Raw genomic sequence first — 288,358 nt, forward strand, 5'->3', positions numbered from 1 at the left:
TCAACGCACTGGAGTGATTGGCTGAAATACAATCTTTGTATGTGTGGGGAGGGGGTGCCAATTCTGAGGCTTGAACTCTCTGTTGTAAGTGCTGTCCCTTAACTTTTGTATTCAAGGCTAGCACTCTGTCACTTGAGCCACAACTCCATCTCCGACTTTTTTGGTGATTAATAGGAAAGAAGAGTCTCATGGACTCTCCTGGCCATGCTAGCTTTGAACCATGATACTTATATCTCAGCCTCCTGAGTAGTTTAGGATCTCAGGCATGAGTCACTACTACCTGGCAGAGATGTAGTCTTCAGCTTGCCTTTCTCCAAACCCCTGAGGGTCTCAAAGACATGACCTCATTGCATAGCATAGCTAGGAAAATGAGGCAGGGCATGACATGCTTCTTGCCTGAACTCTGCTACCCTCCCCCCATGGCTTCTCCAGATAGAAAACATTTGTCTTTTCTGTCAAGCCAGTACCATGTCATAAAACAGCCCTACTCTTAATGACTGCTATCTCTCCATCTGCCTCTTAAGCTGTTGCTTCTGTTCATCCCTGCTGACACAGTCTGTGGTCATGGTGATGGCAGCTTCTCAGGCTCCCATCTCCTCTGTCCCTTCCCCCCTCCCCCCTGCCATCTTGTGAGGTCCAACACCTGACTTTATATGTTAGTGCAGCCAGCAATTTTTGCCCTCCCACTCTGCTGTTACATATCTAGGAGTAGAGAGCTTGTTTTAATGTTGGGTGATCACTCTTGGATATTATGCCTGTTGTTTGTTCTAATTTAATGTTAGGTGATCAGCCCTTTGTGAGTTAGGTGGGTGCAGCTATTAGTAATGTGGAGTTTCAGGCCCTGCCAGATTTCTCCTAGTCCTCCGGAAGCAGGCAGACAGATACACAGACAGCTAAAGGGCATAGAAACCACAGATAGCATGTGGCCTATCCAGGGGTGGTAGGGACAGAGTGGTTCCCTGCCCCCACAGCCAGATTCCCTTCCTCTGAACACCCCTGCGCAGCTCTGGCCACCCCAGTGTCCTGGGTATTTCCTGTGTCCCCCCCCCCCCCCATGACTTCCTCTCCTTCCGATCTCTACCTGCTCTCCCATCATTCTTCCCCATGCTCAAGGTTCTCCTCTTTAGAAGCCCCTTTTTCTGCCTCTACTTGTTTCTGCTTTGTCCTTATCCTGGAACCACCTTCCATGAGGTTCATTCTTCCTAGCCCTTCTGTCCCAAAAGGCCAGGTGCCAAGTCACAGCCTTCCTGGCCCTGGCACATTTCTGAGTCCTCTGCTATTTCTTTGAATCCCCTCCTCCACCTGAGTACCTCCAGCTCTGTGCCCTGCAGCTACTGTCAGGTTCATCTTTATATGATAGTGGCCTGTGAGAGCTCTTGAGACCTTACATATGGGGACTAGACCTGGGATAGTCTGACCTTGGGCTGCAGCTCCCCATCTTGGTTCCTGAGTACTGATACCATTTTGGCCACCTGCCCCCAAGGACTGCTCTGACTGGTCACCAGGAATACTTATTGTATACCTAGACTCTTTTCTGCCCAGTCCATAGGTGCCATCCCTTCCTCTCAGGGGAAGGCAGACATGATATTGTCTCCTGACTCTTGTCCATTCTGCCTGTCTGCTCCTGCCCTGTGTTTATCCCACAATCACTTCAAAGTGACCAACAGGGCTCTGAATGCTCCCATCACGCCTGCCTTTTACACAACCAGTCAGATCTCTAACAGCAAGTCTCTGCTGCTGTTGCCAGCATGGGACAGGGTAAACAACAGGCATTCAGGTATTCATGAATGAGTCTTAGTACTAAATCCCAGTGCTCTGACTCCTTCGGTTCTTCCTCCTGTAACTTCTCTGTTTTTATGTTCACCTTGGATTTACCAGTCTGACTACAATACAAGTTCTCTGGAGAGAGAGAATTTTTCTTATCTACTGTGTATTCAGATTCTCTTGAGCTCTTGACATAGGCTCAACAGTGCAGGTGTGGTATGACCTCAGCCTTTGTCATCAGATGCCACCTAGATACATTCTGAATGTCCTTAGGGTCCTGGCTGGCACTGAATGGGGACAGATATCACCAGTGGTAATGACATGCTTTTATTTCTCCATGCTTCTTTCCCAGGAAATGGCAGGCAGAGCACTGAAGCAGACAGGCAGCAGGAGTATTGAAGCTGCCCTGGAGTATATCAGTAAGATGGGCTACCTGGACCCAAGGAATGAGCAGATTGTTCGTGTCATTAAACAGACTTCCCCAGGTGAGCACAGACTGGCAGTGAGGTGGTGAGAGTTTGAGAACGCGGAACTGTTGGCAGGAACGTGTCTGGTGGCTTGGCTTTGGTCAGCCAATAGTTACTTGGCACATAGCCTTGCTTGACCAAAGGGTATGTTGAGCCTATCCTGGCCTGAGAGTAAGGCCTGGAGAGAGGAGAGACTTGCCTATGTACTCACCATACCCTTGTCTGAAATAACCTGTAGTATGTCTTCTGTAGAGGGCTTTTGTGCTTGTTTTGTTTTCTGAAGGAAGAAAAAGTCCAGCAGAGTGAGTAAACATCTTCTTTCTACTTGCTCTGGAGAAAAGTCTATGTAATACTTACCAGTTTTGAAGACTTACTAGTTGGACGCCAATGGTTCATGCCTGTAATCCTGGCTACTCAGGAGGCTTGATCTGCAGTTAGAAGGCAACTGGAACAGGAAAGCCTTTGAGACTCTTAGCTCCAATTAACCACTTAAAAATAAAAGCCAAAAGAGGAGCTGTGGATTGAGCCTGAAGCATAAAATCTCAAGTATAGTGTCCAGGCCTTGAGTTCAAGCTCCCAAGTTAAAGGTGGACACTAGTGGCTCACGCCTTGCAATCCTCACTATTCAGGAGGCTGAGACCCGAGGATCAAGTTTCCAAGCCAGGGAAGAAAAGTCCCTATGAGACTCCTATCTCCAGTTATCCACCAGAAAACTAGAAGTGGAGCTGTGGCTCAAAGTGGTAGAGTGCTAGCCTTGAGCAGAAAAGTTTAGGGATAGTACCCACGTTCTGAGTTCAAGCTCTACAACCAACCAAAAACATACCTTTTTTTTAACACTCAATGACCAGTACTTCTGGGGACCTCTGTAGGATTTCTCCAGTGTTCCCTGGAAATGGATGAAGGTACCATACCACTGTACTTTATGTTCTTCTCTGAGGATGCAGGATAGGCCAGATTTTAGGTACTCAAGACCCTGGTGTGTGATAAAAGATCTATAGCTTGCAAAAGTAGTTTACCTCATTTTATGGAAATTCTGGGATAAAACCTGCTTCACATGAATGAGAAAAATCTCACAGATTTCATAAGTTAAATCTGTTGTTAGGATAACACACATTTCTGTTTTCTTCTTGAGAGAAGGTTTTTTTTTCTAAATGAGTTCCTGTTCACATTGTGATTCTTGGAGTTCTGGTACCAGGGGAACAAGCTCCACTATGTAATGATTTCTTCCTAGTGGCCTTTGTTGTGTTGTATTCACAGGAAAGCATTATTAGTCTAGCAATGTGGGCAAGTCACAGCTGTTGAATTGCAGCATCTTCTGCCAAAGCAGACTCTGGAGCAGAGCATTTGATGTGAGGAAATGAAAGGGCCCTTTTTCATTCCTTCGAGGCATCAAATTTAAAGGAGGAGAACTTCTTAAAGTAGAAAAATCAGGAATTGGAGACAGCAGCAGAAATCTAGCTGGATGTTTATGGAGAGTGCCTGTGGGGTTTTTTCATGTTTTTGTTTTTGTGCTGGCCTTAGGGCTTGAACTCAGGATGTGGGTTACTGAGTTTCTTTGCTCAAGGCTACTGCTCTACCACATGAGCCACAGCTCCACTTTCAGCTTTTTGGTGGTTACTTAGAGATTAGAGTAGCTAGGATGACAACTGTGAGCCCCCCAGTGCCTGGCTGCCTTATTTGATTTTAATGAAGACAATAACCCAGAAGGCCTTTAATTTAGAGAATTAGGCGAAAGGAAAGTAGACATTTTGAGTGGGTATGATTCTGACCTTTGTTAAGAAAGAAAAGCAGACTTTGGGAATCCTGTGACAGTAGACTGAACTGTTCCATGCGTCTTTGAGCATGTCATATAGACAACAACACTGGCTGTCCACATGGTCTGTGACAAGACTGAAACACGGTCTTCTCTGGCCTGTGACCCATGTGCTCCTTGGCCTGTGGTATCCTCTCCCCCTCCCATGCCAGATTAGGGTGCTTGGTCCCTGTTGAACAGGATATACTCTCTCCAGCTCAGATTGTTGACCCTGTGCATCTCTTCAGCCCCAACAAACATGGCTAGTATGAAGATCACATGAAAGTACAAGAACTCAAAGATCCTTTCACCTGCAAGAGTTGGATCACTAGGACCTGGTGGGATCTTGGCCTCCCTGAAGAAATAATGCAAGGACAGGCAGTTTCACACAGCTAGGTTTATTACAAGCAAAAGCAAAAGGACAACAACAAAGAAAGCAAGGAGCCAAGTGCTCTGATCTCTTAGTGCCTACCCGCCCTTACTAGCCTTAGGAGCTGGGCATTGTTAATTTTTTGTACTTCATTGTGGAGTAGTCTAGATAATAGGAAGACTTTTCCTAGAAGGAGTGTCTAAGGAGATTACCTAACAAGGGCAGGTGAGAGCCAAAATGGTGGTTTGCAAGGGTGTGTGTGCATAGCCCCACAAGTTTAGTGTTAGTAAAGTCTTCCTGCAGAAATGAAACACAGAGCTACAGAGTGGGAGATTCACAGAGCTACCAATGACAAAGTGTCAGTGGGGTATTGAATCAAGATGTGAGTAGAATGTAGGACTAGTGTGGGGGCACTAAAAGCCCCCATCATTCCTTTTGGGGGGCTGCTACTGGGCTCCTTCCTATTCCCCTGCCCAAGACCCCCTTAGTCTCACTCTGATGCCATCTTTCTGTTCTTTCTGCTGTAGGAAAAGGCCTTGCACCTGCCCCGGTAACACGGAGGCCCAGCTTCGAAGGTACAGGCGAAGCCTATCCATCATACCACCCATTGGGCAGCTCTGCCTATGAGGGTCCAGGCTTTGGCACTGAGGGCTCTGCTGCACTGGAGGATGTGCCACGGCCCTACATGGATTTCCTCTACTCTGGGGTCAGCCCCCATGGGGTGCATAGCCACCAGCACCCTTCCAAAAACTATGGCTCAGGCGTGGAGGCTGGGGGAACACACTTTTCTGCCTCAGGTGCAGCCCTGCCCCTGCCGGGCGCTCACTACAGCCGCCCGCACATCCTGGTGCCAGCTGAGCCCCTGGGCTACGGTGTGCAGCGCAGCCCCTCCTTCCAGAGCAAGACACCGCCAGAGCCCGGGGGCTACTCCAGCCTGGCTGCCAAAGGCCAGGGGGGCCCGCCAGGCCCTGGCCTGGCCTTCTCAGCCCCTACCACGGGGCTGTATGCTCCACACGTGCACCATAAGCAGGCTGGGCCTGGGACCCACCAACTGCACGTGATGGGGCCCCGAGGCCAGGGGTTTGCTGGTGACAGCCCCACACAGAGCCTGCTTGCCTCCTCCAGAAACAGCCTCAACATGGACCTGTATGAGCTGAGTGGAGCCCCTGTGCAGCAGTGGCCAGGTGCCACACTGGCCCGCCGTGACTCCCTGCAGAAGCCTGGTCTGGAAGCACCACGCCAGCACGTGCCCTTCCGGTCCAGTGGCCCAGGACCCAGTAGGACCAACTCTTTCAATAGCCAGCAACCGCGGGCCGGTGTGACAGGCCAGCCTGAGCCCTCCCTGCCTGCCCCCAACACTGTCACAGCTGTCACAGCTGCACACATTCTGCACCCAGTGAAGAGTGTGCGGGTGCTGAGACCTGAGCCACAGACCGCTGTGGGGCCCTCGCACCCGGCCTGGGTGCCTGCACCTGCTTCTGCCACTGACAGCCTAGACAGCAAGGAAGAACACAGCCTGGGCCTGGGGAGTACCAGCGCTCACCCCCTGGACGTAGAGTACGGGGGTCCGGACCGCAGGTGCCCACCACCACCCTACCCCAAGCACCTCTTGCTGCACAGCAAGTCTGAGCAGTACGACCTAGACCTGGACAGCCTGTGTGCTGGAATGGAGCAGAGCCTTCGCTCAGAGCCTACTGACAGGGCTGACAAGAACCACAAGAGTGCCAAAGGGGACAAAGGCAGCAAGGATAAAAAGCAGATCCAGACCTCTCCAGTTCCTGTGCGCAAAAACAGCAGGGATGAAGAAAAGAGAGAGTCTCGCATCAAGAGCTATTCCCCATATGCCTTTAAGTTCTTCATGGAACAACATGTGGAAAATGTCATAAAGACCTACCAGCAAAAGGTGAACCGCAGGCTGCAACTGGAACAAGAAATGAGCAAAGTAATTTTTGTCTTCATTCTTAGCTCTCTCTTATGGCTCTTCTCTTATTGGTAGCAGGCTTCACTGGAAGTCCTGTTTGATTCTATTGTTACATTCCTTTATCATAAACTCATCTCAAGGTCATAGTCGTGTGTGTGTGTGTGTGTGTGTGTGTGTGTGTGTGTGTGTGTGTGTGTGTGTCCGTCCGTCCGTCCGTCCGTCCGTCCATCCATGTGTCCATTCTGAAGCTTAACCCAGGCCTCCTGTTCTCACTTGGGCTCTTGTACTACCACTTGTGTCATACCTCCATTCCCTGCTGGTTTTGTTTTGTTTTGTTTAATTTATTTATTTATTAAGCAAAAATTTTTTGACAAGGTGTTGTGCAAAAGGGGTACAGTTACATAGTAGGGCAGTATGTACATTTCTTGTGTTATCTTACGCCGTGTTTTTCTTTCCCTTCCCTAGGTCAGGTAGACATATGTACAATACACAGTGTACCAAGAACATATACAGTAGCCATGTGGCCTACGCCAAAGAAAATTCGCCTAGTTGTTTTGTTTTTTACTTGAGGCTGGCTTCTGTCATCCTCAGATTTCAGCTCGCTGAGTAACTAGGATTATAGCTGTGAGCCACCAGCACCTGGCTTCATGGTCTTATTGTGTGGATCAGTTACTCAGAAAATTCATAAGTGTGGTGGCTTTCTTTTCTCCTTCCCCACCTGCTAACCTGGGGGAATTTGTGATAGCTGTGTACAATTGGCTAATAGGTAAACTGTCAAGTTGATTTTTATAGCATGTTCCTTATTCTTGAAGAAGCTGCGTGAAGGATGACTTATTGGTGATTAAATAAAACTAAAGTTTTAGGTTTATAAATTGAAAATGGGATTTTTAAAGAAGAATGTGTCTAGTAGTGATCAGTTGATCCACCTTATAAGTAATTTGTAAGTAATGTTTTAAATATACCAAGTAATTGACACTATGAAATGCTAGAAAAGGTATTTATTGAAATTACTTAAATAATGTAACAGAAAATATGAATCACACAGAGCCAACCATTCCAAACTCTGAAAGTCAAATTTGTGTTCTTTCTGTTGTCCCATTCATTGCTTTGTTTTCTTTCCCCATCTTCTTTGAGCTGTTGATTAATAATTCCAGGAAAGGTATCTCTATATGATACAAATTTGTATCTCTATATGGCTATGGGAGTAATACCAGTTATTATTTTCTTCCCTAGTATGCTCTTGGTTCTAGGGCTTTCCTTGCCCCAGTCACTTGTTGCCATGGGGCTCTCTAAGGTGACTCTTCTGTCTAATTTCCCTTGTGTGTAGGCTGGACTCTGTGAGGCTGAACAGGAGCAGATGAGGAAGATCCTCTACCAAAAGGAGTCTAATTACAACAGGCTGAAGAGGGCCAAGATGGACAAGTCCATGTTCGTGAAAATCAAAACCCTGGGGATCGGTGCCTTTGGAGAAGTGTGCCTTGCCTGCAAGGTGGACACTCATGCCTTGTACGCCATGAAGACTCTGAGGAAGAAAGATGTCCTGAACCGGAATCAGGTGGCCCATGTCAAGGCTGAGAGGGACATCCTGGCCGAGGCAGACAATGAGTGGGTAGTGAAACTCTACTACTCCTTCCAAGACAAAGACAGCCTGTACTTTGTGATGGACTACATCCCTGGTGGGGACATGATGAGCCTGCTGATCCGGATGGAGGTCTTCCCGGAGCACCTGGCTCGCTTCTACATCGCAGAGTTGACTTTGGCCATTGAGAGTGTCCACAAGATGGGCTTCATCCACCGAGACATCAAGCCTGACAACATTTTGATTGACTTGGATGGTCACATCAAACTGACGGATTTTGGCCTCTGCACTGGATTTAGGTGGACTCATAACTCAAAATACTACCAGAAAGGTACTGTCCTAGGTGTGCTGTGGGCACCTCCACATCCATCTGGAGCTCAGCATTCTGGGGCAACTGGTCTTTCCCATCCTGGGTGGCTCCCAATCATTGCGAAGTTACATCTCACTCCATTTTATAGTTGGATGTGACATACTTTTCTCCCTGAAGGAATAGTGTAATTAATGTGCACTGGTGGGGGAAGGAAGGCTGGGGGGATATTTTGTGGTAGTGGGGCTTTCTTTTTTTTTTAAGTTAGTGGACTTTAGGGTTGCTACATTTGAAGGTCAGTAGGTTGTCATGGAAACTTTGAAGGAACATCACTTTTCCACTATTTAAAAGAAGCCTTGAAAAACAAGCGTACAGCTCAGTGTTAGAGCACTTGCCTAGCATGGACAAACTCCTGGACAGAAAAAAGAAAAGGAAAAGTCTCACAGCTCCTGAAGGAGTCCTCTCTTCTAGCTGACCTGAGTCTAATGTATAGTTAGCTTCATTTCCTATGGTTCTATTTCCAAAGACTAAGAACAGCTGCTGCTTCTATTTATGATTGCAGTTCTTGAATTAATTTTAATACTTTAGCATAAATATTTAACTCAAAACTCACCCTCATTCCCACTCTGGCACCGAACCCGTTTTTTAAGTCTTCTTTAGTTTTTCCATGTCTTGCTGGGCAGGTGCTATTGGCATGAGAAATGGGCACAGTGGCATAACCTCCTTCTTCTAGCCTTGCTTGTTCTTTAACCCATCTTGGAGCTTGAACTCAGGGTGCTGTTCCTGAGCTTTTTTGGCTCAAGATAGTGGTCTACCACTTGAGCCATAGCTCTACTTCTGGCTTTTTTGGTGATTAATTGGAGAGAGGAGTTTCACAGGCTTACTTTCCTAGGCTGGCTTTGAACCATGATTACAAGCATGAGCCACCGGCACTCGGTTCCTTTCCAGCCTTTCTTAACATGCTTGATTGTCTGCTTGATACAATGAACTTGGCTATTCCTGCTTCTGTTGTTTCTGCCCTGGCACTGGCATTGCCCTCAACTTGCACAAGTCTCAACCAGGAACCCCAGCTGTCCTTGTGGAGCAGTTGGGGGAGGATTCTTTGTCCTAATGTGTCAGCAGCTGATTGACATCACTTGTTAAAGGTTAATTGTATTAAACTATGAATTTGTCTCATTGAGTTATGCAGATTCCCATTATTTTCTGTTCTCTCACTATCCCTATTTCTGGTAAAGGGAGCCACATCAGACAGGACAGCATGGAGCCTGGAGACCTCTGGGACAACGTGTCTAACTGTCGATGTGGGGACAGGCTGAAGACTCTAGAACAGAGAGCACAGAAGCAGCACCAGAGGTGCCTGGCACATTCCCTGGTTGGGACTCCAAATTACATCGCGCCGGAGGTGCTTCTGCGGAAAGGTACACTAAGGGGCTGCTTGTCACAAGCTCCACAGCTAGCCGCTGACTTGAGGCAATTTTCCTTTCTAGCCCTGAGGAGCCAGATAACTTTTATGAGTCTCTCTTATATTTAGGCTTCCAAGACTCTAAATATTTTCAATGTATGTGTGCCCAAGGAAGCCTAAAAGCAAAGTGATTTCTTGAAGCTTCCAGCATCTCAGCTCTGTTCTGGAAGTTTTGCTTCCTGCACCATTAGGCCAGTGTCTGCTTGTCCCCTCCTCTGGCTGGGATGGGGGGGTCGGGGGCTTGGGCTTTCTACCTAAGATCCAGAGGAAGTGGCTCTGAAACTGAATTTTCTAGAACACGTGATGGTAGCAACTCTGGGACCACTCCTTGGTCTGCCTAGCCCATCATTGGGCTTGAGCCTAACACTCTATCCTATGTTCCTGTCCAGGTTATTCTGTCTCTAGCACAAAAATACTGTTTTCCTCCTATTTTTCTGCTAGCCCCAAACTACAGACAAATTTTACCACTACCTTTGTAGTAAGCACAAAATCACTAGGACTCAGCAGAAATTGTCTCCCAGATGGATTTGTCTCTCTGAACGTGAGGAATTCCTTACACATATGGGCCTGGTAGGCTGCTGGCTTCATTCTGTGTTGGGCTAACTCCATCCACATGCATTGTTGGATGTTGTTAGGGCCAGCCAGACCTGTTCAGACTGAGGGTATTTCTTTTGGCTGTGGAGATGCCAGGCAGGAGGTAACAAGGAGCCACTTAGCCAGTTAGTGAGTACTAGCCTGATGCCCAGGAAAGGAGCCCTGGACTGGTTATGCTTGAGTCTCCAATGGCAAAACAAGGAGAGAATCCAGAGATCTAGTAGTAGGCCATCTGAGGAGCTGACCTCTCATCTAGTTCCCAATAACAAGGATCACATGGCAACAAGACTCACCCCTCTTGACTAGGAGGAACAATGGAGCTCTGAAGGAAAAGTATATGATAATCAAAAGATAAATGAACCTTCCCACAGGATGGCCCTGAGTACCCCAGACAGGGACTTCGTTGTGGGGGAACATCTGGCTCTGCTGGAGCCTCATATGTAGAAGGGCGTTTAGAGTTACAATGAAGTGTCATCTTTGCCAGAGTGGCCCTTCTCTTTACATCTTTAGTGCCATCCAAAAATGCCTTAGAGGTTCCCAGGAAACCCTCTCACTGATGGCTTTATCCAACCATTCTTGGATCATGGTACTTTATGATTTGGGGTTTCTACTATCTTCATTTGTGCCTTTGTTTATGTGATCAGTTGGTAACAAGTATTGTTGCTAAGGATAACAGTAATCTCTTAAAATTTAAAAAGTGGTTTCTTAATATGACCATCCCATGTTTATCACAGACTGATGACTGAAAGTAGGCAAGTACAGTGTGGCTGGGGTTCCTGTGAACTATAGCACACTGGCCTCCAACTGCTGTTCTGAGTCCCTGCAAGGACTCTGTCTGCTTTTGCGAGTATCAGTGCTACCTGAATGTGCCTTCTTGCTTCCCTGAAGTCCATATGCTCAGAATCTGACAGAAGTCATCTTGAAGGGGAGTCTGCGTTGCACTGGGACTGAGTGAACGCTGTCTTTCAGGGTACACGCAGCTCTGTGACTGGTGGAGTGTCGGTGTGATTCTCTTTGAGATGCTGGTGGGGCAGCCACCCTTTTTGGCACCTACCCCAACAGAAACCCAGCTGAAGGTAAGCAGGAAGGACTATGCACCTGCGTGCTTATGAGCACTACACTTTCTGATGTTTCTGAAGTCCTCAATCGCTATCTGACCTCTTATTGGATATAGTGGAATTTTTTATTGTTGTTTGTTTTAAAACAGCCTCTGATGTAGCCCAGGCTGGTCTTGAACTCTCTAATTACATGGGTTAGTCTGAAACTTGTGATCTTCCTGCTTCTCACTCCTTATTGTATATTAATATTTATTATTATTATTAGGTACTAGACTCAGAGCCTGGGTGTTGTCTCTTAGCCTTTTTGCTTTGTAACTTTAGCCACAGCTCTACTTGAAGCTTTTTGGGTAGTTTATTGGAGATAAAAGTCTCAGGGACTTTCCTGCTTGGCTGGCTTTTAACCTCGATCCTCAGATCTCAGCCTCTTGGACATGAAATGTCTGTTTTATGTTTTTTGCCAATCGTGGGGCTCAAACTCTGGGCCTGAGTGCTGTCCCTGAGCTCATCAGTTCAAGGCTAGTGCTCTACCACTAGAGCCATAGCACCACTTAGAGATCTCAGCCTCTTGGGTAGCTAGGATTACAGGCATGAGCCACCAGTGCCTAGCTTCCATTTATTTTTTTGAAACTAATCCATCCTGTTAAGGATTAAATTGCAAATCTTAAATCTTCAGCGACTTTGGCACAAAGCATACAGTCAAGGAAGTTTTTCTATGTCCTATATTAAAAGACTGTTAATTAGTAAAGCCTTCTATCAAGACCTGATTTCAATCTGTGAACAATATAATTGGAATCTAGTGTTTTCTGCATCCTAATTGAATTACTGAACCACTCATTAACTTGCTAACCCAGATTTTTTTCTTTGTGATGTTAAAATATACATGACAAAATTTACTATTTGAACCATTTGAAGCACAAAACTTAGTGGCATTAAGTACTTTCACAATGTTGATCGACCATTTCCACACTCTTAATTCCAGTTTTTTAAGTCTCAGAAACTTTGTACCCATGAAATAACAGTCCCCCTTTCTTCCTTCCTCCCCCTGCCTTCCTTGCCTTTATTTTATCTTGTGTCTGTGAATGTGACTGCTTGAGTTAACATATATATGTGGAAATGAACATTATTTGTTCTTTTGTGACTGCCTTATTACATTTGGCATGTCACTTCCAAGGCTCATTGTGTTGTAGAATGCTGGTGTTTCCTTCCTCTCTGAGGCTGAATTAGAACCCTTTGTTTGTACCATATATTGTTTATACACTCATGCAGAGATGGTCCTCTGGGTATGTCTACCTCCCAGCTGTTGTGAAAAGTGCTGCCATGAACATGGCTCTGCAAGCATTTGCTTCAGTCCTTTCTTGCAGTTCCTTTGGATATATAGGCAGAGGTGGGATTGCTGGCTCTGTGCTCATCCCATGTTTAACTTTTAGAGGAACGGCCAACTGTTTAACAACTGTGCCAGTTTACAATTTCTCCAGCAATGCACACAGCTTCTGATGGATTCTCATTCTTTCTGCCAACACTTAAACCCCTCCTTCTATGTTTTGAATTTTGGCCATTTTAGTGGGTAAACACTTCCATTCCTCTCTTTAAGGTTACCTTTTATCATCTGAAAGTCTCCAGTGAACATTTTGACCCAGTAAATATTGAGTGAATACAGTAGGAACGCATTGCCATTGCTAAAAGAAACTACTCATAGGCCAGAAATGTGGCTTAGCAGAAAAGTGCATGAATGAAGCCCTAGGTTTAATTCCTCAGTACCACATAAACAGAAAAATCTGGACGTGGCACTGTGGTTCAAGTGATATAGTACTAACCTTGAGCAAAAGAAGCTCAGGGACAGTGCCTATGTCCTGAGTTCAAGCCCCAGGACTGGCAAAAAAAAGAACAAACAAACAAAAGAAAGAAAGAAAAGACTTATAGATAAGCCTCTTGGGGGGGGGGGCAGTCCTGAGGCTTGGACTTAGGGCGTGAGCACTGTCCCTGGCTTCTTTTTGCTCAAGGCTAGCACTCTACCATTTGAGCCACAGCGCCACTTCTGGCCATGTGGTACTGAGGAATGGAACCTAGGGCTTCATATGAGGCAAGCACTCTACCACTAGGCCATATTCCTAGGCTAGCCTCTTCATTTTTAATGGGAAATACAAACTCCTTTGACATAGTTTTTGTCTTGTTTTGTTTTTTGGTTTACATTTGTATGAATGGCATATCCTAAAGACCACTGTCCCTGAGCTTTTTTGCTCAAAGCTAGCACCTCTCTACTACTTGAGCCATAGCTCAACCTCTGGCTTTTTGGTTTATTGGAGATAAGAATCTCATAGACTTTCCTGCCTGGGCTGGCTTCAAACCTCAGTCCTCAAATCTCAGCTTCCTGAGTAGCTAGAATTACAGGTATGAGCCACTGGTGTCCAGCAACACAGTATTTTTTACAGAAGAAAATCAGTATCTTCTTAACTGAAAATGACAAGCCATCTTCTAAAACTGTTAGAGCTGCTCAGACCAACAATTGCTTCCTGTGTCTGCTCTTTTTTTTCCCCTGACACTAGAATCCTTTACAAGGCACATTATCATATAGTATCAAAGAAACATCTTAGCTCACCATTGAACTTATTTTTTTGCCTGTGCTAGAGCTTAAACTCAGGGCCCGGGTACTCTAACATTTGAGTTACATCCCCACTTTTAGCCCTTTGCTAAAAGTTATCTCTGGAGTCTTAGAGTCTCAAGACTTTTCCTGCCCTGGTTGGCTTCAAACCGCAATCCTCAGATCTCAGACTCCTGAGTAGCTGCAATTACAGGCTTAGCCACCAGTGCTCAGCTCACTCTTGAAATGTAAGGAGAAAGCCTTTGTTTCTGTTGTCTCTTCAGGTGATAAACTGGGAGAACACGCTCCACATTCCAGCCCAGGTGAAGCTGAGCCCTGAGGCCAGGGACCTCATCACCAAGCTGTGCTGCTCCGCTGACTGCCGCCTGGGCAGGGACGGTGCCGATGACCTGAAGGCCCACCCATTCTTCAGCACCATCGACTTCTCCAGCGACATCCGCAAGCAGCCAGCCCCCTATGTCCCCACCATCAGCCACCCCATGGACACATCCAATTTTGACCCAGTGGATGACGAGAGCCTTGGGAATGAGGCCAGCGAAGGTAGTGCCAAGGCCTGGGACACGCTCACCTCCCCCAACAACAAGCACCCAGAACATGCGTTCTATGAGTTCACCTTCCGGAGATTCTTCGATGACAACGGCTACCCCTTTAGACGTCCCAAGCCTTCAGGGGCAGAGGCTTTGCAGGCTGAGAACTTGGATTTAGAGAATTCTGATCTAATGGATCAGAGTGAAAGCTGCCAGCCCGTGTATGTGTAGGTGACCCAGGGCCACCTGGCTTTGTCAGAGGTTAGGCCCACAGCTTGGTGGCTTTTATTTTAAATTAGTCCATTGATTGCATCACTTGAAATTCTAGTCTTCACTAAGGAAACCCAAAAACCAAGAGAAACTTTTTTTTTTTTAAGGATTCAAGTCTACTTGGTCTTTTTCTAGATTCTGGTTGATGGATAGCAGGGAACACCACCATGCCTTTGAATTGGTTTTAGAAGACTTTTGTTCACTGCATTCAAACATTTTTTAAAATTTAGTACAAGTTAGAAAGAGCACTTATTTTGTTGATATCCAGTTTTTCTTAACTAAATTATAAGGATTAATGTTGACAAATCATGCTGCTGTTATGTTCTACATTTGTATTTTGTCCAATAGCACTTATTCACATTTAGGAAAACACATGAAAAGTGAAGAACATGTGATAAGAAATCTCTGTGCAATAATGTTTAAAAAAATAACACTCTGCTCAGATTTCACGGAGACTGTTTCTGTTTTGTATTTTTCCCACATTTCAAAATTGTGACATAATGTTAAAAAAGCTGCTTTTTTTTGCTTTTTTGCATATTATAGTATATTAGGAAGTGTGAGCAAAGAGATATGGGTGTGAGTTCAGATGTCTGGTGTGTGGAAAGTACTGCATGAGCAGAGGTTTTTCTATTATAAAATTACCGTATCTTGCCGTTCACAGCAGGTCCTGTGAATACGTTTGTACCAAGTGTTTTTAAATGAGGTATTCTAGACCACAGCTAATGTATTGTGTGGGTGACTTCCTTGCCATGATTGTATCCCTTTTGGTTTTGTTAAAGAAATGCAGATGTGTAAATGAGAAGTGATTTTTTTTTTTTAATGTATGTGTCTTTGGGTATGATTTGTTTCTTCCGGAGGCTTTGAAACATCAACATATGTCAAGTATTAAGCCTGTGTCAAAAGGGATGAATTCAGCTATGCCAGGACATTGCGGTTAATCATGGATCTTCTGTCCTTTTCTCTAGTTAGCATGCTCTCATTCTTGCTGTTTTGCTATGTGGAATTCTATAGCTAAGATCCTATGACTATTTAACTTGTCCCTGATAGACCGCCTCCACAGCAACGTTAGACAGATGTTACTCCTCTTAAACAGCTGAGACTAACATGAAATTCAGTAACCTCACAGTTCTTTCTTTTTTTTTTTTTTTGTTAATAGTGTGTTTTGAAGTGTCAAATCTTAATCTGGTTTAAACAATACACTTTTCTAATCTTCTCCAAAGTAACATTGGAATTAAAAAACAACAACAAGCCATACGTATTTTCTTAAACATGTAGTTGTATATATAACTCTATAAACACACAAAATATTCCTTACTTCGATTCGTATGGTTCTTATTTAAAGTGATTTATGTGAATAAAAAGTTTGGGGTATTTTTTTGCTTTTTATAAGATCTGATGCATCATATTTTTCATTATATTATCCCACACTATTTTTCCTTAAAGTTCTTAGCATAATATATCTATTACTTAGTATGTATCTAGGCAACAACACTTAGAAGTTTATCAGTGTCTAAGAACGATTCCCGTGTACTGGTTTACATTTGTATGAATGGCATATCCTGAAGACTGCTGTGCTTGTGTTGTGACTTACAGTATTTCGCTATTTTATAGGAATTCCATGTTGTCATTTACAGCGCTCTGACATACTTTCATGTGGTAGGTTCTTTCTCAGGAACTCAATTTAACTATTATTTATTGATATATCATTGCCTTTTAAAAGCTTCTACTGGCACAATTTATTATTAAAATTTTGAATCCAAACCCCTTTAGTTGGTGTTATTTCATTGGTCTACATGTAAGAGCTTTGTCTACCAGGACACAGTAACTCCCATACCTTCTTTGATCTCATATAGCCAGGGGTCTGTGTGTATGTACATGTGTGCCAGTCCCAGGTTTTGAACTCAGGGCCTGGGCACTGTCCCTTAGCTTTTTGCTCAAGGCCAAAACTTCCACTTCTAACTTTTTGGTGGTTAATTGGAGATAAGAGTCTCACAAAGGGGCTGGGAATATGGCCTAGTGGCAAGAGTGCCTGCCTCGTATACATGAGGCCCTGGGTTCAATTCCTCAGCACCACATATACAGAAAACGGCCAGAAGTGGCGCTGTGGCTCAAGTGGCAGAGTGCTAGCCTTGAGCAAAAGGAAGCCAGGGACAGTGCTCAGGCCCTGAGTCCAAGCCACAGGACTGGCCAAAAAAAAAAGAGTCTCACAGATTTTTCCTGCCCAGGCTAGCTTCAAACCTGGACTTTATAGGTATGGGCCACTGACATTAGCTCTTCTTTCTTCTTTTGGTTCCTCCTATTTTATTTTATTATTTTCTTGTCAGTTGTGGGGCTTGGTACTGTCCCTGCGCTCATTTTGCTCAAAGCTAGCACTTTACCACTTTGAGCTATAGCTTTACTTCTGGATTTCTAGTGGTTAGTTGGAGATTAGGGTCTCATGGACTTTCCCTCATTGGCTGGCTTGGAGCCGTGGTCCTTAGACCTTGGCCTCCTGGCTAATTAGGATTACGGGCTTGAGCCACCAGGCACCTGGCCTCCTCTCCTCTTCCTTCTCCCTCCCTCTTCCTCCTTCTTTTCTTCTTCTTTGACAAGGTCTTACTATGTATTCCAAGGCTGGTCTTGAACTTTTTTTTTTTTTTTTTTGGTACTCTACCACTTGAGCCACAGCTCCACTTTTGTGTTTTTGGTGGTTAATTGGAGCGAAGCATCTCACAGACTTTCCTGCCCAACCTGGCTTTGAACCATAATCCTCAGATTTGAGACTCCTGATTAGGGTTACGATTGTAGGCCACCTTTGCCTGGCATTCTTCATGATAATTTTTTCTATATACCTGCTATGTAACAGATTACACTATGTCTTGGAGGATGCATTGATGATATTTATCATGAAGTAATCTCAAAAGTATGATGGAGAAACAGGATCTGCCAGGGGAAGAAGATTTGCTCTGGGCTGCAAAGGTCCAAAAAGACTTTTCCAGGGGAAGTGATGCCTATGGAGACTCAACAAGTAGGGAAGTAGGAGAGGGGATGAAAGGGGTAGCAGGCATGGGGTAGGGTAGGCAGGGTTGTCAGTATTACTGGAGCTTCACAGCTGAGTCTGAGGAGGACTTGATGTTGGAGTACAAGCAGGGACCTGCTTATGGAGGACCTTGTATTTATTTTTTTTAATAGTAAGTTGTCCTTGTTTTTATTTTGTCATACATTTTTGGTACAAATACTCTGTGTATTGCATACTACTTGAAAATAATTGTACTCTAAAAACATTTCTTTTCTTTCTTTGGTTTTTTTTTTTTTTTTTTGGCCAGTCCTGGGCCTTGGACTCAGGGCCTGAGAACCATCCCTGGCTTCTTCCGGCTCAAGGCTAGCACTCTGCCACCTGAGCCACAGCGGCCCTTCTGGTCGTTTTTCCATATATGTGGTGCTGGGGAATCGAACTGAGAGCTTCATGTGTAGGAGGCAAATATTCCCAGCCCAAAACATTTATTTTCAACAGTTCTTGAAAACCAAATGTTTCACCTAAACCACAGACTGTCCAACATAACAGTACTTTGAAAATCTGTTGACCAAAACATGGAATTTGGAGCAATAATTTTTTCCTTCACATATTTTCAATTGTTACTATAAAGGTGATGTACAGAGGGGTTACCATTATATAAGTCAGATGAAGAGTGCATTTCTGTTTTGCTCTGTTTTTAGCCAGTCCTGGGGCTTGGAATCAGGGCCTGAGCACTGTCCCTGGCTTCATTTTGCTCAAGCTAGCATTCTGTCTCTTGAGCCACAGTGCCACTTCTGGCTTTTTCTGTTAATGCGGTACTGAGGAATTTGACCCAGGGCTTCATGCATGGTAGGCAAGCTCTTTACCACTAACCCACATTCCCAGCACCCAGTACATTTCTTTTTTTTTTTTAATTAAATTTTATTGACAAGGTGATGTACAGAGGGGGGTACAGTTACATAATAAGGTAGTAAGTGCATTTCTTGTCTTATTTGTTATACCCTCCCTCATTTTTCTTTCCCTTCCCTAGTTCAGATAAGCATATATACAATATCCAGTGTACCAAAATCATATACAGTGAGTACATTTCTTTGTGATCAAGTTACTCCTTTCCTCACTCCAAGCTTTTCCCTCCCATCCCTACCCACAAGTTGTATAGTTCATTTTCAACCTAGTGCCTAGTGAGTATCACTGCTACATTTGCTCACCCTTTGTTCCACCATTTCTGTGCTGCCTACCCTCCCAAAGAGATAAATGAACAGGTAAGACAAAAGGAAAAGAAAACAAAAACAGCAACGAAGAAAAAAAAAGTTCATTTTAATAAAAAATCCTCAAAAGACTAAACACAGAGTTTCCCTATGGCCCAGTAATTCTACTCTTGGGCATGTATCCTTGTAAGTCTTACTGGAGAAGCTAAGCAATGTTTACAAAGTTGGTTTCTCTTGTTTGAGCGAAGAACCTCACCAACATTCTAATAGATTTATACATTCCAAAGCTAGTGAGGAACTACAAGGACAATCTGGTCTACAGCCTAGCATCTGGGCAGATGAAGTATTATTTCTGCCTTTCTTCCTTCTTTCCTTGTTTTTTTCTTTCCTGCTTTTTTTCCTTCCTTCCTTCCTTCCTTCCTTCCTTCCTTCCTTCCTTCCTTCCTTCCTTCCTTCCTTCCTTCCCTCCCTCCCTCCCTCCCTCCCTCCCTCCCTCCCTCCCTCCCTCCCTTCCTTCCTTCCTCCCTCCCTCCCTCCCTCCCTCCCTCCCTCCTTCCCTCTTTCCTGCCTTTCCTTCTTTTGGCTAGAATTCAGGGCCTGGAGACTGTCCTTGATAGTGGATAATTGGAGATAAGACTCTGATATATTTTTCCTGCCCAGGATTGGCTTCAAACTGATTCTCAGATCTCAACATCTTGAGTAGCTAGGATCACAGGTGTGAGCCACCAGTGCTCAGCTATTAGCCTTACCCCCACCACTTTTTTTTTTTTCCTGTGCCACTCCTCGGGCTTGACCTTGGGGTCTGGGCATTGTCCCCGAGCTTCTTTTGCTCAGTACTTTTCCACTTGAGCCACAGTGTCACTTCCAAATTTCTCTGTTCATGTGGTACTGAGGAATCTAACCTACAGCTTCATGCATGCTAGGCAAGCACTCTACCACTAAGCCACGTTCCTAGCCCTTAGCCACATTTTTTTTTTTAAGGTGGGGTGGATTACTCAGGCTCTTGAGCTTCAAGTCAGGCTCCAGTGTAACAGACTGGGGCTTGAGGGGCTGGGAATATGGCCTAGTGGCAAGAGTGCTTGCCTCCTATACATGAAGCTCTCGGTTTGGTTCCCCAGCACCACATATATGGAAAACGGCCAGAAGGGGCGCTGTGGCTCAGGTGGCAGAGTGCTAGCCTTGAGCGGGAAGAAGCCAGGGACAGTGCTCAGGCCCTGAGTCCAAGGCCCAGGACTGGCCAGAAAAAAAAAAACAGACTGGGGCTTGAACTTGGGGCCTGGGCACTCTCCTTGACCTTCTTTTGCTCAAGTCTCTCTACTACTTGAGCCACAGTACCACTTCCGGCTCTTTCTGTTTATGTGGTACTGAGGAAATGAACCCAGGGCTTCATGCTTTCTAGGCAAGCATTCTACCACTAAGCAACATTCCCAGGCCCCACTTCAAGTTTTTGAGTGGTTAATTGGAGATAAGAGTCTCACAGTCACTTTTCTGACTGGACTGGCTTTTTTCTGTGATCCTCAGATCTCAGCCTCATAAGTAGCTAGGACCATAGGTGTGAGCCACCAGTGCTGGTGGGAGTGAATTATTTTGATGCAGATACGGTACCTAATTTAAGTATGACACTCAAAGACACAATGAGCCCTATTCTGGATTTTTTTTTTTTTTGGTACAACCACAGTGGTAGGTGAGAATGTTGAAAAGAATGACATTGATCAAGATGCATTGTATTAATAAACTGCTTTGTTAAATGACATCTCCTTTGTACAACTACTTAAAGATAGTAAAAGTAAAAATTAACAAACGAACAGTGGTTCAGCTTGGCCATCGTGGCTCATGCCTGTAACCCAGCTTCTGAGGATCACTGTTTAAAACCAGCTATGACATGAAAATCTTATCTTCAATTAATCAGCTAAATGTCAGAAGTGGAGTTATGATTCAAGTAGTTGAGCTAAAAAGCTAAGGGACAGCAGTAGCCCCAGTACTGATACAAAAAACAAATATACCATAACAGTGTTTTTGTTGTTGTTTTTTGTTGGTGGTGGTTGTTTGGGGTTTTTTGTTTTGTTTTATTTTGTTTTGTTTTGCCAGTCCTGGGCCTTGGACTCAGGGCCTGAGCACTGTCCCTGGCTTCTTTTTGCTCAAGGCTAGCATTCTGCCACTTGAGCCACAGCGCCACTTCCTGCTTTTTCTATATATGTGGTGCTGAGGAATCGAACCCAGGGCTTCATGTATATGAGGCAAGTACTCTTACCACTAGGCCATATTCCCAGCCCCCCCCCTTTTTTTTAACCTCATAAACTCATCTTCCTCTTACCTAGTCATATTCTCTCTCTGTCTCACTCTGTCTCTCTCTGTCTCTGTCTCTCTGTCTGTCTGTCTGTGTCTGTCTGTCTGTCTGTCTGTCTGTCTCTCTCTCTCTCTCTCTCTTGTCCTGTTGCCTGGAGCAGCAAATACTACCTGGAAAGGAATGAAGTGACCTCTGGGGTGGATTCCTTCTAGAACTGCTGGCCATCCCTGGGTAATGAAAGCAAATGACCATAGTATTTGGATTTTAAATATATATATATATATTTTTTATATCAGGTAATAACTACATTTCTTTTTGGACAACATCACCCTTTTCCTCACCTCCCAGTTTTTTCCTTCTGTCACCACCCACAAGCTGTATCGTTCATTTTCAACATGTCTCTTGAGTATTCACTGCTGCATGTCTTCGCCCTTTGTCCCTCCATTTTTGTGTGCTTCCTTCCCCTCCCCCAAACAGGTAAAAGATCAAACAAGACAGAAAAGAGAACAAGCCAGGCATTGTTGGTTCATGCCTGTAATCCTAGCTACTCAGGAGGCTGAGATCTGAGGACTAAAATTTTAAGAAGTCCTGTCATCCATTCTCTCTCCTAGGACACCTTTTCCCAAACAATTTATATCTATTGTTTGGGAGTGTACAAAACTAGTTTCTGGCAGGGGATTGTTGATGTGATGGCAAAACTTGTAACTTAGTCTAAGAAACAGTCGTCTAAATGTGCTAGGCAGACTCCATGGGTCCAAGAGTTCCATTTTCTATGTAAATACCAGGAGAAGGCTAATTTCACAAAATGTCAACCAAAGCCACTAAACCAGATAGCCAAGAGACTTGAAAGGATAAACACAAAAAATCACAGAATCACTAATTCTACTCATTTTTGTTTTGAAACATTTATGTTAATATGGGGTTTACCATTTGTGTTTGTGTGCCCATGCCTGGGTGCGTGCGCATGCGCACGTGCATCAGTCCTTTGGCTTTAACTCAGAGCCTGGGCACTATCCCTGAGCTCTGTTGCCAAGGCAAGCATGCTACCACTTGAACCAGAATCCACTTCAGGCTTTTGGGTGGTTAATTCTAGATATTCATGGACTTTCCTGCCAAGGCTGGATTCAAATGCAGAGTTCAGCCTCCTGAGTAGCTAGGATTGCAGGGGTAAGCCACCAGCACCTGGCTTATTTTTTGTGCTGTAGACCAGCTCCAGGGCTTTATGCCCATTAAGTGGTTATGGAGTCTCAAGGACTTTTCTGCTCAGGATGTCTTTGAACTGAACTCTTTCAGCCTTCTAAGTAGCTAAGATTACAAACATGAGCACCAGAGCCTGGTGTGTGCGCATGTGGGAGGGGGCGGGGGGGGGCAGGTGCTAGTTCTGGAGCTTCAGCTCAAGGCTTGAGTGCTGTCCATGAGCTCTTGTGCCTAGTCTAGTGTTCTACCACTTGAGCCACAGCTCCACTTCTAGCTTTTTGCCTTTTTTATTTTTTTGTACCTTAGTGGTAATAAGAGTCTCACAGAGTTTCCTGCCAGGGTAGCTTCAAACCATGATCCCTAGATGTCAGCCTTCTTAGTAGCGAGAGTTACAGGCATGAACCACTAGTGCCCAGTGGAACAGCTTAACTCTAAATCAATTTATTAGCATATGCTAATTGTACAAAATAACAGGTTTTATTGTGACATTTTCATATGCATATGACACACTTTTGACTGTATTCATCTCCTTATTACATTTTTTACCTCCTTCCATGTTCATGTCTTTTTTTTATTTTGGTGCTGGTCTGGGACTTGAACTCAGAGCCTGGTTAATGTCCCTGAGCTGTTTTGCTCAAGGCTAGTGCTCTATCACTTGAGCCTCAGTTCCATTTTTGGATTTTAATTGGAGATGACTCTCATGAACTTTCTTGTTTGAGCTGGCTTTGAACTATGATCCTCAGATGTTAGCCTCCTGAGTAGCTAGGGTTACAAGTATGAGCTACTGGTGGTCGGCTTCATGTCTCTATGTATATATAGACATTTATGTCATAGTGTATAGTATATATAATGTAAATATCATACATATACATACAGTATATAGACATATATACTATTGAAATATAATACATACACACACAGACATAGGGCCTGGAACATGCTAAGCTAGTTCTCTACAACTTAGTTGTATCCCCAGTACCCACTCCTTTTTTCTAGATGTCACATAAGAGAAAACATGTACTATTTATCTTTTTTTTTTTTTGCCAGTTCTGGGCTTGGACTCAGGGCCTGAGTACTGTCCCTGGCTTCTTTTTGCTCAAGGCTAACACTCTGCCACTTGGGCCACAGTGCCTCTTTTGGCCCTTTTCTATATATGTGGGGCTGGGGAATCAAACCCAGGGCTTCATGTATATGAGGCAAGCACTCTTACCACAAGGCCATATTCCCAGCTCCACTATTTATCTTTCTGAGTTGAATTTATTTCACTTAACATGATGATCCCTATTTCCATCCCTTATCCTGCAAATGACATAATTTCATTCTTATTTATGGCTGCTGCTCTGTTTGTATATGTACCACATTTTATTTATTCATAATCATAAATTAATGGACACCTAGACCAATAAGTTGGCTGTTGTGAATAGTGTCATGATTAATATGAGGGTGTAGGTATCTCTATTGTATACTAATATTAATTTCTCTGGGTATAGTTCTAGGAGTGATATAGCAAGATCAAATGTTCTATTTTTAGATTTTTTAGGAACATTTATTTCTATAGCACACTAAGTTATATTTCCATCAATGTCCTCTTTATCATTTTTTTTTTGCCAGTCCTGGGGCTTGAACTCAGGACCTGAACACTGTCCCTGGCTTCTTTTTGCTCAAGGCTAGCACTCTACCACTTGAGCCACAGTGCCACTTCCTGCTTTTCCTATATATGTGGTGCTGAGGAATTGAACCAAGGGCTTCATGTATACAAAGGCGAGCACTTTACCACTAGGCTATATTCCCACCCCAGGCATTGTTTTTTATGATAGCTATTCTGGTTCATGAGGTAAAATCTCATTGCAGTTTCAGTTTACTTTTGCATGATAGTTAAAGATATTTTTTCATATGTTCATTTGCCATTTGTACTTTTTTTGTTTTGTTTTGTTTTTTGCCAGTCCTGGGGCTTGAACTCAGGGCTTGAGCACTGTCCCTGGCTTCTTTTTGCTCAAGGCTAGCACTCTGCCACTTGAGCCACAGCGCCCCTTCTGGCTTTTTCTATATATGTGGTGCTGAGGAATTGAACCCAGGGCCTCATGTATACAAGGTGAGCACTTTACGACTAAACCATATTCCCAGCCCTGGCCATTTGTACTTTATGTGTATGTGTGTCTGTGCTGATCTGAGGCTTGAACTCAGGGCCTGAGCACTGTCCCGGAGCTTCTTTTGCTCAAGACTAGTGTTCTACCAATTGAGCCACAGCTCTACTTTTAGCTTTTAGGTAGTTTATTGGAGTTAGGAGTCTCTCATGCTTCTCTGCTTGGGCTGGCTTTGAACCACGATCTTCAAATCTCAGCCTCCTGAGTAGCTAGGATTATAGGTATGAGCCACCAGCACACTGTTGTACTTCCTTTTTCAAAAGTGCTGTTTCTGGGGCTGGGGATATGGCCTAGTGGCAAGAGTGCCTGCCTCATATACATGAGGCCCTGGGTTCGATTCCCCAGCACCACATATACAGAAAATGGCCAGAAGTGGCGCTGTGGCTCAAGTGGCAGAGTGCTAGCCTTGAGCAAAAAGAAGCCAGGGACAGTGCTCAGGCCCTGAGTCCAAGCCCCAGGACTGGCCAAAAAAAAAAAAGTGCTGTTTCTGCTAGGTGTTAATGGCTCACGCTTGTAATTCTAGGTACTCAGGAGACTGAAATCTGAGGATCACATTTTGAAGCCAGGCCACACAGGAAAATCTATGAGACTCTTGTCTCCAATTAAGCACCAGAAAGTGGAAAGTGGAGCTGTGGCTCCAGTGGTAGAGTCTAACCTTGAGCAAAAAAGCTCAGGGACAGCATCCAGGCCCAGAGTTCAAGCCTCAAGAGCAGCACATACACACAAAAAGGCATCTTTTCAGTTCATTTGTCCATTTATCAATTGGACTCTTTTTTATGATGTATTTATTTTTCAGACAGGCTATAGTCCAGGCTTTCTTCAAAGTTGCCATACTCCTGCCTCAGAGTCCCGAGTATTAGCATTATAGCTGTCTACCACCATACCTAGCTAGAATTAAATATTAAATTTTTTGTCAGTCTTAGGGCTCAAACTCAGGGCCTGGGCACTGTTCATGCGTTTTTGTGCTCGGCCTGGGTACTATCCCACTTGAGCCACAGCACCACTTTCAGCTTTATCTGTTAATGTGGTATTGAGGATTTGAACCCAGGGCTTCATATATGCTAGTCAAGCACTCTACTACTAAGCCACATTCCCAGCCCCAAATATTCTTTTTATTTTTGGCCAGTCCTGAGCCATGAACTCAGGGCCTGAGCACTGTCCCTGGCTTCTTTTTGCTCAAGGCTAGCACTCTGCCACTTGAGCCACAGCGCCACTTCTGGCCATTTTCTGTATATGTGGTGCTGAGGAATCGAACCCAGGGCCTCATGTATACGAGGCAAGCACTCTTGCCACTAGGCCATATTCCCAGCCCCCCAAATATTCTTTATATATTTTGGATATCAGTCCTCTGTTGAATAAGCCATGAATTTTCTCCCATTTTGTAGGCTGCTGTTATTATTAAGGTGTTGTACAGAGGGGTTACAATTTCATAAGTCAGCTAATGAATATAATTCTGTTTGGACATCATCCCTTTCTTTATTTTCCCCTCATTTCCCTGTCCCTTCTCTGCCTACAAGTTGCATAGTTCATTTTTCACATAGAATATACTGAATACCATGAATTCATTTGTTTACTCTTCCTCCCTAATTTTTGTACTCCCCATTTCTCCCTCTAAAAATTAAAAAAAATAAGCAAAAACCACAACCACCACCAACAACAAAAACACCTCATGTTTCCATTTCCTGGAATTCATTTCAAGAAATAGTATTTTAAATGACCAGAAGAATTATGCTTTTGGGTTCTTCCCTTAAGTGTATCTTCCTTTAGTGTCTCTGTGTGTGTGAATGTGAGAGTCCTGTATAATTTGTCATATCCAGTTGTATTTTAGATCTAGCTTCCACATAGGAGAGAAACATGCTGTTGGTCTCTCTGAGCTTGGCTTACCTTACTTAGAGTGATTTACTCTATATCCATATATTTCCCTGCAAATGACATAATATTACTCTTTTTTTTTTTTTTTTTTGGCCAGTCCTGGGCCTTGGACTCAGGGCCTGAGCACTGTCCCTGGCTTCCTTTTGCTCAAGGCTAGCATTCTATCACTTGAGCCACAGCGCCACTTCTGGCTGTTTTCTATATATGTGGTGCTGGGGAATTGAACCCAGGGCTTCATGTATACGAGGCAAGCATTCTTGCTACTAGGCCATAGCCCCAGCCCCCATAATATTATTCTAATAGATGAGCAAAATTCTATTGTATATATGCACCATATTATATTTTTGATCCATTCATGTATTGTAGGGCATCTGGGCTGGTTCTTGGCTATCATGAATAGTGCAGCAATGAACACAAATGTGCAAGTGTCCTGACTTGTAATGATCTGGGTAGACTGTCACTGGTTCTGAGGTTTGAACTTAGGGCCTGGGTGCTGTCCCTGAGCTTTTTTTGCTCAAGACTAGCTCTCTACCACTTAATCCACAGTTCCACTTCCAGCTATTTGGTAGTTAATTGGTATCTGGACAGGCTTTCTTCCCTGGAATTACTTCAAATCATAATATTCAGATCTCAGCTAGATTTACAGGCAGGAATCAATGGCGCCCTGCTCATAGGGACATTCTATGTTTAGTTTTTTGTGGAACCACCAGACTGCCATCCAGAGTGGTTGCACTAGTTCACATTCCCACTAACAGTGTAATAGGGATCCTTTTTCCTTACATCTCCACTAGCATTTGTTTGAATTTTAGATGTTGGCAATCCAACTGGGATAAGATGGAATTTCAAAGTGGTTTTGATTTGCATTTTCTTTATGACCAGGGGTGTGAAGCATCTGCTTGTGTTTGCCATTCTTCTCTCAGAAGAGAGATGTGTAGGGGGTAGGGAGATTTCTCAATTTCACTTTAGACTTTAGCTGATTAGTTGATTAGTTTTTTGCTTTTTTTTTTTTTGCCAGTCATGGGGCTTGAACTCAGGGCTTGAGCACTCTCCCTTAGCTTCTTTTGCTCAAGGCTAGTACTCTATCACTTTAGCCACAACGCCACTTCTGGCTTTTCTGTTTATGTGGTGCTGAGGAATCAAACCCAGGGCTTCATGCAAGCTAGGCAAACACTACCACTAAGCCACATTCCCAGCCCAATTAGGTTTTCTTTTGGGGGTGAGGGAGGTTAATTTCTAGAGCTCCTTGTATATTTTGGACAGTAGACATTTGTTGAATATATTGCTTATAAAGATCTTCTCTAGTCTGCTGTCTTTGTAGTTTAGTAACTATGTCCTTTGCTGTGCAGAAACTTTTTATTTTGGTGTAATCCCATTTGTCAAGTCTCACACCTACTTGCTGTGCCCCAGCACAGTTTTGCTTTTTTTTTTCTCTCAAGATTGCTTTGTCTACTTAGGACCCATATAAATTTTAGGAAATTTTTCTAGATCTATCATTGGGATTTTGATGGGGATGGAATTGAATCTGCAGTTTATTTTCAGTAATGTCATTTAAAACTATTAATTCTACCAATCCCTGAACTCAGGACGCTTTGTATTTTCTAAAGTCTTCTTCCTCCATCCCTCCCTCCCTCTTTCTTCTTTCTCTCTCCTTTCTTTCTTCTTTTTGGTTCCTTTTTTATTACCTCCTTGCTAAGGTTTATTTCTAGTTTTTGCTTCTTTAGACTATTGTAAATAGGATTGTTTTCCTGATTTTTCCCCCCTCTGGTTGCTCATTATTGGTGACACATTTTTGTATGTTGGTTTTTGTTTTGTTTTTGCCAGTCATGGGGACTGAACTCAGGGCCTGAGCACTGTCCCTGGCTTCTTTCTGCTCAAAGCTAGCACTCTGCCATTTGAGCCACAGTGCCACTTCTGCTCTTTTCTATTTATGTGGTGCTGAGGAATCGAACCCAGGGCTTCATGTATATGAGGCAAGTACTCTTGCCACTAGGCCATATTCCCAGCCCCACTGTATGTTAGTTTTTTTTTTTAAATTTAAATTAAATTTTATTGACAAGGTGTTGTGCAAAGGGGGTACAGTTACATAATAAGGCAGTGAATACATTTCCTGTGATATCTTACACCCTCATTTTTCTTTCCCTTCCCTAGATCAGGTAGGCATATATACAATATCCAGTGTACCAAAATCATATACAGTAACCACGTAGGGTGTATGTTGGTTTTGTATTTCGCTTCATTTGTTTATCAAGTCTTGGTGAAAGTGGCTTTAGGGCATCCTAAGTATAGGATAATATTGTATGAAAATACAAACAAACCACACTTTCATTTTCAGTTTTTTAGTGGTTAACTGGAGATGAGAATCTTATAGCATTTTCTGTCCAGGCTGACTTCAAAAAGCAGTTCTCAGATCTCAGCTACCTGAGTAGCTAGGACTACAGGGGTGAGTAACCAGCACTTGGCACCAAATTTAGTTTTTTTTTGTTTTGTTTTTGCTGGTCCTGGGGCTTCAACTCAGGGCCTGGGCACTGTCCTTGAACCTCTGTGTTTTCAAGGCTAGCACACTACCACTTGAGCCACAGCACCACTTCTGGCTTTTCTCTGTTTATGTGGTACTGAGGAATCAAACCCAGGGCGTTATGCATGCTAAGCAAGCACTCCTCCACTAAGCCACATTCCCGGCCCCAAATGTAGTTTTTAGTGGCCTAACTGGAAAGAAATGAAAGAGGTAATTGAAAGTAAATTACCTCCTCTTAGTTTAAACATGCTAGTTTTATCTGTCCAATTAGGCCTCAAACTTGTGAAACAAACACAATGATTCCAACTTGAATGACTTATAACATCATACCCTGTAACAAATACTGAGTTGACTGCCATGCTGCAGTAACAGTAAATCCTCATATTCACAATAGACCACCACAGCTTTAATGAGATATACAAATGTTGAAATTCACACTTGGGATGGTCTCACTTTACAGATAGGAGACTTTTTTTTTCCTTTTTTTTTGGCCAGTCCTGGGCCTTGGACTCAGGGCCTGAGCACTGTCCCTGGCTTCTTTTTGCTCAAGGCTAGCACTCTGCCACTTGAGCCACAGCGCCGCTTCTGGCCGTTTTCTGTATATGTGGTGCTGGGGAATCGAACCTAGGGCCTCGTGTATCCGAGGCAGGCACTCTTGCCACTAGGCTATATCCCCAGCCCTTTTTTTTCCTTTTAAAAAAATAATTTATTGTTAAAGTGATGTACAGAGGGGTTACAGTTTCATATGTAATGCAGTGGGTACATTTCTTGTACAATTTGTTACCTCCTCCCTCATTTCCCCCCTCCCCCCTCCTTTTCTTTTTTTGCCAGTCTTGGGGCTTGAGCTCAGGGTGTGAGCCTCCCACTTAAGCCACAGCGCCACTTCCTGTTCTGTTCCTTTTCTGTTTATGTGGTGCTGAGGAATCAAACCCAGAGCTCGGTACATGCTAGGCAAGCACTCTACCAATAAGCCATATTCCCAGCACGACCAAGGGGCTCTTATTTTCAACGAATCAGCAAAAAGCAAAAGTGTAACTGTGGCTCAAGTGGCTTAACATTAGATTAGCATTGAGTGGGGAAAAGTTCAGGGACAGCGCCTAGGCGCTGAGTTCAAGCCCCAGTCTCCTCCTCCCCACCTCCCCTACACACAGCCAGGCCCTGGTGGCTCACAGGTCTGTAATCCTAGCTTCTAAGTGTAGTACAGCAATAGCCTTGAGCAAAAACAAAACAAAATAAAAACAACAACAACAACAACAACAAAACCAGCTCTGGGACAGAGCCCAGGCCCAGAAGTTCAACCCCACCAACGACAAAAACAGAAAAAAAAACCTAAAAACAAAACAAAACAACAACAAAAACCAGGATGAAGCACACAGGGGCTTTGCATTCCTGATAGAACTCTGGCTCCACATTAGCGTGAGTATTGGAAGTTCAGAAACTCCAGGCTGGTGGCAATGGAGGCCTTCCAGGAAAAGGGAGACAGGCGGTCCACGCGGGTAAATATCCTTGGTCTCCTGCTTCTCCTCCAGGAGACACTGCAGGAAAAATGGGAAGGGCCCTCGTTCCAGGTGCGTCTTTTCACAAGGCGGGGGCCGGCGGTCGTGGAGACCCGGTCCCCTGCACTAAGCTGGCGGTAGTGGGGTGCGCTCTGCAGCAGCCTGGCTAGGTGGTGGGTCACGCCGGGCATTCGAGCTGTTCAGGAGGCTGAGGTTGGAGGATCGCGGTGGGAAGCCAGCTAGGGCAGGCAAGTCCGTCAGACTCTTATCTTCATGTTATCGTGCCCAGGGCACAGAGCTCAAGTCCAGGGCTCGCACAAAAAAGAAAAAGATGAAAGTCCCATCCTGGAATGCAGGAAAAAAAGAAGGAGCCGAAGGCGGATGCTCTGAAGGGAGGTGCACTCTCGGGACAGCGGTGCGGGATGAATGGTTCCAAGGCTCAGGAATGCTGCGAGGGGCGCGGGAGCGCGGACCGGCCGAGAGCCGGCAAAGACTCCGCGCGGACGCCTCGCATGGAGCGCGCATGCGCGGAGCCAGGCGCGCGGGGCCGCCGCCGCCGCCGCCGCCGCCGCCAGTGCTTTGCGCGCGGCCGTCGTCCTCACCACGGCACGGCGGCGCGGCTCACGCCCGTCACCCTGCGCATTCCCCAGGACCCGGCCATCCCGCCAGATCTACCGAGAGGACCTGACGCTGGCGTCGACTGCGGCTGTTACGCCCCCGGGAGCGCGTGAGGGCCCCGGGGTCGCGGCGGGCTATTGGCCGGCCGCGGCGCTCGCTCCCAGAATGCAGCGCATGGCGCGTCATTGAAGAGAGACCATGATGGCGGCGGCGGCGGCGCTGGGGCCCCCCGAAGTGATCGCCCAGCTGGAGAACGCAGCCAAAGTTCTGATGGTGAGGATGCCACGCAGCCCCTCACCCCAGCGCCCCGGGGTCCGCGGGAGGGGAGGTGTCTTTGGAAGCCCCTGCCGCGCTTGGCCTGGGCCGCTCGCTGGTGCTCGGCGGCCACGGATGGGCCCTCTCTCCGGGGAGCCTTGGGAGGAGAGGCGGCGGCGGTGGCGTGGCGCAGGATCCTCCGTCCTACTTTCCTCCCTCTCTGGTCCCTTCCTTTTCTGGGGCTGCTCCCCTTCCTCCGCCTGGCCGCCCTGCTCTCCAGCCTGGCGTTGGGCTGTAGGAGAGAGGGTTTACGGGGCCCGGCTGGCTGTGCGGGACGCGGGACGCGGGAGCAGGGTCGAGGTGTATCTCCTCAGGGCTGTGGTCGCGGGAATTTGTGGGGCCGCGTGGGCGCCGCTGGGAGTTGGTGCCGAGGTGGGGCGAGGAGGAAGGAGGAGGACGATTGGGTGCTGTTAGCGACCGGTTCTCTTCGTGCACTCGGCTCCCCTAAGTGCGGGCACCAGCGGGGTAACCGCAGCCGGCGGCACGTGGAGGGACCGGCCCGAGAGCTCCAGGCCAATATTTGGGACCAAGGTCAATGGAGGGTGGGAGGTAAAACTTGGTCCAGAACCCAAGTCTCTCCAGGTTTGCAAAGTTCGGAGAACTGAGACTTTTGCTGTTCTTTAAACTTTATTCTTATAACACATTGGGATAAAGTTTGATGAGGTCATTTCCTCAAGACGAGTTTGAGATAGCCAAGGCAGGATTAAAAGATTCCACGCAGGGAGCATTCAGTAAGGACCTTCAGTTACTTTTCAAACTGGGTTTTATATTTGGTGGCTCTGTTTTGTTTTTGTAAATTATGACACTTCTGTGTTTGCAGATTTTTTTTTTTGGAGTTTTAGAGGCTCATTTGATTACTTAAATTGGTTCCGGCTTTCTAAGAATTCAAAGCAGCCTGATTTGTTTCTTTTGGGGGGCTTTTTTTTTCCTTTTTGGTTTGATATTTAAGGCTGTGTTCAAGCATAATATTTAAGAATATTGAACTAATTTTAGCATACTTCTTAGTTATATACATTTTAGTTTTGTTTCCACATAAAACAGATATTTTAGACATTTTAGAAATCAGGAAAGCTGCCGGGAGCTGATGGCTCACTTCTGTAATCCTAATTACTAAAGAGGCTGAGGTCTGAGGATCTGAGTTCAAAGCCAGCCCTGACAGGAAAGTCCCTTTAGACTTCATCAGTTAACCACCAGGAAACCGGAAGTGGAACTGTGGCTCAAGCTGGTAGAGTACCAGCCTTGAGCAAAATAGTTCAGGAACAGCGCCTAAGCCCTAAGTTCAAGACCCACCGGGGACCAGAATTAAAAAAAACAACAACACAAAAAACATCGAGAAGGCTGAAAAAGTAGGCTTTATTTGCTTCAGGAGTCAGGTTAATGGATATTTTTGCCACAAAACTGATGAGAATATATATTTCCATAATCTTACAAAGCAGCTCTGGAAAATAGTATCCTCCTTCATACAAACTTTTAAAAATCCCTAACCTACAGTGTTTCCTGAAACCCCTGAATTTATTATTATTATTATTATTATTATTATTATTATTATTATTTTTGCAAGTCCTGGGGTTTGTACTCAGGGCCTGAGCACTGTTCCTATCTTCTTTTTTTCCCTCAAGGCTAGCACTCTACCTCTTGAGCCACAGTGCCACTTAGGGCTTTTTCTGTGTATGTGGTGATGAGGAATTGAACCCAGGGCTTCATGCATGGTAGGCAAGCACTCTACCACTAAGCCACATTCCCAGCCCACCCCTGGAATTTTCTGAGGAGCTAGGGGCCCTGTTATCGTTACATTGTGGAAAGAGGTATAAAACTGGACTTTTGTATTTAAATTGGTAAGATAAAACCAGTGGTCTTACATAATTTAGCATGTGTATGTGTGTTGGACAGTAACTTTCCTCTTCTTTGGTAAGTCTGGTTTTTGGCAAGTATAAAGGGTAGGTAAGAAAAATGGTCAGTACTTTTGAATGCTAGATTTGGGTCTTGATACTTCTTAAATCCTTATTTTATGAATCCTTGTAACAGCTTCACAAGGTTTAGAAGCCAGAGTGAGTGAGCAAGAGCTTGAATGTGTTAAAGTGGCCAGGGTTACATGATATCCATGCTGCTGAATTAGGACTAAATTAGGACTCATTTAAAGCTGGGTCTTTTTCTACTTTACCCCACTACCTCTCATACATGAGGTATATTCAAAAGAGCAGAAGAGTAGCAATTAACTCTATTTCCTTAATCTGAAGGTTGTATTCCAAAGTATTTTATTTATTTTTGTCCATAGTGGGGCTTGAACTCTGGGCCTGGACTCTGTCCCTGAGCTCTTCAGCTCAAGGCTAGTGCTCTACCACTTGAGCCACAGCACCACTTCTGGCTTTTTGTGAGTAGTTTATTGGAGATAAGAATCTCTCAGGGCTGGGAATATGGCCTAGTGGCAAGAGTCTTGTCTCGTACACATGAAGCGGTGGGTTTGATTCCTCAGCACCACATATATAGAAAAGTCCTGAAGTGGCGCTGTGGCACCGTAACCTTGAGCAAAAAGAAGCCAGGGACAGTGCTCAGGCCCTGAGTTCAAGCCCCAGGACTGGCAAAAAAACCCAAAACCAAACAAAAAAAAAATGAGAGATGAACTCTGGGGCTCTCTACCACTTCAGTCACACACCTCCAATGCAGCCTTTTAGCTGTGTGTGTGTGTATGTGTGTTGCTGAGGCCTAAACTGAGGGCCTTGCACTTATTAGGCAAGTACTCTTCCATTGTGCTAAATCCCCCAATCTCATGTGTAGGTTTTTGCTGGCTAATTATTGATGGAGTCTCTTAGACTTTTCTGTCAGGGCTGGCTCTGAGCCAAGATCTTCTGAAACTCAGCCTCCTGAGTAGCTAGGATTACAGGTGTGAGCCACCAGTGTATGTAGAACTTCACTTTTTAAAAATTCTTTTTCTTGGGCTGGGGATATAGCCTAGTGGCAAGAGTGCCTGCCTCGGATACACGAGGCCCTAGGTTCGATTCCCCAGCACCACATATACAGAAAACGGCCAGAAGTGGCGCTGTGGCTCAAGTGGCGGAGTGCTAGCCTTGAGCGGGAAGAAGCCAGGGACAGTGCTCAGGCCCGGAGTCCAAGGCCCAGGACTGGCCAAAAAAAAAAAAATCTTTTTTGTGCTGGTCCTAGAGCTTGGATTCAGGACATGGATGATGTCTCTGAACTTTTTTGCTCAAGGCTAGTCCTCCACTACTTGAGCCACAGCTCCACTTGAGTCTTTTTGGTGGTTAATTGGAGATAAGAGTCTCACAGACTTTTTTGTGCAGGCTGGCTTTGAACCACGATCCTCAGAGCTCAGCCTCCCGAGTAGCTAGGATTACAGTTGGGAGTCACAAGTGCTCTGTTTAAATACAAGTTTTGCTATTAAGATATATACTAGATTTATTAGCTTCTCTCAGGTAGTAGATACTCTGAAAAAGAGACCTATTAAGCCTTCTCACTTCTGTTCTGCAGACTGGTGTACCTGGCCTGCATTTCTTCTTCTTTTTTTTGATCATGGGACTTGAACTCAGAGCCTAGTTCTGTCTCTAAACTCTATTGCTCAAGGCTAATGCTCTACCAATTTTGCTCTTCCAGTTTTCTGGAGGTTAATTGGAGATAAGAGTCACATGGACTTTCCTGACAGGGCTGACTTTGAACCACGATCCTCAGATCTCAGCCTCCTGAGTAGCTAGGATTATAGGTGTGAGCCCCTAATGCCAGGCTCTGTTGTTCTTTTTTTGAGACAGGTTGCTCAGATTGGCCTGAAACTTGCACTGTAACCCATCCTGGCTTCAAACTCATTCCTTCTGCCTCAGTCATAATTTTCTGCCCAGCTGGAAAGTTGTTTAAATAGGTCCCCCAAATTCTTTTTTTTTGGCCAGTCCTGGGCCTTGGACTCAGGGCCTGAGCACTGTCCCTGGCTTCTTCCTGCTCAAGGCTAGCACTCTGCCACCTGAGCCACAGCGCCCCTTCTGGCTGTTTGTGGTGCTGGGGAATCGAACTGAGAGCTTCATGTGTAGGAGGCAAGCACTCTTGCCACTAGGCCATATTCCCAGTCCCCCCAAATTCTTTTTCCATAAAGATTTTTACTTAAGGAACTTAATTCTGTACTTAGGCATAGTTCAAATGGTAGCTGTGAGGTAAAACAGCCAAGTGAGAGAACTGTGAGAGTTCTAGCCCCCAGTATGGGCACATAAATACACAAAAGAAACCTAATCCTACACTTTTATGAATATATTAGAAAATTATTGTAGTAACTAAAGCTGAGGCAAGTTGTTATTTGGTATGGGTTGATGAGGTGTTTTATGGTTTGAGTCTAGATATAGACTAGGCTGACCTAAAACTAACCATCCTGCCTCAGCCTCTCATACTACCACATACTACCACACCTGGCTTATTTGGGGGCTTGGGGGGAGGGGTGTGCTGGTTCTGGCGCCTCAAGCTGTTGCTTGCCTTTCGGGCTGAGCTTGTGCTCAACCACTTGAGCCACACTTCCAGCTTGTTTTTTGCTTTTTGTTTTTAATGGTTATTTGGAGATTACTCAGTCTTTTCTGTTCGGGCTGGCTTTGAACAGAGATCTGCCAGGTCTTAGCCTCCTGAGTAGCTAGTATTACAGACATTAATCATCCATGCCCATCTCTCCCAGCTAGTTCTTGCACGTTCTATTTATAATGCAACAGGATTGGTTTGGTTGTTTTTTGTTTTTTTTTTTAACCACTGTTAGATGGTTGTTAGAATTTTTATAAGATATTCATTCATTCATTCATTCATTCATTTATTTATTTATTTATTTATTTATTTAGGCCAGTCCTAGGCCGTGAACTCAGGGCCTGAGCACTGTCCCTGGCTTCTTTTTTGCTCAAGGCTAGCACTCTGCCACTTGAGCCACAGTGCCACTTCTGGCCATTTTCTGTATATGTGGTGCTGAGGAATCGAACCCAGGGCCTTATGTATACGAGGCAAGCACTCTTGCCATTAGGCCATATTCCCAGCCCCAAGATATTCATTTATTTTAATTTGGCCATCTTATCAAACAACAATTGGTTACAACAGGGCTGGAGTCTTTTGTTATTTACCTCTGTTTTCTTTAAAAAAAAAATCATTCTATCACTTGTAAATAGTCATCTTTCGGGCTCTTCGTTCCAATATTACTTTTCTTCCTTCCTCTCTCCCTCCCTCCACCATTTCTCTGTCTTTTTATGATACTGGGTCTTGAACTCAGGACCTCATGCTCTAGCTTGGCCTTTTTGCTCAAGACTGATGTTCTGCCACTTGAGCCACAAAGATACTTCTGGTTTTCTGCTGGTTAGCTGGAGATAAGTCTCAAACATTCTTGCCTAGGCTGACTTCAAACTTCAATCCTCATTATTTCAGCCTCCTGAATAACAAGGATTACAGTTGTGAACCACTACCATTTGGCTTACACTTTCTTAATGTTACCAGCTAGTGTTACCAGAAGGTGTTGAACAACAGTTATATTAAGTCTAGCCATGCCAGGCACCAGTGACTCACGCCTGTAATCCTAGCTAGTCAGGAGGCTGAGATATGATTGTACACCAGCCTGGGCAGGAAAGTCTGTGATACTCATCTCCAATAACAATTCAGAAAATGCTGGAAGTGGTTCTGTGGCTCAAGTGGTAAAGCGCTAGCCTTGAGCAAAGAGCTCAGGGACAGCGCTCAGACCCTGAGTTCAAGACCCACGATCCACAAAAAAAAACCTTCCAGTCCACATTTAGGTAACGTGGTAAATACACACAGTCAGGAAGACTCTCACCCAAGAGATAAGATTCTTTACTGCCTGAGCTGGCTTTGAACTGTGATCATCAGATCTCAGCCTCCTGAGTAGCTAGGATTATAGGCCTGAGCCTCCAGTGCCCAGCTAGCAATGTCTTTTTAAAAGATAGATGTATTTTCTCTCACATAAAGCATGGAGTTGTACTGTTTAGGGATAGTTTTAGTGGCTGGAGATATCACCAGGGGCCTATCCCATGATTGTTTTTAGTCTTCTTAATCTTCTATGTATTGTCTCTGAAGTATTTAGAACAGCTGTTGAACCCATTCCTTGGGAGCAGGAAAGATTTATTTCCAGATGAATTATTTTCTTTTAGGAAGTTCTACCCAAAAGTTGGCTCATGTCTTATTGGCCAGAATATAGTCCCATGGCTGCTTCTAGCAGGAAAGGGGACAAGGAACTGTCATTTATTTGGGTTTGTCTCTGTATAAATAAAATTAGGATTCTGTTACTAAGGAAGAACCAGAGAGACTACTAAGTACATGGTTGTCAGTTTTTTTTGTTTGTTTTGTTTTGGGGTGTTTTTTTTTTTTTTGCCAGTCCTGGGGCTGTTCCTGGCTTCTTTTTGCTCAGGGTTAGCACTCTAACACTTGAGCCACAGTGCCACTTCTGACTTTTTTCATATATGTGGTGCTGAGGGATCGAACCCAGGGCTTCATGTACACGAGGTGAGCACTTGACCACTAGGCCATATTCCCAGCCCTGGTTGTCAATTTTTGCTGTACATTGTTATTTTTCAAGGAAGTTTTTTTTTTCTATAGGAATCCTTTATTATCTTCCAATCTTTGAACTATTTTTCACTTTAGTTATGGTATCGTTAATATTTAGAGGCTACACTTGTTTATTTTTTTGGAGTCCCTGGGTTTGCACTCAGGGCCTTGTGCTTGCTTGACAGGTGTACTACCACTTGAGCCCACACTGCCAGTCCTTTTTTGCTGGTACCAGGATTTGAACTCGGCCTCAAGCTTGTTCAGCTTGCTTGCTTGACTGGCGTTCTGTCGTCTGAGCCATGTTTGTAGACCTGTGTTTTGCTGTATATTTTGGAGATGGAATCTCACAGAATTTTCTGCCTAGGCTAGCTTCAAACTGCAATCTGTCTTAAGCCTCCTGAATATCTTGAATTATAAGTATGAGCCACCGGCATCTGCTAAGCCTTTTTTTATTTAGTTAATTTTCAGATAGGGTCTCAGTTTCCTCAGGCCAGTCGGGACCCTGATCTTCATATGTATGCCTGCTGTATAGTTGGGAAGATAGGCTCAAGACCACCACTCAACCACCTTTACTCGTTGAGATGAGGTCTCCCGTTTTCTCTTGATTGGCCTTGAACTACAATTCTCCCAATGTTTCCTGAGTAGCTGAAATTATAGGTATGAGCTACTAGAAGGCTCTACTCGTAGTATAGCTGAACTTACTAATAACAAAAAGAGATTTAACCTTTTTATTGTTTAAGAAATGCTTCCCTGCCCTAACATCATATTATTCTTTTCTTTTATTTCTAATTCTTTTTTTTTTGGCCAGTGGTGGGGCTTGAACTCAGGGCCTGAGCTCTGTCCCTGGCTTCTTCTTGCTCCAAGCTAGCACTCTACCTCTTGAGCCACAGCTCCACTTCCAGCCTTTTCTGTATATGTGGTGCTGAGGAATCAAACCCAGGGCTTCATGCATGCTAGGCAAACACTTTACCACTAGGCCACATTCTCAGCCCCTTCCTAATCCTTTGTTAAGGTTTTACTTTCATTTCTCAGTCATAAATTCAGAATGAACATATTACTGGGTAGAAAATGCACAAAAGTCATATTGTATGCTTTTGTGTTGAAACAGCATTATTATTATTATTTTTTTGCCAGTCCTGGGCCTTGGACTCAGGGCCTGAGCCTGAGCACTGTCCCTGGCTCAAGGCTAGCACTCTGCCACTTGAGCCACAGCACCACTTCTGGCCATTTTCTATATATGTGGTGCTGGGGAACCAAACCCAGGGCTTCATGTATACGAGTCAAGCACTCTTGCCACTAGGCCATATTCCCAGCCCAGAAACAGCATTTCTGATAGTCTTTTATTCACTTGCTTATCAACTGCTATAGATCTGCTTCTGGGAATTCTTTGTTTCATTTTGTGTTTTTTTTCTGTTCTAGTAATGTTTTAAAAATTTTTTTACACTGTCATAACTGTCCATATCTGCATGGATAAGACCTCCCTCCTTTTTTACTCTTTTTCAAAATTCAACTCTTTTTTGCCTTATTCATGTGTCTATTAATATATTTTCTGTCAAATAGTACTGATTTTTAATCTGACTTTAGTATTCTCACTTTTAGTTTTTTTAGTTTTTTTTTTTTTTTTTTTTTTTTTTTTTTTGCCAGTCCTAGGGCTTGAACTTGGGGCCTGAGCACTGTCTCTGGCTTCTTCTTCTTTTTTTTTTTTTTTTTCCTCTAGGCTAGCACTCTACCACTTGAACCACAGCTCCACTTCTGGCTTTTTCTATGTATGTGGTGCTGAGGAATTGAACCCAGGGCTACATGTATGCGAGGCAAGCACTTTACCACTAGGCCATATTATATCCCAGCCCGTCACTTTTAGTTTTCATGATTTTGTAAAAGAAAAATATCTCTAACAGTAATGCTTAAGGAACTTCAGAGGATAGGCTTTAATGGCATGGACTATGATTTTTTTTATCTTGAGTAAGCAACAATTTGTGAATGTTAGTTTCTCAATTGTAAAAGGGGGAAAGAGTTTCTTTAGGGATGTGCTAGGATCAAGTCAAATAATATATGTAAAATATGTACCATTCTGCCTGGCAACTATATGATCACAACTGTTGTTAAGTTATAAAACTTACTATTATTGCTTCCTGGGAAATAGGTCTAAAGGGAACAAATCTCCAAGATGTGAAGATTGGAATTCCTGACTATTTTGATGAAAAGCTTAGCAATAAGAGTGAGTGGAGCCATGGCTTGTAGACTTCTGTGTGCATATCTATTTTTAGTAGAATTTCCTAAGGGCAGGAAGAATTTTCATTACTTTTTTAATCCTTAGTTTCTTGAAACATGTTAAGCATATAGTCCTGCTTAAATACATTTTGAATAGAAACAATTCAGAAACATTGGTATACCTCTCTTTCTCTGTCTTGCCCCCCTCCCCCAAACTATGTGATAAACCCCTTCATCAGTAAGCAGTCTTCACAGTTGTTCATGCCTATAATCCTAGCTACTCAGGAGGCGGAGATTTAAGGATTGTGGTTCAAAGCCAGCCCAGGCGGGAAAATGGGGGTGGGGGGGGGACATACTCATATCCATTTAACCACCAGAATACTGGAAGTGGTGCTTTGGCTCAGTGTGATAGAGTGCTAGCCTTGAGCAAAAAGAGGTCAGGGACAGTACCCAGTACCCAACCACCACCACCACCACCACCACCACCACCAACATTGTGGTGCAGCATTGTAATTTTGAATCACTAATAGTATTGCCTCTAGGAGGTTTTGTAAAGGGAAGGTGGCTTGGTTGTGTTGGTAGGATGGTGAAGTTGGGCAAGCACATGTCTATTTTTTTGTGTTGGGATGACTTGCAAAACATTCCTAGTTTTCCCCATCCTTGCCCCTGTTTGTCTGATGATCCTTTTGTTGGGGAGGGGGGGCGGTTGGAGGGGTGCATTGGGCTTTGAACTCAGGGCCTGGGCACTATCCATGAGCGGTTTTGCTCAAGGCTGGTGCTCTACCCCTTTGAGCCACAGTGATACTTCTGGTTTTTGAGTGGTTAATTGGAGATAAGGGTCTCATGGGGATTTTTCTGCCTGGGCTGGCTTTGAACGGAGATCCTCATAGCTCAGCCCCTGAGTAGCTAGGATTACAGGCGTGAGCTATGGGTGCAGGTTGATCATCTTTTTTCTTTTTTTTGTCAGTTGTGAGCTTGAACTTAGGGCCTGGGAACTGTCTTTGAGTTTTCTTGCTCAAGGATAGCACTCTACCACTTTGAGCCATAGCACTGCTTCCAGTTTTCTGGTGATCAGTTGGAAATAAGAGTCTCAGGGATTTTCCTGCCAGGGCTGGCTTCAAACTGAGATCCTCAGATCTCAGCCTCCTGAGTATCTAGGATTATAGGCATGAGTCACCTAGGCTAGGAGTCTGATCTTAGAATTGGTCTTCTGCTGATTCCTCTCTTGCCATCATTCACCCCCACTGCCCCGTTCTATTGTTTCCTCTTCTGATTCTTGTCTTTCTGTCTCAAGTATGAGCCCCTTAAGAGTTTTTGCTGCTTGTGGCAATGAGAGAACAGTGAAAGGGCCCTTTGTTATCATTTCTAATGTCTCTGTTTAAAGTGGGCACTGTAAAACACCCTGGTGTCTGTTTTGGGCCTTAAAAGAGGACTTGTTGGAGAGACCTACCTCTTCTAATTTGTGCCATGTAAGTGTAGTTTCTGTTCAGAGTTAGAATGCTCTGTAGTACTGCTTACTTGGGTTTATGTTCTAGTTCAACATCTAGCTACTAGTGTGACTATGGGTACATTACTTGCATGATATCTCAGTTTGTTTATCTGTGAAGTGGGGATAACAGTACACTAGTCCCCCTTACCTGCTGTGGGTATATTCTAAGAACCCCAGTGGATACCTCAAAGCAATTAGTACTGAACCTTTGATAGAATTTTTTCCCTATGTAGTCATACCTGTAATAAAGCATACCATTTACATTAGGGCCAGCAAGATAGAAACGGCAACAATAATGACATAGAGCAGTTTTTTCTCGCCAGTGTTGATGCTTGGGTTGGGTGCTGTCCCTGAGCTTTTGTGCTCAAGGCTAGTGCTCTTCCACTTTGAGCTATAGTGCCACTTCCACCTTTTTCTGTAATCCATTAGAGATTGGAGTCTCATGAACTGTCCTGCCTGGGCTGGCTTTGAACCATGATCCTCAGATCTCAGCCTGTTGAATAGCTAGGATTGCAGGCTTGAGCCATTGGCACCTGGCTGGCTAAAATCTTTTCAAAGAAAGTGTTAAAAACTTTAATACAATTCTCCTCCCCCTCTTCTTTCTTTCAACATTTTTATATTCAGTTTTATTTACACTTGTACAAATGAATGGAACTTGCTGTGATATTTCTATACATGGATTAATCATGCATTGATAATGTCTACTTACCTTTTCCCTGCCTCCTTGGTCCCCTTCCAGTTCCTTATGGTCCCTCATTTACTTTCAGTGCATTTTTTTTCTTTTTCTTAATTTCTTCATATAAAAGAAAACATATCTGTTATCATAATTTAGTAACACAATGTAAATATTTCAGTTTTATCTAGAGACCTGTAGAGGGTGCTATATCATTAGAAATAGTCTGAACTGGCCTTTAGCTAATTATAGGAATTCACTTGAGCCAAAGTGTCACAGATGTCAATTTTTCTTTGTTGTACATTAAAAATCAAACAAATGTTTGGAGCCATGTGCCAGTGGCTCATGCCTGTAATCCAGATTACTCAGGAAGCTGAGATCTGAGGATCATGGTTCTAGGCCAAGGCAGGAAAGACCGTGAGACTCTTACCTCCAATAACTATTCAGAAAAAGCTGGAAGTGGTGCTGTGGCTCAACAGATAGAGTGCTAGCCTTGAGCAAAAGAATCTCAGGGTCAGCGTCCTGGCCCTGAGTTCAAGCCCCAGGACCAGCCAAAAACAGTTTGGCTTCAATTAGAGTGAAAATGTTGCATAATTGATAAATGGAGGGTCTATTGATCCAGTGCTTGGTTAAATATATTTTTCATCTTTCATAATCTTTGTAGTTGAAATTACCATTTCATCTCTATATATTGGTTAGGATTTATTTTTTCTACTAGCCGTACAAAATTGTTTTCAAAGCTAATTATCCAATTAGATGGTAGAAGAGTATACACTTACTATTTGCAAATTGAGAATTAGAGTACTCTCTTCCCCTTCTCTTCAGTTCTTAACCATAGAATGGGAGTATATAGTTTAGATAACTCTGACTCAGAAAAGGAGCAATATCTTAAGAAGAAAGGTAGTTGCACCAAAGTAGAATTTTCAGACCTGTCTTTTGGGCTGATCAGTTATATTTCAGAGAAGAGTACCATAAATTCTAAACTTTGACTTTCTTGAATTTTTTCTAGTTTAATGATAATTTTAGAAAACTTCAGGTAGAATTATTTGTCGTTTATCCCTTTTTTTTTTTTTTGTGGTAATGGACATTGAACTTGGATCCTCCCAGCTTGCTAGAAGGCACTCTTCTGCTACAGCCACACTTCTAATAAGTTTTCACATTTGTTACTTTTGAGGTAGGGTCTCACTTTATGCCTAAGTCAGCCTAGTTTGGAAACTTGCTCCTGGTGCTTCGTCATGTTCCTGGGATGACAAACAGCTAGCTACCAGCCACTAGTTGGGATGGAGTCTTATAAACTTCTTTTTGTTGGGGTTGGCCTGTAATGGAGAAATCTAGATCTCAGCTCTCTAAGTAGCTAGGATTACAGACTTAAGCTACCATGCCCAGCTTGATTTAATTAGAAATTGCTGTTTAGTAACTTGGCTTCAGCTTCACCAGTACTGACATGTAAGTCAAGTTACAGTGAGTGGGATGTTTTGGAGTAAAAGGCCATACAAATTTACCTTTTTAAAAAACACCAAAGAGGGCTGGGAATGTGGCTTAGTGGTATAGTGCTTGCCTAGCATGCATGAAGCCCTCGGTTTGGTTCCTTGGCACCACATAAGCAGAAAAAACCAGAGGTGGGGCTGTGGCTCAAGAGGTAGAGTGCTAGCCTTGAGCAAAAAGAAGCCAGGGACAGTGTTCAGGCCCTGAGTTCAAGCCCCAGAACTGGCAAAAACATAAAACCAAAAAAGTTTAGATGTGTACTTTTTAAAAATGGGCGTGCTTTAATGAATTCCTTTTTTTTTTTTTTGGGCCAGTCCTGGGGCTTGGACTCAGGGCCTGAGCACTGTCCCTGGCTTCTCTTTGCTCAAGGCTAGCACTCTGCCACTTGAGCCACAGCGCCACTTCTGGCCATTTTCTGTATATGTGGTGCTGGGGAATCGAACCCAGGGCCTCATGTATACGAGGCAAGCACTCTTGCCACTAGGCCACATCCCCAGCCCTACTTTAATGAATTCTAATGCAGCTCTTGCGAGGAATTTCTTGTCTTCTTGAAACCATATTTTAAGTATTTATTATGAAGTTTTATACTATTTCTTAAAATTAAGCAAAAATTTGTTCCCCAAACTACCTCTAACAGAAAGGTAAAAACATTTTTTTCCTCTTGTGAGTAAAAAGATTGTGATTTAAGCTTTCTTATTAAAAATAGTTTTTGTTTTTAACTCTTAAGGCACCACCTTCCATGGTCAATAATGAGCAACGCCAGCACGCAGAGCACATATTCTTATCATTTAGGAAATCAAAATCACCATTTGCAGTTTGCAAGCATATTTTGGGTAAGTATGCATTTAAAAATATTTTGGCATAATCAGATCTGGGTTTTGTATTTGCACACTAAGTACATTCTTTACATTCTTTAATATAAATAGATTTTTGCAGTTAATAATTTTCTACTGATTACTGATTCTAATAATTATTCTACTTCACTGACTTTAAGGTATTCTACAAAAACAGAAAGGAAACTTTTTTTTAAAACATTGGATATTTTACCCCTAGTATATTTTTTCCATGTATTGTTCAGTAACTTGTTTTACTGTTGACCATAGCATGAAGGCTGTTAATGATGCAAGAAAACAATTTTTACTGTTTTCAAATGTCATAACATTTGTTGGAGGACATAATATCTCTTACCATAAGTTAGTTTGAAAATTAAGGCTGTTTTGGAAGGTTCTATAATTTCTCTTAATTGTTTTGCATAGGTGTTTTAAATTTTTTGAAAAGCTACTTTGTACTCAGTATGGTTAGGAAATATTAGTCACTTCTGGGTATGTCATTAGTATATATTGTGAAATAAAATATTGGTTTCTGCTTTTGTCAAATACATGTTATGAGGCCTTGTATCTGACATATGTACAGAAATGATCTTTTCTAAGTCACAAATACCTCTGTCTAAAGATGGCATTTTCTGAGCTGGGATGAAGCTCAGTGGCAAAACATTGCCTAGTGCCTAGGTTCAGTCCCCAGTGCCAAAAAAGAAAAAAATACAGCTAAAAAAAAAGATGACATTTTTCTAAGAGTTATATTATGGTATTGCCATCTATTTGCCTCTTACATTTTTTATACTTGTAAAGGAAGGTTTCATTTATTGCTATTATTTTATAACCTGTTTTTCTCAGTTGGAACTTTTATTTTTTGGGTGCCAATCTTGGAGCATGAACTTAGGGCCTAGGTGCTGTCCTTGAGCTTTTTTTTTTTTCTTTGTTGGTTGGGAGGCTTGAACTTAGGGCGTGAATGCTGTCCCTAAGCTTTCTTGCTCAAGACTAGCGCTGTACCACGTTGAGCCTCAGCACTACTTCTGGTTTTCTAGTGGTTAGTTGGAGATAAGAGTCTCATGAATTTTCTTGCCTGAGCTGGCTTTGAACCATGATCCTCAGATCCCAGCCTCCTGAGTAGCTAGGATTACAGGCATGAGCCACCAGTGCCTGAGGGAACCATCTTTTTATTTTATTTTAATTAATTAGTTATTATTATTTTTTTCCTGTCCTGGGGCTTGAACCTTGAACTCAGTGCCCGGGTTCTGTCCCTGAGCCTGTGCTCAAGACTAGCACTCTAGCACTTGAGCCACAGTGCCACTTCTGGCCTTTTCTGAGTAGTTTATATTGTAGTCTTTCCTGCTTGGGCTGGCATCAAACTATGATCCCCAAATCTCAGTCTCCTGAGTAGCTAGGGTTACAGGCTGAGGCACCAGTGATAAGCAGAACCATCTTTTTATATAAGGCTTATTCAAGGTTCTGAAAGGCCTTTGATCACATAAATGGAGAGTTAAATATTAGGAGTTAAGCATCTGACCTTTTATTCTTACATTTCCAAGCTGGTTTTCAGATTGAAATAAACTACAAGGATGATTATGTGATAAATATGATTACCTATCAGGTCTCATAAATCAGAGCTATTAGACTGTAGTGGAAAGAGCGCCAGTGTTGGAAATAGATCTGGCTTGCTGGTGGTGCTTGTTGCACACACATTGTCAGGTTGAGGAAGACAATCTCTGGGGGCCTTTTTATCATCTGGGATATAGGAGCAATGCCTTCATGGATATGGCCATCTTGAGTTGTTGTAAGGTACAGTGTAATACCACCTATCAATTACTTTGTAAACAACTCAGGGCCATATTACTTCATTTAAGAAAGCTTTTGAAAAATAGGACCAGCTTAAAACATGCTGTGTTTTCTCTATGTAAGAGTTAGCAGCAGTGGTGAAGGTGGCTGTCTCAGGAGTTAGGACATGACTGTTAGATCAGTAGTTTTAATAACTACTCTTTTAATTCTAAAAGGGCCCATTATTTGTAAATGGTCAGTTGTCCTTTTTTTTTTTTTAATACTTGGGTGGATTTGTTTCTGTTTGTAAGAAAATTTGGTCTTATGCTTGTGTAGAATATTTAACTTAGTGTTACATTAAAAAGCAAAATTAAAACATCAGCATAAAGAGTTTATAGGAGTACTGCTTCATCCTTACTGCTTTGAAATTGTTCAGCATTAATAGTTTATTGTGGACCCAAATATATTGAGTTGGGTTTTCATGACATGCCTTATTTACATTGACTAGGATTCCATCAGTGTTTCATCTGACTTTATGTTGTAATGCAGTTGTCATTTTAGACTAGTTGGAAATAGCTGATATAAGTTATAAGCATTTTATTAGAGCATATTTGTTTATACCACCCTTTCCTGCTAGAGTATGTATATTTTATGAAGTACTACTGTTTTCCCCTTAAGATTGGAGCTTGTTTTGGATTGCTTTTGTTTTCCTGGTAAAATTGTCTAAAGCGTAGTATTGCTAGTTGCAGCTGTGCTTTTAAAATCAGTTTGTTTTTGAGATATTAACTGTTTAAAAGATGGAGTGCATGTATGACAAGCATAATCATTAATGTACTGCAAAGCCCTGTGTTACATTAATGTTTACATCTGAACTTCACCAAAAATCTTTTTTTAACTCCTTACTCAGTTGCCACCGCACAGAAGGGCAAATTCCTCTAAGAAGACTTCTCATACAAGTGGCAGTCAATCACAGTTCAGAATTTTCACATTCTTATTTAGGGATTATATGTCATTTTTATAGAAGGTCTGGGAAATATATTCTGACACAAGGGGATACTTTCTCTTTGATGCTTCCCTTTCTGGCTGCATAAAACTCTTCCTTCTCACTTTTGGCTTCAGTTTCATGTTTTTCATTTTTCATGTTTTTCTTTTGTTTTCATTCTAGTTTTGACTTTCTTTGCTCCTTTTTACTTTGTGTGTATGTGTGTGTCTGCTTGTGAGTGCATGGTGCATGCTTATATTTTTGTCAGAAGAGAGTACTCCTTTACACTAATTCACCTCAGAAATCTTTGACAGTTGAGAATTTCATAGCTTTTAGGGTTAAAGGTTTCTTCACAGAAACCTGAATTATGTTCTTGTTAAATAGCTGAGAACTGTAAGTGATCAGCTTACATCTTGTGGAGCTAGCTCAGTAACATTCTTTGCTCTCTCAGGAGAAATGGGTTTTATTATTCCTGTCTCTGAAGTAGCCAGCACAAAATGAAATAGACAAGCTAAAAGTCAGACTAGTGAACTTTTACATCTCTATATTTGGACAGTTGTTTCTTTCATACTGCTATCAATTTTATCTTTTCTCATAGGAGCTGTTAATTTTGGATCTTATAATTCCTGTGCATTGGACATAGGTGATCATAGTAGCTAAACATCTGTGGCTTCATCAGAATGTGCTTTTCATCTCATTTATTTACCTCACTCCAAAGTTAGTTCACATGGTTCTCTCTGGTTTCAGATGATTGACAAGATAAAAATAAATTATATTTATATTAAATTATAATAACGTAAAGGCTTTATGCAAAAGTGGCCTCAAATATATTATCTTGGCAGAGTCCCAGTTATTGGCTAAGAAATTCTAGGTGAAAACCTTGGAGGCTTGAGCATCTTTATAACAACAAAGATAAAGTTCATACATGAGTAGGAGGTTCTAATCTTATATGGTTGGCTTTTAGAATTGCTTCTCTTATACATCTATAGCATGTATAAATACAGCTTATGAAGGCTAATAGTAGTTTTATAAGAAAATGTAATATTAGTATAGGAAAATTCCTTCTTGTAAACTTGGAATTTGTCTCTCTGTTTCTTAGATCCCCTTCTTCTGCCAGTCTTGGGGCTTGAACTCAGGGCTTGAGCACTGTCCCTGGCTTCTTTTTTGCTCAAGGCTAGCACTCTCCCACTTGAGCCACAGCACCACTTCTGGCGTTTTCTATATATGTGGTGCTGGGGAATCGAACCCAGGGCTTCGTGTAGGCGAGGCAAGCACTCTACCACTAGGCTATATTCTCAGCCTATCCCCTTATTCTTAAAAACAACTTGTATAATAATTTGGAGATCTTCCTTTAAGGCCATATCAGGTGAAATTTCATTTTGTCTTGAAAACTTTGAGTCTCTATAATTCCTACCAAAGACCTGATAAAGGCTAGGATGCATGTACAGGTTTAAAATAAGCACATAACTGCTTCTGACATCAGCAGGTGCTTATTGTAGGTCTTGTCTTCAGTGCCATATGTATCTAGAAGTGGATTAGTGACCTCAGTTTTCCTCGCTTAATCTTTTGGGGCATCAGTTTCTTTAACTGTAAAGTGGAAGGATTGAATTAGATGACCTGTGGAATTCTGTTCCTAAAATTCTAAGTCCTTCTGATTCTTCCTTTTTGTCAAAATCCATAAAGAATTTCAGATTTTTTTGCTCTTAAACTTGGAACAGAAAAAGAAGACAGAAGAATCATCATTTTCTTCTATAAGAGATTTTTTAGTAAGAGATTATTTGAATTACCTTTATGAAATTGTATATTTCTTCTTAAGTGATCTAACTAGATGTAGCTTCTCTCTGGCTTAAATCATCTTTGAGGAAAAAAAAATTTCTTTAACCTGGAGCTTTAACATATCTTTTGTACTAGGAACATGTTTTTAGAAGCTGTTGGTTTTTCAAATTAATTACTATATCAAGGTTTGTAGGTTTTTGTGAATTCTAATTACCTCAATTAGAATTCATTTGAAGGTAACATGAAGAAAAACCAAAGTATTATTTTAAAAGTTACTCTTGCTAATTTTGCTGTGTTCTGACCTTTTATAATAATCTAAAGTGATAGGAATTTGTGTAGGGTATACCCTTAGACCCATGCTTTTGTAGCTAATCATGTTAAGACCACTTGCAGGATTTGTGATGATCTAAGTTGAACAGGAGAGAAAGCAGTATGCTCAACTGTATCTTTAGGCTCTTCTGATAAGTTCTTGAAAGGGCCATTCTGTGCTTAGAGTTAATTTCTCCTGACTTTCAGGCACTTGTGTCCAGTCCTCTTGGCAAATAATGTGCAGTCTAATTACAGACTTTTTAAGGATTTCACAGGATGGTTGTTTTTTAGGTCTCAGAAAATATCTACTTTTTCTTGACTTCATTTTAATTCTCTCCCTTTTTGTAATAAATGCTGTTTGGAAACTGTAGTGATACTCGTTAATAGGAGAAAAAAATGGAAAATTAACAAAATATTTCTTACGTGTGTTAATTTTCTATCCTCTCCATTCGTTTTTTAGTTCAGATACTATAACTTGCTAGTTAAGGCTGGGACCTTTTAAGTAGCTTTGGGATTTTACTCAGTTTGATCAGTATTGCAATCAGAAAATTCACACAAACTTCTCACCTTGTGTAAACGTGGCTTCTTTTGTTTAGCATTTTGAGAAAAAAAAAAACCCACCTCAACATCTTATTTTTCATTTCTGAACTTGCTATTGGAGATGGGTCATCCTGTTGAAGGCATAATTTACAAAAGAATAACAGCATGGCTCATCACAAATAGTAGTGTTCAAAGGCTAGCTTAATAAGATATTTTTTCATGCATAAAGTTCTATTTTTGCACAGGTGAGAATCATTTAGGACATTTTCTGATTGCCTTATATTTTTATTTTTTTTAAAGCTGTGTTATTTTTTAGTTCTTCATGCTTTGGAAGTAACAGTTGAAGAGAGGTGAGGAAAGTTTGTGAAAATTGTGATCGGTGATTAGCTGCCACCTGCCTGAGGTGTCTTCTGAGAGGAACTAACCTCTTTGTGGTGCTAGAGCAAGGTCACTGGATTTTAAAAGGAACAGGTAACCATCTTATTCCTTGTCTGAAAAGTTCTGTTTTAAAATTTATAAATGCAAAGTGTTCAAGATAATATGAACAACTGCTTAAAAAAGCTTTTAATTTTCTTCTCAGAAACTAGTAAAGTGGACTATGTCCTTTTTCAAGCTGCCACAGCCATTATGGAAGCAGTTGTCCGAGAGTGGATTCTCTTGGAAAAAGGTAGCATCGAGTCACTGCGAACATTCCTTTTAACCTATGTCTTACAGAGGCCTAAGTAAGTACATGAAGGTAGTACCGCTATAATATCTCTCTAAACTTATATATCTGTCCTTTAAGACTAAGAACGATCTTCCTTTTTAAATGGTTTATATTTGTGGTATAGTTGTATATGGGGCTTATATTTTAAAGACTCCTGTGATTGAAACTTGTTTTTATACTTAATAAAAACAATACTTTGTACTTCAGCTTATCATTCTAGGTTTTGTTTCTCTGAAAAGGTGCTGAACATTAGATTTTTCTTTTGGTTATAAATAAAAGTTGGTCTTAGTCTCAAAACTGTTTGATACACAGGAGGCTAAAATCTGAGGATTGCAGTTCAAAGCCAGTGTGGGCAGAAAAGTCCCTGTGAGACTTGTCAACAATTAACCACTCAAAAACCAGAAGTAGAGGTGTGGGTCAGACTGGTAGAGCACTAGCCTTGAGCAAAAAGACTCCAGGAACAGCATTCAGGTTCTGAGTTCAAGCCCCACAACTGAGAAAAATTCCCCCCAAATCTGTTCAATATATACTTCATCTTTTTAGGAACTTGGTAGGGAAGCTTATTTCTTTGATAGGTTTTAAGCTTAGAATGGGCTAAGTATTGTAAGACAGATAGGTATGTATCCCTGTTGAGGAGAAGGGAGAGATTAAGAACCATTTACAGGACTGGGAATGTGGCTTAGTGGTAGAGTGCTTGCCTAGCATGCATGAAGACCCAGGGTTCGATTCCTCAGTACCACATAAACAGAAAAGCCAGAAGTGGTGCAATGGCTCAAGTGGTAGAGTGGTAGCCTTGAGCCAAAGAAGCTCAGGGACAATGCGGAGGCCCTGAGTGAAGTCCAAGGACTGCCAAAAAAAAGGGGGGGGGGGGAAAACATTAACAAAGCAGGATGCTAGTGGATAATGCCTGTAATCCTAGCTAATCAGGAGGTGAGTGAGATCTGAGGATTGTGGTTCAATGCAGCCTGGATAGGAAAGTCCATCATAGTCTTACCTACAATTAACCACTAAAAACCCAGAAGTAGAGCTGTGGCTTAAGGGGCAAAGGGCTATCCTTGAGCAAAAAGGCTCAGGGAAGGGCTGGGGATATAGCCTAGTGGCAAGAGTGCCTGCCTCGGATACACGAGGCCCTAGGTTCAATTCCCCAGCACCACATATACAGAAAACGGCCAGAAGCGGCGCTGTGGCTCAAGTGGCAGAGTGCTAGCCTTGAGCGGGAAGAAGCCAGGGACAGTGCTCAGGCCCTGAGTCCAAGGCCCAGGACTGGCCAAAAAAAAAAAAAAAAAGGCTCAGGGACAGTACACAGGCCCTGAATTCAAGCCCCAGGACTGGCGCACACGTGTGCGCGTGTGCACGTGCACACACACACTGTTAACAAACCAAATGTTATACATAGGGCTGGGAATATGGCCTAGTGGCAAGAGTGCTTGCCTTGTATACATGAAGCCCTGGGTTCGAGTCCCCAGCACCACATATATAGAAAATGGCCAGAAGTGGCGCTGTGGCTCAAGTGGTAGAGTGCTAGCCCTGAGCAAAAATAAGCCAGGGACAGTGCTCAGGCCCTGAGTTTAAGCCCAGGAATGGCAAAAAAACAACAACAAAAAACCAAATGTTATACATAATGTACATAGAAATGTGGTAGAATCATCTTGTAAGAAAAGCAAGTTCTTTAAGCATCCTTTGAAAAGGGGAGTAGGTTCTGTGGCCAGGAATATGGCCTAGTGGTAGAGTGCTTGCCTTGTATACATGAAACCCTGGGTCCGATTCCTTGGTACCACATATACAGAAAAAATAAGAAGTGGTGCTGTGGCTCAAGTGGTAGAGTGCTAGCCTTGAGCAAAAGGAAGCCAGGGACAGTGCTCAGGCCCTGAGTTCAAGCCCCAGGACTGGCAAACAAAAAACAAAAAACAGACATATTTACAAGGCTCTATATATTTATTGCTTATATAATTTTTCTATGAAAATAGCTAGCTTATACAAATTTTGGGGAGAAACTGATTTAGTTTTTCTTAAAGTCCCAGAGAATAGACAATGTACATTGTGTGTTTGCTCTTTGTACAGTTAGTACTACTGATGCCTACCTGCATATTCAATAAAAAAGTTTATTATGTATTCATTCAGAAATGTTGTACTCTGAGGGGCTGGGAATATGGCCTAGTGGCAAGAGTGCTTGCCTCATATACATAAAGCCCTGGGTTCGATTCCCCAGCACCACATGTATAGAAAATGGCCAGAAGTGGCGCTGTGGTTCAAGTGTTAGAGTGCTAGCCTTGAGCAAAAAGAAGCCAGGGACAGTGCTCAGGCCCTGAGTCCAAAAAAAAAAAGAGAAAGAAAGAAAGAAATGCTGTACTCTGAAATTGTGATTAATGGGTGAAAAACACATAAGACTAAATCTAGGTAGGAGCTGTAGCTCAGTGATACAGGGCTTCCCTGTCATAGGCAAGGCCTTTCCTGGGTTTGAATTCAAGCACCTCCAGAAGCAAAAACAGCACACAGTACTGGGAATATGGCCTGGTGATAGAGTGCTTGCCTGGCATACATGAAGCCCTGGGTTTGATTCCTCAGAAAAAGCCAGAAGTGGTGCTGTATTCAGTTCAAGTGGTAGAGTGCTAGCCTTGAGCAAAAAGAAGCCAGGGACAGTGCTTAGTCTCTGAGTTCAAGCCCCAGGACTGGCCAAAAGGAAAACCATGCAAAGTATAAGAGAGTTACTGTCCTTTTTATTTTTTTGTTGTTGGTTGTGAGGCTTGAACTTAGGGCCTGGGCAATGTCCCTGAGCTTTTACCTTCAAGGCTAGCACTCTACCACTTTGAGCCACAGTGCTATTTCCAGCTTTTTGGTGATTAATTGGAGATAAGAGTCTCATGGACTTTCCTGCCTGGGCTGGCTTTGAACTGCTATCCTCAGATTTCAGCCTTTTGGAGTAGCTAGGATCCGGGTGTGGGCCACTGGTGCCAGTCTTGTTATTTGTTCTTATCAGCAGCCACCAAATTCACTATTCTTTTTTTTTTTTTTTTTGCCAGTCCTGGGCCTTGGACTCAGGGCCTGAGCACTGTCCCTGGCTTCTTTTTGCTTAAGGCTAGCACTCCTTGAGCCACGGTGCCACTTCTGGCCATTTTCTATGTATGTGGTGCTGGGGAATTGAACCCAGGGCTTCATGTATATGAGGCAGGCACTCTTGATACTAGGCCATATTCCCAGCCCCCGAATTCACTATTTTAAAAGTAATAATTACTGACATGATTCCAGAACCTAGTTAAATGCTATCTGATATATATATATATATATATATATATATATATACATATACATATATATATATACGCACACACACATATACATATATACAGGAGAGAAAAAAGCCATTTAACTTAGGTTTCAGCATTACTGATTTTGTGTATAAAGAGATAGGTGAGAGTGTATGAAAAAATTATAGCTTTACTTTTTGAGTTTTGTACAATAAGAATGACTTCTTCTGATTTTTTTTTTTTTTTTTTTTTTTTTTTTTTGCCAGTCCTGGGCCTTGGACTCAGGGCCTGAGCACCATCCCTGGCTTCTTCCTGCTCAAGGCTAGCACTCTGCCACCTGAGCCACAGCGCCCCTTCTGGCTGTTTTCCATATATGTGGTGCTGGGGAATCGAACCAAGAGCTTCTTGTATAGGAGGCAAGCACTCTTGCCACTAGGCCATATTCCCAGCCCCAGACTTCTTCTGATTTTAAGCTTTCTTTCATGCTGGATTGGTTGATTTTTTGTTTACTAAGGCTTTTTAAAAATATCACTAAGGGGTAGGTATTACCTGGCTTTTTGTTGTCTCTGTCTGACCATATTTGTTAGACTTGACAAGACTATTTTCTTTCAACCACTCTGTATAAAAAGTAAGTGGAATTTTGACAGTGATGTTAATTTTTTGTTGCATTATTTGTTTTTTTTTTGCGTGTATTATAACTTGCACATAGAAAATTTACCTATTATGCCGAATTTTACTAAAAATTAAAAACTATTCATTTGATTTGTTTCTTTACCCTAGTAAGATATTTTGAAATTACTGGTTATACATACTTGCTGTTGAACAGATCTTGAGAAGAACCCTTTATGTTTGTGTTTTGATTTTTTTTTTTTTTTTTTTGCCAGTCCTGGGCCTTAGACTCAGGGCCTGAGCACTGTCCCTGGCTTCTTTTTGCTCAAGGCTAGCACTCTGCCACTTGAGCCACAGCGCCACTTCTGGCCGTTTTCTGTATATGTGGTGCTGGGGAATCGAACCCAGGGCTTCATGTGTAGGAGGCAAGCACTCTAGCCACTAGGCCATATCCCCAACCCCCTTTATGTTTGTGTTTACATAACAAAATAAATCTTCATATATCTATGTTTGTAGGAGTTTCTGTATAGAAAGATGTAAAAAAAAAAATTCAGCCCCTAGTGTTTTTTTAGTATTTAGACTTCAAGGCCTAAACTACTTTTTGAAGAGCAGTTTATGTTAAGTTCCTGTCAAGGAGCCGATGTAAAAGTTCTCCAATGTTCTGGGTTTTGACTTGCTAACAGGTCAAGGATACATGAGGCAGCAAGTTCTGGAAGCTCTCAGGACTCAGCGTTACAGAAGAAGTTCTGGTCCACTGGATAGCTTCCTTCCTATTGCTGCTTGTTTATCATAGCTTTTCCTTCTCCCATAGCCTGGGATTCATGTGATACTGCAGAGCTGGACAGACTTAAGTGTGTGACAGATTTCCGTAGTGTTTACATGTTAGACTATCTTGTATTGTCTGAAGCCATTCCATTCTTAAATTAGTTTTATCAGAAACTATTTTAGAGTTTGCTCAGGTTTTTGTATTGAAATAAGTTATAAATCTTTCTCAATGTTTTATTCCCTCTTTTTGTTTTGTGGTGTAAAGATGGAACCAGGGCCTCCCTCATGCTAGGCCAAGCCCTCTACCACTGGAGCCATACCAGCCCTCTCTCCTGTACTTTATTTTGAAAAAAAATTAGAATATTCATCAAATAGTACATTAAAGAATAGTATAATAGGGCTGGAAGTGTGATTCACGTGGTAAAGTACCTGTCTAGCAAGTGTGAGTCCCTGAGTTCAAACCCCAACCCTTCCCACCCCCCAAATAGTACAAAGCTGGGTGTCAGTGGCTCACATCTATAGTTTTAGCTATTTAGGAGGCTGAGATCTGAGGAACATAGTTTAAAGTCCACCCAGGCAGGAAAGCTGGTTGAGACTTTATCTCCAAATAAACATGTAAGGAAAAAAAAAAGGAAACTGAGCTATATGGCTCAAGTGGTATATAACACTAGCCATGAGTCAATTCAGGTCAGCACTCAAGCCCTGAGTTTAGGCCCTAGGACCAGCAATAAAAAGTACAATAAAGATATATACATCCTTAGTAGAGGTTTAAGTTGCATGTTTGAATCATTTGGTTATGTACCACACTCATTGCGATACTTCATTCTTGCATAACTGGTGTAGTTGTATTGTCTAATATATTTCTAACTCTATATTCTGATTTTGCCAATTGTTTGCATAATTATGTTACATCATATTATTTTTTAAAAAACCTTCCTCCCTCCGTCCCTCCCTCCCTTCCTTCCTTCCTTTATTCTTTCAAGGCCAGTCATGGCCTTGAACTCAGGGCCTAGCTGCTGTCCTTGAGCTTTTGAGCCATAGCACCACTATGGTTTTCTGGTGGATAAGACTCTCAAGGACATTTCTGCCCAGTCTGGCTTCAAACCACGATTCTCCTGAGCAGCTGGTAACCAGCAGCATTGTTTCCCTACATTTAGATCTATTAATGTACAAATTTAGGTAAATAGATTATTATTATTATTTTTTTTTGGCCAATCCTGGGGCTTGAACTCAGGACCTGAGCACTGTCCCTGGCTTCTTTTTGCTGCAGGCTAGCTAGCACTCTGCCAACTTGAGCCACAACACCACTTCTGGCCTTTTCTATATATGTGGTGCTAAGGAATCGAACCTAGGACTTTATGTATATGAGGCAAGCACTCTTGCCACTAGGCCATATTCCTAGCTAGCCTCCCTAGATTACTTTTTAACCCAGGATTTAACTACAGACTATTCATTCTATTGAGTTTTCATCTCATCTCTTTTTGGTCTTTTTTTTTTTTTTTTTTTTTTTTGCCAGTCCTGGGCCTTGGACTCAGGGCCTGAGCACTGTCCCTGGCTTCTCTTTGCTCAAGGCTAGCACTCTGCCACTTGAGCCACAGCGCCACTTCTGGCCATTTTCTATATATGTGGTGCTGGGGAATAGAACCCAGGGCTTCATGTATACAAAGCAAGCACTCTTGCCACTAGGCCATATTCCCAGCTCTTCATTTATTTATTTATTTATTGATTGATTGATTGATTGATTGATTGAGTTCAAGGCCTGGATGCTGTCCCTGAGGTCTTTTGTTCAAGATTAGCATCCTTCCTCTTTGAGCTACAGAGCCCCTCCAGTTTTCTTGTGGTTAATTGGACGTAAGAGTCTCTTGGACTTTCCTGCCTTGGCTGGCTTTGAACTTTGATCCTCATGAGTGGCTAGGATTATAGGCACGAGCCACCAGTGCCCTGCTCTTTGTAGTCTTTTAAAATCTAGGATTATTTTGCTCTTTTTTGTCTTCATGGATGGATGGATGGATGGATGGATGGATGGATGGATGGGTGAGTAGATGGATAAATTTATTTGTAGTCCTGAGTATTGAACTCCCCCCCACAAAAATCAAATAATTTTCAGTGCTTGAGAAAGCACTATCCATTGTTTTATATACTAAGGGGACAATTTTACCTTTTAATGTTCTACAATGTGTATTACATTCAAATAAAATTTTAGTGTACATCCTAATAGGATAGTATATATAGTATTATATATGTAGTATATATATAGTACTATATAGTATAGACTAGTATAGTTATGTACTTTGCATTACATGCACAGAATTTTTTCTGTTCTAATTGAGGTATGGAGTGAGACACAATACTCTTTTAAAATGGCATGTAGCATTGTGGTCAGGGAACTTGCATTCCTTGTCTGATATTTAACTCTGACCTTTGCAAGTTACTTGACTAATCTTTGTTCATTATTAAGTGGAGTGAAGAATAAATAGCATGTAATTTTAACTTAAGTTGTGAGATTTAATGTGTTAATATTAGTGAAGTTTGTTTATAGAAAGCTTTGCATGTCACAAGAACTCAAATGTTATTTCTAATTCTTACCAACAAAGAGTTGAAACTAGCATTATGTACATTTTTACTAGTAATTATCAGGTTTATATACATTTTTCTAGAAGTTTATATGAAAACACTTTGTTACTCTGGAAGTATTTTTGTTAAACATTCTTGTACCTCTTACTCATTTGTTTGCTTAATGAGTGGAAGTGGATACATTAAGTCTGTCTTTTTTGGGGGGGAGGGGTTCAGGAGGTCTGCAGTAAAGTCTGTCTTGAAGGAATACTTTTCACTTCAGTCTTGATATAGGGAGACATTTGTTCATTTGGGTAAATACCTAATGCTTGCTATGAGATAAGCAATGAGTTTTACACACACTAATGTGTTTACAGTGGGCACTAAATCTGTAGGATAAAGTTAAGCAGTACTAACAAATGATGTGTCATATTATGTGTGAGTGTTTGAGAGCCCTTAGTAACTAGGTTTTAAAGCCCTTGGTATAGTTATTAACCTTTCTGAGGAAGTGCCATCACAGTCCTAGCAGAGTAAATAGAAGTTCAGTGGACTACAAGTGATAGAGTATAAAGCTGGGAACTAAAAATTTCCATGTGTTTGTGATTTTGATTGTATATGGAAGGAGTGAGGTCAGAAACAGAGCTATATTATAATCATATTTTCTGAGTCGTGTGTGTGTGTGTGTGTGTGTGTGTGTGTGTGTGTGTTGGTGTGTTGGTCCTGGGGTTTTAAACTCAGCCTGGGTGCTGTCCCTCCCTGAGCTTTTGTGTTCAAGACTGGTGCTTTACCAACTGAGCAACAGCTCTACTTTGGCTTTGGTGGTTAATTTTAGATAAGGGACTTATACTTTTTTGCTCTGACTGGCTTCAAACCATGATCTTCAGATCTCAGTCTCCTGAGTAGGTAGAATTACAGATATGAGACACTATTCTCAGTTTAAATGCTTAATTTGATACCTGGCATGGAGAAACTGGAAGGAATATTGTGGCTTTTGTTGCTGGTTAATTGGAGATAAGCATCTTAGAGATTTTTTTTTCCTGGGCTGGCCTTGAACTATGATCCTCTGATCTTAGCCTCTTGATTAGCTAAGATTACAGGCATGGGTCATTGATACCCAGCTCTGAGCTGAGTTCTAATAAGGCATTTTCTGCTCTTGTGAATGATAGACTTTGTAAAATGCCTTCCTCTTGGGATGGATTCTTACATGAGGACATGGATAGGACAAGTTTTGTTTTTGTTTTTTTTTGTTGTTGTTTTGTTTGTTTGATTTTGGGTGGATTTGCATTTGAACTCAGGATATTATGCTTCTAGGCAGTTACTCTGCCACATGAGCCTCCAGCCTGTGGATTTTTCTGGTCATTTTGGATATGTAGTCTAATTAACCATTTTGGATATGTAGTCTAATTAACTTTCCTACTGGTCATCCTCAAATTACCATCCTCCAGTCTCAGCCACATAGGATTACAGATGTGAGCCATAGCACCTGCCTTAGATAGGACTTTGGGGGAAGGGAGGGGACAACTGGAGTTTGAACTTAGGGCCTTCCACTTGCTAGACAGCTGCATCTTAGTGATTTTCCTCCACAAAAATTTAGCAAAGAACTGACTTAGAGTTTATTGAACCCTGCCTGAAGTGTTTAGTATATACTGGACACAATCTTAAGAATATTTCATCTGTATAATGCCATTGTTAGTGTCATCCCCATTTTAAAGATGAGAAGACCTCTTTCCAGTACTGTCTTGCTTAGGGATACATAGCCATGACACAATGGAATCGGGATTCAAACCGTTTCTTCTGCTTTGGTGTCTGTACATAGATAGTGCTGCTTTCAGATGTAAGAGATGTTATTAATTAGCAGTGTAAGGCATAGGAGAAATGTGAATATTTTTACATTAGATATAGGTAAATGTTTTCACAATTATTTTTATGTCTTACAGCCTCCAAAAGTATGTTCGGGAACAGATTCTATTAGCAGTAGCAGTAATTGTAAAACGAGGATCATTAGATAAATCAATTGACTGCAAAAGCATTTTTCATGAAGTCAGCCAGTTGATAAGTAGTGGTAATCCCACTGTGGTAAGTATTCTAACTTTTCATGTTTATAAGTATTAAAAAGTTTTAGTTTGTCTTACACAAATGGCATTATATCAACAGTACACATTTACATAAAAGGAAAAGTGTACAAGCTAATCTAGCAAGTTTTGTTTAGATTTTCTTTTAATATTTTAAAATGTGTATAATAATGTAGAAAGTGGATTTTTGGTTTCTTTTATCATTGTGTTTTATTTTGCTGTAGCATTCATAATAATTTTTGCATAATTATTTGTTTGTTAAATGTAAGTTAATATACCATAATATTCTTAACCATTTTATTGGACTTTCCCTCCCTCCTTCCCTTTTTCCTTCCCCTTCTTTCTTTCCTTCTTTTCCTTTCCTTCCCTCCCCAACTTCCATTCCTTTTTCCCATTTTAAATAATTTTGAAGTAATTACTAGTGATCACAGAAATGTTTGAGTTAAGTATTTGTTCGTTATGGTGCTGGGGATCAGGCTTGAAGTCTTGCATGTACTAAGCAAGTACTGTATTACTGAGCTGTATTCCCAGTTTTGTATGTGGTTTTAATCCTTTAATTTTGCCAATCCTGGGCTAAACCTCTGGGCCGGGGTGCTGTCTTTGAGTTTTTTTTTTTTTTTTGCTTACAGTGCTCTACCACTTGAGCCAAAGCTCTACTTTTTGCTTTTTAATAGTTAATTGGAAATAAGAGTCTTACAACTTTCCTCTACTAGTTGCCTTCTAACTATGATCCTCAGATTTCAGCCTTCTGAATTGCTAAAATTACATGTGTGAGCCACTGGTGCCTCTCAGTAATATGTGGTTTTAATTGTATATTTGATGCTTTCACATGCAGATGTAGTGGTAGGTTTGTCTGTGTACATTGTCCCTTACTTTCCATGCTTGCTCCAGTCTGTTCTCCCTTTCTAGCTTTTACTATGTGCCCCATGCATATCCACTTTGCTGCTCTAGCCATTTGCCTTCTACTCTGGCTAGAACCCTAGACTGACATGTCAGGGGTTTAAAGGAATCCAAAAGCAAGCTTGACAAAACTTTGGAACTTAATATCCATACTTTAAATTTTCTCCCTTCCTTAGGAATTTGCTAGAGGCTATGTACTTATTATTTTTTCCATTATCAACTTTTTGGAGAATAGTTTATATTCATTACTGTATTCATTTAAATATACACTTTTTATTCATTCCAAGGAAATATATTACTGTTCATACCAAGGAAGTACTACCACTCAGGATACTGAATATTTATTTCTTGATTTTGGATTATATGGATGTTGTGTTTTCTGCCATTTTTGTGACAGATTTCTTTTAGTAATAAAGTAGAACCTCCTGAGTTGGTATCAGTGTTCTGTGTATGTACTGTTTGTTTTGTAGTCACCATTGCAGTCACTTATGGCTTTTGAACACCTGAAATATGGTTAATGTGACTGAGGAATGGAATTATTAACCATTTAATTTTAATTATATTCAAGTAATCACACATAGCTGGTGGCAGCTATACAGGACAGTGGAAGTTCTAGATGCTTTGATTTTGCGTGTATGTGCACATGTGCGTGCGTGCATGTATGCTTGTTCTAGGGCTTGAACTGAGAGCCTAGGCACTATCCCTGAGTTTTTCACTTAAGACTTGCACTGTACCACTTGAGCCAAAACTCTACTTCTGACTTTTAGGTGGTTGATTGGAGATAAGAATCTCATGGATGAAATTTCTTGCCTGCACTGGTTTTGAACCATGATCTTCAGATCTCCTATTATCGAGTAGCTAGGAATGCAGCCCACCAGTGCCTGTCTTTTTATTTAATCTTAGTATTATGAAATCTCAAAACTTTAAAAAGGTTCATGTTTGAATCATTTTATAAGTCTCTGTGTATATGTGTATATGTATATGTGCTAGTACTGGGGCTTGAACTCAGGGCCTCTGCTGTTCCTTAGATTTTTCATTCAAAGATGCTGTTCTATATCACTTGAGACACAAGTCCACTTCATCTTTTTTGGTGGTTAATTGGAGATAAGATTCTCATGGACTTGCTTGCCCAGGGCTGATTTTGAATGGAGATCCTCAGGTCTCAGCCTCCTGAGTAAGTAGGATTATAGATGTGAGCCATCAGCGACTGGCTTGTGGTTTTGATATTTTGTAGTGAGAAGATTTTGTTGAAAAGCATCCTTTAATAAGAGTTCATTTAGAATTTTTGAAGGGAAGCTATTTTTTTTTTTTTTTTTTGCCACTTCTGGGGCTTGAACATTAGGGCCTGGGCACTGTCCCTGAGCTTCTTTTGCTCAAGGTTAGCACTTTACCACTTGGGCTACAGTGCCACTTCTGGCTTTTTCTCTCTGTGTGTTACTGGGGAATTGAACCCAGGGCTTCATGCATGCTCAGCAAGCACTCTACCATTAAGCCACATTCCCAGCCCTACAGTTCGCTTTTCTGATGTAGAGCGTTGCTCTTGAGTTCTGGTGGCTTTAGGTATGCCTACATTAGTTGTGTAATGACAATCTTGTCATTTGTGTGCAGTAGTATTTACTTCCAAACCACTTATGTATGCCATCCAATGGTGGCTGTCCTGAAGAGCTGAAGGAAAGGTGGTGGATATACCAACCTTTGAAAAGGTTTGGAACTAAGAGTCCTACTTGGAAAAACTATGCTAGTCCTAGATACTCTGACTTGTTTGTTCTCATTGAAGATTCTTCAATTTTGACAGTCTGGGTCTCATGTAAGATTTTTCTCTTTTGACAGTCTTGTGGTAAAGTGTCTAGCCTATTGAGATGAACAAGACGTTTCCTAGTGTCCCTGAGGCTCTCTCATTGACTAATGTCACACCAATGTTAGCTAGGTGATCCTTTCAGCCAGGATTTTGGTGTTGAGATTTGAGGCTCCATGAGTATCCTCTTGGCATTGGGAACATACAAGCCAAGGATAAACAGTCCTTTATTTCTCAGGAATGAGCACATACTTGGGAATTGAGTTCTCTCTGCTTCCTTTCCCTTTATATAATTTGATCCAGTACAAAAAGTAGTCCACGCAACCTAGCAATTATATTTTTCGAACCATTGAAGTAATTGATGTTCTGAGAATGATTGAAACAGGTGTAGCTGTATAGAGAGCATTCTTCCCTCCTTTTCTTTTGTTTGCTCTTCTCCCCCTCCTTTCTCCCTGCCCCCTATTCTTTCTTTTTCTCCTTTCTCTTTTTCTCTTTCTCTTCCCTTCTTCCCTCCCCCTCCCCTTTCCTCCTCTCTCCTCCTCCGTTTCCCTTCCCTTTCTCCCTTCCTCCCCTCCTTTCTTTTTCTTTTCATCGGTGGGCTTGAACTCAGGGCTTGGGCCCTGTCCTTGAGCTTTTTTTTTTTTTTTTTTGGCCAATCCTGGGCCTTGGACTCAGGGCCTGAGCACTGTCCCTGGCTTGTTTTTTGCTCAAGGCTAGCACTCTGCCACTTGAGGCACAGTGCCACTTCTGGCTGTTTTCTGTATATGTGGTTCTGGGGAATCAACCCAGGGCTTCATGTATAAGAGCCAAGCACTCTTGCCACTAGGCCATATCCCCAGCCGTCCTTGAGCTTTTTTGCTCAAGGCTAGCTCTCTACCACTTTGAGCCCCAACTCCACTTCTGGTTTTTCTGGTGGTTAATTGAAGAGTTTCATGGGACTTTGCTGCTTGGAGCCAAGATCCTCAGATCTCAGCCTCCTGAGTAGCTAGGGTAACAGGTATGAGCTACCAGTGCCCAGCTCTTTCCTTTTTAAGTCAAGGTTATGTTGTGTAGCTCAATCATCAGCCTTGAACTTTTTGTAGTCAATCCCCTTGCCTCAGCTTCAAGTGTTAGGATTACAAATGTATGCCAGCATACCCAGCAAGATTTTTTAAAAAATTATTTTGTTGTTGTTTTAGAGGTGCTGTGCATTGGGGTTACCATTCATATGTCAGGTAATAGATACATTTTATTTCTCACAGTGTCATCTGTTCCCTCATTTTCTTCCATTCCCTCCCTTCCATCTCTACCCACAGATTGCATAGTTCACTTTCATCAATGTCCACTGCTGTACTTTTTTGCTCATTTTCTTCAGAGATTCTGTGTCCTCTGTGTCCTCCTCCCACCCTCTCATGGATGTACATGTGAATATACCTTAAGATAAAGAACACAGTCATCAGAGAAAGAAAAAACAAATTAAGAAAAAAGTCCTTTGTTTCCATATCTTTGGAGTTCATTTCAGTAAATATTATTTTATATATGTGTGTGTGTAGATATAAATAAATATATGTGTGTATATGTGTGTGTGTATGTATATATATATATGTATATATATATATATATATATGAAGAGGTACTTGGGTATTGCACCTTTATACTTCTCTCCTAAGACTCCTTTTGGTTTCAGTGTATGTGAGTATATAGAATCTTGTGTAATTTGTAATATCCCAGTGCATTTTAGATCTAACATACCAGCAAGATGCTCTTTTTTTTTCTTTTTTCTTTTCTTTTTTTTTTTTTTTTTTTGCTAATCCTGGGCCTTGGACTCAGGGCCTGAGCACTGTCCCTGGCTTCTTTTTGCTCAAAGCTTGCTCTGCCACTTGAGCCACAGTGCCACTTCTGGCTGTTTTCTATATATGTGATGCTGAGGAATCGAACCAGGGCTTCAAGTATACGAGGCAAGTACTCTTGCCACTAGGCCATATTCCCAGCTCCAAGATGCTCTTTTTAAAGTTAAAATTTTAGTAACAGGACCAGAGCTTCTACAATAGTAGGAAGCTAATTGTGGGAAGTAGAACTTAATTTTTGAAACTGTAGGATGATGCCATGTGCCAGTGGATTATACCTGTAATTCTAGCTCCTCAGGAGGCTGAGATCTGAGGGTCATGGCTCAAAGCCAGCCTGGGTAGAAAAGTCTGTGAGTCTCTTATTTCCAGTTAATTATCAGAAAACTAGAACTGTTGCTGTGGCTCAAAGTGGTAGAGCGTGAGCCTTGAGCACAAAAGCACAGGGACAATATCCAGGCCCTGAGTTCAAGCCCCATGTCTGACAGAAAAAAACCCTGTAGGATGGACTGATGTTTGTGACTACATTTAAAACAGTTTAACAGAAAGTCCATACATGGCAAACACAGTGCCCAAGTGGTGGCATTCCTGTTTGTTTTTGTCCAACAGCTTGAAACTACTAGATCCTTCAGTAGCTTTTTAAAAAATGAGATTACAGACCAATTAAATATTTTACTATACTATATCTTCCTCTCAGACTCTTAGGAATTCAGGACTAGGGGGTGTAGCTTAAGTTGTAAATTGTTAGTACTGCCCTCCACCAAGAGACAGGGTTTGGGATTAAAGGGAGATAGGTAGTGATAACTGACAACTTTTGTTTGTTTTTTTGCCAGTCCCAGGGCTTGAACTCAGGGTCTGAGTACTGTTTCTCAGCTTCTTTTGCTCAAGGCTTGCATTCTACCACTTGAGCAACAGTGCCACTTCCCGCCTTTTCTGTTTATGGTGTACCGAGGAATCGTATCCAGGGCTTCATGCATGCTAAGTAAGCACTGTACCACTAAGCTACATTCCCAGTGTCTGATAACTTTTTTGACTGATTTTAAGAGAGATTTGAATGGAAAAATTGTCACCTGCAGACATCATATGATTATTTTCTATAGATAAAGTGGTTGACCTAACCTATTAAAATAGCTAAGGACTTTTAACTCCTCATTTAGAATTGTGCTCACATTGACCTTCACTGTCTAGCAGTTGTGTGTCCTGCTTCTCTTGCCTAGTAGGATTACTGGGTTTTGGTTGTCCATAGCTTTACTCCAGTCTGTGTTCATACATGTTGCAGGGAAAATGAATGTAATAGAGCACTGATGTGAGGTTCATTTGTAGGCTTAAGTTACAGCTGTGCCTATGCATAGGACTTACCAAACTCAATTTATTTAAATTCTGTATGTTTCAGTTCTCTAATATGTAAACTAAATGTCCTCATTTCAAGGTCAATTCAGCCAGTGTTTGTACCATCTCCCCTAATAATATCTTACTACTTTTCCTTCCAAAAAATCTAGAGAAAGTGAGCTCTAGTTAACCATCTCTTTTATCAAACTTTTAAGTATTGAAAAGCCGAAGAAAGTATTTATGAGTAAAAACTCATTATTTCAGCCAATGCATTAGCTTTCTTTCTTTCCCTTTTCTATATTCTTTTCTTTCTTTCGTTCTTTCCTTTTTTTTTTTTTTTTTTACTGTACCAGTACTGGGGCTTAAACTTAGGGTCTGGGTGTTGTTCCTTAGCTTTTTCATTCAAGGCTAACTAACACTACTACTTGAGCCTCAGGCTCTACCTCCTTTTTGGTGGTTAGTTGGAGATAAGAGTCTTGAGTCTTAATGACTTTCCTGTCTTTCCTGTCTTTGATCTGTGATTCTCAGATCTCAGCCTCCTGAGCAGTTAGGATTTCAGGAGTGAGCCTCTGGCTCCCACCTGAAATGTTTTAAATAATATCCGGTCATCTTGTTTTTGTTTTTTGCATAGTTGTAGGGCAAATTTCATAAATTCATATAGCCTTCCCTAAGGAGATAATGATTAGACAGGTTTTTTTTTTTTTTTTTTTGGCCAGTCCTGGGCCTTGGACACAGGGCCTGAGCACCATCCCTGGCTTCTTCCCGCTCAAGGCTAGCACTCTGCCACTTGAGCCACAGCGCCCCCTCTGGCCGTTTTCCATATATGTGGTGCTGGGGAATCGAACTGAGAGCTTCATGTGTAGGAGGCAAGCACTCTTGCCACTAAGGCCACACTCCCAGCCCAAAGTTTTTTTTTTTTTTTTTGGCCAGTCCTGGGGCTTGGACTCAGGGCCTGAGCACTGTCCCTGGCTTCCTTTTGCTCAAGGCTAGCATTCTGCCACTTGAGCCACAGCGCCACTTCTTGCTGTTTTCTACATATGTGGTGCTGGGGAATTGAACCCAGGGCTTCATGTATACGAGGCAAGCACTCTTGCCACTAGGCCATATCCCCAGCGACAGTTTTGTTTTTCATGTGTTTTGGAGTATTTTGTTTGTGTAATAATGTTTTTTTATTATTAAATATGTTGTTTCATGCTTTGTGGGCAGGGTGTTTTGCTTCTATAGTTATAATAATGGTCACTGTGGCTACTTTATCTTAGTTGGCAAGTGTCTTACTTCTTCTGAATACTAGTTTAAGATAGGCATAAAAACTTAATTCTTTTTTTTAAATTAAATTTTATTGACAAGGTGATGTACAGAGGGGGTACAGTTACATAAAAAGGTAGTGAGTACATTTCTTGTCTTATTTGTTACACCCTCCCTCATTTTTCTTTCCCTTCCCTAGTTCAGATAAGCATATATACAATCTCCAGTGTACCAAAATAATACACAGTGACCACAGGGGGTATGCCAAAGGAAATTCACCTAGTACATTAAACATAACGACAACAATAAAATTCTCCTGTTTCCATCTCTTGGAGGAAACTTTACTTCTGAAGTGTGGGTTATTTTAAAGCTAACATTTAAACTAAGATTTTACTCTATTTCATGTTTTCCTATTGCCTTTGAAAGTCCCAGGTGTATGTTAAATCACTTTTAAAGGTGCCTAACTCAGCATTTAAGCTTCCTTTCCTCCTCTCTCGGGTTAGAGAGAAGTGGGTGAGAAATTCACTTGTCTGCAAAAGGGCTGCCCCGGATTTGATAGCCAACTTAATCTCTTATCACAAAGTCTCATTGATGTTTGCTTAGAACAACAGCTGGAAGTCTGCTTATAATATGGCAACCTTTCATGAAGTTTATTCTTGGCAATGAGGATCTTGGGGCAAGAGCCAGGCTATTATAAGAGACAATCCTTTCTGAACAAGAGCATTTTATTTTGTCAGCTGGAGTTAGTGTTTGAGTTAGTAGCTGGTAAGACTAGCTGTCTATGAAAGGCTTTTCCAACAGTGTGAAATTAATGAAATGGGAAACTTGCTATGACTTTTAGTGTGAAGGAGAAAGTGTTGCTTACGTTGTTAGCCAGTGAATTAACTTAGCATTTTCCAGTACTTTTATGAAAGAAGACATATTCTAAAGATTTTTCCCTCCTAAGCTTGCATTGTCTTCTGTTGGTTCTACATATTAAAATTTTTTTTGAAATTTATAAACAGCTGAAAAATAAGGGAACACATCATTTAACACATCATTTACTTTGCTACCTCCTTGTGTTCACATGCTGGTGGCATGGAAATAAATGACTTGCTAATTCAAGCAATGTTTACTGAGCATATGCTATTTTTTATGTGATAACTTATTTTATCATTTTAATTTGGCATGATGTAGATAACCAAGAAGACCCCCCCCCAAACAAAACAGGTTGTTTTTAATTTTCATGAAAATGATAAAAATACTATTCTACTTTATCTGCTACATTTAGATTGTACTCTTACATGCATTATTTAACTTGAACCATAGGTAAATTATGTGGCTTAGGGCAAAGGTTATTAACTCTCTCTATTTTAGATGCGCTGTCTGAGACTGCACTTAATGAAGTGCTTTTGTAGTGGCAAAGTAGAGACTAAGAATTTAGATTTTCCTGGCTTCTTGGTGTAGAATTCTTGTCCTGCCAAGTAGTTTTTATTTATATTGTATTACATGTATGTAGAATATTTCATATTACATATTTATAATTTTTTAGATACAGGCTTAATAAATTTCATTGTTTTCTAACTTGTAGTAAATGAAAATGAGTTATGAGTAGCAGTAGCCACCACAAAGGGCTCTTGAGGAAAGCTGAGGCAGATATAAAGCATAAAGCATTAATTCTGATGCCACATGGTTAAAGGATATATGGTACCTTATACTTGAGTAGGTTTCAAGCTGTCATTTAATCTAATACCTTATAATGACTGATAAACTGTTTTAGGAAAATGTATAGGAATATATTCAAAGTGTTCTACTTAGAAATGAACAGATACTTACTTTGTTTTTTTTACAAGCTCAGATAAATGAGCATTGTTGTGTTACCTTTTAGAAATCCTAAGATTTTTACCAATGGTGTTACAACCTCGAACTGTCTCTCCATCAGTCAGTAACTTCTTGTCAACTTCACTGAAATTATTTAGCTTTTGTTTCAGACTCAGTAGTCACTCTGTTTGAGGCAGAATGATAATCTTGCCCTGAGAGTCTGTCTGACAAAGGGCAGAGATAGGACAGAGGCAGCACTGGTTGTTAAGAGAGGATGTAAGGGACCGTAAGACATAATGCTTCTGGGGTAACTGCCAAGAACTAAAAGACCACAGCAAGCACAGGAGAAACTTTATACAATGGTGAGCAACAAAGCTTGTGATCTCTCCCAGGCAGATTTTATGCTATTTTTCCTTTTTCTCCACCTTTCTTTCTCCCTTGGGAGCTCATTTTTGACTTGCCCTGTCTTTGGTATAATACCATGTAAGAATAACCTCATTTTAAGAGGATTTAATTGACAAATAACTGAAAATGAATATTTGGGAATGAGACTTAGACATTTTGTGATGTTTAATTTCCTCATGGAGAGAAATACTAAAATCAGTGCTTAATGATTCTCCAGGGAATCTTTGTTTGGTACCTTTGGTTAGAGTACAATAGTATAAACTAGGGTTTATACCAATATCATTCTTACAATCATTCCAAATGAAGGAGAGATTAAGTTGTTTGTTCTCTTTCAGTGACAAATAACTTGCTGAATTTTAGTTCTTGGGAAGTTTATAATTTTAGGTGTTGTTAAAAACAGGGTATTTGCCAGGTATAAGTGGCACATGCCTATAATCCTAGCAGTTTAAGAGGCTAAGGTCTGGGCTGGGGATATGGCCTAGTGGCAAGAGTGCCTGCCTCGGATACACGAGGCCCTAGGTTCGATTCCCCAGCACCACATGTACAGAAAACGGCCAGAAGCAGTGCTGTGGCTCAAGCGGCAGAGTGCTAGCCTTGAGCCGGAAGAAGCCAGGGACAGTGCTCAGGCCCTGAGTCCAAGGCCCAGGACTGGCAAAAAAAAAAAAAAAAAAAAAAAAAAAGAGGCTAAGGTCTGAGGATTGCATTTCAAAGCCAACAAGGACAGGAAAGTCTGTGAGACTCCTATCTCCAGTTAACCACCAAAAAGCCAGAAATGGATCTGTGGCTCAAGTGGTAAAGCACTAGCCTTGAGCAAAAAAGCTCAAGGACAAGGGCCTTTAGTTCAGGCCTGAGGACTGACATATGCACACATTTGAGTTATTCATGCTGCTTAATTTATTTGTATGTATTTAAGTATCTAGGTAGTATATTTAAATAGAAAATACCTGTTTTATAGTACTTTATTTTGGAAGTGCGAAGTGGAAAAGTACAAAATACACATGAGTTGATAGTGGTGGTATCTATGCATTAAGTAATTGAAGCTGGAGATAGTGACTCAGATCTGTAATCCTAACCACTGGGAAGATGAGTATTGTGGTTTGAAGCCAGTCCAGTCAATAAGAATCTGTCTGTGGGCTGGGGATATGGCCTAGTGGCAAGAGTGCTTGCCTTGTATACATGAAGCCCTGAGTTCAATTCCCCAGCACCACATATACAGAAAACAGCCAGAAGTGGGGCTGTGGCTCAAGTGGCAGAGTGCTAGCCTTGAGCAAAAGAAGCCAGGGACAGTGCTTAGGCCCTGAGTCCAAGCCCCAGGACTGGGGGAAAAAAAAAATCTGTCTGTGTCAATAAAAAGCCAGGATGGAGGCATGGCTCAAGTGGTAGCTTCCCAGCTGAGCAAACAAGAGGCTCTGATTTCAAACCTCAGTACTCTCCCTTTCCCCCCACCCCATGTCCCCAAAAGAATAGAAATTGGAAAGCTACAAATTACTATTATAATAAACATCAGGATGTTGAGATTATAGGCATTTTTTATTTTTGTGTGCTTTTCTGTACCTTTTTATGTGATAACATCATTTCACTAAGATGAAGTTATGTTGTATTATTTTTGTGAAATGAAAAAATTACTTAAAGACAAGATACTTAAATTCAGGTGCTAAGCTTGTAACAAGAATGCATTTTGCTCCTAGTTCTCATGTAAGAATAGCTTTTACCAGTGAATCTAGACTGTGTCAGTAGTGTGAAAGATGGCACTTTTGGAAGGATATATTTATTTGCTGCAACTTCAAAGCAGTCCATGCCTCTGTGGGCCCCTGATTGTCTGGTGAAATAGATAGTTTATGGAAGCTTAGAACTGCTTGCTTGTTTGGACTATGCCTGCCTTGTCCTTTCCTCTATTCACATTTCACATCTTGACTTTAAAGCACATTTGTGATTTTAGGAAAGACTTACTGCATATGATATTGTAACTCTATTATGAGTACATGCTGCTTTAAACATTAGAGATGTTTACTGGCAACTTAGATAGGGTTATACTTTTAAAATAAGTTATCTTGTGAAAGCATTCAAAACCAATCTGGAGGGCTGGGGATATAGCCTAGTGGCAAGAGTGCCTGCCTCGGATACACGAGGCCCTAGGTTCGATTCCCCAGCACCACATATACAGAAAACGGCCAGAAGCGGCGCTGTGGCTCAAGTGGCAGAGTGCTAGCCTTGAGCGGGAAGAAGCCAGGGACAGTGCTCAGGCCCTGAGTCCAAGGCCCAGGACTGGCCAAAAACAAAAACAAAAACAAAACAATCTGGAAGCCTATAAATTATTTGTGGACAATTATTATAGATAATTTTCTTAGCAGGTTGGTTAAAGTTGGTATTGAACAGGTACTTCTAGATTGTTTTTAAGCTTTTTGTTTTGTTTTGTTTTGTTTTTGGTCCATTAAACTCAGGGCTTTTTTGCTCAGGGCTAGTGCTCTACCACTTTGAATCACAGTGCCATTTCTGGTTTTTTGGTAGTTAATTGGAGATAAGAGTCTCATGACTTTGCTGCCCTGGCTGGCTTTGAACTAGGATCCTCAAATCTCAGTTTTCTGAGTAGCTAGGATAACAGGCATGAGCCATCACTGCCTGGCACTTACATGTTTTTTTGTTGTATTTTGTTTTTTCCAGTCGTAGGGCTTGAACTCAGGGCTTCTTTTTGCTCAAGGCTAGCACTCTACCACTTGAGCCACAGTGCCACTTCTGGCCATTTTCTATATATGTGGTGCTGAGGAATTGAGCCCAGGGCTTCATGTATATGAGGCGAGCACTTTACCACTGGCCATATTCCCAACCCCTTACATGTTTTTATATAAGTTTTATGTCTTCTGAAATTAATTATCTCAAACACTTAGGTATCTGTTTATAATGTCCCTATTAACTAGACTCTTACTTAGAAAGTGTAAGGAGGACTATAGGCATGGCTTTCTTTGTAGAGTGCCAGCTATGAACAAGAAAACTGAGCAAAAGCAAGAGGCCCTGAGCTCAAGTCCCAGTACAGTACAGAATAAACTAACAAACAATAGAAAGGGTAGGTAAAAAGCTTAGGCTAACACTTTATATATAACATTAGGATATTAAAATTATTTTAAGATTATGAGATCTCAGAATCCATTTGTTAGATTTTTTTAATACCTGTTATTCCCTCTGAAGCCAAGCTGTACTTGAAAATCAAGTTTGAAGTTAATTTGTTATTAAATCTGTGAAGTGTTAATTGCTGATACTTTAATCATTAACCACTATTTCAAAAAGGTCGTGTTTGTGTGTGTGTGTGCGCGTGCGTGTGCATGTGCGTGCTAGTTCTAGGGTTTGAACTCAGGGCCCGGGCACTGTCCCTGAATTTTTTTGCTTAAGGCTAGGGCTCTATCACTTGAGCCACAGGTCCTTTATTCTTTTTCTTTTTTTTTTTCTTTTCCTTTTTGGCCAGTCCTGGGGCTTGGACTCAGGGCCTGAGCACTGTCCCTGGCTTCTTCCCGCTCAAGGCTAGCACTCTGCCACCTGAGCCACAGTGCCCCTTCTGGCTGTTTTCCATATATGTGGTACTGGGGTTTCAAACCGAGAGCTTCATGTGTTGTAGGCAAGCACTCTTGCCACTAGGCCATATTCCCAGCCTTCTTTTTCTTTTCTTTTTTTTTTTTTCAGTTTGGAGATAAGAGTCTTACGACTTTCTTGCCCTGTCTGGCTTAAAACTGTGATCCCCTACTCTCAGCCTCTCATTAGCTAGGATTACAGGTGTGAGCCACCAGTGCCTAACCAAAAATAAAGGCACACACTTGTAATTCTAGCTACTCTGGAGGCCGAGATCTGAGGATCACAGTTGGGAGCCAGCCCAGGCAGGAAAGGCCAGGAGGCTTATCTCCAACTAACCACCAGAAGCCAGAAGTGCACCTGTGGCTCAAAGTAGTGGAGTAAAAAAGCTCAGAGACAGTGTTCAGCCCCCAGGACTGGCACCACACAATTGTATTTATTTATTCATTTATATCATTTTATTAGCTTAAAAATGGAAACATTTGGGCTGAGAATGTGGCTTTGTGGAAGAGTGCTCACCTAGCATCCATGAAACTCTGGGTTTGATTCATCAGTACCACATATACAGAAAAATCCTGAAGTGGTCTTGTGGCTCAAGGATAGATGCTAGACTTGAGCAAAAGAAGCTCAGGGACAGAGCCCAGGCCCTGAGTTCAAGCCCCTGGGACTGGTAAAAAAATAAAAAGGAGACATTTTACTTTCTAGGTTTCCAAAATCCCTTTAAACTGTAGAATGATAATGTACATGATGAACTGTTTTCTCTGTGACAAGCTTTTGTGCCTGATTTTGGAGTCATTTAAAGACAGTTAAACTGACACACTTAAAGATTTGGAGAAGGGAGTTTTAAAGTTAAAATAAACGTATACTTAGAAGTAAAGTTAAAATGTGTAAAGGCCTGGGACTGTAGCTCAGTTGTAGAACAGTTGAGCACTTGTTTAGCCTGCTTAAGGCAGCAAACTGCAGGGGAAGGGGCAATTTTGATTATTATAGAAAGCACACATGACTGATATACCCAGATTCTCCTAGAGAGTTTGCATTTGCTTCTTGGTATGGAAAGGTCAGGGAAACTGGTTATATGGAGTAGTATGCCTGTCATAAAATCTTAGTTATATACTCATGCTTATATCAGTTGAGATTAGAGGCAAATAGGAACTTCAAAAAATTACTTCAAAGGAAAAGGTCAGATGTATACAAAAATAAATACTACATTGATCACCCATGTAACCATCACCTTACTTGCAACTAATATTAACTGATTAATACCAGTCTGTAGTTATTTAATATTATGTGTATCTGCTAAGATTTGTCAAGATAAGCATCTGTAAGGTCAAGGTACTAACACCAGAAGCATTTCTGAACAAAGATGTTACAGTTGGTGGGTGGGTCCATCCCACTGTGTTCAGCTGTTGTGTAAGCTTGCAGAAATAGTATCATCTTGACTTTAATCTTTCGGTTGTTCAGAGGTACTGTGCATATTTCTGTTTAACCCCTGGAAACATGCCAGCATCATTCATATCCTTATCTCCATCCTTGGTACCTAAATAGTCTATGAGTAAGATTAGTGATGTTGATAATCTATCTGATAGAGACAGTGTAGAAGAAGCACAGTCCTCATATTTTTATTTTAAATATGTTTGGGTGCAAACTGTTCAATATTTTGGAGACTATAGCGTGTTTTTAGCTGTTTTGGGAGTACATTTTATATACATCAGATAGTAGAATTAGGCAGATCTGAGTGCAAGTCTGAGCTAGTTGTAGGTAATTACCCTTTCCAAGTCTCAGTTCTTTCAAATGTAAAGTGAATGTATGGATTGTTGTGTTAATTAAGTGAAATGATTATTTTATTTTATTTATTTATTTTTTTGGCCAGTCCTGGGCCTTGGACTCAGTGCCTGAGCACTGTCCCTGGCTTCTTCCCGCTCAAGGCTAGCACTCCGCCACTTGAGCCACAGCGCCGCTTCTGGCCATTTTCTGTATATGTGGTGCTGGGGAATCGAACCTAGGGCCTCGTGTATCCGAGGCAGGCACTCTTGCCACTAGGCTATATCCCCAGCCCCCACATTATTTTAAAGTATCATTTGATTCTGTGAGTTAGAAGGAGTGTCCTATGTTCAGGTCTTAAGTGGATTTGTGTAAGTAGAGTTGAAAAATACAACTAATATCAGGCCACTTTCAAAAGAGAGCTAGTCTTTATATTGTGGGCTAAGGAGAAAATGTTTTACTATGCTTGAACAAATATCATACTGAAACAAAACCTTGAAAAAATAATGCCTTGCAATTATTTCTTTAAATACAGCAAACACTGGCCTGTTCTATTCTAACTGCACTATTGAGTGAATTCTCAAGTTCAAGTAAAACTAGCAATATTGGGCTGAGTATGGAATTTCACGGTAACTGCAAAAGAGTTTTTCAGGTATTGATACTTTTGTTATCGCATGTTAATTATTGGTTTGCCCACTTTTTACTCAAACTGTTTCTAATGAAGGAAAACACTTGTTTTAGGTACAGCCTGTTCTGAGGATTTGTATTGTGATTTCTTAAATAAGGTGATAGTTTTAGTGGACAGTTTAAAATTACTTAATTCTCATCTTTAAATAGAACAAAAATGGAATACTATTATAAAGATCCTTCCATTTATTACTTTGTTATCATGTTTAGGTGGAGCTACTTCAATTGATAGGATTCTGCTGTTCTTAAAAATAGGACTGGCAGAATGCCAAAGAGGTATTTAAAATGTTATTGCAGATGGTGTGGGCTCTTTGTCTCTCTCTGTATTGTTTGGCTCTGGAGTAAAGTTATGTGAAGGCATTGGCTTAAATCCTAGTGCTCTGCAATATAGCAACTGACTCAGCTTCATGCTGGTTGTCCAAGGCACTTCTGTCTATGGAGCAGCATTTATATTACAGTAAATGGTGTCACTTTGGAAAGCACATTGTTATGTAAATTTTGAATAGAGACTTGAAGATGGAAAATGCTCTTCAGGAACTAGTGTTTTCGAATGAAAATTTTAAGGTTCTTATTTGTTTTGTTTTATGGTTCTAAAATGGAGGAGATTTTCTACTTAAAATTTCGGTGCAAACAATTATTTTGTGCTTTTTTGGTCAAAGGAAGAAGACCTTCGTCAGATCTTCATGCTAACTGTTGAAGTTCTGCAAGAGTTCAGCAGGCGGGAGAACCTCAATGCGCAGATGTCTTCAGTGTTTCAGCGGTATCTTGCACTCGCCAATCAAGTCTTGAGCTGGAACTTTCTTCCTCCCAATTATATCCTTTTAACAACTGAATTGTTATTTGTGGTAATTCTCATATAGTATTAAGTATGGCCCAATGCCATTTTGTATCTGCAGGTTTTGTAATGTATGTTGTTGAAAGAGAATAAGTAGCTTTATGTTTTTAAGAAACAATTAAAAAAAAAAGAAACAGAATTTTATAATGTTGCATAATAGTGGACCAGGCAGAGATTTAAGTACTATTCCTGCTCTGTAGAAGGTTGGATAAGCAGTATTCCTAGGGAAGTAAAGGGGAAAGATGGAAAAATGCATGTTTATTCACCAACAGGACTATTTTTTTTCCCTTGGACATTTAAGGCTGATTTGGAGTGCTCTCTTTTTACCTTTATGGATACTGTTCAAAGATAATAAGTTAATAATGGATTTTTAGAAGCCTTTATCAATACAGAATTTTGTTTTTAGGAAATCATTAGTTATAATAAAATAAGTTAGATTTGATAAATACATGCATACATGAGTGTGAGCTTTTTAAAAGTCACTTTCTAAATCGAGAAACTTACATTTTAGAAAGCAGTTCCTTCGGATTTCTGATTTATTAATCCAGAATATCTGCTGTCTAGTGATGAACTGAATGGTATAGTTAAATCAGGCAGGCCTGGGTTCAAGCCTCAGTGCATCTCAGGCATGTACTGAACCTTTCTGAATCTAAATTTCCCCCAAATGTACAATGAGGATTTGGATTATTATGTGGGTAAAATAGACAATATACTTAAGTCACTCAGAGTTACTCTTTTCAGAGCTTAGTATTTGTGAATAAAGTGCTTCATATAGCTAGATGTCTATAACCATGTTCTTGTGTTGATATAATCCACTTCTGTATGATATATGTAGTGTAACTTTACCTGTTTTAGGTGTCTTAATCAGCCCTTTCTTGGGGCTCCTGAGGAGAAAAGACTGATTATAAGGATGCAAGAGATAATTATATCAGAGATTTAGGATGAGACTCATCTGTATTTCAGTAGGATCAGGAGCCACTACATTTCTGCACATAGATATTGAAGTATGGCTAGTAAAACTGTGGGGCTTAAAAGGATGTGATGGGTCGTAACTTCTATTTTTATGTTACTATATATACATGGTAGAAAACTAACTATAAAAGGCAGGTGTCAGGGAGAAAAGGGCTCTTTCTTGAGGGTAGTCACACTAAACTGTTGCTTTGTGGAGCAACATGTCCTTTCAACCCACTTTCATACCTTTGGTATATTAGCTTAATTCTTTTTTCTTTTTGAGCCAGTCCTGGGGCTTAAACTCAGCTCCGGGGTGCTGTCCTGGAGCATTTTTGCTCAAGGCTAGTGCTCACTTGAGCTGGAGCTCCTCTTCTGGCTTTTTTTTTTTTTTGAGATCTCACAGACTTTGCTGCCTGGTCTGGCTTAGAACTTAGGTCCACAAATCTCAGCCACCTGAGTAGCTAGGGATTACTGGTGTGAGCCACCGGAGCCCAGTTATTAACTGAATTTGTGTCCCTCTCCCTCTCCCTCCCTTTCCCTCTCCCTCTCCCTCTCCCTCTCCCCCTCCCCCTCCCTCTCCCCGTTTCCCTCTTCCTCTCCCCCCTCCTTTCTTTCCTCAGTCCCTCTCCCTTCCCTTCCATTTCCCCTTCGCTCTTCCCCTTCCCTTTCCCTCTCTTCCCTCTACTCCCTCTTTCCCTCCTTCCTTTATGCTGGTACTGGGGCTTGAATTCAGGGTTTACATTCACTTGAGCCACCACTCTACTTCTATCCTATTTCTTTAGAGTTCTTAAGGGGCCCATATTTTCTTTGCTTTGCTTAAAAAAGGAAATTCCCTTTGAGTATTGCAGCTATTGTTGTTTGCTTTCTTTGGCCAGTCCTGGAGCTTGAACTCAGGGCCCAGGCGCTGCCCCTGAGCCTCTTTGTGATCAAGGCTAGTGCTGTATCACTTGAGCCACAGCACCACTTCTGGCTTTTCCTGTTTATTGGAGATAAGTGTCTCTTGAACTTTTTTGCCCTGGCTGGCTTTGAACAGTGATCCTCAGATCTCAGCCTCCTGAGTAGGTAGGATTATAGGTGTGAGCCACCGATGACCTGGTTTAGGATCAGTAGTCATAAGTTTACTATCACTGTTACAGAATCTTGTTGTGGAATAATGAAGATTGGACCCGACTCCTTATTTCAGTATTTTTAGTATAGAAAACAAGAAAGATTTTGAAAAACTTTGGGACAGATTTAAAAAGTACCAAGCCATATGGAGCTATCATAACATTAATTATATATGAAGGAGAAAATCAACACTGCATATATATTGTAGCCAATTTTAATGTGTTTTTTAGGGAGAATGGAGTTGGCAGAGAGTGACTGTTTTGAAAAGGGAAACAGTTCTTTGGCAGTTTGGAAACAAAGTTTGTCTGAAAGATACACATATGAAGGAAATATTTCACAAAATCATTACATAAAGCGCTGGAAAAATTTGTCATCTGAGAATGATAAACACTAGTGGTGTCAAAGGAAAGTATATATACCTTCTTTATAGGAAGTATATCTTATCCCTTTTTCTCTCATCCACTCTCCTTTCTTCTCTTTTTCCTTTGAGCCAGGGACTTGAAACTTGTTCATCATCTGTTTTTGGGTTTTTTTTTGGCCAGTTCTGGGGCTTGAACTTAGGGCCTGAGCACTGTCTCTGGCTTCTTTTTGCTCAAGGGTAGCACTCTACCACTTGAGCCACAGCACCACTTCTGGCTTTTTCTATATATGTGGTGCTGAGAAATTGAGCCCAGGGCTTCATGTATACGATGCAAGCACTCTACCACTAGGCCTTATTCCCAACACTCAACCTTGTTATATAACTCATAATCTTGCTCAGCCTCCTGAGTACTGAGATTTCAGCCATGTGCCACCATACGTGGCCAGTGAGGATATTCTATTTCATGGCTTATGAGTAAGTACTATGAGCAAGTTTAGTATAATTTCTTAATGAAACTATAGTCAAATGTTGCTACCTTTGGGCAAATTAACTTTGGTGCAGGCAAAAGCTTGTCATTGGCATTAAGCTAAGCTACAGGTTTAGCACTCATTCAAGAACTCAGTTTCAAGGAACCCAATTCAGATTTAATTCTAATTTTGGCAATTACCTAGAGCCCTGCTAATCAGTTGGGAAAGTTTTTTTTTTTTTGGCCAGTCCTGGGCCTTGGCCTCAGGGCCTGAGCACCATCCCTGGCTTCTTTTTGCTGAAGGCTAGCACTCTGCCACCTGAGCCACAGCGCCCCTTCTGGCCGTTTTCCATTTATGTGGTGCTGGGGAATCGAACCGAGAGCTTCATGTGTAGGAGGCAAGCATTCTTGCCACTAGGCCATATTCCCAGCCCCAGTTGGGAAAGAATTGAGAAAAATATTTAGCTTTCTACCACAGAGAGCACATTCAGACTTAATTACAATCAGTTAAGTGAATGGCTTTTAAAAAATGATTGGGTAGAATCATAGCTGATTGGGAGGCAGAGATCAGTTTAAGGTAGCAAGAAAAAGTTATCAAAACTTGTTTCCACTGAAAAGCTGGGAGTAGTAGTGAGTAGCTACCATCCCATCTATGTAGGAGGCATAGCTAGGCTGGCCTGGATAAAAAAGAAACTATCTGAAAATGAAAAGAGCTATAAGGGGTATAATGAGAGTGGTAGTAACACCTGCCTAGTATATTCAAGGCCCTAGTTAAATCCCAATACCAGGACTTTTGGTTTGTGTATTTTGTGTCAAATATATATAATCATTTAGAATAAAATGTTAAGTGAGGCTCTGTTATTTATGAATATCCACTTGTAATTTGTTTTAATCTGCTTCTCATGTATTTTTATAGCTGAGAGAATTCCCAGATGCTCATTTATTAAGGTTTTGCCAGCTGGTGATATCTTGTCCTGTTTTCTCTCTCTCCCCATCCCTTCCCTCCCATTCTTTCTCCTCTGTCCCTCTGTTCATCTTCCCATGCATAGAAATACATATTTGTATATATTTAAACATACATTTAAATAAAAAAGACGATAATGTTACTACCATGTACATGCCTGTAACCTCAGCTATTCAGAAAGCTGAATAAGAGGATCATTTGAGCCAAGAACTTTGAGGCTGGCCTTGGGAACATGTAAAGACTATTTTATGTGTGTGTGTGCTGATCCTGGGGCTTGAACTCAGGGCGTAGGCGCTGTCCCTGAGCTTTTTTTGCTCAAGGCTAGCGTTCTCTCACTCAATCCACAGCTCCACTTCCACCTTTTTGATGGTTCATTGGAGATAAGAGTCTCATGGACTTTCCTGCCTGGGTTGGTTTCGAACTATAATCATTAGATCTTAGCCTCCTGAGTACTAGGATTACAGGCATGAGCCACTGGTGCCTGGCTAATCTGTCTTTAACAAAAGTTTGATGATGATGTTGATGCTACAATTTTGTGTAATTTATGTTTCTATTTCTGTGGATAAACCAAGGAGTAGTAGATTTATTTGGCCATAAGGTAATTCTGTTTAACCTCTTCCTCCTCCCCCCCCCCCCCCCGGCAGTTTGGTCGTACTAGAGTTTGAACTCAGGGCCTTGGAATTGCTGAGTTGGGACTCTACCATTTGAGCCATACCATCTACAGCCCTCTTTTTTGCCATTTATTTTGGAGTTGAGGTCTAGTAAACTTTTGTGCCTTGGTCTTGTCTTAAATCCTCCAGATCTCATCCCCCTGCCTAGCTATCATTACAGGCATCAGCCACCATCAATTCAGCTTATATGCAGTGCCCAAGTTGTATCCCAGAGTGGAGGTGTCATTTTTACGTCACCACTAATGTTGTTTTGAGTTTATTTCATTCATATCCTAGTGAATATTTATCTGTTTTTATTTCTTTCCATACTAGTTGGTATGAAGTGGTTTCTCAGTATTGTTTTGACTTATATTACTCTAATGGTAAATGTGTGTTTAGTTTTTTTTTTTTTTAGTGTGGTATAGCCATTTTTGGAAAAATCATTTTTAAATTGGGTTATTTGCCTTTTATTTAAGCTTTCTTGATGTAATCCATATGTGTCGCTTAGCAGATGTATGATTTTCAACTATTTTTTTTTAAAAACTTTTACTGTATTGGGGTGGGGTGTCAGGGCTTCACTTGTGTTGGCAAAAACTGTATGACTAGAGCCATTTCCCCAGTCCCCAAGTTTTATTTTTTCAGATAGCTTGTTATGTTAACTTTACCCCAGCTTGCCTCTGTGATTTTCATGCTTTCATCTGCCAAAGTAGCTAGAATCACCATGCCCATCTTCTTATTGAGGTAGAATCTTGCTACATTTTGCCTTGGTTTGTCTTGAATCACAACCATCTTGCCTTCATCTCTTGAAGCAGGGATTGCAGTTGTGCACTAAGATACCCTCAATTCCCCACCTTTGGAATCACAGGTTAATAAAACTATTGGATTATTGTCATTTTTAGTATTCAGAATAGACTTCAAGTTAACCCATCTCAGAGTGAAATGAAATATGGAAGTAAAATTTTATGGTATGGCTCGTTAATTAGAATCTGATTTTTTTTGTCAGGTAGTGAGTTTTTTGTGTGTATAACTTAATGATGACAACTACCTTGCGAGGTTGAGTGCACTGGTCAATTTTGTTTTCAGCATATTCCCCATGCAAAACTTAAATGTCCTAGTAAGCTCTGGGAATACAGAGGATATTTTATTTTGTAAGTGTTGCATAAATAATTATTGGCAAATAAAAGGTTGTGATTGTGGGCCAGAATGAGTATTATACTACATAGAAGGAAATTTTGAGGCTTAGCTCCTGAGGGATTTGGAAATTTCCTATAGAAAAGTGGCATGCATTATGGATACATGAGTTTATCCTTTTATAGATACAGTAACTTGTTTTGTCATGGGTGGAAGTATACTGATGACCCCGCTCAATTGTCTTTAACAGACTTTTGTTATAAAATTGTTAGGAAATGCCAGTAGCTCACACCTGTAATCCTAGCTGCTGGAGGCTGAGATCTGATGTTCACAGTTCAAAGTCATCTTTGGCAGGAAAGTCTGTGATACTCTTGAATTAATCATAGAAAAAGCCAGAAGTGGTGCTGTAGCTCAAGTCGTAGAGTGCTAACCTAGAGCAAAAGGAGCTCAGAGTCGGCACCCAGGTCCAGAGTTCAAGCCCCAGGACCAGGAAAAAAAAAAAGGAAATGCCAGATGCTGGTGTCTCATGCCTGTAAAAACCTTAGTTACTCAGGAGATTGAGAGCTGAAGAGTGTCATTTGAAGCCAGGCCTGGGCAGGAAAGTCCATGAGACTCTTACCTTCACTTAACCGCCAGAAAGCTGCTGTGGCTCAAATATAGAGCCTTAGTCTTGAGCAAAAAACTTTGGGACAGCATCCGGGCCTTAAGTTTAAGCCCCCAAATCAACACCCAAAATGTAAAAATAAATGTTGGGAGAACACACTCATACTCACTTTACTTTTAATGCAGAATCTAAGGTCTACTTTATGTGTCAATAGTAAATAATTTTTCCCCCTTTTAAATTGACTCAGTAGCCCTATCTTTGGATAAAGATCCTGTCTGTGCCCAGTGGTAAATAGCTCCCGTGATGGGTCCCTGTGATGAAATTTTAACAGTGTGGTCCTGCAGCTCATCCTGAATTGAATCTTCATATTTCTTTTTTTTTAATTAATTTAATTTATTTATTAATTGAACACAATTTTTTTTGACAAGGTGTTACATAGTAGGGCAGTGTGTACATTTCTTGTGATATCTTACGCCCTGTTTTTCTATCCCTTCTCTAGGTCAGGTAGACATATATACAATATACAATGTATCAAGAACATATACAGTAGCCACGTGGCCACGCCCAAGAAAGTTCGCCTAGGGCTTTAAATGTAATGTCGATATTAGACAATATGTCAACAGTAGTCTTATATGAACGTACATACATAGCTTTTGAGCTATTGTATTCCCCTGAGAGGTCAATTTTTGACCTTTATATGTTGAGTAATTGTTTGGTTTTAGTTACATACTGTTGGGTCGCTGCCCCAATCCTGTGGGGAATACTATTTGACAAGCAGTTTTTGGTTTCACATACTTGGTCTCTACTGTCTCTCCATCTCCCTTTTTTTTTTTTTTTTTTTTTGCCAGTCCTGGGCCTTGGACTCAGGGCCTGAGCACTGTCCCTGGCTTCCTTTTGCTCAAGGCCAGCACTCTGCCACTTGAGCCACAGTGCCACTTCTGGCCGTTTTCCATATATGTGGTACTGGGGAATTGAAGCCAGGGCTTCATGTATACAAGGCAGGCTCTCTTGCCACTAGGCCATATTCCCAGCCCCTCCATCTCCCTTTCTTAACAGTCATATATCAGGGAGATCATGCTCCTTTGTTTTCTGTGTCCTAGGCTTGTCTCGCTCAACATTATTTGTTCCAGTTCTGACCATTTCCCTGCGAATAACAACATTTCACCATTCCTAATCGCTATGTAGTATTCCATTGTGTATAAGTACCATATTTTTTGGATCCATTCATCTGTGGAGGGGCATCTGGGTTGTTTCCGTATTTTGGCTATTGTGAATTGTGCCGCGATAAACATGGAAGTACAAATGTCTTTTTGATATCTTGGGGTTTGCTGTTTAGGATAGATGCCTAGGAGTGGTATGGCTGGGTCATAGGGTAGGTCTATATTGAGCTTTTTGAGAAACCTCCATAACTGTTCTCCAAAGTGGTTGTACTAATTTGCACTCCCACCAACAATGGAGAAGGGTTCCTCTTTCCCCGCACTCCCTCCAGCATTTGTTGTTGCCTGAGTTCAGAGTATAGGCTATTCTAACTGGGGTGAGGTGGTATCTCAGGGTTGTTTTTATTTGCATTTCCTTTACCACCAGGGATGTTGAACATTTCCTCATGTGTTTCTTTGCCATTTTTATATCTTCTCTTGTGAAGTCTCTCTTTAGCTCCTTTGCCCATTTCCTAATTGGTTTATTGGACTTGGAGGGGCTTAGTTTTTTGAGTTCTCTGTAGATAACAGATATCAGGCCTTTGTTGCTGTGCTGGTAAAGATCCTTTCCCATATGGTTGGCTGTCTTTCTGTTTTGGTAGCTATGTCCTTAGCTGTACAGAAACTTTTTAATTTGTAGTAGTCCCATTTGTCGAGTCTTTCCCCTATTTGTTGTGCCCCTGGGACTCTATTCAGGAAGTTCCTTCCTGTGCCTATAAGTTCTAGCGTCTTTCCTACTTTGTCCTTCAGTAGTTTCAAGGATTCAGGTCTGATATTGAGGTCCTTGATCCATTTTGAGTTGATCTTGGTGCATGGTGATAGGCTTGGGTCTACTTTGAGTTTTCTGCATATTGCTGCCCAGTTCTCCCAGCACCAGTAGTTGAAGAGGCTCTGTTTATTCCATTGTATGTCTTTAGCTCCTTTGTCGAATATCAGCTGACTGTAAGAGTGTGGTTTTATTTCTGGATCTTCAATTCTAATCCATTGGTCTTCTGATCTGTTTTTATACCAATACCAGGCTGTTTTTGTTATGATGGCTTTATAGTAGAGCTTGAAGTCTGGTATTGTGATTCCTCCTGCACTGCTTTTTTTGCCTAGAATTGCTTTGGCTATTCTAGGTTTTTTGCTGTTCCATATGAATTTATGGATTGGTTTCTCTATTTCAGTGAAGAATGTCATATTTCTTGACAGGAAACTATTTCTTTTTTCATATCTGCTTTGGTGACTACGGTACATAAATATATAGTGTACTATGGTAGAATGCAAAAGAGCTTGTTGGCCTGGGAGTTTCTGGCCTGACCTCTAGTGTCTAGTTGTCATCAATACTTAGACCATTTAGTCTAGGTGAGTCTCACAGACTTCCACTCAAGCTAGCGTAGAACCACTGTCCTCCTGATCATAGTCTTCCAGGTAGCTCGGATTTCAGGGGAGAGCCACTGGCACCACACCATTTCCATTACAGTAATTCAATAAAGTGCCATATGTTTAAGAAACAGGGTGTGGTGGCACATATTTGTCAACCCGCCTATGTGAGGAAGTAAGAAATAAGGGGAACACAGTTTGGGTGTTAGCCTGGACAGGAAGCAAGATTGTACTTCAAAAATAAGTAGAAGCTGGGTACCAGTGGCTCATGCCTGTAAACCTAACTACTTTAAAGGCTGAGATTTGAGGGTAGCGGTTTGAAGCTAGCTGGGGCAGAATAGTCCCTGTGAGACTCATATCTCCAGTTAACCCCTCAAAAACCAGGAGTAGAGTTGTGGCTCAAAGTGGTAGAGTGCTGGTCTTGAGTAAAAAAGCTCAGGAACAGCACCCAGCTCCCGAGTTCAAGCCCCATAATCAATAAATAACAACAAAAAAACCCCAGAAAGGACTAGAGGTATGTTTCAGTGGTGGAGCTTCCTGTCTTAGCAAGCCTGTGATCCCGAGTTCAAACCTTAGAACCACCAAAATAAAGTAAAATAATAGAAATGGAATCTAATTGGAATATACATTATTTAATATAGCCATATTCATGATGCTTGTAATATGTCTTATAAATTTTATTGTTTTTTAGTAATTGCATTCATAATTTGTTTTTCTTTTTTCTTTTTTTTTTTTTTTTTGGCCAGTCCTGGGCCTTGGACTCAGGGCCTGAGCACTGTCCCTGGCTTCTTCCCGCTCAAGGCTAGCACTCTGCCACTTGAGCCACAGCGCCGCTTCTGGCCGTTTTCTGTATATGTGGTGCTGGGGAATCGAACCTAGGGCCTCGTGTATGCGAGGCAGGCACTCTTGCCACTAGGCTATATCCCCAGCCCCCATAATTTGTTTTTGATGATTTGGGAGCTTGAACTCTGGGTCTGAGCATTGTCCCTTAGCTTCATTGCTCAAGGTTAGTGCTCTACCACTTGAGCTACAGCTCCACTTCTGGTCTTTTGGTGGTTAATTAGAAATGAGTCTCAGGGATTTACCCAGGCTAGCTTTGAACTGTGATACTCCTATCTCAGCGTCCCAAGTAGCTAGGAGTGAACCACCAGCACCTGACTCCATTCTGTTTTATGCCTCCTATGCAGCAGCAGAATAATGGCTACTTTATGGAATTTTCTTTTTTTCTTTCTTTTTTTTGGCCAGTCCTGGGCCTTGGACTCAGGGCCTGAGCACTGTCCCTGGCTTCTTTTTGCTCAAGGCTAGCACTCTGCCACTTGAGCCACAGTGCCACTTCTGGCCGTTTTCTGTATATGTGGTGTTGGGGAATCGAACCCAGGGCCTCATGTATACGAGGCAAGCTCTCTTGCCACTAGGCCATATCCCCAGCCAACTTTATGGAATTTTCATGGTCATGTTCACTTTCCAATACTGCCTTCCCTGTCTGTTTTTATGTCTTCAAGTAATTATTATATGTACATTTCCTGTGTTCAGAAAGTGAGGTGGGCACCGGTGGATCACACCTGTAATTCTAACTACTCAGGAGGCTGAGATTTGAGTTACATGGTTTGAAGCCAGTCTGGACAGCTTGCCATTCTTCATTCATTAACTTATATAGCTAGTTATCTGCTGTCTGCTACCTGCAGAACACTCAGTGAAAGCTTGGACCATGCTTGCTAGCATGCTTGCTAGTCTTGTTAGCACCTAGCATAGAGGCTTGAGAATATTTAGTTATTCAACTAGCCAATTCAGAACTGTTAGTTTGGTTCTAGCTTGGTTCTTGGATGTGTGCTTGTGCTGCTGCTACATCTCAGCTAGTAGTTCACCTGATGTCCATAAATGCTTACGGGTTTTTGGCAACACCAGTTGTAAATGACAGTATCATTTTGTAAGAAGAATGTTTGGCAGGTATGTGTGGTATGTTGGCTTCAGTAATACCTTCTTTTTTTAGTTGGTTACACTGCCTTTTATTGGTGTTCTATTTTTGTGAATCTGATTTGATTTTGGTAAAATTGTAACTTACTCTCCTGAGTTACGTTAACGTGGATCATAGAATAGTAGTGCAATCTAGAAAATTTCACCTAAATTAAGATTTCCAGTCAAGCAAACCTTGGTATTTGGAGCCAAAGTGTGGGTAAGTAAGTATTTGGATGAGGCAGTTCTTGCTATAAGGTCTTTCTAGATTATAAAATACTAATTTGAATAGGCAATCTGTATTTGCTCAAGAATAATTTGCAGGTATTATATGTCTCATTTATTATTTTTTTACTGTCAGATATCACCTCAAATGAATAAGAATTTATTTGGATATTTAAAGACCCATGTGTTTGCAAAGATGACAGTTCCCCCCTTGAGGTAAAGATATGTATACTCACTGGTAATAGTCTGTTGTTCAAGAACTTAAGACGGAAGACTTAGTAGGATCAGCCAGTGACAGTCGGCTTGTCCTCTGGTTTTGGCCTGGTGTGTGTTTGTCTCTTGCCCCACAGTTACAGAATTGGGCAGGTGGTGCATGCATAATCCTTTAGTTTTTCAGAAGCTGGTGAGCTTTTCTAACTCTCAGAGTCAGAAAGGATCGTCATGGAGAGCAGACAGGGAATGCGAAGTTAATTCTTCACTGTTCTGTGCTACAGAATTTGCATGTAGCTGTAACTGGTTTTCCAAGGGATTAAGAAGGCACTGATCTTAGAAGATGGCTTGGGTTTAACACCTCAGAGTTGGCTCCCTTGCTGGAACCCTGGCTAAGAACGAATGAGCTTGCATTTGATACAGTGACAGAAAACCAGCGTACTGTGACTCTTGCTTCCTGAGTTTGGTGAAACAAGGGAAAGTGAAGTAAGATTAGATGCAGTTGACCAATTTTTAAAAAAGAGAATTGTGTGTGTGTGTGTGTGTGTGTGTGTGTATGTGTGTGTGTGTATGTGTGTGTGTATGCGCTCACGTGGGGCGGGGGTTTGCTTCTGGGGCCTGAGCTCTGTCCCTGAGCTTTTTTTGCTCAAGGTTGGCACTCTATTGCTTGAACCACAGCTCCACTTCTGGCTTTTTTAGTAGAGATAAAAGATTTTTGGACTTGCCAGCGTGGGAAGGATTCGAACTTTGATCTTTAGGTCTTAATCTCCTGAGTAGTTAGGACTAGAGGCATGAGCCACTGGCATTGGGCTAAGATATAGAATTCTTAAGATAGAAAGCTATGTTTGGGCTGGGATGTAACTCAGTGGCAAAGCGCTTGCTTAGCAAGTGCAATATCCTGGTTTCAATCCCCAGTACCAAAAAAGAAAAGATACACACACACACACACACACACACACACACACACACACACACCAAAAAAAAAAAAAACAGTTAAAATAAAAAGAAAGCTGTGTTTGACTCTCAATGTTGGTAAAATTGCCTTTGTTGGTTACGAATGAATTATTCTGATGCAAAATTTAAATTGTTATTTAGTCTTTAAGAAAATTATATGAAGCCATAGCCCAAGCAAATTCTTTTTCAAATTTTTATTATCAAACTGATGTACAGAGAGGTTACAGTTTTATACCTTAGGCATTGGATACATTTCTTGTACTGTTTGTTACCTCGTCCCTCATTCCCCCCTCCCTCCTCGCCCTTTCTTTCCCTTTCCCCCCATGAGGTGTTCAGTTCATTTACACCAAACAGTTTTGCAAGTATTGTTTTTGTAGTTGTTTGTCTTTTTTTACCCTGTGTCTCTCAATTTTGGTATTCCCTTTCAATTTCCTAGTTCTAATACCAGTATAGATGGTTTCCAATATACTCAGATAAGATTACAGAGATAGTGTAGATACAACCACAGGAAGGTGATACAAGAACATCATCAATAGTAGAAGCTACAGATACACATGGGATGTTGAAAGTAGGTACAACTGTGATATAACAATCATTTCCATAACATGGAGTTCATTTCACTTAGCATCGTCTTATGTGATCATAAGGGTATAGCTATTGGGTTCTTGTGATCCTCTGCTGTGACTTGCCTAAACCTGTGCTAATTATTCCCAATAAGGGAGACCATAGAGTCCATGTTTCTTTGGGTCTGGCCCACTTCACTTAGTATAATTTTTTCCAAGTCCTTCCATTTCCTTACAAATGGGGCAATGTCATTCTTTCTGATAGAGGCATAAAATTCCATTGTGTCTATGTACCACATTTTCCTGATCCATTTGTTTACTTGAGGGGCATCTGGGTTGGTTCCAGAGTCTAGCTATGACAAATTGAGCTGGGATGAACATTGTTGTGCTGGTGGCTTTACTGTGATTTTGTTTGTGGTTTTTTGGATAGAAACCCAAAAGTGGGGTTGCTGGGTCATAGGGGAGTTCTATATTTAGCCTTCTGAGGAATCTCCATACTGCTTGCCAGAGTGGCTGAACCAGTTTACATTCCCACCAACAATGAAGTAGGGTTCCCTTTTGGCCACATCCCCTCCAACAGTTGTTATTGTTTTCTTGATATATGACATTCTTACTTGGGTGAGATGGAATCTCAATGTTGTTTTGATTTCCCAGCAAATTCTTATACATTTTTTCTTCGATGGGGGACTGTTAGAGTTTAGACTCAGCGCTTCTAGACAAGGGCTCTATCCCCTGAGTCATACTGTCAGCCTTTCTTATATTAACTGTTTTTTGACTAGTGCAAAACCTCAGGTTCCAGAATTGACAAGGTTCAACTTGAACATCAAGTTCAGGTTGTCACTAATTCTATTTTATATTTGGAAAAGGCCATCCCAAACTCATTTTCCTTAATATAAAATAACTACTATCCATGAGTATTTCTGCAGCATAAGCCTTTTATAATTAGAAAAAGTGAAGAACAAGAACCTTAATTTGGTTTAGGTTTCCTTCCTTCCTTCCTTCCTTCCTTCCTTCCTTCCTTCCTTCCTTCCTTCCTTCCTTCCTCCCCCTCCCCTCCCCTCCCCTCCCTCCCCTCCCTCCCTCCCCCTCCCTCCCCTCCCTCCCCTCCCCCCTCCCTCCCTCCCTCCCCTCCCTCCCTCCCTCCCTTTCTTCTTTCCTTCCTCCCTCCCTTTCTTCTTTCCTTCCTCCCTCCCTTCCTTTCTTCCTTCCTTCCTTTCACTGGTCCTGGGGCTTGAACTCTGAGCCTGGGAGCTAGCTGTCCCTGAGCTCCTTTTGCTCAGAGCAAGCACTCTACCAATTGAACCACAGTTGTACTTCAAGTTTTTTCTGTGATTAATTGGAGATAAGCGTCTCACGGAATTTCCTGGCTTTGAGCCAGGATCTTCAGATCTCAGCCTCCTAAGTAGTTAGTATTATAGGTGTGAGCCACCAGGCAAGCTACTTTTTGTTTTCTTTTTCTTTCTTTCTTTCTTTTTTGTTTTTGCCAGTCCTGGGCCTTGGACTCAGGGCCTGAGCACTGTCCCTGGCTTCCTTTTTGCTCAAGGCTAGCACTCTGCCACTTGAGCCACGGCGCCACTTCTGGCCATTTTCTGTATATGTGGTGCTGGGGAATCGAACCCAGGGCCTCATGTATATGAGGCAAGCTCTCTTGCCACTAGGCCATATCCCCAGCCCCTCTTTTTTTTTTTTTTTAAACTAACCTTTGAGGTAATTACCTCCCACTTACTAAACATTGGCCCTTTTGTGGAATTGTCTCTGGCAGACTTAGGATGAAGGAGACTCTTCATTTAGTTGGAATAGGTTTTCTGGGTTTTTTTGTTTGTTTTAAATGGTTCCTGGAGCTTGAACTCTGGGACCTGGGCGCTATTGTACTCAAGGATAGCAACTCTACCACTTGAGCCACAGCTCTACTTCTGGCTTTTAGAAAAATATTTTTATTTTTTATTTTATTTTGGGTAGTTTAGTGGAGATTTGAGTCTCATAGACTTCCCTGTCCAGGCTAGATTCAAATCTCTATTCTCAGATCTTAGCCTCCTGGGTAGCTAGGATTACAAGTTGTGAGTTACTGGCATTTCCAAAAGTAGTGAGATTAATAAATACTGCTCCCTTTGCTTCTGTCACCACCATTCTGTTCTTGACCTATCTGGAATCTTGCAGAACTCTTTTTTTTTTTGGCCAGTCCTGGGGCTTGGACTCAGGGCCTGAGCACTGTCCCTGGCTTCCTTTTGCTCAAGGCTAGCACTCTGCCACTTGAGTCACAGCGCCACTTCTGGCCATTTTCTGTATATGTGGTGCTGGGGAATTGAACCCAGGGCCTCATGTATATGAGGCAGGCACTCTTGCCACTAGGCCATATCCCCAGCCCCCTTGCAGAACTCTTGAACTGCCTGTTGTAAAGTTACAGCAGCTGAAATATTTGCCTTCTTTCCCTAAGACAGATAGCATACCATCTGCTAGTTACTAAGCCAACGAAGACTTGACTTTGCTGGTACAGTAACACACACCTGTAATCTGTTACTAGAGAAGATCAGGAGGATTGTACTTTGAGGCCTTCTGGGACAAAAAGTTGGTGAGATCTATCTCAGTGAATAAAGCTGAGTATGGTAGTACATGCCTGTGGTTCCAGCTACTGGGAAGTTATAGGTCTGAGGCCATCCCTGGACAAAAAGAACAAACCCTCTGGTAGTAAAACACAAAAGAAGGCTGAGGGTATGCTTCAGTTGCTGAAGCACTTGCCTTGTAAACACAAGGCCCTGAGTTCAAAACCCAGTACCATTTAAAAAAATGGCGGGGGGGGGGGGGCTCTGTGCTTTGAAACCAGCATCTGATTTTAGTAATATGAACCCACTTTTCTGTTTCCTATCCTACCTAATTTAAAAATTATGACAGTCTTATAAGCACGTCAAATATTAATTCTATTGTCTCATAGTTGAATAGAGTTTCTATAGAATTATTTTGTTTGTCAGATTTGGAAATTCAGAAAGTAATTTAGTGCCTTTTGTTTGTTGTGTTTGGACAAGGTCTCACTTTGTATCTCAGCCTGGCCTTGAATTTGAAATTCTCCTTCCTTAGCCTTCCATGTGGTATTATTATAGGTATGTGTCAACATGCTCAGCTTAATTGAATAATATTTTACAGATTCTGAGGAAATAGAACTTAGATTGTGTTGATCAATTTTTGTTGAACACAATTTTCATGGAAAATGAACTTAAATATAAAAGAATAAATGAAATGACTTTCTATTTTATTTATTTATTTATTTATTTATTTATTTATTTATTGGCCAGTCCTGGGCCTTGGACTCAGGGCCTGAGCACTGTCCCTGGCGTCTTCCTGCTCAAGGCTAGCACTCTGCCACTTGAGCCACAGCGCCGCTTCTGGCCGTTTTCTGTATATGTGGTGCTGGGGAATCGAACCTAGGGCCTTGTGTATCCGAGGCAGGCACTCTTGCCACTAGGCTATATCCCCAGCCCCGACTTTCTATTTTTATAAAGAACAATAATTGTTACCTTTCTCAGATGATTTATTTCACACACTAAAACTTCTTTTTGTGCTTTATTATAGAAACTTTCCAAGCTGTCCAAAAGTAGAAAATAGAAGCTTTAGTGGTTGCTAAATTCATTCTAATTTAATCTGTATTCCTCTAGCCCAGACTGTTTCAATGCAAACCCTTCCTATCAGATAAGTTTCACCCACAAATACTTGTTTCTGTAAAGATGACCAAGTCTTTTATTCTTCATTATGGAAAAGGATCTGGTATTTAGCCAGCTTTTTCTTTTTGTTGCAAGACTGAGACTCAAAACTCTGTACCTGGAGCTTTGCTCAGTGGCTGACATTCTACCAATTAACCTACACCTCCAACTCTTTAGCCAGTTTTTTTTTTTTTTTTTTAAATATTGAGTGAAACAGATGAGAGTCACTTATTGATAAGTGTTAGTATTGGCTGCTGGGTTTTTTCTCTGCAATTCAGTCTTACCTTACACCTCCATGACATCTCCACAAGGGGGCAGATAAAGAAGAGGGAAATAAAGTTTAAACAAATCAGATTTAAGCCTAATTTTTGTTAATCTTATTAGTGGAGATTTGGAACCTTTTGGGATTGTCTTCAGAAACAGGCTGTGACCTTTCTCTGTGTCCTCTGTAACTTTTTTTTTTTTTTTTTGGCCAGTCCTGGGCCTTGGACTCAGGGCCTGAGCACTGTCCCTGGCTTCTTCCCGCTCAAGGCTAGCACTCTGCCACTTGAGCCACAGCGCCGCTTCTGGCCGTTTTCTGTATATGTGGTGCTGGGGAATCGAACCTAGGGCCTCGTGTATCCGAGGCAGGCACTCTTGCCACTAGGCTATATCCCCAGCCCTTTTTTTAAATTTTTAATCCATGTTTTTTTTTTTTTTTTTTTTTTTGGCCAGTCCTGGGACCTGGACTCAGGGCCTGAGCACTGTCCCTGGCTTCTTTTTGCTCAAGGCTAACACTCTGCCACTTGAGCCACAGCGCCCCTTCTGGCCATTTTCTGTATATGTGGTGCTGGGGAATTGAACCCAGGGCCTCATGTATACGAGGCAAGCACTCTTGCCACTAGGCCATATCCCCAGCCCCAAATCCATGTTTTTTGAATAATTATTTATTGTCAAAGTGATGTACAGAGGGGTTACAGTTTCATAGTATATTTCTTGTACAATTTGTCCCTGGCTTGCTTTTATTCAATGCTAGTGCTCTACCACTTAAGCCATAGTGCCACTTCTGGCTTTTTCTATAGATGTGGTGCTGAGGAATAGAACCCAGGGCTTCATGTATACGAGGCGAGCACTTTACCACTAGGCCATATTCCCAGCCCCCTGTAACTCGTTAGAGTGATCTTAAAGTGTGTGTGTGTGTTTGTGTGTATGTATTTTAACTTCAGTTTTGATATGTTTTTACAGACTTTTTCTCTGTGAAAAATAATTTCTGTCTAAAACTAGTTTTTTTGGCTTTAAGAGAAGTATAACTTTTTTTGTAGTTATCTTAGATATGTAGGCAGTTTCTCACTGATAATATTCAATGTGGCCTCCATTGGTTGTCTCCAGGCCGTCTCCAGGCCATGTGGTTCACCCAAGTACTATGGTTGCCATTATGGGAATTATCTTCATAAATGTACAGATATGTGGTAGTTACTTTATTTACAGCAAGACACTATTGAAGCATGTTTGACTTAAACACCTGAACACTCCATGCTGCTAGCTATGAGAATGTTAAATTGGCATCTTTAAATTTTTATCTCAGTTGATTACTTTGTTTTTTGAACTTGGTATTTGGATACTGTGATCTGAAGGAGTTTTGTTTTTTAGTCTAATGCATAGTTAACGGTGTTCTCTTCCTCTTTCCCATTGGATGTATTTATGCAGGGAAAATGAGTTTTTTTATTTTGTACCTTTAAGTCAAGAGTTTTCTTTGGTCACTTTTCAGCTCTCTGGTGATCAATTTCTATATTCTTATCATAGAACATATAAATACTATGAAACTGTTATCTTACATTCCTATAACATTCTCCCCCTAACCCCCAGCACTTAATGCTCTTTATTCCTTCTCTTCATGCATGAATTATGTAGCATATGTGAAAGAGGCTTAAACTGTTTCCGTACATTCTTTCTGAATGGCTCCTGTTATATTTAGGGGCTAGACTTATACTTTTGACAAAGTAAGAATGTTATTGTTGTTGACCTTGACACCAGATCACTGGGCAGACATTATATAGCTATGTTTGAATCCTCACAAAATGTGCTGTTGAAGCCAACAGAGTCCTGGCGGGAGACTCTTCTGGACAGCAGAGTTATGGAACTTTTCTTCACAGTAAGTCCTGGTCTTCATCTCCAGTAGCAAGGCCATGGAAAGAGTAAATGTTTTTGTCTTAAATGTTTACTATCATCCCTTTGCCCTTTTCTTCTAACTTGTCTGCTTAAACAGAAAGAATATAGCAAGTCATTTGCTAACTCATAAAACTATTGTATAATGATGAATCCTAGAGCAGAATTCAGACTTTATCTTTACTCCTTTGCATTCATAATTGAAAACTGCAAAGATCTTTTTTTATGTAAGTTACATACCTATTAGTTATCCTACAAAAATCTAAACTGAGAACTTTAAGAAATAATTTATTAAATAGCAATAAGAAACTTTTACAATAGTAACATAAATAACATTTTAATGAATACATAGCTATATTTTTGAAAATTAAACATATTGAGTGTAATGGCATAGCTTTACTTTTTGTTTGGTTTTACATTTTTTGCAGGTCTTTGTAATATAAGGACTAGTAAAAGTTAGCTAGCTTGTTCTATCTCCTTTACATTCCGTTATCCCATATTAATGTGGCTTCCGGAAAACTGCCTTGTAAGTGTGACAGTGAGAAAGGAAAAGGCAGATAGTACTTTTGTATTCTTTTTTTTTTTTTTTGGCCAGTCCTGGGGCTTGGACTCAGGGCCTGAGCACTGTCCCTGGCTTCTTTTTTTTTTTGCTCAAGGCTAGCACTCTGCCACTTGAGTCACAGCGCCACTTCTGGCCATTTTCTATATATGTGGTGCTGGGGAATTGAACCCAGGGCCTCATGTATACGGGGCAAGCACTCTTGCCACTAGGCCATATCCCCAGCCCCTACTTTTGTATTCTTATGAAAATAGTTTGCCATTCCTGTGTTGTCTTAGGAGACTGTAGAGGATCCCTGGGTCACACTTTGAGAACTACTTACTGTAGTAGTTTACCTTTTATAACACCCGACTTAAGTTAGTTTTATTTGATAGCAATTTATTTTAAATATTTCAAGTATAATTTCTTATAGGTTTCATTATAGTTCAGCCATATAATCCCACATTTACTTTTCACTTTAAAAATACGTGTATGCACTTGTGTGTTGAATGGTGATTTGCAGTTATAGGATAAGTACATAAGTTAGTTACAGTGACTTGGATAATATAAAGATGAATAAAGTCCAAAGAAAAGATCGATTAATGGGAAATGAACATTTGCTTAATCCTGACTATTAATTACAATTTCTTAATTTTTTATGTTTTCAAAATATTCTTTACAAGTTTCCTGATGGCCTTCTTTTGTGATTGAGCAATGTGAAACATTGTTATGTCTATAGTATGTACTTGAAAATATAGAACAGAGTTACATACATATCTGTGGGTAATAATTAAGAGATACTTTCCACAGAACTGTTTGGCCTGAGCATTAATTAATCACTTTACATTTTCTTTTTAAACCAAGGAAATGATAACTAAAAACACTATCAAGATCAAAGAGATAATTGTCAATAAAATTTAAAAACCCTGTTGCTGGCTTCATGTAACAGGAATTGTTTTGATATGAATCCAAGTTCAATTCTTTGGATTATTCACTCTGCTGAAAGTAGATCCCACTCCAGCAGTTTTTGAAAAGGTGAAAAACTTGCTGGCAGGACTGGAAACAACTCTACCAAATCTGAACAGCTGTCTAGACGGAGCAGACAGCTGCTCCTGTCAGCTGTGAACTATCACATGCAAATAACTGGAATTTGAAAGTTAACCCTTCTCGTTATCTTAGCAGTTTTGTGTATATAGTTAACATTTTCATTTAAGCAATTTTTGTTACTCATTAAAAAAACCAACATGGCTTAACTCTCTACTTGGTTCACCATTGTTAAGTTAGTTTTAGTTGTGAATTGATTATATAATTGAATCCCCACTCCCATTGGAGATAAGTTTCCCCCCAAATACCACAATTACCTTGAATTTGAGTAGATATAACATGCTGTTGCATGGGATGAAGACATCAGTTTGTTGATTATATTTGAAATTTGAAACAACTTTGCTTATACTTGTCCCTCACAAGTTTACAAGTGTGTTGGTTTTTCTTTCCTTCCTAAGGTCCTGAAAAAAACATTACATTTTCTTCCTAATTTTAATGGCAGGTTCTTTCTGGTCCAGTATATGGTCTCTTTTGTCTTTGCTTTTTGCTTAAATGTTAACACTCCTGCCTACGTGCACCACTTTAGGTATCACTTCACTGATGACTTCTAAATCTATATTCAGCACAAGCTGCTCCAGATTTTCAGAGCCTCATAATCCAAGTGCTTACTCGGTAAGCACTGGATGACCCATACACACCTCACATTTAATGTATTCCAGTAGAAGTTATCATATTGCTAACTTGCTATTTCTTTTCTTTTCTTTTTTTTTTTGGTTCCCTGACCGGGAAGCGAACTTGCTATTTCTTTATACTTGGGCTTGAATAGCCTTGCCACTTACCACCCCAGGTACTCTTTTTTTTTTTTTTTTTTTGGCCAGTCCTGGGCCTTGGACTCAGGGCCTGAGCACTGTCCCTGGCTTCTTCCCGCTCAAGGCTAGCACTCTGCCACTTGAGCCACAGCGCCGCTTCTGGCCGTTTTCTGTATATGTGGTGCTGGGGAATCGAACCTAGGGCCTCGTGTATCCGAGGCAGGCACTCTTGCCACTAGGCTATATCCCCAGCCCCCAGGTACTCTTAAAGACATGATCTCTCATCCCTCTGTTTCTTTCCCATATTTAGGTAAAGACTCCAGTCTTTAATTGTATAGCAAAATTTATCTTGAAATACATGTTTGCATATGAGGGAACTTGTTTGTAATTCCGACATTGGAAGAAAAGCATGAATCTTCCTCAAATAATTGCTTATCATGAGTTTTATGTGCCTCATATTTCAGAGACTATATAGTAAGCTTGCACAGTACAGACAGGTTCTGAGGACAGTTTATATTGCATTATCACTGTTAACTGGTTCATTGATGTATTCTTTTGATTCCTCACTCCTAGACTAGGAATGGATAACTATTTGGCTTTTAGATAGAGAAGATTGTGAGACAACTTTCTCTTATCCTAGAATGCCTTGTGTCTGTTGATAGGCTGTCTCTCTGGGTATCATATATAAAGGTTGATTGATTTTCCAAGAGGACAACATAAATTTAGTTCATAGTTATGAGATAAAGACTGTGTAAATGTATTACATATTATGTTCAAGAGTTCAGAAATAAGATAATGTACATATATGAATTTGTGTGTTATGCTTTGAATTTACTATTTAAACTTAAAATATATTGGAATATAATTTGAAAAGTACTTGTTTCCTAGACCAGGATTGTCAGACTCTCTATCAGATCAGATAGTATTTTAGGTTCTGTACATTATGTGATCATACTCACCTCAGACCCTGTAGCTCAGAAGAAGCCCAAGATTTAAAAAATAATAAAATAGAAACCCTCTGGTGAACCTGATATTCCAGTATAATGTCACTGGTGAGCATTAAATGTGAGCTTCATAATTTTCACAAATCACAAAATATGTTCTTTTTTCCTTAACCTTGCCAAAGCCATTCTTATCTTACAACAACAGAAAGAAAGCAAGATTTGGCTCAGGGACTGTGATTTATTGATTAACCCTTGTTCTAGAGCAAAGAATGAAACATATTTTAAGCCTGGTAGTAGGTCAATTAACTGATTTGCAGAGTGGATAGCCTGTTTTAAATCCCTTGGAATTGAGAGATTAGAATTTAATAGAACTATGAATCAGAAGTTACAATGTTCACTGTAGCCCACAGTGTGCCAGTGAATATTTAAAAGAAACATTTTCACCTCGAGTTATATATAAATGATTTGCAGGGTGGAAATGTACACTACCTGTCACTAATAGCAATTAAATATTCAATATTGTTCTTTTTCTAGAAAAGAATACTGAGAAAATAAGTGCTTATGGAAAGTAGAGAGTGATCACAGTAGATACTGAGTGTATTGTGATTAATAATACCATGTAATTTCTTCCTTGAATTTTTTTGGCTATTTCAATTATGCAAGATCACAGAAATGAAGCCCTTAATATCATCCAATACTATAAAATAGGACCAACATTTTGGAACCATTCTCTTTATACAGAATATTGAATGCTAAATGGTTTGCATTATTGTCAAGTCCGTGAAATAAAATCTAGACAGGCCTTTAAATGAATTTGTGTATAATTTAAAACATTTATTTAAAAATGCATTATTTGTAGTAATGATGTAGTTTAAAATAAGATTAAGTGTGGGCTGGGATTATGGCCTAGTGGCAAGAGTGCTTGCCTTTTATTCATGAATCTCTTGATTCGATTCCTCAGCACCACATACATAGAAAAAGGCCTGAAGTGGTGCTGTGACTCAAGTGGCAAAGTGCTACCCTTGAGCAAAAACGAAGCCAGGAACAGTACTCAGATCCTGAGTTCAAGCCCCAGGACTGGGAAAAATAATAAAAATAAGATTAAGTGGATTTAGGCACACTTGGAATTAATGTAAATATACATTTATATGTTGGTTGAATCAATGAATGAATGTCTGGGAACTGAGTGACATTGGTTTTCTAAGTGGGCAACTGTTTACTTCCCTAAGGCAGCATCTATATACTCTAGATTGAGCTTGTCTGCTAACTTTAGCAAGAAGCTGTAGTGAGGCATAGTTAGCATAATACAGATGACTGTCGTTGTTGCTGTTTTTAGAAGAAGCAGTATGTCTGACTGGCTGGCATCTGCTCCTCTCTTTGTTATAACATGCTGGAGACAGTTCAATTTTCAAAATACAGGGTGTCCTCAGTTAACAAATAGTGGATTTGGTTAAAATCATGGCCTAGCATGTCAGTTTTACTGTGGAATAATTTTCAAGTATAGTTTAGTTCAGGAATTAATTTTCTAGAAATGTCCAGCTGCAGTGAATTTTTCTCTTACCTTATTTGGCATGGTAGACACGTGACCCTTACAAAAGAAGAATATATTTTTATGGATTAGTAATTCTTTCTAACAGGTACACCGAAAAATCAGAGAAGATTCAGATATGGCACAAGATTCTCTGCAGTGCCTTGCCCAGTTAGCTTCTCTTCATGGACCCATCTTCCCCGATGAAGGATCCCAAGTCGATTATCTAGCACACTTTATTGAGGGATTACTCAATACTATCAATGGGTAGGTATACTTGCCCTTTATAGATGAAAGAAACTTCCCATTTTCCCCTTTGTTGCTTAAATAATGGAGAGGAAAGGAAACTAGTGGTTCCTCCCTCTGTTCTGTCTTTTAAAGTTGAGCTGTATAGCTAAGTTGAAATGAACATACAGAGATATGCCTTTAAAAATCAGTTGTTGATACTTGTATTTGGAAACGTGTTATAGACTTGATAATCCTCATTACTTTCTTTATAGGATTGAAATAGAAGATTCTGAAGCTGTGGGAATCTCTAGCATTATCAGCAATCTGATAACTGTGTTCCCTCGAAATGTTTTAACTGCCATTCCCAGTGAACTTTTCTCCTCCTTTGTTAACTGCCTCACACACCTCACTTGTTCTTTTGGGCGAAGTGCTGCACTGGAAGAAGTGGTGAGTGATATTCTGAAATAAATCATATCTATGTTTCTTAACGAAATACATACTTTCTTTAGAACATTTTCTCGTGCCAATGGTATAGCAGCTGTTGTTAAAGTTATTTTTCCTGTGTGTAAATTAGTGGCAAAATATGTTTGGAAACATGACCGTTGAAAATTTGTGGATTCAAATCAGGTTAGTAGATGAAATCTGTTGGTCCTATTAAACAAGAAATTTTAACAATGTTTATAGAGTGTTCATAACTTAGTGGTATGGCATGACTGTGTAATTTATGTATTTTAAGATTTTTTTACTTTTGGACTTAGTCAAAACTTACGCAAACATAATTTCATTGAAATCTTGGTGGTCATGCTTCGTTTAATGAGAGTGCTTTTAATGTTTTGGTAGTATCCTAAGGTGTAATAGTATATTTGGGTAGAATCTATTTTATCTTAAAATTAAGACAGTACAAGAAAATGTTTTTGGTACAAAATTTCAGATGTGTTTTACAAATTCTTTATTTATGTTTAGAGAACTAAAGCCCCTTGACAGCACAGCTGCTTTTGCAGCAGTTACTAAAACATTAATCATTGAAATTAATTTATTTTTTTTTCTACTTAGTAATTATTAAATTGTTGAAACTGTTATTTTTCTATGGGTTGAAATGGTATTCCTTTTAAAACATTAAAGGATAACATCTATATTTATAGCTAATCTGTTTCCACATATAATCTTGAGTGGTTTTAGTAGGGAGCTGGCAGTATCAATTTTTCCTGTCCCTTCAGATCTATACAAAGCTTAAAAGAGCTCAGGAAAGATTGTGTTTCTGTAGTTGATGACTTGATGAGAGAAAAACAACCAGGTCAGCCAGAGATTAATATAATGGAACAATGTAAGTCTCAAAGGAAATAAGTTTAAAGCCATCGTATATAAGATCTAAACTTCTCAGGAGGGTAATATATGTTCTAAACATGAAAATCTATGAAAAGTCAAGTATTCAAACTTCACTCAAACTCTTCTGTAGTGGTAACACATTCCTAGGTTTCTTGTACCATGGCTTCATTGTCCTTTTCCTTCTCCCTTGGTTTGTTTATTTTCTCTTCCAGGCCTGGTGGATTTAACATATTGTCACATATTTAGAAACACAGCTACCTTTTAGTTTCTTTATGTGGATTAAGGGTATTCCTAACATTTTAAAGACTTGCTTGGAAGTATGTGATCTTTTGGCTTGCCAATTTTATGTTCAGAATGTATTTCTTTTGACCAGGACGGTGACAGCTTGACAGTTTTTCTGCCCAGGTTTCACTAGAAATATTGGAGTGTAGCTAGATGTATCTTGTGCATATTTCACTAGAAAGAAGGCATCCTCAAGTTAGGATGGACCTACAGTCTCACTTAAGAAGTGTTATTTTAATCTGATTTCTCTCAGTTGATCTGTTTATATTTAATATCTTTCCCCCCCCCCCAAATAATTGGTTATCTGTTGTAATGGGCAGAGAAAAAAAACAACATTTTTGTAAAGCTTTGCATCGTGCAAGTCATCTTGGGCAGACATATTATAGCTAAAGTCTTAGTGGGCCCCGCATAAGTGATTTGCATGAAGATTAAAGAAATCCCCGTGAATGCTATTTCAAGCTCAGTGTTTTATCGTCTTGTGTGTGCTAGGGAATATGCAGTTAGTGCCAGAAGGTTATGAACAGATCCAGTCAAGCCATATTGGACCTTCCCCAGGACACAGCCACATTGCTTTTTGTTTCTTTCCTTGGTTACCCTGTGATTGTAGTCATGGTCCATGACACATTGTTTTTGTCCTGAGATGAAATAAATAATGAAATTTGAAAATTAAACATTAAATCAGCTTAGGTGTCAGCATGAAGCGGAAAAAGCCGTGAAATTGGAGCAGGGTGGCGGGGGAGGGGGGTGCAGAACAGTCACAAGCTAAGTAAGCATAAGGCACAGGTGCTCCAGCAAGCAGCTTCATCCCTCTTATGTTTCCTTGTTGATCAAGTCAGACTGCTAATTCCTTGTGTTTTATGTCTTGGGTGAACTATGAAAGCGTGTGTATGCTGTGTACATATCTTAACTAGGTTTTGTTTTGTCATGCCAATATTTTTTTTATTTTAATTTTAAAATATTTTTGCAGTATCAATTTTGGAAACTTGTTTTTGTTTTTTCTTTAATATTAAAGGAGTTTCTTTTTTCTAAGAAAACAGATTCTATATATGTAGGCTTGTATTGTGGTAAATCTTTTTTTGGCATTATGTTTATATAGGAATGTATAATAGATCCTGCTTTACTTTGTAAGCAGTTAATGTTTTCAGTGGTATTGTATTGCTATAGCAACAATGGAATAGAACATCTTCATTGGATAAAAATTCATTATTCTAATGTGTGTGTATGTGGGTTTGTGTGTGTGTGTGTGTGTGTGTGTGTGTGTTGTGTGTTTTGTGTGTTTTTGTTTTTGCTAGTCCTGGGGCTTGAACTCAGAGCCTGCACACTGTCCCTGACCTTCTTTTGCTCAAGACTAGCACTCTACCACTTGAGCCACAATTCCACTTCTGGCTTTTTCTGTGTACATGGTGCTGAGGGCTTCATGTATTCTAGGCAAGCACTCTACCACTAAACCACATTCCCAGCCCTCTAATGTTACTGTTCTGCTTTTAGCTTTTGTGTGAAGAGAATGCATCATGGCTATACCTAGATAAGCAATGAACTGGGAGTCTAAAAAACAATTCCAGTGTTTAGCCAAGTTGTTCTGGAGCTGTTAAAAGTTTCTTGGTATTTCTTAGGCTTCAGGAAGCCTCAAGAACTTTTTATTTTGCTAGTAATTGTGGAGACTAATTTGAATTAGTTCATTAAAATTTTAGGAAAATATGACTTGAGCTCTCTAGTTTATTTCTTAGTTTCTTTTGTCAGTAGCAAAGTTTGAATTCATGTCACAAATAGGATCATTGGAAAAACAACCACATGTTGAGTTGCATGAACAGAAATAGTGCTTGTGACAGTGATGAACATGTTTTGCATGTGTTTATGTGTGTGTGTGTGTGTAAAGGGGAGTAAGTGGTAGATGTACTTTATAAAAACTTTATAAAAATACATTTGTAGCTTTATCCCAAGACCAGCAGTTGTTATAAAAGTTTTACTTGATAAAAGTTGGTAGAAAGCTCCTGATGGAATAAAGCAGTTTTGTAATTTGTCAAGTGAATGAATGAGGATATTGCATTCAAAGGATTGTCCTTCTTGATTCAGGATTTAGATCCCCTAGATTATTAGGTAATTGCTTTTATTAGGAAGAGATGAGTGAGATGTATACATTGAAGCCAAATTATAGAGAAATGCAGAGCACATATTTTGGGGTGTGTGAGTATAAAGTAATATAGGGACTCAGACCAGGAAAGGGTTAAGAGGTTGGAAATTATGGTTTAGAATGGTAATGTCAGAACAGTGTAACTACGTAGTATAATCAAACCTTTTCTCATGAAAGGATCAGTTGTTTGAGAATTCTGCCATTCTTCACATAATTTTTTTTTTTTTTGCCAGTCCTTGGGCTTGAACTCAAGGCTTGGCCACTGTCCCTGGGCTTCTTTTGCTCAAGGCTAGCTAGCACTCTACCAGTTGAGCCACAGTGCCATTTCTGGCCTTTTCTGTGTATGTGGTACTGAGGAATCAAACCCAGGACTTCATGCTAAGCCACATTCCCACCCCTCCACAGTAATTCTTGATAGCTGGGAAAGAACATATTGATGAACACATAGAGAGCAAGATGGCTGGCTAGCCTCTACTTACCTGTTGTGCATGTGTGAATTTCTCTGGCCTAAACAATTGCAGGGAAAAAAATGAAATGAGAGGCACGAATGTTTTTAAGCCTTGTACATTACAACTATTCTTTTTCATAGTGATAATAGTTTTAGCTCTGTGAGGATATTTGGAAGAAAACTGGCTACCATTATAACTTGAATACAAATTCATATTTTTTCAAGTGTTTCAAGAGTTATCTCAATGAGTTCTTACTTCGGCAGCACATATACTAAAAACGGAGTGATACAGGGAAGAGTAGCATGGCCCTGTGCAAAGATGACATGCAAATTTGTGAATCCTTCCTGTATTTTTTTTTTTTGCCAGTCCTGGGGCTTGAACTCAGGGCCGAGCACTGTCCCTGGCTTCTTTTTGCTCAAGGCTAGCACTCTGCCACTTGAGCCACAGCGCCAGTTCTGGCCATTTCTGTATATGTGATGCTGAGGAATCAAACCCAGGGCTTCATGTATGAGGCAAGGACTCTTGCCACTAGGCCACATTTCCAGCCCCTTCCTGTATTTTTTTTTATGTAGGTTATTGTAACCCCCTCTGTACATCACCTTTACAGTAACAATAAACAGTTAAACGAAAGTGAAAAAAATTATTTCAATGAAGATGTGGGAGAACAGTGGAAGGTGGGGGGCCATTGATCAAGATGCATATTATTTTAAATTGTTTGAATGTTTTATTTAATTTGGGTGAATTATATAAACTGATTTGGAGAGATTAATAAGTTTTGATTGTTTAAATCATAGTGCAGAACCAGTATTTAATTTTTTTTTTGCCAGTCCTGGGCCTTGAACTCAGGGCCTGAGCACTGCCTCTGGCTTTTGTTTGCTCAAGGTTAGCACTCTGCCACTTGAGCCACAGTGCCACTTCTGGCCATTTTCTATATATGTGGTGCTGGGGAATTGAACCCAGGGCTTCATATATACAAGGCAAGCACTCTTGTCACTAGACCATATTCCCAGCCCCCAGTATTTAAATTTTAAACCTAGTGTTTGTTTTTTATTGCCAGTCCTGGGGCGTGGACTCAGGGCCTGAGCACTGTCTCTGACTTCTTTTTGCTCAAGGCTAGCACTCTGCCACTTGAGCCACAGCGCCACTTCCAGCTTTTTTTTTCTTCTATATATGTGGTGCTGAGGATTGAACCCAGGGCTTCATGTATACGAGGCAAGCACTTTTACCACTAGGCCATATTCCCAGCCCCGTGTTTGTTTTTTATAGAATATCTTTTGTGCTAGTCCTGGAGCTTGAATTCGGGGCTTGGGTACTGACCCTAAGCATTTTTGCTCAAGACTTGCACAGCTCCATTTCTAGCTTTTTGGTAGTTAATTGGAGATCAGGGTCTCACAGACTTTCCCGTACTGACTGGCTTTGAACAGTGATCCTCAGACTCAGCGGAGTAGTTTATTGGAGATGAGACTGTCAGGGACTTTCCTGGCCTGGCTGGCTTCAAACTGTGATCCTTAGATTCGAGACTCCTGAGGAGCTAGGATTACAAACTTGAGCCACCAGTTCACAGCTTGATACAGTATCTTTTCAGTGAAGTTTATTTACTAATTGATCTTCTACATAGTATCTCATAGTGTTTGTAATGCTTATATTTGATACATAATCAAATCTAACAGGCCTTGAGTTTAAAAATGAACAGTAAAATGTGAAAAGGGATTGCTCTTTGTCTCATCTGAAGTGGAGGAGTCCCTGTCATACCAGCTCACTAGGAGTGTTGCTGCACATTCAAGTCTGTAAATATATATTGCATACCTACTATGTGCCATTTGGAAACTACAATTTGGATTCTTGGTGTTTTTATTGGGGGAGTTGGTTTTTTTCCTTTTTAATCCTATGTCATTTATAGGATTCTTGTGTAGTTGCCATACTTGTCAAGTGTAATCAGTGTTTCTTGAGGGATTTCAGAATCCAGGATTACCATCAGCAGGTACTCTGAAGTTAAACTAAATCTCTACTTTAAAAATGTATATATGTAACTAGATAATGGGTTAATTTATTTGCATCTAACATTCAGAAATGTCTAAATTCTTCTTTTTTTATTGTGCTGGTACTGGGACGTAAACTCAGGGCTTCATGCTTTAGCTTGGATTTTTTTTTTTTTTTCCATCAAGCTCTACCACTCTAGCCACAACTCTGTTTCTGGCTTTGGAGATAGATATCATGCACTTTTCTGCCTAGTCTGGCTTCGAACCATGATCCTCAGATCTTAGCCTCCTAAATAGCTACAGCTCCTGGCCTAAACACTTTCTTGAGTATAGTTTATGAAGTTATTTTTATCAGTTTTCTATTGCCATATTTTCCTTAAGTGACCTAATACAATAAAACAATCTGAATGCTTAGAGCAGACGAATGAGAATATTAACAAATATCTCTCTTTGACATTTTGGTCTTTCGTATATCTTTGTTAACGAAAATATTGTTTGTGATGTTATTGGTCTTTAGGGCATGCTAGTACATGTAAATTTTTATGTGGTAAATTCAGAAATATGAACAACTCTGCATGATTCACTTAGATAAAGAAACAGCACATTGAGCCAAGCCAGTGGTTCACACCAATAATTCCAGAGCTCCAGGTGTTGTGATTCCAAGATGGTTAAGTTCAAGTTCAACCTGAATTATGTAATGATACCTTGTCTGAAAAAGAAAAAAAAAGTATAAGGAAGGCAAAATGAAAGGAGGCTGGCTATATTGATAAGAGATTTTTCCCTCTTAAATTTTCCTGGGGCTTTTTACTTTTATTGTTTTCCTTTTCTCTAATTGCAAGCATACTTTGGTTGTATAACTTGTTCCTGATTTTTTTCATCTTGTCTGTAAGGGAACATTGATAGTGAACTTGCTGGCTAGTGTTTTTGGTAATTTATCCAAGCCCATATGACCAATGTAGTTGATTTTATTTCTACTCTCAGATTTTTAAGAAGAATCATTAGAGCCTAGTGTCAGCCTCAAGCTGGAACTATAGATCCCAGAGCTCTGTAAAGTCAAACCCATGTCATTATGTGAATTTTTTTTGTTTGTTTCTGTGAAACTGCTTTGGAATCTTACTTTCCTTAACTAACTCATGTTGTATTTACATGTGAAATTGTTTTTTTTGTGAAAATAATTTTTCACTGGGGATGTAGCTCAGAACACGCTTAAGCATGTTCACGGCTCTTGGATTGGTGTTTACCAAAAAAGAAGAGAGAAAACAAAAGAATTTTAATGTCAACAAAAAGAGCTTGCTAATTTCAGGGCAAAGATTTGGAGTTGCCTTGATAGCTATTTACTTTTTATGACAAGAAATACAGTGGGTTGGATTACAGCTAAGTAACTACTAGTGGCCATAGTATTATTCTGCTAGGGGTGGAGTGGAAGTTGTTTGCAGTATACTCAGCAAAAAAAAAATTATAACCACTGGAATAAAATTTATGTGTATACATTTGTAGTTTCTGGCAACAGATTTACGTAGATAACCATGTATGTAAAACATATTTTAGAGCAGTTCCATAACCATCCCCTCAACATGTAGTTTTCTTCCTGTTGGACACTCCTACCAGTGTTCCACACAGAAGTCGCACATTTCTTACAGTTGAATCTGTCATTTCCATCAGTTCCTTTATGTGTGATTCCTGTTGTTCTGTTGGTTGGGACAATGGATAATGATATGTGCCATAAGAGGATCATACAGAATAGTTTCACTGTGTACCCTCACTGCCACCTCTGATAACCACTGGTGTTTTGTTTTTGTTTTTTGTTTTGCCAGTCGTGAGGCTTGGGACTCAGGGCTGAGCACTGTCCCTGGCTTCTTTTTGCTCAAGGCTAGCACTCTGCCACTTGAACCACAGCACTACCTCTGGCCCTTTCTTTTTATGTGGTGCTGAGGAATAGAGCCCAGGGCTTCATGCATGCCAGGCAAGCACTCTACCTCTTAGCCACATTCCCACCCCCACCATTCATCTTTTTTATGGTTCCTGTAGGTTTGCTTTTCCCCAAATGTTTTATACCTAGAATAATTTAGTGATCATAGATTTTAGGCTATGAAATAAACTCATTGTGTAAAAGGGAGGCCAATTTCTGTACTAAGAGTTATCTTTCCAAAATATCATTTGACAGCATTTTTACAAAATATTTAGAACTATATTGGAATTATGTACTCAACACATAAAACAAAGCATAAAAGCTTTTGTGGATATATGTGTGTGACAATGAGAGAGAAGGTCTGCAAAGTCCCTCCTAAACACTTGCAAGTTAATTCTGTGCACTGAAAGAGAATGTTGATATCATAGTTTGATTATTACCTTCTCTACCCTGCATTTCCAAATGGATAAAGTAGGGTCAAGTAGTCTCATAAGCCCTAAGCCCCTCTCCAAAGCCTTGCTGGCAGCAGGCCCAACCATACCCAGAGCATGAGCACATACTATCTAGCTTGGTCTCCTTAGTCATCTCTGTGCACGTGCTGCTGGCTATGCCGCTGGGTTTGGGCCAGAGTGGTGGTGGAGCAGGGCCAAGGTATGAAAAAGAACTAGGTTAGATTTCACTGTTCTGTGATTAGACTAAAGGACCCAGTTGCCAAACGTCATCAACCAACTAGCTCACAGTTGGATGAGTTATTTGTATTTATGTCCAAAGGAACACAGGGTGGTTTTGTTTGTTTTGTTTAAAGTTAGCAATATATAGCCTTTATGTTAATTTACATCCTACTTATGATGTGTTTTGTCTAATATCAGGGCTTTATTGAAGGGATTGTCAATAGCACTTTCAATAACAGAAAGGTGTTAACAAGACTTTTTGTTTTAAAGACTTTGCATTTTATACTTTTCTATATGTGAATAATTAAGCTATAATAGCATGTCTCACATTTGTACTATAGAAATGAAGAGAGGACTTTGACAGCATCTTGGTTTTTTATTTTCTTTCTCCACTTGAGATTCTGTCGGTCAGAGGATGATACTCTTTAAGTTCCTGTTAAGATATGTTACCACTGTTTATTTTGGCAAAGATAAACTGTTAAGACCTAACAAATGATGTCTGTGAAGCACATGCTTTGTTAAGTATACAAACAGGCCACAGATGTTTCTGCAGGAAGAAAGTGTTTTATAATAAGTACTCAACTTAAGTATGAGGTTTGAACTCAGACTTCCTTGCACTTGCTAGGCAGATGCTTTGCTGCGGTGACATTTCTAACCCTTTTGCACACTGTTTAGTTTTTAGAGTCTTGTTTCCTTTCTGGTTGTGCACCTACACCGTGATCCTCCTCCTCCTCCTTTTTTTTTTTTTTTTTTTTTAAATTTGCACTCTAGGTAGAATGACATACTTGCAGAAGGTTCAGAGAGGAGTCTCGTGAATCTTTTTGCTTGTGTTGGGCTGGCTTTGCTTTAACTATATGATCCTCCAGATCTTACCCTTTTGAGTACTAGGATCACAGGCATGAATCCCCAGTGCATGAAAGCACTTACTTTTTTTGTTGAAGGAACAAACCATTTCTCCTTCTATGAACAAGTTGATCACCATGCTTGATCATTTTAGTGATGTTTTATGTCACTTGAAAGAGAAGAGGGTAGATATTGTTCCCATTTGCCCCTTTCCCACCACTAGAGCTTGAGCTCCCCAGGGTCTTGTGCTCTTAGTTTTTTTTTCAATCAGTGCTGGCTCTCTACCACTTGAGACACAACTTCACGTCTGGCTTTTTGGTGGTTAAGTGGAGATAAAATTCTCACAAGGCTTTTTTTTTGGTCTGTCTTGGGGCTTGAATTCAAGCCCTAGGTGTTGTCCTTTTCTGCTTTGGCTAGCTTTGGACTGCAATCCTAAGAGTTCAGCCTCCTGAGTAGCTAGGATTCCAGGCATGAGCCAATGGTTCCAGTTCCTGAAGCTTTTTTTTTTTTCAGTTGTGAAGCTTGAAGCCTGGGTGTTATCCCTGAGCTCTTTTGCTTAGGGCTAGTGCTCTACCACTTGGAGCCACACAGCTCCACTTTTGGTTTTCTGGTAGTTAATTGGAGATTAGAGTCTCATAATTTATTTTCCATTTTCTTATAAACTTTCCTGCTCTTTTCTTTGCCATTACAAGTGTCACAATAAACATTCTTTCCCATGTTTATAGTACTCATTTTTCTAGAGGTTTTTTTTTTGTACAGTATAAATCTAGAAGAGGAATTTTCTCGACCATATGTGTATTCACTTCTACAAGATAATGCATGATAGTATCTGTGTCCATGCCTTCTGGTAGAGTATGGCATTTCTCAGTCCTTATCTTCAGGAGCACTTGCTGTTAAGTATAAAATAGAATTTTAAAGCTAGGTATAGTGGCTTCCACCTATAATTACTGTTTCTTGGAAGACAAATGCAGGAGGATTATGAGTTGGAGGCCAATTCCAGCCATGGTAGCAAGACCCTATGTCAAAAACTAAGGGGCTGGGGCTGGGGATATAGCCTAGTGGCAAGAGTGCCTGCCTTGGATACACGAGCCCCTAGGTTTGATTCCCCAGCACCACATATACAGAAAACGGCCAGAAGCGGCGCTGTGGCTCAAGTGGCAGAGTGCTAGCCTTGAGCGGGAAGAAGCCAGGGACAGTGCTCAGGCCCTGAGCCCAAGGCCCAGGACTGGCCAAAAAAAAAACAAACAAAAAACTAAGGGGCTGGGCTGCAGCCCAGTGGTCTAACATATGTGAAACCCAGAGTTCAATCCTCAGTATTGAAAAAGGCAAGCAAAAGCACAAATATCTGTTGTCCAAGCTACCGGTTCCCATCTTTAGATTTTTCTGTTAAAAATCACCCTGAATTTCTGAGTTGAAGCCAGTGATACATTATATATATACATTTTTTGGTATTGTTGATTTATTTGGTGTCAATTATTTCATGGATTATTTTATTGTAATTATTATTATTATTTTATGGATTATTCCTCTCTTGATCTTGTGGATCAGTTTCAGTTTGATTCTTAATAACTCAGTAGATCTCACCTAAATATCTACTTATAATTAAAATCAGAATTTTCTTTGGGGAAAAAATTGAACTAATTAAAAACTTACACAGTTTTCAGTATGGTGATGTTTAAATTTTTCTTTTCTTCCAATAGAATCGATTGTAAAAATTAGGTTTTATTGTTTAATTATTGCTAAAATGATATGCACATTGGAAAAAGTAATTTGTGTGATGTACAAAGTTAGAATTTTCCAGAGTTACATTTTTCATTTGAGTGAATGCTTACTTGGCATTTCTAGATTTACACATAGAACTATATAATGCCTTTCTCCCTTTGTTCTAATTAGAGAAATTACTTGTAATTATTAAAATAAAAATAAACTGAAATCACTTTAGACTTCAGAAAGATAACTATTTTCCAGACTTTTAAGGCATAAATTGAGACTAAAAGCAAAAATAGATTTTTTTTCTAGTACTACAGCCATTTCATATGTCCTTAGTGTTAGAAATAGTAATTTTAAGTATAAAAGAGTGGAGAAATGGCTCTGTAAAGTTGGATGGCTGCCAGTAGTTTAAATGTTCTTAAACCAAACATTCTTATATATGTATCATCCTGTGACTTTCCTGTTCAATTTATATTTTTAAGGAAATAAGTTTCAATTCATTTTTGTTAAACTTTTAAAGTGATTTTTGTTTTGTTTTGGTACCAGTGTTGGAGCTTGAACTTCTTAAGGCGTAGGTGTTGTCCTTGAGCTTTTTTGTTCAAAGCTAGCACTGTACATTTGAGCCACAGCTCTACTTTTAGCTTCTTGCTGACTAATTGGAGATAAAAGTGTCATTGGGGGCTGGGAATATGGCCCAGTGGCAAGAGTGCATGCCTCATATACATGAAACCCTGGGTTTGATTCCTCAGCACCACATATATAGAAAATGGCCAGAAATGGCATTGTGGCTCAAGTGGCAGAGTGCTAGCCTTGAGCAAAAAGAAGCCAGGAACAGTGCTCAGGCCCTGAGTCCAAGCCCAAGGACTGGCCAAAAAAAAAAAGTGGCACAGACTTTCTCTGGCCCAGGCTTTGAACCATAATCCTCGGATCTCAGCCTCCTGAGTACCTAGGACTACAAGTGTAAGCCACTGCTGCCTGGCTTCAAGTGATTTTTTTTTTTTTTTTTTTTTTGTCAGTCCTGGGGCTTGAACTCCGGGCCTGAGCACTGTCCCTGGCTTCGCTTTGCTCAAGGTTAGCACTCTGCCAAATTGAGCCACAGTGTCACTCCTGGCCTTTTCTATATATGTGATGCTGAGGAATTGGACCTAGGGCTTCATGTATATGAGGCAAACACTCTTGCCACTAGGCCATATTCCCAGCCCTGAAGTGATTTCTTATTCTGCATGCCACTTTTCACAGCTGCTTTTTTTTTTTTTTTTTTTTTTTGCCAGTCCTAAGACTTGGACTCAGAGCCTGAGGCACTGTCCCTGGCTTCTTGTTTTTGCTCAAGGCTAACACTCTACTACTTGAGCTACAGCCTACTTCCAGCCTTCTCTGCTTATGTGGTACTGAGGAATCAAATTCAAGGCTTCATGCATGCAAGGCAAGCACTCTATGGCTAAGCACCCACTCCCCCAGCTGCCCTTCTATAAATTAGTCAGCCTTTGGCCGACTCTTAGAGAGTCTATCTTTTAGAGAAAAGGAAGAAAACTAATGGGCAAAGAGTTCTATTTAAGACTTCTGGTGACTTAATGTGAAGAACATTTTCAGTGAAATAATTTTTTAATGCTGGAAAATGAGAGTTAGGGTAAAACCAGAGTAGAAAGTTATGACTAAAGAACAGCCCTGATATATGATGTAATAATGGTGACTTTCTGACTGCATTTGCTGTCTGCCTGCCTTCACTGTTCATCGTTTTACATTTTGATGTCCTTGATGACACATGCTTCCTCCTGCTCCTCCTCCCACCTCAATGCCTTTCTCGGGCTCCAGTGTATGCTCTGTCTTGTCCTGCTTGTACTTCATCGTACTTCTGTGGGATACTGGTGGTACCTAAATTTGTATTTACTGTCTTGACCTTTTCCAAAGGTACAATCAAGATGTTTGTAATCAATTTGTTTTTCTTTCTTTGCCAGTCCCGGGACTTGAACTCAGGGCCTGAGCACTATCCCTGGCTTCTTTTTGCTCAAGGCTAGCACTCTAACACTTGAGCCACAGCGCCACTTCTGGCTTTTTTTCTGTGTATATGGTGCTGAGGAATCGAACCCAGGGCTCCATGTATGTGAGACAAGCACTGTACCACTAGGCCACATTCTCAGCCCTCAATTTTTTTTTAATAGGATTGAATCTTGGAGTCTTTATTAGAGCATTAACAGTCTTCGGGCAGCCAGTTGCTACAAAGGCCTGAAGTCTACAAATACCCTTAACACTGTTTGGAAACAGGCCAGAGAGGAAAGAAACCAAAAACAATAGGAGCAAACCAAGTCAGCTCCAATGGAAAGCTGAATTGGGACGTCATGGTGACAGGAGACAGGACACAGGATGTGAACATGGAAACGTGGCATGGCATAATGACACCTGAGCTGGAATACCCTAAATAGTTAGCGTCAGGTTAGGGGGCAGGGTCACAGGAAGTTCCCAGTCCCAAGCACTGGATTGAAAGATTCAGTAACCTATAGGCCAAGTGCCCATCCTGTCTCCAGGGATTCAGGAACATCATCACCTGGTGGTGGGACTTCCTCTAGGAATTCAGGCACACCCATGAAGACAAGATGCAAGATCCTACAGTGCAGTTTACTACCTGGCCAAGATGGGGCCAACTAGACCTGACATCCTTATTACTTCACCCCCCCCCCATTTCTGAAATTAAATCATTGATTTCTCTGTAAGAGAGCTGAATTTTTGTCTGTGCTGTTTCCTTCTCTATGTAATCAATTTTAAGCAACATTCTCACCGAGTTTTTTATTTGCATGTCCAGACTTTACAAGTTCAGTTGAGAAACTTTTCTTTACACCTCCTTTTACCAAATCTTCACATTTTAGGAGGTATCTTCCCAGCTGTTCAAGATAATAATTCAGGTGTTACCCTTGCTTTGTCTTCTCCCAGGTCAGATTTCCAGTTCCATTAGTGTTTTGGAAACCTTTCCTCCATAAATCGTTGCCCAGTCTGGCCACTTAGCAACATTTCCATCACCCATACCAGTCATACTTCCCAATGTAGGCAGTGAGGTTTTCTTTTAAAGTGCTTGGCCTAAAGTGTTGCAATGGTTTCTGGTTGCATTTAGAAGGAAACCCAGTCTTCTGGTCCCATCTGCTGCCCATGTCTTCACCCAATCACTTGTCCTGGTCGGTCACTGTCTGCCAGTAGCTCCCTCCTGCCTTCTGGCTGTCCAGCTTTTATAGTACAATGGCCTTGCTGTACAATACCAGCTGTATTCAGGGAAATTTGTACCATAAATAGTTCTGTGAAAATCTCTTCTTTCTCAAGAAAACTCTTCATTGGGAAGTTGTAGCTAATCCTGAACCAGAAAGAATGGGAAAGAGGAAAAGTTAAGAATGAATAATAGTAGGCTAAATAATTATGGTCATGTTAGTGGAATCACCTGCAGGTCCATTTGGATATTTCTCTCAGAGTGGGGCCTGGTTCAACCAGGCAGAGATTGGGCAGTTAGACAGGACTTCCCTTCTGCTTACCTGTTTGTCTCTTTCTAAATTTTCTATCTGTTTTCCTTTGTGGGAAGAAAACGAATTAAAATAGACCCAGAAAAGCGGCAGAATTATTCATTTCCCTATTCATGAACTGTTTGCTTATTACACTAGATTTTTCTCAAATGAAAGGATACTTTTGACATTTTTTTAATACTATGAACTGAGTCAAGGGTTGTATTAAATGATATCTTGGAAGTTTTCCACACATGTTCTTTGCAGATGTTTGCTTTGCTGATGTTTATTTTCATCATTCTTTTTTTTTCAAATTATTAAAACAATATTGGGGTTGGGAGTATAGTTCAACTGTAGGGCACTTAACCAAAGCCTGGGTGCATCCCCAGCACTGGAAAAAAATGTGTAAGAAATATATATTTTCTTTTTATTCTACTTTTCTTTATGATTATAAAAATTTTAATATTGTTTTTTTTCAAATTTTTATTATCTAACTGATGTACAGAGAGGTTACAGTTTCATATGTTAGGCATTGGATACATTTCTTGTACTGTTTGTTACCTTGTCCCTCATATCCCCCTCCCTTTCCCCCTTTCCCTCCCCCCCGCCCCCCACCGGAGGTGTTCAGTTCACTTACACCAAACAGTTTTGCAAGTATTGATTTTGTAGTTGTTTCTCTTTTTTTACCCTGTGTCTCTCAAATTTGGTATTCCCTTTGAATTTCCTACTTCCAATACCAGTAAACACGGTTCCCAATATACTCAGATAAGATTACAGAGATAGTGCAGGTACAACCACAGGAAGGTGATACAAGAACATCATCAATAATAGAAGCTACAGATACACAATTGTTATATCACAGTTGTAACTACTTTCAACGTCCTATGTGTATCTGTAGCTTCTATTAATATTGTTTTTATTTGAAAACAATACTAAACAGGTAGTTTTCTAAAATAAATATTACTTAGAGATTGACTAAAGATTTAGGTTGAAGTTAGAAAGATTTTTAGCAAGCTTAATAAAAACTTAGTATTCTTGTACCAGGCATGAAAGCATATACCCTGTATCTAGTAGGAAGATCATCTGTTCCAGGAATTTGTTTTTTCTTAAAAGATATAACACTGTGTTTGTGCCTAGCTATGTGACCCTTACACTGTTAGTTCATTTTTTTCTTGGATATTTGTTTTATGAACATTCTTTTCTTTTAGCTTGATAAGGATGACATGGTATACATGGAAGCATATGATAAACTGCTGGAGTCCTGGCTAACTTTGGTCCAAGATGATAAACATTTTCATAAAGGCTTTTTTACCCAACATGCAGTTCAAGTTTTCAATTCCTATATTCAGTGCCATTTAGCCGCTCCAGATGGCACGAGGAATTTGGTAAGTTTTTCCAGGTGGTAATTAAAAATCATCAGAGGCTCTATCTTATTGTTCTGGCTACTACCTATTAGTAGAAAGATAGAATGGGCTTCCTCAGAAGATTTGCTAAGCACCAACGTAGTTCTTGTATAAATGAGTTCTTGATAAGTAGGATGTTTCTTATTCAGTTACCCACCTCTGTCTTACTAGTTGTCCAGTGATAATGACTTTCCTGTATTCAAAAGACAAGGAATCTTCCAAGATTCCAGATCATTTTAGTGGCTGTGACATTCCTCAATGTGGGAGATGGGTTGTAGGTGTACAGTTAGCTGTGCTTACCATGTTTACTTTTTCCTTTTTTGTTGTCTTCCTTTTGATGAGCATTAGGGTGGCTGGCATGCTTAGAAAGGAGGCCCTAGTTAGCTGCAATTGAAGGCTCACTCTGACATACTCTCTTTTCCAACTGCAATACTGAAGCTATTTTACAGAGCCACCAGAAAATCATACCTCTGGACCACAGTGTAGTACATTCCTCATTGTTTCTTTCTTTCATCATAATAGACTGCCAATGGTGTAGCCTCTCGTGAGGAAGAAGAAATAAGTGAACTTCAAGAAGATGATCGAGACCAGTTTTCTGATCAACTAGCCAGTGTAGGAATGCTAGGAAGAATTGCTGCAGAGCACTGTATACCTCTTCTGACAAGGTACACACAGTCCAAAGAAACCCCATGGAGCCAATATTCTCTTTTCACAATTCCTGGGAGAGCACTTAAAGTGTTTAAGGACTTTAAACACCCCTACCCCCATATCCCAGCACACTGGACCAAATGGACAGAAACACTGTCATGATTGCATTCTTTGGCTTATACATTTGTAGCCCAGGAACTGCAGCATAGATGGCAGAGAGATTATGGAAAACATGGTATGAGAAATGATTTGACCCATATCAATAAAAACTTGGAATAACCAGTTCTCAAATGCCTGTTGTAAAACCTTCACTGTTTGTAAAGCATTGTTTTAATTATGTGTCATAAATAGTAAATCACAGCTCCTACTGTGCTGTGAGAACAATTGTGTACTGTGAAATTTATGTTTTTGCGCCAACTTCTTAATTTATGTTGTTTATTATATGGAAGTTAGAAGTTTACGTCTTTACATGCTGAATTTTATGAATGTATTGTTTCTTGCCTCTTTTAGTTTATTAGAAGAAAGAGTAACAAGACTTCATAGTCAGTTACAGCGACATCAGCAACAATTACTTGCTTCATCTGGTTCAAGTACCATTAACAACAAAATGCTTGATGATCTCTATGAAGATATTCACTGGCTTATTTTAGTTACAGGTTGGTTGGTTGTTTCTTTTTTGGATATAGTTGCCCACTGAGCAGTTTAAGATCTTAAAAAAGAAGCTCCATATAGTGAAAACTGTAGGTCAGAACTGAGCATTGCAGCACATACCTATAATCCAAGCACTCAGGAGGCAAAGACAGGAGAATCACATGAAATCCCGCCTCAAACTCTTTGTTCCTTCAAAACAAAGTTCTTATCTAATATTGGATGAAATTTGGATGCAACTATTATTTGGCATATACCTACAGATGCATTAAAACAAAAAGCACCACCTAGCATGTATGTATTCACTGTCTATTTCACACACTAAATTGTTATTTAATGTGGATTTTATTTACTGTTAACATCTTGTCATGTTCCCCATCTAACAGATGGAGAAGCTTTGAGTATACAAATCTAGCCTCTGGTCTAGTTCATGTTAATAATTTTTGGAGACAGAATGCAGATCTAGACAATCTGACTTTTAAGGATCTTACTCCTTAACCACCACACTATTAGTAAAGAGAAAAATCCTGACTTTTGGAAAAGCATCCCTCAGCATTATTTGTGATTTAAATAAAAGCAGAATTCATACTCACTTTGCAGATTATTGTATTACTAAAAATTACTAAAAGGTAGTAGGCTTGAAAGCCTACATATGATGAATTATAAAATTGGTGAATACAAATTTGTCCTTTACTGTACTTTTGAGATTTAATTTTCTGAAAAATTGAAAGTTTCTTTTCATCAACTTGAAATTAATAGACTAACATTTTATAGTTTATTTTTACATCAATTTATGTGATGTATATAAATAAATCAAAACTGAAAACATTTATAGTTCAACTTGGTGAATGTAGATTTGTTAAGTGTTCATTTTTAATTTTTTTTAAACTGAAGGCTACCTCTTAGCTGATGATACTCAGGGAGAGACTCCGCTAATACCTCCAGAAATAATGGAATATTCCATTAAGCATTCATCTGAAGTTGACATTAATACAACACTTCAAATTTTGGGATCTCCAGGAGAAAAGGCTTCTTCCATCCCAGGGTACATCAGAACAGATTCTGTGATTAGGTAATATGAACTCTATAGCTGTGCTCTTGTAATCTATACTGTTTTATAAATTCTGAGTGGATGGGTAGATGACTAGAGGAACTAGGCACGCTGGAAATCAGACACATGAAGGGGGGAAAAGTAAAACTTGGAGAAGCCTTGAAATTCACAAGGATGGCAAGTACTCAGTATTTCAGCCAACACCACTTTAGTGGGAACTGACAGCTGTGTCCACTACTGAGCAGAGAACAAATTTAGTTACCATGAATGCTAGAGACATTTGATCTTATGTACTAGAAACAATGCTTGTCCCTCAGAAAACAGTACTGATGCATATGCATAGACACACTCTTCAAGGAAGGAAAATTTGAGGTTTTTTTAAAGACCAAGGGAACATTACTAGCATGTGTGTTAATAAAAGCTAATAAAACCATGTTCTAGCAGCTTTCTCAAGGAAAACTGCCCTTGTCCTATTGAACCTTGAGAGCTCTTGTCAGGGCAGTGATAAGATCATACATTGCCTCATATGAGAAGATTCACTTTAATCTTACTAATATTCATGGAAAAATTTTCATTAATTCTTAATTGAAGCTAGAAAGGGTAAGCCTGGACTTAAAAAATATTCTCCTAAAAATGGGTTTGAAAGAAGTGCTTTTCATTTTAATATCTTGCACATTAAATTTAGTTTGTACACAGAAAATCAAATAGTGTTGGCTTTTGTCACTTGAAAAATCTGTCACTCAAGAGTTTTTCAGTGCAAATATATATGAATATCATTTAAAACTACACAGTATTAAAAATACCTAGGAAATGTTTGGGACTTTATTTCCTTTATTGGCATATTCTTGTGTTTGCAGTAAAATATTAGTGCTCTTAACACTTTAATTTTCCTTTGATTTCTATAATCATTGGAGTTAGTGTCTGCAAATAAGTGCTTTTGTTTTGACTAATTCATGGTGAATGTTAACTTGCAGGACAATTTAGAGTACTGTCCCATTATATGTTCTTGGTCATCTTTGCTTGGGTAGTATCATTAGGAATGCTTTCCTTGTATTTTAAGTGCTTTTTCAATTTTTTCCAGTCTCTGCTTGTCATCAGGGAAGCAAACATTTTTTTGTATCTGAGAGCACAGACTATGGAGGGTTGGAACAACAAAAGTCACCAATGTTTTTATCAAAAGAATGGATGTGAAATTGGCATGTGGGAAAAACATCTGTTTAGCTAAAAACAGTTGTTATTCTTGAAGAAATTGCCATTTAACAAACAATTACTGGGACACTCCTATGTACTGGGCACTTCAGTGAGCACTTAGAATATATAAGTGAACAAAGCCAGTGAAATTCATTCCCTTTTTGAGCTCCCTGAAAGAGAGAGGTGATCAGTTTATAAAAATGATGTGTATATTAGGTAAGAGTAAAAAGACAACTCAGGAGGCAACTTGGAAGCAGACTTGGGACTTGGAAACAAAGCAAAAGCTATTGGATCAGCCCTGGGCATAACTGGTATGTTGAAGCAACAGCAAAAATGCCGTTTTGGGCCAAGCAGAGGGAGGTGGGGAAAAGAATGAAATCAGGTAACATCTTCAGGCCTTTGGAATATCTCTGAGTTAGGTGGGGTGCCATGGTAAGGTTCTGAACTGAAGAGTATCTTACAAGATGAAGAGGTTACTCTGACTGGTGCACTGAGAGTGTATTGTCTAAGTGGCAGACCAGTTATGAGGTGATTTGCAATCTAAGGGAAGATGACAGTGTTTAAACCAGAGTGGTATTGGAGATCCTGAGAAATTAAAGTGTTGTTTGACTTAACAGTGTTGGCTTTTGGCTTATGAAATATGTAATTCCAGGCTAATTGAGCAGATTGTGAGTGCTGTCTGGAATATAGCTTTTTTTTTTTTTTTTTTTTTTTGATTGGTCGTGATACTTGACCCGTAGGCCTGGGTGCTGTCCCTGAGCTTCAACGTGAGGCTGGTACTCTCCCGCTTGAGCCACAGCACCACTTCTGGTTTTCTGGTGGTTAATTGGAGATAAGAATCTCAGACTTTCCTACCAAGGCTGGCTTTGAACCATGATCCTCAGATCTCAGCCTCCTGAGTAGCTAGGATTACAGGCACGAGCCACTGGAGCCTGGCTAGAATGTAGTTTTAAACAGGAATTCAAGTAAGATTTGTATATTAGCCTTGGAATAATTCACCATTAATAATATTTGGTCAGTTATTTCTTCATCTCCCCTTTGCACTGGCAACTGAGGACAATAAAGGAGTTTAAGAACACATAAGCGTGCCTAATCTACTAGCAGAGGGAAGGTGTTATCTAGACTTGAAGGATGAAAAGAAGGCAAAGTATTGGGGAAGGGGAAATAAATCTGTCCTGCATGCCATATAAATGCTCACAAACCATTTGGTGCATGATGGAACAGACACATGTTTTTAAACCAGACATGCCTATATTGATAACTTTGTGTGGCTTTTGAGTGGTATTATAATACCCCTTAGCCAGGAATAAGGTTCCCCTGCCCCTGATAAGGCCGTAACCATAGGAGAAGCAGAGTAGAAAACATTTGGCTAGTGAGTGATCATGGAGTGGAGGTGGTGAGGATCTAAAGTAGGGAAAGAGGCTGTGGATAGAGCTTTCAAGGTAGGAGTGAAATGGGGGAAGGATTTGCCTGGGAGAAGTAAACTCAAGCAAAAATGTTTATGAGACTCTTCTCTGGAATTAACAAAAAAAGGTAACTAGAAGCATTGATCAAGTGGTAGAATATTAGCGATGAGCGAAAAGGTAGAGAGAGAGGCTTTGAGTACAAGCCTTGATTACCAGTAAAAAGAAAAGAGACGCTATGCCACATGTCTCTTCGTGTTTGTGTCCTGTTTCCTGTCTCCTGGGCTGTTCTCCGGTCACCACTGAAGTTCCAACTCAACTCTCCATGGAGCTGAATTGGTTTTTTGGTATTGTTTTTGTTCTTTCTTTCTCTCCCTCTCCCTCTCCCTCTCCCTCTCCCTCTCCCTCTCCCTCTCCCTCTCCCTCTCCCTCTCCCTCTCCCTCTCCCTCTCCCTCTCCCTCTCCCTCTCCCTCTCCCTCTCCCTCTCCCTCTCCCTCTCCCTCTCCCTCTCCCTCTCCCTCTCCCTCTCCCTCTCCCTCTCCCTCTCCCTCTCCCTCTCCCTCTCCCTCTCCCTCTCCCTCTCCCTCTCCCTCTCCCTCTCCCTCTCCCTCTCCCTCTCCCTCTCCCTCTCCCTCTCCCTCTCCCTCTCCCTCTCCCCTCTTTGGCCTTCATGGTTCTGTTTCTGACTGCTAGCACTTCAATACAGACCCCAAAATCCAACCTCCCAAACAAGGGGGGGGCGGAGGGTCTGGGAATGTGGCTTAGTGGTAGAGTCTTTCCCTACCATACATGAAGACCTGGGTTCAATTCCTCAGTACCACACACACAAAGCAAGAAGTGGCACTGTGGTTCAAGTGGTAAAATGCTAGCCTTGAGCAAAAGAAGTCTAGGGACAGTGCCCAGGCCCTGAATTCAAACCTCAGAATTGGCCAAAAAGAAAAGAAAGTCCTGAGCTCTTCCCAGTTCTGTACCTTACTCTGGAAACTGTCAGGTGCAGTAAAGCTAAGACTGCCATAGGGAGAGGCAGTCTGAATAGTCACTGTTTGGTGACTGAGTATGAGTAGAGAGCACAGAACTTTGAGGAGACCCTAATCCAGTATCAGTTAAAAGATAAGTAGGAATAACCTTTTATTGTAGATACCTCTGGTTTTTGTTTTACATCTTGGAAAAAGTTCGGTAACTAGGTGATCTTGCTGTTCTTAAAAATACTTTCTGGGCTGGGAATATGGCCTAGTGGCAAGAGCGCTTGCCTCCTACGCATGAAGCTCTCCATTCGATTCCCCAGCACCACATATATGGAAAACGGCCAGAAGGGGCGCTGTGGCTCAGGTGGCAGAGTGCTAGCCTTGAGCGAGAAGAAGCCAGGGACAGTGCTCAGGCCCTGAGTCCAAGGCCCAGGACTGGCCAAAAAAACCAACCAAACAAACAAAAAACCCACAAAACTTTCTAAAATGTTAAGTTTTATCAGTGTTTATGTCTATTAAAGTGAAAAATAGCTGGGCACCATTGGCTCACACCTGTAATCCTAGCTACTCAGGAGGCTGAGATCATGGTTTGAAGCCAACCCTTGACAAAAATGTCCATGAGACTTTTATCTCCAAGTAACCCCTAGAAAACTGGAAATGGGGCCGTGGCTCAAAGTGTTAGAGCACTAGCCTTGAGTGATAATGCTCAGGTGCAGCACCCAGGCCCTTGAGTTCAAGTCCTATGGCTGACAGAGGGGGGTTGGGGGAGAGGGAGAGGAGAGGAGAAGAGACGAGAAAAGGAAGGAGGGAGGGAGGAAGGAAGAAAAGAAAACCAAATTATGCTAAACTTTGGCTAGTTCTGGTGATTAATTATTCACAAATACATAACTTTAAGAGTAGCAAAATGCTGCTATGTTAACCTCAAGACATGTACTTTTTTGTTCTTACTTAATTTGGGCTTTGAATTCAGGGCCTTGTACTTGCTTGGCCTGCTCTCTATCACTTAAGCCACATCTTTAGCCCTGATTTTTTCTGGTTATTTTGGAGATGGAATCTAGCAAACTTTTCTGCCTAGTCTGGCCTCAAACCATTATCCTCCAGATCTCAGCCTTCTCCAGCTCTTAGCCTCCTGAGTAGCAAGGATTATAGACATGAACCACCAGTACCCAGCATCCACATTTTTTATTTTTTAATAATTTAAATCATGTTATAGTTTGGAGTGGTGGCACACACCTATTATTCCAGCTACTTGGAAAGCAGTAATTGATTGAAAGGGTTTTAGTTTGCTGATAAAAAATGATACTGCCATCTCAACAAACATGCTAGTGGCATACGCTATGAAGGAGGCATTGGTAAGGGATTGACCCTGGGTGAAATGCCTGAGAACCTATCAGGAAGATGACAGGCAGAAAAATGTGGTCTGGAGGAATGGCCCAAATGATAGAGACTACTCCCTATTACTACCAAGAATTTCTTATTTATGTGTGTTAAATCATTAAATAATAACTCAATCCAAAAAAAATTCTTAGGTATAGTATAAGGATCATTTGAAATTCTTAGAAATGGTTTTATTGTGCCAGATGCTAGTGGCTCACACCTGTAATAATTCTTTCTTTCTTTCTTTTTTTATTTCTTTCTTTTTGTCCATTGTGGGGCTTGATCTCTGGGCCTAGGTGCTGTCTCTGAGCTCTTCAGCTCAAGTCTAGTGTTCTCCCACTTAAGCCACAGTGCCACCACTACCTATAATAATTCTAACTACATGGGAGCATTGTGGTTCCAGGCAAGCATGAACAGAAAAGCTTAGAATATTCCATTTCAGATGAAATAACTTGGTCATAGTGCCTTGTGTCAGTCAATTCAGCTGTAGTGAGAAGCAAAACAATGGAAGATTGTGTTCTAAATGTGGACCCCTGGCCACAAAAGAAACCCTATCTGAAAAATAACCAACAAAAAATAGACAGGAAGTGTGGCTCAGCAAGAGGGTTTGCCCAACAAGCACAGCCCTCCAGTTCAAACTCCAGTTCTGAAACAAAAAGGTCATCATAAACAGATGTTTGTGTGATCAATGAAATGCTTGAGTATTTTTTGGAATAATGTTCTTTGAGGAAATGAAGTAAGATTCAATTCTTTTGAATGGATATTGTGTGTCTGTCAGAACACTATCACGGTTGAATTCTAGTGTATAAGTCAAAGTTCTAATAATCTTTTATTTTTAATTCTCTTAGGCTAGACATGATATATCTTACTGGCAAAGTTTGACAGATTAACGTGAATGAAATGAGGCCACTGAATTTTTTTGTTCACATACCCATAAAATTTTGAAAGCTTGGGCACTGGTATGTAGGTATAGTAAGAAAAAAAGATCTTAAAAACTTCCTGACTTCAATGGAGCCCTAAGGAGAAACAGCTGTCATGAAGACAGGAAAGAGTTAACAGATAGATGATAGGAAATGTGGTCCAGAGAAGCCAAGGAAAGGAGTAGACATGTCAGAAGAGCCACATGCTTCTGAGACACTGTATTAAACTTATTCCAAGGAGAATGCAGCCTTGAGAGCAGTGAGAAAAGAAACTGGCTATGCCTCAGTGATTGGAATTTTGGGTCTCAGAACTGTCACTCAATAAATGGTGTTACTGTGGATTCTTTTGTTACCATCATTGACTCCTTTGCCTTTTGACTAAAATCAAGCTCAATCTTTATAACTTATGGTTAGGTCCTTGTATCTCTCATAACAAAGACATTTAAAAAATCTGCACATCATGTTAAGTTACTGACACTACATTGCCCTTATAGCTATGTTTATTTAGGTAGGCAGTCTTTTTAGTAGGACCTGCCTGCTTTTTTTCCTCCCGCTCTCCCTCCCTCCTCCCTTTCTCCTTCCTTCTTTCCCTCTTTTCTTCCCTCACCTCCTTCTCCCCTCTCCCCCAGTAGGACTGGGGTTGAATCTAGGGCCTTGTATATGGTTTAAAAAATAATACCATTAAAGGTTACATTTATTAGGAAGTAGATAGAACTATCGAACTTAGAGTTACTTACCTTGTCTTATGTTCTGTGATATAAAACACAGATTGCCTACCAGGGGAGTTGTAAGGAATTATAGAGCTGTGAAGAAGTTTGGCTTGTAGAAATTTACATGTTTCTCTACTTTGAATCTTTAGGCGGTAATGTTTGCACGTGTAGTTACAACTTCAGTAGAAGGGTGGTTATTGGCTCTCATCCTTTTCTTTTTCACCATGAAAGATGACAACTGAGAAACAGAAAAGGATTTTTAAGAAAAACAATATGGTTAGTCAACCGCTAAACCAATAAAAGAATAAATGACTTGTGTTTTATACCTACAGGCTGTTATCTGCTGTTCTAAGAGTTTCAGAAGTTGAATCTCGAGCAATAAGAGCAGATCTCACTCATCTACTAAGCCCTCAAATGGGCAAAGATATTGTTTGGTTTCTAAAACGCTGGGCCAAGACATACCTCCTGGTGGATGAAAAGCTATATGATCAGGTCAGAATATAAGCTTCTTTGGGTTTATGATGGTAATAGTTGTAGAAGTAGAAATGTTTTTCTAGTTGATTTTTCTCTCAGAACTATTTTAGAGCTGGTACACCTTCCATGTTGAAGAGAACTTAGGACTAGTGCTGTGTAGCTTTTCATGAAGCATAGTGATTTGATTCCTTTTTATCAGTATTAAGATGCATATTGCTCTTTGAAATAGATTTAATACAAGTAGTTTTCTTTTCGCACTTGTTTAAAATATATTAGTGTTGATGTGAAAATAAAGTTCGCAGAACAATCACATCATCATCTTGGATGAATTGAGAATGTCTTTGGATTCATGGAAATTAATTATAAGATTCAGGTGGTACTATTACAATACTACACATTATTTGTGATTTTATTTTTTGGTACTTTTTTTTCAGCTGGTCTTTGTGACCTTACAAAATTTGTTTTCTCTCTTAAGGTAAGTCTGCCATTCAGCACAGCATTCGGAGCAGATACAGAAGGTTCTCAGTGGATTATTGGCTACCTCTTACAAAAAGTCATCAGTAACCTCTCAGTCTGGAGTAGTGAACAGGACCTTGCAAATGATACTGTGCAGCTCCTTGTCACTTTGGTGGAAAGGAGAGAAAGGTAAGATCCATTGTTGGAAAGAGACTGTGTATATTTGTGTGTTATACCTTGCATACCAGGCTCATGCTTATAATCCTAGCTACCTCAAGAGGCTGAAATTTGAGGATTGAAGTTGAAGCCAACCCAGGCAGACAAATCTGAGAGATTCTCCTCTCAAAGGCCAGAATTTGAGGTATAGATCAAGTGGTAGAGCACCTAACATGAGGGAAAACATTGAGGCCACAAGATCCTAAGTTCAAACAACAAAAACAAACGAGCTTCCTTTCCATTGGTAAATGGTTAGAGATTTGAAGTGGTATGCTTTTGCTCATTTTGGGCGGCAGGGGGAGGGAGGGAAGAACAGGGTACTGATACTGCTAAGTAGACATTGAGCCACAGCTCTAGTCATTTTTGTATTTTGTTTTTTTTCTAACACTTCAGTGGTGCTCAATGGTGTCTTGAGAATTTTTGTTGTTGTTGTTTGCTCATCTTACTTAGAACTGCTGTCCTCCTGATCGCAGTTTCTCAGATAGCTAGATAATAAACATGTACCACTGCCCTCACCTGTTGGTTGAGAAAGGAATCTAGTAAACAGTTTTTGCCTCGACTGGCTTTTTATTCCTACAGTTCTCAGCCTTACAAGTAGCTAGGATTATAGTTGTGAGCCTCTATGCCCAGTGGAATGGTATACTTTTAAAACTACATCATGCTTGGCTGGGAACATGGCCTAGTGGCAAAAGTGCTTGCCTTGTATACATGAAGCCCTAGGTTCGATTCCTCAGCACCACATATACAGAAAAGGCCAGAAGTGGCGCTGTGGCTCAAGTTGGCAGAGTGCTAGCCTTGAGCAAAAAGAAACCAGGGATAGTGCTCAGGCCCTGAGTTCAAGCCCCAGGACTGGCGATAAAAAAAAAAGAAAAGAAAAAAAAGAGGTACAGTACTAGCCTTGAGCAAAAAAGCTAAAAAAAAAAAAAAACCAAAACAAAGCAGCACTCAGGCCCTGAGTTCAAGTCCAAGGACCAGCATACACACAACATAAATAATAATAAAATATTTTTTAAAAACCCACAAAACTATATCATGCTGTTGTTATAAATGCATCTGGGGCTTTCTCGAGTTACAGTGGAGGATGGATGATTGATTGTTCAAGGAGTGTGGCATCAAATAACCTTACACATTAGTATTATGTAGCTTTAAAAATACTTTCATATAATAGATTTTCTTATCTTTTAGTTATCTCTCTGCCTTCCCTCAACCCATTTTTGTTTTTGTTCTTTATTTTTTGATTTGTTTTTTGCCAGTCCTGGGGCTTGGACTCCGGGCCTGAGCACTGTCCCTGGCTTCTTTTTGCTCAAGGCTAGCACTCTACCACCTGAGCCACAGCACCACTTCCGGCTTTTTCTGTATATGTGTTGCTGCAGAATTGAGACTGGGGCTTCATGTATATGAGGCAAGCACTTTACCACTAGGCCATATTCCCAGCCCCTCTTTATTTTGTTTTTTCAAGACAGGTTCTCACTATTTAGCCCAGGCTTGAGTTTAGGATCCTCCTGTCTCAGCATCCCAAGTGGTGGGATTGTAAGCATGCACCACTATGATCAGCAGTTAAAAATCTTGCCCATTTTAAAGATGAAAACAAAATAAATGTTTAGGGTTAGGAATATGGCCTAGTGGTAGAATGCTTGCCTTGTATACATGAAGCCCTGGGTTCGATTCCCCAGCACCACATATATAGAAAACGGCCAGAAGTGGCTCTGTGGCTCAGGTGGTAGAGTGCTAGCTTTGAGCAAAAAGAAGCAAGGGACAGTGCTCAGGCCTGGAGTTCAGCCCTAGGACTGGTAAAAAAAAAATTTAAATAAAATGTTTAGTGCTTTCTACAACATATTTGAGAAATGATGATGGCATTTTGTTTGACCATTATTTATTGAATTCTTACCATTTATTTAGTATGTACTATCTGATAGTATTTAGTATGTACTATTTGATCATGGTACCAGTATAAGCCTGTGTGACTTCAAAGTCCATACTGACTTTACTGTACTATACTTTTGCAAACTAAATCCAGCCATAAGATATGCTGTTGGACTGTACCATGGTTCAGGGTAGTCTGAAGGTTGAGATGGGAAGACCACAAGTTTGAAGCCAGCCTTAGTTACTTAGCAAGATCCTACCTCATAGAAAAATTTATTAACCAGGGTCTGGTGGCTCGTGCATATAATCTTAAATCTGAAGGGTTGGGGCTCAGAGCCAGCCCAGGTAGAAAGGTCCACCAAAATTAATCTCCAAAATAACAAACACTAGCTGGGTTGATGTTGTGCTTTAAGTTGAAGAGCACCAGCAGAGCAAGCACAAGGCCAAATTCAAATCATTTAGAAAAAAAGGGGTGGGGAGAGGAAGGAGACGATGGGGCAGAGGGATAGGAAAAAAGGAGGAGAGGAAAGGAAAGAAAAGGAAATCAGAGAGGGAGGAAATCCAGGGGGTTTTTTTTTGCATGTATACATAGAATGAAAGTAATTCATGTTATATTTTGTTATTTCTATCTGTAGGGCAAACTTAGTAATTCAGTGTGAAAATTGGTGGAACCTAGCTAAGCAGTTCGCAAGCCGAAGCCCACCTCTTAATTTCTTGTCAAGTCCTGTGCAGAGGACCCTGATGAAGGCTCTAGTCCTGGGAGGTTTTGCACACATGGACACAGAAACCAAACAACAGTACTGGACAGAGGTAACATTAGCTTAACCTTAGCTAAGTGGGCAGTAGTGTGTTCCATTCCTACCTTGTCCTCTCTCCCTGCCCCATCCCCCTTTCCCAAAAAAATTTCAACAAATGTTCTTATTCAGTTTTCATATATACAGTCTAATTCAACTATTTTCATCCTTATTCAAAATGTATTTCAAATTATTCACCCTCTATTATTCTTTTTCCTAAGTAGTCCTTTCATGTTTTGTTGTTTAACAGTGTATGTGTGTGTGTATGTATACACATGTACATGAACATATGGACGCATGTACATGTGCCTGAATGTCTTTTAGGTCTAGCTTTCACATGAGTGAAGGTGTGTGTGTGTGTGTGTGTGTGTGTGTGTGTGTGTGTGTGTGTGTGTGTGTGTGTGTGTGTGTGTGTGTGTGTGTGTGTGTGTGTGTGTGTGTGTGTGTGTGTGTGGTGTTTCTGGTCCTGCACTCTGGGTCTGGGCACTGTCCCTGAGCTCTTGTACTCAAGGCTAGTGCTCTACCACTTGATCCACAGCTCCAATTCCAGCTTTTTGGAGGTTAATTAGAGATGATGGACTTTTTTTGCCCGGGCTGGCTTTGAGCCATTATCCTTAGATCTCAGCCTTCTGAGTAGCTGGGATTACAGGTGTGAGCTACCAGCAGCCCTGCAATATTTTTGTATTCTTGAGTTTGGCTTGTCTCACTCCATATGGTATCCTTCAGTTATATTTTTCTACAAGTGAAGGTCTTATTTTTAGTTGTTTAACGACTTTCCATACTGAATGCCATACTGGTTGCACTAGTTAGCATTCCCACCAAAAGTGTATGAATAATTCCTTTTTCCTCAGCATCCTTGCCAGCATTTGTTTTGTTAATGGCTGTCCTGACTGGGTTGAGATGGAATCTTTGTGTGCTTTTGACATGCATTTCTTTTATGACTAAGAATGTTGACATTTTCTTCATGTATCAAGTAGACATTTGTATTTCTTCTTCTCAAAAGAAAATGTGCTTGCTTATTTATTGTTTGGATGACTATTTGTACTCTTGCTGGTGGTTTGAGTTGTCACTCCCATTTATTGCCAGAAAATCACCTGTGGCGACATGAGCATTTTAGCCATACCTTTTCTGATGCTTTTTTTTCCCTCTCCTTTTGATTACTGTAAACTTAGTGGCTTATTTTTGCATAGTTGTGAGAAGGAAAGTCCAAGATAAAATTAGGTGGTGGAATTATTTCCTCCTGAGTTCTGTAGCTTTGGGTGGCTTGCCGACCACCTTTGGCATTCCTGACTTGCCCACATGTCACTTCATTTTTGCCTTCATGTTCATTCATTCTCTTGGTGTCTTTGCTTTGTGGGAGTCTGCATCCACACTTTTTTCTAAGGCACTACATTGCCTTGAGGACTCACCCTCTCCATTATGACCTAATCTTAACTGACTATACCTTCAGTGACTGTTCAAGTAAGGATACATGCTGAGGTGCTTAGGAGACAGATGATCACATAGGAATTTGAGGAGGACACAATAGTGCCATCACACCAAGGCATATTACATAGTAAACATTAAACCAGGGAGCAAGTGTTTATGAAGATTCTTGCCTTCTAGGTCTTGTTAGACTCTATACCCCGTATTGTGTGGAAAAGAGGCAAAGATTTTACAGAAGAGAGTAGAGGTTGGCTCAGCTGTCTACATCCATGGCTCTGTACTCAGAAAAAGAGTACAATCTCAATTGCTGTTTGGCCTTGTTTGCTGATCCCCACTGTGGATTCTTCCTTTTTGCATCAGTCCCAGGGCTTCAACTAACAACCTGGGCACTGTCCCTTTTTTTCAGGGCCAGCACTCCACTTCCATCCTCCTGTGGAGTCTCTATTTTTATTTTATTTGTTGGTTACATGGCTTGAACTCAGGGCCTGGGTGCTCTCCCTGAGCCTTTTTGCTCTAGACTAATGCTCTGACACTTTGAGCCACAGCTCCACTTCTGATTTTCTGGTGGTTAGAGAAAAGAATCTCACAGACTTTCCTTATTGGGCCAACTTTGAACTGTGATTCTCAGATCCCAGTTTCCTGAGTAGCTAGGATTACAGGCATAAGCTGCTAGTGCCCAGTGCGAGTCTTGTTATTAAAAAGGTGTGTGTGTCTGTGTGTGCTAATCACTTAGAATGTGGTAGAGGGAAGTAGCAGAATTCTAAGAGTGAGATTGAGAAGGTCATGTTGCATGAGTTGGTGTCATTTCTTTGTAGGAGTTCGTATAACTCACAAAGGCGGGTACAGCATGCTCACTGTACTTGGTCTGTGTCCCAACAATTAGAGATGTTTTGTAAGGTGTACACTCGTTCATGTTGAGAGAATAAAAAGCAGTGCATTTAGAAAGCTCCTGCTATACTTTGTTAGGTTCTTCAGCCACTGCAGCAGCGATTCCTGAGAGTGATCAACCAGGAGAACTTCCAGCAGCTGTGTCAGCAGGAGGAAGTCAAGCAGGAGATCACTGCCACACTCGAGGCCCTCTGTGGCATTGCTGAGGCTACCCAGATTGACAATGTAGCCATTCTTTTCAACTTTTTAATGGACTTTCTTACCAATTGCATTGGGTTGATGGAAGTTTACAAAAATACCCCAGAAACTGTCAACCTCATTATTGAAGTTTTTGTTGAAGTTGCACATAAACAGATATGCTATCTTGGAGAGGTAAGTACTTTGCAGTTTTCTTCCTTTAGGATTAACGCTCTTTAAAGCTATAATAAATTGACATCTTGACTCCAAATTTAATGCATACTACCCAAAAATGTTTTTGTTTTTCTAAAAGATCTTTCATGCTTTTCAAAAGCATATTTAATTAGTATAAGTTCTTCCTCCAGGCTGGTAATTTAAGTTTAAATACTCTGTTCTTTCTGTAGGCTTAAATGTTTTGATGTTAAAACAGTATTAACGCTACTCTCAGAATTCGAGTAAATAGAAATTCCTTTACCCTGAATAACTTATGTGTATTTTCTTACAGTCCAAAGCTATGAACTTATATGAAGCCTGCCTTACTTTGTTGCAAGTATATTCTAAGAACAATTTAGGGCGGCAAAGAATAGATGTTACAGCAGAAGAAGAGCAATACCAAGACCTACTCCTCATAATGGAGCTTCTTACTAACCTTCTGTCAAAGGAATTTATAGATTTCAGTGACACAGGTAAAGCATAGTGTGGTGATTTTTAAGCTTTTTTGTTTGTTTTCTTTCTTTCTTTCTTTCTTTTTTTTTTTTTTTTTTTTGCCAGTCTTGGGGCTTGAACTCAGGGCCTGAGCACTGTGCCTGTCTTCTTTTTGCTCAAGGCTAGCACTCTGCCACTTGAGCCACAGTGTCACTTCTGGCTTTTTCTGTATATGTGGTGCTGGGAAATTGAACCCAGGGCTTCATATATACGAGGCAAGCACTCTTGCCACTAGGCCATATTCCTAGCCCCTCTGGTGGTTATTTGGAGATAAGAGTCTTGGGGACTTTCCTGCCCAGGCTAGCTTTGATCCTCAGATCTCTGAATTTCCCATGTGTGCATTACCATGCCAGTTCGTACCTTTTTTAAAAAATAATTTTACTTGTTCTTTAGCATGAATTTTTATTTGAGAGGGTTTCATTGTGATATTTCCATATACTTCCTTAGTGTAATATTTTCATTTCTATATTTTTCCTCATTCCTTTTACTTATTTTTTTCTGAATAATTATTTATTTACAGTTTCATACGTAAGGCAGTGAGTACATTTCTTGTTACACTTGTATTTTTTTAGTGTGTTAGTGGTGTTTAAACTGAGGGTGTCTCAGGCTTGCTAAGCAGGTGCTATATGATTAGCCATGCGTTTAGTCCTTTTTGCACCAGTTATTTTAAGTTTAGGGTCTTTTTTCCTGTCCATGGATGTGTCTGGACTGAAGTCTTAGTATTTTATACTTCGCTTCATAGCTAAAGTGACACGCGCTCGCCACCATACCAGCTTCTTCTATTGTTAGAGCCTCATGGACTTTTCTGGGCTGGCCTGGAACCTTGATCTCCATCTCAGCTTCCCACATAAGCAGGAGAGTAGGCATTCAGCACCACATCTAGCTATTGGTTGAGGTCTTGCAGGCTTTCTTTTTTGCCTGAGCTTGCCTCAAATCTTGATCCCCCTATCTCTTATAACCAGGATTACAAATGTGAGCCACCAGCACCTGGCTTTAAGTTTTTATTTGAGCTCATAAGATTTTATACAGCTAGCTAAGACATCAAATTCATGTTGTTATAAAAATGATTTGACTTTTATTATGTCAGTAGATTTCATATTTATTTATTTAGCCAGTCCTGGGGCTTGGGACTCAGAGCCTGAGCACTGTCCCTGGTTTCTTTTTTTGCTCAAGGCTAGCACTCTACCACTTGAGTCACAGAGCTACTTCTGGCTTTTTCTGTGTATGTGTTGCTGAGGAATCAAACCCAGGGCTTCATGTATGTGAGGCATGCACTCTACCAGTAGGCCATATTTCCAGCCCCTAGATTTCATGTTTACTTGGTGTTAAACATTGGTTCTATTTAGATTATTTATAGAATGTCTCAGATTATTTCTAGAATGTCTCGTGCCTTCATTTTTCAATATGCTGTATCAACCCTTAGGATTCTTACAGCTGAAACAGAAGGATGGCCTGGTATGGGGTGGTCCTATCAGACTTCTCTATTACCCACGAATGAGTTTGTGCTTTGAGGCTTGAACTTCTTTCTGTTTTCATAAAAGTAGAATTTGAACTTTGGAGATTTAAATGGCAATCATAAAGGTGTGTTATTTCTTTTAATAGATGAAGTATTTAGAGGACATGAGCCAGGTCAAGCAGCAAACAGATCTGTGTCAGCAGCTGATGTTGTTTTATATGGAGTAAACCTAATTCTCCCCTTGATGTCACAAGATCTTTTGAAGGTAATTTAAGAAAATGAATGTGTACTTTAAAACTGCACTGTCAAGGTTCAAAGGTACTTTAGACAATTAGGCTCTGATTTAATGAAGGAGTTATGTTTATTACATGTGAGAAAAAAGTTCAATGTTTGTACTTCTGTTATAGTTCATTAAGCTTGCTTCTCAGTAACACATGCCCAGGAGTCCTATGTGCACAGATCCATTAGTGACTCATTTTGTGATGGGATCCCACAAAAAAATCCTAATTTCTCTTAGCATTTTATATTCTCTCATAATTTTTCATATTTCTGAACATGTCTTGGACTGAGGGATTAAGCAAAGAAGGGCCTGAAGTGAAGATGAGAGTTATAGTTTGAGGCCAGCCTAAGCATAAAAGTTCATGAGACTATTCAGTTTCAATTCCTGGATAAGGTGGTGCTTGCCTGTTATCCCAGCTACAGGGGAAGCACAGTGGCCAGGGATCACAGCCTAAGCTAGCCTGTTGGTCGTATAGCAAGACCCTAACTGGGGACTAACCAACCTAAGAAGGGCCTGATGGCAAGACTCAAGAAGTAGTGTACTTGCATAGTATACATGAGGCCCTGAGTTTCTTTTTCGCATATACCCATACCCGCCCCTCAACCTCCTGCCAAAAAGAAGAAAAACCAAATCTAATGGAGTTTATAGTTGTTGCACATTCTGATTACATTGTGCCTCAAATAAAGTGGAGTGTTGGTAAAGTTGACTTTACCTTCCTTTCATAAACACTGTAGTATATGACAGTCCCTTGTCACTAGAGGATAAGGGTGAGTGAGTGAGGATGCGTGTAGAGAAGGAACTGGATGGGGCAGGCGTGTGTGTGCATGAGACAAAGAGAGAGCAGAGACTGAGAATCAGCCTTTGGAGGGGCAGAATCAAGAGAAGCACAGCTCAGCTCAGCTCAGCTCAGCATGCTTTCACAACCTAACAACCCTGATCCAAGTGTTCATGTAGCATCACAATAGGTCACAATTTAGTCTATATCAATTTGCTTTTAAGATTTTTTTAAATCAGAAAAACCCAGCATTTCAATGTACATTTTCTCAAGTTTTTTTTTTGTTTGTTTTTGTTTTTGCTTTTTTTGTTTGTTTTGGTCAGTCCTGAGGCCTGATGAACTCAGGGCCCCTGTACACTGTCCCTGAGCTTCTTTGTGCTCAAAGCTAGCATTCTACCACTTGAGCCACAGCACCAGTTCTGGCTTTTTCTGTTTATGTGGTACTGATAAATCAAACCTAGGGCTTCATGCATGCTAGGCAAGCATTCTACCACTTAGCCACATTCCCAGCCCTCTCAAATTTTATTAAACTAGATTATCAACTTCTATCTCATTCCTCCAGGATTACTACATAATAACAATAATTCTAAACTGTTTGCCTTCTATTTTTCTGATATTTACAAATTTACAAAGTGGCAATATTATCAGTTCGTTTTGGGGGTCATTCTTGGGTCATCCCCAGTACTGAGGAGTACTTAGAAAGCAGGCACTCCATCACTTGAGCCACACTTCAGCCCTGAGTTTTTTACTTTGTTTTTCAGATAGGGTCTCATGTTTTTTACCCCACCTGGCCTATGTCTTCCATGTAGCTGGGATTACAGGTCTATACTCCACCTCAGTTTATTTATTGAGATGAGGTCTTCTGTGAGCTGACCAGAAACTTCAAACCTCCTTTTGATCTGTGCCTGTCAAAGTAGCAGGGATTATGGACATGCGCCACCACATCTGACTCCAGGTTATTTGATAGATATGGCTGGCTGCCTTGGTTTACTTGTTCAAGGTCAACATAGAATGTCTTAATTGACTATAGCTTTTATTAACCTTCCAGAGGATGTTTGTTTCTGTTGTGCATTACTTTTTCTTTTTGTAGTGGTTACTGGAATATTCCCTTTACTATAACTTATTTTTACATTTATTGAGGTCTTAATGTTTCCTACATCTTATATATATTAAAAAAATCATTCTAAGTTAGAAACTTAAAAGTGTGTTGATTCCTTTACTGCATGATGAAAATAAAAACTAGATACTATTGAATATCTGAATATTTAATATTTCTTTTTCAGTTTCCAACCCTTTGTAATCAATACTACAAATTAATCACCTTTATCTGTGAGATTTTTCCTGAAAAAATACCACAGCTTCCTGAGGATCTGTTTAAAAGTCTGATGTATTCCCTAGAATTAGGAATGACGTCATATCCTTTAAATGAACATTGTTACCTGTGTGTATGGTAGGGTGTTTAAAGTTTGTATTTTTATTTTATTGTTTAATTTTGTTTCAGAATTTTGTTTACAGAAACACTGTTCTCTTTCTGTAACTGCTCTTATTCTGTGTTTGTTAATTTGTCTGATCCTGTCCTCTTTTTCATAGATCCATAAAGCATTTGTCCCCTTACACAGTCACTCATTCAAAAGGGACCCAGATGGTCCTGTTCCCTGTTGTGGCTAGTCTCAATTCCCGGACTGTTAGTAGAGTTTGTGTGCATCAACTGCATAAGCAGACGAAGCATCACCAATCCCAGACTTGAAACTCCCAGGTTATTGGAAAAGTTTTGGAAATCTTCCTTCATGATTCAGTTGAGATATTGCATGTAATATCTGTGAATGTGCTTGTTTTGCAAAAGTATCTGGATTGATTTCTAGCACCAGTCATGTCTTTGATAGTAGTTCATCCACTATAGTTTGTTCTTTGACCTTCATGATCAGAATGAGCTCGGAGGTGTGCCAGCTCTGCCTGGAGGCCTTGACACCCTTAGCCGAACAGTGTGCAAAAGCCCAGGAAACAGATTCACCACTTTTTCTAGCAACTCGGCACTTTCTTAAGGTAAGAGTTTGGACAGGTGAGGTGAAAAAATTGTCTGTTGTGATAAGAAGGGTCGGTATACAAAATTATCCACTCAGAGAGGAAAAAATTACTGATTTCTCTTAACTGTATTGGGAGATCATTTCTTCAAGGACATCTTATTCTACATTCACTTATATGTTCTTGAAAATTGATAAGGCAAGTTTAATGGATTATCTAGACAGCTTGATTATTCAGTTATCACCCCAAGTAATAACTGTTACAACTCTGTCTTTTTGGACTGGAAAGGGGCTAAAGGTTTCTATATCTTATTTAGAGGTATTTTGTTTTGTGTCGTTACAGCTGGTTTTTGATATGCTTGTTTTACAAAAGCACAACACAGAGATGACTACTGCGGCGGGTGAAGCTTTCTACACCTTGGTGTGTTTGCACCAGGTATGGGACTCTTCTCATTTGTGGAGTTGATGGGCCATCAATACAAGTTCTTAATGGATCAGGGACTCAGCTCCAGTTCCATGTCAGTGAGGCAGTATATTAGCTTCCTGGGTGACTTTCATTTACTTTTTTATCTGACAAGCTGTTTGCTGACTCAAAAGTATTTATTTTCTCTTCTCTTATATTAGGAGCCATTCTTTGCCTTGATCATAGTCTTTTTTTTTTTTTTTTTTTTTTTTTTTTGCCAGTCCTGGGCCTTTGGACTCAGGGCCTGAGTGCTGTCCCTGGCTTCTTTTTTCTCAAGGCTAGCACTCTGCCACTTGAGCCACAGCACCACTTCTGGCTGTTTTCTATATATGTGATGCTGAGGAATCGAACCCAGGGTTTCATGTATACGAGGCATGCATGCTTGCCACTAGGCCATATTCCCAGCCCTTGATCATAGTCCTTAAACAGCTGTACTAGGATCTAGGAATACAAACATGAGTTAATCATGAGGCGTTCAGATTTATAAAAGAGACAGGGTAAATCAGTTTGAGAATAAGAACAGTATATTATTTTTATATTATGCAAAACAGCATATTATTTTGTTGTTGTTGAACCTTTGTGGTTCTGAATCATCACTGATATGGGGCTAAAGCAACAGAAAGTTATACTAGGTCACCTGCCTTGTTTTCCCATCAAGTATAAAAGGTTCTTACCATGTTGAATCATACACTGCCTTGATTTCCCATCCCTTGGTGCACACACAGATTTCTTGACTAGGGCTGCTTTGTATATTATTTGCCTAGGTTTTCCAGACTTGTGCCATCTGTACCCTGAGCTGTGGTGCACTAGGACTTGATTTCTTAGATTGTGTTCTAGTAGCTACATTGTGCAGGAGTTCTGTTTACTAATAATCTTGTCCCTACATACTCTTTTTCTTTTTCTATCTATTTTGTTTCTTATTTCTAACAAAAAAAGAGCAGGGACAAAGGATAAGCAGTAAGTGATAAGAAAATGTACAGAAAAGTTAATGTTGTTTTATGGCTTTTACAACATATAAACCCCCAGGGTCTTGGAAATGGCAGTGTGGTCCTCAAGAACCTAATAATTCCTAGGGGAATTTCTCTCAAGCCCAGACACACTCCATCCTCACCCACACTCCTAGTATAAGGCTTCATGACAGAGTGTATTAAATATAGAAAATAACATCACTCTATTTCTGTATTCATTAAAGTCTACATGCTGCTGGGCAGCAGTGCTGTCTTGGAGCTCTCAGCATGTTCTGTGTTCACCTTCAGAAAGCGAAAAGCCCTGGAATAGTCCTTCTCTTCCTCCTCCTCCTCTAGACAGCCTGCTGTCCTGAGGACTGAGAGGACAAGATGCCTCTCTGGAACCCTTCGTAGTGGTATTACAGATGTTTTTCTCTACAAAATGCAAACTAAATTTGAATACTGTTATTTAAAGAGGCAATAAGTTGAGGCTGGTCCCAGTTTGTGCTCTTGTTTCACAATAGTGTGATCTTGGATGGGTTATCACATGTCATTAGTAGTGTAATGGTAGAGACATTTAATCAGTGTTAACTATTAGAGTTGTCAGCATCTTCTCCCACGACCTTCACACTTGGAGGGTACTATGAGGAAGATCTGTTCTTTGGGGGGGGGGGGGGGCTGTGGTTGTGGGACTTGAACTCAGAGCCTATCCCTGAACTCTTTTTTTGCTAGAGGCTAGTGCTCTACCACTTTGAGCCACTTCTCTTTTTCTGGTGGTTAATTGGAGATGAGAATCTCATGGGACTTTGCTGTCTGAGCTGGCTTTGTATCTGGATCCTCAGATTTCAGCCCCTTGAGTATCTAGGATTACAGGTGTGAGCCACCAGTGCTGGGCAGAAGATCCATTCTTATAAGACCTTGTCTCTTCTGCAGGCTGAATATTCTGAACTGGTGGAGACATTACTATCAAGTCAACCAGACCCAGTTATTTACCAGAGATTAGCAGATGCCTTCAACAAGCTCACTGCAAGCAGCACTCCTCCTACGCTGGATCGGAAGCAGAAGATGGCCTTTCTAAAGAGTTTAGAAGAATTTATGGCAAATGTTGGTGGTCTCCTTTGTGTAAAATAAACAACAAAACTATGTGCTTAATTTAGATCCTTTCTGCAAAGTGCACTGAATGGCTGAAAGTTGACTTGAGTCTTGTCCTGTTCCTCAGTTCATTTGGCCATTTTTGGATTTTGGAGAGCCTGAAACTTTGGTGCAGAATGCAGTGAAACAGGAGAGATCAACTTTGAATCAGCATCTGCTGTTAGGTTTTAGCCACAGTCTGTCATATCTATGTCTTCTAGATTTCAAGTGATGATTTAAATTTTTCAAAATGAAATTCCATATATGTGCAAACAGATATGGGCACCATGAAACATATATTCAGTGCCTTTTCTCCATTTATCAAACTATAAGTGGCTAGCCAAAGTTTAAAATGTTATTGAATATTAGGCAGTGTTTATCAAAACATTGTCCATAGATTATCTACATCACTTGAGGAACTGGTTGCAGAGGTAGATTCTTGGGCCCAACTATAGACTTTACTCAAAGTTTTTGGTTGTTAGACCCTGGATTCCTCATTTTAAAAGTTTCTCCCTTTTACCACCCCCAAAAGTTTGAATCAGTGAAAAAGACATTAAAAATTCTTGAGAGGTTTTGTACTTTCTAACTTTTCCTCCTTGTCTTCAATGATTACATTTGTAATTTAGCAGGAAGAAAAACAACATCAAGTGTTTATTGGCTTTTTTAGTTTGTGCCTCTTCTCCTTCCCCTTCTCGCTTCTCTGTCCTCCCTTCCTCTGTTTGCTCTCCTTTTCTTTTCCCCATACCTGGTGTTGTAGATTTTGCGTAATGATTATGGACCTCGAATTATATGCTGATGCCTGAACTTGAAGAGGAAAATACATGTGTATTTTTGTTCCATAAAAAGAACTTTAGGAACTGTAGCCATTTCATTGCCTTAATTCTAAGAGGAAAAAATACAGAAAGAAAAAAAAAGCAGATTTGTTTTTAGTAAGAAATCATGTGTTGATGCTTCAGAGATGGCTTAGGGTGTTAGCTGCTATGAATCTGTTGTCCCTCTGATTGGGTATTTATATGGGTTTACAAGTGAGGTGAGAGGTGCAGCCCTGTGTAGTTAAAGTCCTCAGTATGTTTCAGTCTAGCCACACAACCCATATCTACTCTGAATGGCTTGCTTAAGCAATAACTTTTTTAAAAGATGTGAATTTCTGATTCACACAGACTATTGCACATTGGGGCATTAAGGGGCAATAATTATGCTAAAGTGGGTATTTGTGTCATAGGAGTCACAAATTTAATTTCAGTGATTAAAATACTCACTTTAGCTGTGAGTGGTGGCACACACCTATAATCCCCATACTTGGGAGGTGAGGCAGTAGGATCTCCAGTTTTAGGCCAGCCCTTTGTCAGAGGAAGAAACCAAAAAACCAAAATCCTTTTAGAGACTCTACTTCGATCTTTCAAATCAGGACTTTTATACTGCTGCCATGCTCCCATTTCTGTGTGCCAGTTTAAGTTATGGAAATGCACACTTAATTTGTAAGCTGCAAGCCACTGCAATGTTTGAGTTCTAGTAGTGACAAATGGAATCTGGCACAGGTGAATCAGAGATCCTGCCTCAGAGGGCAGCCTTTCTCCCATTATATACTCTTGACACCTGTCTGCTAAGGCATCCCATAGGTACACTTTATACTTGCATATAGCATATATGTCTTCACATGTGATGCTCAGAAAACCTCATATAACTCCTAGTTCCTAGTTCTAGTTAACAATACTGGACCTGTTTTAATTATATTGCACTGTGCTGGCAACAACAGATAGGAGAGAATGCATGGCCATAATCATTGCTCTTGATTTGATCACATCTCAGCAACAAAAGTGGAGCAAAAAATATCCTAAAATATTTCAAGGAAGCAAACCAGTAATACTCTTTATGAAATACACATTTTTGTATTTTTAAAACATACTTTCTTTCACTTCAGATTTTTTTTTCCTCAAAAAACTTGAAGTGACACACATCAGTAATCCTTTCATTTTGCATTGTCCCTGATTTATTGTGTTTCCTAGATCCTTCAAGCTTTCTTAGTGTGGTTGTGAGGTGTGTGTGTGTGTGTGTGTGTGTGTGTGTGAAATACTCCTTTGCTGAAGGGTACTGAGACGATTTGCTGAATAGGTCCACTGGCCAGGACATAACTATAATCAAGTTATTATTAAAAGCTGAGTAAGAAAGGAATGCCTTGGTCAGTAAAATGGCATCTTTATTTAAGGATTTATATATCCAGGTGGAAATCCATTTGCTACATTTGCCCAGTTCCATTATACTACCATTTTATTAGACCAGTTTTATCTAAAACAAGATCTACTTTAGATTAGACCAAAGTTAAAAGAGCACCAAACTGTTAATGACGTATGGGGGAAAGACACCATCATAATTTAGGTAATGGGATGCCACCTTGTAGTGCTAATTCTTGAGTGTGTTTACATACTTGTTTGCTTGATTGGGTATTATACTAAATCTTGTTCTTTTATTTTGTCCAGTCTTTGTCTTTAACTATGTTATTTTGCTTTATGCTCTTGACACAGTAGATATTGAGAACTGGCTTAATTCTAGTAAATCAGTTTTCTCATTAAAATAGACTGTTAAAAAGTTTTTAAAAAAATATTTGTACCCTTTTTCTCAATATGTATATGTTAAAGGGATATTGTCAGGTATTAGATTTCCTTCTTGTTTCCTTCCAAGTTTCTCTTGTTTGCACAGTCTTTCAACATCTAGTTCTCCATACTCTACTATGAATGTATGTCTCATTTTATCTTTCCTGGCCCATTTGTTTACCAAGACACAATCACTAAGGACTTCCTATACCCAATGTTGGGTATTAATGTAATATCACTGTTTAAAAGGAGTGGTTTGAATGGTTTCTTTGTGTGGGGTAGTGGCTGCTTCGATAGCTAAACTACCTAACAATGTTTGATGGTGTCCTTGAGTCTTTCTGCCTGGCTCCTATTCTGTTTGAAGACCATAGTGTGTGAACATGTCTGCATTGAGTTTTAATCAGGTATAAAGTGACATTTTATGTAAGCAATCTTTGCAGTTTTCTTTCAAAGTAATTCGAAAAACTCACTCTATTTTATTCTATACTAATTACTCTATTCCAATGTCCTCCAATCAACATTACTTGTCAATTTCTTTACTGTCTTTGATTGAACCTTCTCTTCTTCCAAAGTGTCAAGCATTTATGGTTCTAACAGTTCTCTGTTTCTATCCCCTGAAGTGTTGGGAGGAAAACAGTGGTCAGTTTCAAGTATTTCAAGTTTGGATCTCTTAGTATATACACTATTGTTGAACTGGCTTTTTATCTGTTACAATTTTACTTGTAGTTTGTTCTGCCACCTCTCTTGTTAGAGGTGGTGGTCATTGGACTTACAATGCTAGCTGGCTTAGATCAGCATCTGTGATTATTTTATTGGTTCCTCAATAAAACAACCTTTCAAGTCAGAAGGAACCTCAATACTATTTAAGAGGTTTTTTTAAAATTACTATTATTTTAACAAGAGAATAAGAAACTGTTTTGGATATGAGGTTTTAACACTATAAATTTCTGTAAAATTTCCTGCACAACAATATAGATGATTTGAAGATAAAAATAAGGTTTTAAATTATTTTCAAATGCAAGTGGATATTCTCTGACTTGATATTTCTTCAATGGAAAAATGCCCAAATTAGACATCTTGCCTAGCTCAAATTGTTTCAAAGTGCCCTGGCTACACTTTTTAATTTAGACGTAAGAAAACTGATATATGTCTGTTGGATGATAATGGGAATCCATAACATGCAACCAAAGATATATTTGGTTCAGTGAAGATAGAAGCTTAGTAGTGGGGCTTCCATTCAGCTTTTCTGAAGACGCTAAAGTAACTGTTTCTGGCCGGTAGCTCTGTGTGGACATCTCTAGGAAGACTGGAGTGATTCTAAGTCAGCTCTGGTGGTGATTTCTACTTCAAGTGGGGAGATGTGGTTCAAAAGTTACACCTGTGATGCTCACAGCATGAACCAGCTGCCTCCCCAAGCTCTTTGGCTTGCTTTTCACCTCTTCCCTGGCATTCCCAGCGCTGGGGGTGGGGGAGAGGGTTAGGATTTTTTTTTTTTTTTCTGTCTGCATCCTTGGACCTCTTAGCCATTAGGAGCTATCAGGTATGTACTAACAGTGAATTTTTCCTCACCTGGAATTAAAATACCGCATCTGCCTGATCTACCTAATAGGAGATCTGATCTCAGGTGTGCTCTGAGCCTAGGTTTCCTGGTGTGGTGTCTTTTACAACAAAATTTGCAACAACAAACTTGCAAGAATGGCAAATTGCAAATATTGGTATTGTGATTTGATTCTCTGTACAAAGAAACTCTATGCAGTGAGTTTGAGTTTGTGGTTTATTGGTCACAAAATGTCAGTACTGCTATCACTTAGCACGTGTAAATTTTTTTAAAATTTATAAATATTAAAATTTTAAACTTACACTAAGACTTTTCAGTTTTTCTTTTTTTTTGAAATCAGGGATGAGTATATTTTCAAAAGATGCTACAATATGATTTCAGGAAGTCAAGGCTGTGTGTTGAGCCAGTTTTAAGCTGAATATCAAATTGATAAAAATTTATTTGTATTTTTTAAATCCATGAATGGGAGTTAAATGTCTTTTCACTAAATGTTTTTATTACATTTTTGTTCTGACCTTGTGTGATTTGTTCATGGGTACTTAGACTGTTACTGAAATGGTGCTAATACATTTCCTATCCTAGAGTGGGAAATTTTAATGAAAGACACCTGCACAATGAAATCAAGATTTCCATTGCCTTCTGGGAGAACCCTCACAGCCTTCAAGGAATATCTGTTATTCAGAAAGAAAATCAAAATTTGTTCACATGTTGTAATATTCATCTCAGCCTACCATTTTAGAAACAGCTTCAGAATGAAATCACTAGATTTATGGTGCATTGATGCAAATACTGTTAAGTTTGAGTCATGCCATTTGACCTTTCAGGAAAAGTGGATAATTACCTTTCTATTGTGTACACACAAACTTAGATGCTTTGTCCTACTTTATTTAATTATTCCATTTATTTTGGCAATCCTGGGGTTTGAACTTAGGGCCCCAAGCTTACTAGGCAGGTGCTCTGCTGCTGATTTACACCTCCAGCCCTTTTTTTACACTGGTTATTTTGAGAGGGTCTTGGCTTATTGCCTTGCACATACCTGGACCAATATTTTTGTATTTTACACTTCTGGCTGGAGCTAGGATGGCAGGTGCACACATACCCAGCCTTTTTTCTGTTCACATTGGCACCTCAAACTTTAGCCCCAGCTGGCCTGGACCCTCAATCCTCCTGACCTCAGTCTCCCTTGTGGCTGGGGTCCAGGTATCATCCCTTGTGCTTAACTCTTTCATTAATTTTAAATGGTGTATACATGGAGCAAAATTTTATTCGTTTATTTATTTGCTGATTCTGAGGCTTGAACTCGGGGCCTGGCCACTGTCCCCTGAGCTGCTTTCGCTCAAAGCTAGTGCTCTACCACTTGAGCCAAAGTGCTACTTCTGTTTTTTTTGTTTTGTTTTTGTTTTTGTTTATATGGTGCTGAGGAATTGAACCCAGGGCTTCATGCATGCTAGGTAAGCACTCTACCACTAAGCTACATCCCCACTCACCTTTGTTTTATAGCTCCACTTCCAGCTTTTTGGTGACTAATTGGAGAAAAGTCTTCTGGACTGTCCTGCCAAGGCTAACTGACCCAACCCACAGTCCCTAGATTTCAGTTTCCTAAGTGGCTAGAATTACAGGTGTGAGTCAATGGCATCCAGCACCATTTTTTTTTTTCAGAAAGAAGATGCATTTTGAAAATATTTAACCTGATTTTACTTTGACCATTAATGTATAATGGTTCTTAATGTATGTTGATATTTTATTCTACTGTAAGGGTAGAAAAAGGAGAAGCTAAGAAATTGTGTATGTGTGTGTATGTGCGTGTGTGTGCGTGCACACACGTGCACGTACCTGGGCAGTCTTGAGGCTTGCATGGAAGGTTTGGGCACTGTCCCTAAACTTTTTGCTCAAGGCTTGCACAATACCAACTAAGCCACAGCTCCACTTCCAGCTTTTTTGGTGGTTAATTGGAAATAGTCTAACAAGGATTTACCTGCCTGGACTGGCTTGAAACTGTGATCCTCAGATCTCAGCCCCCTGAGTAGCTAGGATTACAGGCATGAGCTCAACTCTCAGGCAGGTGCTCAACTCTCACACATTTTTTAATATTTGTATTTAGTTGTACAAAGGGGTTTCAAATGTCTGAAATGTCATAAAATTTTATAATTTATGAAAGCTGTGCATAGATTTCCCTGGGAAAATATCCCTCATGTGTTACATGTCTGAGCAGTCAGCAGCTACTGGTAGGGGTATAAAGATCTGAGTTCTCTGATGTCTGTGGTCATTTTAATTGTAAAACTAGCACATGGTAAAACATATTGCACAAGGGTAACTATTGTCTTACATGCTACTAAGGCAGTGGAGCTTTGGAAACTTAAAAGGATTGTTTCAGACCAAAAGTAATGTGTTTCAGCATAATAAACTTTCTTGTTAAATTACAAGCCAAGGCAGCCTGTTAAATATGGAGCACTGAAAATTCACAGCCATAACTTTGGTTTGTTGTTTTTTATGTATGTCAATTGAGTTGTTTTCATATAATGTATTTTCCTTCCTGCTTAGCTAAGTTATACTTGGTTTTGAAATGTTTTGGTTTAATAGTCTTGTCATCAGTTCAAAGCAAGGGAAGAAGGCAAAATGAAGCATAGGTTACCATTGAATGGAAACAGTACTTAGAAATTATGGCACACCTAATTATAAAACTACTTATTCCTCTCATTTGGCAGCTAAGCAATTCGTTTATAATAGAAAGGGGTTAAGCTGCACTGCAGAATATGTACAGTTTAGGAAGATCAAGGAACTTGGTAAAAGGAAGTGGAGAATAGGAAACAAAACATCATGAATGATTTGCTAGCTGCAGTGGTGACAAGGAACTTTACTTTTAATTGGGGTCTCTTGACAATGCTAGGTGGAGGCTGAGAATATGGCCTAGTGGCAAGAGTGCTTGCCTCGTATACATGAAGCCCTGGGTTCGATTCCCCACATATATAGATGGCCAGAAGTGGCGCTGTGGCTCAAGTGGTAGGATGCTAGCCTTGAGCAAAAAGAAGCCAGGGACAGTGCTCAGGCCCTGAGTCCAAGGCCCAGGACTGGCAAAAAAAAAAAAAAAAAAAAGACAATGCCAGATGATTAGTTCACAAAACTGCACTTTTATGGGGCTGGATGTTTTAGTATACAGAGGCCCAGGCTCTCCTCACTGAAGGCTCTGTCTGCAAGACTCAGAAGTCTGACGCGTCAACTTAATATTTGATTCAAAGACCTGCGTAAATGTATCTCTTGGTACAAAACAGTGCCCTTAACTCAGATTTAATTAAGACTTTAGGATTCCCCCCTCTCCCCACCCCCCTCCCCACCGCTAACAGTACGGGTAACCTGATTAGACAGAAATCTAATGAAGAATCTCGGGGCGGCCTGTTTCTCCCGCGCCCCCCCCCGTCTGCGCATGCGCGGCCGCGCCTGGCCCCACCCCTCTGCGCCTTGCTTGCCCGCCTCTGGGTTGCGCACGCGTGGTTGGTGAGTGGACCGTGCGGGAGGGGCTGTGGGTCGGTCGCTGAGGGGCTTGTAGTCGTCTATGGGGTGTGTGTGGTTTTTTTTATTCCTGAGCCTTTTACCCGGAGTGGAGTGGTTGGGAGGCTTAATCAGGCGAGCCAGTGTCAGTTGGAAAGAGGTATGGGTGTGCTAGCGGTGTGCCGAGCGAGTGGCGCGCGGTGGATCCGCGGGCCCCGGCGGCGTGCTGGGCGGCGTGCTGGGCCTCGCGCCGGGCCTCGCGCCTGCTCTGGGCCTCCTCCGGCCTCGGCCTCGGCCTCGGCTGCTCTTATCCGGAGCCCGCTGTTTTCCCCAGATCTCACCCCTCAAATTCAGTGGATTGCCTGGGGAGGCCTATTTCCTGCTTTTCGCTGCAAAATACCATGCAAACGGGCCCTAGGTGAAAGCCCGAGTGCTGGGACTGGTGAGTTACCAGTCCTGCCTGGTCACCGTGGGGCCCGGCCTGTGGTGGGACCAGGGCAGGCAAGGAAGAGGGGGCCACCTGCAAGATTGGAAAGGCCATCCTTCTGAAAGAATTTATGGTGGGGCTGGGAATATGGCCTAGTGGTGGAGTGCTTGCCTACCATACATGAAGCCCTGGGTTCGAACCTTAGCATCACATGTATTAAAAAAAAAAGCCAGAAGTGGTGCTGTGGCTCAAGTGGCAAAAAGCCTTGAGCAAAAAGAAGCCAGGGACAATGCTCAGGCCCTGAGCCCAAGCCCCAGGACTGGCAAAACAAAAACAAAAAAGTATGGCTTCATGGGAATGTATATACCATAGCTTACCACTTTCCTTTTTAAAAACACACACACACACACACACACATTTTACTTAGAAAAGTGTTTTGTACGGGCTGGGGATATAGCCTAGTGGCAAGAGTGCCTGCCTCGGATACACGAGGCCCTAGGTTCGATTCCCCAGCACCACATATACAGAAAACGGCCAGAAGTGGCACTGTGGCTCAAGTGGCAGTGTGCTAGCCTTGAGCGGGAAGAAGCCAGGGACAGTGCTCAGGCCCTGAGTCCAAGGCCCAGGACTGGCCAAAAAAAAAAAGGAAAGTGTTTTGTAAAAGAACCATTCACAGAAGACCCCATATTACACATATATGTTTATATAAAATGTGGATTACAGGTGTGAACCAGGAGGCTGTGATCTGGAAGAACAGGATTCAAAGCAAGCCCCAGCAATAATGCCTCTGAAACTTATTTCTAATGAGCCAGCAAAAGGACAGGCTGGGTGGTGGCTCAAGTGATAGAGTGCCAGCCAGCCAAGCAGGGCAGGCTATGCAGGCTATTATAGGCTCACACCTGTAATCCTAGCTACTAAGGAGCCTGAGATCTAAGTATCATGGTTCAAAGCCAGTCTGGACAAGAAAGTACATGAGACTCCAATTAGCCACCAAAAAGTCAGAAGTAGCACTGTGGCTCAAGTGGTAGAGCACCAGCCTTGAGCAAAGAAAAAGCTCAAGGATAGTGCCTAGGACCTGAGTTCAAGTCCCATCACCAAAAACAAGTACTAACTCCAGAGATGTGCAGATGCCACCTGAGGTGAGGGAAGTGAACACCAAGCCAGGGTTAAAGGAGCAGTATCAGACCTCATTCAGTGCTAGGTCCATCAGCAAGACTGGAGAACCTCACAATTTCTGGGGCATTGATTGATGCCCATAGCAGTGGTGAATGATTAGTGATGTGCTAAGTACTGCTCCCTTCCTGCCTATCCTAAAAAACAAAATTTAAATGAATCAAGTTGTTCAACTGTGTGCCAGTGAAAAATCTCAAAGAATATGTTTAGGAATGCAAAAATATGCCATCCAACAAGTAATTTTCAGTCTGAGAATTACTTTTGTGTGTTGTGTGCTAGTCCTGGGGCTTGATCAGAATCTGGGCACTGTCCTTGTTCTTATTGCTCAAGGCTGGTGCTCTACCACTTGAGCCACAGCTCCACTACTGGCTTCTTGGTTGTTAATTGGAGATTAGAGTTTCACAGACTTCCCTGCTTCGGCTGGCTTTGAACTGTAGTCCTGAGAGCTCAGCCTCCTGAGTAGTATCAATTATAGGGGTGAGCCACCAGTACCCAGCTTAGATACCCTTTTTCCTATTGACGTTCTATACCTTTTGAAATAGTAATAAGAACCTTTATGGGAACAAGAGATGGTAAATCATCTTGCTCTTAATCCATAACCTGTCATTCACCTTGAGTTTCTGTCCTATCTTGTTGACCATGTATAAAATGTGGTGTTCTTTATCCCTTTATGTTGTCACAAGGAAAGCTAACCAAATGCAGATAATACCATTATTGTCTCCTAGGACAAATTATCTTACATGGGAAAATCTGCTTAAACCCTCTGAAAGAGATTTCTCAAAAATACTACCCTCAGCCAAATGCCAGTGGCTCATGCCTGTCATCCTAGCTCCTCAGGAGGCTGAGATCTGAGGACAGTAGTTCAAAGCTAACCTCAGGAGATAAATCCAGGAGCTAGGATTACCTCTACTTAATCAGCAAAAAGCCAGAAGTGGAGGGGTGGGTTCAGTGGTAGAGTTCCTAAACAGTAAAGCTAAGGTATAGTGCTCAGGCCTGAGTTCAAGACTCAAGACCATATATGCACACATACTCATGACAAAAATCACTAGATCTCAGACCACTCCAATAATCTTATAAAATTCCTGAGCTTTTCTCTGCCTTTAAACAGCCTGCATCTCCCTTACTCAGCCTGTTTCTTCTTTCTTGACCCCTGTTGCTTCCCAGTTAAAATGTTGGCCTGAGAATTTGTACTCAACATATCAGTTTTTATTCCTATTAGTTAGTGAGGCCAAAATTCCATTAAGTCCAGTTTCAATTTGTTATTTTTACCATAGGCAATTGAAGTTAGTCATTGCATTCTGTAGCATCTGTGCAGATAGTTCTATGACTTTTTGTTTTTGTATGAAGCAAAAACATTTTGTACTGGTTCTGGGGCTTGAGCTCAGGGCCTGGGCATGGTCCCTGAGCTATTTTTTTGCTTATGGTTGGCCCTCTACCACTTGAGCCACAGCTCCACTTCCAGCTTTTGGTGCTTAATTGAAGAGTTTTGAAGACTTTCCTGGCCAAGGCTGGCTTTGAACCATGATCCTCAGATCTCAGCCTCCTGCATAGCTAGGATTACAGGTGTTAGCCACCAGTACAGCTGGCAATTTCTGTAAGTCCATTTAAGATGTTTCTCTCTTTTTTTTTTTTTTCCCTCTTAGTCTAGGAGTTAGTCTGGACCCGTCTTACTTGAGAATTTTTTCCTTCTTCCTCTAACTTACAATCTATAATCAAATCAACTTAACTAATCTGCAAGTCATCCTTGAGTATTTCCTCAATTCTGTGTTTTGTAGCTACCATCTTAAGACCTTGAAAGGTGAAGTTCCATTCTTCTCATAACATTGAGATCTCCTCTTCTTTCTCCCCTGAATTCTCTTCTTCCTCCTCTTCCTCCATCTCTAAAGTTTCTTCTCTTTCCTCCTCTAATCTATCCTGCAACCACTTGTTCCTCTAGCTTGGGGGTTCCTTTTTCCTTCCTTCCTTTCTGAAAACTCGCCTGAGTCTCTTAAGTTCTTCGAAACCTCTGCTCTAGCAACTTTTACCTCTCGGGTAAATAGGAAGCTCTGCTCAAGCCATTACTTGGTGTTCCTTGGTGTTTGTTTGTTTTTCCTGAATCTCATTATCTTCTCCTCCCCCACACCACTTCTCCCCCCATATTGTGGGATACAGCTTTGAGTAATTTTCTCATAAAATGTTTAGTAGGTAAATTTTCTAAGGCTTGAAGATATCTTTATTTTAGCATCATTTAAATACTAATAGTTTAAAATTTAGGTTCAAAATAATGGCCTCTCTGAATGTTGAAGATGCTACCCTATTGCTTACTAATACCAGTGGTGCTGATGAAAAGTCAGCCATCAATGTAAGTACAGCTCCTTCACCTATCATTTTTTTTCTTCTCTAGAGGCTATTCATGTCTTCTTTTTAGTCTTTAATTTTTTTATTTTTATTTTTTTGCTGGTCCTGGGCTTGAACTTAGAGCCTGGGTGCTGTCCTTGAGTCTCTTTGTGTTCAAGGCTAGTGCTCTACCACTTGGACCACAGCACTACTTCTGGCTTTTTTGAGTCGTTTATTGGAGATGAGACTCTCACAGGTACTTTCCTGCCCAGGGTGACTTCAAACAGTGAACCTTGGATCTCAACCTCCTCAGTAGCTAGGATTACATGTGTGAGCCCAGCATTCTTTAACTTTTGGAGATCTTTTTTCCTCTCCCATTTCTTTGACTAGCATTCATCCTCTTCATTTTTCATGTTACCTCTTTCTGGAATTTTTAGAGGGTATTGCAGTTTCTCCATCTGTCATCTGTACCATAGAAGGCTTCCTCCATACTTTCCAAAACTTTGTAACGTCATGATTTGTTCAATAGCAGTTTCACACCTTGGTTACTATTGTGCTCTTTAGCTTTATCTAATTGACTACTCAGATCATTTTTTTCCCCCTCATCTTTATTTATTGGCAGTACTGGAGTTTGAACTCAGGGCCTTTCATTTGCTAGGCCATCACTCTGTCACTTGAGCCATGATTCTATTCGTTTCTGCATTCTCCTACTTGCCTAGGCTTTTTACCCACACAGGCTTTCCAGTAGGGGAAATCATCCTATGCTTGTTAATTCCTCATTAATGGTTGACTGCAAAGCTTATCTTTTAATTTTTTAAATTTTTTGGTTTTGTTTTTATTTTGTGCTGGTACTGGGACTTGAATTTAGGACCTCAGTGCTGGCCCTTAGCTTTCCTGCTCGATGCTGGCACTCTCCCACTTGAGCCACAGTTGGACTTCCAGCTTTTTCAAATTTTCTCTTAAATTGGAGTCTTGGAGAGGGAAGTGTGAAAATGTTGAAAGGGGTCACAGTGATCCAAACACATTGTATTCATAAACTGCTTTGCCAAATGGTAACTCCTTTTTGTAACTACTTAAAAATAATGGATATTTTTAAAATACAAGTGTCTTGTAAGGCTGGGAATATGGCCTAGTGGCAAGAGCACTTGCCTCGTATACATGAAGCCTTGGGTTTGATTCCCCAGCACCACATATATAGAAAACGGCCAGAAGTGGCGCCATGGCTCAAGTGGCAGAGTGCTAGCCTTGAGCAAAAAGAAGCCAGGGACAGTGCTCAGGCCCTGAGTCCAAGGCCCAGGACTGGCAAAAAAAAAAAAAAGTGTCTTGTAGATTTGTCTGTCTGGGCCAGCTTTGAACCAGGATCCTCAGATCTCAACCTTCTAGTAGCTAAGCATAAGGCATGAGCCGCTGGCACCCAGTGGATATAATGTTTTTAGAAAGCAAATTGGAAGCTGTTTTTCTGCTCTTAGATACTGCTGGTTTAGAAATGTGTTTGGTACCTATGTGGTAAGTAATTTGACCTCAAGTAAAGAGATGTCTGGTCTTTGTCCTGGCTCCTAGGTGGTCATCTCTAAACACATACTGTCTATTTGAATCCAAGTCAGAAAAAGATATACTCAATCCCTAATTTCCTGGCCAATGCACCATATATGTTACCAGAAATTTAGGGCATCTAAGTTGACCTCACATTTTTTTTTTCTTACCAGTCCTGGGGCTTGAACTCAGGCCATGGGTACTGTCCCTGAGCTTGTTTTGCTCAAGGCTAGCACTCTGCCACTTGAGTCACAGCACCATTTCTGGCTTTTCCTGTTTATGTGGTACTGAGGAATCAAACCCAGGTCTTCCTGCATGCTAGGCAAGCACTACCCAGCCCTGACCTCAGATTCTTACATCTGGAAGAAGAATTTAGACAAGACACAAACATAATAAAGGTGATAGGAAAGTTTATTAGGAAAGAAATATGGCAGAATGAACCTTCAGTGAAAACTGGACAGAGACTTAGGGGAGCGTCTAGTGGGCAATGGTCCATGAATATGGTTGCTCACGGATATCTGGATATCAGGTGCCTGAGGAACCTAACCTCCCAGACTTCTTCTGCATCTCCTCTTTTGGCTAGTTCTTACCTGTCTTATCCTCATAAAAAATGTAGGAGAATAATTGTTCTCCCCAGCTCTGTTTCTAGCAAATGATTGAATGAGTATGGGCGTGGGACTCTCTTGTACTTCTAGTTATTGTCAGGATGCTTTGCACACCTGGCTAACTGGTGGCAAACTTGTTAGAGCCATAAGAAGAGGTCATTGTGCCTGGCCATCACTGTCTACAGAAGCACCTTCCTTTTGCCTCTCTGTTTGCTCTCTTCTCTTTACAAACTTCCCTTTTGACTTGATCCTTTATATCTACCAGTGACACCCATGAGGCTTTGTTCTAAATAGTGGCCTGAGGGCTGGGGATATAGCCTAGTGGCAAGAGTGCCTGCCTCGGATACACGAGGCCCTAGGTTCGATTCCCCAGCACCACATATACAGAAAACGGCCAGAAGCGGCGCTGTGGCTCAAGTGGCAGAGTGCTAGCCTTGAGCGGGAAGAAGCCAGGGACAGTGCTCAGGCCCTGAGTCCAAGGCCCAGGACTGGCAAAAAAAAAAAAAAAATAGTGGCCTGAACATATAACAAGACCCCTAATTGAGAGAATTAATTAGGAAGCATCTGCATGGGGCCGTGGGGGTACCAGAAAGAAACAAATGGTCTTTTTAGACATTTATGGTGAGTATTTCTCATATAATAAATACCAAATGTGAAAAGGGCCTTTGTGGAAACTGTGGGGAAGCCTGTATCTGTTGAACTGTTCAGTAGAAGCCTCTTTAGGTATTGGATCCCAGAAGTTTTCAATATGTACGTTTTCTATACAAAGTACACTTTTTGTGAGTTCAAGCTTTTCCTCGCTATTTGATGGGAAGGAGAAAGAAATCCCCTGAACATATCCATCTACTCCTTGACCTGCAGGTTGTAAGGTGACGTGTTGTTGGTGAGATGAGTGATTCGGAAGATGACGATATCCCCCGGCTTTCTCTCCACACCTTAGCAGCTCTCCAGGAATTTTATGCTGAGCAGAAGCAATGCACTGACCCATGTGAGGAGGAGAAATATAATATTGGAATAATAGATGAGAACTGGGTAAGTAAATGCAGTCCACATCCATTGAGTAGTATTAGAGCGGAGCCTTTTGTGGGCCGAGGCCTGTGCTTGTCTGCATCCTCCCCAGATATTAGTCTCTGTCACCTGCCATTCAGGAGCTGAAGGATGGATGGGGGAGTGAAGGCAAAACACTGTCCATAGTCCCTGCAGGATGTGTGGACGCAGACCTCTTGGTTCTAATAGACTAGGTGGTGATTAGAAATGGAGTCTTGCAGATAAGGGACTGTTGTTATGTCCATCACAAACTCCTGCTCTGTTCTTGGACAGCAGTACACCCCTATTGGTTTCAATGGAGTTCAGCAATCCTGGTGGAAAGAGAAAATGTATAATTTCAAGTGGGGATGAGCGGTGAGGGGTGGTGGTGGTGGTGGTGGTGGTTAATGCACTTTAACATGTAATTGAAAATTGAGTTAAGATGCTAATAATTTTTAGTGTATAATATATAGAGCGTTATGATACATACTTAAATTTTATATGTTTATATGTATAAGTATATAAATATAAATACATGTATAATATAAAAATATTTATATATAAGTATATTTTATAGAATATATACTATCTGTATTTATATATGTACATGTATTTAACAGATAGATAGATGTAGATATAGATAGAGATACCTATCATCTCTATCTATTTATTGAGTTAAGATATAAAATTGAGTTAACATGCTAATAATTTCTAGTGCATTTATGTTTTGCTGGTCCTAGGGCTTTAACTCAGAGCCTGGGCTTTGTCCCTGAGCCTCTTTGTGCTCAAGGCTAGTGGTCTTCCACTTAAGCCACAATGCCACTCCTGGCTTTTTCTGAGTAGTTTATTGGAGATCAGAGTCTCAGGGACTTTTCTGCCTGGCTGGTGTCAAACTGCTATCCTCAGACCTCCTGAGTAGGTAGGATTACAATGGACCACTGGTGCCTAGGTTATATATTTTAATTATGTGTATATGTAATTTATTAATTAAATTTATGAATTCTGATTTTTTAAAAAAACTCATTTTTTTGTCAGTCATTGGGGCCGGAACTCAGGGCCTAGGCGCTGTCCCTGAGCTCGTTTTGCTTAGGGCTAGCTCTCTACCACTTTGTGCCACAACTCTACTTCCAGTTTCCTGTTGTTTAATTGGAGGTAAGAGTCACACAGACTTTTCTGCCTGGGCTGGTTTTGAACTGTGATCCTCATAACTTAACCTCCTGAGAATATATCATTAAGGATCCCTAGAATTTTAAAGAAAAGCATCCGTTGGCATGAAACAGGAGCAGGATGAAAAACAACAGCCCTGAGGAAAAGCAGTTATTGGGGAAACATGTAAGTCCACATGTAGTCAAAGGGCTGGCTATATCGCTGCATGACTGATGTGTCATCTCCTGTGTGTGTACCCTGTTCACTAGGGTTGATGGTGCCTTAGTGGCCACTGATATTCACTGTGTCTGTTCCTTTATATGTCAGGCTTGCAGTGATGGAAGGTTCTGTCAAAGAAAAATGAATCTGCAACATTAAAAAATTCAATATATACATGCTAGGATAGTCAGTATAAATTAAAAGAACAGCTGGAGTCTAAGAGGGCATCGTCCTGTCCCTGCCTGTCTTACAGCAGTTGAGCCAGTTCTGGTACAGCCATGAAACAGCCTTGCGACTTGCGCAGGAAGCCATTGCTGCTGCTGGGGAAGGTGGCAGGTGAGAACCACATTTCCTTTCTCCTTTCATCTACTCTAAATTAGTTTGAGGGAGCCACATCTCACACAATGATGTGAAAGCCCAATCATCAGGCTATGAGACACCCATGAATATATAAATGAATGTTCTGGATGTCCTTCCCAGGTGAGGTATGGTTTATGAGGAGTCTGACCTATAATATGCAAATAGCATTGATCATAGTTTTCAGCACATTACTCAAAACAAACTGCTTCAACACCTAGATGAGGGCTACACTCTGAAATCTATTCACTGTTGAAGATCCTACCTTTTTTTTTTTTTGGTGGTGCTGGTAACTGAGGCTTGAGTTCAGGCCCTCATGTTCTCACTTAGGCCCTCGCATTCTCACTTGACTTTTTGTGCTCAAGATTGGCACTCAACTACTTAGCCACACCTCCACTACCAGCTTTTTGTTGGTTAGAGAGAAGAGTCTCATGGACTTTACTGCTCCAGCTAACTTTGAACCTCAGTCTGCAGATCTAAGCCTCCTAAGTAGCTAGCACTATAGGCTTGAACCAATTGGCACCTGGCAGATCCTATCTCCTTTTTTAAAAAAAAAATTAAAAATTGTTTTCTTGGTACAGGAAGAGATGAACAATAACTGATTACAGGTAACTGTCATTTTCTTTCTTTGAATATGAACTGTGCCCCCACAGGATAATAATGATACTAACAATTCAGAGACCAGAAAAAGAGCCCAAAATGGAGACAGAAGTATCAAACATAGGGTGTGGAAGAGGATCCTGGGAACAAACTACTTCTTAAATAGACCTTTCAACAAATTCTCCTGTTTTTAGCACCTTTCACCTCTGTGTCTTGAGTTTCCTGGGTCTGTGGCATCCTGGGCCCTTGGGAATGCCACGATGTCAGCCAGGGACAGCTCGGCTCTCCTGCTGCCAATGCCAGATTTAGCTTTCTTCTGCTTAATCACCACCCACCTGCTGGCTTTTCAGCTTCTTAAGTGTGGTTGCTGTGTTCTCCTGCCCCGTTCCCTGTGCTGTCTTTTGTTGTTTATGCTTAAACAGTGAATCAAAATACATTTTAAACTTGGTTGACTTTCTTGAGGGAAATGTGTGTCTGTTCATTGTAGCTCCTCTAATTGGAAGTCTTAAGTTGTTTGTTTGTTTTTTTCCATTTTCTAGTCTATTCTTTTTTTTTTTTTTGCCAGTTCTGGGGCTTGAACTCAGGGCCTGAGCACTGTCCCTGGCTTCTTTTTTGTTTTTTTGCCAGCCCTGGAGCTTGGACTCAGGGCCTGAGCACTGTCCCTGGCTTCTTTTTTCTCAAGGCTAGCACTCTGCCACTTGAGCCACAGCGCCACTTCTGGCTGTTTTCTGTATATGTGGTGCTGGGGAATCGAACCCAGAGCTTCATGTATACGAGGCAAGCTCTCTTGCCACTAGGCTATATTCCCAGACCCCTGGCTTCTTTTTGCTCAAAGCTAGCACTCTACCAACTTGAGCCACAGTGCCACTTCTGGCTTTTTCTGTTTATGTGGTATTGCGTAATCGAACCTAGGGCTTCATGCATGCTAGACAAGCACTCTATCCCTAAGCCACATTCCCAGTCCTCTATTTTTTTTTTTTTTTTTTGGCCAGTCCTGGGGCTTGGACTCAGGGCCTGAGCACTGTCCCTGGCTTTTTCTTGCTCAAGGCTAGCACTCTGCCACTTGAGCCACAGCGCCACTTCTGGCCATTTTCTGTATATGTGGTGCTGGGGAATCGAACCTAGGGCCTCATGTATACGAGGCAAGCACTCTAGCCACTAGGCCATATCCCCAGCCCCTATTTTTTTTTTTTTGTGATGCTGTTTATTACGTTTTTCTTTCTGTGTTAGTTTCTGTGACAGTAGCAAATACCTGAGGTAAGTCAACTTTGAAGGCATAAAGATATATTTTGACTCAGATTTGGAGCTCTCAGTGCCTGGTCAGTTGGCCCTGCTGCTTTGGGCTTGTGGCATATCAGCAGGGATGCGTGGCCAAGGAAGGTGCTCACTCATGGTGATTGGGAAGCAGAAAGAAAGGAAGGGGCTGGGGTCCTGATACCTCCTTTGAGGGTACACCTCCAATAACCTCACTTCCTTCCACTAGGCCACACCTCCTGAAGGATCCACCACCTCTCATAATTGCTACAGGATTGACACTAAGCCTTTAGCATAGGCCCTTGGGGACATTCAAGATCCAAACTGGGGGCTAGGAATGTGGCCTAGTGGTAGAGTGCTTGCCTAGCATGCATGAAGCCCTAGGTTCGATTCCTCAGCACCACATATACAGAAAAAGCCGGAAGTGGGTGCTGTAGCTCAAGCGGCAGAGTGCTAGCCTTGAGCAAAAAGAAGCAAGGACAGTGCTCAGGCCCTGAGTTCAAGCCCCAGGACTGGCAAAAAAAAAAAAAAAAAGTACCAAACTGAGTGTAGTGCCAGCACTGGGAAGGCTGAAGCAGGAGGATAAAAAGCTCTACGTAGCATGTTCCAGGCCAGCCTCGATGATATAGAATAAGACCCTGTCTCAAAGGAAATACAAAGATTTAAATTATAGCACTTCATAATGGTGTTTTCACAGATTTTGCTTCCTCCCATTTGTACTAGGGCTTTGGAAGCTTCTCTCCCCTAGTGTATCCTTTCCTGCAATATGTGCTTTGCCAGTGTCATTGCCTCTGTGCTCACATCTCAGAGTAGTAATGGGCTTCTGACACCTTCCAGTGCTTACCCACAGGCTTGGTGAGTTTCCACGAAGTCCCTCCAACCACTGCCATAGGCCACCTCCACTCCCTGTGGGTTCTCATTCTTTCTCGCAGCATTGTCCATTGCTCTGCCTCAGTGCAACCTGTAACGGTTCTCAGGGAGGTCTGCTGGAGGCAAGGTCTCGGATCTTGTTTGTCTGATGATATCTTTATTTCTCCTTCTTTCCCAGAAGATTTCCTTTGTGTGCTTATTATTCTCTTCCAACATAGTTCTAAGGTCCCTGGGCTCCTCTCCCTCCAGTGCTGTGGAGAGGTGCAGTGAGGAAGGGCCATGTCCCACCACCAGCCAAGACCAGGACATGTAAATGTGTCACATGACGTCACCACGCATTATCTTCTTCAAGAGCTTCTGAGCAGCTTCAAAGCCATTGAGCCTAGCATGAGCACCTTACTGGGACATGTAACACTGTCTGTTAAGAAACACATTTTTAAAAACGTATTTATTCATTCATTCATTCATTTAACCAGTTCTAGGGCTTGAACTCAGGACCTGGGCACTGTCTCTGAGCTTGTTTTGCTCAAGGCTCGCACTGTACAACCTGAGCCACAGCACCACTTCCAGTGGTACTGAGGAATTGAACCCAGGGCTTCATGCATGCTAGGCAAGCATTCTACCACTGAGCCACCTTCCCAGCCCCATTTTTCAGATTTTAAATGCTGAATTTAATTTTAAAATTAAGTGTGTGTGTGTGTGTGTGTGTGTGTGTGTGTGTGTGATTACTGGGGCTTAAACTTAGGAACTACGAGCTGTTCCTGAGGTAACACTCTACCACTTGAGCCATAATTCCACTTCTGGTTTTGTTTTTTTTCCTGGCTAATTGGAGCTAAGAGTCTCATGGACTTCCCTGCCCCAACTGGCTTCAAACCACAACCCATAGATCTCAGTCCCCTGAGTAGCTAGGACTACAGGCATGTGCTTCTGGTACCAAGCTTAAGTCCTTTTTTGATGACAATATAAAAACATAAAAAAATACAAAAGTTAGAAGTCAGTCTCTCCCCTTGTCTCTAGGTCCTCTAGGCCCTTAAAAGGTAACACAGACCCCTGGCTCTTGGGAACCTTCTGAAACAAGGGTTTTAGACCCCTAGGCCTCAAATTTCAGGGACTTGCACCCATGAGAATATGTGTCAAGCATGTATCTGTAATCCCAGCATTGGGAAGGTTGAGGCAGGAAAGTTGTGAGTTCTCTAGCCTGGGCTACATAGTGAAACTTTGTTGCATAAAACAAACATAAGGGCTGGGAATATGGCCTAATGGCCAGAGTGCTTGCCTCGTCCTATACATGAAGCCCTGGGTTCGATTCCTCAGCACCACATAAACAGAAAAGGCCAGAAGTGGTGCTGTAGCTCAAGTGGTAGAGTGCTAGCCTTGAATAAAAGAAGCTTAGGGACAGTGCCCAGGCCCTGAGTTCAAGCCCCAGGAGTAGCCAAAACCAAAAACATTAAAAAAGCATAGTTTTCTCTATTCCTTGAATAGATCTTAGAGCTTGTTTTATATCAGCTTCAGTCTTTTTAGAGTGGCCACGAAACATTCCATTGAAATTTATGTACCACAGTTAACCAATTCAGTATTTAGGTAGCTTTCTAAATAGCTGGGTTTAAAAGCTAACTCTTGAACATCACCCATTCAAAATCTGTGGACTGCCTGAAATAAAAAACAGATTAGTTGGGGATATTAGCTGGGGATATAACTCAGCGGTAGAGTGCTCTCTGGGTTCAGTACCACACACACACACACACACACATCTTTAATTTCTTTTCACACACAAAAAAGATTCAAACATTCATAGCAGGGCTGGAAATGCATGAAGCCCTGGGTTCGATTCCTCAGTACCACATACACAGAAAAGGCTGGATATGGTGCTGTGGCTCAAGTGGTAGAGTTCTACCCTTAAGCAAAAGAAGCTCGAGGACAGTGCCTAGGCCCTGAATTCAAGCCCCAGGACTGTCTCCCTACCCTCTACTCCCACCCCCAAAAAATTAATAGCTTGTCAGTAGCAAGATCAAATCCCAACGTTATCTTTTTGGTTAAGTGGAGTCATTTAGGAAGTTACTTGGGATTTTTATTTTTTGTCTCATGATCATGAATATTACAAAATTATTTCAAAGCAATTAGTTTGGAATAAAAGTACTTGAAGAAAATATTAATGATTCAACATAAAAATAATAGGTGAATTTGGGCTTTGGGCCAAATATATCTAACTTTTGTCATAATATGTTCCTGATGCTTTTTATGTTTTTTCCCCCTACAAAAGTATATTTATGCTTTTGTACCTCAAAGTTATGAGCTACAGATTTTTTTAAATAGCAAATTCCTTACAAGTGACGCCATACAAAGTTTCCTCTTAAAGTTTACTGATTATGAGTATTCCCTGTTCCTTTTTTTGTGGGGGAGGGGGGACTTGAACTCAGGGCCTGGACCATGTCTGAGCTTTTGTGCTCCAGGCTAGTACTCTACCACTTGAGTCACAGCTCCACTTCTGGCCTTTTTTGGCAGTTTGGAGATAATAGTCTTCAAATCATGATCCTCAGATGTCAGCCTTCTGAGTAGCTAGGATTATGGGCGTGAGCCTCCAGCACCCTAACTTCTCTTCAGGTCTGAGCACAGGTTTTTTTTTTTTTTTGGCCAGTCCTGGGGCTTGGACTGAGAGCCTGAGCACTGTCCCTGGCTTCTTTTTTCTCAAGGCTAGCACTCTGCCACTTGAGGCACAGCGCCACTTCTGGCCACTTTCTGTATATGTGGTGCTGGGGAATTGAACCCAGGGCCTCATGTATATGAGGCAGGCACTCTTGCCACTAGGCCATATCCCCAGCCCATGAGCACAGGCATTTTGACATGTGTATGTGAAGTCATGGTCTAGCATCATTAACTGTCTTTCATACCACTATTCTGGATTCTAGAATAGCTTGTGTGAGTGCGCCCAGCGTGTACCAGAAACTCAGAGCACTGCACAGACAAGACTTCTCTGTGTACATCTTTGAATACGACAGAAGATTTGCCATGTATGGAGAGGAATTTATCTTCTATGATTACAATCATCCATTGAATTTGCCAGAGAAAATTGCTGCACACAGTTTTGATATCGTTGTGGCAGATCCTCCCTATCTTTCTGAAGAATGCCTCAAGAAGACCTCAGAAACCATCCAGTACCTGACACGGGGCAAAGTCCTCCTGTGCACAGGTATGTATGTGCGCCTTTCCCTTCTCACAGACGCCGAGGGCAGTGACTAGCAGGTCCTCAGTGTGAAGAATGGCAAGAGGTCTTCATGGTCAAGTCCCAATTCCACCGTGTGTGTGTGTGTGTGTGTGTGTGTGTGTGTGTGTGTGTATTGAATCCAGGATGTTGTACTTGCTAGGCAAGTGCTTTGCCACTGAGCTACATCTTAGTCTTTAAAAAAATTTTTTTGGAAGTGCTCAATCCTCACTCAACAGGATCAACTTAGTGTAAAGGAGTTGGGGTGTTGTATTTCATCCACCTTGCAGCAGGGGGATGCAGGTGCCCCCATGGGGCCCCAGCAGCCAAGAGGGACAGCAGACCGGGCAGCATGGGAGCAGTGTGAGGGGAGTAAAGATCCATTGTGGGGATGAAATTGTTCTGAAATGTGGAGAGGAAGAAAGGGCAAGGAGCAAGAGCATCCTCATTTCTGGGCCCCACTTCCTACAGCCCAAGTATTATGGGAAAAGACGCTTTGGGGGACATGGCAGTTGAAGGCTGGCCTTCGGGCCAGGAGAGGGCAGAAAGGGGATGTGGATGTATTCATTTATATGCTTTGTGAGATTACCTATTACCAGAAAAACAGATTCTTGACTGCACATCAGGAAACCCTGACTATTAGTAATTATTTAATGCTTTCCTTGTGTTTCTTTGTGGAATATAACTTAATCCTCGATTGTAAGCAGGCTGTTTATTTTTTTATGCCAGTCCTGGGTCTTGAACGCTGGGCCTGGGCACTGTCCCTGAACTTTTTTGCTTAAAGCTAGTGTTCTGCCACTTTAGCCACACCTCTACTTCTAGCTTTTTGTTTGATTTTGTTTTTTTGCCAGTCCTGAGGCTTGGACTCAGGGCCTGAGCACTGTCCCTGGCTCCTTTTTGCTCAAGGCTAGCACTCTACCACTTGAGCCACAGCGCCACTTCTGGCTGTTTTCTATATATGTGGTGCTGAGGAATCGAACCCAGGCCTTCATGTATATGAGACGAGCACTCTTGCCACTAGGCCATATACATTCCCAGCCCCTACTTCTAGATTTTTGATGGTTTACTAGAGATACGAGTCCTGTAGACTTTCCAGACTTTTCCTGCCTGGGCTTTGAACTTAGATCCTCAGATCTCTGCCTCCTGAGGAGCTAAAAGCTACTGGTGCCTGGCATGGAGAATTATTTATTAATTACAACAGAAATGAGAACAGGGAAACAATTTTCAAACTGTCAGACAAAGGGGGATACATAGAGTGGGCCGCTCACCCTGTGTGTGCCATGGTATTGTCAGCTAATCCTCTCAGACTTGTAGCCAAGAGCTAACCAGCTCTGGCTGACATCTGGCTCCTTGAGTTCACTCGATCTCGTCTCTTCAGGTGCTACCATGGAAGATCAGGCCGCACAGTTCCTGGGAGTGAAGATGTGCAAGTTTATTCCAAAACACACCCGAAACTTGGCCAATGAGTTTCGCTGTTATGTGAATTATGATTCTGGTCTGAACTCTGAGAGCTAAATACAGATGGCATCAGGTTAGCTTATTATTTCCTCTTTTTGTCTTCTTTCTATTGAAAAGTTATAACTTCTTCCCTTGCCGCCCCCCCCAAACTGGGGCTACCTTGGTCTAATTTTCAAAAAAATAAAATAGAGCTTCTCAGCTGGATGCTGGTGGCGCATGCCTGTTATCTTAGTTACTTAGGAAGCTGAGACCTGAGTATTGAGGTTTGAAGCCAGCCCAGGCAGAAAACGCTGAGATTCTTAACTCCAGTGAACCAGCGAAAAGTTGGAAGCTGAGATGTAGCGTAAGTGCCAGAGTGCCAGGCTTGAGTGAAAAAGCTAAGGGACAGTGCTCAGGCCTTGAGGCCAAGCTCCAGTTCTGGCACAAAAGTAAATGAATAAATAAATGACAAGCTTGAGATTAGTTTCCCAATCTATATCCATGGAAATGAGTCGGGGAGAGCTTTGAGAAGCTATCTAATCCACGCTCCTTGTATAACATATGTGATAAAGACAAATGGCTCACCAGCCTGAAGTAGAGAGGACATTGGTCTCTGCCTTAGAGGCCTGGGTGCACTCCAGCATCCATTTTGTATATTTTGGGATGTGCACCCCACTCCCTACATCCTGCCCTAGCTTCCCAAGGAGACTCAACTTACTTTCATGAAATAAGTTCATGACCTAAACGACCAGTATCTGAGTGCCTCTTAGATTCCTGCTCCTCTTCTGTTGTCTGGGAGCGGTAATGGAACCCAGAGCGCTCGGCAGTGGCTGAGCCTCAAGAAATGGCACTGCCATCTGAAAGCCACACTCCGGCATCAAGAAACAGTGCCTTGGTGTTCAAGAACCATTCACCAGGGAGGGGGGGACAGTAAAGACTAGGTCTGCGAAACAGAAAACTTCTTGTCAAATGGTATTTCCACAGGTTTGGGTCAGTGACCTTACATTATGTATCTAAAACCAAACAACTACTAAACATAAAAAGGTCTAAAATAGACCTCTCAGTGGATCACAATAGCTCAAAAGCTATGTATGTATGATCATATGAGACAAGGATAAGCAAACTACTGTTGACATTATATTTAAAGTTCTAGGGGAATTTCCTTTGGCGTATGCCACATGGCTACTGTATATGATTTTGGTAAACTGGGTATTGTGTATATGCCTACCTGATCTAGGGAAGGGAAAGAGAAATGAGGGTATAAGGTATCACAAGAAATGTACTCACGGGGCTGGGGATATGGCCTAGTGGCAAGAGTGCTTGCCTTGTATACATGAGGCCCTGGGTTCGATTCCCCAGCACCACATATACAGAAAACGGCCAGAAGTGGCGCTGTGGCTCAAGTGGCAGAGTGCTAGCCTTGAGCAAAAAGAAGCCAGGGACAGTGCTCAGGCCCTGAGTTCAAGGCCCAGGAATGGCCAACAAAACAAAACAAAACAAAAAGAAATGTATTCACTGCCCTATTATGTAACTCTACCCCTTTTGCCCAACACCTTGTCAACAAAATTTAATTAATAAATAATGAATTAAAAAAAAGAACCGTTCACCACACTTCCATTCCTAAGAGGACCACACAGCCATCTAAAGGAGTCAACCATGAACACACAAAACTTAGAAGCATCTGCAAGGACATCATGTGGATTCAAAGCCAATTTCCGAGACTCATGCCTGTAATTCCTAGCTACTGGGGAGGCTGAGTCCTGAGGATTAGGGTTCAAAACCAGTTCAGACAGAAAAACGCATGAGACTCTTTACCTCCAATTTACCAGCAAAAAAGTTGAAGTAGAACACTAGACTTGAAGGAAAACACTAAGTAAAAGCACAAGAGCTTGAGGTCTAGCTCTATGACCAGCATAAAACCAAAAGCAAACAAAAAAACGAGCAAACTCCAAATGAGGTCCCAGTTTGCATCTTGTCATTACCTAAGATGTTACCATGCGGAAGCTGAGTAAGGGGTACACACACTCTCCCTGTGGTAGTTGTAATTTCTTAAGAATCTACAGTCATCACAGAATTTAAATTGTGAAAAATAATGCCTTTTCTCTGGAAGAGAAAGACTCACTTTGGCCAAGGGTATGCGAGAAGTGTGTCACTTTCAGCCTGAGCTCCACTTCCCCCTGATGCAGTGACCAGCAGCGGTTTAGACGGAAGCTGCTCTGGCTCCGAAACCCTCCAGTGTGGCAGGGCTGCACTGAAGGACACCTGAGGGGGACAGCAATGACCTCTACTAGTGAACATCAGAGAAGATGGGCTCACTACCGGAGCAAAACAGCCTTTCCCTAGTGATCCAGCGATGACAGGGCAGGTACACGGAGCTCCGTGCTCAGGAAACCCAGTGATACCTGCTCACTCTTAGCTTTCTTTTCTCAAGGCTGGTACTCTACTAGCTGAGCCACACCTCCACTTCCGGCTTTTCAGTGGTTAATTGGTAATAAGAATCTCATTCACTTTACTGCCTGAGCTGGCTTTGAACCTAGACCCTCAGATATCATCTTCCTAAGTAGCTAGGATTACAGGCATGAGCCACTGGGACTTAGCAGATTTTGGTATTTTATATGCATTGCTATTTAATGTGTACCAACACCTGGTACACATTAAGTATTCAGAAAATGTTTGGCCTTTAAACAAAAATCCTAGCCTGGTGCCATTGGCTCACACCTGTAATCCTAGCTGTTTAAGGAGGCTGAGATCTAAGGATCGTGGCTCAAAGTCAGTCTGGGCAGGAAAGCCCGTGAGACTCTTATCTCCAATTAACCACCAGAAAACTGGAAGTGGCACTGTGGCTCAACTGAGGGCTATCCTTGAGCTGAAGAGTTCAGGGACAGTGCCCAGGCTCAGAGTTCAAGCCCTGTGACTGACCAAAAAAAAAAAAAAAAAAAAGCAAGAATCTTTATTTCCTTTGAATTAATTTGCCAAAGATGACCTAGGCAGCCAGTAGCAAATTTTAGGGACAAATTCTGTGTAGAAATGAAATGTTCAACTTAGAAATCACAGTTTTAGTTGTCCTATAAATCTGGCATTTAGTCAAAGAAAAGCCACTTTTCCCCCTCCAGAGGGTTTAACTCACCGAAAGTGCATGTGAGGCACATTAGGAGGCCTACAGAATGAGGTAATGGCATTTCCGTCTAATAAGCAGTCATGTTTCATGACTTTGGACCTCTGACATTATTTCAGTTATGGCTAAGCTGTGTTCATATATGATCCTCTTCTAGATTTCATAACACATTGCTGTCCTTAAATCAACTCCCTAGGCTGGTATGTTCCTTGGGGCCTGTCTAATTAGGTGAAGGAGCAAGGTCAAGGAGGGGTGGGCCTGGGGTGATGCTTCCTCCCCCACCCCACATCATCCTGTGTCTGTGGATTGTGGTCCCAGAGGTAGCCTAGGGCTCTCAAACCCTTCAAAGGAATTCAAAGCTTAAAAAAAATGTTTTAAATAGACATTTGTACTTCCTTTTAAAAAATGTTGTCTGCAATTGGGATTTGAACTCAGTACCTAATGCTTTCATTCATTGCTGGTACTCTACCAACTAAGCCATGCCTCCAACAACCCTCTGTGAGTCCTGAGTCCAAGATTTACACTGAGAGACAAAGCAGACATCCAGTGGCTAAGAGGGAAAGAATAATTTCAGTGTTGCTCAAAATCCATTTGCCTCCCTCTTCCTACACAGCTCTGTGGGATGAGGGTACCTGGATAGCAAGAGCAGATGAAACACATGGGAATGTTAAAACCCCTTTTCAGATGGGAGTTCCCCCTTCCCTTCCCCTTCCATTTCTTCCTAAAGTGAGAGCTCAAGCCAGTTACTAAGAATCATCACTTCCCGCCCCCATTTTGCTCTGATGAAAGAGCAATTGGGATAATTGATGCCAAATGTGGAACTATTGTTATGTGCAGATTTTTCTTTGTTGAGACTGGGTCTCACTCACTATGTACAGCTCAGTCTGACCTCAAACTCCAATCTTCCCATCTGGGTCTTGAGTGCTGAGATTGTAGCTTTGTGCTACTACACCCGGTGTATTTTGATTACTATTCTGAAATGATTCTGTTTGTACAAAACAAGCATATGAGAGACATTCATCAATCTGTTCCCCCATAGATGCCCAAGACCTTGGAGAGTACCAAACACTCCATACTTTGTTGTTCCTATATCTAGGTATCTATGATAAAGTTTAATTAATGACTTAAGCATAGTAAGGGTCTAGCAACAATATAAGTAATAAAACCAAACAATTATAACAATATAATGTCATTAAATTGCCAGTATTGCCACTCTTCCACTTTGGGCCTCTTGTTTTGAAATAGGAGACCACATCTCTATATTGCCTCAGCTGGCCTTGAACTTTGGGTTCAAGCGGTCCTCCTGCCTCATCCTTCTGAGAACCTGAAGTGTGTGCCACAAAACTGGCTTCAGGAACATTAGGTAAATAAAATATGGGTCACCTGAACACAAACATTGTGATACCACACTGCTGAACTTAATCTAGAGCTATTCATTGCAAAGTGACTAACAGGTAGGTAGCACTTACAGCATGGAAATGCTGGGAAAAGTGATGTTTCAAGTTCTGTGGTATGAAATTTTCTCACTACACTATGTTACACATGTAAAACTTGTGAATTTTCCATTTAGGATAGAAAGTTCTAGTAGCTCAGTAGCGCTAGTAGCTCAGGCCTATAATCTGAGCTAGTCAGGAAGCTGAGATCTGAGGATTGTAGTTCAAAGTCAGCTTAGGCAAGGAAGTTTGTGGGACTCATCTCCATTTAACCAGTAAAAAGCCAGAAGTGGAGTTGTGGCTCAAGTGGTAGAGCGCTAACTCTGAGCAAAAAATGCTCAGGAATAGCACTCAGACCCTGAGTTCAAGCCCTAGTAAACCTCCTTCTCCTCACAAAATTTGCATAATTATGGGCTTTGGCTGACCATGGGTAACTAATCAAGGACAAAGGAGGTAACTACTTATTGTTCATTGGTTAGAAGGTGGATAACAAGAAAAGTACCTCCATTCCCAAATCCTCAAGATAGTATTTGAAAGAAGCATACAATGCGCACTCTTCAGGAAACAGAGAACATGGCTATGAGCACAGTGTCAGGCCTTGCTCTCCCACAAAGCCCAGGAATAAGTAGTGCCTGTGTAAAAAAGGGTGGTTGTGTTCACCATGTGACATAAAAAAGCCACTGAGCCATGGCTGCCATTATTTCTCCAAGCAGTAAATTTCCTAATTTGATTAAACAATAATACTACCTCTGCACATTGCCCCAAACCTACTAGCTGTAAAAAAATTAAAATTCTCTTTTTCATTGAAAGAACATGTCCTCATACATAGTGGTTTACCACCTCTGTTTCAACTTGATGTATCTGTTGTTGCCTAGCGAAAGTGCTAGATTTGACGTGTGTGTGTGTGTGTGTGTGTGTGTGTGTGTGTGTGTATTTCTGTTTTCAGGGCTTGAACTCAGGGGCTCCTGCTTGGCTTGCCCATGGTTGGTACTCTTATTACCTTGCTGGTTAATTAGAGATGGAGTCTTGAGGACTTTTCTGTCCAGATTGGCTTCAAACCAAATCAGCCTCCTGAGTAGCTCAGATTATAGGTGTGAGTTTGGCAAAAATGTGTTTCCTTTTAACAGGTTTAGATAATGAAATGCACAAACTAGTGTCCTTTTCCTCTATACCTTGTACATTACCTGTTAGGGTTGTTGTTTTTTTGCCAGTCATGGGGCTTAGACTCAGGGCCTGAGTACTGTCCCTGGCTTCTTTTTGCTCAAGGCTAGCATTCTACCTTTCAGCACCACTTCTGTATTTTTCTATTTATGTGGTGCTGAGGAATCAAACTCCGGGCTTCATGCATGCAAGGCAAGCACTCTACCGCTAAGCCACATTCCCAGCCCTCTCACCTGTTCTTCTTAATTCATTATTTAATTTGAGGAGTAGCCTGCGAAGCTTGTGGGTTGATTATGGTTTGAAGAGGCAATGTCCCTCACAGGTTCATGTGTTACAGGCTTGATTCCCTGCTGGTGGTGGTATCTTGGGAGGAAGTAGAAAGGAGGTGGAGCCTGTGTTCAGGAAGTAGGTCTCAGGAAGGTTTCAGGAAGGTTGAAGGTATTCCTGGTCCCTGGTCTCTGGTCCCTTCCTCGCTCTCTGTTTCGTCCACCATGACATGAGTAGCTTCTCTATTGCCTTACTGCTGGCTCAGAACTAATACAACCAAACACTGTGGACTGAAACTATACCATCATGAGCTAAAATAAATCATTCCTCAAATTTGTTTAGGTCAGGTTGTCACAAAGGCCATATATATACACACACACACATATATATGGAATATTAAATGAAAGATATTTCTTGGTTTAGTGGGGGGGGGGGAGTCACAGAAGATCAAGGAAATTGACTTTACATGACATTGGTCTTTCCAGGGTCAAAGTAAATCTTGATTAAACCTCAACCGTCAGCTTAAGTGTTCACAACTATATTGTTTCCTCCAAAGAGCACTGGGTGTGTAGCTCCATAGTAGAGCACATGCTTTGCACAAGGCCCTGAATTCAAGTTCTACCCCATCACTACCCCTCCCCTCAGTAAAAAATATTCAAGCCAATCTAAGAATCAAGAAAAAAAATGCACACCACCAATACATTTTCATCTATCACTGTTTTTAATTATTTCAAAAGAGTGTCTTTTACAATGACTTGAGTTCAAGGACAGACTTTGAACCCGAAGAAAAGAGTAGATTTAGTCGATTTAGCATTTATTGTACTCTGTAGGAAAGGAAGGCCTTGAGTGATTTCTGGAGATAGTTTTGGCATACTTTCTCCTATTTGGCCTAATCCTGAAGTCTTTAAAACTAAGCCAATAGGATCTTGGATTCCTCCTGAGAATTAGTAAAGATGGTATACTCCCGTTTCTCACAAACTAACCCAAGCAGCTTTCAAGGGTAGGGGGACCTTAAAATTTAAATTATTTTAAATTCATTTGTATACCAAGGCATGGCACTGGGTTTGGATTTCTGGAACTGAGCCTCCCTTGACCTCTGAGGGTCTTGGTGGGAAAGGAGAACCGGTCAAAATGCAGATAAGAGGTCAGGCACAGGCGGCTCATGTTTGTAATCCTAGCTACTCAGGAAGCTGAGATCTGAGGATCACAGTTCAAAGCCAGCCTGGGCAGGAAAAGTTCTTGAGATTCTTATCTCCAGTTACTCACCAGAAAACCGGAAGGGGAGCTGTGGCTCAAAGTGGCAGAGTGCTAGCCTTGAGCAAAAAGGGTTCAGGAACAGCACCCAGGCCCTGAATTCAAGCTCCATGACTGAGGGAAAAAAAGAAAGTTGATGTGTGTTTTTCCCCTGTCAGCTAGGGGTGACAGGAAGAGCCCCAGAGACCTGGGCCTGGTGCCAGGTAAAAAGAGCTCCTCTCAGGATTCCAAGTATATATCTAAAACTCTATCAGAGCAAAACTGAATAGGTATATTACTAAAAAGTTTTTAATATAGTTGCTATAAATTCTTACTATAAATATAGTTTCTGCCCCTATTCAAAACGACTGTATGTTTTAAAAAAAGATTTGTAAAAGGCTTCTATAGCTGGGTGTTGGTGCTGGTAGCTCATGCCCATAATCCCAGATACTCAGGAAGCTGAGATCTGAGGCTCAAGGTTAGAGGTCAGCTTGGGCAGCAAAGTCTGTTAAGACTGTTTATGGCCAATGAACCATCAAAAGGCTGAAAGTGGAGCACAGCTGTGGCTCAGGTGGTAGAACACCAGCCTTGAGAAAACAACAAAAACCCAGGGACAATGCACAGGTCCTGAGTTCAAGCCCCAAGACCAACGTGCGCGCACACACACACACACACACACACACACACACACACACAGCTTCTATAATAGCTCTACCTTCTGACGACCCTGGATGGCGAGTTCCAAAGGCTCAGTGCAGGGACAGACCACGGGTGCGTAGCCCGGGGGGCGCAGGGCTAGGGGCTGGCGGGCTTGTCGCTGGGGCCCAGGGAGAGCTTGGCGGCCTGTTTGTCCATGCTGGAGTTGATGCTGCCCGCCTCCTTGTCGGGTTCGGGGACGCAGGTGCACCCCACCGGGATGGTGACATAGTCCTCGGTGTAGACGGCGCGGCCTCCCGCACAGGCTGGGGTGCGGCGCAGGACCACAGCGGGCACGAACACCGGGGTGCTGCGGAAGTGGAAGTCCTCCTCACCGAAAAGCCCCATCAGGCAGCCCCGGCACAGGCAGTAGGCCTCGGGCAGATACCGGGGGAAGCGCGCCGGGTCGTAGGAGATCCTGCGGGAGAGAGTAGGACGCTCATGTCAAGACCCTTGCAAGGAAGCCCGGCCACCTGGCTTCCATGCCCCTCACCATCTCTTTTTTGTTGTTGTCAGTCGTGGGGCTTGAACTCAGGGCCTAAGCGCTGTCCCTGAGCTCTTCAGCTCAAGACTAGCACTCTACCACTTGAGCCACAGCGCCATTTCCGGTTTTCTGGTGGTTCATTGGAAATAAAGTGTCTCACAGCCTTTCCTGCCCGGGCTGGCTTTGAACTGCAATCCTCAGATCTCAGCCTCCTGAGTAGCTAGGATTACAGGTGTACGCCGTTGGCGCCTGGCTCACCATGTCTTGGGATGTGGCATATGGGGGTGACTGGCCCGATCTAAGGGGACTCCTGGAGTTGGGGCCTGGGACCTAAAAACCCAGTTTTAGAGGGTGGACTGGCCAGCCCGAGACATTTGGAAAGCAAATGATGGCTTAAACTCAGTTTTATCCTCCTCCAAGCCCAGTGAAATGCCAAGTGGCCACCACAACCCGGGCTAGGGCTCAGGGAGTCACAGGTGGTCTGGGCCAGATGGCTCCTGAGAGGCAGCGAGCCCAGACCACAACCCAGCCTTATTCCCCCACCTGCACAGCCCCAGAGACCAGGGGAGTCCCTAGTGGGAACCCTGAGCCCTTTCCAAAGGCATTGTCCCCATTTCTTATGAGACTGCCGTGACCCCCAATTTCATTGTACCAATCTGCTCATCAAAAACATGGTGACTCAGTGATGAATCTGTTCTTTGTTCTGGAGGTTGGCCCTACAGGCTGCCCTATAGTTCTCATCCCCTGTCAGCTCTTAGCATCCTGGTGGCCTGTAGGAATGACTGGGGCTCAGGCTTGGGTGTATGATAGGCTCATCTGACTCAAAGCACCCAGCCTTCCATTGGTGCCCGGGACAAAGCTTCTTTCCATCATCCTTTTGGGCTGAGACCTCCGCTTGAGCTCACGAGGTTTCCCTTACCGCAGGCAGGGGGCTACAAAGGTGGTGGTTGACAGCAGAGCCCAGGCATGCCACCCAAGGTGGTGGCACGCATGCCAGAGGGCCCAGCGCTACAGAGTGACCTGTTCCCGGTGTGCTCAGGAGAATAGTCAGGGACAAGTGATGGGGAGGAACTCCACAGAGCCAGGCAGCCCCACAGCCACCCCTGCCTGAAGCTGAGGCACTCACGGGCCAGGAGTCAACAGTGCCTCTTGGCTCAAGAAAGCCACCATCAGAAAGAACAGCAGGGCCATCCATGTGGGAACCTTTTGTGTTCCCAAACATGGAAACACTGTCCAGCAAGGGCTGGGCCTGGCTTCCCTGGGAGCCACCGTTCCTTTTGTCTCCACATTTTCTGCATGCTCCCTTGCACAAACTTGGCATCGGGGACCTGCTCGAAACACATCAAACTTTCTCCCTCTGACAGAGCGCAGAAGTGGCCTGGGGCCACGTGTGAAGCCTTGGCCCCAGTGAGTGTCAGCTGGCCTGGCTTAATCCAAGAACAAAGAAGTCGTGGTCCAGGGATGATTAGAGGTGATGGAAACTGAGCTCAGAGAGGAATGTAAGTAACAGCAGGGACAGAAAAAGAGCACTGCCCCTGGGGCCTGGCGGGTAGGAAACAATTCCAAGCGGTTCCGGATGACCAAGGAGAACAATGCACGCGTTCCGGGAGGCCTGGGCCACCTGATGTGCTGTCTGATGCCCAAGTATAGCTGGGCATTTGCTGGCACAGCCTTGAGTGGCTCATCCTCCCACTTTGTAAAACATGAAATTATTTCCACTGAAAGCAGCAGAGGCTGAGTCTGTTTCCCTCACTACAATCCAAAGATCCCCATCCCCACCCCCAGCTCCAGGAACAAAGTCCTTCCCTGTTGCTCTTAGGAACCCACAAGGTGCCACGTGAGTGTGGAGACAAAATGGCCTCAAGGAGCCGGATTCAGCCGCACTGGGGGCCTGCCAGCTCAGCCCAGAAGATGTTCTGGAAGAGGCAGGGCGTAGTCAGTTCAGTCCTGAGCCTAAAGCACAGAGATGCCTCCAATCTAGATATCAATGATTGGTCTTGGATAAATCGCTCCCTATGCCTGGTTTCTTTGCAAATTGAAGGATGTGACAGCCAGTTTGATGAGGGCAAGACTGATGGGGGGGGGGGTAATTATACCAATGTGCTATGCTTACAGAAGATACTTCTAATCCATTCAGTCTTCAAGTCTTGGACGATTCCTCCAAATTTGTCTATTAAATATGTCTATAAAGTTGATCAAGTGATAGAGTGCTAGCACTGAGCAAAAAAGAAGCCAGGGACAGCGGCTGAGAATATGGCCTAGTGGCAAGAGTGCTTGCCTCGTATACATGAAGCCCTGGATTCGATTCCTCAGCACCACATATATAGAAAAAGCTGGAAGTGGTGCTGTGGCTTAAGTGGCAGAGTGCTAGCCTTGAGCAAAAAGAAGCCAGGGACAGTGCTCAGGCCCTGACTTCAAGCCCCAGGACTGGAAAAACACAAAACAAAACAAAATCAGATATACTGAAAACAGGGGTAAAACCATAGGGAAGAAAAACAAAGGAAAAAGGCATAATTTCACATAGTACATTGAAAATAACAATGATAAACCACTTATTTCCATAACTTGGAGTTCATTTCATGTAGCATCATTTTATGTGTTCATATGTACATAGTGAGCTATTGTGATCTTCTGCTGGGACTATCCTAGACATGTACTAATTATTACCAGTGAAGGAAACCATAGAGTCTATGTTTCTTTGGGTCTGGCTCACATTACTTAGTATGATTTTTTTCAGGGTGCCAAAGACTTACTGTCCCATTCTTATTTTCTCATTCTGTTCTTCTTCTTTCTCACTGTTTTGTAGCCACCAGCCTCTATTACTTTGACAACCAAGTTTTGATTTATCAACTTATCCTGCCACCTGCAAGTTCTACAGGCTACAGTTCCTTGAACTGCCTGCCTTCTCCCAACTCCTATCATGAGGGTTGGGGAGACATGACAAAGGAAGATGGTGAGCTCAAGGCCAACCTGGGCTACACAGTAAGACCTTGTCTAAAATCCCATATTCTTAAAGAAATAATGAGCTGTGCACTGGGTGGCTCCCCACTTATAATCCTAGCTATTCAAGAGGCTGAGTTGTGAAGATTGGGATTTAAAGCCAGCCCAGGCAGAAAAGTCCATGAGACACCTATCTCCAATTAACCACCAAAAAATACAAGTGAGCGTAGGAGGCCCTGAGTTCAAGCCCCAGTACTGGAACAAAAATAAGTGAGGTAGGGAGGGGGGAGGAAGAATACAAAATGATAGGTAATTATCCTGATTTGTTCATTACATAATTACGCGAGTGTGTGTGTGTGTGTGTGTGTGTGTGTGTGTGTGTGTGTATAATACCAAGGTAGGAACCATACCATATCCCCCCACAAATTATGTACAAATACTGGGTCAGTAAGAAAGTAGTACTTCGAAAGAATGGCAGCAATTCATATTGTCAGAATTGGAGCAAACCCATGGGTTGGGAGCTCCAGACCTACAATCTGCCCTGCCCAAGTGACCTTTGTTCATCTGACCTGGGAGTCCTTGACCTCCACCAACAGAAACCCCGCCCTCCCAGCTCACCGTCCACAGCAGCGCTAGGGGACATCGCCATGGGTTACCCATGTACACAGTGGCGGCAGTGAGTGGCAAACAATCGGATGATTGCATTTTTTCCAGTGCTTGGATTTCAGGACCGTGCAGCCCAGGACTGTCCTATGCGACTGAGTCTAACTCATGCCCAAGGTCATTATTAGCTCAACAAGAGCTCACACTGTCAACAGGAGCGCTTGGGGCTCTTGTGCGGAGGCACATAAATGAGATCGTTAAAAATAGTGATGTTTTCCACCCCAAGAGTTCTGAATTAATGACTCTGGAATGGGGCCAAGAGGTTGGTATTTTATTAAAAGCTCCCCAGATAATGTTCATAGACAGTCCTGGTTACAGGCCCCGAGGTCTCCACGGCTCTGAGAAATCGTGAGTCATTAAGACCTGGCCTTGAGGCTGGGAATGTGGCTTAGTGGTAGAGTGCTTGCCTAGCATGCATGAAGCCCTGGGTTTGATTTCTCAGTACCACATACACAGAAAAATCTGGAAGTGGTGCTGTGGCTCAAGTGGTAGAGTGCTAGCCTTGAGCAAAAGAAGCTCAGGGACAGTGTCCAGGGCCTGAGTTCAAGCCCCCAGGTCTGGCCAAAAAAGAAAAAGACCTGGCTTTGAGACCTGGGTGTGGCTCAGTGGTAGAGCACTTGTCTCCTGAGAGAGATGAGTTCTTTCCCCAGGATGAAAAAAAAAATAAAGGAGAGAGACAGAGACAGACAGACAGACAGACAGACAGACACACACACACACACACACACACACACACACACAGAAGTGGGATTTGTTTGAACTTTCCAGTCTTTTATTTCCTGGGCAGAGAAACCCCCTGCATCTGGGGAAGGGGATGATTCCATTGCTATAAGTGGCTCCAATTCCTAAGAGTCCTGGGCGGCAGGACCAGGAGCTGTGGGCCCTGCAGGGTCACTAGGGGGTAAATGGGGACACAGGAAGCCACAAACAGCTTCCCTCTGGGGGAAAGCGATGGCCAGGAGGCCCATCAGATCTACCCTCCTTCCATTTGCTAAGGCCCCAGGGAGTCCAAGAGCTCCAACATGTACTGCCAAGAAAGTCTGAAAAATGCTCCTCTGGCCCCGACAAACAAACATCAGTTGTGCCTTTCTCATGAAAGAGCACATGGAAGAACTCAGCCAAGGACTGCACCGGCCTGACCCCGGCACAGATTCCCGTGGGCTTCACCTGGCCAAGGGAACGAGAGGTCTGTGTGGCTCCATTGGGACTGACACCAGACTCAGCTCAGTGAAGCCGCTCCAAGGCCAACCTAGCTTGACTGCCAAAGAGCCGGCTCCAGGCCACAAGGAGCAAGAAGCCTCCATCTTGATCCTCCTCTCATTTAGGGGAAACTGAGGCACCACCAGGGAAGGGTCTTGTGCAAAGTTTCCCAGCCCACCCAGTTGCCTTCAGAGAGAGATTCAATCTGTGGACATTTAGCAACTAATCAGGCTGATCGTGGTTAAATGAAACCAGAAAATCCAAAATCCAAAATCCATTCCAAATAAAATCTGCTTCTTTAGGAAGAAAGAAGAGATTCTGGCTTTGGAAAAGAATGTGAAAGATAATTCTTCCGGAGGCAGAGAGTCTTGCAGCGGAAGGAGAGAAGAGAGAGGAGGATCCCAGATTTCTCAAAGGGTGTTTATTCCTTTGTCATGGCAAATGCCACATGTATGGGCACACAGCTGAGGAGGCGCATCTTCAAAGGGAAAACACGCTCATGCCCACGGAAGGAGGGGAAGGAATGGCTGAGCTCTCTCAGGGAAGCTGCAAGAATGTGGGTACAGAGCCATCTTTGATGTGCCTATCCTGTGCTTGGGGTGTGGGGGAGGCACCCGTGGGGGCAGCAGGAGCCCACCTGGCCAGTGAATCAGCTGTCACCACATCAGACACAAAGACAATTACCAAATCAATCTAGCCCCAGTAATGGGGCTAGAATGAACTCGGCCTGAGCACTGTCCTTGAGCTTTTTTTTTTTTTTTGCTCAAGGCTAATACTCTGCCACTCTAGCTGCAGTCCCACTACCAGCTTTTTGCTGGTTAATTGGAGATCAGAGTCTCACAGACTTTTCTACTCAAGCTGGCTTCAAACCGTGATCTTCCAATCTCAGCCTCCTGAGTAGTTAGGGTTACAAGTATAAGCCACTCGTGCATGGTTAGCTTCTTTTAATTCTAGAAGAGCTCCTGCTACTTTCTCTCTGTTACAACGTAAGGGACAGCATCTTCATGGTCCTCTTTTACCATCTTCATGTGTCACCTCTGGAAGTTGAATGTCACAAGAATGTCACTGAGTGCATTTGCCCCAGGCTTTGTGTTGGCAAGAGGGGGCATACACATTCTATTCAGGTGAGGAGTGCTCGAAGAGGTGTCCAGAGAATGAAATATGTCCCTTCCCTGGCGACTCTAGCTCACTGAGGTAAAGCCTGGCCTAAGCCTGGCCCTCAGAGAGAATAGCTATCAAAGCAGATGGTAATCCCTCCACAATGCTCCATGACAATGCTTTTATTTTTACTCTGAAACACTGATAGGTACAGTAGAGCCCCTGGATTTTGAGAAGCCCACTCGGGACAAGTCTGCATGACACTTTGGCCCTTTCAAGGTCACTCCTCCATGAAAGCATTCGGAGGGGGGAAAATACCAACATTTCTCGCCTAAGCTGCTTTAAACCTACAGCAATAAATGGGGATGAACAGGGCTGCAGGCTCCCAGCCAAGTGGCAATCTGGTTCTTTCTCCCACCCTGTCTCTCCCTTGATTTTCTTATGAGAATTTCATCAAGGCAGCACAGAAAGGACAGAAGTGTGCTAGTATGGAGACTGTACACACACACACATACACACACACACACATCAGACATGATACATAGCTATACTGAAACGAGACAGATTTTCCTTGAAGACTGATAGTAATTGATCCCAAAGTCATTAGAATAACCCACAGGCACAAAGCATGTTTTCTAAGAAAAACATGACTAAGGGGGCTGGGAATGTGGCTTAGTGGTAGAGTGCTTGCCTAGCATGTATGAAGCTCAGGGTTCGATTCCTCAGCACCATATAAACAAACAAAAAGGCCAGAAGTGGCACTGTGGCTCAAGTGGTAGAGTGCTAACCTTGAGCAAAAAGAAGCCAGGGTCAGTCCTCATTCCCTGAGTCCAAGCCCCAGGACTGGCAAAAAGAAAAGAAAGGAAAAGAAAAACATGACTGAAGATCACTACTGAAAAAGAAAGGGGCTCACTCCTATGCCAAATTCTAGACAGCAAAGGTAGGCCTACCCAGGGTGTCAGATCTGGTGTGGACACTGGCATGGTGCTGCCCCCTTTTGGCGACAGTGGCTTCTGCACCTGCCTTGGCTGACCTGATCCAGAGCCAGGGACCCTAGGAGAGCTGCTGGGGGTACATACCCCAGCACTGCTCAGTCTATGGGGGCTCTTAGTGCTGGCACACAAGCCAGAAAACACATTTCAAAACAAATGAATGGGGGCTGGGAATATGGCCTAGTGGTAAAGTGCTTGCCTCATATACGTGAAGCCCTGGGTTCGATTCCTCAGCACCATATATAGAAAAAGCCAGAAGTAGCTCTGTGGCTCAATTGGTAGAGTGCTAGCCTTGAGCAAAAAGAAACCAGGCTCAGTGCTCATGCCCTGAGTTCAAGGCCCAGGACTGGCAAAAAAAACAAAAACAAAAACAAATGAGTGGGAATTTTATTAATCAATTTAACTTATGTATGTAATGGGGCTTGAACTCAGTGCCTGGACACTGTCCCCGAGATTTTTTTTTTTTTTTTTTTTTTGCTCAAGGCTAATGCTCTACCACTTGAGCCACAACACCACTTCTGGCTTTTTGGTAGTTAATTGTGCTGGCTTCAAACTATAATAATCGGATCTCAGCCTCCTGAGTAGCTAGGTGTGAGCTACCAGCACCTGGCTGAGTGGGAGTTTTTTAGAAGGAGAAATAAAATGTATACCCTTCCCTAAAGTTATCGGACGGTCTCCCTTACCACCCAGGGAGGAACTGGAGTTTCTTCCCATGCACACTATTATACTACACTTTTCAGGATATTTTTCTTTCCAAATATAATGTTTTTCTTCCTGTACATGCACATCTACAATAGAGTTTAATTTAGCCAGGCACTGGTGGCTCACGCCTGTAATCCTAGCTACTCAGGAAGATGAGATCCGAGGATCACAGTTCAAAGCCAGCCTGGGCAGGAAAGTCCATAAGATTCTTATCTCCAATTAACCACTCAAAAACCAGAAGTGGGGCTGGGAATATTGCCTAATGGCAAGAGCACTTGCCTCCTACACATGAAGCTCTCAGTTCGATTCCCCAGCACCACATATATGGAAAACGGCCAGAAGGGGCGCTGTGGCTCAGGTGGCAGAGTGCTAGCCTTGAGCAGGTAGAAGCCAGGGACCGTGCTCAGGCCCTGAGTCCAGGGCCCAGGACTGGCCAAAAAAAAAACAACAAACAAACAAACAAACAAAAAAAAAACCAGAAGTGGTGCTGTGGTCCAAAGTGTAGAGCATTAGCCTTGAGCAAAAAAGCTCAGGGACAGGCCCCAGCCCTGAATTCAAGCCCCATGACTGACAGGGTATTGGTGGCTCACATCTAGAATTCTACCTACTCAGGAGGCTAAGATTTGGGGATTGAGGTTCAGAGCTAGCCCAGGCAGGAAAGTCAAGTGGAGTTGAGGAGTTTTGTCAGCCACGGGGCTTGAACTCAGGATCTGAGCACTGTCACTGACCTCTTTGTGTTCAAGGCTAGTGCTCCACCACCACTTTGAGCCTCAGCTCCACTTCTGGCTTTTGATTGTTTAACTGGAGATAAGAATCTCCTGGGGACTTTTCTGCCCGGGATGGCTTCAAACTATGATCCTCAGATCTCAGCCCCCTGAGTAGCTAGGATTACAGGTGTGAGCCACCAGTGACCAGCATGGAGAACCATCTCGAGTGAAAAACCTAAAGCACAGACAGCATGAGGTGCTGAGTTCAAGCCCTTGTACTGGGAATAAATAAATAGATAAAGCATGCTAAAAAAACAATAGATTAGAACAAGTATAACACTATAGTAAAAGCTATGGGGCTATGTTCTCTCTCCAAGTATCTTTGTGTACCGTGCTCCCCCTTGGGAGGTGCACAGCAGGCAGGGGGAGATGGTGGAAGTTTAGGAGGTGTCACCAGAATGCATGGTGGCACTATGTGGCTGACACAGCACAAGAGGGACACTTCATACCCCAGTCAGGACACAGTGGCAGAGCACAAGACCTCAGGGCACCACTCAGAACAGCAAGCAACTAAAAACTCAGGTATTAGCTCTGGGATTTCACATTTAATAGCATAGGTGGCAGTTAGCTTTGGTTAACTGAAAATAAAATAAACTGAAAATCAGGGATTGAAGCAGACCTTTATTTCGCTATTGTCACATGTCTTTGATAACTTCTGTCATTTGGGACAGGGTCTCAGTAGCACAGTTGGAAGTCTCCAACTCACCATCCTCCTGCCTCAGTCTCCCAAATGCTTAGGTTGGTGTGGGCCACCAACCCCAATGGCCTCTGATAACATACATACATACATATATATGTGTGTATATATATATATAATGTTATGCCAGTCTTGGGACTTGAACTCAGGGCCTGGGTGGTATCTCTGATCTTTTGTGCTCAAGGCTAGTGTTCTACCACTTTGAGCAACAGCACCATTGCCAGCTTTTTAGTAGTTAATTGGAGATAAGAGTCTTACAGGCTTTCTAGCCCAAGCTGGCTTTGAACCGGGATCCTCAGATGTCAGCCTTCTGAGTAACTAGGATACCCAGCTAATTTTTAAAATTTGATGGAGGAGGGCTGGGAATGTGGCTTAGTGGTAGAGTGCTCGCCTTGTATGCATGAAGCCCTGGGTTCGATTCCTCAGCACCACATAAAAAGAGAAATCCACAAGTGGCACTGTGGCTCAAGTGGCAGAGTGCTAGCCTTGAGCAAAAGGAACTCAGGGACAGTGCTCAGGCCCTGAGTCCAAGCCCCAGGACTGGCAAAAAAAAAATCCAAAAAAAAAAATTGATGGAGGAGAGAATGAGATATCTAGTGCCTGAGGCTGGAGGAGAGCAGAGGGCCAGTCGCGCCCCACCGTGTTCCTGCATAGGTCTGGTATGAATGTGACCACTGGCTCATGGACACGGCACACAAGCAACTGGGTGTCTGCGATGAGGGTAGCAAAGTCATTCTTTCTATAAACCAGCCTTTTACTACTGAAAAAATCACTTTATTTAGTTTGTTATTGTCAGTAGTGGGTTTTGAACTCAGAACCAGGTCACTGTCCCTTAGCTTTTCTGCTCAAGGCTAGCACTCTACTATGTGAGCCACAGACCCACTTCGGGCTTTTGGGCAGTTAATTGGCAGTAAGAGTTTCACAGGTTTTCTTGCTCGGGCTGGCTGTGAACATTGACCCTCAGATCTCAGCCTCTGGAGTAGGAGTCATGAGCCACCCAAACTCAGCTTCAGCTGAGGAAACTCAGAGGCAATGCTGGTGATCACAGCAATGGATTTGTTGCAGCACGCAGTCACCCCATGAATGCATGGCTGAGGCAGTAACTGGAAGCTGCCACTCAGGGACCAAATTAGCAAGCAGAATATTCCCAGGCACTAGGAGTGGCCCCTTTCTTCTTCCCAGTGGGCACTGGGCACTGTACTGCGCTCTGGTGAGTGGGCTCTGAGGCGGCCTCCAGCCCCTTGCTGTCATTCATTGTCTGGGCACCCCTAAGGGGAATTTATGTGCTTCTGATTTTTCCCTCTTCCCAAAGTTTAGGTGCCTCAGTGCCCCTTAGGAAGGCATCCTACTCATGTCCTGGGGGCCTCGCTGCCCCCGCCCCCTTCCACCCCAGCAACTCCCTGGTGGCCCAAGCATCTATTTTTAAGTCCCTGTCCTGTCCTCTCTCTCCTTCGCTTCTGTCCCGGCTCCCGGTTTTCTTTTCCATTTCCCCATGTGTTACTGCCAGCCAAGAAATTGTTTACTGTAAAATAAATTTAGGGATCATCTCTTAGACTCCCTGGAGGGGAAAAAAACCAAATAAGACCCCCCAAAATATGATGCATTCTTCCGATCCTAGAAACAAGATATCTTTAGACTGCCACTACAAATTGGAAAATGTAAGCCATCTCCAATTCACGTGTCACCACACACAGCACTGTGTTCTTAACCCTCGGTAAACTTCTACTTGCCTTGCAATCTGTTTCTTAATATGTGACGGTGCCTTTGCAAACAACTGACCAGGCAAGTAGACTCGTTTTATTTTTGGCACCTGTTTTTTGTTTGTTGAACAGAAGAGAAATAAACATCATGCCACCAAGTCAATGAGAAAATACTTTCCTATTCTGGGAGTGGCTGTTGCTCTCCTAAGAGCAACCCGGGCAGGAAGCCAGCTGGATGGGCCCAGAGGTGCTTGGGATGAGGATTCCGGCTCTGGCCATGTTGGACCTCTCACCTGGAGACATCTTTCATCCCAGCCCATCCCTGACATGGAGTTTCAGGGCCGAGAGGACCCCCCTCCCCAATGTCCACAGTGCCCATAGCCTAGGCACAGGTCCTTTCCCACCCAGACTGTGCAGGCATCCTGTCTGCCCTGAGCCTTATTTTCTTCAGAATCTGCTTTCCTTTGGGGTCCAGGAATTTCTCTTTCTGCATTCAACTTAATGGCACTGTCTCTAGTGGACATGGTGGCGCACACGCCTACAGTTCCGCTACTGGGGATGCTGAAGAAGGGAGACAGCTCAAGCTCAGAAGTTTAAGACCCAGATCAGTGACATGCTGAGATCTTGCCTCTTAAAGAAAATAATTTTGTGGGCTGGGAATATGGCCTAGTGGCAAGAGTGCTTGCCTCCTGTACATGAAGCCCTGGGTTCAATTCCCAGCACCACCTATATAGAAAATGGCCAGAAGTGGCACTGTGGCTCAAGAAGCAGAGTGCTAGTCTTGAGCAAAAAGAAGCCAGGGACAGTGCTCAGGCCCTGAGTCCAAGCCCTGGGACTGGCAAAAAAAAAAGAAGAAGAAAGAAAATAATTTTGCATATGTTATGGCATGACTCTCCCTCCCTGTTCTCTTCCCTCTCTCTGTCTCCCTCTCTGTCTTTTTCCACTGAGGAACTGAACCAGAGCCTCTGGCTTGCTAGGTAAGCACTCTACCATTTGAACCACACTCTCAGCCCCCCCCCTTTTTTGGACAGAGTCTCACTATGTATTCTAAGATGGCCACAAACATGAGCTCTCCTAAGTAGCTGGGATTACAGATGTCACCACTGCACCCAACCAGTTCCTCACATAACACAGAAGTGATGGTATGCTTTGCCCACTTTAAGGTGGTGACTGATCAATCCACCTAAAGCACTGTAGAGCTGTCTCATTCTTTGTAGCATGGAGTATTCTCCTAAACTCACTGCTGGGCTATATGAATTACAGGAATGAGTTCATATCCTTGTTTACCTATCATTTGGTACATGGACAGACACATGGGTCCAAAGGAGAAATACTGGTAAGTTGAATGACTAGGTTAAAATATATGTGAATTTATAAATTAGGTATCAGTTTATATAAATATAAATTTGTATACATATAATTACATAGTTGCCTGCAGTAATATTATGCTTGTAATCCCAGTTACTCAGAGCGAAGCAGGATGACTTAAGCGCAGAAGTGCAAGGGCAGCTGGGGCAACATCCCAACACCTCATCTCAAAAAATCTTTTCCTTTGATAGTTAACACCCAACTGCCTTTTGTAAAAGTTGTGGCACCTCCCAACTCTCTACTGCACAAGGGAGGCTATTTTCTTTCTCCATCCTCACATCCTCCTCAAAGCAACATGGTAGTTGTAAAAGATCTTGCTGAGTGCTGGTGGCCTGTAATCCTAGCTAATCACGGGGCTGACAGCTCGGAAGATGGAAGATGGAAGCTAACCTGGGCAGGAGAGTCCCTGAGACCCTGATGTCTAGTTACCCAGCAGACGCCAGAAGTGGTGAGGTGGCTCAAGGGGTAGAGTGCTAGCCTTGAGCAAGAGTGTGAGGCCCTGATTTTAAGTCCAGTACTAGAACAATAATAAATCAACAAATAAATAAAGGAAATGAGACCTTTGTGATCTAGGTTGCAAATATTTTCCCCCTGGTTTCTCCGAGTTTCTCTCTTTTTTTCCCCCTAAAGAAGAACTAGCATGAACCAGCACACAGTTACGTAATTGCAGTTTTCAACCTTATCTTTTATAGCATTTGGGGACTGTGAGCTGCTAACGAGCCTCCTCCAACCCAAGATTACAAATGTAACTGATGGTGTTTTTCTCCTCCTTTGTGGGTTTTTCTTTTTCATTTAAATCTTTATGTCATCTAGAATTTTCTTCTCACACAGTTGTGAGATCCTGCTGTATTTGTCCCAGCTGGCAACCCAGTTGTGCATACACCCTGATGCCGCTCTTCCCCAAATACCTGGAAAGCTTCCTGACATCCCAAATACCTATTTTTGTACTACTGCATTTTTTTTTATTAGGTGTGCAAGTATTGGAGCTTTGAACTCAGGGCCTGGGCACTGTCCCTGAGCTTTTGTGTTCAAGGCTAGTGCTCCATTCCACTTCTGTTATTTTAGTGGTTAACTGGACATAAGAGTCTCATGGACTTTCCTGCCCGGGCTGGCTTCAAACTGTGATCCTTAGATCTCAGCCTCCTGAGTAGTTAGGAGTACAGGTGTGAGCTACCAGCACCCAGCTCCAAATGCCTATTTTAAAAGCCATCTTACCACCTAAAGATTCTTCCTGTATGCACTAATATTGCTAACTTGCAGTGTTTCCCTATCCAACCTTCTTTGAGCTCTTGCCAACTGTCTTGCCTATAGAAATATGTTTATCTTGTTTCTTGGTACCACAGGGGAAAGGCTCTAAGACCTCTAGTACAAAATGTCCAATTCTCCTAAGCTCAGCTCCCTTATAGAAATGTATCAAGAAGACTTAAGCCACCCCTAGATGACTTGCAATTCCTAATATATGTGCATGTCCTGTAAGTTGTTGTTGTGGTATATTGTTTGGGAAACAATGAGGGGGAAAAATCATGTCAGGCCCAGAGAGAAAAAGAACATTATGTTTTCTCTCTTATATGGGAGCTAGAATTAATTTATAAATACACGAGTAAACACTTTGGGGGTGGTATACAGCATACACAAATGTATTAATCAAAATATGGTAGATTCAAGGGAGAACTCAAACTGTATAATACCTTGGAATGACTAACTCACAGTCCAACAAAATAAACACCAGGATATCAATCCTGGAAAGGTGGTGGTGGTGGTGGTAGAGGAAGCGGGGGTAGAGGAATGAAGAGAGGAAAGGGGGAGAAGGCAGTCATAAAATTCAATGGAAGCCTGGTGCCAGTGGCTCACGCCTGTAACCCTAGCTACTTAAGAGGCTGAGATCTGAGGATTGCAGTTCCAAGCCAGGCAGGGCAGGAAAGCCTGTAAGACTCTTACCTCCAATTAACCACCAGAAAACTGGAAGTGGCGCTGTGGCTCAAGTGGTAGAGTGCTAGCCTTGAGCTGAAGAGCTCAGGGACAGCACCCAGGTCCTGAATTCAAGCCCCACAACTGACCAAAAAAACCACAAAAAACATAGCCTACAAAATTAAGAAAATTGATGATAGAGGCAGGATTGGGAGGGATGGGGGAGAATGATAACAGGGGTGATATTGATCTAGATAATTGTATACATAAACTGCTTTGTTGGATGGCAACTCCTATGTACAAGTACTTAAAGATTAGATATATGCTTTTGATTGTTTTCTAAGATTTTTGGTACCTGGGGCTTGAACTCTGGGCCTGGGCCCTGTCCCTGATTTTTTTTTTCCTTAAGGATAGTTCTCTACCACTTGAACCACAGCTCAACTTCCTGCTTTATTTTTTATTTACTTATTTTTTTAAACAGTGAGATTTTATTTTATTTATTTATTTATTTTGACAGTCCTGGGCCTTGGACTCAGGGCCCGAGCACTGTCCCTGGCTTCTTTTTGCTCAAGGCTAGCACTCTGCCACTTGAGTCACAGCGCCACTTCTGGCCATTTTCTGTATATGTGGTGCTGAGGAATCCAACCCAGGGCTTCAAGTATACGAGGCAAGCACTCTTGCCACTAGGCCATATCCCCAGCCCAACTTCCTGCTTTATAATAGTGAGTTAGAGAGAAGAGTCTCATTGGATTTGCTGTCTGGGCTAGCTTTGAACCATGATCCTCAGATCTCAGCCTCTGGAGTAGCTAGGGTTACAGGCATGAGCTACCAATGCCTGGCTTTCTAAGACTTTTGATATGCTGTTAGTTGGATGTGTGGAAGTGGAACCTGCAGATCTAGGAGGGCTAGGGCAACCCCTTGGCCCCTGAGCTGGAAGCCACCTCTTTCCCTGGCCACTGGGGTCCTAAGTGAGGTGCCAGACTTTGAAGTCAGGCCCCACCACGTGAACCCCATTTTAGAATCGAACCCTGAGCCAATCAGATTTGTACCTGTGTGCTAATCTTGCTTGCACAGCTGATTGTTGTAACCTTGTTCTTTGCCTTTATAAGCCCTGTGTAATCACAGCTCGGGGCTTCCTCCTAACCTCCGCTGTGTCGGTGGGTAGGACGAGGCCCGAGTTGGCAGCTCGTTCAATAAACCCTTGCCTTGCTTTTGCATTTCGGAGTGTCTGAATCTCGGTGGTCTTCTTGGGGGTGGTCTTGCAACTTGGCACAACATTTGGGGGCTCGTCCGGGATAGCCCCAGAGACCCCGAGATCCCAGACTCCGAAGGTAAGAAAACAGCACTGTTCATTTATCTTGTCCTGTAATTTGTCTGTTTGTCTGTTTTGCTTTTGCTTAAACTTGTAGGGCGCGAGTCAGTTTGGTTTTTGGCCGGAACTGACCAGGAGGGCCTCCTAAATGAGACTCAACCCGCCCACCTTGTACTTGGGTCTGCTCCTTCTGCTTATCTGGCAGGAAGTTGTGGGCCAACTTGGGTCCACTCCTCCTGTACCCTGGCAGGAGGTTGTGGGGCAACTTGGGAGATCTCCAACTCGTAACTCGGGTCCACTCCTTCTGCACCCTTGCAGGAGGTTGTGGGCCAACTCGGGTCCACTCCTTCTTGCAGGAGGTTGTGGGCCAACTCGGGTCCATTCCTTCTGCACCCTTGTAGGAGGTTGTGGGCCAGCTTGGGAGATCTCCAACTCGTAGCTTTTCTTAGGCCTGTGTGTTTTCCTCCTTTTGTATTATCTTGAGGACCTCCATCTAGCCCCCTAGACTTGATCCTAGCTCACTGGAGGGAGGTTAAGGAGATAGCTCAGAACCAAGGTGTGGCCCTTAAAAGGGAAAAGTGGATCACCCTGTGCAAGTCAGAATGGTCCACCTTTGAGGAAATTGAGGGAGCTTTGACATAGGGAGGAAGCACGGAGGAGGAAATGTTTCCCGCTCCATACTCCCCATCCCAGTTAACTCTACAAGAGGAGGACTCTGAGGAAAATGTTTCAGCTGTGCCCTCCGCTCCGGAGGGTCCTGCCCAGTCAACCCAACGGCGCCGACAGCCCAGGACACGGACGCATCAGCCCCAAGTCCAAGTCCTGACCCGCAGCCGCCAACGGGGTGGTGGATGTAGGGCCAGCCCAAGCCACCCACAGGTGGCAGGGAGTGACCTCACCATGCTGCGTTGTCATCTCTGTGTTGTTTGTAAGTCTAACAGTCTCTTTTGTGTCAAACCTGCATAGCTCATTGGAAAGATGTACAGGCAATGGTTCACAATCAGAGTGTGAGTGTCCACAGAAAGAACTCTAGGGGACCCCCACCCAGCCTTCTTAAGCAGAAAATTGTTTGGTGCGCTAAAATGTTTTACTAAGACTAAAAATGTTTTACTAAAACTATCAAGCCCTGGGAAATGAGGCTGGAGAATGCTAAAATCATTTGTTAAAGGTTTTTGTCTTAAAATGTACGGCCGATGCTTATTCAGCGCGCTTTAAGATCTTTTGAAAATGTATGTGTGTGTGCATGTGTGAGTGTGAACATGTTCAAGACTGCAGTATGATGCAAAACTAAGTTTAAATTCAAAGGTCTTCATGCCATGCAGTAACTGGGACTGAAGAAAAAACAAAAAAAAAAGAGGCTCTTTTAAAACAAGCAGCACGTAAGCAAAGGGTGGCACCTGGTTTCAGATTGCCTGTGAGCTTCAGTTTTTCCGATGCAGATAAAAGCTAAAGTGTTGTGTTAGTGTTAAAAAGGCTTTGGAAATCAAGAATACATTTCTAGATAAGAAATTTGGAAGTAAAATTGTCCTAAATAATTATTGCAAAGTGAGAAAAGGAGAATTATGGCTACCAAAATGTTTTAATTGCCATTCCAGCTTCTTTGTAGGTTTTTTGTAACAGTTTCCAGCAGGCCCACAGAGAAGCACAGGTGATTCCTACAAGTTTGTCAAGATCTAATACTGACCCTTAATAAGTTCCAGGTAAGAGAGCATGCTTAAAAACTACTTCTATGTGGACCACCTTGTTGCTTATAATTGGAGTAAAGTGGCCCCTTATAAGACTCATTGATCTGAATCTGCGGTTCGAAGCCAGCCCGGGCAAAGAAAGGTCCCTGTGAGAGACTTGTCTCTAATCAGCCAGCAGAGTGCTGGGAACGGAGTGGTGTGGAGCTCAAAAGTGGTAGGGTGCTAGTCTTGAGCTGGAGAGCTGAGGGACAGCACTCAGGCCCTGAGTCCAAGTCGAAAGTCACTCCTGGGACAAAAGTGATGGAGCATCCAGAGGCAGTAAGCCACTGCTTGGATGGCAGAGATGGTGTCAGATCCTAGAGTCACTCCTATTTGGCCTTTCAAAAGTTAATCAAAGCCGGGAAGTCCTAGAAGAATAGTTCATAAGCATGCCTTTCCAATGCACATGTCTGTCTACTGGGCAGGAATTTGCCAGTCATCTGTGATAGTGGTTAGTAAGGGTAAGTTTGTCAAATGAGAGGATAGATTAAAATCTCACCCCCCGCATTTACTCAAAGCCCTGACTGGCAGTAAGAATTTTAAGCTGATACATCTGTTTAGGAAAGAAAGCTTGTAGACCTGAGATTGTGTTGTGTCCTTATTGAGATCTGTTAAAGGCCTGTCAGCTTGCCAATGCCCCCAATCAACAGATTAACCACGGTGGAAGGGACCCTAGACGGCATCGCCACTTGGGTTCATTGCTTCCACGCCAGGCCAGCTGACCCCTTTGCCCTGGATGACAACTACCGTGGTGGAACATGGGAGGTCTCCAAGCACCCAACTCAGCCGCTTTGCCTTCGCCTCAAGACTGAGACTAAGGTTATAGGTTCCTGGCTAGGTAAGGTCAACGCCCCTGAGTCAGCCTGAAGAAATTACAGAAGATGGATGATCTTCACCCATCAGCCCCCCTTTAAAATCAAGGGACCAGAGTTGTTTTTGGGAAGATGAGGCAGGATAAACTAGAGACATGCAGAACAGAGGTACAGAGAATATTCTTGTAAGAAATGGTGACAGGCCCTTTGGTTACTACATTGGGTCCTACTGGCCCATGCCTTACCTCTATATCATCCCCTAGACATGCAAGCCATTGAAATGGACAGAATGGAGCCATGATTGGCTCCCAAGGTACCAAAAAGAAAAAGGGGGAAATGAGGTGCCAGACTTTGAAGTCAGGCCCCACCACGTGAACCCCATTTTAGAATCGAACCCTGAGCCAATCAGATTTGTACCTGTGTGCTAATCTTGCTTGCACAGCTGATTGTTGTAACCTTGTTCTTTGCCTTTATAAGCCCTGTGTAATCACAGCTCGGGGCTTCCTCCTAACCTCCGCTGTGTCGGTGGGTAGGACGAGGCCCGAGTTGGCAGCTCGTTCAATAAACCCTTGCCTTGCTTTTGCATTTCGGAGTGTCTGAATCTCGGTGGTCTTCTTGGGGGTGGTCTTGCAACTTGGCACAACACTAAGCACTCCATTAGGAGTCCAATGAGGTGCATCTACCACCCCTCTAGCCCAAGAGGCTCTACACTTTGTAGGTCTTTTTTTTTTTTTTTCAGTTGAACTAAGGATCTGGGTGCTGTCTCTGAGTTCTTCAGCTCAAGGCTAGCACTCTTACCACTTGAGTCACAGAGCCACTTCCGTTATTCTGGTGGTTAATTGAGAGCTAAGATTCTCACAGACTTTCCTGCCTGGGCTGGCTTTGAACTGCAAGCATCGGGTCTTCAGCCTCCTGAGTAGCTAGGATTACAGGGGTGAGCCACTGGCACCTGGCCTCACTTTCCCATTAACATTTTTTAAATGGTTATAGAGGTGATGTACAGATGGGTTACAGTTACATAAGTCAGGTAGTGAGTACATTTCTTTTTGGGCAGTGTCATCCCTTCCCTTGCTTTCTCCAAGTTTTTCCCTCCCATCCCCACTTACAAGTATCTGGTAAATATCACTGCTACATTTGTTCACCCTTGTCCCTCCATTTCTGTGCCCCCCCTTACCCTCCCCAAGACAGACAAATGAACAAACAAGACAAAAAGAAGAGAAAAATAGCAACAAATTAAAAACTTTGTTTCCATTGCCATGATCAGATGCACAGAGGCATTGCATCCCTGTGTTGGGTCTCACTTTCTCTAATCTTCTCACAGACCCCAGAGGTGGTGAGAGGGGTTGAGGGATTGGGGGGAGGGGGGGGGAGAGAGGGAAGCTGAGGCCTCCAGGCTGGAAAGCAGGGCTGTCTGCAGCCCTAGCCCACTGCCATTCCCTGAAGACTGTCTCCAGGGCAAGCTACCAATGTCATTATTGCTGCTAAAATGTGAAAGGGGCTATAGGAGATTCCTCAAGTCCCCTGATCTATCTCTGTTCCTGGGACCACCCAGCCCTGAGGTTCCACACATGACAGGTGGGAGAGCAGCCCCTACTGAGTCTAAATAACCCTGTGGACAGGTCTCACCCATAAGCTCCTTTCCCCACCCCTCTCACTCCAATACAGCCTGGGGAAGACACTGGCATCAGTGCCTACAGAGGGCAGCCAGAGGGCAGCCTAAGCTACCAGACTGCACCATGTTAGGGCTAGGACTCCCAGCTTGCTCTCCAGCCTTGCTCCCTCCTGAGCTCCAATGCCCACACACAGGGCTGCCTTTCTTCCCTGTGCCTCTCAGGCCCAACAGTGAACTCCTCCCTTCCTCTCAGAACACTTCACATTTTGTTTCCCTCTTTGCTTAAATAGAGTGAATAACCTAAGCCAAAAAACATGGGCAGTGTACCCAACAGGGCTTGAAACCATGCTGTGCGCTGAGCTTATGCCTTTCAGCACACTGGGACTTCAGTCCCAGCCAGGCAGCAGCTTCTTCTGGAAGAAAGCCAGACCCTGGTCTTAAAACTTACTCTCTAATCCTGTTTAGCATAACAAAAGCATAAGATGAGGCTGGAGAAGTAGAGGGAATGGTGGGAGGACAGGAAAGCAAGAGGATGAGACTGGAAAGGTGGTCTGCTACTTTCACGTCAAGGAAGCCCAGGTGTGTTTGGTTTTGGTGGCAGTATTGAGACTTGCTCCCAAGGCCTGAGCACTGTTCTTAAGTTTTTTCGCTCAAGGCTGGCACTCTGCCACTTGAACCACACCTTTATTTCTGGCTTTTTGCTGGTTAATTGGAGATAAGAATTTCGTGGACTTTCCTGCCTGGGCTGGCTTCAAACCACCATCTCAGCCTCCTGAATAGCTAGGATTACAGGGTGAACCGCTGGCATCAGGCTTTCATGTTATTTTCATGAGATCTCCCCGTCTGCACGGGTAAACTAGCACACAGTGGAAGCTTTCAGCACCAAGAAGTCTCCATCCACGTAGGCTCTCAAGAAAACGCCTGGATTTCCACATCAGAACTTTAACAGGTCTTCTGTGCAAAGTTCCACACAAACAGACCACTTGGTTTGATTCCTCAAACCAAGGTAGAAAAAGAACCCCCTTAACTATGCACCTGGCAAAGAAGTGGGGCTCATTTGAATTAATGGAAAAGCAAATAAGGGGAAGCAGGATTCCTTCATGGAATTCCTGCGTGTGCTGGAATGAACTAATGAATTGGTTATTCCACCTGCCCACTCCCTGCCTAAAAGGTTAATGCCTCCATACCTACTCATCCCTCTCACTAACTCGATCCCTTGTGACCCACAAGGACCTGCCCCACCCACAGGCCTACCGCGCCTCAACTAGTCCCAGGACACTGGCTCCACCTGTCCCCGCCCATCCTGTTCCAGTCTTAGCACCCTGGTCCCTTTCCATTTGCTCCACATGCCCCACCCCGCCCCGCCCCACTTGCTCCACCCGGCCACGCCCACCCACCCCACTTGCTCCGCCTGGCTCCACCCGCTCCACTCTGCCACGCCCACCTACCCATTTGCTCCCCTGGGCACCACCCGCCCCTCCTTACCCGGCTCCTCCCGACTCTAGCTCCACCAGGACACGCCCACTCGCCCCATTTTCTCCACGTGGCCACGCCCACCCGCCCAGTGCTCCACCGGGCCCCGCCCCACTGGCTCCACCGGCCCCGCCCCGCCCCGCGCGGCCAGCTCACCTGTATGCCCAGGGCGACACGCTGCGCAGGTTGGTGGGCGTCTGGAAGCGGCGGTCGGCCCGCCTGCCCCCTGCCGGGCAGCTGGCGTTGCGCGCCTGCTCGCGCGGCCCCAGCTGCAGTGTGTGGTGGAAGGCGCTGAGCACGCCGGCCGCCAGGCGCCCGTACAGCTGCTCCAGGAGCTCCTCGGGCCGGTCGGCGCAGCCCCGCGGCCGCGTCGGCCGCCTGCCCGCCCTCGGCGCGCCCGCCGCCCGGCCCGGCGCCAGCGCGAGCAGGAAGCCGGCCACGAACATCCAGACCTGCGGGACAGGCCGTACTCAGCGCCAGAGCCCGCCGCTCGCCCGCGCTCCGCCCCACCCCGCCCCGGCCGCCCGCAGCCCCCCGGGGGACGCCTCCCGCAGCGCCGCGGAACCGCGAGGCCCTCCGGGAGCATGGGTGCCGCGCGGGCCGGCCCCCGAGCGCCGTCCCCGCCGGCCCGCTGCCCGCGGGGGCCCCGCGGCCCCGCCCGCCCCCGGCCCGCGCGGCCCGCGCGGCCCGCGCGCCCCCGGCCGCCGCCGCCGCCGCCACCGCCCCGGACCGGAGCCCGCGCGGGGGGCGGGTGCGGGGCGCGCGTGCACGTGTGCGTGTGTCTGCCGGGCTGCTGCGCGGCGGGCTGCGAGTGCCTGTGACCCGCCGCCGCCCCCGCTCACCCCCGCTCGCGCCATCCCGGCCCTTCGGCCGTCCCGCCTGCTAGGAGCTCGCGCCCGGCCAGCAACGCCCGGACCGCCGCCGCCCCTCGCCACCGCGCCCCGCCTCGTCATCCGCCCGCCCCCGGCGCCCGGGACCCGACGCCCCGCACGAAGCCCCCGCGGCCCCGGAGGACGCAGACGCCGCGCATCCCGGACATCCAGGGCTCGGCACGCGTGGCCCCCGGGGGCGTCGTCCACCCCATGTACTTACCAGCATCCCCAACATCGCGTCCCCCCAAAATGTCCTGGGGTTTCTTCTTTTTTTAAATGACGAGATCGATGTTATGAGCGGTTCTTTAGCTGAATAAATAAAGGCGGGGGGGGGCTGCACCAATGGGGGGCTCCGAGCTGCGGGGCGCTGGGCTGGCTGCGCCCGCGGGAGCTGCTGGGGTTGGGGTTGGGGCTGGGGCTGGGCCAGGCCGGCGCCGTCCCCGCCGGCCGGAGGAGGTGGCGACTGCTGCCTTGCGAAGGGCGGACCGTGGGCAGAGCCGGCCGCGGGGCGCTGCTCCGAGCGTTCAAGCCATCCACGCGTGGACGCGGCCACCTGGAGGGAGAAAGGACTGCCGCCTACAGCACCCCCTTCCCCTTCTCAGATTCCAGAGGTGGGAAGAGAGATCTAATAAATAAATAAATAAAAGTCTATTTTCAGTAAGGTGGGAAGAAGCTCTCCCTCCTTTCTCCCCAACATCCAGAAAATGATCCCGTGCCTCTAAAAAGAGAGAAAAGAAAAAGCCAAGGACTAAATACCTCCCCCCGTCTGACTCGTTGATGGCTGGAAATGGGCATCTCTTGGTCTGTTCCTACAGTGCTGGAGAATTCCACCCCACGTGTGAGCAGTCATGTAAAAAGAAGCCCAATATTCTGTGAATAAATTAAACACTGAAATGACAGACTGTATTTTAAGAGCACACAAGAAACTTGCTCATTTGTTGTTCGTTCTACCAATAAATGTTTAATTTTTGCTAGCTGGTGGGCTAATGAATATGATTATTTTATTTTAATAAAAATAAACGATAGCAGCTGGCAGCTTTTGAAAGTACAAAGTTTTTCCTTTATGATTCCCTAAATGGCTTGCAGCTTTGGCATTTGACTAAGTTGTAAACCACTGGCTGCTAACAGTTCAGTTATGTGGTATTGAAAAACAATGTAAATGTTCAGAACTGAGGGGCTGAGGAGCTGCTCTAGTATTTACTGTTCAAAATCTCTTTGAATTCTCCAGGCAAGTTACAGTTCTCAGTGAGTAAACGTTTGTTTGGGGTTATAAAATGCTTTCTGACTAGCAGATAAATCATTCTTGTTATTTCCTTTGTTGTAAAATGGGAATAAAGATACTAGCACACACTGCTTATTTTCTATTTAAAAAAATGGTGTAGGAGTCTTAGGAAAAAGATTATCACTGCATGAGTGACTACAGCATCTTCTCCTATGTTTGGTGACACGTGCCAGACTTAAGGCTTGCTCAGTATTGAACAAAGTACCTCCCACTGGCTAATCAGGAAACTTCTCACTTCTCCCTAATTACTTTGAAAACAGGAGAGAAAACATTTGCTTTCTAACAGTTTTGAAAGTACTCTGTTGTTAGAACATGAAATTCATCTGTCTAAATGGAGGAAAAAGTCTTACAAACAGGAGAAAGCATTATTCTGTATATGTGTGTGTGGGGGGGTGTACTAGGCCTTGAACTCAGCACCTAGGTGCTGTATCTTAGCTTTCTTGCTCAAAGCTGACATTTTTACCCACTTGACACACAGCTCCACTTCTGGCTTTGTGGTGGTTAAGTTGAGGTAAGAGTCTCATGGGCTTTGAACTGTGATTCTCAGAGCTCATCTTCTTGAGTAGCTGGAATTACAGGCACTTGAGCCTGACTACATCCTCTCTGATTCTCAGCTGCCCCAAGACCAGAACATCTTCAAGATTCCTTAGTGCACGTCAAGCTGTTGGGGCAAAAGGTCTTATAAATCATTCTTAAGACCAGACCCGGGGCTGAGAATATGGCCTAGCAAGAGTGCTTGTCTCGTATACATGAAGCCTTGGGTTTGATTCCCCAGCACCACATATATACAAAGCGGCCAGAAGTGGCACTATGGCTCAAGTGGCAGAGTGCTAGCCTTGAGCAAAAAGAAGCCAGGGACAGTGCTCAGGCCCTGAGTCCAAGCCCCAGGACTGGCCAAAAAAAAAAAAAAAAGAAAGAAAAAAATTAAAAAAAAATGGGCTGGGAATATGGCCTAGTGGTAGAGTTGCTTGTCTCATATACAGGAAGCCCTAGGTTCGATTCCTCAGCGCCACACATATAGAAAATGGCCAGAAGTGGTGCTGTGGCTCAAGTGTCAGAGTGCTAGCCTTGAGCAAAAAGGAAGCCAGGGACAGTGCTCAGGCCCTGAGTCCAAGCCCCAGGACTGGCAAAAAACAAAACAAAACAAAAAAAACAAACTTACAAAGACCAGACAGACCCACTTATCTGCATCCATAATTACCTTCTTGGGTAACTAAGTGATGTATATTACTCAAGCCTTTCTCTGTCCTTTAAAAGACTGTCCTGCTCTGTTCCTCTTGTAGATCTCATTGCTGGCTGCCTCCTGCTCCTTCATTTTATTCATTGATGGTTCTTGCACTGGATTTACCTTTTTCCTTGACACTTCTAATCCACGCATATGATTTAACAGCCTTCTAAATGACTACAGTGATGCCTCACCTATTGTGGAAATTTCTTTCCACAGACCCCTGTGATAGGTGAAAATCCGTGAAGTAGCAGCATTATATATATATATATATATATATATATATATATATGTGTGTGTGTGTGTGTGTGTGTATACATACATATATACATACATACATACATACATGGCTTCCCAGTCTGCTATAAACCATTCCCACTCTCACACGTACAAACACTTCATATGCTCTTAAACACCTTCTACACTTTTAACCTTATGTAATTTAAACACCACCTCGGATGATGAAGATCATGAATTGTGCAGCTGTGCATGATTGATGGTGATGAAGGTGAGGATGATGAGAAGAAGAGTGTACTGCACAGCCAAGAAGAGCATTACAGTGCTCCTGAAGGCTCCACTTCATCAGGTGCTTCATTGGTTGGTGTAATATCTTCACCCTGTGTCATAACTGCTACTTCTGCTAAAGGTGGGAGCATGACTGATCTCTCTCTCTCTCTCTCTCTCTCTCTCGCCAGTCCTGGGCCTTGGACTCAGAGCCTGAGCACTGTCCCTGGCTGCTTTTTGCTCAAGGCTAGCACTCTACAACTTGAGCCACAGCGCCACTTCTGGCCATTTTCTATATATGTAGTGCTTGGGAATTGAACCCAGGGTTTCATGTATACGAGGCAAGCACTCTTGCCACTAGGCCATATTCCCAGCCCCATAACTGATCTTTTTATCTGAGTGATGAACGTAGTGATGGGGAGTTGCTGGCACTGCTTTTTCTTCTGGGAAGGTTTTTATAAATGGAGATGCCACTCTCAATTGTATTTATGAAGTGCAACAAATGAAACATCTAGTTGTTTGGCCATTCTGACCACGGTCCTCTTCTTCCCTTAGTCCTGTTCCTTATCCTCTTCTTCACTTGCTGACTTCTCTGTCAGGTCTTTGTCTGGCAACGGTTTTGAGTGGACATTGATCAGTTCATTCACATAGTCAGGAGTCATATCATTGAAACCATCTCCCAGTACTTTTACCAGCTGCATGGCCTTAGCTACCACAGAGTGACGGACTTCATCAGGAGAGAATCCCTTGTAATCATGGACCACTCTGGCCACAAAGTTTTCCAGCTGGCATTAACTGTTTTACTCTTCATCTCCTTTATGGCCTTCTGAACATTTACGAGACATGGTACAATATTGTAATCATGCCACTACATCTTTAGCGAGCAGTTTTCATCTGAGTCCATAGCTTCAACCAGGTTTTGCAGGGTGTTTCATGTGTGGAGCTCCTTAAGAGCACAAGTATCGCCTTGATCCACGGGCTGAATGAGCAAGGTGATGTTTGACGGCAAGAACTCTTATCTGGATGCCATTTACATGACAGATTGACAGCATGGTCTCGAGCACTGTCCATGATCAGAAGCACTTTGAACTCCAGATAAAGCTTAGCCTCCAGGATAAAAGCACTGGTGAAACCAATCAGCCCTGAGGGGTTTCATGGTCCAGGCCTTGGGGCTGTGCTTCTAGTACACAGGCCACATATTCTTTTTGTTTATTTGTTTGTTTTGCCAGTCTTGGGGCTTAGCCTGTGGTCAAGGCTCTCTGTGGTCAAGGCTAGCACTCTACCACTGGAGCCACAGCACCACCTCCGGCTTTGTTTATGTAGTACTGAGGAATCGAACTCAGGGCTTTGTGCATGTGAGGCAAGCATTCTACCACTAAGCCACATTCTAGCCCCAGTCCACATATTCTTATTTTTGTTTGGGTTTTTTATTTTGACTTATAAATAAGCCCTGGCTTTATCATAAAGCCCACAGCATAGCCACACATAATCAAAGTTACTCGGTCTTTTGAAGCCTTAGAGCCAACGACTTTGGCTTCGTCCCTCATAATAGTGCAAGAGGGCATCTGTTTCCAAATAAGCCCATCTCATTTACATTCAAATGTGTTCGGGCTTATAGCTCCTTCCTCGATGATGGATCCAAACATGTTATTCACATATTCCTTGGCTCCAGCTTTATCTGCAGAGGCAGCTTCTCCATGTGCAGAATGCTCTGGAGTCCAAAGCATCTTTGAAATTTGTCAGCCGAGCCCTTGCTGGGGTTGGTCTGGTGGGAGAAGCACTCGTGGTCCTGCTTCTTCATCGTCATCCTCATCTTCATCCTCATCACTGTTGTGAATGTCTGTGCTTTCCGCAAAACTACCATCAAGTTTCTTGGCCTTCTTCTGGATGGTGTTGGTATCCAGCAAGCTACTGTATTCTTCCTGCAGTCATTTGTCCACAGGACCAAAGCAGGCTCCATACTCAAAATGGCCATACTGTGGGAAGTGACCACTCTGTGCAGTCTTGTTAAAAGTCATAATTGCTGTAACCTAATATGCTTCTCCTCTTTCTTTATGTAGCATACAGTAGATTCGTCAATCCCATAATGGTGGCCTATAGTACGTAACTTTTGCCTTCCTTTACCATGTCAAGAAGTTCCACTTTTTTCTTGATGGCAAACATCTTCCTCGGGTGCTTGGGTTCATTGCCAGAAGCCTTAGAAGGCGCAGAACATTTGAATGGCACTGCAGGGCTTGAAATAACTTCAAACTTTTATGAAAATTTCACAAAAACTAACACTACAGAGCAACACTACGCACAGCTATCAGATGAACCTATGGGCACCGTGCGGGAGAGCAAACAAACAGATGCTACAGTCACTGAACCAATCAGTGTCCAAGACACAGAACACAGTTCTGTGGTTGGTTGCCTTCCATTCCATCAGCCAATAGTGTGCTGTGTACAATCTCACATTGGCAAACTTGTGCAAATGATAGTGATATACTGCATTTCCATTGTGTATAGTATTCCTCTGTGGATGAAATATACTGTATTTTATTTTGATTTTATGTTATTTTAATGTTTCTCTCTCTCTTTTTTTTTTTTTTGCCAGTCCTGGGGCTTGAACTCAGGGCCTGGGCACTGTCCCTGAGCTTCTTTTGCTCCAGGCCAGCACTCTACCACTTGAGCCACAGCACCACTTCTGGCTTTTTCTGTGTATGTGGTACTGAGGAATCGAACCTAGGGTTTCATGTATGCAAGGCAAGCACTCTTTCCCAGTCCCTTTTAATATGAGTTAACATTTTTACATTGTTTTTAATTTTTGTACAAAAGTAATTGAAATAATAAATATTATATAAACACCTCTATACAGCAAAATCTCACAATATAGTGAAAACTTTGCAATACAGAATTATATATATATTATATGGAAGGAATAATATATATTATATAAATATAATAAACCCATGATACAGTGAAGTTGCAATAAGTGAGCTGTGATGTAGCAAAGAATGTCTGTATTTGAACTCTAGTCATATTTTCTCCATCTCATTTCAACTACCAAATTGTTATCAGTTTTTAGGGCAAAATCTAAATCTCTGTAAGTCCCAATAGACTGAGATGGGCTACTCATTTCACTACATCAATTAAAGAGAGATCAATTAGGGAGACCTTAGGAGAGACAGAGAAAGATTTATTCAACACAGCCACATTGGGAAGGAGAGAGAAAGGTTTTATAGGAAAGGGAGGCAAAGGAGCAGTCAGAGCATGCATAGCTGACAGAACAGGTAACTCCAATGGGGCCAGTGGGCTGACTGACCATCATCTTAGTTTTGGCTCTCTAGGGGTTCTGGAGATGTTCTCATGCTGTCATCACCTGAAGAAGGCAGTCTAGTCCCCATGAGATGATTATTCTTGCTATTGCTATACCTTCATGATAATTGCCCCCATTGGGGTGTGATCTGTCCTTCCAGGTTTGTTATTGATCCTGTCCTTTGTCATAAAGATGTTCATCCATCCATTAGTCTTCCTTTCCTTCCAGAATCCAAGGTGTCTGCAGGAGAGACTTGGGAGAAAAAGGCCAAAGAGGCACAAATAGCCAGAGAGGATAAAATGGAGTGAGTTAGGCCAGTGACTACCCATTCCTTCAATGTCGTGTGGTCCAAGTTATTATCATCACCAACAGCTGCCTCTCTTTCCAGCCTCACATATCCATGTTTTCTCCTCCATTCCATCAGTTTCTGACTATATCAAGTCTTGAAATCCTAGCACTTTTCATCAATCTTTTTGCATTGTGTGTGTGTATGTGTGTGTGTGGGGGGTGGGAATGGGGGTGTGCGCACACATGTGCACTAGTCCTGGGGCTTGAACTCAGGGCCTGGCATGGCCCATGAGCTTCTTTGCTTAAGGCTAGTGCTCTACACTTGAGCCACAGATCTACTTCTGGCCATTTCTTTTTCTGTTTTGGTAGTTTATTGGAAATAAGAGCCTCATGGGCTTGCCTTCCTTCCTGGCCTGTCTTTGAACAATGATCTTAAGATCCTAAGATCTCAGAATCCGGAATAGCTATGATTACAGGCATGAGCCATCGGCACCTGGCATTTTTACATTTTTTTTTTTGCCAGTCCCGGGGCTTGAACTCAGGGCCTGGGCAGTATCCTTAGCTTCTTTTTGTTCAAGCTAGCACTCTACCACTTGAGCCACAGAGCCACTTCTGGCTTTTTCTGTTTATGTGGTACTGAGGAATCGAACCCAGGGCTCCATGCATGCTAGGCAAACACTCTACCAGCAGGCCACATTCTTAGCCCCTATGCTACACATTTAAAACTTTATTGTTATTGTAAAGGTGATGTACAGAGGAGTTACAGCTATATAAGTCAGTTAATGAGTACATTTCTTTTTGGACAAGTTAACCCCTTCCCTCCCTGTCTCCTAGTTTTTCCTTGCCACCCTCATCTACACATTGTATAGTTTGTTTTCAACATAGTGTCCAGTGAGAACCATTGCTGCATTTGTTCACCCTTTGTCCCTCCATTTCTGTGCCTCCCCTTACCCTCTCAAAGAAAGATAAATGAACAAACAGGACAAAAAGAAAAGAAAATGAAAATAGCAACAAAGAAAAAAAGCTCTTGTTTCCTGGAGTTCATTTCGATAAATATTATTTTCTATGACCAGAGACACAGACACAGAGACATTGTGCTTTTCTGTTCCTCCCCTAAGGGAATCCTCCTATGGTTTCACTATACATGGGTGTCTATGGTTCTGTATAATTTATTATATCCTTATATGTTTTAGATCTAGCTTCTACATATGAGAGAAATATGTACTATTTGTCTCTCTGTGCTTGGCTTACTCTCAGTTAATATGACTTGGGGCTGGGGATATAGCCTAGTGGCAAGAGTGCCTGCCTCGGATACACGAGGCCCTAGGTTCGATTCCCCAGCACCACATATACAGAAAACGGCCAGAAGCGGCGCTGTGGCTCAAGTGGCGGAGTGCTAGCCTTGAGCAAGAAGAAGCCAGGGACAGTGCTCAGGCCCGGAGTCCAAGGCCCAGGACTGGCCAAAAATAAAATAAATAAATAAATAAAAAATATGACTTGTTCTAAGTCCATCCAAGATAAAGTCATTTGCATAATGTCATACTGTTACGTGTAAAATCCCACTGTTCATGACTACCACATTTTTGGATTCATTTATCTGTTTCCATAATTTGGCTATGATGAATAGTGCCGCAATGAACATGGATGTGCAAGTGTCTTTATGGTTGTGATGGTTGTGGGTAGAGATGCTCAGGAGTGGTATGGCTGGGTTATAGGGAAGATCTATATTTAGTTTTTTGAGGAACCTCCAGACTGGTGTCCAGAGTGGTTGTATTATCTTACATTCCCACCAACAGTTCACTAGAGTTCCTTTTCTCTCATTTGTTGTTTGAATTCTCAATGTTGGCCAACCAAATTGAGGTGAGATGGAATCTCAGAGTTGTTTTGATTTACATTTCCTTTATGACCAGGAATTATGAGCATATCCTTCTGTCTTTCTTTGCCATTCTTTCCTCTTCTTCTGAGAAGTCTCTTCTTAGCCCATTTAATGATTGGTTTATCAGGTTTGAGAAGGGTTAGTTTCTTGAGCCCCTTGTACATTTTGGATATTAGGCCTTTGTCTGATGCCTTGTTGGTAAATATCTTTTCCCAGTTGGTTGGCTATCTTTCTAGTTTAGTGGCTTTAGCTATGCAGATGCTTTTTATTTTAATGTAGTCCCATTTGTTGAGTCTCTTTCCAATCTGTTGTGCCCCTGGAACTCTGTTCAGGAAGTTCCTGCTTGTGGCCTTTAAGTTCTAATGTCTCTCCCACTCTGTCTTGCAGTAGTTTCAGAGTTTTGGTTTGGGTGTTGAGGTCTTTAATCCATTTTGAATTGATGTTAGTGCATGTTGAGAGGCTGGGATCTACATTGAGTTTTCTGCATGTGCCTTCCCAGTTTTCCCAGCACCATTGATTGAAGAAGCTATGTTTTTTTCCACTGTACATCTTTGGCTCATTTGTGGAATATCATCTGATTGTAAGTATGTGGTTTTATTTGTGGGTCTCCTAATGTATTCCATTAATCTTCAGGTCTATTTTTTGCCAATACCAAGTCATTTTTGTTATTATAGCTCTATAGTAGAGCTTGAAACCTGGTATTGTGATACCACCTGCATTGCTTTTTTGCCTAGAATTTCTTTGGCTATTCTAGGTCTTTTGTTGTTCCATATAAATTTTGGGGTTGTTTTCTCTATTTCAGCAAAGATCATCATTGGGATTTTGATGGGGATTGTGTTGAATTTGTATATCATTTTTGGTAGCATGGCCATTTCCACAATATTGATTCTACCTATCCTTTCCATTTCCTGGTGTCCTCTTTGATTTCTTTCTTTAGATGTTTGTAGTTTTCACTAAATAGATCCTTTACATCTTTGGTTAATTCCCAGATACTTTATTCTTTTTGAGGCTATTGCAAATGGGGTAGTTTTCATGATTTCCCTTTCTGTTTGTACACTGTTGGCATACAGAAAGGCTACTGATTTTTATATCTTGTTACTTTGCCACAGTGGTTTATTAGTTCTATGAGTTTGGGAGTGGGGTTTTTGGGTGGGTCAGGTAGAAGATCATGTCATCTGCAAATAGGGATGGTTAATTTTCTCTTCCCTATGTGGGTTCCTTTAGTGACCTATGCTCTTGTTATATTAAGCAGACCATCCTTTGGACCTGTCCCTTTCAAAGGCTTAAAACCCTCGAACACAATGGCCTGGTCCACACAAGACTTCAAGAAATTCACAAGACTTCAAGGAATTCATTGAGTGGACCTGGTCTAATCTAAGAACCTGAGCTCCTCCTTATTACAGCGGAGGCAGGAGGAACTCAAATGTTTATTCAAACTTCTCTGTCTAGCAAGACCTTATCTCAAAATTCACAAAACAAACAAAGAATAAAAAAAGAAAACAACAAAGGAAGAAAGGTAGGAAGGGAACTGACAAAATAAGTTTGTGTGTATGTGTCTGTGTAGGCATATATGTACACATAGAATACATTTTACAAATATTTGTTATGTTTTACAGACAGATATATACATGTATGGATATGTCTATCTATCTATCTATCCATCTATTTATCATCTATCTGTCTACCTATTTAGCTATAAAAGTTCTAGTTTTCCTGTACAGTATTTTGGAATAAATATACAGCTTTCTAAATCAGTAACTTCAAAAAAACCAAAGTTTATTTTCATAGACCATTTCAAAATTAATACAGTTTTTTGTTTTGTTTTGTTTTGTTTTGTTTTTGCCAGTCCTGGGCCTTGGACTCAGGGCCTGAGCACTGTCCCTGGCTTCTTTTTGCTCAAGGCTAGCACTCTGCCACTTGAGCCACAGTGCCACTTCTGGCCATTTTCTGTATATGTGGTGCTGGGGAATTGAACCCAGGGCTTCATGTATACGAGGCGAACACTCTTGCAACTAGGCCATATCCCCAGGTCTTAATATAGTTTTTTAAATTTAATTTTATTGTCAAGGTGATATACAGAGGGGTTACAGTTACATACGTACAGTAGTGAGTACATTTCTTTTCTTTTCTTTTTCTGGCCAGTCCTGGGGCTGAACTCAGGGCCTAGCTTCTTTTCCTGAGCCTCTCTGTGCTCAAGGTTAGCATTCTACCACTTGAGACACAGTGCCACTTCTGGCTTTTCCTGTTTAAGTGGTACTGGGGAATTGAACCCAGGGCTTCATGCATGCTAGGCAAGCACTGTACCACTAAGTCACATTCCCAGCCTGTAATTACATTTCTTATCAAACTCACAATTAGTCTAGTTTTTGTTAGTATTTTTGCCTAAGAAAAATAAACAGTATAATAAAGCCAGAGGAAATTTGTTTGCATGTAGTTTCACCTGTGGTGAAACATGATTCATAGTGCTAGGAAAACAGCAAGAAGAACAAACTTCCAGTTCATGAGAACAAAGCCATGAGACAGAGTGGACACCAGTGTTTTAGGTACCACCCACAAGCCCTGTGTGAGGCAGACATAGGGCATCTCACAGACCCTCCCTGAGCACTTTCCTGTGGCAGGTATGAACCTAAGTCTCATCTCCAACTCTCAACAGCCCAATGGGGTAGGTCCTATTTTCACTCTCATTTTACTGATGAGGAAGCTGACAGAGATTAAGAAACACTAGTGCTTAAAGTCACTTAAGTTGGGAGGGGTTGACGAGGGGTCCTGGAGGCTGAACGAATGCCAGGACTGAGGAACAGAGCCTAGTGACCTCAAAATTGGCCCAGGCTATACAGGAAAGACATATGTTTTGCTGAGGACAAATCTGCATGTGCTCCTGAGAGGTGGGAGCACGTCTTTGGAGGTGGCTGATGTGCATTGCTCAGGTGATTTTAGGAGAAGTTTGCTGATAAAGATCTTACTCCTCAGGCTCTGCTCACTACTAGATGGCTGTAGCCAGTGCTCCAATCATAAAGATAGTTTCTAGATAATTTCTCATGCATCATTACAAAGAATATTTCTTGAGAGCTTGGCTTCCAGAAGGGACCAACAAACGATGGTCTATGGGTCCATTCTGGCCAACTTTTGTTTTTGTATATTCACTGAGCTAACACTGCTTTGCACATCCAAAATCGTTATCAAAAAACAGAGAAGCATATTCTGGTAACACATGAAAACCATATTCCATACAGAGTTCCACGTGTCATTGAGAGGACAGATACACAGGATATGCAGACGTGCTCAGGGGCACAGATGTGTTCAGGCAGGACCAGAGCTGTTCCCCTCTGTGGTTTATCCATGAAGTATTAAATACTGTTGATTCTCAAGGCTATGGAATCGTAGACTATGGCTCTTATACATAAGACACTGACTTTCAGTGTGGCTTGATTTAATTAACCAGATTCCCAAGTTCTGTTCATCAATGAGCAGTGCATTTCTACATCAAGTAACTAAGAATAAACTCACTTCATTTTCAATCAATTCTGTACAAATAAAATGCTGAAAATCCTGGAATGGATAATGAAAATTCTAAACTGAGGACTTTTCTTAACAGCCACATGAGGCAAAGGAAAATACGCTTTTGCTGAATCCTGTGAATTAACACAAGTCCCCCAACTTTGTACCGATGGTGCTTTGATCTGAGCTATTCTTTACTGCAGACCCTTTGTGATCATCTTGTTTGTAAGAGGAATGATTCGAATAAGCAACTTGTGGATAGCAAATGGCCTCCTCTAATAAGCAATGTCTTCTTATTACCTTAAAGCAAACAGCTAAAGATCCAGGAGACCACATTGTTCTTGTTCTGTTCCTGTAATAAAGTGATAACTTCTCCAGAACTCCTCCAGAGACAAAGACTGAGCTAATGGTCAGCCAGCCCATACCTGTAATTTGGGAATATTTTAATTAAGCATGTCAATCTCATCCTCTCATTTTTCCTACTTACCCTGAAGCCAATGTCTGAACCACCAAAGATGGCTGAAAATGTACTGAGGTTTTTTTCTTCCCATATCTTCCTGCCGTGTCATATATAAATCAACTTTCTTTGCCCTTTATTAGGCCTGCCTTGGGAATTCTGAACTTTGGGCTTGGCATCTAAAAATCCAGTTTCAACAACAGCTACCATCAACGACCATGCTTCCAGGACACGACAGGCCGAGTGGGGCCCTGTGGGTGGTGTGTGTCACTTGTGTGTCACTGGAACGAGGATTGTCCAGGGTGTGGCCGCAGGCTGGACGTCTAGGTTGTGACACTGGGAACATGGCTAAGGTGGCAACAGCAGCAGTGGCCTTTATGTGCACAATGGATTGAACTACACTGAATCTCAGCGTTCTCACTCACAGTGGAGCCCAGGGGCTCAGGACATTGTTCCACTGGGAGCTTTGTAGACAAGGCTTTCCTTGGCCCTGGCCCAAGATGACTGATTGTGAAACCCAGGATGGGTTTAGCACTCTGTGCTGCAAGCCTTCCAGGTGATCCAGAGAATGTGAGTCACTGAGAGGACAGGAGCTGAGCGTCACTAAGCAAATCAATACCCAGTCACATTAGTCTGACTTAAACACTAAAACAAAACAAAGAAAACATGCTTCAAGGCCTCTCCAGCACTTCAGAAAGAGCTATATAGTAATAAAAAATATTCTGATGTATTACTGTTCCCTACTGGTCTTTCTCCTAGACAAACCTTTCAGAACAGAGTTGGAGGCACTGTTTGAAGTGTGTGTGTGTGTGTGTGTGTGTGTGTGTGTGTGTGTGTGTGTGTGTGTGTGTGCCCTGGGGCTTGAACTCAGGGCCTGGGTACCGTCCCTGAACCTCTTTATGCTCAAGTCTAATGCTCTACCACTTGAGCCACAGTGCTATTTCTGGCTCTTTCTGAGTAGTTTATGGGAGATAAGGGATTTTCCTGCCTAGGCTGGCTTCAAACCATGATCCTTAGATGTCAGCCTCCTGAGTAACTAGGATTACAGGTGGGAGCCACTGGTACCCTACCTGGCTATGTTTGAACATTTTATACTTAAACTAGAGATAGATATGCAGAGACACACAAAAATCTCTCCTCTTCTGTTTTGTAGCTGCAGCCCAGAGCATGTATTTCTATGTGAATATGGAAGGAAACACATCATGGTTTCACCCTTGGGATGAAAGTGTTGATCTCTTTCTCTACAGGTTGGTACTGGGAATGTGGGGAATGGAAGGGATCAGAGAGCACTGCTCACACTGGGCCTGGAGAGGGTACTGTGGAGTCAGGTGCTCCAATGAGTGAGGGCTACCCAGCAGAGGAAGAAGGGAAGGGGAGAAGGCTTCAAGACTGCTTTGTTCTGATTTCAAAGCCAGGGCCAGCTCTCCAATGCCCTGTGCCTAGAAATGAAGAAAGTCCAGCAACTTGTTTGGCTGCTGACAGAGGCAATCAAATCTGGCTACAGGACAAGTAGAGAAGTTAAGGTGACTTATGCTTGAGGTTTCAGAAAATAAGGACCATAAAAGCAAATGGGAGGGGGCTGGGAATGTGGCTTGGCCTGGAATGTGTGAAGCCCTGGGTTCAATTCAATTCATCAGCACCACATAAACAGAAAAAGCCAGAAGTGGCACTGTGGCTCAAGTCGCAGAGTGCTAGCCTTGAGCAAAAAGAAGCCAGGGACAGTGCTCAGGCCCTGAGTCCAAGCCCCAGGACTGGCAAAAAAATAAAATAAAAACCTAAATAGGAGGAGGAAGAAAGAAAACAAACCCAATAAGCAAGCACATCAGGAAAGGCCTGTCTGATACTTCAGACTTGTGGCAAGCCAACCAAGTAACATGAAACCCAGCTTGGAAAATGCCTTCATTTTCTGCCTGCAAAGCTGCTCGTGTGAGAATAAAGCTTACTTGTGCACAAGAGCTATTTGTGTTGGGTTGATATTGTCTAGGGGGAGCAAAGAACAACTGGTTAAAAGGGATACAGCAGCCTTGGGGAGGCAAAGCCAGGAAAGGCCTCTCCTTCCCAGTGGAGCCGCCCTACTGTTGATTCTTCCTGCTGGTGTCTTTTCTATCTCCCCTCTGACGATGGAGCCCTAGGCCTGCTCTCCCTCCTCTGGGCTCAGGGAATCACCATCCTTCTCAGCAGTTCTTAGGGCTGAAGCATGTCCTTCACACGCCCGGAGGTTTCTAAGGCAGGTTTGCAGAGGGAAGAAGCTGGGCTTCAGGAGGAAGATGAGAAGCTCGAAAATGACCTGGGAAGCTCAAAGAGTTGGAGAATGAGGCTGGCCCTAGAATTTTAAAACACAAATTACTACTTTCCTAAAGGTTGCTCACTTACTCCTTACTAGGACACTCAATTGCAAGGGAACTCATATAGAACGTTTACTGCTTCGTACAGCAAGAGACATCACGTTGGTCTGAGGAACCTTCTAGAGTTTCTTCCTTCCTTCCTCCCTTCTTTCTTTGTTTGTGCAAGCCCTGGGGCTTGAACTCAGGGTCTGGATGCTATCCCTGAGCTTCTTTTACTCAGGCTAGAGCTCTACCCCTTGAGCCACAGCACCACCTTCAGCTTTTTCTGAGTAGTTTGTAGTCTCATGGACTTTCCTGCCCAGGCTGGCTTCGAAACACGATTCTCAGATCACAGCCTCCTGAGTAGCCCGGATTATAGTGTGAGCCACCAGTGCCCAGCTTAGAGTTTCTTGTGAACAACGTCTTCCTATTTTGCTGGCTTCTTGACTCTAAATAATTGTTTCCGAGATCCACAATTCCTCATCTACAATTCCAAACTCCTAAGAGCTGTAGAAGCTAGTTTTCAGGTAGCTAATTAAAAGATGTTCTTTTTGAGTTCAGTAAAGTAACTAGGAATACCCAACTTTGTATCTGTGCTCTTTGATCTGAGCTAGTCTCTACTTCAGTCCCTTTGCAGAAGAAAAGATTCAGCTGTCTGGTGTGGGAGGGAAATTGCTCCTCACAGAAGCAATGCCTTTTTCTTATGATCTTAAAGCAAACAGCTAAAGATTCAGGAGACTACCGTGTTCCTGCTCTGATCAAGTAATAAAATGATAACTTCCCCAGAACTTCTCCAGAGGCAAATACTGGCCAAACCAGACCCTACCTTGGGACTGTTTGAATTATGCATATCTTGCTCACCCCTTGCCATCTATTTTCCTGATTTAACCTAAAGCCAATGTCTTACCTTGAAGATTGCTGGAGATGTACTGAAGTGCTGTCTTCCCGTAGCTGCCAGAATCTTCTTTCTCTGTCCTTCACCATGTCTCTTTATTTGACCTAGAGGGGTAAGGGGCCAGATCTAACCTGGGTTTCATGGATTTAGGGCCTAGGGTCTAAAAACTAGGTTTCATTTGGGCATAAATCTTGATTTGAAACTATAGTCTTTGTTTCTCCTAGTGTTGATACTTATAATGGATCCTGAATTAGCAAGAAACCCTGGATTTGACCATAAGGTGCTAGGCCTGGGTATTATTGGATATAAGGCTAATACACTATACTGTTTTTTTCTACTCTTTCAAAAGTTCTGGAGTCTACAATCTGTCCAGTCCCAGTGGTTTTGTCTAAGAAGATGGAGGACCTATAAATCCTCTGGTTTATAAAGAACAGATAGGCCAGAACTCTCAGACCCCAACCTTAGCCGGATACAAGCCTGATGGTCAACCCTATCGTGAAGCAGGAGCTGGGCAGGAGAGGAGGGGAGGAGACTGTGGAGGGCTGGAGACAGCAGGAAGCCAGCAGCCCTGTCCAGTCTGTGGGAGGGGAGAATGGCAGACTGTCCTTAGTGCTGCGCTCAAAGTTGCTTCTACCAATTGCTCACGCTCTGAGTTCCGGCTTCCGTGGCCAAAGGGTAAACAGGTCAGGAGGGTGAGGTTCAGGTGGAGAAGCTGGGCTGGCTGGAACTAGCTGCCACCGATGCTTATCACTGCATAGACACATCTGGCAAAGCTGAGCTATCTCAGGAAGAAACTTTTGTCTCCCGGGTAAAGTCAGACAACGTGAGCCAGGCAGCACCGGCAGCAGCTTTCACCTGCGGGCCTCGCTTTCCAGCTCCACTTCCCTGGCTCTCTGCATGATGTCTGGCACAGAGCACAGACCCAAGGAATGCTATGGAGCAAGGAAAGGAGAAGTGAAAATCAGAGCTCCATGCTTCTGTTGTGTTCCTGGATGGGAGCAGCCACAACAGAACACGGCCACGCAGTCACCAGGGGCCCAGTCCAAGCGCAGGTCGGAGTGAGGTGTGGGTAGGAGAGATGATGAGTATTTACAGATTCCAAGCTAGCATTCCTTTTCAATTCCACCAAAGTTCCACTAACATTCACTTATGCTACCTGCCAGAAGCGGAGAAGGAAGGTAAACGTTCCTTCGTGGGAGAAAGGAATGGAAAACTTCAGAAAACTTACTAAGTAAAGTGAGCCAGACCCAAAGAAACATGGACTCTATGGTTTCCCTCATAGGGAATAATTAACACAGATTTAGGCTAGTCACAGCTGAGGATCACAATAGCCCAATAGCTATACCCTTATGAACACATAAGATGATGCTAAGTGAAATGAACTCCATGTTATGGAGACAAGTGTTATATCATCGTTGTAATTATTTTCAACATGCCATGTGAAACCGTAGCTTTTTTTGTTTGTTTCTCTTGTATTCCCTTCCTGTGGATGTGCCCCTGGCTCTCATCTGAGAACCCTGTATGCTGTATATACGTGTATTAGAACTAGGGAAGGGGGGTGATGGAGAGACAGTAGAGATCAGGTCTGTGAAACCAAAAACTGCTTGTCAAATGGTATTTCCCACAGGATTGGGTCACGGACCCAACATGTGACTAAAACCAAACAACTACTCAACATATGAAGGTCAAAAATTGACCTCTCAGTGGATCACAATAGCTCAAAAGCTATGTATGTACGTTCATATAAGACTATTGTCGACATATTGTCTAATGTCGACATTACATTTAAAGCCCTAGGTGAACTTTCTTAGGCGTGGCCACGTGGCTACTGTATATGTTCTTGATACATTGTATATTGTATATATGTCTACCTGACCTAGGGAAGGGAAAGAAAAACAGGGTGTAAGATATCACAAGAAATGTACACACTGCCCTACTATGTAACTGTACCCTTTTTGCACAACACCTTGTCAAAAAATTTTTGTTTAATTAATAAATACATTACAAAAAAAAAAGAAAACAGGAATGCCCTGAAATTGGTAAATAACAACAGGCAGTAAAACAAGATATGGTTGAATGGTTTACATAAAACAGACTCTTGTGGACATAATAAAACATCTCAGGATTAGTACTGTCCTTCAAGTAAACCAAAACAAAAAACAAACAAAAAAAAAAGAACTAGGGAAGGGAAAGGGAATATCAAAATCGAGAGACAAAGGATAAAAAGACAAACCATTCCAAAAGCAATACTTACAAAACCATTTGGTGTAAACCAATTGTACGACTCATGGGGGGGAGAGGGAAAGGGGGAGGGCGGAGGCAGGGGAAAATGTGGGAGGAGGTAACAAGTTGAACAAGAAATGTACTCACTGACTTACATATGAAACACTAACCCCTTTGTACATCACTTTGACAATAAAGGGGGGAAAAAAGAAAAAAAAGAAATGATGTCTTGTTAGGCATGGCCTGAAAACTGGAGTAACTAAATATAAGTTTTAATGTTAAAAATTATAACAGCTTTTAAACCCTGGTGATGACTCCATGATAGAGGGCTGAACCCCCACCCGTGAGATTAGTTTCTTATAGTTTGACATTTAAAAATGTAGGGAGCACTTGTTCACCTCTATACCTGGGTAATAACCATGGTAACAGACAGTAAAAACAAATGATCTTAGTCATAGACTATAGAAATAACCATAATAGTAGTAGAAATGCCATGGTAACTGTTGGGTTGGTTTACTTATGATTGAGTACTGGATTGTTTTAGCCTGCTCAAGCTTGCTTTAGTGGTAATGGGGAAACATGATCACAATTGTTAAAATAAAGTTGGTACTACGTCAGCCTGACCACAATATTCTGCTTCTGTAAACGGCTTGCTTAACTCATTTGTGACTTGCTCTACCCCCTGCACTAACCCCCTGCATCAGTGCTATGTGACCACCTGTGGTCAATTCCTGATATCCAGGCCAGTTCCCGATATCAAAGCCAAAATAGATAACTGAAAGGGTAGATAGCCAATAGAAATAGGACAAGACTTGCTTGCTAAATGCCATCCAATCAAGTATATGCCAAGTTGGAAATACCCTGCCCCTGTTATAATCACAATAAAAACCCTGCCTATCTGAGGGTCGGGGCTCTCAATTCAGATCCCTTGTGTTGGTGATGGTTGGGAGTCCAGGCTCGAGCTTGCAATAAAGACTCTCATGAGTTTGCATCGGTATCGGCTCCTTGGTGGTCTTTGGAGACCGGAAATCTGGCATAACAGCCTCAGCTGGTGTTGGTGGCTCATGTCTGCAATCCTAGCTACTCAGGGGGTTTGAAGCCAGCCTGGGCAGGAAAGGCTATGAGACTCTTATCTCCAATTAACCACCAGAAAACCAGAAGTGGTGCTGTGGCTCAAGTGGTAGAGCACTAGCCTTGAGCAGAAAAAGCTCAGGGGGAGCTCTCAGGCTCTGAGTTCAAGCTCCATGAACAACCCCCCCCCACCAAAAAAAAAAGGATGCCTTGAAAAGTCAGTGACTACTTACCAAACTAGAATGAGTGAGGTTATACTATGTATAAAACAAACAGATAAACAAATATGCAAATGTACAAAGGACCCTTTTTTGGTGATTTTGAGATGTTTCCAGAAACTTATATAGTAGAATCCAAACCCAGAGCGTAGTAATCATCAGTCTATCTTTTAGTATTGATGGGTTAAACAAAAGCATAGCATGCTAGATCGAACCTTGGAGAACATTTATCCTTCATTCTCAAACTCTGTGGTGGTGATTCTTTTCCCCAGGACATTACTAGAAGAATGATGATGTCTTTAGTGTTATCAGGACCCCATTCTGCCCAAGGCCTGGCCTGGGAGCTTAGGAGTGCTATCTGCAGGAAGAAGAGCCTCAGGCCCTCGTTTGCCTTGACCCCTTCTATATTAGCTTTTACTTTTGTTGCTGTCCTGGCTTCAGGCTATGGGAGAAAGGCCATGCCAGAAAGGGTGGGGCCTACAACTCCAGGGCCCAAACCTTCATTGTCCCAGCTCCCTCTAATGAAATCTCTCAGGCATGTTGAGCTGCTTTCCTTAGAGGTCTGGACTGAATGCCATGCTCATGGCTCTGCTGCTCACCTCAGCAGAAAGCCCCAAGTCTCAATAACCCAGCTCTTCCAGGCATCGACAGCAACTGCCTCTGGCGCCTAAGCTGCCTGTGTTGCTCCTCAGAGCTCAGACATCTCTGCCTCTCCTCTACTTCTTTGTTTTGGTTTGCTTTGGCAGTGATGAGGTTTGAACTCAAGATCTTGCGCTTGCTTGGACAGCACTGAAGTGCCAGACTTTGAAGTCAGGTCCCACTTTACCACGCGAACCCCACTTTACCACGCGAACCTGAGATAAGCAGGCCCTGTGAGCAAACCCAGGACAAGCCCATTAGGGCCCAGCTGGTCTAGAACTCTAACCGCTGGGAATGCTTAACTGACTACCCCCAGAATGCCTCGAGCCCTGAGTCAATCAGATTTGTACCTGTGTCCTAATCTTGCTTGTTTGAACACCTGATTGTTGTAACTTTGTTTTTTGCCTTTATAAGCCCTGTGTAATCACAGCTCAGGGCTCCCTCCTAACCTCCGCTATGTCGGTGGGTAGGACGAGGCCCAAGTTGCAGCTCGCTTAAATAAAGCCTTGCCTTGCTTTTGCATTTCGGAACGTCTGAGTCTCGGTGGCCTTCTTGGTGGTCGTCTCGCGACCTGGCATAACAGCACCACTTAAGCCATGCCTCCAGCCTTGTTCCTATGTTCCTAGTTATTTTGGAATCTCACCAAATTTGCTGCCAGGACGGACCTTGAACACCGACCCTCCAGATCTCAGCTTCTTGGAGAGCTAGGGTTACAGGCCCGAGCCACTGGTGCTTGCCTCTTCAACCACTGCCTGTGACAACTCACACTAAGATTCTACAGAGAGGAGTGCAGACTCCTTGACCTGTGATGAAACTTCAGCCTCGATCAATAGGCACTCTCCCGAGTGGTATCTTAGAATTCCTCTCGGTGGTAAGAAGTATAAAGCAATGTCTTCATCGGGGCTAGTCTTCCATCCCAGAGTAGGTGCAGTCTCACAATTCTCTCAACTAGGACAATGGTTTGTGGAAGGTGGAGCTTTTCCAGATGCTAGGATGGGCAGTCAGTCATCACTGTCATCTGTGTCACCTTATAATGAAGATTTCAGCTTCCACCCCACCTCTGGGGAGCCAGGAATGGCCTTGGAATGAATTCCTCCCTGCTTTCCCTCTGTTGGGTTTATTTCCCTGTGGTAGTCTGCCTTCTCATCACCTCTGTGGATTTTGGTTCTCTCTCTCTTCAGAATCGAGTTCATTTTCTTTTCTTTTTCTTTTCTTTTTTTTTTTTTGGCCAGTCCTGGGGCTTGGACTCAGGGCCTGAGCACTGTCCCTGGCTTCTCTTTGCTCAAGGCTAGCACTCTGCCACTTGAGCCACAACGCCACTCCTGGCCATTTTCTGTATATGTGGTGCTGGGGAATCGAACCCAGGGCTTCATGTATACGAGGCAAGCGCTCTTGCCACTAGGCCATATTCCCAGCCCCGAGTTCATTTTCTGTTATCAAAATCTTCACAGAGTGAAAACAGCAGACACTTTCAGTCTGCTCTCTTGCCCTGGAATACTATGATTTTATTCTATAAGAACTGTTTTTCCCCCGTGACTGAACAAGGAGCAGTTATGTGTCACCTAGTTAAATTTTCTATGAAGCTTTGCTCCCATTTAAATTCAATGGAAGATAGAATTTCACTTATTTCCTAATGGCTTCAAATTCCGAGAACCCAGAGCCTGGCCTTAAGTTTTCCATCCTCAGACCACTACCCACACTTGTTACTTTCCATATCAAGCTTCAAGGGTCCTACCACACCCACTCCAAATGCAGCTTCCCTAGCGACTTCATCTCGTCTGGAGTAGAACCCCTTACTCCTCAGTCCCCATGCCACACAGCCTCAGAGACAGAAAGAGTGTCCTATGCTCCTCTTACCTTCCCGCCATGCCTGAGGTGCCTTGAACTCTGAAGCCAACTCTCACATCCACTGGAACCTCCACAATTCACAGAAGACATTGAGAAATGCTTTCTGAGTGAATAAACTAAGGCATCAACACAATGTACCATGCGAAAGCCCTTGATATCAACAACAGCTTATAAGAAGTGATTGGTAATGGTACCTCAAAAGAAGTCATCAATGCACAAATCATCATGCTGGGTAATAAGGATGCATTTTATTCAGTATTTTTGTGGAATTATCTCGGTGCAATCATGCATAAAATGTGCAAGACCTTTCATACATCTATGAATTCCAAATATTTGAAACTTTTCAGTACAATTTTAAGCTATGACTTTATGGAATCTTAAAACAGAATTTCTTCCCTATTAAGAAATATAACCAAACAGGCTTTTTTTCATCATGTTATTATTATTATTATTATTAGTTTACTTTGTTGTTACTACAGAGGTGATGTATGGAGGAATTACTATGACATAAGTCAGGTAACAAGTACATTTCCTTTCATACAGTGTCTTCTGTTCCCTCATTCTCTCCCAGTCCCTCCCTCCCATCTCCACCCATGTGTTGTAGAGTTCATTTTTCCTCAGTGTCCAGTGAGCTTCACCACCATTTTCCCATTGAGTTCCGTTCCTTCCTCCCAATCCTTCCAAAGATATGCACTGGAATATGCCATATGTAAGGTAAAGAAGACAGAACCATCAAAAACTAGAATAATTAAAAAAAGAGGTCTCTTGTTTCTATATCTTGGAGATCATTTCAGTATATATATTATTTTACACAAATATGAAGAGGCACTTAGGCATTGCACCTTTGACAAACAGGTTTTTTTATTTGACTAGATTATATACTTATTTTGGTTTTGGGGGGCAATAACTATAAACATGGGTGTAAGTACTAATTAATTATACACACATATGTGTGTATATACACACACATGTATTTAGTTGTTCAGTTGTAGGGCTCTAGGCTAGTGCTCTACCACTTTGTGTCACATCTCCACTTCCAGTTTTTAGGTGGTTAAATGGAGATAAGAGTTGTATGGACTTTCCTGCCTGGGATGACTTTGAACCATGGTCTTCATATCTCAGCTTCCTGAGGAGCTGAGATTACAGGTGTGTGCTAGCACCTGGTCACACTATATTAATTTTGAATGTCATGTGGTATTTTGTCAAACTAGCCAAAGGAAACATTTCATGAAACTGTTTCCTGACTTCTTTGGGGGAGAAAGAATGGCAATTATTGAAATATATTCTTTCTGGCAAAATATCCAAAACTTACCAATTGAATTTTTAAAATGTTAATTACTAACCTACTTTTACTTCTGGATGAGCAAGGAAAAATGTCTGTATTTTGTATATTGTTTATCCATTTTTGTTTTTCCTCTTCACAGCTTCCTTATATTTTTCAGACCTCTTGGGTATTTTTGCTATTGTTTTTCTTTCTTCACAGCTCTCTCTTTTCTCTGTATGCAGTGTAGTTGTGGCAAACTTCCTTGCAGTTAATAGTTTCCATTTCAGTGAAGTAAAAGAGCAGAACATCTTTGTCTGTTTGGGGACTTGAACTCAGGGCCCTGGTGCTGTCCCTGAGCTCTTTTGCTCAAAGCTAGCATTCTACCACTTTGAGCCACAGCTCCACTACCAGGAGCAGAACACCTTTGTAAAAACAGCACTGCTAAAAGGCTCACAGACTCCAGGGCTCCTGGTGATCAGCACGGCAGGCTAGGAGCCTTGTCCATGTCCAGCACTGCATCCTGTGGCCTGAATGAATGCGGAATGTGTAGTTTTTCTTATTACTCAGGAATTTGGGCTGCCCAAGCACAGGGACAGACAAGTCTTCCTTTCCCTATTCATTCCAGGGAGGAGAGTAGTTTCTCTGAAAAGACAGTTTATTAAAAATGTCTACCTCTGGGCTGGGGATATAGCCTAGTGGCAAGATGCCTGCCTCGGATACACGAGGCCCTAGGTTCAATTCCCCAGAACCACATATACAGAAAACGGCCAGAAGCGGCGCTGTGGCTCAAGTGGCAGAGTGCTAGCCTTGAGCGGGAAGAAGCCAGGGACAGTGCTCAGGCCCTGAGTCCAAGGCCCAGGACTGGCCAAAAAAAAATGTCTATCTCTGACACTCTAAAGCAGGAGTCAAGAGCTTAAGGAATGGCATTATCCTGACCCAAATAAACCCAGCCTGGCTTACCATTCTTTCTTAAATCTATACCCTCTACACACAACATTTTCCCTTTAAACAAGTCTTAAAAAGCTATAGCTTGATTTATGTCTATTTTCCAATCTTAAATGAGATTCTATATACTGAGCTGGTATTTGATCATACGCAAAGTAATTATGAGCAGTACAAAGGTTGAGTGTTTTTCAGACTTCAGTGAGTATAAAGATCACTTGGAAAAAATTTTTAAAACACACACATGCTATATAGGTAAATTCCTGGTTCCCATAGCCAAAGATTTAATTTCTGGCTTAGGGTATGGGCTTGCACCCAAGGTGTAGCAACACCAAGCTCTCAGGTGATTGGAGATTTCTGAAGTCCACTGGCCACAACCCATGCTTTGAGTGGCAGGATTCCAAGACATTAGCCTTAATCTAATGACGGCAGGCTGGTGGCAAAGAGCATTTGATGGGATTCCTGGTATAAGTCACTAACTTTTCTAGATGTAAATAGAGGAAGGACTTAATTCACACAAAACCCTGACATGTCCTTCTGTTTCTCTCCCAGTTATAAAATGGTACAGTACTGAGGTAGGAGCCAGATTGTCTTGAGTTGCTTTTGTAGCTCACATCTGTCCCTCCCATAGCTGTGTGACCTGGAGCAAGTTATGAAACCTCCATGGATCTCCATTATCTCAAATATGAAAAATAGAAGTAGTAACACCATATCCAGCACCACAGAATTAACGAAATGATGGAGTCAGGTGCTTTGAACAGACCCTGAACTTACCTGAGCATGCCTAAGTTGAGTTGCTGATTTCTGTAGTGCTGAGGATAAAACCTAGAGCGGGAGAGGGGCTCTACCACTGAGCTATATACATCAGTGCTTACTGTTAGCATCAGATTTAGTAATAAAGTAGAGTTAAGAGAAAAGATGCATAAAAGTGCTAATATTATCAAGAACAAGTGAGCCAGATTCTTCACTTTGTCCCCTTCCCTCCTTTCCTCCTTTCCTCCATCCCTCCCTTCTTCCTTCCTTCCTTCCTTCCTTCCTTCCTTCCTTCCTTCCTTCCTTCCTTCCTTCCTTCCTTCCTTCCTTCCTTCCTTCCTTCCTTCTTTCCTTCCTTCTTTCCTTCCTTCCTTCTTCCTTCCTTCCTTCCTTCCTTCTTTCCTTCCTTCCTTCCTTCCTTTCTTCCTTCCTTCCTTCCTTCCTTCCTTTCTTCCCTCTTTTCCCTCCCCTCCCCTCCCCTCCCCTACCCACCTCTTCCCTTTCCTTCCCTTCCCTTCCTTCTCTCCTTTCCCCTCCCTTTCTCCCTTCCTTCCCTCTTTTCTTTTCCTTTCCTCTCCCCCTTCCTCTCCCTCTCCCTTCCCTCCTTTCCCCTCTCTCCACTTTGTGTGTTTGTACTGGGCCTTAAACCTAAGGCCTTGTGTTTTGTGGTTTTTTTTCACTCAATATTGCTCTTCTACCACTTGAGCACACCTCCACTTGTGGCTTTTTTCCTGGCTAATTGAAAACAAATGTCTCATGGACTATTCTGCCTGGTCTGCCTTTGGACTGGATCCTCAGATCTCAGCCTCATAGGTAGCTAGGATTGCAGGTGTGATCCCTTAGTGTTCAGTTATCTTTTCCTCTTTGCTGCCCAGCTTCTGCCATTATTAGCAGAAAGACCTAGGAAAGAAAGGCATGAGAACTAAAGGTCAATTGTTTATACTTTAGCAGCTCTAGGTAAAAGATGGATGTGATTATGATATCCCTGGCCATTACATGGCCGTTTCATCATAAAGTCAACCAAATGGAATGGTTCGCTTATAATTACAGAGACAAAGAACTTTATCAGGAAACATGTGAAAATCATATTGATAGAAAGTTTCAAAACATTGGTGGGTGTTAGTGGCTCATTCCTGTAATCCTAACTACTTGGAAGGCAAGGGATTGGGAGTTCAGTGTGGGCAAAAGTTTCATAAGATCCCAATTCAACGAACAGCTGGCATAGTAGTATATGCCTGTCAACCTAGCTTTGTGGGAAGCATAAACAGAAGGATAGTAGTTCAGGCTGGTGTGGATAATAAGTAAGACTCTATCTAAAAAATAACCATAGCAGGCAGGCATCAGTGGCTCACACCTGCAATCCCAGCTACTCACTAGGCTGAGATCTGAGGATCAAGGTTCAAAGCCAGCCCTGGCAGGAAAGTCCATGAGACTCAACCACCAGAAAAAAACAGAAGTGGCACTGTGCCTCAAGAGGTAGAGCATTAGCCTTAAGTTGAAGATCTCAGGGACAACACCTAGGACAAGAGTTCAAGCCCCATGACTGAAAAAAAAAATAACCACAGCAAAAAGGGCTGAAGGCATGTCTCAAGTAGTAAAGTGCTCCCCTAGCAAATGTAAAGCCTTGAGTTCAAATCCCATTACTTCCAAAAGAATTTACCAACATAAAAATATGAACTGTCTAGCAAGGTGAAAATTTTTGAATAAATTAAGATACATTTGTATAATAATACAGTATATATGGGCCAAGAACTGGTGGCTTGATCTTATAATCCTACTCAAGAGACTGAGATCTGAGGATTGAGGTTCAAAGCCAGCCTGTGCAGGGAAAGTCCATGAGACTCTTATCTCCAATTAACCACAGAAAGAGCCAGAAGTGGCACTGAGACTCAAGTGGTAGAGGGATAACCTTGAGCAAAAGGAGCCCAGGGTAGTGCCTAGGTCCAGAATTGGGGGGGAAGAAGTATATATAAAGCATATATATGGACATCAACAATGATGTTTGTGAAGAAAATTTAATTATACAGAAAAATTGTTGAGTTCTAAATCTAGATTTATCCTAAGCAAGAAGTGCAGAGAAAACATAATAAGCTTTAAATTCAAGTTTAGAAAAGGTGAGCATAATTAATTCATAAGCTTATTGTGTATTGTTTCATTATGAATTGTGTTTTATATCCCACACAAGCCAGGAACTACAGTGACCTGTCCCATAGGCTCATGGTCTCTGAATACCAAACTGAAATGGAACAGACAGCATTCAGCTGAGAAGCTGGTTCTTGTGAATTCTTTCTCTTTTAATCTCCCTTTCTCTTCCTAGAATCTTTCTTCTCCATTGATCTCCCTCCATTCTGTGTTTATCAGCAAAAATTAAGTGAGAAAACAACAAAGAAACATTTCTTGGATATCTCTCTCACATTCACACACACATAAAATCCAATATTATATATATATATATATACATTATATATATATTTATATATCATCCAATGGTCTATTGTTTAACTTAGCTTGCTATAAAGTCTTATAAGATTGATTATATGTAAGTCTTCTGCAATTTGTGTTTTAAGATTGTGTGTATAAAATTAAATTTTGGGGGCTGGGAATATGGCCTAGTGGCAAGAGTGTTTGCCTTGTATACATGAAGCCCTGGGTTCGATTCCCCAGCACCACATATATAAAAAAAAAAACAGTCAGAAGTGACGCTGTGGCTCAAGTGGTAGAGTGCTAGCCTTGAGCAAAAAGAAGCCAGGGACAGTGCTCAGGCCCTCAGTCAAGCTCCAGGACTGGCCAAAAACAAAACAAAACAAAACAAAAAACCTAAAATTAAAATTTTAACAAGCAATGAATGCTATAATGATTTTGTTTGTTAGGTAAAGATGCAAGCAAGCAGGAAAGAAAGACAGAAAGAAAAAAAAAGTTAATAATAGTTAATCATTACTTCCCTCCTGATAACAGTTAAACATTATAGATATTTCTATGGGCTTCTCAATTACCAAGAAAATATCACAGGTTAAGCTAATAAAATAGTGTCTATAGGGCTGGGAATATGGCCTAGTGGCAAGAGCGCTTGCCTCCTACACATGAAGCTCTTGGTTCGATTCCCCAGCACCACATATGTGGAAAACGGCCAGAAGTGGCACTGTGGCTCAGGTGGCAGAGTGCTAGCCTTGAGCGGAAAGAAGCCAGGGACGGTGCTCAGGCCTTGAGTTCAAGGCCCAGGACTGGCCAAAAAAAAAAAAAGTTTCTACAATGATATCCCCCTCTATGTAATAAGGTAATAAAAATAAAATAACACAAGTCTACCAAAATAGTTTCTAACACCGGCACAATATTTCATGATCGGCCATAATTTGTTCATTTTACTGAACATTAACATTGTTTCCAAATATTTTTGTGCCTCTCTATTGGGATAAATTATTCAACTGTGGAGTCACTGGACCCAAACTTCATGATTATTTTGAGGCTTTAATACTTTCTTTCTTTTCTTCCTTCCTTTCTTTTCTTCCTTCCTTCCTTTTCTTCTTTCTTTCTCTCTTTCTCTCTTTCTCTTTCTCCTCCCTCTTCCATCCTCCCTCCTCCTCCTCCTCCTCCTTCTTTTGTAGATTGTAGGGCTTGAACACAGGGCCTGGGTGCTGTCCCTGAGCCTTTTCTGCTCAGGTCTAACACTCTGTCACTTTGAGCCTCTTTGGGTGAAAAAAATACATTTCCTGGTTAAGCTCTATGCTGTTTTTCTCTCACTTCTAGGGCTAAAATGAATAGATTTACCAGACCATGGATTTGTCCACAGACAAGAGGGCTGCTTGCTTGTGGTCATGTTCTCTTTTTCCTTTTGTCAGTTGTAGATCTTGAACTCAAGGCTTGGACACTGTCCCTGAGCTTTTTTGCTCAAGGTTAGTGCTCTACCACTTTGGGCCACAGCTCCACTTCCAGGTTTCTGATGGTTAATTAGCAACAAGAGTCTCACAGACTTTCCTGCCTGGGCTGTCTTTGAACTGTGATCCTCAGATCTCAGCCTCCTGGGTAGCGCCTGGTGTGGTGGTCATGTTCTTGTTCTACAAGGACTCTGATGAACTGTTCTGCTCCAGAAGGCTGACTCTCCAGTAGCATCCTGTATAAGAAGGGTCCTAGCACTTTGTAAAACTTCACCTCCCCACTCATGGGGCTTAACTCCATTCCCTCCATCTTCTCCATCACTGGGCCTTCTCTGGCAGGATCTTCCATGTCTTCTTTTCTGCTGGACCATGTGTTTGTTAGCTAACAAATGTTCACCACTTGTCATCCTTAAGGAGAGGCTTCTCTCGATTCTGACACTTTAAAAAAAAATTCCCTCCTTTCAGTTCCTTTCTTGAACTTAGAATTTCGCAAGCGTGGTTCAGTTCTTCACCTTCACCTCACATTTTGAACCCACTGCCATTCTAACCCTACTACTTCCAAACACCATGGTTTTCCTTCAGCTCTTAACTTCTACACTTGACTTTTCCAGATGGAAGCAGGGCCTGCTGCTAGGAGAACTCTACCACTGAGCTAGCTCCCCAGGCCACCTTTATAGCTTCTACCTTCATGAACTATCATGTCTTATTGAAATCCTTCTCCCTTGGCTCCTAGGGACTCACTCTTCTTATTTTCTGTCTCTTCCCTGTTTCTCTAACTTCATTTTTTTTGTGCCAGTCCTGGGGCTTGAACTCAGGGCCTGGGCACTGTCCCTGAGCTTTTGCTCAAGGCTAGCACTGTACCATTTGAGCCACAGCGCCACTTCCAGCTTTTTCTCTTTATGTGGTACTGAGGAATCAAACCCAGGGTTTCATGCATGTTAGGCAAGCATTCTACCACTAAGCCACATTCCCAGCTCTCCTATATACTTTTATAATTGTTGTTTTGACTCTATTAAATATCTCTCTGTGTGTGTGTGTGTGTGTGTGTGTGTGTGTGTGTGTGTGTGTATACTGGGGTTTGAACTCAGAACCTAGTTGCTGTCTCTTAGCTTTCTCTCTCAAGAATGGCTCTATCACTTGAGCCACAGCTCCACTTCTGATTTTTTGCTGGTTAATTAGAGATATAAGTCTCATGGATTTGTCTGCCTCCTGCTGGCTTTGAACCAGGATCCTCATATCTCAGCCTCCTGAGTAGTTAGGATTCCAAGCATGAGCCATTGGTATCTAACCTTTATTAAATATCTTTCTTTTTTTTAGTCCTAGGGCTTGAACTCAGGGCTCACGCACTATCCCTGTGTTAGTGCTCTACCACCTGAAACACAGCTCCATTTCTGGCTTTTTGAGTAGATGATTGGAGATGAGTCTCACACACTTTCTTGCCTGGGCAAGCTTCTAGCAGTGATCCTCAGATCTCAGCCTCCTGAGTAGCAAAGATGATGGGCCTGAGCCACTGGTGTCCAGCTACTTTATCTATAAAGCAACCTTCTCCATACCATGTACCAGCAGCTTCACTGAATTATGCTTAGATTCCTGCTGCACAGAGTGGTGGGGATTTGGAGGAACAGCTGCTCTCCACCTACAGTCTTGGCCCAGCCTCCTCCTTTCAGTGAGGGTTGGCACAGCTCTCTCTCTTGGATGCCTCCAATCCTGGCAACCTTGGGGTTTCCTGGGGTTTTATGTCCTGAATTGTTTTGCCTTTACCTTTTTCTAGACAGGGTGTTGCTACATAGCTCATGTTGGCCTTGATCTCAAGATCCACCTACCTCTACTTCCTGAATGCTGGGGTTATAGGCATGCAATTCCATGTTTAGCTGTTTTCTTTTGGGGGGGGGGGTTAAATTATTTTGTTGTTATTAAAGGGGTGCTGTACAGAAGGATTACAATTATGAGTCAGGTAATGAATTCATTTCCTTTTGTACAGTGTCTTCCATTCCTTTACTCTCGCAAGTCCTTCCCTCCCATCTGCTGTGTTTCTTGTTCACCTGTATTACCTCCCCCTTCAGCTTTTGTCTCATCTGCTATATAGAAAACTTTACCAAAATGTAATTTTACCAAAATGTAATTTCCAAAATGTAATTAAATCCTTGTCCTGTGGGCTTATAGGAAGTAGTCTGTGTGTATAAAAAAAAACACAGACATTCCAACTCCTCTATTTCTTCAAAATAGTTGGCATTTTAGACTAACTCTGCATGTCTCTATCAATTTTTCTTACTAATATTGGTAGTCTGTTTGGAATCCTACCCTTGCCCTTACAGCCTGCTGCTGCCGATGCACCCTTCCTTTTGGCCCCTTTGACGTCACTTCTTCTGAGCTCACTTGCTAAGGTAATTGTCCCCTAGTCCCAGCTGAGTTAAGAGTGCCATACTTCCACAGCCCCTTGCATGCTATTTAATTATCTCAGTTATTAGACTGAATCAGCTGAGTATGAGTGAGTCGTGTGGAGCAGAGCCAATACTTAATATAACCTGTATTTCTCTGTAGATGAAATCTTTGGGGGAACAAGTGGATAAATGAACAGTGAAGTCTTACAGCTAACGCTTAACTTTTTCAAAATTGACATTCGGAGTATAGATCTCAGTTTAAAAAAAACATGCTGAAATCTACTTACATGTTTGTGACTCCCTAATAAATGCATCCTATTGGATGGCACACCCCAAACCAACTTTTTTTTTTTTTTTGCCAGTCCTGGGCCTTAAACTCAGAGCCTGAGCACTGTCCCTGGCTTCTCTTTGCTCAAGGTTAGCACTCTGCCACTTGAGCCACTGCACCACTTCTGGCCATTTTCTATGTATGTGGTGCTGAGGAATCGAACCCAGGGCTTCATGTATACAAGGCAAGTACTCTTGCCACTAGGCCATATTCCCAGACCCCCAAACCAACTTTTGATGTTTCCCTTCAAAATGTACTCCTTCCTCAGTCTTCTGTATCTCACTGAAAAATCACTCCATCCTTCTGGTTGTCTACACCTAGATCTGTGAAGTGACCCTGACTTCCCGCTTTTATGTCAAAATAGCCCCAAATCCTATCACCAACATCTTCCAAACACATCTGAATCTAACCACCCTCCACCACCTCCAGTGCTACCACTTAAGTTCAAGCAAAAACTGTGATTTCCTTCTTCCGTCTCTCCCTTCACCCCTCTGTTCTTTTCTCTTCCTCCCTTCTTCTCTCTCTCCTTCCTTCCCTTCTGGTTTGAAGCCAGGGCCTCAGATATACTACAAAAGCACTTCACTGGCTGAACTATTTCCTTGACTACTTTCTATTTTATTGTTAAAATGGATGTGAACCTCCTGCCTCCAGCTCTCAGGTAGCTGGGATGGTAGGAATGCGCTCTGACACCTGACTTCATGCTGTGACTCGTCATGTAGATACTGATTGGCTGCATGCATTCTTCAGACAGCACCTGGAGCGATCTTCAGCTGGGCTGGGTTTGGAATCAGTCTCATGCTTGCAAGGCAGGTTCACTCCCACTCCAGCCACTCCCCCAATCCATTTTGCTTTAGCTATGTTTTGGAAAGGGTCTTCTTGCATTTATGCTGGGGCCAGCCCCAAGTCTGGGATTGTACTTGCAGTGTAGCTGGGATGACAGGGTGACAGCACCCCTCCCCCCAGCCTCTTATGAGTTAAGGTGAGTGAGGTCTCTTGATCTTTTTGCATCTCTTAATCATTTTGTACTTCAACCTCTGCCTCCCACATAGTGAGGATGATAGGCATAAGTGACCACATCTGATTCTGAAGTGACCTCTTGACTTAGACTTCAAGTACAGAAACTTGAGTTCATCCTACTCTAGTGGTGCTCATATTACTCTTTTGTCCAAAGTTCTGTAGTGGCTCTCCATATCCTTAAAAATACACCCTGAAGCCCTGAGCAAAGACACTCACAGCGACCCATCTTCCATCATACAGTGTCCACGTGAGATAGGAACGTTGCCATTATATATTTTCCTTTAACCTATTTTTGTTATTTCTGTAAACTGCATCAAACCCACTACACCAAAGACAGGAAATTAATATTTTCTGCACAGTTAACTTGACACCTGATCAGTCACATATCAGGATAACTTTTTTTTTCCTAGTGGCTGTGTAAAATTCCATTATGTTTAGGTATCACATTTTTTGGATCCATTTATCTATTGTATGGTATCTGGGCTGTTTCTACAACTTGGCTATCGTGAATAGTGCAGCAATGAACATGGATGTGCAAGTGTCTTTGCAGTATCCTGACATGTAATGATTTGGGTATATACCCAGGAGTGGTATGACTGCATTGTAGGGGGAAAAAAAAATCTATGTTCAGTTTTTTGAGGAAGCTCCAGACTGCTGTCCAGAGTGGTTGTATTAGTTTACATTCCCAACAGCAGTGCAGTAGGGTTCCTTTTTCCCCACATCTCCACTAGCATTTATTGCTGTTCAGAGTCACAATGTTGGCCAATCTAACTCTTGTGAGATGGAATCTCAGAGTTGTTTTGATTTGCATTTCTTTTATGGCCAGGGATGTTGAGCATTTACTCATGTGTTTCTTTAGAAAGGGATCATTTTTTTAATCTTGACTTGAATAGCAATACTTTAAAAGAGATTAAGAAAGAATTGTTAATCTCCTATTTTCCTCATAACAAGAAATCAAATTCAACCTGACTTATGGAACTGTAACCCTTTTGTACAACGTGATAATGAAGAAGAAGAGGAGGAGGAGGAAAAGGAGGAGGAGAAGAAAGAAGAAGGAGGAGGAAGAGGAGGAGAAGAAAGGAGGAGGAGGAGGAGGGGGGAGGGGAGGAGAAGAAGCAGCAGCAGAAGAAGAAATAATAAAATTCTTTTTACAATAAATAACCATGACTGGGATTTCTGAAGATTGCTATTAAAAATGTCTGAGAACATGAGATGGGAAGAAATGACAGGCTAGTAAACTATTCAATGTGCCCTTCTCATGTTTTCTGTTTGTTTGTTATTTTTTATATTTTTATTGTAAAGGTAATGAACAGGAGGGTTACAGTTACATAAGTAAGGTAATAGTACATTTCTTTTATTCACTCTGTCAGTTATGGGGTTTGAACTCTGGGCCTAGTCACTGTCCAAGCTCTTCAGCTCAAGGCTAAGTACTCTACCACTTGACCCACAGCATACTTCCTAGTGAGTAATTTCTTTTTAAATGCTGTTACCCCCTTCTTCATATTCCCCCCCTTACCCCTCTCTGCTCCCCTTCCCCCAAGTTGTATAGTTCATTTCAAACATAGTGTAATGTGAGTATCTTTGTTGCATTAGTTCATCCTTTATCCTGCTGTTTCTTTTTTTTTTTTTTTTTTTTTTTTTCTAGTCCTGGGGCTTGGACTCAGGGCCTGAGTGCTGTTCCTGGCTTATTTTTGCTCAAAGCTAACACTCTGCCACTTGAGCCACAGAGCCACTTCCGGCCTTTACTGTTTATGTGGTGCTGAGGAATTGAACCCAGGGCTTCATACATGCTAGGCAAGCACTCTACCACTAAGCCACATTCCCAGCCCTTGTCCTGTTGTTTCTGTGATTCCCTTTCCTTTCCACAGATCAGATAAATTCATATACAAGATGAAGGGCACAGAAAACTAAAACAGAAAAAAAAAGAAATAACTTCATACAGGACATAATAACCTCTTGTTTCCAATTCTTGGAGTACATGTTGATATGCTTTCATTATAGATGTTCCTAGGCACTTAGTGATTGGGCTATTATGATCTCCTGTTAAGAATATCATAGACATATGATATCCTAGTTATTACAAATGAGGGAAACCATGCAATTTACTTTTCTTTAGGCCTGGATTACTTTGCTTAATATAATTTTTCCAGGTCATTCTTTCTGATGGAAGCATAGGATTCCATTGTGCATATGTACCACATCTTCTTGATCCACTTATCTACCAAGGGGCACCTGGGTTAGTTCCATATCTTAGCTATGGTAAATAATGCTGCAGTGAACATGGTTGTGCTGGTAGCTTTAGTATGGCCTTGTTTGTGGTCTTTTGGGTAAATGCCCAGGAGTGGGATTGGTGGGCCATAGGGGAGCTCTATGTTTAGTCTTTTGAGGAACCTCCATACTGCTTTTCAGAGTGTCTGAACAAGTTTGCATCCCACCAGCAGTGTAGTAGCATTCCCTTTTGGCCACATCCCCATCAGCATCTGTTGTATTAGATTTCTTGAAAATGGCCATTCTAATGGGAGAAATATATATCACCCTGTACCAGAATCAATTCCAAATGGATTAAAGACCTTGAGGTAAAAGAAGATACCCTGGAAGGAAGGAATAGGGGAAACACTAGGGCTCCTTGGCACAGGTCAAAATTTTCTTAATAAATACCAAGAAACATAACAAATCAAAGAAAGTTTGGATAAATGGTATTGCATTGAAGTGCAGAGCTTCTTCCTGGCAAAGGACGTAGCTAGCAAGAAGATCTTCACTAGCCATACAACAGGCAAAGGCCTCATATCTAAAATATATCTACAGCTCAAGAAATTAAATTCCCCCAAAATAAGCCTCCAAAGAAACAGCCACCCCATTAAAAAGAGGGCTAAAGACATAGAGAGACTTCTCTGAAGAGAAAATAAGAATGGCTACCAGATACATGAAGAAATGTTCAACATCTCTGGCCTTAAAAGAAATGCAGATCAAAACAACATTGAAATTCCACCTCTCACGTTTTAAAGTCTTTCTTCTCCTTACTCCGGTGGCTTCAAAGAAGCCCAAGTTCCTCCCTAATTTGATGGCAAACTGCCAAATCTGGAACCAGGCAGACTTGGATTTGAATCTCAGAACGTTGCCTACACACACCCACTGTGATCTATCGCAGTGGATCTATCCATCCATATTACTTTCTTCCTTCAAATGTCATCTCCTCCACCCACACGTGAGATCCAAGATTCAAACTCCGTTTCTCTACTTTCCAGTCCATTTCTGCCTCTCCACTTCCTCCTCCAGCAGGCCTTGTCTCACATTTTGTGTTCCAGCAAATACACGCAGGCACCTGGGCCACCTCTGTTAGACATCTGGTCTCCTCATCTGTTCTTGGAAGGCTCCAACCTGTGTCCATCTTTTCACAACTTATTGAAGTGGACTGGGTTTTATACTCCAAGGAACATCCTTGACTCCTAGACTCTCTCAGTATGGCCCATAATGTACAATAAACATTTGTGCTTCTGAATACCAACATCACTCCCCCCTCTCTGCAGATGTATCCTAATTTCTAACCCTGTCAGCCTGGGCTGGTTTTGAATTTTAACATGAATCAAATTATATAGTGTATTTTTGTACTGAGAATAGTTAAATTGCTGGAATGACATTCAGATGTTAGACAACTCTCACAAATATACAACATAAAATTAGTCTCATTTTGTCATTATTAGTTGTACCATTCAGTGGCATTAATTATATTCACAAGGTTGTTCAAGCATTACCATGATCACTTCCCAAATCATTTGAATACCATGCAGCTATGAAGAAATAACTCCTCATTCTTCTCTCCACCACCCCTGGTAAGCGTTCACTGACTTTCTGTCTCTGAATTTTCCCATTTGAGACAAAGAAAATAAAGTGAAAGCATTTGTGGTTTTGTTGTCTAGCTTGTTACACTTAGCATAATGTTCTTAGGGTCCTTCCACAATGTAGCATGTACTAGAACTTCCTTTCCATGTCTGAATAACATTCAACTGCACGTGTATATATCATATTTTGTTTGCCTGTTCATTGCTGACAGACATTTGAGTCATTCCTATCTGTGCTGACTATGTGCTGTAGATTTCTAAGTAACACTTTTGCCCATTCTCTGTGTATTTCTTTTCCTTCATTATTCTCCACTAAAATTAAATCCCAAGTTTCTAGTAGAATTATTCTAAGCCTTTATCTAAAATTGCTTCTTAAAAAACTTCCTGAATGTTTGTTCATTGATTCTGTCTCTTTTAATGCACTTAGCTCATGAAGGGAATTATTTTTATGTATTTTTTTCTGTGACTTTGCCCTAATTAGTTTATAAAACAAGGCCAAGAGTAGGAGATTCTGTTTTGTAGCTTCTGAGTAAGTTCTATCTTTAATTTGTCCATACCACTATTTATTTGCTCTAAGAGCCCCAAAAGCTGAGCTGTGTGACTGGAAAGGATAGGGAGCTTGAAAGGCCATTCTCCCAGTAAAAATTCAGAATGCTGAGATTCCCTGAAAAGGTCAATCAGTCCTGGTTTAACAGAAATTAAGATTTCTTTCCTAGGTGTAGGCTAATTTTACCCTAAACTTCCTGGGAGCCAGGGTGTAGGCAAGGGTTTATGCAAATTGTAATCTATTTACTGTCTAGCCCCTGCTCCCAAGATACTTTTAACTTTGCAGTGGTGAGAATTGAACCCTGAGTTTTGTTCTTGCTGGGAAGGCTACCTCAATCTACATCTTCCCTGCCCCTTAAAAAAACTAAAAGTTGTAATTAACAACTAAAAAAGCCAAAAACCAAACTATTCAATCAGAAGTACACTGGGCACCAATGACTCACACCTATAAGCCTAGCTACTTAGGAGGCTAAGATCTAAGGATTGAGGTTCAAAGCCATCTCAGGCAGAAAAGTCTATGAGCTTATCTCCATTTAGCCACTGAAAAGCGAGAAATGGAGCTGTGGCTCAAGTGTAAGAGCGATAGCTTTGAACAAAAAAAGCTCACATCAGGGGCAGTGCCCCAACCCAAGTTCTAGCCCTAAGATTGGCATTTATACACTGAAAACAAAATCTATCAAAAGCATAACAAGTAATACTTAAAATTATAATGGTACATCTGTCAATGTACTTGTTTCTAAACATATTTACATAAAATTTATATCAAAGTAGTAATTTTAAAACCTAAGATTTTTCACTCTCCCCAGTGTTGTGACCAGAGGTTTATAAAATGAGAAAAATTAAAAGTGCTTTTCAAATAGTCTAAAAGGCTTTAAAAAAATTAGCAATTTTCAGCTTTTCAAATGATAGGTGGTAAAACAACAATTAAAAAAAGCTGGGGCTGAGGATATAGCCTAGTGGCAAGAGTGCCTGCCTCGGATACACGAGGCTCTAGGTTCGATTCCCCAGCACCACATATACAGAAAACGGCCAGAAGCGGCGCTGTGGCTCAAGTGGCAGAGTGCTAGCCTTGAGCGGGAAGAAGCCAGGGACAGTGCTCAGGCCCTGAGTCCAAGGCCCAGGACTGGCCAAAAAAAAAAAAAAAAAAGCTAAGAATTATTGAAGAAACTGACATGAGAGCATTATTTTATAGTTTCAAAACATAGTACTGGTGGACTGGGGATATGGCCTAGTGGCAAGAGTGCTTGCCTCGTATACATGAGGCCCTGGGTTCAATTCCCCAGCACCACATATACAGAAAATGGCCAGAAGTGGTGCTGTGGCTCAAGCGGCAGAGTGCTAGCCTTGAGCAAAAAGAAGCCAGGGACAGTGCTCAGACCCTGAGTCCAAGCCCCAGGACTGGCCAAAAAAAATCAAAACAAACATAGTACTGGCTCGTACAGTACCCATGCTATGAGTGGAATGAATGGAATGATTGAGTTCCCATAAAGCACTGTATAATTTTTTAGGGTAAGGTTCTTTGGAGAGTTGGATTTACTCCATCCGCACATTAGCTAAAGTAAGTATATTATCCAAACTCAATCAGCAGTACTGATCAGTAATGAAAAAACAGCTCTAATAACACCCTACAAGATTCAGAATTCATATAATACTCAAAATGATAGAACTTATTTTCAATGAATGGCTTATTATACTCAAAATGTTGTACTTCATTACTTTGTTATCTTAAAAATTACTAAGTACTTTCTTTTTTAAAATTTAATTTTATTGTCAAGGTAATGCACAGAGGGGTTACAGTTACATACATAAAGGTAGTGAGTACATTTCTTGTTATACTGGTTACCTTCTCCCTCATTTTCCTCCCACCTTACCTACCCCCAACCTACCTCCTACCCCAAGTAGTACAGTTAATTTCCAACATATTGTCTTGTTAGTATTGCTATTGCATTGGTTCATTCTTTATCCTATGTGTCAACTAATTCATCTCACAGTGCAACTGATCTTTGAAAAACAGGAAGATTTACTTAAATAGTATTTTCATCACATGCTAATCTGCTGGTTAGATATTCCCATCAATTACTTCAATGGCTAAGCTCATTCAATTGATACTAATTACCGAATGAGTAAGTAAATACCTATCTTTAGTGTGTGTGTGTGTGTGTGTGTGTGTGTGTGTGTGTGTGTATGTGTGTGTGTGTGTGTTTGCCAATCCTGAGGTTTGAACACAGGGCTTGGGCACTGTCCCTGAGCTTCTTTTGCTCAAGGCTAGCACTCTACTACTTGAGCCACAGCACCACTTTCAGCTTTTTCTGTATATGTGGTGCTGAGGAATTGAACCCAGAGCTTCATGCATGCTAGGCAAGCACTCTACCACTAAGCCACATTCCCCGCTCCCTATCTTTAAGTTTTGAAAGGAGATGCACATTTGCTATTTGGTAAAGAACTTAGGTGTCATTTTTCAAGATTGCTTGAAGTTTCAGGACACAGTCCAAAGCTTCATCTAGCCCAATTAGCTTCTTAGAAAGAAGGCCTTAAGGAAAAGAAAATGAAAATAAGACTTATAAGCATTATCACTAGTATAAATGTATTCAAGGCCACAGTATAACCATTTAACTGTGTGTAAATGCTAATTCAGGAGGGAAAAGAAAGATGAACTGAGGATTTTTCAAAAGACTATGGGGAATGAATAGTCTTCATTAGACATAAAACATACTACAACACTTCTGTTGTTTTTTTAAAAGTTGAGGCAGGAATAGAGGAGATTACTAGTATAATAAAACTTCAGAAACTGAGTGAGCTACAGTGAGAGATTGCCCCTCAAGTATGAGGCTGAGTTAAATCCCTAGTACTGCAAAGAAAAATTATCAAATAAAATCAGTAGACATGAAGAGAATAGTGATAAATAGTACCAAGGTAATGGATTAAATATGAAGGAAAAATATAGATTCATATTTTACTTAAAAAATAAGGTAAAGCTAGTTGCTAGTGGTTCATACCTTAGTCCTACCTACTCAGGAGGCTGAGATCTGAGGATCATGGCTCCTAAGCCAGCTTGGACAGGAAAGTCTATGAAATGTTTATCGTCAATTAGTCACCAGAACAGCTGGAAGTGGAGGTGTGGCTACAGCGGTAGAGTGATAGCTTTGAGCACAAAGCTCAGGGAGAGTGCCCAGTCCCAGAGTTCAAGACCCAGGACCAGCAAAAAGAAACAAATTAAATTAAAAATAAATTGAGAATTGATTTAAAATGGTACAGAAAAGAAAGTGGTAAGAATAAGAAAGTACAAGTTGATTCAGGCACTGGCATCTGCCTGTAATCCTAGCTAGTTAGGAGGATGAGGATAAGATAATTGAGCTTCAAGAAGAGCATGGGCAATAAAGCCTGAGACTCTCTCTACTGAAGGCAGGCTGGACAGTGAAGGCAGGAAGCCTAGAGTATGTGGATCACAGCTCAGATGTGTGACCAAAAGAAGAAGTGAGACACTATCCTAAAAATCACCATTAAGAAATAGAGCTTAGCCGGGTGCCAGTGGCTCATGTCTGTAACCCTAGCTATTCAGGAGACTGAGACCTGAGGATCTCAGTTCAAAGCCAGCTCAGGTAGGAAAGTCCATGAGATTCTTATCTCCAATTGACAACCAGAAAATCAGAGTGGCACTGTGGTTCAAGTGGTAGAGCTCTAGCCTTGAGCTGAAGAGCTCAGGGACAGCACCCAGGCCCAGAGTTCAAGCACCATGACTGACAAAAAAAAAAGCAAGAAAGAACAAGAAAAGAAAAGAAGAAATAGAGCTAGAAAATAATTACCAGAACTAACTGAGAGAAAACCCACAGAACAGATACTTGATAGATAGAAAATGAATATCCACAATATACAAAGACCTAAAAACTGAACATCAAAAGTATAAACTAATTAATGAATCAACAACAAATTGCATTGCTTGCAGAAGAAACGCAAATGGGATACTGGGAATATGGCCTAGTGGTAGAGTGCTTGCCTCGCACACATAAAGCCCTGAGTTCAATTCCTCAGTACCATATATATAGAAAAAGCTGGAAGTGGCACTGTAGCTCAAGTGGTAGAGTGCTAGCCTTGAGCAAAAAGAAGTCAGGACCGTGCTCAGGCCCTGAGTTCAAGCCCTAGGACTGGCAAAACACACACACACACACACACACACACACACACACACACACACACACACATACGGCTAATAGATTTATGAAGCAATGTCAATATCCTTAGCCATTGACATTAAATCTTTCCCTAGTCAAAATGTCAATTATTAAGAAAATAAACAATAACAAATTCTGTCAAGAATGTGGGGAAAAGGAAACTCCCCACATATATCATTGGCAGGAATGCAAATTAGTATAACTACCGTAGAAATCAATATGGAAGTTCCTCAAAAAAACTAGAAGTAGACCCACCTTATGACCTCAACATAGCACTGTTAGGTATATACTCAAAGAAGTATAAATCAGTATACAAGAAAGGTACATGCTTATTTTAGATTATTGTAGTTTTGTTCATGAGATCAGTTGAGGTGTCCAACAACAGATAAGTGAATGAAGATATGGTACATAGAGTATACATTAATCACAGATTTTGTGTGTGTGTGTGTGTGTGCTGGTGCTGGGGCTTGAACTCAATGCCTAGGTACTGTCCCTGAACTTTTTTGCTCAAGGCTGGTCTTCTACCACTTGAGTCAAGCTCCACAGCTGTTTTGATGTTTAATTAGTGCTAAGAGTCTCACAAACTTTCCTGCTCAGGGTGGCTTTGGACTGTGGTCCTCAGATCTCAGCCTCCTTTGTATGCAGGATTATAGGTATGAGCCACTGGCACTTGGTTAGATCAAAGAGTTTTACAAAGCCATAAGGAAAAATGAAATCATGTCATTTGCAGGAAAATGCATAGAACTAGGGAACAGTATGTTGCATGAGATAAACCAAAAGTCAATGTTTTCACTCATATATGGAAGCTAGACATACTTAAAGGATATATACATATATAATGTAAAAACATGTATTATATATAAAATATGTTTATATATGTATTATATATTCAATGTTTGTTTATATACTTCATATGTTTATATATACAAACATATTGTATATATAATACAGATGTTTGTATATATTGTGTACCTAATATATGCATATTATACATATGTACAAACATATATGTACTGAGGTACATGCATATAGGTATATGTCCCTATATACATAAACTTAGGGGAAGGAAAGAGGAAAAGAAAGATGATAATTTCTAAATACAGTGTAACTATGTACAAAGATGGAATAAGGAACTTCAATGAAAGCTATTTGCATACACAAAAACAATCTGAAAATTTTGAGCTTCAACACAGCAAAAAGTTCCATACTTGAGCTAAGTGACATCTTGAGCTAAAAAAATACACCATAAATACACAACAAAATTATCTCCAGACTAGGTGTACAATGGGCTTAGAAACAAATTAATTTGGTGCTTAAAACCTGGTCCCTGGGCTGGGAGTGTGGCTTAGCGGTAGAGTGCTTGCCTAGCATGCTTGAATCCCTTGATTCGATTCCTCAGCACCACATACACAGAAAAAGCCAGAAGTAGTGCTGTGGCTCAAGTGGTAGAGTGCTAGCCTTGAGCAAAAGAAGTTTAGGGATAGTGCTCAGGCCTTGAGTTCAAGCCCCAGGACTGGCCAAAAAAAAAAAAAAATTAAAAAAAAATAAACACCAAAAAAACAAAAAACCTGGTCCCTATTCTCAAGATAACTCTGTATGTTCAAATCCAAATTTATTCCCAAAGCCAAACATTTGTGATCCTAGGCATTTTGGATAAAGGATACTCAACTAAATAGGAAAATATTATTATGGAAAGAACTTGAGCAAGAACATCTTGAGTTAGAGGCCAGCCTAGGGTATGTAGTAAAACCCTGGCTCAAAGCAAACAAAAATCCTGAAAAAAGTGAAATATGAGCCAGGTAGCTCAAGACTGAAATCCTAGCAACTCAAGAGGCTGAGATTTGAAGATCAGGGTTTGCCTGCCAGGGCAGGAAAGTCCTTAAGACTCTTATCTCCAAACCACCAAAAAACCCGAAGTGGAATGGTTCTACTTTCACTCAAGGCCGGAGACTTTAGTGAAAAAGCTAAAGGACAACTCCCAAGACCCTGAGTTCAAGCCCCAGTATTACTTACCCCCCCCAGTCAAATATGATTATGTTAGTAATAGAAAAATTCCTTTTTTTAACCAAAGAAAGTATGAAAAAGGTTAAAAATAGAGTAATGAGGGCTGAGGGATGGCAAGACACTAGCTTAGCACTTACAAGACTGGTACCATGGGGGCAGAGAGAGAGGAAACAGTGGGCAGGGAAAATAATTACCCTCCAGATGCAACACAACTTGTCACTTCTCAGCTAGAACCTCCTGACTCCATCTAACACTGTGGCCCCTCTCGCCTCCTTCCTGCAAGGCAGGCAGCCGGTCTTCCTCCCCCCTGCAGCTAAGCTCCAAGTGTCTTCTCTGGAAGTAAGGATGCACACTGACTGCTGGGCCGGTCCTCAACTAAACAGGCCTGTAACAGGGCCAGCAGATCCGTCTCACTCGTGCACCCACATTTCACTCAGTTTTCACCTGCAACTTCCCGATTCCAAAATGTAGCCCAAGACCTGCCAATGCCAGAGAAAAGGTTACAACATGAAAGAGACAATAAAGGAACAAAGAAACAATCACAAGAAATATGGCCAAAGGCCAACTTGAAAAGAGGCCAGACCCACCCGGTGTTCCTCGGGCACCTGTTTATTTGCTACACTGGAGCGGGTAGTGGGGAGCAGGCAGTCTCTCAAAGGCAGGGAAGGGAATGAGGAGCCTTCATTGTTTACACCATGTTCTTTCTTTAAAATGTACCTAAAGAAGGGCACACCTGTCATCCTAACTACTCAAGAGGCTGAGACCTGGAGGACTCAGGTTGAAGCCAGTTTCAGCAGAAAAGTCTAAGAGACTCCATCTCTAATTAACCAACAAAATGCCAGACTGAAGGTAAGGTGGTAGAGCACCTGCCATGTGCAAGAAAGCCAAAGAGAGAGGAAGAGGCCTTGAATTTATGCCCCTGAATTCAAGCCCTGCTAACATCATAAAGCAACAACAGAAACACACCTGAAGTACATACATTGAAATGGTAAAATGTGTTGTAAGAAGGCAGTATTCAGAAGTATTTATAGTTTGTCTCTGTTTCTTTCTTTTTTTTTTTTTTTGCCACTTGTAGGGCTTGAACTCAGGGCTTAAGCACTGTCCCTGGCTTCTTTTTGCTCAAGGCTAGCACTCTACCACTTGAGCCACAGAGCCACTTCTGGCTTTTTCTATTTATGTGGTGCTGAGGAATCGAACCAAGGGCTTCATGTATATGAGGCAAGCACTCTACCACTAGGCCATATTCCCAGCCCATGTCTCTGTGTTTTTGTACATTTGAAATTTTTTATAGTGAAAGAGGAAGAGAATGAGTCTTTTTTATTTATTAGTTTGGCAAAAGTGAAAAGAATATGATTATCAGCAGGAATTTGGGAAATCTATCAGTCTCATACAGTGGTGGAAATAAAAATGGAAGGATTAGAGTGACTCAAGTAGCAGAGCTCTTACTTAGCATGGGGGTGGTCCTGGGTTCATCCCAATATAGAAAAAAAGAAAAGAAAAACAAGAAACGGGAAAGCCTTTTTGTGACTCATATTTTATATGTGCATAACTTTTGGATCATTAATTCCACTTAGAATTATCCAGAATGTGGGAGGCAGAAGACTTCAACGTTTTAAAGAAGGAAGTAAACTTTCCTTAGTTTACAAAAGAGTAAATGAGCAAAATAATGCAGAAAGCACATTTACCTTATTTCACTTGCCGAGGTTGTAAAGTGCTCCGTACAAGAATTGTTTCTCTCTGTAGAATTCAGCGGCCTTCTCATGATCACCATTTGCAGAAACTGTGTTCCCTTTATTAGTAAGAGCTGATGGGTTATACCTGTCAGAGCTCATGGCTGAATCTGCAGAGCTGCTGGCTTGGGAAAATTCATTTTGCTCAAGTATAAAAGATAACAAAATGACTTTTGCTGCTAATTGCAACCTGAGGCAGCATGACAGGATATTAGAGCTGAAGAATGAGAAAAACACATAGAAAGAGAGAAGAATACTATGTAAATGGGGGTCATATATAATATTTAAGGATGGCTATAGTTATAAGACAATTCCAGTCAGATCTACACTAATTGTTACTATCAGTAATTCATCCCTTTTTGTTGCTGAATAATATTCTGCATTACATATCATATGATGCAGAAAAAAGCACTAACAAAATTCAACACATACTCAGAATAAAATACCTCAAAAGAGAAAAAATAGGAATGGAGGGAAATGTTTTGACTTGTTTAAATGTAATCGTTTCCTTTAACCTGCTAATATGGTGGATTAAACTGGTTAATTTCTCAAATAATGAACCAACTTTGTATCACCTGAATAAACCCCACTTGGTCATGGAGTATGATTTGAAAAGTATGTTCCTGGTTTAAGAAAACAGCAGCACAAATTGCCATGGTAAAATTGCTTTGTACAATTAATATAAAAAAGTTAATGACCAGAAAGCAAACGGCTATATAGGGGGATGAACCCGTAGGAGAGAAGACTGAAATGAACATGGTCGACGTACTTTATATACACATATGAAAGCAGAACAATAGCACATGTTAAAACTAGGTTTAGAAACAGGGAATGAGCCAGGCACTGATGGCTCACACCTATCACCCAAGCTACTCAGGAGGCCAAGATCTGGGGATCTTGGTATGAAGCCAGCCCAGGAAGACAAGTCCATGAAATTCTTTTCTCCAGTCAAACAGCAAAAAGCTGTAAATGCTGTTGTGGCTTAAGTGGTAGAGTCCGAGCCATGCGTGGAGCAAGTCAAGCAAGAGTGCAATGTTCTGAGATTAAGCTCCAGCACTGGTACAGAACAAAATGAAAATAAAAGCAGGGAAAGCAGAGACATGGAGTAGGTAAGTTTGACTGGGGCACATTATATATGTGTGTGACAATGACACTGAAACCCTTTGTACAACTCATCCATGCTAATAAAAAAAATCTTTTAAAATGTATTGGCTTAGATATACAAGGGAGAAATTTCGTCGCTATAACTCCATACATGTTTACACTAATCAGTTTCAACCCCTCCATCACACTTCCTATACTTCTCCAAAAATACCTCTAAAAATAGCTTCAAGATGGTAGAATCTATAAACATACAATTCACCCTATGAGGCCTGTAATTCAATAATTTAAATATATTCATGGAGTTGGGGAACAACCACCACAATCATGGGAGGACATTTTCAATACCCTTAACAGAACCCAGGACACACAAGCAAACACTGCCTTGTGTGGACCAACCACAAATCTGTATTTTCTGTTTTTATAGATTTGCCCAATTCGCACCTGTCACATGGCCTTTGGTGACTGGAGTCTTCTACTCATCAACTTTTGAGGACTTCTGTATTACAGCATAGATTCCATTGTAACACCACAACATATTTCATTTACGTATTCTTGAGTTTGGGTACTTGTGAGGTTCTGCTTTTTGGGTATTATAAATTATGTTACAATGGACATTTGTGTCTGTGTTGTCACAAGGATGTTAGAGTACACAACTCTCTGGAGTACATAGCTCGAAATGAACTTGCTGGGTCATATGGTAAATTTATGCATAACCTTTGGAGGAACTTTGAGACTGACTTCCAAAATATTTTATATTCTCACCATTCACACATAAGGGGATATCATTTTCTCCACATTCTCATCACAACTTCTCTTTTTAATTATAGCTCTACTAGTGGGTGTAAAGTGGCATGTCGCTGTAATTCTGAGTTTTATTTCCCTAACTACTGAAGTTGAGCATCTTCTCGAGTGCTAATTGTATGTTTACATGTATATCTATTCAGACCATTTCCACTTTTTGAGTTATCGTCTTGTTTTTTGGTGGTGGTGGGACTGTGGTTGGAACTCAGGGCATCACGTTTTCTCAGTTTGCTTGCTAGACTATGTTCTACCACTTGAGCCACCTCTTTAGCCCTGATTTTGACTTTTTTTTCCAGTCCTGGGGCTTGAATTCAGGACTTGGGCACTGTCCCTGAGTTTCTTTTGCTCAAGGCCAGCACTCTATCACTTGAGCCATAGCACCACTTCTGGCTTTTTCTGTCTATGTGGTACTGAGGAATTGAAACCAGGGCTTCATGCATGCTAGACAAGCACTCTACCATTAAGCCACATTCCCAGCTCATTACTGTTTTGAAGATGGAGTTTAACAGTCTTTTCTGCTTAGGCTGACTCATATTCTAACTACCCAGGAGGCTGAAATCTGAGAACTGCAGTGCCCAGGTCTTGAGTTCAAACCTAGCAGAGGCAGGCACACACTAAAACCATGAGAACACACACACACACTTACACACACACACACTCTACAGGCAACTTCATGTGGTTTAACTGAATATAAAATAAAAAAAATACCAATAATTTATATGTAAAAGTCTAGAATCTGTTTTTAAAGCATTAGGTAAGAAAAATCATTTCACTGCCAAGAAACATTCAGTCATTTGGCTTCTATTTTGGTGTACAGTCTCCCAGTTTCATTCATGAGTAAGATGTGAGCCTGTACTTTTTCCTTACATTATATAATTTTCCCCCACATTAAAAAAAATATGGCTCCTGAGAGCTGTATTGCATTCCAATCTTTAAAACAGTAAAGGGCTGGGAATATGGCCTAGTGGTAAAGTGCTTGCCTCATATACATGAAGCCCTGGGTTCAATTCCTCAGCACCACATATATAGAAAAAGCTGGAAGTAGTGCTGTGGCTCAAGTGCTAGAGTGTTAGTCTTGAGCAAAAAGAAGCCAGGGACAGTGCTCAGGCCCTGAGTCCAAGCCCCAGGACTGGCAAAAAACAAACAAAACAAAACAAAAAATGGTAAAGAATTATTTTTCTCACACTTGATACAGTTAGTACAGATGGTTAGTCTCCTTATATTAACCATGACTTAAAAATGGTCAAAATGAAGGGGACATTTGAGGTTCCCTGACCAAGATATTTCTTTCTTTTTTTTTTTAAAGAAGCTTTTAGTAAAATAAAACAAAACCAGAAAAAAGTATCTCTTGATGAAAGACATGTAAATGACATTGATAATGAGTATGGTTTTTAGTTATGACTAAAATTGTGCTCTAGTCCCATTTAAATAGAATCTCATGCTCAATTTATTCATAGCAAATAAAATATACCAATGATGAAACACATTATTGATAGGCCTATGAGAAACTCAAGTGATCCATTCCAATTGTTTCCGACTGAGAATTATTTTACTATTGGAGACCAAGAAAAAATGGAGAAGGCTGTCCCATTAGAAATCTATGAAGATGAGAAATACATTTCTCCAAATGTGTGGCAGAGCACTGTCGCTTTCTCCTAGTTACCCATGTTTTCTATTTCTAGGAATGAAACAATAATAAAAAAGAGTTCAGGAGAAGAGTAAAGGACAGAGAGAGGGTGGTCTATGGGTACAAAGATACAGTTAGATAGTAGTAAGAAGTCCTGGTGTGCTATTCTGCACAGCAGGATAACCATAATGATATATTGTTCAATAGTTAAAACTAAAAGAAAGGCATTTGGGTGTTTTAACTATAAAGACATGATTAATTTTTGAGAGACAAATATTCTTAACCTGATTTAAGCATTACACACTCTCTCCCTTTATGTATAGATATAGAAGTCTCCCTCTCTATGTGCATACATATACATATGTTACATGGAGCCCCATAAATGCATAATTTTAATATTTTAATGAGTCACTGAAAAAAATAAAGCTTAAAACCATGATCTTCAGGTCTCAGCTTCCTGAGTAGCTAGGATTACAAGCATGAGGCACAGGTGCCCAGCCCTTAGTAATTTTTCCACACTAAAAAGACAGGGTCAAGTATTGTTGCACTTTAAATTGCTGGGCTTTGCTCTATCCCTCCCCACCCTCGTGGGGAGAGGTCCTGGGCTTATCTATCTCCTCTGCTGGGCATCCATACTCACTCTCTCATGTCCCCCCGGCCAGTAGGGATCAGACGCAGGAGCGGGGAGCCGGATTAGCCTCGGGTCGTGTGTGGTCGTGAGACCCCCATACTCACCAGCCCAAGGAAGACATGAGCGCGTGAGGTCCCGGAGATCGTCTCTGGGACGGTTCTGATTTATTCAGATGAGAAGCCACAAAGATATACCCCAAAGGCGGGCACAAGGAAAGGGAGAACAGATTGGCCACGAGGGGTGTCCATCAAGTGATGTCAGGGGACCTTCCTTGTGGGCGGAGGCCCAGCCCCCCAAGGATTGGGTTTCTGGGGTACCCCGCCATCAGGCCATGAGACACGTGCTCGCCCCAGGAGCAGGGGCTTCTCTTCCTGTTAAAGGCAGGAAGGGGAGGGACAGGCCAAGGTCAGCTGTGGCCTCTTAAAGGCACAGCTGGAGGCCACAGCTGACCTCAACAAAGTATTACAAAATCAGTCAATTGTCTTGGTATCTGAGCTTGGGAAGCAAGATTGTTAAGGAAAAAAGCATGTGTAATTTATAGGATTCTACCACCAATAATCTATAGTCTTTATTTATTTATTTATTTTTTTGGCCAGTCCTGGGCCTTGGACTCAGGGCCTGAGCACTGTCCCTGGCTTCTTCCCGCTCAAGGCTAGCACTTTGCCACTTGAGCCACAGCGCCACTTCTGGCCGTTTTCTGTATATGTGGTGCTGGGGAATCGAACCTAGGGCCTCGTGTATCCGAGGCAGGCACTCTTGCCACTAGGCTATATCCCCAGCCCTATAGTCTTTATTTTTAATGCTATCTATTCCATGCTCCAAAAATTTCAAAAATAGGTCACAGATAAGATAGATACTTGTAGAACTATCCTCTTATCCAGAGATACCATGCCTGGGAATGTATCCAAAAGATTACAAGTCAGGATACAGTAAAGACATTTGTGCATCCATGTTCATTGCTGCACTATTCTCCATAGCCATACTCACTTAGTTTCAAGGGTTGAACCATTTAACAACACCCAGGTTTCCTGGAGTTTGAGGTTTCAAAAGAGCCATTTTGAATGGCTTTGAATGCAATGCGCTAGTTTAAGCTAACTGGGAATATCAGCTTCTAAGTGAAAAATTGTTCATATTGTTTGAAAAACAACCACTTACAATCTCACTCAGTTTGTATTGTTGAATAAGCTGACATCACCAGCATGTTACTGGCTTTGAGTTTCTGAAGCACTATTTTGGACCACATGGAACTGAAGAGCACTGTTGATGGTAACTTGGAATATCAGCTTCTAAATCCCAGTAGCAATATCAAATCTCTTTCTCTCATCTCCTCTCTCTCTCTCTCTCTCTCTCTCTCTCTCTCTGCTTTCTTTCTTTCCCTTCTCTTTCCTGCATGCTGGGATCAGACTACTATTCCTACCTCAGAAAGCTGCAGAATAGAAAGACAACCTCTAAAGGCACTTCTGTATGCCCAAGCGAACCAAACTTCCCGCCTCACTGAAGGTAAAGGGTGAAAGCCACATTGGAGCTCTAGGCAAATGGATGCTTCCACCAAGTCCAGCCTGCGCTGGCATTCTGAGCCAACAACCCAGTTTAAAAAAGTATTTTGCTTCACTACTTCTTGACCTGTATTTACTATTGGCCCTCGGGAAATTTGAGCACAGAAACATTAGTCAAGGGCAAGGGTATACGTCTTCCAATGCTTGCATGGAAATACCTTTTATTTGTTGGTAGGACTAGAGCTTGAATTCAGAGCTCACACTTGCTAGGTAGATGGATCTATACCATGGAAACTACTCTCATATCTTTTTGCTTTTATTTTTTTTGCAAATAGGATCTCACTTTTTGTCTGGGTCACCCTGGACCACAATACTATTTATACTTTCCACATAGCTGGGGTCCAGGTGAGGTGCCAGACTTTGAAGTCAGGCCCCACCATGTGAACCCCATTTTAGAATCGAACCCTGAGCCAATCAGATTTGTACCTGTGTTCTAATCTTGCTTGCACAGCTGATGTAACCTTGTTCTTTGCCTTTATAAGCCCTGTGTAATCACAGCTCGAGGCTTCCTCCTAACCTCCGCTGTGTCGGTGGGTAGGACGAGGCCCGAGTTGGCAGCTCGTTAAATAAAGCCTTGCCTTGCTTTTGCATTTCGGAGTGTCTGAATCTCGGTGGTCTTCTTGGGGGTGGTCTTGAAACTTGGCACAACATTTGGGGTTTCGTCCGGGATAGCCCCAGAGACCCTGAGATCCCAGACTCCGAAGGTAAGAAAACAGCGCTGTTCATTTGTCTTGTCCTGTAATTTGTCTGTTTGTCTGTTTTGCTTTTGCTTTTGCTTGTAGGGCGCGAGTCAGTTTGGTTTTTGGCCGGAACTGACCAGGAGGACCTCCTAAACGAGACTCAACCTGCCCACCTTGTACTTGGGTCTGCTCCTTCTGCTTATCTGGCAGGAGGTTGTGGGCCAACTTGGGTCCACTCCTCCTGTACCCTGGCAGGAGGTTGTGGGCCAACTCGGGTCCACTCCTTCTTACAGGAGGTTGTGGGCCAACTCGGGTCCATTCCTTCTGCACCCTTGTAGGAGGTTGTGGGCCAGCTTGGGAGATCTCCAACTCGTAACTTTTCTTAGGCCTGTGTGTTTTCCTCCTTTTGTATTAATTGTTTTGTTTTTGTAGCCTTTTGGAAGAAATTTGGAAGTAAAATTGTCCTAAATTATTGCAAAGTGAGAAAAGGAGAATTATGGCTACCAAAATGTTTAATTGCCATTCCAGCTTCTTTGTAGGTTTTTTTGTAACAGTTTCCAGCAGGCCCACAGAGAAGCACAGGTGATTCCTACAAGTTTGTCAAGATCTAATACTGACCCTTAATAAGTTCCAGGTAAGAGAGCACGCTTAAAAACTACTTCTGTGTGGACCACCTTGTTGCTTATAATTGGAGTAAAGTGGCCCCTTATAAGACTCATTGATCTGAATCTGCGGTTCGAATCCAGCCCGGGCAAAGAAAGGTCCCTGTGAGAGGCTTGTCTCTAATCAGCCAGCAGAGTGCTGGGAATGGAGTAGTGTGGAGCTCAAAAGTGGTACGGTGCTAGTCTTGAGCTGGAGAGCTGAGGGACAGCACTCAGGCCCTGAGTCCAAGTCCAGTGGAAAGTCACTCCTCCTGGGACAAAAGTGATGGAGCATCCAGAGGCAGTAAGCCACTGCTTGGATGGCAGAGATGGTGTCAGATCCTAGAGTCACTACTGTTGGCCTTTCAAAAGTTAAAGCCGGGAAGTCCGGGAAGTCCTAGAAGAATAGTTCATAAGCATGCCTTTCCAATGCCCATGTCTGTCTACTGGGCAGGAATTTGCCAGTCATCTGTGATAGTGGTTAGTAAGGGTAAGTTTGTCAAATGAGAGGATAGATTAAAATCTCACCCCCCGCATTTACTCAAAGCCCTGACTGGCAGTGAGAATTTTAAGCTCATACATCTGTTTAGTAAAGAAAGCTTGTAGACCTGAGATTGTGTCCTTATTGAGATCTGTTAAAGGCCTGCAAAGGTATATTGTTAAAAATTGCAAGATCTGTCAGCTTACCAATGCCCCCAATCAACAGATTACTAAAGGAGCTCACCTCTGTGGGAATAGGCCAGGCGTGTATTGGGAAGTAGATTTCACAGAAATTACAAATATTTGCTAGTTTTTGTAGACACCTTTTCAGGATGGGTTGAAGTCTATCCAACAAAGCATGAGACTGCGAATGTAGTGGCTAAGAAGATCCTGAAAGAAATCCTACCCAGGAGACTAAACTCCTTAGAACCATGGTGGAAGGGACCCTAGACGGCATCGCCACTTGGGTTCATTGCTTCCACGCCAGGCCAGCTGACCCCTTTGCCCTGGATGACAACTACCGTGATGGAACATGGGAGGTCTCCAAGCACCCAACTCAGCCGCTTTGCCTTCGCCTCAAGACTGAGACTAAGGTTATAGGTTCCTGGCTAGGTAAGGTCTACGCCCCTGAGTCAGCCTGAAGAAGTTACAGAAGATGGATGATCTTCACCCATCAGCCCCCCTTTAAAACCGAGGGACCAGAGTTATTTTCGGATACTACTTTTGGCCCTACTGGCCCATGCCTTACCTCTATATCATCCCCTAGACATGCAAGCCATTGAAATGGACAGAATGGAGCCATGATTGGCTCCCAAGGTACCAAAAAGAAAAAGGGGGAAATGAGGTGCCAGACTTTGAAGTCAGGCCCCACCATGTGAACCCCATTTTAGAATCGAACCCTGAGCCAATCAGATTTGTACCTGTGTTCTAATCTTGCTTGCACAGCTGATGTAACCTTGTTCTTTGCCTTTATAAGCCCTGTGTAATCACAGCTCGAGGCTTCCTCCTAACCTCCGCTGTGTCGGTGGGTAGGACGAGGCCCGAGTTGGCAGCTCGTTAAATAAAGCCTTGCCTTGCTTTTGCATTTCGGAGTGTCTGAATCTCGGTGGTCTTCTTGGGGGTGGTCTTGAAACTTGGCACAACACAGGCACATTCCACCATACTCAGCTCTTTTTTTTTTGGTTGAAATGGGGTTTTGTGAATTTTTTGCTTGGGCCTATCTTAATCTTCCCCATAGATAGGATTAAAGGTGTGAGCCACATCACCTGGTCCCAAATGCCATGTTTGTCCTCTCTTAAAAAGCAGTCTTGCTGTGTGATGGTGGCTCATGCCTGTGATCCTAGCTACTCAAGAGGATGAGAGCTGAGGATGGCAGTTCAAAGCCAAGTTCAAGAGTCCGTGAGACTCTTATCTCCAATAAACCACCAGAAAATCAGAAGTGGTGCTGTGGCTCAACGTGGTAGAGCACTAGCCTTGGGCTGAAGAGCTCAGGGACAGTGCCCAGGCCCAGAGTTCAAGCCCCACGACTGACCCCCCCCCCCAAAAAAAAACACAGCAGTCATACCAAAATGCCAATCTTCAATCTTCATTTCCTACTTCTAGAACACACTCTTTGGTCCTGAGGCTTCAGATACCCTGTAGCACAATTCTTATACTTGCCTTTGATTTAGTCTAATCTGCTTCCCACAAAGCATATCTATCTGTTGCTGTGGTTTGGATGCAGCTTGTCCCAAGGTTCATGTGCTAAAGACTTCTTACCATGGAAGTGTTGAAGATGTGGAATCTGTGTATTTGTGTATTTGTGTGTGTGTGTGTGTGTGTGCGTGCGAGTGTGTGTGTGGTATGGAAATTGAAAAGGGCTTCCTCGCACGTGCTAGGAAGGTGCTTAACCACTTGAGTCACACTCCCAGCTCGTTATGCTTTCAATGCTATTTGAATAGTATCTTTATGAGTTGGCCTCAAACAAGTGTTTGCCTCTGGAGTAGCTGGGATTGCAAACATGAGCCACCAATCCCAGCTGAACATGTGGAGTTTTGAAGAGGTGAAGCCTACTGGAAAAGGATTAGGCCACTGGGGGCTTAACCCCTGGGAAGGATTAATGCTGGTTTTGGTTAAGTTAGATCCCAAGAGAATGGGTTGATAAGAGAAAAACAAGATTAGTCTCTTTCCACACACTGGCTTCTGTCTCACCATATGATGCCTCTCTTGTGTATACTCTTCATAATGTTGTTTACACAGATAGAGCTGCCCAGTCTTAGACTTTCAGCCTCTAAAACTGTGGGCTCCATAGACTTCTTTTGCTTACATGTTATTGAGGCTCAGGTATTTTGTTATAGAAACAAGAAACAGACTAATACACTTGTCAAGCATATATACATATATATGTATCTATCTATCTATCTATATATGGCTGGGAGTATGGCTTAAGTGGTAGAGCACATTCTTAGAAAGTGCAAGATCCAGAGTTGAAACCCAGTATGACCAAAATATTAGATAAGTAAATAAATTATATTATGAAATCACTACCAACTAACCTTAAAAAATCCAATAAAAATAAAGGATGCTAATATAACCTGGTTAAAAACATTTCATTATATACAAGCCTTTATTATATACATTATATATAATTTATATATAAATATATTATATATTATATACATTATTATATACAAGCCACTGGTGCCTGGTTCATTTTCTTTTTTTCTTATATTCCTACTGGGGCTTCAACTAAGCTCTTGAGTTCTTGCTTAGATTTTTCTTCCTAGGCTGGCACTCTACCATTTGAACCATACCACCACTTTGTGTTTTTTTGTTAATTGGAGATGAGTCTCTCAGGAACTTCTCTGCCCCAGCTGGCTGAAATCCTCAGATCTCAGCCCCCTAAGTAGTGAGGATAACAGAGGTCTAGTTATTTTTATTTTCTAAAGTTGGAATATCTGATGTGAACTCATTTAAGTGCACTCCACCTGTGTCACAGGAAAGAAGGGTGATGTTATTTTTCTAACCACCCTTTAATAGTTATGGCAAAAATGTCCAAGAGGAATTCTAGAGGACTTGGGATGGTGTGGGATCATTGTGTCTCCAAAGCCATATCCCTAGCCCTATGTATATAGTTTATCGGCTAAGACTTAGGAACTATTAGAAAAATTTGGTAAATAAGTAAGTTCTAACTAAGCAATAAACTAAAAGAGCATCGACAATTTCTCCAATTACAAACAGGACACACAACTTCTATAGCTTTCTGATGTGCCTTGATTAACAAGTTGAAGTATTCATGAACCTTTTAAGCAACAGAGTCAAGTGACTAAAGCTATGTGCTAGAATTTATTATTATAGATAACTAGGATAAAAGAAAACAGGCACAAACCAAACATTTTTTATTTCTCTGTATGATTTGTTTGGGGGTCTGATATTCTAAGTATTCGCTTGAAATGAAATAATGAACACACAAGGAACACACAAGGCAACATGCAGAATTAGGAAATTAGGAAATTCTTCTCGTGCTTTAAAAATGGTCTTTTATGAAAGAAAGGGTGTGATATAAATTTCATGGTGACTGGGCACTGTTCTTTAGCTTCCAATGCTGAAGGCTAGTGCTCTACCACTTGAGCCACAACTCTACTTCTGTAGTGTGTGTGTGTGTGTGTGTGTGTGTGTGTGTGTGTGTGTGTGTGATTAGAGATGAAAGTCTCATGGACTTTTCTGTGTGGGCTCCTTTGAACAGTGATCAGCCTCAGATCTCAGTCTCCCGAGTACCTAAGATTATAGACATGAGCCATTGGCACCCAGCTAAAATTAGCTCCTCCTCCTCCTCCTCCTTCTCCCCCTCTTCTTCCCCCCTCCCCCCTCCTCTTCTCAATTTCTGGTAGTCTGCTGCCCATCTGTATTCCATCTCTGGCTGCTTCACCAGGGGTTCTCTTCATGATGTGATGTGTAAGAAAGAGAGCAGGACAACTGTGGGGGTGCTCCATGGTAGAGATCTCCCTTAGTATGCAGAAGGCACTGGATCCCATCAGTCAGTCTATCCAGCCAATCAATCTGTGCCCCCCAAAAACAAGAGTAAGACCGCTTAATCAAAACCCTAACTCAAAATAACCAGTGAGGAAAAGGGGCTTAGAGTATGGCTGAATAGCAGAATGCCTGCTAAGCAAACTTGAAGCTCTCAGTTCAACTCCATTGCCCTTCTCACTCCCCCAAATGAGAAAATAGTTGTGTGTGTTTCAATGAAGTGTTCTTAAAGAATCCCTCTGTTTGTTCATCATCTACCTACCTACCTGTTTTTGATGTGAACACATTTCAGATTAGATTAGGTTTGCTGAGTGTCAAGGATTTCCATTTGTACATCTAATCATCTGGAAGCTGGGATCTGAAGATCCTGGTTTGAAGCCAGCCCAGGCAGGAAACTCCTGATACTCTTATCGCTAATTAACCAGCACAAATGGAGCTGTGGCTCATAGGAGGAGACTGGTGATCAAAACAGAGGAATGTGGGAAAAGGGTAAAAGCAGAAGAGTGGAAAATTCTCTAGCAAATTGTCAGGCCACTTTTGTGGGTAGAAAATGGTTAACGGTGGCTTGTGGTACCCTCTAATTGCTGCCCATGCCCTTGAAAGAAACTGAGGTTGAGAAACAAGGTTTCCTCTGAGGGGAAGGCCACACACAGCCCCTTTCATGCCCCCCACACTGGGCAGTTGTTGCAGCCAGGCGCCCATGCTGCCTGAAGTGCTTTCCAGAAGCGCAATCTATGCAGGCTATGTTCCGCATCAAATTCCACCTCCAGGCCTTTCTGGTTTTTTGCTTTCAAAAAAGAGCCTGTTTATAAAATAAAATCATATTCCTTCACATAACATGTCCATTTCCCCCTGCTTGCTTCCATCAGAAATTAAATCCGTTTTAGAATCACAGAGGTGAATTTCACTTCTCAACTTGAAAGTAGGGCCAGTGAAGGCTAGAATGTGGTTTGGAAAGAAATGGAGAGGTCTTTCCAACCTCAGAGTAAGCTTACTTGCTCAGCACCCAAAATCACCAAGCATCAAAAATGCTCAAATGCAAAGGGTTATTGTACAAAGATATCTGATGACAAGTAGTGGGTTGGGCTGAAAGCACAGCTCTGCAGTAGAGACTCTGCCTAGCATAGATAGGCCCTGGGTCCCTCCTCAGCTCTGCCAAACACACACACACACACACACACACACACACACACACACACACACAACCACCAGCAGCAGCAACAACAAAGAAAATGCCAAGTGGAATTAAATGCATGCTAATTTCAGCATTAGTAATCTTGTCAGAGTATATTTGAGGCCTAATATTTATCCATCCATCTCACCTAACAATCCATCCATTCATTCATCCCACCCACCCAACCATTGATCTACATCTATCAGTCTGTCCATCCACCCCTCCATCCACCCACCCATCCATCCATCCATCCATCCATCCATTTATTTGTTGGAGAAGTTTCACAAAGGGTAAGAGAGAATGAAGGCTACCCTGGCATATGGTGGAAGTGTGTACAAGCTCCATTAGTTAACATGGTAGTCATTAGCCACAGATGGTCGTGTCAAAATACATTTCATTTAGTTAAAAGGAAATCACATTAAAATTTCAGTTCCACAATCACACTGGACACATTCCAAGAGCCCACAGGCCAAGTGGAGCTGTTAGAGAGCACATGATAAAACATTTCTGCCATCGCACAAAGTAGCATCAGGTGCTACTGAGATGAACAAAATATGAAGTAATTCAATTGGACCATTGTAAACTACTTTGAAAAAAAAACTGTCTTTCTTGGTATGCCCCAAACAATGGTATAAGAAGCCATTAAGAAGCCCATTGTATTTTTAAATGATGTGTGACACTTTCTCTTAAATATCCCTCAGATGGTCATATTACAGATTGGTGTACAGATAATGGTGCAAAACAAATGAATGCTATACTTATTTTGTTCTTAAACTTCTCCCGGCTAGCTGAAGTCTTGTTAGTCTTCCCACTTGTGTGTTTACTCAGGGCTAGGGAAAAGTGGGAGAGTCAGAGGAACTGGTCTTAGTCTTGTGTTGCTAAAACAGAGCACCTGAGCCTGGACAAAATTTATTAGAAAGTAGAAGTTGAAGCCTGGTGCTGGTGTTTAACACCTGTAATCATAGCTACTCAGGAGGCTGAGATCTGAGCATTGGGGTTCAAAGCCAGCCTAGGCAGGAAAGCGTGTAAAACTCTCATCTATTAACCAAGACAGCCGATCCCTCAGGGAATAAGCAAATGCCAGCATCACAGCTAGGGGTGGTGCTGAGGCAGCTTAAGAGTGGGTTCTCCTAAAACAATTAGTGGGGCTCCTTCCCTTCCTCTCACCCTCTGATCCTTCTGCCTCCCATGTGGGATGTGCACCCAGACCTCCTTGGATGCAGCCCCACCCCAATCTTGGACTCCCAGATTCCAGAACCATGAGCCAAAAAAACTACTTTTTGTTTGATACTAGTCCTTGGGCTTGAACTCAGGGCTTTGGCACTGTCCCTGAGCTTTTGTCCTCAAGACTAGAGCTCTACCACTCGAGCTACAGTACTACTTCAGCTTTTTTGGTGAGTAATTGGAGATAAGAGTCTGATGGTCTTGGGAGGTTGAGATCTGAGGATCACAGTGTAAAAACAGCATGGATAGAAAGGCTATGAGACCGCCTTTGTGACCTGATCTCTTGAAGGTCTCACCCCTCAGACACTGTTAGAATTGACATTGTCTCTTAATTCAGCTTTGGAGGACACATTCAACACACAGCAGTTCCTTTTGTATATTTTGAAGCAGTTCATTTACCTCAAAAATCACGTTTCTTGCTGAGTATCGGTGGCTCATGCCTATAATCCCAGATACTCATGAGGTTGAGGTAAGAGGTTCAAAGTTCAAAGCCAGTCCAGGAAGACAAACCCATAAAACTCTTGTCTGTTAATTAACCAGGAAAAATACAGTATTGTAGTTTGTGATCTATGTGAGCACACATCTAAGGTGGTGTCATTCACATTGGAGATGTGCAAAATCAGTGCTTATCACCACAAAAACAACTTTCCAGACACCAGACACCCAAAGCTTACATCTGTAATCCTAGCTACTCAGGAGGCAGATAGCTGAGGATTGCTGTTCAAAGCCACCTTGGAAAGGAAAGTCTGTGAGACTCTAATGTTCAGTTAATCACCAAAAAGCCAGGAGTGGAGCTATGGTTCAAGTAGTAGAGCACTATCCTTGAACAGTATCTAGGTCCTGAGTTCAAGGCCCAGGACAGGCAAATACACAAAATAAAACAATGATGTTTCTGCTTTTATGTTTCGGTACACTGGCTTTCTCACTTTGGAATCCCCTGGGATTTTGTAATGCTTGTGGAATGTAGGCAAAATTTAAAAAAGCTTGTTGAAGAACCAAGTATCATGATCCATAGTTAATGTCTTGGAGACTTGGAGGCCGAGGCAAAAGCAGCCTTTCACTACAGGAGTTCTAGACTCATAGAAATCCATCTTTCTCCTGGTGCCAGTTATTCATTCCTGTAATCCTAGCTCCTCAGGAGGCTGAGATCTGAGGATTGGGGTTTGAAGCTAGCCTGGGCAGGAAAGTCTGTGAGACTCTATCTTCAATTAACCACCAGGAAACCACAAGTGGTGCTGTGGCTCAAAATGATAGAGTGCTAGCCTTGAGAAAAAGATCTCAGAGACAGCACCCAGATCCTAAATTCAAGTCTATCTTTCTTATTAATAATAGAACATTGCCTGTGGTAACTCATCATTCTCCACTTATTCCCATTTTGTTTGTGGGCTGTGCCAGTCCTGGGCCTTAAACTCATGGCCTGGCATTGTCCTTGAGCTTCTTTTTGCTCAAGGCTAGAGCTCTACCCCTTGAGCCACAGCTCCACTTCTGGGTTTGTTTATTTGTTTGTTTGTAGTTTTAGTGGAGATAAGAATCTCACAGACTTTCCTGCCTGGGCTGGCTTCAAACTGCAATCCTCAGATCTCTGTCTCCTGAGTAGCTAGGATTACAGGTATGAGCCATCAGGACCCAGCTTCCATTTAATTCCACCTTCATTCATCACATCTGACCATCTTTCTATCAAAGGATAAGAGGAAATAATAGCAAGAAATACAATTAAATTATTTTGCTGTATATTGAGCATGATCCTTGAAGCTCTATGGAGCTTAACAAAGGTGTCAGTGCAAAGAAGTTGTGAACCCTTTGGGAGCATTGGGCTCAGAATATTGAGATCTCTGAGTCTGCTGCCCAAGGCCAATTTGGGTTTGAACAGGTGAGTCCAAGATGGCGCCCGCTTCTCATGCCATCCCAGCTGTCCAAATCTGAGTTCTGGACCTCTGTGTATTCTATGTGGTAACCTTCATGTTTTCACAGACGGACTACCTCTTTTCCTTTCACAACACCCTCAGGGGAAAGTTTTCTGGTCAGCAATATCCACAAGGCTCTATGAAATTTCATTGCTTTTTCTTAAGGGCTTCCGGCATCCCAGGAGTCTTCTTCTCTTTGGCATCCTCCTTGGTTTCAGCCAGAAAAGAGGACTGTAATTCAAAATACTTAACACAAATTGGATTAAATCTGAATTACATGCACATTTGATTCAATGTGTGTGTGTGTGTGTGTGTGTGTGTGTGTGTTATATTCTAAACAAGTACTGAAGTTGTGAGTGAGAACTTATCCCTGAACCCTTCCTAGGTCAAGACTCATGCAATCTGATATTTCAAAGAATAAGAAAATCAAAGACAAATAAATTCAAAAGTAAAATTCCACACAGAGTAATCATGCAAACCTGATATCCACTAGATTACATATAAGCCATTGTATGATTTGTATGCCATTCATAACCAGCATTCATAACCTACCTGTCTCCAGCTATAGAATTATTTCCTTGGGTCCCATGTATTCACTTACACACTCAATCATCACTGTCTTGAAAAATGAAACATTCCTTGAGCTTTCTGCTGGGTGCTAAGAATATTTTGTGTTTGTGTGATGCTTAACAATAAAGGGCAAAGTGTTTTGAGATGTTCTCCCTTCCTTTCAGATGAGTTCAGTTGAGGACTTTGCAGTGCTTAGACTGAGCCTCACAGTTTTTTAGAGAGAGAACTTTGGAATAAAGATTGAAAAAATCTGAAAAATTATTGCTATAAGATCTGATGAGTTATATATGAATACATGCATTTGGCTTTCTTCTATAATCCTGTACAGACATGAGCTGAGTAATAAGATGTGGTTGAACTGAGGCTTTTTTTTTTTTTTTTACCATGGGCCTGTGTGACTTCTCTGTTTATCTGAAGATCAAGAGAAACCATCAGAACTCTGAGTCAAGGTGTACTTATTTTAACAGCAATGATATATAATGTATTTTTGTACAGCATTCCAATATACATTTTGCTTTTGTAATTTTAAATCTTGGTCTACAAATGGTGAAACAATAAACATCAGAACATTCATAAGTGTCAGAACCTTCATAAAATAATCATAGTCTCAATTAAAAAATGAAATGCACCAAGAATTTCACCATTGGTGGTAGGTAAATGAAAGGCAATGGAATAGACCAGACTCAATTCTCAACAGACTAGGACTGTTCATTGCCAGCCAGGGGCACAGACCTTCCTGCAGGTATGGAGGTCGTATGAGGGGGTGGATTTGAGCAAGGAGTCAGAGGTTAATGAAAAAGCCATTAGGTCTAGGGAGGTGGGGGCTTTCTGATTGGGCCCACAACGGAGTGTTTACAAGCCAGGCTTTGGTTGGATTGCCCTACCTGCATATCAAGCATGTCCATGCATACCTGGGGTTTTGCCTGGCATCTGTATGCACCTGGGATAATAGGCTGGGGGTCAGTTCGATTGGTGCTTTGCTTCACCGGGGGTACTTTCCTTTGGCCTTGGGGAATTCAGATAATGACTGAGATGACAGCTACGCTGGTAATCAGCAATCACTCCAATGGCACTTGAGGCAATTTTCTCCTCCCATCCTGTCCAGACCAGATCTTCCACACACCCCTCATACTGAACAAGGAGATATCGAACCGCATGTTGAATGAAAGCTCAGGGTAGGCTTCCTCTTAGGTGCTCATGCCTTCCTGCCCGGCCGCAGTGGAGACTGGAAGGGCGGTTTGTCTCCGCGCTCCCCCTAGTGGCCAGTCCAATTTTCACCGCTAAGGAAAATGTCACTGAGATAAAAGGACTAAGATGAGTAGGATTTGACCATTTGGGGATTGCTTGTAATCCTCCAAGTATAAAAGTAGTTCCATTGAGAAGCAATTTTTATAAAAGGGTGCCCGTGTTGGTGATAGTAAAAATGTTTAGCAGAAAATCTAAAATCAGGTTGAATTGGAGAATATGAAGGAGGAAACTAAAACCAGAAAATGTGAAGTTATATAAGCTATTCTGAACTAAGTTTTTAAAATTAAGTTCCCCAATCAATATGCATTGTACTTCTACAATGATTTTTTGAATGTTATATCTTTGTACAACAGCTGAAAGATAATACAGAATATGACCTGGGTGCTGATTGCTCACATCCGTAATCCTAGCTGCTTAATAGGCTGAGAGCTAAAGATGATAGTTTGAAGCATACTGGGAAGAAATATATGTGAGACTTTAATCCCCAATTTACCACCAAAAAGCCAGAAGTGGAGCTGTGGCTCAAGTTGTAGAGTATTAGTCTTGAGTACAAAACTCAAGGGCAGTGCACAGGTCCTGAGTTCAAGACCCAAGACCATCTTCACTCTCCCCAAAACAAATAACTGTTGAAGACATGGATGTTCTGCTATCTGACATTAAAAGAAAAATTGTACTGTCCTCCTCAAGCATACATTTAGTTCTGTGAAGATTGTAAAAGGAAAAATTTCATTTTGCATGAAAGGGTTTCCAAATATTTTTCATTTGACAATCTCAGTAAGTATAAATGAAATTTCCTAGTAAACAGTAGAATAACGCTGAAAAATTGGTCACAACATATCTGTTCTAATAATTACAGAATAAAAATTGATCTAAAGAAGTATGTATGTTTCTTTAGAGTTCCAAACCAAGGAGTTTTTGAGAAAGGGTGGTTTAAAATGGCTGGCTGGTACTTAATATGTTCACATATCTTAAAGCCGCATGTTGTACTCCTCAAGATGCATAAGGTTAGTAAGATAAAACTGTAACAATGCTGAGAACACATGCATTTAGTACACCAGGTTAAAATTTACTAAATCATATTACCAGTCTCACAATGCATCCAACCTATGGGTGAAAGTAAGCATTTGTTACTGAGGAATAATTCATAGCAACAACCTCTGAGAACAGGAGTGGAATTGGGGACCAGAAATAATTTTAAAAGCTCTGAGCAATTTGTGCCATCTTTACTAAGGCCTCATACACAGGCCTTAGCCCTTTCTCCACACACCTTCACACTGAGCAAGGTTACCTTCTATTTAATGTGGTCCACACATTGATCAGAATGACCATTGTGTCCTTGAAGTGGGGGTGGAAACACTAAAGGCAGTTTGTCTCCAGGCTCCCTCTCGTGGCCATACTAAAGAACTCTGTCTATGAAAGTTGTCCCAAGCCAGACTGACCTTAGAAAACTAGTGTCTGATGCCTTGAGAAAGGGTTAGGGTATCATCTTCCAAAAATAGTTACACTGAACATTTCTATTTAGGTCAAAGATGACAAAGAATTGTATAACAACATATCTTTCTCTCTTTCTTTTTCTCATGGGGCTTGAACCTGGGCATGGGTGCTGTTACCTGAGCTCTTCAGCTCAAGGCTAGGGCTCTACCACTTGAGCCACAGAGCCACTTCCAGTTTTCTGCTGGTTAGTTGGACATAAGAACCTCCTTGTGCTCAAAAGTAGCACTCTACCACAGTGCTACTTCCAGTTTTTGAGTGGTTAATTGGAGATAAGAGTCTCACAGGAACTTTATTGCCCAGGCTGGCTTTGAAACATGATCCTAAATCTCAGCCTCCTGAGTAGCTAGGATTACAGGTGCAAGCCACTGGCGCCCAGCATAGTTTTGATGTAATACTTTCTCAACTTTATTTTACTTACACAGTTTTATCCCAGAAGTTATATTTAATATGATGCATATTTGCTTCTGGAAAAAAATGAGAACATTCTATAAAACCATTTCAGTATACTACTATTTTTTGTGTGCCAGTCCAGGGGTTTGAATTGAGGACTGAGTGTTGCTCTTAGGCTTTTGTGTTCAAGGATAATGCTATACCACTTGAACCACAGCTTCACTTTGGCTTTTTAAAAATTTTAATCTTGAGTATAAGATTTAGGAAATATAAATACCAGGGGATTGCTGGGGCATGGAGAGGTATTGGTGAATATAGAGTTACCTCTGAATAGTGACTTTTCACAATATTTCACAGCTTACTACTCTTATCTTCTTAATTGCATCTTTTGAATAATTATATGTATTGTCCTATCATTTATACGCTTATTTATATATTATTTATTGTTCAAATAATGGGCTTGAACTCAGGGCCTGAGTGCTATTTCTTGACTTTTTCACTCAGGGCTGGTGCTCTACCACTTGAGCCAAACTTGCACTTCAATTATTTGCTGATTAACTGGAGATAAGAGTCTCACAGACTTTCCTGCTTGAGCTGACTTCAAGTCATGATCCTTAAATCTCAGCCTCCCAAGTAGCCAACAATTACTGACTTAGTATTTCCCTAGCCTCAGGTCCTCAGCTCCTCCCACTGGTCCCCAGATCCACCCATACCTAATGAGCCACTCCTACTCACTACCTACCTACTTCCCCTCTACCCCCAGAGAGAGAGAAGCAGCCACCTGGATTAGGTGCAGATGCCATGTAGCTCCCTCTCCCGTGGGAACTATGGCCCCACTAATAAACCTCCTTATGAACCTTCTTCTCCTATCTGTGATTATCTCTGCATGGTCCTCTGGGATGGCCAGGACATATCCTTTCACTGACCACACGTGGAAGCCTTTTTACATTTTTCTTCATTTCAAGTAGTATGGATAATAATATTTATTTATTATTTTAAGAGAAGCACATCTCCTAAATTTAAGCCCAGAACATTAACAAAAATTTTTGTCTTTGAATATCTACCTATCATAGAGAGAAAATATATGCTTGAAGCTAATTGCTATATTAGAGATTAAAAAATATGGGACTGGAGCTGTAGAGCTCAATAGGATGCATTTCCCTAGCATGGACAAGGCCACAAGTTCAATTTCTAACAGAGAGGAGAGAGAGGGAGGCAGGGAAGGGGGGAGGGAGGGAGGACTCAGGCAGGGGGAGGGAAGAAAAAAGGAGGAAAGGAAGGAAGGAAAGAGATAGAATGGTTAACAGACAAAAACCCAAATCTTTGTGATACATACTGTGCTTTACCCGAGGACATGAAGCTGAAGCTGACGAGGCTGTAGCAGCTCTGAGTGGATTTGTGGTGTATAGACAGCCATACCTAGTCCCGGACCAATGGCTACCCAGCCCGTCGGGTGAAGAATCACCTGCACAGTCGCTCTGGGCCCCTTGTGCTTGATAGTTGAACTTGGCCCAGCGTCTTAGGCCACCTGCCTGTGGCAAGTTCAACCTGGAAAGCACACATCTTGTGGACGATGTTAATGGCTTTCAAACTAGTCGAGGCGGACAGGGCTGCCCTCCCTGCCCTCCGTGGCGTGGCTGTTGGGCACCTTCTTCTCCAGCCCCTGGGAAGCCTGTGGGGCTCAGGACAGCTCGGTGGCTCAGTGATAGTTGCGTGGACCAACGTTGCTTGGCAACCAGGGACCCTTAGGCCAACTGATTCTGCGCCTTGGCTGCTCTTAAAGCCCAGCGCTCTCGTGGTGGGGCCCTGGAGAGACTTGAACTGGTGTCTCCTGGCCGTTCCCGCGGCGGCCTCCTAGGGGTGTGGACGTGGCCCAGGGTGGCGGCGTGCCACGGCCATGAAGAAGTTCTTTGGCTTTGGGGCGAGGGTGAGGACGCCTTTGGGCTTCTGCGATGACCCCCCGAGCTCGCTCAGGACGAAGCCCGGGGGACTGTACAAGCTGTCGTACAAACCGCATTCGGATGGCACGTTGCACTGGGCGGCCGTCCGCGGCGACATCGCCCACATCGAGAGGTACCTGGAGGCCGGCTTCGACGTGAATTCCCCGGAACGCAAGAGGAGGTGAGGGGGCGGGGGGACAGGGTGGGAAGGCGAATCCCGGGGTGCGGGGGGGGGGTCCCGGGGCGCAGGGGGGGGGGGTCCTGGGGCCCGGGAGGGGGAGGGCTGTGTGGGACCGCGACCTCCCCCTTCCCCCATCACTTGCACACCTTAGAGCGGTCTGGTGCCCGGGCGGGCTGCAGGATCAGGGCAGCCGAACAAGGCAAAGACTTCCACCAACGCCATTCAGGAATCCAGCATCTCCTTTTCGTGCCCACACACGCCGATCCCTATTACGTCGGTGGTGGAGAAGGTCCAAGCAATGTGTCCATCGCAACAATGCGTTAAGCGCAACAATGTGTCCATTGCAACAATGTGTCAAGCGCAACAATGCGTCAACAATGCGCCGAGCGCAACAATGAGTTAACGGCACACCAGAACTCTACTGAATCGCAGTCGAGGTGTTTCCTCAGGCATGGGGCACGCACATCTAATGGTTCTTAAACGGAAAAGGGGAAGTTGAAGCAGGACAGGGGCCTCCTCACGCTCCGCCTTGCTTCCTTTTCCTCTGCCCCTTGGTCTGACCAGCAGCCCTGGGGCTGATTGTACAGTCCAGCCGGCAGGCCGCCCTTAGGAGCTCAGGTTGCCCATGCAATGCTCATCGCTGGCTCTCAGGGCCCGTGAGATCGGTGGGCTGAAGGTCGTTGGGCACTGGTCACGCATGCTCTCAGTGACCCAGAGGCTGTGTCCTGACAGCTGACACGTGGCAAACTTCAGGGCCCGTCAGTGATTACACTTGGATATTGTATTCGTTTGCGAAGCTCGAGGGGCTGCAGGGCTACCTCCAGTCTAGCTGACGCGGGACAGGGCTTGGCCCTTCTCGGTGGACCCCAGCAGCTTAGCCTCTGGCAGCACACTCAGTGAGCTGTGGGTGTGGTTTCTCTCACACACTGCACTTTCCTGGGGCTGCCCAGATGGAAGTGTTAAGCTAAGTGTGTCTGCCTGTTGACAGGATACTAAACCGTAGAGCTTTCTGGTGCCTGGTGCCCTTTGAGTTTCGAACCCTTGTAGCTGGGGGCTGGGCTCCAGCTACCATTTGGCAGGCAGATGCACATTCGGGGGTTGGGTATGCTTACTCACTTGTGTAAAGAATCATTAAAGAAACTGCATGTAGTTGTCAGTAGATATCAATTTATAGAACTTTCCAGAACATAATTCACTTTGAAATTGAATACTGAACCAATTTAGAATTTTTACTCTAAAACATTGTTTTAGTGCTCCATTAGTAATTCAGCACCCCCCCCCCATGTGCACACTTCGAAATGTATGTGACATTAATGGTAGAAAAGTCAATAATGAGGAAAAGCTTCTGAATATTGTATCATCCTCCTACCCCAACATTATATAATCTTCAAAAACATTTTTATCAGTACATACCCATGTATATTTATTCTTTACTGAACTGCCTTTTACTGAACTGACATTTTTTGTGTGTGGAAGTATAGATTCTCATGATTTTTTCCTTCCTTTGTCTCTTCCTTTCTTGGTCTCTTTTCCCTTTTCCTGCTTCTCTTCCTCCTTCTAATCCAGGTTGTATTCCTCTTGATTTCCTTTTCCTTTCTTCTCTTCCTCATCCTTTGCTCATCTTCCTCCTGGTTCTGTTTCAGATTAATTATATCATATTCTAGACTTTGTTGCCATTTTCTTTTTTTTGTAATTTATTTATTAATTAAAGAAAAGTTTTTTGACAAGGTGTTGTGCAAAAAGGATACAGTTACATTGTAGGGCAGTGTGTACATTTCTTGTGATATCTTACACCCTGTTTTTCTTTCCCTTCCCTAGGTCAGGTAGACATATACACAATATACAATGTACCAAGAACAGATACAGTAGCCACGTGGCCTACGCCAAAGAAAATTCACCTAGGGCTTTAAATGTAAAGTCGGCATTAGACAATATGTCGACAGTAGTCTTATATGAACGTACATACATAGCTTTTGAGCTATTGTATTCCACTGAGGTCAATTTTTGACCTTTATATGTGGAGTAGTTGTTTGGTTTTAGTTACATAATGTTGGGTCGCTGACCCAAACCTCTGTGAAATACCATTTCACAAGCAGTTTTTGGTTTCACAGACCTGGTCTCTACTGTCTCTCCGTCACCCCATCTTAACAGTCATATATCAGGGAGATCATGCTCCTTTGTTTTCTGTGTTCTAGGCTTGTCTCGCTCAACATTATTTGTTCGAGTTCTGACCATTTCCCTGCGAATAACAATATTTTACCATTCCTAATCACTATGTAGTATTCCATTGTGTATAGGTACCATATTTTTTGGATCCATTCATCTGTGGAGGGGCATCTGGGTTGTTTCCATATTTGGGCTATTGTGAATTGTGCAGCGATAAACATGGAAGTGCAAATGTCTTTTTGATATCTTGGGACCTGCTGTTCAGGATAGATGCCTAGGAGTGGTATGGCTGGGTCATAGGGTAGGTCTATATTGAGCTTTTTGAGAAACCTCCATACTATTCTCCAAAGAGGTTGTACTAATTTGCACTCCCACCAACAATGGAGAAGGGTTCCTCTTTCCCCGCACCCCCTCCAACATTTGTTGTTGCCTGAGTTCAGAGTATAGGCCATTCTAACTGGAGTGAGGTGGTATCTCAGGGTTGTTTTTATTTGCATTTCCGTTACTACCAGGGATGTTGAACATTTCCTCATATGTTTCTTTGCCATTTTTATCTCTTCTCTTATGAAGTCGCTCTTTAGCTCCTTTGCCCATTTCCTAATTGGTTTATTGGGCTTGGAGGGGCTTAGTTTTTTTAGTTCTCTGTAGATGACCGATATCAGGCCTTTGTGTGTTGCTGTGCTGGTAAAGATCCTTTCCCATATGGTTGGCTGTCTTTCTAGTTTGGTGACTATGTCCTTAGCTGTGCAGAAACTTTTTAATTTGTAGTAGTCCCATTTGTCGAGTCTTTCCCCTATTTGTTGTGCCCCTGGGACTCTATTCAGGAAGTTCCTTCCTGCGCCTATAAGTTTTAGCATCTTTCCTACTCTGTCCTTCAGCAGTTTCAAGGATTCAGGTCTGATATTGAAGTCCTTGATCCATTTTGAGTTGATCTTGGTGCATGGTGATTGGCTTGGGTCTACTTTGAGTTTTCTGCATAAGGCTGCCCAGTTTTCCCAGCACCAGTAGTTGAAGAGGCTCTGTTTATTCCATTGTATGTCTTAGCTCCTTTGTCGAATATCAGCTGACTGTAAGAGTGCGGTTTTATTTCTGGATCTTCAATTCTAATCCATTGTTCTTCCAATCTGTTTTTATACCAATACCAGGCTGTTTTTGTTATGATGGTCCTATAGTAGAGCTTGAAGTCTGGTATTGTGATACCTCCTTCACTGCTTTTTTTTGCCTAGAATTGCTTTGGCTATTCTAGGTCTTTTGCTGTTCCTTATGAATTTATGGATTGCTTTCTCTATTCCAGTGAAGAATGTAACTGGGATTTTGATAGGGATTGCATTGAATTTGTATAACAATTTGGGCAATATGGCCATTTTCACTATATTGATTCTGCCTACCCATGAGCATGGGAGGTCTTTCCATCTCCTTGTGTCTTCTTTGACACCCCTTAATAGATTTTTATAGTTCTCATTAAATAGGTCCATCACGTCCTTGGTTAGGTTAATCCCTAGATACTTTTTTTTTTTTTTTGCTACTGTAAATGGAATTGTTTCCATAATTTCCTTTTTTGCTTGTACATTGCTGGTGTACAGAAAAGCTGCTGACTTTTGTGGATTGATTTTGTATCCTGCTACTTTGCCAAAATGTTTTATTAGATGTAGGAGTTTGGGGACTGAGTTTTTTGGGTCTTTCAGGTATAAGATCATGTTGTCTGCGAATAGGGATAGCTTGATTTCTTCCTTGCCGATGTGGATCCCTTTGATGTCCTCCTCTTGCCTTATTGCTATGGCTAGGGATTCCAGCACTATGTTGAAAAGAAGTGGGGAGAGTGGGCATCCTTGTCTTCTTCCTGAGTTTAGGGGGAATGATTTAAGTTTCTATCCATTTAATATGATGTTAGCAGTTGGTCTGTTGTATATGGCTTTTATTGTTTTGAGGAATGTTCCATCTATTCCTGTTCTCTCCAGAGCTTTTAATAAGTATGGATGTTGTATTTTGTCAAAGGCTTTTTGGGCATCGACTGAGATAACAATGTGATTCTTGATTTTAGTTCTGTTTATTTGGTGAATTACATTGATTGATTTATGGATGTTGAACCATCCTTGTGACTGTGGGATGAAGCCTACTTGGTCATGATGTATAATTTTCTTGATCAATGTCTGGATCCTGTTAGCTAATATTTTATTGAGGAGCTTTGCGTCTGTGTTCATTAGTGATATTGGTCTGTAGTTCTCTTTTTTTGTTGGGTCTTTGCCTGGTTTGGGACTGAGTATGATATTAGCTTCATAGAATGAGTTTGGGATTTCCCCCTCTGTTTCTATTTCGCGGAAGAGTTTGAGGAGTATTGGTATTAGCTCCTCACTAAAGGTTTTCTAGAATTCGTTGGTGAATCCATCTGGGCCTGGGCTTTTCTTTGTTGGGAGGTTCTTGATTACCCCCTGTATCTCGCTGTAAGTTATTGGTTTATTTAGTTGATTTATTTCTTCTTGGTTCAGTTTGGGCAGTTTATACTTCTCTAAGAATTGATCCATTTCTGTAAAATTATTGTTTTTTAGTGAGTAGAGGTTCTGGAAATAGTTTCTTATGATTGTTTGAATATCCTGTGTATTTGTTGTAATTTTTCCGGTGGAGTCCCTGATTTTATATATATGAATCTCCTCTCTTCTTTTTTTTTGTAAGTCTTGCGAGGGGTCTGTCAATTTTATTTATTTTCTCAAAGAACCAGCTTTTAGTCTTATTTATTTGTTGAATTGTCTTTCTATTTTCAATCAGATTTATCTCATCTTTAATTTTTGTGATCTCCTCCTAGTCATTTTAGATTCGATCATTTCTTGTTTTTGCAGTTGTTTTAGTTTCATTGTAAGGTTATTCACCTGCTCTGCTTCCATTCTTTTAATGTGAGTGCTGAGGGCAATGATCTTGCCCCTCAGTACTGCCTTAGCTGTGTCCCATAGGTTTCTTTGTGATGTATTTTCATTGTCATTGTGGCTTATGAATTTGTTAATTTCATCTTGAATTTGGTCTGTGGCCCAAGTGTTGGATAACAGTGTGGAGTTTAGCTCCAAGAATGTGTATAGCCTCTGTGGTTACCGTTGTTATTGAGGGTTACTTTTAATCCACTGTGGTCAGATATAATACATGGGATGACGTCAATACTTTTGTATTTGCTGAGATTCTTTGTGTGGGCTATGACATTGCCTATTTTGGAGTATGATCCGTGGGCTGCTGAGAAGAAGGTGTATTGGGTCTCTGTAGGGTGGAAGATTCTGTATAGATCTGTCAGCTCCATTTGGGATATGGTGTTACTTAGGTCCTCAGCTCCATTTGGGATATGGTGTTGGATCGTCACCCACTATGATTGTGTTTGCATCTATCTTGTTCTGTAGTTCTGTGAGAATTTGCTTGACAAATTTAGGGCCTCTTTTGTTTGGTGAGTATACATTTACCACTGTGATGTCTTGATTCCTGATTTTTCCTTGTATTAAAATGTAGTGACCTTCTTTGTCTTTTTGAGTTGATTTTAATGAGAAGTCCAGCTTGTCTGAGATCAGGATGGCTACTCCTGCAGTTTTGGTAGGTGCGTTTGCTTGGAAGATCTTGCTCCATCCTTTCATTCGGAGCCTATTTTTATCCCTTGCTGTAAGGTGGGTCTCTTGTAGACAACAGATGCCAACTTTTTGTTTGCGGATCCATTCTGCCAGTCTGCTCCTCTTTATTGGAGTGTTTATACCGTTTATATTCAAAGAGATCAAGAATAAGAGTGTTTTTTCTCTTTTTTTTCTTTCTTGTCTTTAGTGAGCTGCTCTTTCTGTTGGGCTCTGGCTATTGTAGTTTCTTTCTGTTTCTGTCTGTGTGTCCTGTACAATTTCTGTTGGGTGGGAGTCTCCTCTTAGAATTCGCTGTAGGGCTGGTTTTTTATTCACATACTCCTTTAGGTCCTCTTTGCTATGGAAATACCTGGTTTCCCCCTCGAATATGAACTCCAGCTTCGCTGGATATTTTATTTTAGGTTGGCAATTGTTGGCCTGTAGTACTTGGATGGTGTTCTTCCATTCTCTTCGCGCGTGGTAGGTTTGTGTGGAGAGGTCTGCTGTTATTCGGATCCTCTTCCCATTGTAGTAAATTTCTTTCTTCGCTTTGGCTGCATTCAAAATTTGCTCTTTATTCTTGAGATCTGAAGTCTTGAATATTATGTGCCTTGGCATGGCTTTTCTAGGATCTGGTCTGCCAGGTGTCCTATAGGCTTCAGTTACCTGGATGGGGTCCCTTGTGAGCTTGGGGAAGTTTTCTGCAATCACTTTATTGAGAATATTTTGAAGCCCTCTGCTATGGTATTTGGCTCCTTCTTCTATTCCAATTATGCGCAGATTATATCTCTTGTCTTTGTCCACTAGCTCCTGGATTAGTCTGTCCTGGAGCTTTACCATTTCTTGGAGTGTGGTAATTTTATGGTTCTTATCGGCTGCACCATCATCCAAGAGAGAGATTCTGGCTTCCATATGGTCAATTCTTTGTGCTGTGGATTCAAGTGCGGAGTTTATGGATGTCAGAGAGCTATTTATGGTTGCCAGATCAGCTCTGATCGTGGAAATTTCTTCCTTTAAAGAGTTGTATTTTAAATCTATTTTTTCATGCATTTCACTTCTCAGTATGTTAAGGTCTTCATTGACGGAGGTTTGCACTGTATCCATTTTTGCTTCCATTTCTTTCTTGGCTTCCTGGATGTCCTTCAAGACTTCCACTCGAAACTCCTGGAATTGTTTTCTGATTTCATTTCTGAGGCTTTCCATCATTTCTGCTAACATATCCTCAGTAGTTTTTTTTTATTCTCCATCTCCTCTTCAGTCGTGCTTGCCCTTTGATGAAATTTGTTATATTTCTTTGTGATTTGTGCATCTGGAGATCTGTGGGTGGCTTCCCTGGTTTGGCTTTGTGCTGGTTCCCACTGGTCCATCAGTGGGAGACTTGTTTGTGTCTTGGCTCTGGGTTTGAGTTTGGCTGTTGAACCTTACTGCCCAATGGGTGAGCGTGACCATCTCGGTTGTTTCCAAGGTGGTCACCCTCACTGCACTTGGGAGTGGGTAGGTTCTGTGTCTTTCTCTGTGGAATAGTGTCCTGCGCTGTGTTGTGCTGACCCTGGTGTGCCCCTGGTGGGGGTTTGCTGGTCGCTGATTCAGCATGGCATGGAGGTTTTTCTCTTCTTTGGTTCTTTTTTCCACTCAGTGTCTTTGTCAGGGGAGCTCACCTCTCAAGCGGTTCACCCTCCTGTGTGGATTGCTCCAGGGCCAGTGTTGTTGAGGGGCAGCCCACGCACTTGTGTGAAATTTGCCAATCTGAGTGGGCGCTGCCGCTGGGGGGCCCTGCCCACCTGTGCGGTGTACGCCTACCAGAGCGAGCCTCGGGTTGTTGGGGTGTGCTTGTGCCCTCCTGCGAGTTTGCTGTGGGGGGCGGTATGTGTGGGCCCCAGAGGGATCAAGTGCCCGGGCGTGGGTTGGCGCCCACAGGCTGAGCCTCTGCTGCGAGGGGGGCATGTGATCAGGCCCAGGGGTCCCTGCTGGGCTGGTATTGCCCACCAGCACGCCTGTGACTGTTGTTCAAAAAGTCCTCGAGGTCCAGGCGCCTCGGGTGGGGCTTCCAATGCCTACTGGTCCCCGGGCCCTTGTTGGGGAGGGGGCAGGGCTGGTGCGGCCGGTTCAGGCTCCTCTGCTGCCTTGGCGCTGCTCCGCCCCTGCAAGCTCCTGTGTCCTCCCAGAGTCTGAAGGGACCTTTTGCCGCCTGATTTGGGGGTTGTTTGGTCCCTCGGGGTGGGGAGGGGGAGGGAGGGAGCTCTAGCTTCTTTGTAGGGTTTGGGTCTCTGATAGCTGGTCTCCCATTGGGGGAGGGGGTAATGGGGAACTTACTGGTCCTGGATTGTGTGTGTGTCCCACGCTGCTGTTGGTCCTTTGTGGGTGGTGTGCTGGGGTGTGGTGATCGGTCATTTGGTGGTGTTGGCCCTGGCTCTCCCCTTCTGCACCGCTCGGTACCCCGCCGCTCATGTCCAATCCCAGCTGTGCGGTCCCATGCCTCCCATTGCTGCCATCTGTGTCGATAGGTCCGCTTTCCCCCTGGGGTTTGTGGAGCTCTTGCTGTCTGGACTCTGCGCTCCTGGAGTGACTTTTCAGTAGTCGGTTTGCCGGCACCGGGTCCCCTTTCCCAGCCTTGCCCTGTTCTGGCCAGGGTCGGCGGGTGTGGGGCGGTACCCCGTAGATTTTCCGGCTCCGTGCAGGTTATAGGCTCTTCTTTTTTTGTTCTTTTTTGTTTCCTGCATTTCTCTACTGCTTCTGGCTGCTGGTTTTGCTGGGTTCTTGATGGGGTGTTGGGTGCTGGAGTTCCCAGCTCGCTATTCAGTTGGAGCGAGTTGGGGTGCTCCCTACTGTGGCGGCACCATCTTCCTCTCTTTGTTGCCATTTTCTATTCTCACTGCATCTCTGTATTTCTCGTATACTTCTTTCATATATATAGCCAGTTCTAGGCCTTGGACTGAGGGCCTGAGCACTATCTCCGGCTTCTTCTTCTTCTTCTTCTTCTTCTTCTTCTTCTTCTTCTTCTTCTTCTTTCTTTCTTTCTTTCTTTCTTTCTTTCTTTGCTCAAGGCTAACACTGCATCACTTGAGCCACAGTGCCACCTCTGGTCATTCTCTATATATGTGGTGCTGAGGAATTCAACCCAGGGCTTCATGTATACAAGGCAAGCACTCTTGCCACTAGGCCATATTCCCAGCCCTACTTTTCATTCTTTTTTTTTTTTTTTTTTTTTTTTTTTTTTTTGCCAGTCCTGGGCCTTGGACTCAGGGCCTGAGCACTGTCCCTGGCTTCTTTTTGCTCAAGGCTATTACTCTACTACTTGAGCTGCAGCACCACTTCTGGTCATTTTCTATATATGTGGTGCTGGGGAATCGAACCCAGGGCTTCATGTATACGCGACAAACGCTCTTGCTGCTAGGCCATATCCCCAGCCCCTACTTTTCATTCTTTTCTTTTTTTTTAAGTTTTTATTATAAAACTGATGTACATAGAGGTTACAGTTTCATACGTTAGGCATTGGATACATTTCTTGTACTGTTTGTTACCTTGTCCCTCATACCCCCCTCCCTCCCTCCCTTTCCCTTCCCCCCCACCCCGAGATGTTCAGTTCACTTACACCAAACAGTTTTGCAAGTATTGCTTTTGTAGTTGTTTCTCTTTTTTTACCCTGTGTCTCTCAAATTTGGTATTCCCTTTGAATTTCCTACTTCCAATACCCATGAACACTGTTTCCAATATACTCAGATAAGATTACAGTGATAGTGTAGGTACAACCACAGGAAGGTGATAGAAGAACATCACCAATAATAGAAGCTACAGATACACATGGGACGTTGAAAGTAGTTACAACTGTGATATAACAATTGTTTCCACAACATGGAGTTCATTTCTCTTAGCATCATCTTATGTGTTCATAAGGGTATAGCTATTGGGCCTTGTGATGCTCTGTTATGAATTGCCTAAACCTGTACTAATTATTCCCAATAAGGGAGACCATAGAGTCCATGTTTCTTTGGGTCTGGCTCACTTCACTTAGTATAATTTTTTCCAAGTCCTTCCATTTCCTTACAAATGGGGCAATGTCATTCTTTCTGATAGAGGCATAAAATTCCATTGTGTATATGTACCACATTTTCCTGATCCATTCGTCTACTGAGCTACTTTTCATTCTTTATACAGTATTCTTCAGAATGATTCAGTATAATTTCCATCAGTCAGTGTTTTTAAAAAATAAGATTTGTTGGCAAACCTTGTGATTTCTGCAAGTGCTTCTTTTAACTTCAGTTACTTCCTCTGATAGAGGATTATGAATATGGTAGTTTCACTTTTTGTGTGTGTTTGCCAGTCCTGGGGCTAGAACTCAGCATCTGGACACTGTCCTTGAGCTTTTTTTGCTCAAGGCTAGCACTCTACCACTTGAGCTACAGCTCCACTTCTGACCCCCCCCCCCCGCCCCAGTCCTGGGGCATGGACTCAGGGCCTGAGCACTGTCCCTGGCTTCTTTTTGCTCAAGGCTAGCAGTCTACCTCTTGAGCCACAGTCCACTTCTGGCTTTTTCTATATATGTGGTGCTGAGGAATTGAACTCAGGGCTTCATGTATACAAGGTAAGCATTGTACCATAAGGCCAAATTCCCAGCCCCTCTGACTTTTTTTTTTTTTGTTGGAGTTTTAAGAGGTAAGAGTCTCATGGACATGCTGTTTTTCTTTCCTTTCCCTTTTGTCTTGTTAGTGTGTTTGTATTTGGGGAGGGTCAGTGAGGGCACATAAAAGGAAGAACAAGGGTAAACAAATACAACAGTGGTCCTCACTAGACACTATGTGGAAAATGAACTGGATAGCTTGTGAGTGGGGATGAGAGGGAAAAACCAGGGGAAAGTGACACAAGGGGACACATAGTTCAAAAAGAATTGTACTCATCACTCATTACCTAATTCCTGTAAACATACTCCTTTGTATATCAACTCTACAACATCAACAACAACAATAAAGGACTCTCATGGATTTTTCTGCTAGGTCTGGCTTCAAACCCCAAACCTGAGATTTCAGCCTCCTGAGAAGCTAGACCTGAGCTCTCACACTTTTCAAAGTTGTAATCTTATCTTGCCTTTTTTGGGGGGTCGGGTGGGTCGGTCATGGGATTTGAACTCTGGGCCTGGGCACTGTCCCTGAGCTCTTCAGCTCAAGGCTAGCGCTCTACCATTTGAGCCACAGCATCACTTCTGGTTTTCTGGTGGTTAATTGGAGATAAGAATCTCATGGACTTGCCTGCCCAGGCTGGCTTTGAATTGCAATCTTCAGATCTCAGCTAGGATTACAGGTATGAGCCAATGGCACCCGGTTTATCTTGTTTTTTATATTATCAACTGTCAACTACAGTCAATACATTTGTTTAACTTCATGTGCAAAATTGTTCATTATGTCTGTGCATGGCCATCATTTGCTGTTTGTTGAAAAGCAGTATTGATATTCTAATATTTACCATGTTAAGTTTTTATGTTCATGCACTTGTTCATACATTTTGCAAAGTCTTCCTGAAGCATCACAGTAATGTGATTCTTCACATTTTTGAATTCTTGTTTTTTGTGGGCAACAAATTGAAGTACAGAATGGATTAAAGAGAGCTAGTAGGTGAGAGAGGGATTTCAACACAATGTGAGTTAAACCCAAAGGTTAAAACAGTTTTATTCAAATAGACTTCTCTGGACTGGAGATGTAGCTCAGTGTCACCTGCCTGCAGGTGACATCTTTTTCCTTACATGCATAATAGTGTATTGGAGACGCTACTCTAAAATTGTCTTGAAACCTGTTTCCTCTCCTCAGGACTGCTCTGCATTTTGCCTCTTGGTATGGGAATCCAGATCTAATTACTTTCCTATTGGAAAAGGGATGTGATATGAATATCCGTGACAGCTGTGGTTACACACCTCTGATTAAGGTCGGCTCCCCAACGAATTTCAGCATGAGCTAGGTTTGATTGAAATGCTTAGAGTAAAAGTGAACTGATCTTACTTAAGCATTACTATTGAAATGTCTCTATCATCTTATGTAACTATAACAAATAGTTTCTGAGTGTTTCTGGAACGATTGATTTGATGATGTTTCTTGTTACATTTCCCACAGAGTGTCCAAGCTCGGAGGCTGCAATGTTTGACTATTCTCCTGGAATATGGGGCAGATCCAAACATTAAGGACCACAAGGGCTACACTGCCCTCTTCTATGCTGTCTTTTGGGAATGGAAACCACTTGTTATGAAACTTCTAGAGTATAATGCATATCTAGAGATAAGAAATGAGGTATAGGTAACTCAAATTTAATTTAAAATATCTGAAGTGCATATATTTGAACAGAAACCTACACAGGGTCACATTTTGATGCTTAGAAACTCAAGTATGTGTTGAATGAAAACATTTTGAAATGCTTCATGTATTGATACTTTTAAAGATATTTTAGGGGTACAGCTGTCTTTTATGCCTTCAGACAAATATTTATATATAAATATATAATAAAAATACACAAATATATAAATCATATATATATATATAATCCCTAAATTTTTGAAGGTAAAACTTCTGTGTTTTTTAAAAATTGTTCTCGCAAAGGTAGTTTATTTCATCAGTGCAAAACAACAGAGGAAAGGTAAATATGCCTTGGCTGTGTTAAAAATGCATCTTAACAAAAGCATGATTTCAGTGTGTCTATCAAGTTCACTAAGCCCTTTGTCATCAACTTGGCAGTTGTAAAGACTGAAATTTATGAAGTAAACAATAACAGAGATAGGAAGTCTTTGCTTCAGCCATCCTGTGTAACTCACTATCCATTTATTTAACATTGCTGGAGAATGATGCAAATAGAGCACAAATTATCAAGTGCCAGAAGGATTCTAGTCTGGAGTCACTACTATGTGCTTTTTAATTTTTTTAAAATTTTATTCTTGGAATTGATAGTGTTTCTGTAAAACCCGATATTAACTAAAGAAAATTTTACATACAAATACTTGTTTTGTGTGCTCCCATGTGGAGATACAACCACAGCAGCGGTAAAGACAAGGCTGTGACTCAATGTGTACGGACATGTCTACTTTGTGTTTCCATGAATAGAGTCCATCTATAAACCACAGCAGACTTCCGCAGGAACTGTAACTTCAACTTGCTCTTTAAGAATAGTATCCATTTTTTTATTTCCTTTCTTTCTGCCTGCCCTCTCTCCCTCCTTACCTCCCTCCCTCCCTTCCTTCCTTCATTGCTAGAGATAGAACCCAGGACTATATGCACAGGGCTCTGTCCCAAGGACTATATTCAATTATTTAATGACGATGCCTAGTGGGTGAAAAGTGGTAGTACAGAGGTGAACACTGTGAGGAGTTGGAGACCTTGGACCTAGGGCATCACTGTAGCTTCCGTGGTTGGCCATCTCCTTGTCTTTTCTGTCATCGTCTTCTTCCTTGTCAAGACTCTTCAAGCTCAGATTATCAGGAGAGGCAGAGAGAGGCCCAGCAGGCAGCCCATGGGCCTGTCTTCCATAGAGGGTTCTGCGAGTACCACACTGCTTATGAAGGCCAGGTGGCTGGAAGCGAGCAGTATGAGGCAGCTCAGCATCCCTTCTACAGCTCTGCCAGTGAAGAGGGGGTTGGTGGTCTGAGGAGAGAAGAAATCAGACAGATATAGGAGAGCCGTGGCCTTTCCAAAGAGGAACGTCAAGAGAAAATGAAGATTTTGGAACTGGATGTCTAAGGATCCAGAGTTTGCTGCTTTTTGTGTGAGAGAACATTAAATGGAAGAGCGTTCACACAAATGCCTGTTTTGACATGGATTAGGAGCCTGAGAAAGGTGGAGACCACGGGTTGGCCACGTCATTTATTTAATATGGACTTTCAACACCGTTGGAAGAAGAATCTTCTACTAAGTTAATAAATGTGAAATATACAGTATTTCCCTAGCTTAAAAAATAGTATCCAGCCAGGAACTCATGGCTTACACCTGTAATTCTACCTAATTAGGATGCTGAGATCTGAGAACTTAGATTGAAAAGCAGCCTACTGTGAGACTCGTATCTTCAATGAATCTCAAAAAAAAAAAAAAAAAAAAAAAGTTAGACCTGGAGAGGTGGTTCACGTGAGAGGGTGCTAGACCTGAGCAAAACCATTCATGGATGAATGAAGAGGAGAAGAAGGGGCGAATGCAGTCAAGAATTCAATGTATATCCTATAAAATGAGGGAAAGTGAGGGAAGTAGTGGGTTGGAAGAGATAGGAATGTTACAAAGGATGATGCTGATCAAGATGCATTGTATTCATAAACTGCTTTGTTAAATGGCACCTTCTTTGTACAACTACTTAAAGACAATTTTTTTTTTTTGGCCAGTCCTGGGCCTTGGACTCAGGGCCTGAGCACTGTCCCTGGCTTCTTCCCGCTCAAGGCTAGCACTCTGCCACTTGAGCCACAGCGCCGCTTCTGGCCGTTTTCTGTATATGTGGTGCTGGGGAATCGAACCTAGGGCCTCGTGTATCCGAGGCAGGCACTCTTGCCACTAGGCTATATCCCCAGCCCTAAAGACAATTTTTAAAAAAACTGCAAAAAATAAAGAAAAATAAACACTAATGGACAGTGCTTAGGCTTTGAGTCCAAGCCCCAGTAACAGTAAAATATCTGTAGAATCAATCTCTTTTAAGTCCATTTGATTGGTAAATGACTGTGAAGAGGGTATCTCCATTTTTTAGATGGCCATCTATTTAGTAACATTCTGGGAGACATCTCAGCCTGTTTGCATGTTATGTACTTTGCTTATATAAATCTACAATTTTGAGTGTATAGTACATATTTTATACTGTATTCTGTTGTATATGTCAAAATTATGTTAACTTTTAGGGGTGTACCTACACTCTTAGAAGTGGTATTGAATTTTTGAAGTTAGAAAATGTTATATTTAAACTTGTTCTCTTTATTCTGTCAATAATGGCATTCCCATTGGAATAGTTATATGATTTATCAAGTCCTTCTCCAGTAGGTCTGGATAGTTTGCACATATTCTTTACCTTCAACATTGTCACTCAGTAATGCTCATCATTTATTGTCTTTGATAATGCTTGTAGATCAGTCTTAGAATTTTTATTGACAAAACATCAGGTTTTATTTTTGCTGTATTTTTTGGATGAAATAAAAAGAACTTTAGCCAGTAATGTATAGCAAGAATCAACATGAAATAAAATGAGTAGATGTGATTGTGCATGCCTATATTCCAGCCCTGGAGGCAACCTGGCCTACATAATGATACTATGCTGCAAAACAGAATAGAAAACAAACACAGATGTGCATCAAAGTCTCACAAATTATCATTAAAAGTGAGAATGACATTTTGTATTAAGCCTTTCAATTGCTATGGTAGGAATCTTGTAATAGGTGAAAACAGGCAAATCATTTGTTAAAAAACAATAATTTCTTTGAAGTTTATTTCATTTAATTCAGAGACCATTTCCTTGGTGAGTCATTTCAAGCCAAAGCCTAGTATTGTGGACCTAACACAATACATAGAAGAAAACAAAACAAGCTTCCTCCATGATCTGCAGAAACTCTGTGTCTTTGGAACAATCTCAACTTTGTTAGAAAAACTCAAATGCTAATGCTTGTCACAAGAAAGTATTTCTCTAATAGTAATTATGCAAAACCAAAGAGATTTAGTTATCAATTGGTATATAATGCACAGTACTGTCATATTTTTAAATTATCTGATTATGCAATCTTTCTGTTGGAGCCCAGTACTTTAGTGACAGTAAATAGTCTTTGGAATATATTGAAGAAATCCTAATATACATATGAAAATTTTGTTCATCCATTGCATCAAATGCTGAAAAACTTTCCTAATGGTTGTGTTTTTCTTTCTTTTTTTGCTAGTCCTGGGGCTTGAACTCAGAGCCTGGGCAATGTCCCTGAGTTTCTTTTGCTCAAGGCTAGCACTCTACCCCTTGAGCCACAGCGCCATTTCCAGATTTTTCTGTTTCTGTGGTACTGAGGAATCGAACCTAGGGCTTCATGCATGCAAGGCAAGCACTCTAGCACTAAGCTACATTCCCAGTCTCCTACTGTGTTTTTGTGTATTAGGTTTTCAAGACAAAGATCTAGCCTTTGTCCCCAAAAGTTTTTGGTTTAGATAGAATGAAAATATTGTGATAGGTGCAATTATAGGAACAAAAACTTGTAGAAAAGGCACATGTTTAAAGTGAGATTAGAAGAACATTGAAGTTCATGTGATAAATCTAGGCAAGAGAGGGGCATTGCAAGGAAGAGAGCAAGGTGAGAGCAGGGTAGAGAGAGAGGGAGGGAGAGAGAGAGAGGGAAAGCTACACTTTATTCTCTGTATTTGTTAAGTAGACAAGGTCTTAAGATTTTCACTTTAGTTGAGCAATATGTAATTTTGTAATTATAAATTTTGTTGTTTTGTAGGAAGGACTCACACCACTTCTATTTGCTCTAAAAGAGAACAAAGAGACTATAGCAGAATTTTTAATAAATAATGGAGCAAATATTAATGCATTTGACAAATTTCAAAGGTATAGTCGGCTGTCGTTAGTAAATTCCTTAGTGGTGTTCCAGCATAGTAACACTTTCTCAAACCAGAGCATATTGATAGGAAAAAGGTTAAATCATATTTACTAGTGCATAGTGACAAATATCAACATACATCCTCAGTAAGGTATAGAACCAATAATGGGTAGGGACAACACACAAGACAGAACAAAATAACATTTACAACCCCAGGAGATGTTGGCTGGTGTTTGTTACTTGCAATCTCACCATTCCTACAATCTTGGTTTGTTAGCTAAAGGGCTTTCATATTCATTTTATGCACTTTAAAATCATATTGGTTTAGTTTTAGATCCACAATGAAATTCTTAAATCATTTCATAATATTTTCACAACTCTTTTTCTTTTTGTTTATGTGGTACCAAGGAACTGAACCCAGGGCCTCGTGCATGCTAGGCAAGCACTGTACTGCTAAGTTATGTTCCCAGCCTCTCCTAAGTCTCTTTTAAGCACAAACAGTAGTTGGAAAAATCATAGTATGCTGGATAACTCATTACTTTAAATTGCTTTAATTGAAGAATATTGATGGTAGGTTTTCATAACCATTTACTATTACTATGCTATTGCCAAATGTGGTTTGTTTTTTCCTACCTAGTTTATTTTGATATGTTGGTTTTATGATGAGTGAACAAATAAAATACAAAGTCCTTTAACCAGATAAACTTAGATGAAGACAAGTATAGAAGGGATCAAAGCTTTAGATTCACACAAGACTAAATTTTATTCCTAACTTTCCCACTTGCTAATTGCACTAAATATTCCCTCAAGGGTTATATGAACAAGAAGACACTCCACTTGAAGGGTGATTGTAAGAAGATTTATATAGCACTCAGTTCAGTGCAGGTTGTATAGTTATCAGCATCATCAAAATTACTATGACTATTATTATCACCATTCTGAGTTCTATTATTGTTTTAGTCATGCAGATAGTTCTTTCTTGAACTTAGGTGACTACGAATTATCCTCTATTGCTTTATATTAGAGAAAATGGACACTGTATTATTTAAATTATTGTCTACTTCAGGTAAATGATATCAGCACAGTTATCCATGAGAAGATATTAAAAAGGACTTTTATGCGATAATGGGACAAAATACTTTGGGTTTATTTTCTACTTCTAGAGACAATTTACAAAGAGGAACACTTGAGTTCCCAAGATACCTATGTATGTATAAAATCATTACTTCTTCACAGAGAGGGCAGGTACTAACATTGGCAACATAGATCAAATCAGATGTTTACAATGATTGCGCTAATCAGGTACTTAAGGCTGTGTGCTCTTCTCTGCTATTGTAGGAACACCCTCATGTATGCTGTGAGGTGTGAGTCAGCACATATGATTAAGCTGCTGCTTGAGAGAGGTGTTGACCCCTGCTTTCAAGATGCCCATCTGTGGACTGCACAACGCTATGCATTTGAAGGTCGTTGTAAAGTGTAAGTATTTACATGAAGATGTTAGGTGACATCAGATGGAGATTCAAAATAGTTATGGCATTTACATGTTACACATCAAGCAACATTCCATGGTTTAGAAAGCTTGGGAATGGCTGGGAATGTGGCTTAGTGGTAGGGTGCTTGCCTAGTGTGCACAAAGCCTTGGGTTTGATTCCTCAGCACCACATAAGCAGAAAAAGCTGGAAGTGGCGCTGTGGCTCAAGTGGTCGAATGCTAGCCTTGAGCAAAAAGAAGCCAGGGACAGTGCCCAGGCCCTGAGTTCAAGCCCCAGGACTGGCAAAAAAACAAAAAAAGGAGGGGGGGGCCGGGGGGAAGCTTGGGAATGGAAGTAAGTTCACTTATCAAGCAGACACAGAGCAAAATGATAGACTATTTAGAAGTGGCAATGTACTATTCTTCATTTTCCAACTATGTTTTAAGCAGTTGTAGGGATAGAATCCAGGGCCTCACATGTACTAGGCCAGTGTTCTACCACTGAGCTTCACCTTCATCACCTACTTTTGGAATTTTAAGGCCCTTATTCATGTGTGTGAGGGTATGTGTGTGCATGTGTGCTGGGGCTTGAACTCAGGGCCTGAACTGCTTCTTTGCTCAAGGCTAGCCCTCTACCACTTGAGCTACAGCTCCATGTCTGGCTTTTTTGGTAGTTTAATGGAGATAAGTCTCATGGGCTTTTCTGTCCAAGCTGGCTTTGAACTGTGATCCTCAAATCTCACCCTCCTGAGTATCTAGGAGTACAGGCATGAGCCACTGGTACCCAGCAAAGGCCCTTACTCTTATGGACCACAGCAATCTCCATTTTATCCTAACGATAAACCTTACACATGAGCTAAAACTACAATCAAATTTTTGAGTTTTCTAAGTTGAGTCTTTGGGTCTTGAAATACCCAGTTTACCACCAAATATTGTTAATCTTCAAAGGCCCCCAATTCCTTGGGTTCCTAAGAACCAAAGGTTTTCTTTAAATTTAAGGGAGTCCACCTTCTTTCACAAGCCAGCCAAAGGTGGAAACACGAGTCATCGAGTCACCTTGTGGGTTGATTCAGGTTCTGCACGGTTGTATCTATGGAAGCCTTGACTGGAGTCCTCTAAGAACAATCCTTTTCTATTAGGTTCTGCTTACTGACCCAAAGCTCTATGTCTTTATGGTAATACACAGACATAAAAGGCACAAGTGTCTTTCTTTAATGTCACAGCACAATTTTTTTTTTTTTTTGGCCAGTCCTGGGCCTTGGACTCAGGGCCTGAGCACTGTCCCTGGCTTCTTCCCGCTCAAGGCTAGCACTCTGCCACTTGAGCCACAGCGCCGCTTCTGGCCGTTTTCTGTATATGTGGTGCTGGGAAATCGAACCTAGGGCCTCGTGTATCCGAGGCAGGCACTCTTGCCACTAGGCTATATCCCCAGCCCCACAGCACAATTTTTTAAGCTCAGGTGTTTCCAACATCTCAGCACTCAGCATAGGAGGCTTGTAGGTTAGCTTTATTGCAAATTGACCATCTTCCCATGTTCCAAACCTTATATCAAACCAACATGTTACTCTAGCTTTCCATGCTGAGTTTCCCTTCAGGAATGTCTTTTCTTCTATCAAGTACCTTCAGTTCATTCTAAAGTATGAGAGAGATTCCAGCAAAGTTCTAGTTCTAGGTAGAGAATGGAGTTTCCTTTCTTCTTTGATGCTCCATCTGTATACAAAGGCCCCTTTACATCTGATGTAGCACTTTCCTGTAGGTTGTAGGAGTTGCTGTATCTTCCTTCCTAGGGAAGGGTGCTGACTTTTGATTAGCAAATTAAGTGACCCTTAAAAAAATATATATATATATGTGTGTATATATATATATATATATATATATATATATATATATATGTAGTGATGAGAATCTGCCAAGCCGTTTCCAGCTATGTTTCCAGTTTTCAGGAGATTTTTCAAATTTTTCTCTCACAGGAAACTATTAAATGTAATTTTCTGGCTGTAGTTGGGTTTATTGAAATTAAACCCCATTTTCTCTCATCATTTCTAGTTACAAAGAAGGAGTTGCTCTTCCAAGTCTGTTGAGGATTAAACTTGGTGATCAAATATCACTCTAGCAAAGGCCTGCTGATTCCCATCTGGGGAGCAATAGTACTACTTGAAGCTTGGTCTTGGAATTTATTTGTTTTCTGCACCTGGCGTGAAAGATCATCTTATCTAATTTAGGGAGTGTATATATTAATAAAACTGATAGAAATTGTTAAATACCTGATTTGCTCTGCATTGCAAGTCACAGTGAATAGAATAGCTACTAAACAAAATCAGAGCTTACAATCTTCTGGTACCTAAAACACTTGGAATGTTAGACCCCGAAGAGAAATACATGTTGGATTTATTTGGAAATCCCAAACCTTTAGAAACCCATCACTATGAAATTATGCTGGCAACCAAGCCATGCCACTCCTGGATATCTACACAAAACATCACAAGCTAGGATACCATAAAGACACTTGCACACTTATGTTCGTTGCTGCACTAGTCACAATAGCGAAGTTATGAAAACAGCCCACATGCCCCACAATACATGAGTGGGTCCAAAATATGTGGTACCTATACACAATAGAATTTTACATAGCCATTAGAAAGAATAATATTATGGCATTTGCAGGGAACAAGTCATGTTAATTGAGGTAAGCCAAGCTCAGACAAAGAGTACATGTTTTCTCTCATATGAAGAAGCTAGATATAAGATACACTGAAAAATGGTAAGTTATACAGGACTGTAGACATGCACACACAGTGAGACCAAAGGAGAATACGTTTAGGGGAGAACACAAAAGCGTAATGCCTATGTGCCTCTGATTATATAAAATAATATTAGCCAAAATGAACTCCAGGAAATGGAAACAAGCTTAAATAAAAAGAAGAGAGAGAAAGAAAAAAGATAAAAGGAAGAAAGAAATTATGCTAAGTGCTAGTGGCTCACACCTGTAATCCTAGCTACTCAGGAGGCTGAGATCTGAGGATCATGGTTTGCAACCAATCCAAGCAGAAAAATCTGTGAAACTCTTATTTCCAATTAACCATCAGAAAGCCAAGCCAGAAATAGAACTATGGTTCAAGTGGTAGAGAGCTAGCCTTGAGGAAAAGAAGCTCACAGTAAGTACCCAGGCCTGAGTTCAATATCCAGGACAAGGCAGGAAGAAATGAAGGAAGGAAGGAAGGAAGAAAAAAAGAAAGGAAAGAAGGAAGGAAGAAAGAAAGGAAGGAAGGAAAGAAGGAAGGAAGTTATTTTATTGGCTTCTTAATCCATGGTGCATATTTTACTGTCTCAATAAATCTTCATAAAAATGTTGACAAAAGAGTTATTAATCCTTAGTATTTAGAAGATTTTAAGCCTAAAGAAAAATGAGTTATGCAAGAACTAGCTATTGTATAGAGAGCTTTGCCTTTTCTTGTGCCTGGCTAACAGAGTGCTTGCAAAGGCTCTAATGTTCTCAATTCACAGCCATTTCACTTTATCTTATTGTCTTTAATTACAAGAATAATAAAAAGTTTTAAAACCACAATTCTAACCATATGGAAAAAGTTCTGAGAGGCCCTTCCATATTGTCTGAACTTTTCTTCAAAATCTAGGTAGTTGGAGCCAGGTGCCAGTGAATTATATCTATAATCTTCAGGTGGTTGAGAAACAGAGGGTCTTGGTTCAAAGTCATCTTACTCAGAAAGTCCACAAGATTGTACCTTCAGAATAACTATCAAAAACCTGGACCAAATGTGTGGCTTAAATGGCAGAGCATCAGCCAAACAATTAAGCTAACAAAGAAGAGGCCCTGAATTCAAACTCTAGTACCAGCAAACAGCAAAAAAAAAGAATTTATGTCTATGTCAAGCGCATTAAATGTTAATTTTAAATAGTAACTATCCCTTTTCTTTATACATGGCAGTAAGCACATGTTTTTGAATTATGAAGAAGAGGACATCAAATATTTAGAAGAACAAAACCAAACTGAAGGTAAGATATCTAGGAGTGAATTATTCCTAAGATGTATCATGAAGAAGAAAATTAAAGCACATATTTTATAATTGGAGGAGAATAGTTAAAATGTGCCAACAGCAATTTTTTAGATTTTGTAATAGTATGGTGCAGGGGTCCCTGCACCCCGGTGCTCTCCCAACCAGCGGGAGAGGCGAGGAAGCGCACCCCGCCGAGGGTGAACCCAGAATAGGTAAGGAGCCGCGAGTCGCCCGCACTCAGCCCAACCCAACCTTTAGCCGGCAGTTGGACAATCAGACAACTCGGGAGAAGTTCAAGACTGCTCTCAGTTTAGTGGTGCGGACCGGATCTTAAGTATGGGCAATGGCAGGAAGAGGAGGGTGTAACATACCTAGCCAGGGGCTATGATTGGCAGTCCAAGCTGTCAGTCAAGGGCAGAAGGCCATGGGACCTCCCTAAGGGGCGGCCTAAGTACTAGCAGGACCGCCCCCAGGTTACTGCTGGCAGCCATCTTGCTGCACATGGTCTTAAGGCTGGGAGGCGTGGCCAGCTAGAGCCGCGTTTCCAGTTCCGGACCCAGAAGGCAGGCGGGGCTCTTCAGGGCCTCACTCGGAGGCGCAACAGCCACACACCTCTGGGGTGCGGACAGGCAGGGCCAGTCGGTGTGCCCCACAGTCTGGTGTTATGAAATATTCAAGAAATTAATGAAATTTACATTATGATTACCTAGACATGTGGCTTAAGTTACACAGTTTCTTTTTTTTTTTGTAATTTATTTATTAATTAAAGAAAAGTTTTTTGACAAGGTGTTGTGCAAAAAGGGTACAGTTACATTGTAGGGCAGTGTGTACATTACTTGTGATATCTTACACCCTGTTTTTCTTTCCCTTTCCTAGGTCGGTAGACATAGATACAATACACAATGTACCAAGAACATATACAATAGCCACTTGGCCTACACCAAAGAAAATTCGCCTAGGGCTTTAAATGTAATGTCGATATTAGACAATATGTCGACAATACTCTTACAGGAACGTACATACATAGCTTTTGAGCTATTGTGATCCACTGAGAGTTCAATTTTTGACCTTTATATGTTGAGTAGTTGCTTGGTTTTAGTTACATAGTGTAGGGTCGCTGACCCAAACCTCTGTGAAATACCATTTCACAAGCAGTTTTTGGTTTCACAGACCTGGTCTCTACTGTCTCCCCGTCCCCCCACCTTAATAGTCATATATCAGGGAGATCATGCCCCTTTGTTTTCTGTGTTCTAGGCTTGTCTCGCTCAACATTATTTGTTCAAGTTCTGACCATTTCCCTGCGAATGCCAATTTTTTTTTTTTTTTTTTTTTTTGGCCAGTCCTGGGCCTTGGACTCAGGGCCTGAGCACTGTCCCTGGCTTCTTCCCGCTCAAGGCTAGCACTCTGCCACTTGAGCCACAGCGCCGCTTCTGGCTGTTTTCTGTATATGTGGTGCTGGGGAATCGAACCTAGGGCCTCGTGTATCCGAGGCAGGCACTCTTGCCACTAGGCTATATCCCCAGCCCCCCAATTTTTAACCATTTCTAATCGCTATGTAGTATTCCATTGTGTATAAGTACCATATTTTTTGGATCCATTTATCTGTGGAGGGGCATCTGGGTTGTTTCCATATTTTGGCTATTGTGAATTGTGCAGTGATAAACATGGAAGTGCAGATGTCTTTTTGATATCTTGGGACCTGCTGTTCAGGATAGATGCCTAGGAGTGGTATGGCTGGGTCATAGGGAAGGTCTATGTTGAGCTTTTTGAGAAACCTCCATACTGTTCTCCAAAGTGGTTGTACTAATTTGCACTCCCACCAACAATGGAGGAGGGTTCCTCTTTCCCCGCACCCCCTCCAGCATTTGTTGTTGCCTGAGTTCAGAGTATAGGGCATTCTAACTGGAGTGAGGTGGTATCTCAGGGTTGTTTTTATTTGCATTTCCTTTACTACCAGGGATGTTGAACATTTCCTCATATGTTTCTTTGCCATTTTTATCTCTTCTCTTATGAAGTCTCTCTTTAGCTACTTTGCCCATTTCCTAATTGGTTTATTGGGCTTGGAGGGGCTTAGTTTTTGAGTTCTCTGTAGATGACAGATATTAGGCCTTTGTGTGTTTCTGTGCTGGTAAAGATCCTTTCCCATATGGTTGGCTGTCTTACTATTTTGGTGGCTATGTCCTTAGCTGTGCAGAAGCTTTTTAATTTGTAGTAGTCCCATTTGTCGAGTCTTTCCCCTATTTGTTGTGCCCCTGGGACTCTATTCAGGAAGTTCCTTCCTGTGCCTATAAGTTCTAGCATCTTTCCTACTCTATCCTTCAGTAGTTTCAAGGATTAAGGCTTTATATTGAGGTCCTTGATCCATTTTGAGTTGATCTTGAAGTTGCACAGTTTCTGCACATGGATCACAAAGTGATTGAGTTCAAAGTAGTATATGGCAAAAAAAAAAGTGAATGCACAGTAAAAATAAAATAAATGCATGCATGCATGTATATATATACATACATACATACATACATCCTATGGTCCATGTATTACCTTTCAATTTAGATACATTGTTTCTGTGATTCTTTTTTTTAATTTAATTTATTTATTAATTGAACACAAATTTCTTTTGACAAGGTGTTGTGCAAAAAGGGTACAGTTACATAGTCATTTCTTGTGATATATTATGCCCTGATTTTCTTTCCCTTCTCTAGGTCAGGTAGACATATATACAATATACAATGTATCAAGAACATATACAGTAGCCACGTGGCCACACCCAAAAAAGTTCACCTAGGGCTTTAAATGTAATGTCGATATTAGACAATATGTCAACAGTAGTCTTATATGAACATACATACATAGCTTTTGAGCTATTGTATTACACTGAGAGGTAAATTTTTGACCTTTATATGTTAATTGTTTGGTTTTAGTTACATACTGTTGGGTCGCTGCCCTAATCCTGTGGGGAATACTATTTGACAAGCAGTTTTTGGTTTCACAGACTTGGTCTCTACTGTCTCTCCATCTCCCTTTGTTAACAGTCATATATCAGGGAGACCATGCCCCTTTGTTTTCTGTGTTCTAGGCTTGTCTCGCTCAACATTATTTGTTCGAGTTCTGACCATTTCCCTGTGAATAACAATATTTCACCATTCCTAATCGCTATGTAGTATTCCATTGTGTATAAGTACCATATTTTTTGTTTTGGATCCATTCATCTGTTGAGGGGCATCTTGGTTGTTTCCATATTTTGGCTATTGTGAATTGTGCCGTGATAAACATGGAAGTGCAAATGTCTTTTTGATATCTTGGGGCTTGCTGTTTAGGATAGATGCCTAGGAGTGGTATGGCTGGGTCATAGGGTAGGTCTATGCTGAGCTTTTTGAGAAACCTCCATACTGTTCTCCAAAGTGGTTGTACTAATTTGCACTCCCACCAACAATGGAGAAGGGTTCCTCTTTCCCCGCACCCCCTCCAGCATATGTTGTTGCCTGAGTTCAGAGTATAGGCCATTCTAACTGGAGTGAGGTGGTATCTCAGGTTTGTTTCTATTTGCATTTCCTTTACTACCAGGGATGTTGAACATTTTCTCATGTGTTTCTTTGTCTTTTTTTTTTTTTTTTTTTGCCAGTCCTAGGCCGTGAACTCAGGGCCTGAGCACTGTCCCTGGCTTCTTCTTTTTTTTTTTTTTTTTTTTTTTTGCTCAAGGCTAGCACTCTGCCACTTGAGCCATTTTCTGTATATGTGGTGCTGAGGAATCGAACCCAGGGCCTCATGTATACGAGGCAAGCACTCTTGCCACTAGGCCATATTCCCAGCCCGCCATTTTTATATCTTCTCTTGTGAAGTCTCTCTTTAGCTCCTTTGCCCATTTCCTAATTGGTTTATTGGGCTTGGAGGGGCTTAGTTTTTTGAGTTCTCTGTAGATGACAGATATCAGGCCTTTGTCTGTTGCTGTGCTGGTAAATATCCTTTCCCATATGGTTGGCTGTCTTACTATTTTGGTGGCTATGTCCTTAGCTGTGCAGAAGCTTTTTAATTTGTAGTAGTCCCATTTGTCGAGTCTTTCCCCTATTTGTTGTGCCCCTGGGACTATATTCAAGAAGTTCCTTCCTGTTTCCTGTAAGTTCTAGCATCTTTCCTACTCTGTCCTTCAGTAGTTTCAAGGATTCAGGTCTGATATTGAGGTCCTTGATCCATTTTGAGTTGATCTTGGTGCATGGTGATCGGCTTGGGTCTACTTTGAGTTTTCTGCATATGGCTGCCCAGTTCTCCCAGCACCAATAGTTGAAGAGGCTATGTTTATTCCATTGTATGTCTTAGCTCCTTTGTCGAATATCAGCTGACTGTAAGAGTGCGGTTTTATTTCTGGATCTTCAATTCTAATCCATTGGTCTTCCAATCTGTTTTTATACCAATACCAGGCTGTTTTTGTTATGATGGCTCTATAGTAGAGCTTGAAGTCTGGTATTGTGATACCTCCTTCACTGCTTTTTTTTGCCTAGAATTGCTTTGGCTATTCTAGGTTTTTTGCTGTTCCATATGAATTTATGGATTGCTTTCTCTATTTCAGTGAAGAATGTGGCTGGGATTTTGATAGGGATTGCATTGAATTTGTATAACAATTTGGGCAATATGGCCATTTTCACTATATTGATTCTGCCTACCCATGAGCATGGGAGGTCTTTCTATCTCCTTGTGTCTTCTTTGATATTCCTTAATAGATTTTATAGTTTTCATTAAATAGGTCCGTCACGTCCTTGGTTAAGTTGATCCCTAGGTAGTTTATTCTTTTTTTGCTACTGTAAATGGAATTGTTTCCATAATTTTCTTTTCTGTTTGTCTATTGCTGGTGTACAGAAAAGCTGCTGACTTTTGTGGATTGATTTTGTATGCTGCTACTTTGCCAAATTGGTTTATTAGGTGTAGGAGTTTGGGGACTGAGTTTTTTTGGGTCCTTGAGATATAAGAACATGTCGTCTGCTAATAGGGATAGCTTGATTTCTTCCTTGCCGATGCGGATCCCTTTGATATCCTCCTCCTGCCCTATTGCTATGGCTAGGGATTGCAGCACTATGTTGAACAGAAGTGGGGAGAGTGGGCATCCTTGTCTTGTTCCTGAGTTTAGGGGGAATGATTTAAGTTTCTATCCATTTAATATGATATTAGCAGTTGGTCTGTTGTATATGGCTTTTATTGTTTTGAGGAATGTTCCATCTATTCCTGTTCTCTCCAAGGCTTTTAATAGGTATGGATGTTGTATTTTGTCAAAGGCTTTTTGGGCATCGACTGAGATAACAATGTAATTCTTAATTTTAGATCTGTTTATGTGGTGAATTACGTTGATTGATTTACGGATGTTGAACCATCCTTGTGACTGTGGGATGAAGCCTACTTGGTCTTAATGTATGATTTTCTTGATCAGTTTCTGGATCCTGTTAACTAATATTTTATTAAGGAGCTTTGCGTCTGTGTTCATTAGTGATATTGGTCTGTAGTTCTCTTTTTTTGTTGGGTCTTTGCCTGGTTTGGGACTGAGTATGATATTAGCTTCATAGAATGAGTTTGGGATTTCTCCCTCTGTTTCTTTTTCGTGGAAGAGTTTGAGGAGTATTGGTATTAGCTCCTCACTAAAGGTTTTCTAGAATTCATTGGTGAATCCATCTGGGCCTGGGCTTTTCTTTGTTGGGAGGTTCTTGATTACCCATTGTATCTTGCTGTAATTTATTGGTTTATTTAGTTGATTTATTTCTTCTTGGTTCAGTTTGGGCAGTTTATACTTCTCTAAGAATTGATACATTTCTGTAAAATTATTGTTTTTTTTACTGAATAGAGGTTCTGGAAATAGCTCCTTATGATTGTTTGAATATCCTGTGTATTTGTTGTTATTTTTCCGGTGGAGTCCCTGATTTTATATATATGAATCTCCTCTCTTCTTTTTTTTTGTAAGTCTTGCGAAGGGTCTGTCAATTTTATTTATTTTCTCAAAGAAACAGCTTTTAGTCTTATTTATTTGTTGAATGGTCTTTCTATTTTCAATCAGATTTATCTCTTCTTTAATCTTTGTGATCTCTCTCCTCCTAGTCGTTTTAGATTCTGTCATTTCTTGTTTCTCCAGTTGTTTTAGTTTCATCGTGAGGTTATTCACCTACTCTGCTTCCATTGTTTTAATGTGAGTGCTGAGGGCAATGATCTTGCCCCTCAGTACTGCCTTAGCTGTGTCCCATAGGTTTCTTTGTGATGTGTTTTCATTGTCATTGTGGCTTATGAATTCGTTGATTTCATCTTGAATTTGGTCTGTGGCCCAAGTGTTGGATAGCAGTGTGGGGTTTAGCCTCCAAGAGTGTGTATAGCCTCTGTGGTATCCTTTGTTATTGAGGGTTACCTTTAATCCACTGTGATCAGATATAATACATGGGATGATGTCAGTACTTTTGTATTTGCTGAGGTTCTTTGTGTGGGCTATGACGTGGTCTATTTTGGAGTATGATCCATGGGGTCCTGAGAAGAAGGTGTAATGGGTCTCTGTAGGGTGGAAGATTCTGTATAGGTCTGTCAGATCCATTTGGGATATGGTGTTACTTAGGTCCTCAGCTTTCTTGCTGATCCTCTGGGTGTTGGATCTGTCTCTTGGAGAGAGTGGGGTATTAAAGTCCCCCACTATGATTGTGTTTGCATCTATCTTGTTCTGTAATTCTGTGAGAATTTGCTTGACATATGTAGGGCCTCTTTTATTCGGTGAGTATACATTTATCACCGTGATGTCTTGATTCTGGATTTTTCCTTGTATTAATATGTAGTGTCCTTCTTTGTCTTTTTGAGTTGATTTTAATGAAAAGTCCAGCTTGTCTGAGATCAGGATGGCTACACCTTCCATTTTGGTAGGTGCATTTGCTTGGAAGATCTTGCTCCATCCTTTCATTTGGAGCCTGTTTTTGTCTCTTACTGTAAGGTGGGTCTCTTGTAGGCAGCAGATGTCAACTTTTTGTTTGCTGATCCATTCTGCCAGTCTGCTCCTCTTTATCGGAGAGTTTAAACCATTTATATTTAAAGAGATCAAGGAAAAGGGTGTTTTTTCTCCTTCCATTTTCTTGTTGGGCTGTTTTTTCCTCTTTTTTTTTTTTCTTGTCTTTAGTGAGCTGTTCTTTCTGTTGGGCTTTGGCTATTGTAGTTTCTTTCTGTTTCTGTCTGTGTGTCTTGTACGATCTCTGTTGGGTGGGGCTCTCCTCTTAGAATTCGCTGTAGGGCTGGTTTTTTTATTCACATTCTCCTTTAGCTCCTCTTTGGTGTGGAAAGATCTGGTTTTCCCTTCGAATGTGAACTCCAATTTTGCTGGATATTTGATCCGAGGTTGTATATTGTTAGCCTGAAGTACTTGGATGGTGTTCTTCCACTCACTTCGTGCTTGGTAAGTTTATGTGGAAAGGTCTGCTGTTATTCGGATCCTCTTCCCATTGTAGAAAATTTCTTTCTTCGCTTTGGCTGAATTCAGAATTTGGTCTTTAATCTTGAGATCTGAAGTCTTGAACATTATGTGCCTGGGGTGGCTTTTCTGGGGTCTGGCCTGCCAGGTGTCCTATAGGCTTTGGTTGCCTGGATGGGGTCCCCTGTGAGATTGGGGAAGTTTTCTGCAATCACTTTATTGAGAATATTT

General features: G+C 42.0%; 4 protein-coding genes, 2 long non-coding RNA genes and 1 other non-coding gene across 13 annotated transcripts in view; 5 read left to right on the forward strand and 2 right to left on the reverse strand.

Moving 5' to 3' along the window:
- Lats2 (large tumor suppressor kinase 2) overlaps positions 1-16,471 on the forward strand; it is a 78,963-nt gene extending 62,492 nt beyond the window's left edge. The window contains exons 3-8 of the mRNA XM_048341661.1: positions 2,117-2,249; positions 4,921-6,335; positions 7,642-8,224; positions 9,436-9,618; positions 11,226-11,332; positions 14,177-16,471. Of these exons, the coding sequence (XP_048197618.1) occupies positions 2,117-2,249; positions 4,921-6,335; positions 7,642-8,224; positions 9,436-9,618; positions 11,226-11,332; positions 14,177-14,671 (2,916 nt within the window). The 3' untranslated portion in view covers positions 14,672-16,471. The remainder of the gene's footprint in view (positions 1-2,116; positions 2,250-4,920; positions 6,336-7,641; positions 8,225-9,435; positions 9,619-11,225; positions 11,333-14,176) is intronic.
- Positions 16,472-31,017: 14,546 nt separating this feature from the next.
- On the forward strand, positions 31,018-142,377 carry Xpo4 (exportin 4). Of its 4 annotated transcripts, none has more exons than XM_048341663.1 (24): positions 31,018-31,315; positions 44,456-44,561; positions 50,510-50,651; positions 59,119-59,172; positions 59,745-59,883; positions 75,031-75,147; positions 75,842-75,995; positions 94,425-94,537; positions 99,524-99,681; positions 99,915-100,089; positions 115,630-115,806; positions 116,347-116,489; positions 116,983-117,128; positions 118,015-118,192; positions 125,071-125,230; positions 125,688-125,857; positions 128,383-128,557; positions 130,933-131,226; positions 131,537-131,717; positions 133,339-133,457; positions 135,531-135,661; positions 136,173-136,290; positions 136,612-136,704; positions 138,612-142,377. In XM_048341663.1, the coding sequence occupies exons 1-24, from the start codon at positions 31,241-31,243 to the stop codon at positions 138,807-138,809; spliced, it is 3,516 nt and encodes a 1,171-aa protein (XP_048197620.1). In that variant the 5' UTR covers positions 31,018-31,240; the 3' UTR covers positions 138,810-142,377. The 4 variants fall into 4 exon arrangements, with proteins under 4 accessions (XP_048197620.1, XP_048197621.1, XP_048197622.1 ...); XM_048341665.1 differs by lacking the exon at positions 31,018-31,315 and adding an exon at positions 50,246-50,400 and having other exon boundaries at positions 44,450-44,561; XM_048341666.1 differs by lacking the exon at positions 31,018-31,315 and adding an exon at positions 50,230-50,400 and having other exon boundaries at positions 44,457-44,561.
- LOC125348446 lies at positions 96,926-97,948 on the forward strand. Its single transcript, XR_007210372.1, has 2 exons — positions 96,926-96,980; positions 97,202-97,948. It is a non-coding gene; the product is annotated as an uncharacterized LOC125348446 (long non-coding RNA).
- LOC125349760 lies at positions 104,078-104,183 on the forward strand. The gene has a single exon (XR_007210576.1). It is a non-coding gene; the product is annotated as a U6 spliceosomal RNA (small nuclear RNA).
- LOC125348445 lies at positions 131,631-149,877 on the reverse strand. The gene is made up of 3 exons (XR_007210371.1): positions 149,867-149,877; positions 148,785-148,794; positions 131,631-131,764 (listed from the first exon to the last, which is right to left on the reverse strand). It is a non-coding gene; the product is annotated as an uncharacterized LOC125348445 (long non-coding RNA).
- Positions 146,434-168,805, forward strand: Eef1akmt1 (EEF1A lysine methyltransferase 1). Of its 4 annotated transcripts, none has more exons than XM_048341668.1 (5): positions 146,434-146,450; positions 153,360-153,530; positions 155,143-155,225; positions 160,877-161,157; positions 162,548-162,829. In XM_048341668.1, exons 2-5 carry the CDS (start codon positions 153,387-153,389, stop codon positions 162,682-162,684), a joined length of 645 nt encoding a protein of 214 aa, XP_048197625.1. In that variant the 5' UTR covers positions 146,434-146,450; positions 153,360-153,386; the 3' UTR covers positions 162,685-162,829. The 4 variants fall into 4 exon arrangements, with proteins under 4 accessions (XP_048197625.1, XP_048197626.1, XP_048197627.1 ...); XM_048341669.1 differs by lacking the exon at positions 146,434-146,450 and adding an exon at positions 146,791-146,808; XM_048341670.1 differs by lacking the exon at positions 146,434-146,450 and adding an exon at positions 168,653-168,805 and having other exon boundaries at positions 162,548-162,700.
- Positions 168,806-170,598: 1,793 nt separating this feature from the next.
- Positions 170,599-193,199, reverse strand: Il17d (interleukin 17D). The gene is made up of 3 exons (XM_048341672.1): positions 193,056-193,199; positions 192,120-192,415; positions 170,599-170,929 (listed from the first exon to the last, which is right to left on the reverse strand). The coding sequence occupies exons 1-3, from the start codon at positions 193,068-193,070 to the stop codon at positions 170,611-170,613; spliced, it is 630 nt and encodes a 209-aa protein (XP_048197629.1). The 5' UTR covers positions 193,071-193,199; the 3' UTR covers positions 170,599-170,610.
- Between the last annotated feature and the right edge of the window lie 95,159 nt (positions 193,200-288,358).

The sequence above is a fragment of the Perognathus longimembris genome, chromosome 3 (genome assembly GCF_023159225.1).
Source record: "Perognathus longimembris pacificus isolate PPM17 chromosome 3, ASM2315922v1, whole genome shotgun sequence".
NCBI lineage: Eukaryota > Metazoa > Chordata > Mammalia > Rodentia > Heteromyidae > Perognathus > Perognathus longimembris.

What these genes read in the sequence shown, in the direction of transcription:
- Il17d (XM_048341672.1), bottom strand. An exon ending in GTGTCGCCCTGGGCATACAG is followed by an intron (nt 170,930 to 192,119) that starts GTGAGCTGGCCG and finishes TCTCTCCCGCAG; the next exon opens with GATCTCCTACGACCCGGCGC.
- Eef1akmt1 (XM_048341668.1), top strand. Translation starts at nt 153,387, where the DNA reads ATGAGTGATTCGGAAGATGACGATATCCCCCGGCTTTCTCTCCACACC. An exon ending in GAATAATAGATGAGAACTGG is followed by an intron (nt 153,531 to 155,142) that starts GTAAGTAAATGC and finishes CCTGTCTTACAG; the next exon opens with CAGTTGAGCCAGTTCTGGTA. An exon ending in CAAAGTCCTCCTGTGCACAG is followed by an intron (nt 161,158 to 162,547) that starts GTATGTATGTGC and finishes TCGTCTCTTCAG; the next exon opens with GTGCTACCATGGAAGATCAG.
- Xpo4 (XM_048341663.1), top strand. Translation starts at nt 31,241, where the DNA reads ATGATGGCGGCGGCGGCGGCGCTGGGGCCCCCCGAAGTGATCGCCCAG. An exon ending in TTACTCAATACTATCAATGG is followed by an intron (nt 99,682 to 99,914) that starts GTAGGTATACTT and finishes CTTTCTTTATAG; the next exon opens with GATTGAAATAGAAGATTCTG. An exon ending in TATAGATTTCAGTGACACAG is followed by an intron (nt 131,718 to 133,338) that starts GTAAAGCATAGT and finishes TTCTTTTAATAG; the next exon opens with ATGAAGTATTTAGAGGACAT.